At 37.2% G+C, this 288,358-nt stretch overlaps 2 protein-coding genes across 2 annotated transcripts; both read left to right on the top strand.

Moving 5' to 3' along the window:
* Nucleotides 1–93,687: 93,687 nt before the first annotated feature.
* Nucleotides 93,688–253,707, top strand: LOC131037325 (methylmalonate-semialdehyde dehydrogenase [acylating], mitochondrial). The gene is made up of 20 exons (XM_057969437.2): nt 93,688–93,857; nt 93,997–94,083; nt 94,183–94,253; nt 125,932–126,006; nt 126,380–126,541; nt 126,742–126,820; nt 158,098–158,252; nt 212,065–212,128; nt 218,317–218,396; nt 218,771–218,836; nt 219,256–219,306; nt 219,461–219,612; nt 251,429–251,519; nt 251,865–251,945; nt 252,293–252,370; nt 252,487–252,522; nt 252,634–252,677; nt 252,808–252,886; nt 252,984–253,074; nt 253,236–253,707. Exons 2-20 carry the CDS (start codon nt 94,026–94,028, stop codon nt 253,343–253,345), a joined length of 1,623 nt encoding a protein of 540 aa, XP_057825420.2. The 5' UTR covers nt 93,688–93,857; nt 93,997–94,025; the 3' UTR covers nt 253,346–253,707.
* Nucleotides 153,080–155,674, top strand: LOC131069510 (uncharacterized). The gene is made up of 3 exons (XM_058004977.2): nt 153,080–154,258; nt 154,374–155,072; nt 155,164–155,674. Exons 1-3 carry the CDS (start codon nt 153,116–153,118, stop codon nt 155,542–155,544), a joined length of 2,223 nt encoding a protein of 740 aa, XP_057860960.1. The 5' UTR covers nt 153,080–153,115; the 3' UTR covers nt 155,545–155,674.
* Nucleotides 253,708–288,358: the final 34,651 nt, after the last annotated feature.

Here is a 288,358-nt window from a genome sequence, read left to right as displayed (position 1 = left end):
AAGAACTCACATCCATCTCTCTTTTCTTCAAACTCATCAACTTCTTGTGCATCTGCACCTCATAATCTATGGGTAGGAATTGAGTTTTGATTTTGATCTTCATTCTCTCCCAGGAGTTGATCTTGTTTCTCCTGGTTTGTTCTCTTTCTTCTTGCATCATGTTCTGCCACACTAGAGTTGATCCCTTCAACTTTGTCTTAGCCATATTGACCCTCTTTTCTTCTACAACCTCCTTGTATTCAAAATGATTATTCAAAGCTTCTATCCAATCCACTAGCTCTTCTCCATTTAGGCTTCCACTATAGACCAGTAAACCATCTAGGCTATCTTTGTTGAGTGATTTAAGGGCATCTAAAAAGATTTGCTGATCTTTCTCCAACTCCTTCTTTTTTGTCACCACTCCTATCACATCTGCATCTTCATCATCAGTTTCATCACCCCACTCTGTGATCTTTCCCTTGCCTTTCTTGGTGTCTTGCTCCCAGGCTTCACTAAGCATGTCTTGGACCAACTTCCTAATGGCCTCTTGACTCATTTCCTTAGGTGGCATGTTGTTGTCTTCTGACTCTACCTCTTGGTCTGACATACATCACTTTGTTCAATCAAGTGGCTATGATACCAATCTGATGTAGAGAGGATAGACTCTCCTAATAGGTTTGCTGACTCTTGATGTCTCTTCAAGCTGTCTCCTAAACCATCCAATGGTCCCACACTGTCAAACCCTCCAAGGGTTGTAGGGCCCACTCTTACTGGCCTTCCAAGGTCCTTAGACTAAGGTGACCACCTTTTGTTTTGTGAGTGTCCAACACTCCTCAATAGAGATCTTCCTTTCCCAACACCTCACACCTTAATAAGGAGTCCACCCCCTCAACTATAGGATCTTAGTCACACAGGACCAACACTCTTAGGGTTGATTTTACTTAGTTTCCCAACCCTATCCCTTCATTTAGGACATTGGATTTTACCGATTCCAAGCTTTAAGGCCAATCTTCTCTTTTAGGCCTACTAGGAGACCTAATACAATTAGGCCTACTTGCGAGGTATTTTGCAGTTATTTGTAAGAATTTTTTAACACCCCTATGAACTCTTTAGCTTTTCAGATACCCTTTTGTAAGATTCATACAATATCTCAAAATTGGACATGGGTTTGGCCTCTAACCTTCCTAACCCTTACTAGGCCTAATTCCCTCCTTTTAAGCCTTCAAAATAGGAACTTTCCTGAATGTCTTCACCAGCTAATTGCTATAGGAATCTGGTGATTGTTTTAGGTCTTTGTATCCATGAGGAAATCCAATCCAATCTTGTTTCATTCCCATCCACCGGGTTTACCCACCTAGAGCCTGCTGCCCATAATCCCCAATGCTTGCCAACTCAACGTGCCAAGCCTAAGGTACGGTGGAAAATCTGAAGTTTAGCCTCCCTGTCTTAAAATCAAAAATAAAACATGATATACAAGGCCACCTAACATTCCATAAGGCTTCAGTACAGAAATCCACTGTGGAATGCTAGATTGGGGCCATAGAGTCCTCAAACCCTGGTTTTAGGGATTTAGAACCCGCCTGCAACAAAATGCCAATAACTTGCAACCTACAACACTTCAAAACTTCAAACCACCAACAAATGAAAGATAAGACACTATTCTAATATTCCATTCCCTGGTCTGGGCTTGAAAGTTTGTACAGGACGTACAAAACCAGTCAAGAACAACAATACTCATTGGAAACTCAGATTTGAAAAGGCTAAACTTGCTCTTCTTGCTTCAATTCTTCAACAACCGATCGTCATCGGTCTTCCCCAAGCCTTATACTGGCGTTGGGTTGGTTACAAATTCTTTCAACCGAAAAAGACAACCAACTAGTCATTGGTGTATGAAAAGTGTAAATGTTGCAAAGTTGCTATGAGCAACTTTTGCAACTTTTTGCAGCTTGTTACATAGGGGGGCAACTTTCCTCAAATCCAACCTAGGTCACTTCCAGATGATTCAAATGACATTAATAACCTCTAAACAATTTCAAACCAACCTATTCTAACTCTATAATAGCTCATTCTATTAAATGCTCTACCTGGCACCCTGAAGAGCTCATATGCCAAAATTGGCCAAACAGTAACTCTTAGGGTCCTTACAAACATTTGAGCACTCACTCAAAGATCTCTTGTCCTTATTACAAACCAAAACAACATGATTCCAATCTCCTGGAATCAACACAACAAAATTGGCCAAGTGCCCCTGCACCACCAGTTGGCTTAGGATAGTCCGATGGCGCAACAGATTAAGCAAGGATTGGATAGTCTTGGAAATCAAGACAATCAAAATGTTTCTTTGTGGGCCTTCTTCAAAACATTTCATGAGAAGATGAAGCAGAGAGTACAAATCCCTAAGGAAATTATCAATAATTATGAGGGGACAATATGTTTTATGGTGAATAAAGATGAATGCTTGATGGAAGAGGTCCAACCCCGCACTGTTTGGATAATGCCTATGGGCTATGAGGTGGATGTAGCTACATTGGAAGCATATGCACAACATTTGCTCAAATCTCTGGAAGACGTCAAGAAGGAGAGGTTTGGTACTTGCCAGGAAAATTCAATGGATTTACACTCCAAATTTACTGAACTGTAAAGGAAGAGGAAGGTGGCGAAGATAGTAGAGGATATTCTTGTTCAGGAGGGTCATCCCCAGGAGAAGGTGAGTACTGCTAGAGCAGCAAGGGATGCAACAGATGAAGAAGAAAAACATAAATCTGCATCTACTCCTGTCAAGATAAAGGTAATAGGACCCTTTGCCGCTCCGGTGAAGACACCTACCGCTCAAATTGAAACCTCTGGTACATTTGCAAATGGTAAAGGTATTCTAAGGAAGAAGCAAAAAACACAAAGGGAATATATGGTAGTTACTCCAGTGGAATAAAAAACTGAATCTGATTCTAATGTTCACAAGGCACCTAAGAAAGGTGAATTTGCTAGGGTGATCCGGAAATCAAAATCCGGTGGTGAGAAGAGTGAGAAGAAGAAGAAAGTAAGATTTGAACCTGAACTGTCAAATCAGGCTAAGAAAGGAAAGAAGACAGAGTCAGATCTTGATGAAGCCATTGAATTCGATAAGATGAAATCCTAAAAAATAGAGTATCACATTATTCCTCTATTATCTACACAAGAACTAATTGATGAGATCATTAAAGATGAAAATTTAAAGAATATATCTATATATTATGTAAATATGGATGATAAAGATCAAAGATAGATAGAAGAAGCAGTAATTTTGTATATGGATGTATTTAGTAAGGTATTAATTAACTTAGAGAAATATCTACCCAAAGATTTGTACAATCTTATTGATGCTAGAAGAAAATCAACAAGTCAAATGGACATGGAAATAAAGGAGAGTGAGCTGGTTAATCATTGCACCAGTATAACCATAGAAGAGATCGATAGATTAATTTTGCTGGCTAATAAAAAGGAATTCCAGAGTAAGCACAGGGTTAATATATTAATGGTCAGAAGAGTTGAAGAAATAAGGAGAGAGACCAACGAGATTTGGCAGAAGTTTCTAACTGAGAACCTACTTAAAGAGACTCCAAATAATGCCACTCAGTCAGATAACCCTCCAATGGAAACTGTAAATAAAGATGAGGTACGCAGGATGGTGGTGATCAACAAGTTTTGGATTTTGCTGCTGATGAGGCTACAAATAATAATGACAAACCAATAGAGGTTGTGGATGGTGCACCAAGTGGAGACGTTGGTGCACAAGAGGCACCTAAGGAGGATAAATCTGGACTTGTTGAAGTTGAGAAGAAAGATGAGGAAAAATGGTCTGAACCGGATAAGGATAAGATCAAGGATAAGAATAAGGGCAAGGGTTTGGAAACTTTGGTATTAGTGGCAATTGACACTGATAAAACTCAAAGCCTAGGGAGTTTTCCTCAGTTCAACGTCAATTTTGATAAACCTTTTGCTCAAATGTCTCTGGCTGAGAGGTTGATAGCTACTGCTGCTCTTCAGGCGCAAGCCAGTCAAGAGTGAGGCCAGTTTGAGTTAGAGGAGAAGAAACTAATTGAGAAATCAGTGAAATTTTTGGGTCAGGTGATACTGGAAATGGAATTGGATGCAAGCACCAGTGCATCTGATAATCTAAACAATTTAATTGATCATATCTTCACCAAATTTGATTCTTTGTCTAAAGCATCCGCTTGGCAAGCCATGGAGAAGTTTAAGGACACCAAAATTCAGACATTTGTTCAAATGATAAACAATGATAAGGCCCAGTTAGATAAGGAGTTAAAACTGGTTGATGAGGCATTAGTAGAAGGCAGTAAAATATACAAGTATTGTCTAATTTTGACCAATTTTAATACTGACATAGACAAGCAAATAGAGAACTGTAAAGGACAGTTAATTCAGATCTCTCAGGCCTATGATCCCACAACAAATCTAACCCACAGTAGAAAGGGACAAATTTTGAATATTATTGAGCAGATCAGGAATTTTGAGAAGGACAAGGAGAGAATAATAAGGAGAACGGGTGAACTCTGAAACCTAATTGGTCCTCGACTGGACACCTTACTGTATCATAAAATGGACTGTATACAGAATATGTCTTAGGTTACTCCTACATACATTGTTGCTATAGAATTTCACACCTATGTTTTGAACTATTTTGTTTCGATTTTGGAGAAGTTGCGGGCAGTTTGGAACACTTATCTAGGGTTCCTTAAGTTAGCTTATGCAGATATATTGAAGCGTGTATAGAATTAATCCTGTGGTGAATGAATATATATGTACAACAATTTTGATGGACACCCTATCTTTGGCATTTTGCCAAAGGGGGAGAGATACGGTGAAAAATGTATAGAGGGAGAGATGAGGTGACTGATTCTTTGTATGAAGTGTACAACCGGATGTATTGTAGACTTATGGATTGTTGATCTTAGGGGGAGTCTTGAAATTCTTGTATTCTTTTATTCTTTCATCTGGTTGTACAAATTTCAACACTTAGTCATTTTTCACACGTGTTGCCATCAATGCCAAAGGGGGAGATTGTTGGCAATTGACACTCATCGGGTGATTTCAGGAGACTTTCAGTGATTGATTAGTTGTTTAGGGTTGTCATTGGTGTCAATTCTTCATGGCGATCTGTCAGTCATGACTTAGCCTATCCAGAAGATGGAGGTAACTAGTAGACAGTTAACCGGTAAAACAGGGTATTTTGATAATGTGTTGATCCAGAATCATCTCTGGTGTTTGCGGTGTTTGTGGTGATTATTTTTGTGATCTCGATGTTTGGTAGGACCTTTAGGAAGCTTGTAGTTGCAATATTTTATTCTGGTGCTATGGTGTGTTCGAGATTGGAGCCGACTTCATCTACATGTTACATCTATTAAGGCCGACTTGAAGGAGATTATTTTTGTGGTGAGACCGAATATATAAGATCATTGTAGCGGTTGATTTTAGTAATGTTATTGAAAAAGTTGTAGAATACAACCTCACAAAACCCAATGAATCCTTGTATGTAAATAACTTGTCACAACAATGGAAGATTCACAAAACACAAATATTGGTTTCAAAAATTAGAGCAAAAGAATGCAAAAATGATAATCAGATTGGTTAGGATTACAAAGGGATCAATCCTTATAAAAGGAGATCAAACGTACAAACATAAACCCTAAAAGAAATTAATAATTAATAATAAATATTAATTATTAATATTCCTAAATTTAGCTTAAGTGAAATAGAGAAAAGGTGACTTAATTATTAAATCAATATGATTTAATTAATTAAGTAAACTAATACCTTTTACTCTAACAGTTATGATGTGTTATATGTGTAAGTGATCAGTTTTGGTGCGATTGAGCACAGTTTCACGTGCACATTTTGGTTTCAGATCAACCGGTAACTGACTGAGACCGGAACATGGTAATCAACAGAGTAAAGCCAGTCAGTGATATAAAGCCTAACCAGAACTCAATTTTGCATAGTCAAATGCTATTTATGAGTTCATTCTATTGTACATTCTCATTGTAATCAAATTGTAAGGCAGTGGGCCTTCCTTGAAGGTTGTAGCCGTCCAGGTACATATAATTGAGTAATGAGCTCTAGGCATTGAGCCTGAATACAAGTGCATTCCCCATCTATGTAATATTTATGTACTCCTGGCCATAGTATATGAATATTGTGGGTTCCAGCCCCATCATGGTTTTTCCCTTTCCGGGTTTCCACGTAAAAATTTTAGTGTTGTGGATTTGTTTTTTTATTATTGCATGTTTATGTTCATATTTGTTATGCATTGCTAATCGGTGGATAAATAATAAGTTTGCAATTTTAATTTCCGGTAGATCACTGATTCACCCTCCCCCTCTCAGTGATCCCTAATTCCAACAACCACATCTACAAAGAGGATGTTCGTCTAGTGAGACAACCTCATAGAAGAATGTTTACCTTTCTTTGAGAGGAATAGTAATATAGAGAAATTGTTATAGGTGAGATTCATCTGCCCCATTTCTAATGGCCAATGGGCATCTCCACTGGGTTTGTATAGATTATAGGGAGTTAAATAAAGAAACCAAAAAGGATTACTTTCCTCTCACATTTATTGAGAAAGTGTTAGACAACTTAGTTGAAAACCACTATTTTTCCTTTTTACATGGCTTCAATGGCTACAACTATATCCAATTAGCCTTGGAGGATTAAGATAATAGTAATTTTTCTTTATCATTTGGAAAACATGCATGTAGAGTCTCGACCTTTAGGTAATGCAATTCCTATGATCTTGACATTTTAAAGACCTAACTGCTACTTATGTCAAAAGTATACATGGATGATTTTGTAGTCTAGGGTGAAAATATTAAGGAAGCCCTATAAATTATGAATCATTTCCTAGAATGATATGAGGAGCATTGATTATCCTTGAACCGTGAAAAATTCTACATGATTTCATGATCTATGGTAAAATATTTTGGGAAGCCTTCCAAAGTTTGAATCAAGTCTTAGAATAATATGAGGAGCATCATTAATCCTTGAACCATGAAAAAATTCTCCTCATGGTGACTAAATGAATCGTCTTGGGGCACCATGTTTCCCAAGAGGGCATTAAAGTGGACCCCAATAAAATTGAGATTATTGTATGGATATTTGCACCCTAATCTCAAAAAGAAGTCAAAAGCTTTTTGGGGCATGTTGGCTACTATAGATGATCCATTTAAGATTTTAATATGATAGCAAACACCCTATTTTACTTTTGAAAAGACTACTTACTTGGAATATTAAGTGTCAACAATCCCTTGAATCGATCAAGAAGTATTTAGTTACAATGCCTAGGTATTATAAAAGGAACCAACTGGGAACACTTTTTGAAAAGTAAGCCCATGCATCCAACCAAGCTATAGGGTCTTTTATAGGCCAAAATAGTGAATCTAGAGGATCTCATGCCATTTACTATATAAGAAAAAACTTTATTCAATAGAGAAAAACTTTTCAACTACAAAAAAATAAATTCTTGCTATAGTCTATGTAAATAATAAATTCTACCATTACATCATACGATAAAAGGGCTTCGTTCATACTAATCATGTTGTCATTAGGTACCTAATAAATAAGGGTATAGTAGGACGTATAATTATTCTATTGTTATTTTTTCTACATGAATTTGACATCACTATCATCGATGAACTATAAAAAGATAATATGGTTGTTGATTTCGTGTCAAGATTGTCTTTGGAAGGAAAGGATGAAATCGTCAATGATACCTTCCCACACAAACACCTTTTTTCCATATCCATTCAATCTCCTTCAGTATTTTGGCTAACCATTTCGCCATATGGAAGTGTCCTCCCACTTTAGTCCAAAATAAATTAAATAATTAATCAACAATATTTTCAAGTTTACTTAACTAAATGATATCTAATTCAAACGTTTCTCTAATTATTTGTCACAAAGATGTGTACAAGAAAATAAATTATATAATATCACACATGCATGCCATGATGAACCCTTGGTGAGAATTTTCTATTCTATGAGTAGGACACAAGGCTCTTGGGAAGACTACGATTGGCAAATCATGAGTGAAGATATCCACAATCATGTCAAGTAGTATGACCAATACAAACAAATCGGATGACCCCAAATATCCAATGAAATTCTTATCCATCCAAGTGGATATTGAGACATTTAAGAAGTGAGGAATAGACTTCATTGGATCAATTTAGCCTCCCTCTAAAGGTAATCACTATGTACTAGTTTTCATTGACTACACCACTAAATGAGAATAAGAGAAGGTTTTACTTACAAAATAAGAAGAGAAGGTAGAATATTTCTTGTGCAAGACTATTTTGTAATGGTTTGGAGCCCAAATTATATTTTTTGTGGAATAGGGCCCATAATTAATATTAACAATTATCAAATCCTTCATAGGAAAATACTAGATTAGTCAATAAAAGTCTTCTTTGTATCATTCACAAAGAAATAGATAGGTCGAAATGATTAGCAGAGATTTAGAAAGCATTTTGACCAAGACCATTTTAGCACAAAGGGTTGAGTGGGATGACATTCTATTTGAAGCTATCCAGGCCTATAAAACAACCTAGACAACTACCAATTTCATCTCCTATGAGTTGGTCGTTGGGAAGAAACCCATACTCCCCATAGAGTATGATCTAGAGTCACTACAAACAATTCTAGAGGTTGGGATTTATGTCACATAATTCCAACAATTATATATTTCACAACTTAATAGATTGGATGAATGTAATTGGAAGCACTTCAACATACTAAATCGATTCAACATCAAAGGAGGGAATAACATGAAAATACTATTTGTAGACACCTAAAATTGTCGTGTCTAATTAAATAAATATTTTATTTATTTAATTATTTAAGCCTAATTCTTCTATTAATTAAATAAATCTTTATTTATTTAATTAATTCATTTATCCTCTTCTAGCCTTATTTCTCATTTAAATAAATACATTTATTTATTTAAATTATCCTTTTCCTAAATTAAATAAATATCTTATTTATTTAATTGATCGCACTTCTTCTATTAATTAAATAAATCTTTATTTATTTAATTAATTCATTAGCCTTTTCTACCCATGACACATGTCATTCATCTCTTAATTCATACACTACCTACCCCTTTCATTATTTTATTATTTCTTTTACCTACCCTCTAATCATAGCCGACCTCCTTTTACACCTCTCAATCTTATCCCTCCATTTCATATTGTGTCTTCTATATAAGGAGATGCCTCCTTCATTATCAAACCCTAATGAATCATCTTAAGGACTTGACTATACTATGATCCTACTTGCAACCACATTCCATTCTTTGTTGAGCTCTTGTGCATATAAAATCTGAGAGCAAATATATCAAGCAAGATCAATGGAGATAGGAAGAATGGAGATCAAAACCCTATTGGACATGTGATGGTATAATCTTTGTGATTTCATGTGATTTGCATTGTCTTAGGTAATCTTCATATGTTATGGTGGATCTTTGTTGATTGTTAGGCTAGGGTTTTGTGGTTGGATTCATTTAGCCTTTCAATATTGTTATTATTGTTATCCATTTTCACCATATACATTTTGGCACGCCCGGTGGGACTCTTGTCCCTTTGCATTTAACCTCCTTGTTGCAGATCTTGTGTTTTGAAGTTGCAGATCAGACATTTTTGGCAGCATTTTTGGTATTTTCGCGTCTGCGCACTTTCGGATCGCGTTTTTTATTTTCAGGCGCGTCTGAGACAACTTTATCTGCGTCTGTGTTTTGTCAATATTTCGTTTTGCAGGTTCCGGGATAGGCGCGTCTGTGTCTTTTTTATCTGCATCTGTGTTACAGAAGCGCGTTTGTGTTACATAAGCGCGTCTGTGTCGTATTCACCCGCGTCTGCGTACAGAAAGCGCGTCTGTGGTTTTTAATTTCGTCTGTGTCTCACAGAACCGCATTTCTATTTCGGAGTCGCGTCTGCGTAGGAGGTAATCGCGTCTGTGTATTGCTTGTTTCAAAATTTTGAAAATTTTATTGATTCGATTTTCGGATTTTGCATTTAGGGTTTCAGATCTGGTTTACTTTTGGACTAACATTTTCAGATCTAGCTAACACAATTGGTGCAGCTTGCCTTGGAAGCTAAATCGTTTGGTTGAAGGCCCCTATTTTCACAAAGTCTTTTGGGTTTTAAAATTTACCTAACTTGTGTGCTTGCAGGAAGGGGTGATCATTTGAAACAACCCAAACTACTAACAAATATTTGGTGCAAGTCCTTGGCAAGGTTTTTTTTTTTGGATTTTTATTGTGTGCCTTGTTTTCATAGACTAGCAAACACTTCCATTGGTGCACTAAAATTGAATCATTGTCTTTTGTGTCTTGAGCAATAGGCTCTTTTTGTTTAATCTTTAGAGGGCCTGTCTTCCCGTGTGGTCATTAGGACTACTAGTGAGAAGAGGACGACCCAAGTGGTAGCGAGGAAAACCCACCTCATCCGAACCACTATAATCAAATGTATTCATGGTGAAAACTATGAATAACGTGTGCTGATTAGTTCATACCGACACTATGTCTCCCCATAAACCCGTTTGATCAAATTTATTTGATCATTTGTAGGGCGTAACCCCTACCGGCTGGGAGCCTTCTGTATTTACAGAGCTGAAAGTGTCGCATATATGGCCACACGAGCGGATGCCCTTACTAGCACCATTTTGTTTTAGAGGCCCAAATCCTTCTAGTTGTTGGGGCAGGAGGTCGGACCTCTGGTAGCGGCCCACACACATACGGTTCTTAGTAGAGATACAAAGTTCGCCATGGGGAGTTTTCATGGGGACTGATGCTTGGCTGACCCGAGAAGTGAGTGCCGAGGGTGGAGCCAGTGAGGTCAAGCATCTAAGTATCCACTCTGAATAGCGTAGCCTTGGGGGTAAAACCCCATGTGGGATCAACAACTATTGTCTTGGCCAACCATAAGAATTGTGCTTGACTTATGTTAAACATTCAGAACATTCAAGACCAAACAGCAAAACATTGTGTCTTTTGTGTCTTCAAGTGTATGCAAAACATTTTTACATCAAACAACACACTTTTCTTGGAGTCATTGTCAGTCTAAACACTTGCAAACATTGGGTCCTCATCAACATTGTGTCCTCTTGTCACGAAAATCAGTCAAACAGTCAAATTGGGTCACAACAAAACAACTTCACAGATTGGAAAAATTGCACAAAACTTACAGAAACGCGTCTGTGTCTGTTTTAACCGCGTCTGTGTTGTCTACGCGCGTCTGTGAAGGGCAGAATAGCGTCTGTGTTTATAACAACGTCTGTGTTGAATATAAACACGTCTGTGTCGGGTAACTGCGTCTGTGTCGGGTAACCGCGTCTGTGCAGTATACAGTCGCGTCTGTGTCCAGAATTGAAAAAAAAAAAAAAAAAACGGTTACAGTCCAGCGAGCAAATACAGTCAGTTTCGGAAATCTTGAGCTTTCTAGGTCATCTCTCTAAGGTTTCATTTAGCATTCAACCTGTCCTTGGGTCTCACAAAGTCCATCATTGCTTCACATCTCACATTACATTCACATTTGTCTAAACTTGAGTCAAAAGGTCACTTGCTTGTCCTCATCATACTTTGTCAACACATCACATACAACAACACTTTGCTAGGTGGTCCCTCATCAAGGTTTCTTACCTTTGGGTCTCATTTGGTCTTACTTAGGGTCAAGGTCAGCTTACCTCGTCAAGAGAAACTATCCTCTCTTTGGAAGTCACACCTACTCTACTACATACATACTTGGTCTTACACTTTGGACATTGCAAGTACACTTCAGACTCATTTACATTTCATCCAACTCTTGGTCTTCCGTACTCTTTCCATTTTTCATCTAGTCTCACACATCTTGGTCAATACCTAGTTCATGGTTGAAACCCGTCTTCAAAAATCTAGGAGAGAAACTAAAGAGGCTCAAGAGTCCGCAAACATGAGTTCTTATGAGTATGACAATGATTTATTTTTCAATACTGATCACACTACATTGCCGGACATGGATGTCTATAGAAACAATCCAAATGTTGAGAACATGGACACTACAAACAACAATGCTACACACAATGACAATGTGGACAACTTTTCAGTACATTCAGCAGATGTGGAAGAATCCATTATGGATCCCCATTTCAATCGATTGGTTGAGGAAATAATGAGGAGGGATAGACAATACTTCTTACACATGATGGCACAAAGTGGAGCCAAGATACCTCATGATTTTGACATGTCTCAAATAATGGAATATAGACCTTTGCAACAACCTCACTCCAACATGGATCAAAGGAGACCTAATAGTGGAGGAAATAGAGGACCACACATGGTACCTGAATCACCATCAGCTTTGCTTCAAAAACCAGAGGTCCCACATACACATGGTCAAACATATGATACTCACCTTCGCAGACCATTATGGAAGTCTTATGGAGAAAAATATGCTCAATCACATATCAATGCTAAGGATCAACCACCAAAGCAATGGGATATTCCAAGGCATGCTCAAAATTTGGACACAAGGAAACCTCATGTCAAATTTGGGGGCAACACAATGGAACATGACATGCCTGTAGAATATGGTATACATGCGCAAAATCGATATGGTGTTCCTCAACATGAAACTATACCAAGTGGTCCATATACGCAGCATCACTATAGACCTCCTCCATATGAACATGTGTATGATCAATATCATCCATATATGCAACATGTACCTCCTCCAATGGGTACCTCAAACATAGGATATGGTCCAAGAAGTCGATCTCCACCTAAGAGCAGTTTGGAGCAACAAATCAGGGACTTACAAAAGAAAATGGAGGACATAAATACACCAAAGCCAACATACATAATGAGAGACATATGTCCTTATCCATTTGACAAGAGCATTCCAATGCCTCCTTTTCCTACACACTTTGTGACGCCTAAATTTGACAAGTATAGAGGAAAAGGGGATCCTAAGGCACACATAAGACAATTTTTCACAGCTTGCATTGAGGTAGCAACAGAAGAGACATATTTGATGAGATTATTCCCACAAAGCTTAGGTGATCAAGCTATGGAATGGTTCTCCCAACTTCCACCTGGTATTAAGTCATGGGGTGACTTAGTAGAGGCATTTATTCAACATTTCTCCTATAACATAGAGACAGACATATCAGTCACTACTTTGTGCAACACCAAGCAAAAAGAGGGAGAATCTTTTGCATCATTTTTACAAAGATGGAGAAATCTAGCCAGCAGATGCTCTTGTGAAATTCCACAAAAACAAATGGTAGAAATGTTCACCCAGAATGTTAACAAAGACATTGGTTATGATCTAAGAAAAGCTTGTTTGTCCACCTTCAAGGACGTCATTGAAAAAGGCTTAGCGACAGAAAAGGTCCTAATTGAACAAGGAGTCATTAAGATATTCAAGGAAAACAAAGATGACTTTAAAGGAAAAGACAAGCCAAGATTTTGGAATAAAAACAAGAACACAGTCAATGATGGTGTTGTTGATGCCAACGCGATGCGACCCAAATTCATCTTTTCAAGATCACGTTCTACAAACAATCAAGTAAATACTCAAACAACTTCCAGATCACGAAGGAAGTACACTCCATTGGGAGAACCACTTGAGTCAGTTTTCAAGAAGCTTGTGGCAAACAAGGTAATCACAATTCCAGATTTTCCTCCATATGAACCAAAGGTTAAGCCGAATTGGTGGAATGATGATGAGTATTGTGAATTTCATAAGAGCAAGGGTCATAAGACAGGAAATTGTCATCGACTGAAGAACATCATACAGGTTCTCATTGATAGAGGTGACATTGAGATTGAGGGACATTCGTCTAATCAAGAACATGAGATGTTTAAGGAACCATTCCCAAAACATGACAAGGGAAAAGCTAAAGCCACAGATGACCAAGCCAACTATACTAGAGCACCTTACAACTATGATTCAACTATCAATCACATCTCGATGGACAATTACGTCTCTACTATTATCATCAAGGACAAAGCGTCTGAGAATTCTACCCAGAGACCCAAGATTGTCCTAAAAGGTGTTGGATCTTCTTCTGAACCTACCTCTGAATGTCATGTTACAACCCGCCGAGGTAAAATAACTTTGCAAGGTGCTCCAACTAAAAACACCACTTCTTCATCAACCAAACCTGAATATGACCTTGTAGAATAGCTATGGAAGACACCCGCACTCATCTCCATTCTTGAGCTCCTACGCATATCTCCCGCACATAAAGCTATTCTTGACAAAATCTTGAGAGACACTGCCATTCCTACTGATCTGAACGTGGACCAGTTTCAAGCCATGGTGGGATACCTTTCCATTCCACACTCCCTTACTTTCACAGAAGTTGATGACGCATCTGTAAGTCAGCCACATAATGCACCATTACACATTGAAGCCTTCATACACAAACATCGAATAAAACGAGTCCTGATAGATGGAGGAGCAGGTCTAAACATTTGTACATTGAGCACTATTAAACAATTGGGATATTCCGACAAAGCTGTGAATTCTACAAACAAAATTACCATCAAGGCATATGATGATGAAGAGCGTTCATCCAAAGGCACAGTCACCTTGGCTCTCAAAGTTGGGCCAGTTATAAAGGATGTGGTTTGTCAAGTCCTAGACATCGATCTCACATACAACATACTCTTGGGACGCCCATGGATTCATGAAATGAGCGCAGTCCCATCTACATATCATCAATGTATCAAGTTTCCACACAATGGAGTTGAAGTGACCATCAAAGCAGATCCAAATCCATTCATATATTGCAACAATCTGCAATCTCAATCAGAAATAACAATTCCAGTCAATCGCGAAGCTGTTCCTTCATCGACATATGTGGATCCTGAATCCTTAAAAGCTTCTACATCCAAACAAGAAGAGCTAAAAGAAAAGTTCAAGATTAAAGACCTAGGATGTGGTGAGTATATATTTCATGTTGATCAACTCCCATTATCTCCTAAGGTATTCTGTCAACAGGAACAACCTACAAACAATTTGCAATGCCAAGGAATTGGGTGTGAACCACCTAGTGTTGTGGCTACTAAGTCTGAATGCAAATCTCCTCTAGTGGTGCAAGCATCTCTTGATATCAATAGTCCTAAGAGTGGTTCCAGCGAAGAATCTATTGAGTGTATTACCAGCCCTCTTGATAACTCACATAGCTTTACCATTTCATCCACTCATTCCATTTCCACTCCACTTCCAGACTTGGATCAACAAGAATTACAAAAGCCCTTACTCATTGGGGATCAAAAATCAAGATTTGAAAAGAAAAATCTAAAAGTCAATAATAAAGAAAAGTCCTTTAGTCCAAATCAAAATCAAAAGCTATTGGACTCTGAAAAAAACAAGGTCAAGGATAAAACTCCTATGAAGCAAAAAGAGCAAGAGTTGATCTCCCCTAATATCAAAATAACTGGGGGCAAAAGCTCTAAAATTTTAAGTCAAAAAGCATACTTGTTGATCCTAAGTCTCCATCATGCTATCCTACTTTCACTTCTTTTCACAATCATAAGCCTTCATTCCTCATCCACTTGTTCCACACATCCATCCCCTTCTAGCGATACATCATGGACCTTTAATGGAGCTTCCTCGCAGGACTTTGTTATCAGGGATGCCCAAACTTCTTCAGGTGACACGCATACGGGCCTGTGTAGTCCACACACTAGTAATTCTATCTCAATTCCTTTATCAAGGAAGACAGTCACTCAAGCTACACATCATTCAGTCAAGAAACAATGTAGTTACAATCACAAGGTCAAGCCTCGCACATTTGAGGTAGGTGACTTAGTTCTCAGAGAAAATCCTAAAAATCAACAAGACAGAGAGAAGAAGGGCAAGTTCGAACCAAACTGGCTTGGTCTTTACATCATCATAGCAGTATATGGCTCTGGGGCATATCAGCTCTCAACTAAAGAAGGTGAACCTTTGGAGGATCCTATCAACAACATGCACCTTCGCAGGTTCTACACATAGCTCGTCGGAATATCCTAATTCAAAAATACAAAAAAAATTATAAAACAAAAAAATCGTTACTTGGTGAAAACCTAGCAAACAGGCGCCTTGTGACACAAAAACATTGAAAAAACCAAAAAAAGTAAAAAGAAATAATTTCGTCCAATGGTGAAAACCACTTCGGTGGCACCCTGGGCAAGTACCATGGTGAAAACTGGGTCACCAGCGCCATGCGTAGAGACATTTCTCCTCCCTCCTTCAGGATTCACTTTCATCATTTCACTTTGCACACACTCACAACCTGTTCATTCATAATAAACTTACCTAGTCCCATCATGGCTTGTTATTGATCTACCTAAGATTGGTTAGCCATTCATAATAAACCTCCCTTTTCACATCCCTTTCCATCCATAACAAATCAGACCCTACCTGTGGCTAAGACAAATCCTACGTCTAGTGATGGGTGTGGAACTGAGAACATCACATGTTTCGAGGAGCAAAGTTTCTTCCAGCTTTCTTCAGTCTATTCGTGCACAATCCGCAATAAAGCAACATCTGCATCACAGATCCGCAATAAAGTTTCGTCTTCTCCGCAATAAAGTATCAGTTTCATGGATTCAGTCAGTTTCAGATGAGACACAACAGCAACAATGGGCTTCAACAAATCAAATCTTTCAACAGACTCAGACAACATATGGTTCAGTGCTATCTATCCTTTTTGTGAAAGTAAACATTGTGACCACAATCAAATAAGACTTATACAAGTGACAAGAGACACTAAACTTGAGGACTACAGTGGATGTTGGTGTCGAGTCTTGGTTTTCTTTTGATTTTATCTTTTGGTGACATGTCTTTTAGCTTTTCCGGGATGTCTTTGACTAGAGATTCTATCTCTAGGATGTCTCTGACTAGAAAGGCGAGGATGGGGTATCGTCACCTATTTGTATTTGTTGTCTGTGGATTGTCTCTTAGTAATGCTATGACTTGTCCAAGGATATGAGGACACTGTGAGTCTAGTGTGAACTGGGGCATTCCTTGTGTGTGACTGACTTATCTCCATGCAAACAGGTACAATGACTTTCTGGGTCGAACATATGCCTCGATTGTCATAACCTAATTGCCATAATAAAGCTCAATGATGATAACGCACAAGAAGCTCTTTCACTTTCATATCTTCTGTCTTTCATCCTCCCTTTCTTGATTGACTTCCATCATCCTTCTCGAGTCCGCGTAGCCTGCTATCACATGACTGAGTATAATGGCACACCAAAAACATTTGCATTTCATGTAGCTGTACCTACATTACCACATATAAGCATTTCATACATACATATAGATATCACAACTGCATCACATCCTGCACACAACACCTGTTAGCACAATTTACATTTGCATTATCATATTCATCTGCATTACTTACATTCACATTTGCATCATGCATACACATGTAAAACATAAAAGAACAAAAATATTGCATTACATACATATGTGCATCCATATCATAAGCATACATCATTAAACATCTCATCACATAGGTACACATGCATATAGCTGCCGCAAAGATGAATCATCTCATATATATAATCAAAAGTGTCATGATACAATGATGTCAAAATCATATGGCTACAATCACCCGCAGGTGTCTACAATATAAAAATGGTACAAAACTGATACAAAGGGAGCCCTCTAAGGCTATGATGAACTCCTCCCTCGGAGCCGCCTGGCCTCGATGGAATCTGAGCCCCTGAAGGACCGCCCCAGGATCATCCCGTCTGCCCCCTCTATATGGTGGTGGTGGAGGACCCATGACCCCACCACTAGATGCCTGCCTCCTCCGACTCCCTCCCGTAGCTGTCGCTGTACGCGACGGTCTATGGAAGCTCCTCGCCCGCTGATCTGCTGGCACTGCACCGTAGTAGAGGTCCCTCCAGTACCCTATCTCCTCTCCGGCCCACAGGACATATGCATATCCTGGCCCTGTGTTCTCCGCCGCCTGTCTCCCTGCCCTCAGTGCTGTCTCAGCCTCGGTATAGCACTGGATGGCCTGGTATGAGTTGGTCGTTGGGAAGAAACCCATACTCCCCATAGAGTATGATCTAGAGTCACTACAAACAATTCTAGAGGTTGGGATTTATGTCACATAATTCCAACAATTATATATTTCACAACTTAATAGATTGGATGAATGTAATTGGAAGCACTTCAACATACTAAATTGATTCAACATCAAAGGAGGGAATAACATGAAAATACTATTTGTAGACACCTAAAATTGTCATGTATAATTAAATAAATATTTTATTTATTTAATTATTTAAGCCTAATTCTTCTATTAATTAAATAAATCTTTATTTATTTAATTAATTCATTTATCCTCTTCTAGCCTTATTTCTCATTTAAATAAATACATTTATTTATTTAAATTATCCTTTTCCTAAATTAAATAAATATCTTATTTATTTAATTGATCCCACTTCTTCTATTAATTAAATAAATCTTTATTTATTTAATTAATTCATTAGCCTTTTCTACCCATGACACATGTCATTCATCTCTTAATTCATACACTACCTACCCCTTTCATTATTTTATTATTTCTTTTACCTACCCTCTAATCATAGCCGACCTCCTTTTACACCTCTCTATCTTATCCCTCCATTTCATATTGTGTCTTCTATATAAGGAGATGCCTCCTTCATTATCAAACCCTAATGAATCATCTTAAGGACTTGACTATACTACGATCCTACTTGCAACCACATTCCGTTCTTTGTTGAGCTCTTGTGCATATAAAATCTGAGAGCAAATATATCAAGCAAGATCAATGGAGATAGGAAGAATGGAGATCAAAACCCTATTGGACATGTGATGGTATAATCTTTGTGATTTCATGTGATTTGCATTGTCTTAGGTAATCTTCATATGTTATGGTGGATCTTTGTTGATTGTTAGGCTAGGGTTTTGTGGTTGGATTCATTTAGCCTTTCAATATTGTTATTATTGTTATCCATTTTCACCATATACACTATTATCAATAAACAATTCAAGGTGTGATATTAGGAATTATTGTATTATTCTAAATATCAAAATTTCAAGGGAAAATTACATACAAGATGGTTTGGCCCATAATAAAATAGTTAGGTTTGTAAACAATGGTGGAGTTCAACTAACACCAATGAATGGAAACTAATGGACCCTCTTGGTCAATGAACAAAGATAAAGATCTATCACAAGCCCACATCTAGGGAGGAGTTATCCATAGAACTACAAGACTAAGTTGAACAATTTACCATGAAAGAGATTTCTTCCATAGGCTTAATGATTGGTATTTGAGCATCTCAAATAAAGGATATGCGCTAAAACCAAATGGATGATGAGCCTTATCCCCCTAGAAAGGTGGGAATGGATGAAAATGAAAAATGGTAGCCTTGCCCATAGTCTACTTATAGGAATTTTTTAAATTTTGAGTGCTTCATACTTGTTGCTACATTTTGATCAAGCTTCAAATGACATTCAAAGAACTCTTATTTTATGACAAGCTCTCCAACTACTTTTCACCTCCATATGCGATTCAAGCACTCTCTAATTCCACAAGCCCTATCACTATTGATAAATATTATGCTAGATGGTGTCTAAGACCTTTTTTGGCTCCTAAGTGCATCATTATTGATATTTCCTCTTGTTGATCTCTAGATGGTACTTGAGCTCCATTCTACTATACTCTAAACAACTCTATTTTTATAAAATGCTTATCACATTCAACATTCAAGTAATGACACATGTAAGGTACACACTTTTTATGAATTTTTTACTTTTTATAATAAAAGCTAGACCTATTTATAATTATAATAAATATATCAATCCTTCAAATGTATGCCTTCCATCCCATGATCTCAACAATCAATACATATCCTTTGAAAAAGACACATGGTTGAATAATCTCAGTTGTATGATAATTAGACAATCAATTTCATTTAATAGTATGGTTTTTTTGGATATATAAGATGATATGTGATACATATGCTCTTAGTCGCATAGCCTAGCTATATACACTTCAAAATGACTAACATATTCTTAATACGTGTCTTATTAACTATTCTTTTTTAATTAATTAAACAATTTTATTATTTAATTATTCTAACATTACCTTCCTCTCTTTGTCTTTTCAAATTCAGATTTTCCCCTCCAAATCTGCATTTAGTTAAATAATTTTACTTATTTAATTATCTCATTTTCATCCTCTAATATTAATTTATTATTCCTAATTTTTAATCTTTAATTAATTATTCTCCTATTTTGGAAAGTCAATATTCTCCCTTCAATTAACTATTCTTCTATTTTAGCATCTTTCTCTTTTCTTTATTTAAGTGGTCATATTTTTAGAAACTTCTTCTCTTCTCTTCACTTAAGTTTCTAAATATAAAATATGTGTACATTTTCATTATTCACTCAAAATTATTTATCATTATCTTCTTAACAAAAAAGTTTCTAAACCTCACAAAGCCACTTCCCGAGTTTATTTTAATGACTTCCTCCATAGGGAAATGGAATCAAGTCATTTGCATATAGGGTACCAGAGATGTTGATGACCGTATAGATAAATTGGGTCATTTTAATTCGCAGTGTCAAGGATCAGGTATTGATGCAGTTAGGGTTTGCAAGGATTTTGTGACTGATTTTCATAAATGCTCCTTTTATCAGTCTGTTGCATCTCCCTCTTCTACACCAAGTGGGACAGCAAGTGTAGCTGACTTATCCGAGAGTCTCGTCCCTCTGAATAATGTTGATAATATTGCAAGACCTTTCCAGGGTGTTCAGTTATAGGCAGATCCTCCTCTTTGTGTGATTCCTTCTCAATTCTTTTTGGGTTGTATGACAGACATTTTACTATCAAAAGAAAAAATAACAAGGCCCTCCAATTGGAATAATTCTCCTCAATATCAGGTTGTTATCTCTGGTTCATGTTATCTGCAAAAAATTATGGGTAGATACAAGAAAATATCTTTTAAGATCCATTGCTCTCCAATCCTGATTGATTGGTTGTACAAGAACATATTTGCTTCCTCTCTCTTTAGGCAAGTCACTTCTTCTTTTATGAGTTTAACTTCGGTGGGACCCTCAGATTCTCAAGACCAGGAAATCTCTATTTCACATAATGCAAAGGATAATTTGATTCATAGCCTGATGTTTAACTGCCAACCTTTTCATGTGGTTGATCGCAATCTTCCCACTGTTGGCCCTCATCGAATGCTCCAAATATCAAATTAATGGCACATGATATCCTTATCTTTGTTGCATCAAGCTTTATTGATGAAATTTCTCTTGAGGAATTCTCGAAAATTCAGGATGTCCCTTCTGTTGATGCTATGCCTCTCGCTCTTAATACTTCACCACCCTTTTTGGAGTTTAGTCATGCTAATCACCTTGTGGCTGAACATAATTCATATCAGCCTTTTCAACCTCCCTCACAGATTGACTTTGATTTTTCTCAACATCTCTCTCTTGCTCAATCAATCTCTTCATCTCCTTTGTTAACTAAAACACCTAAAAAAGAAGGTCGGAAGCCCAAGATTCATAAAATCCAAGAAGAGATCGCAGCTAGTATCCAGTCTAAAATTGTAGACAAGTTTTCACCCCACTCAAGACCGAGAAGAACATGTTGTTCTTCTTGGGTGCAATGAGTATCATATCTTGGAACATCAGAGGTTCGAATGCCTTTGACAAGAGGGGACGAATCAAGCAGCAGCTGGATTCCTCCCAAGCAAACATCATTTTATTGCAAGAAACAAAGCTTTCTGATGAATCCTCTCAAAATATTTTGTAAAAAATGGACTTTATGGGATTTCATACATGTTCCTGCAGTAGGGGCTTCCAGTGGTATTCTGACATTGTGGAATCCCAAGACAATCAAAGCAAAAACCTTGAACCAAAGGACAAATTGACATCTTATTCTTATTGAAAATTTTGATTTATCCTTTCTTCTCTTTAATATTTATGGTCCAACAGCTCCCCATGAAAAATATGCTCTTTGGAATACCTTATCTTATCAAATCCATCAGCAGGGAGCTCAGAAAATCATCTTGGGAGGTGATTTTAATGCCATTTTGTCTCAGGATAAGAAACAGTGAGGCAACCCTACTGCTTCTAAGGTGATTGATGACTTTAGATATTTTGTCTGATAACGCCCTTAATGACATTTTGCCTTCTAATGGTCAATTTAAATGGACAAACCGGAGAACTTCCCTTCAAATAGAAAGCAGATTGGACAGGTTTTTAACTTTATATGAATGGATCCTTCAAAAATATACTTTCAGCTCTAATATTCTATCATTCTCTAGATCTGACCATTTTCCTATCTCATTATGCTTGGATAAACATGAAGATTCTCATCATAGACCTTCTTTTAAATTTGAAATAATGTGGTTTCGGCACCCACACTTTCATGCTCTGCTTTGTCAATGGTGGGTAAGTGCCCCCTTCTGCAGGGGGAACAAAATGTTTCAACTTTATATGAAAATGCAGTTTGTAAAAGCAAATATCAAAGTATGGAATAGGGAAGTATTCAAAAACATCTTTGCAGAGAAATCAAATGTAAAGAAGGAATTAAAGGACATCAACGAACTCATCTTTTCTAATGGGATTAACCCTGAAACCTTCTCAAGGCAGAAGCATTTACAAAGATACCGAGAAGAATTGTGCTCTAGAGAGGAGTATTGGAGACAAAAATCAAGGGAGCTATGGCTAAAAGATGGGAATAAAAATACTAAGTTCTTTCAAGCATCTGCAAAGATTAAACAAGTTGCATCTACTATTTTTTCTATAAATGCCTCTTCTTCGGGGATAAAATTAACTAATGAACAAGAAATTAGGGAAGAGGGTGAACTCTTCTTTAAAAATCTTCTTGCTCCTTATCCTCCTTTTGTTCCTGAGGAGTCTAGTGTTGAGGTATTGCTAGATTTCATCCCTTGTCTGATTTCACAGGTTGATAATGATTATTTGATGCAACCTTTCTCTCTTGTTGAACTTCAAGAGGTGGTAGTTTCGATGGCTCCTAACAAGTCTCCAGGTCCTGACGGTTTCACCATGCTATTCTTTCAAAAGTGTTGGGACGTTTTAAGTTTTGATCTTTTAATGGATTTGGAGGAGTCAAGACAAAAAACTTTTATACTCAAGAACTTCAATTTAACCCATCTTGATCTTATCCCCAAATCCAAAAACCCTCAATCTTTTGCAGACTTTAGGCCTACCTCCTTGTGTAATACAGTTTACAAGATCTTCACAAAAGTTATTTATCTCTGGTTAAAATCCTTGATACCTAAAGTAATATCTCCTCAACAAGGAGGTTTTGTTCCTGGTAGGGAAACATCGGAAGGTGCGCTTGTGGCCCATGAAGATTTGCACTCAATTAACTCTTCACATTCCCTTGCTTTCATAGCTAAAATAGAAATGTTGAAAGCATATGATAAAGTATGTTGGTCTTTTCTTTTGAGAGTGCTTAAAAAGTTTGGCTTTTCGGATAAGTGGTGCAAATGGATCAAAAATTGTCTCTGGTGCACATTTCTCAGTTATTATTAATGGTAATCCTTCTGGGTTTTTTCGAGCCACTCAAGGAGTTAAACAAGGTGACCCACTATCACCTTTTCTCTTCATTATCAAGGCAGAAGCTTTTAGCATATTGGTCAATAAACAGCTGACTTTGGGTCTTTGGAAGGGGGTATGCATCCCTAATACTTCAATTTCTATCACCCACACTTTATTTGCAGATGATACACTTCTATTTGGTTGTTCCAACATTCAAGAAGCAAGGCATATCAAGAAAATGCTGGACATATATACTTTCGGATATGGGCTGAAAATCAGTGCTCAGAAATCTAAAATATTCATATTTAATACTTCTGAAAAGGTGTCTAACAGCATTGTCCAAACATTGGGCTTTCCAGTGGATTCTCTTCCATCTTCGTACTTGGGCATCCCTTTCTTTATGGGAGCAGGGAAACCCTCTTTTTGGAATTTTGTGATTGACAGATTAAAAAGAAGAATTTATGTGTGGAAAGCTAGATGGTCATCTCTATCAGGTAGAATCCTTCTTGTCAAATATGTTTTGGCTACAATCCCAAACTACTACATTTCAGTCCTTCAAGCCCCGAAATCTGTTGTTTCCCATATCGAGAAAATTATTCAGAATTTTATTTGGAAAGGTAATCTTTCAAAAGATAAAAAGATCCCACTTGTGTCTCTCAACAAAATGACTACAAGTAAATCTATGGGCGGGGTTGGTCTACACGATCTTTCAAAAAGGAACAAGGCCTTTGGGGGAAAGTTGGTTTGGAACATTTATGTAAAACCACATGCTTTGTGGTGTCAAATTATGCAAGAAAAGTATTTAGATACTCCTACCCCATCACATATTTTTACTATCCTTGATCCTCCATCAGGCTCTGCAGTTTGGAACTTCATGATGGCTTCTAGGAATGTGATTACTAGATATTTATCTTGGCAAGTACATAATGGCAAAGATGTCAACTTCTGGCATGATTCATAGAGTGGTCTCCCCCCTCTTAATCTTGAGGAATCTCTAGTAAATGCAATCCCCATATTTATTACTCAATGGGGATATTACCTTTATGATTACATAGATGATCTTGAGAAGCCTTCAAATCGTGTCATTTGGAAGAATCCAGCTTCACTCCCAATCTCCCCGGCTCAAAAGGTAAAATTTTCTTTGATTCTCAAGAATCACATTATTTTTATCTCTAATGGTTTGGACAAATTGATATGGTGCCCTGCGAAGAACGAAAAACACTCTATCAAGGAAGGGTATAAGGCAATTCATCATATGTCAGTTCAATCCTATTCACAAAGAGCTTATAACTTCTGTTGGAACAACAATATTCTTCCCAAGGCAAGGATGCTTGCTTGGCTTGCTCTACACAAGAGAATACTTACCAGTGAGAGACTTGATAAATTGAATATTGCACCTCCATTCGCCTGTGTACTTTATGGTGAGCATAATGAAACGTTAGATCATCTCCTCCTCCAATGTGATTTTGCTCATAATTGTTGGATGTTTGTGCTTGCTAAACTTTCCTTTAGCATTCCTCTTCCAAATAATGTATGAGATTTGTTCCAGTCCTGGCCAGTCTTATACTCATCCTCTCTTTTTGCATGCACTTGGAAAGTGATCCCATCCACATTAGTATGGTCACTCTGGTGGGAAATAAATAAGCGTATTTTTAGAAAAGAAACATATCCTCTTTCTAATGTTTTCAATTACATTGAAAAATCAGTATTAGAACTGGTTAATGCTCATGTTTCAAATCAGTTCAATCCAAGTAGGGAATTTACTTCTTGGGATGGTCAAGTTATTAATTGTTGGAAGGGAATCTCTATTCCCGTATCACCTTTCTTTCCAAGAGTGAGGATTAGTAAAATTGACAGAAATAAAGTGAAATGGTGCTCTCCGAATTTAACACATTTTAAATTGAATTTTGATGGCTACTCTAAAGGGAACCCAGGTGATGCAGGAGTAGGAGTATGCATTAGGGACCACATTGTTGGTATTATGGATGTGTTGCATTGGTTTTGTCATTGATGTCAACACTTATCAACACTTGTGAACACTTATCAGCACTGAAGATCTTTGGTTATGTTCACCGGCATGTTCAATGATTTATGCACAGGCACCGGTATTTGGTTCACTGGCAGGTTATATTGTTCACCGACTCTGAGGATGATCTGTTATCATTTGGAAATTACTTGGTTATGTCGAAGACATTGTTTGGACACTTGGTTTTGGTGATTTGGTTATTGGTCAAATCGAGTTTGCATATTTGCTATTACCGACAAATTGGTCTAGGTTATGGACCGGCAAGCATTATCTATTCTAGATCAGCACAACACGTTATGGAGATGATTTATTGATTGGTTATTGTTGTAAATGCATTGAGCCGACATGATGCATCCCATATTGATTGATTTGTAATTGATTTAATTGTAATATTCTTTGTGAGCCGACCTAGACATTTGGTCTTAGGTTTTGGTATATATGTAAGATCTCATTTGTGAGATTGATATAGGGTATGTAATAAGGTATTACAAGGTTGTGGTATTCGGCATATGTGAATATAAGCAGAGCTATACACGTAGACATCATTTGAAGATACAAGGAAGGTATGGAGAAGGCAATCAGAGCTTAACCAATACTGAATCTAGCATATGAAGATGCTATTTTGAGCACTACATTATCATTAGATTTAACCATCCAATTGTAGTTAGTGTGACTCCCATTTTGTGATTGAGCAGTGAGCTCTAGGAAGTTGGCCTTTCTGCATGTGCAGACCCCATAATGTACACACATACTATCTGCAGTAGTATCATCTGATTGTGGGTAATATTTCCCACCGTGGTTTTTCCCCTTACAGGGTTTCCACGTACAAATATCTGTGTTATGTGTTGTGGATGTTATTTGTCTTTCTATTTGATGCATTAAACTTTACCGATACTGTTATTAACTTTTAAACTGTCAGCCGACATTAAGTTTGGTTAAGTTAAATTAATAGACAACTGATTCACCCCCCCCCCTTCCCCCCTCTCAGTTGCCTCTGGGTCCTAACACACACAGGGTGTGTTTTTGCTTTGAAATATGTTTCCATTCCGTCGGGTACTAACAACTACGCAAAGGCATATGCTTTGCTTGAAGGCATTCTACTAGTTAAAAAATTGAACATCTCTTATATTCACATCGAAGGCGACACAACTATTATTATCAATGCTTGCATAAAGAGAAATATTGACAATTGGCAGATAAGACATTTGCTTGAACAAGCATGGGCACTCATTGATACATTTGTAAAGTTTACTATTTCACATGTGTATAGAGAAGGAAACCGGGTTGCAGATCATTTGGCAAATATGGGAAGTTCCAAGGTAGAACTTAATACGATGGGTCCGAATTGTGATCTCGATTTTTTTCCAATCCTTAGAAAAATAATTTTGGAGGACATGGGTATAGGATAATATTGCACATGGTTATGCAGTTGTTTTCATAATGATAAAAAGTTGGTATGTGAGGTATTATAATTGCAGGGTTTCGTGGTTGTGCAGTATCTGAATGATGTGAATGGATGTTGATTTGGGCATCTATGAAGCGAGGCAAACTGTGGAATTCTATGCAAATGTGTACAACTTTCATGATGTTTTGGTTCGGACTTCATCTTGGTCAACATACTTCAGGAAGCATTCGATACTTGGAGATGACTTGCGGCATTTGGTATTCTGGACATTATGAGATATATTGTACTTTTGTGGCATATTAGGGATTTAAGTTTCACAACCTTTCTATATAATATTGAGCAAGGATTAGAGTTTTTCTTTCCGGTTCTTTTCTTCGGGAGCTCTTTGAATCAACTTCTGTAAAGAAATATATAAATAAAATATATTAAGTGGCACTGCCACCTTTTCTCCAAATTTTTTTTTTTTTTTAAATTTCTATTTTCAATTCATTTAACTCTACTCCTCATTTTCATCCTCATTTTAAAAACATATACATTCATTCATCAATGAATCACATCTTCCTAATCAAAATCTTCAAATTTCAATGCAATCACAATCACTACATTTTGAGAACAACACATTATAACCACCCAATTCTTCAAGGTACAATTAGAGAATTAATAGAGGTATACAAAGTTTGTGTGAGGGAATATGAGTCATCTTATGTCATTGCATGCGTGATCTTTTTCTTTATTATGTGACTCAATAGGTTGCTCTTTAGTATGTTTCTTTTGTATTCACAATATTTCATAGTCATACATTTTGGCATGCTCGATGGGACCCATGTCCTTGACTATTGAGAACTTTTATTTTTTAAGGTCATATGTATAGATTGACACTTCTATTTGGTGTTTTAGCTCATTTTTTCACTATTTTGACATTTTTTTCCTATATATATTGGTGCCTATGTTTTTTATTCATTTCTATTTTGTGAAATTTTTCATTCTTTGCTTGAAGATATTGTGGTGATTAAAGAAAATTTGGTCTTTGTAACAAAACACTAACGTTTCAAGCCAAAAATATTGTGATCTTTAGTTTTATTTTTGTCTTTTTTTTTTTCTTGCAGGAAAATCACATAAGATTTTGTTGGGGTAACTATTCTATATTTTGGCACATATGTCATTGTTTTGGCACTTCTATTCAAGGTTGTGGCACTTCTATCACATGTTTTGGTACTTATATAAGGTGTTGTGGCATTTTCATTTCTTATTTTGTCAGTTTTGTTATTTCTTTCTACACTTTTATTTCTTATTTTGTCAATTTTTTCTTTCAGCTAATCAAATTTGTTTTGTTGATCACTAACATATTTGTGTAGTTTGTTATCACTGGAAAAATATTTTAAAAAAAAAACCACTAAATTATCTGCGTTGATTGAAAAGTGTTGGAAGAAGACAAAAAATTGCAAACTACTAATCAATCTATTGTAGGTCACGTGTCCAAGAATCTTTGATATTTCATTAGATTGGTTAGTTGGGAATTAACATTGTTTGTTGTGCTTGGTATAGTAATGGTGTGTATGCTCTTACCTTGCACCTAGTACAACCTTGGATGATTGAAAACACTATAAATACACATTATAATTCATTTTACCCAAGAATACTAGTATGTATGCTTTCCCCTTGCACCTATTGTGATCGGCCCATTTGGGGATTTCATCATCTCAAGGGTGACCTCAACCATCTTTTTCAACATGGTATATCAAAGGGGGGAAAAAAAGTTGTAACCAAATCTAGTCACATTGTGTTTGGTGCATCGTTGGGGCCCCTGGTAATTCAAGACATAAGGTGAAGGGACCTTCAAGTGTTTACTGCTTCCCCCACTACAAACCTTTTTCTTAGAGGCATTTAAGACCAACCACTTTCATAGTGTGTTGCAATGTACAATATCATGCCTAAAGTTATCCAACATGTACCATCTTGAGTAAGGTGGAAATTCGATGGGCTAAAGTTTGTAAACCTTCAAAGTAAGGGGAAAGATAAGCCCCTATTCCATTAAACCGCTACCTGCTAGCTCTTGAGAGTTGAACATTCATGCAAAATCCTCTGATATTTTATCTCTTGGGACTACATGTTATAAAAAACACTCCCACTTGAATAATATTATGTTGTTGTTGTGTTTGACATGTCTTTGTAAAATACTAGTGAAACCATTCAACCTTTATTACCTTGAAAATGTTATTGACAACCATTATGATTTTTGATTGATTTTGTCTTTTTTCCAAAACTTGTCCATAATTAGTCAACATTAGTCCAAAACCATTTGGAACAAAAAAAAATTCCTCAAGAATTTGCCTAACATTGTGAAAATATACATTTGGATGCACAAATTGTCATCTTCTTGCTCTTTTGTTCACAAACATCCACCCATTTCATAAAAAAAATGAACATCAGGGATCCTTAGGATTTGGAATTCACTTGAAAACTAGCTTTTTGAAAATAATCAACTCTACCAAATTTTTTGCTCATAGGTTATCTAGATCTTGTTTCTGTTTCTATCTCTAATTTTATCTTTTGGTTTGAAAGTTTTCCTTCTCCAAGTAGAAGGTTAATTTATCCTATCAAGTGTAATAAAGTAGCTAAGGAGTATTGTCTACTTCAAGTTAGGTTTATTTCATCATCCTCTATTTATTGACTTGTAATCATAAGTCTAGTCCAAGTCCATTGTATCGAAAAAACTCCAATAATCATCAATATTTAGATATACCTTTGAACTATTTTAGTATAGCGCCATACTCTTAGTCCAAAGTATCAAACAATTTTATCCAAAAATTCAAAAAAATCTAAAAAAATCCAAAATCATTAGTTAGTCCATCTTTAGTTCATTCTTACCACAATTAATCTAGTCCAATCTCTTGCATGCCAATAGAAACAAGGTCTAAACACAAAATAAGAATGGAATCTCAACAAAACTTGACCTTCAATCCTACATAGTATAACTCACACCAATAAGATATGCTTTCTCGTTATACATAATAAGTGGATTTGAACCATTTTCACCATTACTTTCTTCAGATGCTGGACCTACTATAGAGAAAATAGTCAAAGAGATAACACCTAAGGAATTAGAAAAGGCCAACATGACCCTAGTGCTTTAATATTTGTAGACACACTTCTCGCAACCAACCCGTATTACTATTTCTTATAGTTGGCCCAACAAGGGTCTAAGTTACCTCTTGATTTCAATGCCACAAATGCTAAAGACTTTTGAAACATCTAGTATATCTTACAAGTACATGAACCTCCCCGTACAACACCTACATCAAACAACCTCGCATCCCGACAACTTAAAACAACTATATCTTAAACTAACATTTTCATTAATTTCACTCATGTTTCCATACCTCCACCATTATTACATAACCTATTATTTAATAACCCACCTTTTCAACCTCCAATTTCACCTCAAAATATTGTTACATCCATTCCTATAGCAAACCCAAAAGTCACATACATCCAAAAAAACCTTAGATACACCTCAATCTAACATAGGTTCCACACCTCAACCTAACCAAGGTTTCATACCTCAACCATCAACCGAAAATATACAAATCTAAATTTACAATACCATGACACAATTAACCAAGATTTCATGTTTCAAAATACCTGTACCATGTCTCAACCTTTACACAACATTCCATATAACCAAAATGCAAGTGGTATCTTACAACCTTTAAATGTAAGCTTTAACACCATACCACCATAATCCATCCCTCAAAAAAAAAATACCATTCAATCCAAACCATAAGACACAATTTCAAAATGCCAACCTTAAATTGCAATACCAAAACTTTAACCAAAACCAACAATTTCAACAACATAAACAAAATATCCCACTGCCATGCCAAAAGTAAAATTTCACAAACCTAAACCAAAACACCATACCATCAAACTTCGCACATAATATCAACCCCTCCATACAAACTCCTCAAGGTCAATCGTACACATCACAAAACTATGACACCAATTTGTAATCCTTACCCACAAACAAATTAGCATATCAAATTCAAAATCTTCAACAACGGATCACAAATATTCAAATGGGACAATCACGAAGAAATACACACTAGAAGACATATGCCCTTATCCATTTAATAGAACAATTCCAATGCCACCCTTCCCACATCATTTGGAGATGTCAAAATTTGACGTTCGTATAAAGGAAGGAATGATACACGAGAACATATTAGACAATGTTTAAAGTTGGTTTATAGTGACATTTACTTAATGTGCCTCTTTCCTTATAGTTTAGGAGGACAAGCTATCAAATGGTTTTCTACCTCCCCCATGACATAAAAACCTTTCATGGATTGGCAAAAAAATTCTTGGCTCATTTTTCCTACAACATAGAACACAAAGTTTCTATGACAAAATTATGCAAAAAAAAAAGAAAAAGAAAGAATGGAGAAGTCTTTGCCAACTACTTACAATGATGGAGAAACCTAACAAACAAATGCCCATACCATATACTAGAAAAACAACTCATTCAAATATTCATGAAAATTTTGAACCAAGGATTGGGATTCCATTTATAAATCTAGTGTGCCAACACTTTTGATGAAATTATAGAAAAAGGCTCTCATAGATAAAGGACTTCTTAAAGTTTACAAGGAAAACAAAGATTATGCAAGTTTCTCAAATGACAAACCTTGATTTTGGAATAAAAACAAGAATGTGGTCAATGATGGTGTAGTTGATTCAAAAATGGTTCAAAAGGTTCAACCTACAATAAGTCTTCAAGCACCTGCACCATATAATACTCAAAAACCATAAACTATTCTAACTATCTCACAAAAATGTCAACCCAAATAGAATACCACCACGTGACAAAGTTGGATAATCTTATCTCTCTGAGAAATGAGATATCTAAGGCATTAATTCAAGGAGAAAGATCACCGAAGGAGCATATGCATCATCTCACCGGCACGATCCAATGAACTAAGGCAACCATGAATGACAGCAATGGATTCATGCAGAGTTTAAAATTGGTTTTGGCAGACATATTTCAGATTGTAACCAATCGGTTACAAACCTTAAGGTGAAATTTTGCACTTATTTGACAATTTTTGACAACCTTTGTCATTGATATCAAAGGGGGAGTATTAGAAAAAGAAAAATGATCATTTAGAGGACATCATCTACTCAGGAGGAGCACATCTTTTTGGTAAATTTTTGGACTTCACTTTTTGGAACAGTTTTTGGATTTTTCTCATGAGTGTTGCCATCAATGCCAAAGGGGGAGATTGTTGGTATTCTACACTCTAATGAGAAATGATGGTGTTTTCATTGATGGCAACCTATTGGCAACCTTCCGGTGGCATTCATCTGGTAAAGCCACCGGCATAGACATCTACATACACCGACAAACACTTCACTGACAGTGGGCTACAATGCATACCGACACTCCAGCCGACAGGGAATAAACTTTTGTATTTAATATAAATATCTTTTGTAAAGCCAACATGACATATTGTAAAAGACTCATATATATGTATGAGATCTTATAGGTCATTTTGTAGTAGAAGTAAGAGAGTAGTTGTGAATTATGTATAAGGAGATATAAGTTGACAACAAAGGTTTTTGGTTATAGTATGAGCTTAAACCAGTACTGAACCTGACATAGTTGATGCTGATTTGAAGCAGTACACTGTATTGGATTTTCATAATCCATTTTGTAAGTCAGTGAGACTTCTATCTTGTAAATTGAGTAGTGAGCTCTAGGCAGTTGGCGTTCCTGCATGTGCAGGCCCCTCATTGTAAGTAATATTTATTCATTGGCCAGTGAGTAAATATTGTGGGTCACAAATCCCACCGAGGTTTTTCCCACACAGGGATTCCTCATTAAACATCTTGTGTTATGGTGTGCTTTCTATGTTGTCTTTATTATTCATGTTTATTGCATTAATTCTTATTTACCGGTACACTGTTTTGGAATGCAAAATACTTAATAAGGTTAAATATTCTGCTCATCGGTTAGATACTGATTCACCCCCCCACCCAACCCCCCCCCCCCCCCCCCTGCCCGTCTCATTATCTTTGGGAATATCATTAATCCTAACAGACAAAAGGACACCCCTTTGGGAGAACCCATTGAGTCAGCACTCTATAATTTAATTCAATTCAACTGAATAACACTATTTAAGTTTAAACAATATGAACCTCATTTTAAGCCACAATGGCTTGAAACTATTGATATTTAGTGTCACCCCTTTTCCATTTCACATCATAATAAAGAGTCCACATAGCCCCTCTCATTTTAGAATGAAGTTAGTCCACCCATTCCATAATAAATGGGTCTTGTACCTAACTAGGGGCATTTCCTTGACCTAGTGTTTGGATTGAAGATCCTTGAAGTTAGTATGAGAGGAAAAAATTTCACTACCACAAACACATTATCCATAATAAAGCTATCCACCTACCATAAACCAGAACAAACACAAACCTTGTTCACCTATCACAATCCATAATAAATTTTTGTTTTCTTAGAAATCAATATGAAATAGAAGATTATTGCTAAGCTATCCCCCATCCTATTGATCCTATTACATAATCAATTTTCTCTACCAATATCCTTGTGTCGTACCTTAACAAAACTATCTTTCCTACAATAGGCACTGTCTAATATCATTCTATTTGAGCACCTATCTTTTGGTAAGAAGATCTAATGGTTGTTGATCTATTTGGTTCATAAGTCTTTTTATTGTTTGATTTATCTCATATCATTTTCCTATGCTACTCGAAGAAATCTACAAATGATTAGAGGAGTGATGATGGGGCATGGTCATTGTTTGTATGCCATGTTTATGGAATGTTCTTGTGATATTACCGTAGAAAATATGTTCCTTGTGTTTTTTGGAATAGATTCTAGCATAAATGGTCATCCCTTGCAAATAATGTCACTTCATACATTTTTGCATTAGGATTATCATGGGACTACTTCCTCGCATATTTTGACAAGTTTTTCTTTTGTCTAGTACGAATGAAAGCACTCCTTGCTTGCAAATTCTGGTCCAAGCAAATGATACCATCACCCTGGGCTTTGATACCTTGGTGTACGTATATCCATTTTCCATATTAAAATGATCTATATGATTAAAGTGCAAACAAAAACACAATTTCACATCATCCATTTACCATCATTCAATTTCTACCATTCTATTTCATATCATTCCATCATCATTTCATTTATTCATCTTCCTACCTAACTTTTTTACTGACTTAATTATTCTTCTATTGAGTATAACAGTCATTCATTATAAAATCTTCTTACCTAATCTTACTATTTTTAAAATTTCTTCTCCCCTGACTAATTATTCTTTTAATTATCATAACAGTCATTCATTTAGCTCTTGCATCATGAAACACAAAAAAACATTAGGACTACTTACATTGAATACTTCCCATATAAGCATTAGGTCATAAACGTCTTCCATGACATCACATCCTGCATATCAAAGTTAAAATGTTCATTCATGATTTCTGGAGTTACTGTTTGCAAGCAAATTGCCCTTTCTCTGCTATCTTTCATTTTGATTGATGATAAACAATGATGGTCTTGAGTGAATTATAAAGAAAGCTAAAATAAAGGATATGGGGATTTATGTATTTCATTATACTTTGTAGTTAATATTTAAGTATAACATTGATATCAGAGCTGGTCATTATATAGTGGAAGACATTACTTCAGTCAAACAATTTGTCTTTTCTCTGCTCTCTCTCTATAACTTTGAGACCATGAGAGCACTTGTGATCTAATTAGATCATTTAACTTCAAGCAGAGAAAATTATTTTCATAGCATAATTGTATTAATTAAAAACTTTAATAATAACGAAAGAATTCAATTCAAATCAATTATTATAAAAATTCATATTTTCATTTAAAAGTGTTTATCTAATAAAAAATACAAATTATAGTCATAAAGATACAAATCACATAATCAAATTCATGAAGTTTTCACAATTCATAATGATTTCAGTATATCTTTTTTTGGAATAGATTATGTAATTTTTTTGTTGATTCTCTTTTCTTGCTATCTGTGATGATGGATCATAAAATTTGATCTGAAACGTCGACAACAAAAAATCTACTTGATTTAATCCAAAAGAAAAAAAATACTGAAACCATATAATTTTTTAGAGTTAAAAGATTGTAATCAAGGAACATAAACAGACTTGTTCAAAATTGCATCAGCATATGGATTGTCATATAGCATAAGGCTGCAATGAGCTCTACCTTGGACTACCTCCATGCATATGTACTGGTCATTAGGATCATCATGGTAAAACACCCACTTATCAACCAGTAAATCATCCTCAGCTTCAAGCTTACAGTATGCCCTTATTTTCATCCTGTCACCTCTGTTTGCAACATAAGCATGCTTTTTAACAGTATCAGTGTAGCTCCAACGCTTGCTGAATATGGAGAAGAAGTCATACAAGCCTCCTTGTTCCTTGAACACATTAAGTTTAACAAACTCTACAAACTTCTCAAAAATCCTGTCATAAAACTTGTACAACATATATCTATTCAAATCCAATAGAATAATAACAACACTCAATAAATTGGAAAGACTCATATAATTTCTAGCCTGAAGCATTATAGGAAAAGTACTCAAAACCCCCCAAAACATGCTGCTCAAATAAACATAATCAATCCAGGTGGGCACCACAAAATCAGCCCCTCTACTTAACTGATATCTCTTTGTGAATACCTTTTCATAAGCCTCTGTGTGTGATATCCTCTTACCTACAGCCAATGAAATTGTCACTGTGAGAAGCCTTTCAACAAAGATTATGTTTTCACTGATATCACCATGTATTTCTGCACATTTTGCCAACTGACACAGACTGTTCTGATTTGTGATGTAATAATGCCCACAATACTTCACCATATAACACCAATCTTGCCTTCTGTGCCATAAAATCTCAAGATTTTTCAGTCTGTGAGCATTATCCCTCAAAAAGGCCTCTCTTTGACTGTATGGCATAAGATAATCTGTAGTATCACCCAGAACTACTACTGTTTTCTTCTTGTGCTTTTGACAGAGCCAAAAGGGCAAATAGGATAATGCAAAGAGAGCCACTGGATTGCGGCGTGTAATCTGCCAAACAGCATAAACCCACTGAATCCACTCCATCTCTGGATTTCCAAACCATTTTGGCAACAACCTATCCAAATCCCCTATATTCATACTGTGATACAGTTTCAAAAAACTGAAACAGAGCAGATTTTGGGCTTCCTCTAAAACAGAGCAGATCATGGATTTACAGTTTCAAACACTTGGGTGGGTCTGAATCTGCTTAATCTTTGCCCCAAACTCAGAAGTCCAGAAATCTACAAGCGTGGAGAACGTAGTTAAAGAAATCTTGCATGTCATAACGTAGCTAAAGAAATCTTCAATGGCATAACGTCATAAACTCATTTCTGCCAACGAGATCTAGCTGATGAACAAACTCAACCTAATTACATGTCAAATTGTAATGAATTATTGAGATCTACTCCCAAAACAATTCACCAGTACAAGAGTTGGTGAGGTTCCACCTGATTCGCATTTCTTACGGGCCAAATTTTGTCATTTTAGTGTCCAGACTCATGAACATAGAAGTTCCGTGATAATACTTTAAACAATAATCAGAATTAAAGGATTAAAAACTAAAATTAGTAATAATATATAAATGAGTTTAGGAATGTAGATAAGAATCAAATATAATTAACTGAAAAAACAAACTACAGAGGTGCGCATCCATGGCATTGTTCCACTCATTGGACAGGAACTTGTAAAGGTCCGTAGCCTCTTGCTTGTACTCCTCCATGTCCACAGAACGTTCCTTCAACAAAGAGAGGGTGAGCGTCGAGCTGTGTAACACCTGCACATAGAATTTGTTAAGGCCCGCCATTTGAGCTTTCCAAGCCTCCATCTTGTTCTTGAGTTGATTAACATCATCCTTGATAGTCTACAAATCAAGCACAGGGCTGAGGTTTTCAATCCTTTTTGTGATGTCCAACACATCCGTGCTCAGCTTTTCCATTTGCTGAAGAGTAGGGACACCCTGGGGTTCTCAGCAACCATGTCATCCATAGTCTCTTCGATCTCTTTGGGCACACCTCCAGTAGGGGAGTTATCAATGTCATTAACCAGGCCCATCAGGGGGATAGATTGCATCACCTGTTCAGCCATTTTAAAATCCAGGTCCAAGTTACCAAAGTCCAAGGCTTTGTTATCAGAAATTTCCTCTCCCATAAGACTCTTAGTGCGTGTGTTCATAGGGGTCGTATCCTTAACATCAATGGGGTCCTGGGTTTACATTTCAGAGTAACCCATGTCAACGGCACCAACAGTGGTCGAAACCATGGGGTCCCTAGTCATATTCACATCCACAGCATCCCCATCAAGGGCCCCCATAGTGGTATTAGGGTCCTCCCCCTCCTTGTCCCCAATGGGGTCCTCCTCGGAGTCCAGATTCTTGATCATCGGGGTCTTCTTTTTGCGGCTTTTGGAAGCCAGTCTGGAGGATCTCCTTTTAACCTCAAAATCATCAGCATCCTCAGAGGAAGAATTGTCATCAAAGACAATACTTTTGCATTTAGCAGTGGTTTTGCCTTTGCCCTTGGATAGGGAGCGGGAAGCACTGGGAGAAGCTGACAGAGTTAAACTGGGGGAGACCGCCAATAAGGAAACTGTCGAGGCATAAGCAAGCAAGGACATGGTGGACTGGAAGAATCTAGGGAATGCCATAGACAGGGCCACACGCTGCTAAGGAGTAGGCATGGGGGGCTGAGAGAGCGAAAGGTTCCGGGGGGGAACTTGTTATGAACATATAAAATCAATAAATAAATTTAAGAATACGGACAAAAATCATATTTAGTTATTGAGTTATATTCATTTTATATTCTTGTTATGAACAAATAAAATCAATAAATAGGTTTAGGAATGCAACAAGAATCAAATATAATTAATTGAATTATTGTTTTTACTTTTTTTTTTTTTTTTTATGAGTATATAAAGTCAACAAATAAGCTTAGGAATATAGACAAGAATCAAATGTAATTAATTGAATAATGACCCATTTATTTCATTCTTGTTATGAATATATAAAATTATAACATTTGTATCTAACTATTTGGTTAACTATTTCAAATAGAAATACAAAACATTATTGATAAATAAGGCATGAATATCAAAATTAGAGTTAAACAACAATATAAGACGTGTGTGGGCTTTACATTGAGATTGTTTCTACATTAGTAGAGAGATAATCATTCTACACTTTGAAAAATTTCTTATTCCCTTTTTATTGACTTAAAATCTACAAATACAAAATTTAAATCTGATTGGTGGCTATAGTTCCTTTGTCTTCTTTAAAAACAAAAAAATGAGTGATGAGTGAGTCAAACTATTTTATATGTTGATGGCCAAATATGATATTGTCTAAGTTTTTATATGGGATGATTTAAAAATATTTAATGTACCTTAATTTATTATCAAATATAATAGACAAATAATTTTCATTTAAAGAATATTTCAATTTGAAATACTAAAAATTGAAACTTAACATGATCATGCTAACATATTTGCATGATTGGATATTACTATCATTTGTGATAACTACCCCTTAGCTACTACTATTTTTTTACAAGCATTATCTCAACTAACGAGGCATCTTCATATCTTTTGCAAATTAGATGGAAGATATCAACTTCATAGCTTTTCCAACCACCATTGTGGTCATAACTCTATTCCATTACTTGGATACTCACACTAGAATGTAATGAGCTCCCAATGAAAAGATCATCCCTAGATTGAGACTTAAACCTTGAGGGTTCATACATGATGACCCTACATTCATATCCCTATTGAGAATTAAAGCCATGATAGTTTGTACATAAAAAATAGAGATAATTCATCCTCCCATCTAGCATGAGATCTCTAATCTTATTATTTTAAGTAATCACTATTTATTAAGCTTGTGTCTTCACCTTAATCCAATTACCATGGAATGGTAGCAACATATTCCAATCAAGTGTTGGTACCATGCCAATCATTAGTGTAGGAACACATACAAAACTGCATAGGAAACATATCTTTCTCAACATCTCTTACTCGCACAATGACTGACTCAAGCATACATCATATATACACAACGTGGATAGCTCCCACTTATGTTGCGCACACATAAGTAATTAGCTTGCATACCCCTTGTAGATACACATGAGGATTAGCTTTGGCATATGCAACCATACAAAAGGTGACTAGCCCATACTCACGTCATAGTTAGGCATAGTGACTAACTTGGGAATCCAATGTGAATGTGAATAAATTAACCACCTTACAAGTACACATAATGACTAGTTAGTAAAAAGGGAGTAACTTTGCAAACTTATATCAAACATATTTTTCTTCTCTTGATTACTCTCACATAAAATTATAAGTGCATACGATTAGGGAAAGTAATGTTGATGCATCCTATGTTGTTGTATGGGTCCCATCCTTTACCTTAGTTCTTTGCACTATTTGTAATGATGGACAATCATCCCACGCTACTTGTGATCATCACAATAATACACACCATACAAGGTCATTAATAATATTTGTGCAACCCTTTAATAATCTATATCATCATACTTGACCATATAAATTACATAATTTTGAGGTTTTATGTTCTTACTAATGACCCAAGACTAATGCTTATAATATTAATCACTAAGACTATATTAGAAATCAAAACCAAGAAACCATACATTTGGAAAACAAAACATAGGAGATACCCAGTACTTTAGATACACTGATATCAATACTAAGTTCTTGAAATAGGTAGATCTTGTCTAAACCTTATAAAATTAGGTATCTCTTGACATCTATCACATGCATGCTATATGCAAAATCTAGTTAACCCTATCATATAGCCAAATAATTATTTTGGCAAAGCACATTCCCTAACTCATGTCGCACTGAAGCAATGATAAGCTTATCTATAAGTGGGTCATAGGTTTTACAATTTTAGTGGGATATTGAGTAGGACAAGTTGCATTAAGAGAACGATTATTCTCCACCTATGTCCTCATAGAGTTCATTTCTCAAGCCTAGATGTGATGTCAATAATTCATCTCTTGTATCAATCTTGATTTAGCATTAACATTGGAGGGTGTAAAGTGAAAAATTGAACCCTAGTGATTCCCCACCTAGGAGAGAGAAAGGAAATCACTAGGATGATTTTCACTTGGGAGATACTTTACATTCAAAAGAGGGGTTGAATCCACTAGATCCAAATCCAAGGGAAACAAGGATGTGAATTCTAAGTGGATTGCAAGAGTCTGAATGTAATTTGCCCTCTTTTGTAAGTAGAAGAGTTGACTTGTTGACTATGTAGAAAAGAGAGATAAAATGGGTGAAATGAGGAGCTATCGGTTCGAGATCTCGTTGTAACTTTGGATCTGAGATGTTTAGATTGATACGGATTTACCCTGCAAATTTGGAGAAAATTCGTCAAGACTGTGTTGAAAGTGCACACGGTCCTCCGAAAAATCCGCGAAACTAAAAGGGTTTTTTCGTCTCTGCAAATGAAGCCCAAACCTACAATTACAATTGTGCACCTGCAACCTACACACAGAAAAGAAGGGAAGAAGGGTTTTGGATAGGGGTTTGCCTCAGTCACACCCCAGTTGAGGAATCAACCTTGAAAGAAAGTAATTGCAAATGCTTAAATGTAAATGATGGAAATGTATACCTTATAGATCTGTAATTTGTTGATGATGATTGCTTTGCTTCTTGAATGTAATCACAAGTGCTGCATGAAATGGCACATAACATGACAAAACCCTAACACACACATGCTTGCAAATGAATGTTGTAATGTTGCTCCAATGGATGAATGAAGAAGACACATAAAGAAGGAGATGTTTGAAGACTTGAACACTTGAAGACTTGATGATGTATATTTTCACTTATGCTTTCTTATTCTTGCATAATTTCTGCTTATGCAAATGAGAGGACTAAATCCCTTTTTATACTTGCCTCGGAGGATTAATTTTCATCTCACTAAAGGCCGACATAGGAGAATTTAAGTCCCCAAGAAGAAAATTAGGTCCAAGGGTCAGATGGACCCATCTTAGGGCCACCCTAAGAGGGAGGACAGGGGTACCACGCCCCTGTCCTACCCTATTTTGGAGCTTGGACAAGGTCTCAAGGTGATACCAAGCCTAAAACAGGAGGAAATTTGGAATGATGATGCAGAGAGGGGTTCCAATTGAGTAGGGGAATGCAGTTGCAAAGGTGAGGGCCTAAAATATGGTCAAAATTGCAAGGGTTGCAATTTTACACTACATTTAGCCCCCACTTTAGCAGGAGTATGGCTTACGTTGATACTATCGATAAAGTAGAAGAAAGAAAGAGATGTGAAGCAAGATCACAAGGAGTGTAAGATGTCACTAATCTCGAGGAACCAAGCCCCCAATCTCAGGATCTTAACTCACTCAAACATATGCAAGAGCACACAAAACAAAAAGAACAAGACAAACAAAACAAAACAAAAACACGAAAGACACACGACACAAGACCACAAATCAACTAGCCGAAGAGACCTCGATATTCAAATGTCTCAATCACTAATTGAAACACAAAGACAAATGCCATCACATAAACATTAGTAATCACATAAAAGAGAAAAGTTGACATCATCCATGAACCATCAATAGTAAAACTATGAGCTCATGAGAGGAAGGAGAGAGAGGACATGAATACACACTTTGGTGATCCATGAGAAGAAAGGTGAACCAAAGGAACCATGGACATCTCGCCTGTAGAATTAGGTGATCCATGGAGAAAAAAGGACATGGAAAACTAGCCCCTAGATTTTGTCTAGGTGATCCATGTAAGGGAGGAGGGTGAGAATGTCGTTTGTTCCACTCAACCTCGTGTGCGTGTGTGCAAGTAAGGTTCGAAGCACCTCATAGGAGTCTATGCCCGAGTATGCTACAACCTGTATAAGATGTATAGTACAAATGTCAAGAAAGTGGCGACATCTCACTCTAAGAGGCTGCCCTCTGGTTTTCAGAATGACCCATTGTATAAGAGAAAAGTGGCGACATCTTGCTCTAAGAGGTTGTGCTCTGGTTCTGAGAACGACCTGTTGTATAAAAGAAAAGTGACGACATCTCACTCTAAGAGGTTGTGCTTTGGTTCCGAGAATGACCCACTGTATAAAATAAAAGTGACGACTGTAGACACCTAAAAATGGTCAACGCTTGCGGGATCATACTTTAACATTTGCGCATTGCCTCATTTTAGGTTTTTGCGTCACATTAACATTTCTCCTATGTCACGCACTTGGTCTTTATCATTTGCAAGCATCGAGTCATTCTTCTACATTCTTCATTCGTCTCGCTCTCAAATTTGGTCCTGTCGACAACACTATCCAGTCATGATTTTGGTTGATCTTATCCTATCGCATCAATGTGCGTGCTCATTTGTCATCATTTTGGACATCGTCAATCCTAATTAGGGTTTTGTCCTCCTGTAAATCTTGCGATCGATTTGTCATCGATCGTTGTCCTCTTGTCAATCTTGTCCTCTGGCGATCAATTTATCATCAATCCTTATCATTTTCAAACTTGTCATTTAACAATCGATTTGTCATCGATCGTTGTCATGTTCGATCTTGTCATTTTTGCGATCGATTTGTTATTGATCGTGGTCATTTTCAATCCTGTCGTCTTGCAATCTATTTTGTCATCAACCCTTGTCATCTTGTCAATTTTGTCATTTGGCGATTAATTTGCCATCGATCATTGTCTGTCTCAATTATGTCAATTTGGACCAATTAGTCATTGTTCCTCGTCAATTGGCGTATTTATCAATCAAATCATTTTATCACCTTGGTCATTTTATCAATTCAAAATCATGATCGATATCAATTATCTTTCATCAAGACCTAATTGTCATTCTCGCATTGCTAATTCATCTTCTAGGGTTTTGTGATTTCATCATTTAACCTTGTGTGTCATTTCTTCCTTTAGGATTAATAAATTATTTATTTATCCTAAGTCTTCTTGTCACAATTAAATGTTTATTTAATTGGCTAATTAATTCCTCCCATTTTTGTAAATTAATTAATAAATGACAAATTATTAATTAATTTACCCAATTTCTAATTTCCATCAATTTCCTAATTTTCCAATTTCCTAATTTCTAATTTCCATCAACTTCCTAATTTTCTAATTTCCTAATTTCAATTTCCTCCTATTTCTCTCCTAAATTCATGGAAATGACATGTCAATTTGTCATAATTTGTCATAATTGACAATCAATCAATTTTTGACATAGAAGTTGTCATAATTTGTCATAAATCATCAATCAACAAATTTTGCATGGAAAGTGCCTAATTTGTCATAATTGACATAATTGATTTGCAATTTCCATTTGAATTGAATCATGCTAATCTTGTCTTTTCTCCAATTCTTCTATAAATTGGATGAATTTCTTCAATCAATCCCCTAATCAGATTATCGAATTTCTAATCAATCACGCTTCGAGTACTCTTGAGCAATTTTCTTACCTACTTGCTTTCAATCATGTATGTGCACTTGTAGGTGAGATCCACAACCAAACTATTTGAAGAGGAAAGAAGAACAATGGAGCCACATGAAGGAAGCATTCAGATCTGCATATGGTTTGCATAGTATTTACTTTTGAATGTTTCAATTTTCATGTCTCTATTGAATGTGTTTAGGATAGATCATTGCATTGTGCTTTTGTGATTGAGCTAATGATTAGTATGTTTATCTTGTTTGTGATGATTTCCTATTTCCTAACGTACACCGACATCTCACTCTAAAAGGTTGGGCTTTGGTTCCGAGAATGACCCACTGTATAAGGGATACAATGAGCGAGTGAAATATAATACAAAAGGAGCAATGTGGGTACCCCGTCCCCCCCCCTCCCCCCCAATAAGATGTCAACATAGTTTAATGTTGATATATTAAGGAAAGTAGAACAAGGATACCTACCTTCAACACAAAGAAGATATCCATTATGCAACAATGTCATAAATCCAAGCAAGAGAGCGAATACTCTTCAAGCAAAGATAAGATAGTTGAAAAGAGATATCTTGCTTTAAGTGTAAAGGAGACCCTTGGAGGAGAAGAGATCTTTACTCAAAAGACATATACCTCCAAGAGGAGTTATCTTGGACAAATATAACATCTTCTAGAATGAAGCGCAGAAGAGAAGAAGAATTGAATCCTTCCTCCTATTGCTAGGTGAAAGGGATTCTTGATGAAGAACGACTCACTTTTATCCCAATGGGGATGGGTGAATTTATTATAGATGTACATTACGAAGTGTGAAATAGATTGTAGTCAAGAACTTACACCTCTTGTATAATAGAGAACCCTTGAGTGAACAACAACAATTCCACACAAGGAATGACATCAAGTAATAAAACTCACACCATCCACATCATAGGAAAGAGTGGATCCTTAGAGAAAGAGAGAAGGAGAGATCATTGTCCAGCAAGTGTAGGACAATGAGAGGAATCACACAACTTCTAGAGAGAGACTACTCATAAGAGACATACCATTTCAAGCAAGGAATAGACATGTGCTCACATGAAGAATAACTCCATTCAAGAAAGGACATCAAGTTATGAATAACACAATAGAAGAGTTAGTTTGAAAAGAGAGAGAAAGAAGAAGAAGGTTCCCAAAAGTTCTCTAAGAAGAGATTGTTCATAATAGACGTATCATTTCAAGCAAGGAGAAGATCCCACTCACGGAACAAACATGCGCTCGCATGAAGGAAAACTCCATACAAGAAAGGACATCAATTTTATGAGTAATGTAGTCCACAAAGAAAATAGTGAAACCTTAGAAAGAGGAAAAGGAATATTCTTTCCGCCCAAGCATAGAGGCAAGAATAAATAGACTATTATGTTTCTCACTAATTATGATTGCACTTGAAATTGTACCACCATGAATGACAAGGAGTCCCCAATAAGTAGGCTAACTATGTCACATAGTGAGAAGCAACATAATAGGAACTTGAATGTTATTTTAAATTATCATGATGAATATGCCATTCATTGTCAGATGTTATTTTTAACATGCCTGAATCAATGTAATTTTGTATTTGTGTTTTCAAAGCTTGACACTCATTAGTAGAATGGCCATGGGTTTGATGATATTTACAAAAAAAAGAATTTTGAGAATGTTGTTTATGTTTTCTTCTTCGTTGAGGACAAAGAGAAGATATTAATTTGGAATTTAGAATATTGGTCAACACATTTTCTTGTTGTAACTCAAAATTAGAATGAGAAGGTGTAGATTTACAAGACAATGGAGAAGAAGATGTTGACAAAGGAAAGTGTGATTTCTCATGACTTCATTGCTCACATTCAAGCATTTGTCCATTGCATCCATGTGTATGTTCAAAACAGGGTTCACTCTTAGGGGGAATTGGGTTGAAGTTTAAAGAGGCCCAATCAATTTCAAGATTTGTGTTAAGAGAAAAATTTGGAATATCAAATTCAGGCATCGTAGACTTTCTACCAGTGAAATCTAAGGACCCCCAATCATCCTCTAAGAGTTCTTCTTTAGGAACTTATTTGGTAGGAGATGGTGTATTTGAGTGAGTTGAAGAGAGGATTGTAGGAACTAAGAAAGCATATGATGCTTCACTTATGTTCTCATCAACTACCTCATTAGTATATGTGTAAGGCATATCATGATAATCAAGAAGAATTTTTGGTTTCCTAGGAACATGAATGGAATTGATTTAATTTTTGTTAGGCTCTTGATTTTTGGGAGAGAGAATTATGATGAGAAATAATATCATCCTCTTGTTCTAAGGTATCTTTATGTTCAAGACACTCATTAGGAAAATGATTATCATATGTAATTAATGCTTCATCTTTAGAGGGAAGATCGTGAAAATAAGGTATGGTATCCCTAGGATAAGTAGCCATAATATCATCCTCTTATACCAAATAATCCTTATGAGGGAGGTACTTTTTAGGAGAAGAAGGAACGCAATTCTCCAAAGATTCGTCTTTAGGAGGGAGATCTTTGAAAGAAGTGTCCATATTCCCTTTTTGCACCAATGTGCCCTCATTAATGAGATTAATTTTGGGAGAGGGTAAATCATAGGTATGAATGAAAGGGAGAACTAAATTATCATCATATGCATGAAAGGGAACATCATGAACATCTTCAATTTAAATTGAAATTGAATTAGCAAAATAAGGGGCCCAATTAGGGAGGACCAAAGCATGGAGCTTTGATCTTAATTAGGACCAAGGCATGGTGCTCTAATCCTACCCCAATTTAGGGCTAGGACAAGGTGCCATGTTGATACAAAAGTAAAAAATGCAATCATACTTCAGTGATATGAGCAGAATTAGGTCTCAGTCAGGCTTATGGGTGCAAACACTAAGGTAGGGACCCAAATACAGTCAAAATTATACAGGGCTACAATTTTAGGATGTTACACCCACAAATCTTTAAAGGGTATGACTCCTTTTCAGGTTTGGTGTGGTAGAAAACTGATTGTGAGACACTTCATGGTCTTTGGGTGTCTAACATGGGCTTGCATACCTCCACAGAAGCAAAAGGCGTTGGAACCTCGAAGTAGACCTTGCATATTTGTTGGATGTCCTGAGGGTAGTAAGGCATATAGACTTATGGATTGAAAGACACATGAGGTATTCATTGAGAGGCATGTTCACTTTGAGGAAATCTCTCCCAGCTTGACCTCTCATCCTCCTAATCCTTCCTCCATAGTGGAAAGTGATGATAGTGACTCAGATGATGATTCTACCTCAACTCCGACTTGTAGGCTCACACCTCCAGAGGGTCCAAATGAAGTTGAGGAAGCTTGCCCTTCATCTCCTGCAAGACTGCGTTGGGCTTGACAAACTCTTCAGTTAGTGGTTCTCTTGTTTGGGATCCTTTAAAAAATTGATGGACTTGGTGTAATGCCCCTAAAGGAAAACAACACAACTAGGCAACTAAAGGGTGAATTTTTTCTTTTTAAGATTAAGTGTATTAATTATAACCATTGCACATTTAATAACACAACGGAATTCTAACACATGATTTCCTAAGGGTTACCAATGAAGATTAATTTGTAGATTATATTAACACCATGGTTAATCCAATTGTCCATTTAATTATATAAATTAAATGCTTGAGATTAAACCTACACATACATCTAAATTCCATAATGAAAGAATCAAAGTATTCCAATGCATTTATTTATCCATATTTCATTTATACATAAGATCAAAGCAACTGAATTAATATACATTCCACTGACATAATATTACAATATCCATAATTATATGGCTTCCAAAAATACCACGGAATCCAAAAGTTACAATATCAAGGTTACATAAAAGTCTGATACAATGACCACAAGGTCTCAACTGGACAATGATCATGAACAAGAGCTGGTACATGAACCATGAACCAAGAAACATCAGCAAAGCCTTTCCTCATCTGAAGATAAAATCTAGAACATCTGATGGGAAGTGGCACTACCAGCCGACCATGTGATCCCGAAATGGAACCACCCCACCGTGCTAGGAGATAGTAGAAAACCCTCAAGCAAGCAAAATAAGACAAGTACGAAAGAATTACATGACTCCGCAAACATCCATGTGACTCAACTCACAAACACTAGTGACTCTAAGGAGAGAGTGTCATCGCATGGCTTAAGGTGGTTACCCTGGTAGGCCTCCATAGGTCCTGACCCCCATCCTGGGTTATCCTGGTAACCTCTCTCGAACCTCTGGCTCCATCTAAACCTCATGCGGACCCTACCAATCCTTTCGTGAAGACAAGGTGGTAAGTTTGCCATTCCAGGCCTTCTCACCACATCCTGAGCCTATACAAGCACTCAACCATAAGTGAGGCACATTATCTTAATTAATATTATAAACTACCCACCCCCTAATCAATTATTAGGTTATCACTTTTTAACTGACTTTCGAGGGGTTATCCTACCATCCACTTCGGGCGCGACCGCTGCTCGAAAGTCACTCTCTCTCATAGGACACTAACAGGAAATGTCTCTCTACAAGAACTCTATGGCGAAACTGACAACCATATCTAATCCTGACAAACCACAGGTGAAAGATACACAATCACTAACCCAGGATTGACCATTTGGAACAAAACACACAATGGCTCACATCAACAGGGTTATACAACAACACCTGACCAAGGGGGTATAACAACATATGACATAACGACAACTCAACCAAAATTGCAACAAAATTAAGCTTGACTGCAAATACCATTTACACAAGATCCTAATACAGGCAATCTTTTCTTTAAACAGCCAAAAGCATAAATAACTTGCAATTAAAGATTTTTTTCAAAGAATAAGAAAATACAACTATATTAATACAAGGAAATCAATGTTGTCATTTGTCCAATAAGGTTAAATAAAATTACATAAAAATTAACCCCCTAAATATATGTTCATAATTAAAATAAACCCGATTAGCTTATATCAATAATCTAAATTAAATTTCAAATTAAAAATATATATAATAATATAATATATTTACATAAATATATATATTCTTCGAATATAATATCATGTAATTATATCACATTAAAAATATATAATAAAATGAAGATTTAATTTTGCAATAACTTTCATTTCCAATAATTAGGAAATAACTTTATTCCTAAATTAACATAAATTAAAAACATAGAAAATACTATATATATATATATATATATATATATATATATATATATATATATATATATATATATATATATATATATATATATATATATATATATATATATATATATATATATATATATATATATATTTAACATATTAAAAATTAAATAAAACCAAAATTATAAAACTCTGGCACGAAATTTATCACAGGGAAAAGCGACCAAAATAACTCCCTGCTCCCTGCTACCGCACGGTAGAAAGTACTACCATCGGTAGTACAAGCAAGTGCTACCATCGGTAGCACTGCTACCGCATGTTAGCAAGTACTACAGTAGGTAGCCTGCTACCTTACGGTAGTCGCTGCTACCGCCGGTAGCATGCTACCGTACGATAGTCGTACTACCTTCGGTAACAGCTACCGAACTTTCCCACTTGCAATTTTTTTTTTTTTAATATTTTTTTTAAAAAGGTTCAATAACCTAAAAAATCTTAAATTTTATTTTCAATAGAATTTATTTCCAATACAATTTATTTCTAGATACATATTTTCTCCAAAATAATATAATAAAATAATTTTCCCTTATTTTTTTTAAAACCCAATAAATTTAATTAATAATTAAATTTATTTTTGTAGTAACTAAATAATTTCACAGAGATGCACAAATATTAAAAAGGACTGTCATAGCCAAATATCGAAACAAAAATCAAACAAGAGGGAATATTTTCTCTGGTAAATCCCATTCCACCCAAATCTTGCAATTTCCATGCACAATAAAAATCTTGGCAAAATTTGTCATATTAACTTTTCCCAATCTTTTCAAAATTTTAATCTACAAACACCTAGGAAATAACTTCTTTCCATAAAGTAGAACTAATTTCAGGAATAGACTTTAGCCAAGAACAAGGAATAATCAGACAACATTTTAGATTTGACAACCATTTTAACACACACATCATTCAGAAAGAGGAAAGAAATAGAAATATTCTCTTTAAAACAAACGATCAACAAAAGCCACCCAACTTGATATAGCTTTCCTGGAAGAAATTTGTAGGAGAGAATCAATCCTTCAACAAGCTTCCAAACAATTTTTCTTCACCAAAATCTAAGCTTCCAATAATTTTTCCTTCAATAAATTCTCTGCCTCTTTCCCATCATCCCCAAAATAAAAAGATATTTTCCCCTTTTAAACTAAAACTCTAGGTTGCATATATTTTTCCCCAAAAACCCTAATATTTAATTTTAGTAATTAAAAACAATTTTATTTTTCTTTTCTAATTCCTAACAAAGGAATAAATTACATGCAATAAGCAAAAATCATTTTTTTTTTCTTTTCTTTTCTCATGCAAATTAATTAATTTCCTAAAAAGAAAATTAAAGCAATACTTTAACTCTAATTTATTCTTTTATTCATTTATTTATTTTGTTATTCTTTTATTTATTTAAAATTCTAGGAAACAATAAATGAAATTAATCTAATTTATTTTTCACTAAAATTTAAATAAAATATATTTCTTATATCATGCAGCCTGCAACTTTAATTTAATAAATTCTTCTAATTAATTAAATTTATAATCTCAATACATAAATTACATAATTTAAAAATACCAACTATTAGATAACTCCATAAATTTAATTAATTAATTAAATCCACTAAAACACACAAATTGACCAAACCCCAAGCAAAGACTCAGAAAAATTCAAACGACAATACACGAAGGCCGAACAAACTGACGACACTCACAAGAGTGTAACTAAGTAAAATAGGGTCAACTACTACCTCCTCCACTTCCATCGGACAATATAAGGCACGCTCAGACCTGTGAAGTCGGGTGGAGACGATACCCCGTACCTACCCGGTACTTGTACCTTCAGTATCCTGCATCACCGAACCACACATGCATATATACAATATAGAAAACACGGTCTGCACACCGATGAAGGAGAATCGCAATGTTCCCTGTCTCACCGGAGTGAGTGAAGGAAAATCATCCCCTTGCATCCAATACACTCGCAGACACACAACATATAATTTCACATTGCATAGATAAAGTAAAGTGTCAGTACATAGCAATAATCCATAAAATACCATAAATCACAAGTACTGAAATACTGCAAATAAATTATGCATCGCATATCCAGATAAAGCATGAAATAATGTCATATAAGTCTAAATAACACATCATGGTAATGTATCCACTGAAAGAAAACAATAATAAAATATGAGTCTAATGAGTTCAAACGAGAAGGGGTACTACATTCTCCCCCCCAAAACTAGGCTTACTCCTGGAAGCCTAAAACAAATAAGAATACAGCTCTCTCATCTTCGTTGCATCCTCCCAAGTCGTCGAGGTCTCATCATTTGGGTCCCATAGGACCCTTACCTGGTCGATGGTGCGACCCCTGAGGATCAAATCCCGACGTTGAAGAATGCGCACGGGCTCCATGGCAAGCTGCCCATCCTCGACCTACAAAGAGTTCCAATCAAGAACATGTGTCACATTAGGATGATAAGGTCGAAGAACTGAAACATGAAAGACATCGTGGATGCGGGATAGACTCGGTGGCAAGGCAAGATGGTAGGCAACAGTTCATATCCTCTCAAGGATCTCAACAGGCCCAAAAAACCGAGGTGCCAACTTAGAACCCATTCCATAACGAATCGGACTCTTCTGCAGATGTACTCTCAAAGACACACGGTCACCAACAGAAAACTAACGATCTACCCTATGAGTATTTTCATACTTCTTCTGCCTATCCTATGCAGCTACCAAATGCTCACGAATCCGCTCAACGTGCTGCTCCATCTCCCGAAGAATATCTGGTCTTATAAGCATCCTGTCCTCTAGCTGATCCCAACTCAAAGGAGTGCGGCAAGGATGACCATACAATGCCTGAAAGGGGGACATACCTATGGAGCTATGATATCCATTGTTATAAGCAAACTCCCCTAGATAGATATAATCCTCCTAGCGCCACTGCTGGTCCATAACATACATGCAAAGCATGTCCTCCAAAACCCGATTCACTTGCTCAGTCTGACCATCTGTCTCTGGGTGATAAGTTGAACTAAAGTTCAACTGAGTCCCCAAAGCATGCTGAAGTGAGGTCCACAATACTGAGGTAAAGACAGGATCTCTATCAAAGATGATCCACCTCGGAATCTCATGCAATCTCACTACATCTTCCAAGAAGACTCGTGCCACTACTATTGCCGTATAGGAAGCTCTAATAGGAACAAAGTGAGCAACCTTAGTCAATTTGTCAACAATGACCATGATAGCATCATGACGACGCGAAGAGACAGGCAACCCAACAATAAAATCCATGGAAATGATATCCCATTTCCAATCCGGTACCAAATTAGGTTGTAAAAGTCCTATCGGGTGCTGATGCTCTGCCTTCACCCTCTGACACTCTAAACACTTCAACACAAAATCAACAATGTTGTGTTTCATACTAGCCCAATGATAAATTTGTCTAAGATCTGTGTGCATCTTCTTGACACCTGGATGTGCCGAATAATGTGCACGATGGGCCTCAGTCATGATCAAAACACGAAGACCCTCCAAAGGAGGTACATAAATCCGTCCAAGGTGACGAAAAAGTCCATCTACCTCAAGGTTATATCTAGAAAATCTACCCTCTAAAGGCCTTTCAGACTCTATCACGGCTCTAACATCCCGATACCAAGTATCCTGAGCAAGAACTCCAAGAATCCTCTCTCTCAAGTCTACTCCAAGGGACAATGTTGAAACTTCATGCCGCCTACGACTCAAAGCATTTGCCACCACGTTCTCTTTCCCTTGAATATAACGAACCTCAAAATCATACTCGCAAAATAATTCCATCCATCTCTGTTGTCGAGCATTCAAGTTCGGCTTCATGAATATATACTCCAGACTACGGTGATCACTATGCAGCTCAAACTGACGCCCTAACAGGAATTGCCACCATCTAACCAAAGCATGAACTATAGCTGCCAACTCTAAAATGTGAATTGGATAGTTCAACTCATGGTTCTTGAATTTGTGAGACCCATAAGCAACCACATGTCCATCCTGTATAAACACTGCACCTATACCTTCCAAAGAGGCATCTGTGCATACCATAAAATCTCTAGATGGATCAGGAACTGCCAAAATCAAAGCACTGACAAGGAGTTCCTTCAAGGTCTGAAAAGTTGCCTCACACTGGTCTGACCAAACAAACTTCATCCCTTTTCTCTGAAGAGAAGTAATCGGGTGTCTAATCTGAGAAAAGCCCTGAACAAAGCGACAGTAATATCCGGCCAAACACATAAAACTCCTAACTTCTAAAACATTGGTCAGCACTGGCAAATCAACAATGGCTTGGATCTTTGAAAGATCCACAGATATACCTTCTCCCGAAACCACATGACCAAGATAGTTCACCTCAGACTAGAAGAAGTCACACTTCGCCAAATTGGCATAAAGCTGATTCTCCCTCAAGCACTGCAATACCTAACGTAAGTGACCCTCATGCTCTTCCATAGATCTAGAACAAATCAGAATGTCATCCAAGAATACAATGACGAAATAGTCTAGGTATGTTCGAAAAACCCCATTCATGAGGCTCATGAAAACTGAAGGTGCGTTCATCAACCCAAATGGCACCACTGTGAACTCATAGTGACCATAACAAGTACGAAACGTTGTCTTATGAATGTCTGCATCCTGAATGCGCAGCTGATGGTATCCAGATTTCAGGTCAATCTTAGAGAACACCTTAGCTCCCTTAACCTAATCAAAAAGATCATCTATACTAGGCAATGGATATCGATTCCTGATGGTTACCTTATTCAGTTGTCGGTAATCAATGCATAACTGAAGAGAACCATCTTTCTTCTTAACGAAGTTAATAGGCACACCCCAAGGAGAAACACTAGGATGAATGAATCCCTTGGCCAACAATTCTTCTATCTGCAACTTCAACTCAATCAACTCCTAAGTAGTCATCTAATATGGAGCTCTCGAAATAGGTTCTGCACTAGGAACCAAATCAATGCGAAAGTCTATGTCTTGCTTCGGAGGCATAGCAGGAATATCCAATGGAAACACATCAGCATACTCTCAAATAATAGGGTGACCATCAAGAGTGATTTCTCGATTCTTTGACTCATCCACATCCTCAAGAGTAACTAAAAAAAGTTGACACCCTCTACGCATGCACCGCTTCAGTTGCATAGCAAAAATCATACGTAGGGATATCAGTCTCTGAACTCCAACAATCTCCACTTCATTGCCAAGGTCATCTAAACACTCCACTGCCTTCTTGTGATAGTCTACATGAGCACTATGAGATGATAGCCAATCCATCCCCAACACAACTACATATGAACCCAAAGGAATGACTCGAAGGTCAACTGAGGTAACTATGGTTCCTAGGTTCAACTCATAACTAGGAATAAAGGCATCTACAGAGACACGAACACCTGTAGCCAACTCTACTTGCCACCTATACGCTTGCTTAGCAGACTCGAGTCCCACCGCTCCACAATGGATGAAGAAATGAAAGAATTCGAAGCAACAGAATCAAAAAGTATAGAGATAGGGATTCCATGCAACATACTTGTTGCCTCAATTATTGTGCCCTGATGATTAGCTTGGCAGCCATCCACCACTGCAAACACTCTATGGGATCTCCCTGCATCTCCCACTGTAGGCTCTGATGCTGCTGGCCTCTGACTACCTATATTGTGGAAACGTTGAGGACACTGCGCGGCTCTATGACCAAACTTCCCACAAGAGAAGCAAGCTCCTCTATTACCTGTCGACCCACTAGACTACTGGAAACTTCCTTGGCTAGGGGCGTGAGATGCACTCTGCGAGGACTGCCCTATAGGGCCCTGTTTGCCCCTCTGCCAGTTCCTGTTCTTCCTATACTAAGAGTTGCCACCTTGCTGGCCCTGGAACTGTTTCGGTTTCGACGGTTGTTGCTGCTGCTGATGTCCACCCTTAGCGGGTGCCTGAGGAGTCCTAAATGGTGCAGCTGACTGGGACTGATTTCCTCGAGCTCTATTCCCATTGGAAGGTGCACTCCCTATCTATACACCTGACTGTCCACCAAGTGCATGACTAAGGTTCAGCTCAACCAATCTGGCTTTCACCATGACTATCTCAACTGAAGGTGGCTCAAACACCCTCACTCCTCCACTGATGTGGTCATTAAAACCTCTCAAGAAGTGTTGAACAAGCATAGCCTCATCATTACCAATCTCGACATATTGTTTGAGCTCATAGAACCTGTGCTCATATTGGTCTATTGTCATACCATACTAACGCAAGGTGTAGAACTCATCTGCCCGAGTCTACCTCCACTGGGGTGAGAGAAATCGTGCCCTGAATCTCTCTAGAAATAGCTCCCATGTTACGGTGTTAATGAATACATCGATCTTCTCCTCCTCTAATCTCCACCAGATGGATGTGAAGAGTGCATTTTTTCATGGGGATTTAGAAGAGGAGATTTACATAAAGCAACTACAAGTATTCATTTAGGATTATTATTTTGTTTTCAAATTGAGGAAGTCTATCTATGGCCTCAAGCAGGCCACTAGGGCTTGGTATGCCAAGATGGATTCATGTCTTCTCTTTGTGGATTCACCAAGTGTCATTCAAATCTGAATATTTAAATTTTGTGATAGGATGACTCTCCTTTTCTACTTGTGCTCTATGTTGATGACTTGATCATTACATGGAGTACTTCATCCATCATTGGAAGTGTCAAATCTTGTTTACATGAGATATTTGGTATGACTAACTTGGGCATTTTGCACTACTTTCTCAAGATCGAGATATCATAGTCTTCTTTTGAGATTACTCTTGCTCAACCCAAGTATGCTCTTGATCTTCTAGCACAATCCCACATGGTTGATTGTAAGCCTATGTTGATTCCCTTTCTTTTAGGATTCAAGCTTGAGGTTAAGTGTTCCACTCCACTTGTTGATGCCACATTATATCGTCAGATTGTTGGGAGTCTCATCTACTTGACTCACACATGCCCTCATAATTCCTTTGCAATTGGAATGGTTTCATGCTTTATGCAAGAACCGCATGAGCTTCATTGAAAAGTTGCCAATTGCATCTTGCACTACATACATGGTACACATCACTTTGGGATTCACTATGTAGCTGGTATAGGTTTTACCTTTGTTGGTTACACAAACTCTGATTGGGTTCGTGATCTTGATGATCATAAGTTCACTTCAAGTTACAACTTTCATCTTGGTTCTGACCCCATTTGTTGGCAGAGCAAGAAACAACATGCTATTTCTCTTTCTTCGACTGACGTTGAGTATCAAGGGGTTGTTAGTGCAACTACTAATGCTATTTGGCTTCAAAATATTCTCTCAGAGTTTGGCTTCACCACTCCATGGCCTATAGTCCTCCTTTGTGAAAATCAGAGTGCCATTCAGATCCCAAAGAACCCAGTTCACCATCAGAGGACCAAACACATCGAGATCCATATGCACTACATCAGGGAGATAATCTAGGAGTAGGTCATTGATTTGTACTATTGTCCTATGAAAAAGTAGGTTCCAAATATCTTCACCAAACCCTTCACTTAGATTAATTTTAATCAGTTGCAAGCTCTCTTGGGGTTGCGAGATATCTCATCAGGGGGGTCAGTTGACTTCTCCAATCCCTCTTATGAGGGGGTAATTTTTTTCTCACTCGAGGTTTTGTCCTTCTCATTCTTTTTTGAGAGTCCTTTTGTGTGTTCTTCTCTCTTTTGGGGGGGTTTTCCCATAGGATTTTCTCCATTTGTGAGAGATTGCATTGCATTTGTACATGGGTACCTATCATGGCCTAGTTGTCGGGACCTATCTTGCATTGTTATCTTGAGTCTACATTCTCCTAAGTTACACTTAAGGGGGGGTGTTGATGTAATTATATCTCATTTAATTAAACTCTACTTAAGTTGACTTAGGATAATGCATTTCATAGTAGTTTGTGTAGAAACTTGAATTTGTCTTACCAAATTAAATAAATTTAATATTTGTTTAGTTATCATCATTCAACTAATTAATTCATTCCCCTTTCCTGACTATTAATTAAATTAATATTTAATTAATTCACCTAACCATGTGTTGAATATTAATTAAATAAAAAAAACATATTTGATTAATTCATCTTAAAACCCCCTCTCTCACATAAAATAAATTAATATTTATTTAAAGCCCTTTAACCCCTCCCAAATTTAAATCCCTATATACTCCCACATGCGTTTAATTAAATAATTATTTTATTTAACTTAAATCCCCTCACCCACTTGCATTTTCTAGAAAATGCAAGCTGCACACTAACCCTCCCCTTAGTCATTTCTAAAGTCCCTATCATTAGCCTAATCACCCCTTAATGATTTGCACATTCCTAATCCATAGGATTAAGGAAGGAGTCACCTCTCAAGTTCCATTAAGGCTCTTACAAAGCCCTTAATGCCTTCTCCTTTCTACAAGCAAACCCACATGGGCTTTGACCATCTTAAACCCCACTTTAACCTTTGCACATTCTCCCAACCATTGGTTAAAAGCTTTGTCCATTAACTCAACCATCCATGGTAGCCCTCAAGTCCCCTCAAGCCTTAAAGGCTTTGACCATTCTAACCCTCATTTAACTCTTGCACATTCCTCCAACCTCATGTTAAGCTCAAACCCATCAACTTAGCCATTAATGGCTTACTTCATGTCTTCTCAAGCCTTTATGGATTTGTCCATTCCCTCTCAAGTATTCCCTTGTTGACACTTGTCAACATATGATTGCTTGAGGAAGAGCACATGGATTGAGGATCATGGAATCCTCAAGAAATCCTGGCCCTTTTTAAGCCAAATTAATCACAACCCTCCATTCCCTCATTTTCCCTATAAATTAATAGAAAAATGGGCAAAGACAACTAAAGCAATAATAATTAAAAACAAATAATATGTACATCTTCATACTTTCATTATAGGGGTTGTTCTAACAACTCACTTCCCTATAATCTCATGTACAACAAACCATACTAACAATGCAATAGTCTAACAATAATACAAAGTTGTTTGTCAACAACTTTATATCTAATCTACATACTAATCTGAACAATAATTTCCAACATTCCCCCCTTTAGTGTGAACATGGTAAAAACTCATAGCCTTCATCTGTAGTAAGCCCAACTCTTGTGGGTCATGATCTTGATTCAAAATGAAAGGCATCTCCCATCAACCTTTCACGGTTTTCACATAGGCTTACCACAAACCTAGACATGAACAAGAACCCACCAATTATCCACTTCATGTGGTTTTCTGGATCCTCCCACAAACCCTTTCAAGATCCATGAACTGACTTACTCTGGTGCTTTTGTTCACCACTATGCTTGTACATCAGGGACATTATATAGAAATCAACATATATATCACAAATCTGAAAAACACATTCCATAAGAACACAATGTTCTTAATTGTAGTCACTGTTGTCGATTGTTGCCACTCGATCTTGAACAACATAGACAACCGCCACTACCACTCGATCTCAAATAGAATAGACAACCACCACTACCACTAGAAGTTGCCCTTGACTTTAGTCATTTTGGCATGAAATAGGAATGGAACTTTTGTTATTATTCCCCCCCACAATGTGAAATCTCCACTTATTCACATAACTAGGAACACTAAAAAACATAGAAAATGAAATGTCACTAGAGTTGATAAGTGGCCCCGTTGTTGATGACTGATGAGAGCTCACTGAAGGTCGTCCTTCCTCCATTTCCTCCTACCTCCAATGTGTTGGCTACTTAGAATATTTTTCTTTTGAGGCTTATTTTTTCACTTGCAAAGAAATAACATATTCTCCCCCCATAATGTGAATGTTTTACAAGTGTCAAGTGCCACCGATCATGCACACCAAATACAGACTTGAATAGACAACTGATTTTATCAAATGAAACTATTAAAATTTAAATCTAAAAAGAAAATCATAAAAATAATTCTATGCTCAAGCCACTGAAAATGGTATTCCACATCCAAGTGAAATACAATCCTTTTTATCTACCCAATACTGAAGTAAGAATTCTGCAATCTAAGATTGAATCACCTAGCTATCATAGATATTCACCAAGGCTCAAGGGTCCATTCCAAGCTTAAAGTGATTTCACATCACAAGCAAAGGATCAACATTTCTAGCAAGCAACATGTCACCTTCTAACTTCCACGCCTCTTTAATGTGCAAATTCATTTGATATGGCCAAGTCAATCTTGAAGCAACTACCTTAGACAACGTTGTCACATACAATAATCTGTTATAATCTTTGTAAACTTATGCCCAAAGCTATAAATTATCCTTGAAGTGATGCCTCCATGATACCACATAGGTGTTTTTCAGCTCACACAAGGTCAATCATGTTAGAGAAGATACAACTACTCACTACACTATTGGTCTAGTTAATAAATGGTTTGATTAGTAATGATAAGAACCACTGCGCCACCAATCTTGTCCTCGAGCTGAACAAACTCCACAATCACTAAAGTAATGCACTGGTCAGAATAGTTGTATGCAAGCCAACGATACCAAGAAATTAACTTTGAAACCATATACAAAGTCGTTATGTATGGGAGCTAGATGGAATGGGAAAATCATCAGATAAACCATGCAGAACAAGAGAAGTGATGGCTGATCAAACAACGCAATGCAAGCAAGGGTCGGTCAAAGGAGTGAGATTTCACGGGCCAAAGAATGATGGGGACTCAGATCTACTCAAACAAAGCATGGATTGAATAGAGATAAGGTGAAGCCAAAATGAAGAAGGCTGCATCCAAACTTGCTTAGGGAGTTCTCTGCGCAAAATTCCCAGAGGTGAAATAAGTGTCAACTCGATCAAGTTGAGGGCCATTGCATTATGTACTTTGTGACAAAAAATCATGTCATCTCCAAACAATACCACTGACGTGGATGGGCAGGAGAGTTGAGATCCACTAACTAAGAATTCTCAAGATACAACAAAAATGTGAGAGAGTTATGTGTAGTGGGAGCAAACATAGGTGTAGGCTCTGATTGCAAGACTTGCACACTCAAAAAATTCTCCTCACAAATCTACCAACAATCTCTCAAAATAATAAGTATATAAATTTCTTCAATCAAACCTGCTCTGATACCATAATAGAAATATGGGCAAAGACAACTAAAGCAATAATAATTAAAAACAAATAATACGTGCATCTTCATATTTTGATTCTTGTACATTTACATATTTATATATGATTTTTTTTTCTCTACATTATAGGAAACCTCTTCCTAACTATACGAGTTGTTCTAACAACTCACTTTCCTATAATCTCTCGTACAACAAACCATACTAACAATATAACAGTCTAACAATAATACAAAGTTTTTTATCAACAACTGTATATCTAATATAAATACTAACGTGAACAATAATTTACAATATAAATAGAACCATTTCCTTCATTGTTAGAGAGAAGATAAGAGTTATCGATATGCATTGCTTTGTTTTTTTAGGATTTGAATGTTTTGTAGGAAGGATTGGTATCTCTTTATTAGCTCTTTTAATAGTTGGAATTGCTATTTGACATCCAATACTTCATTCACATCTTCATTCAAGACTTCACTATCATCAACCATCTTCTAATCTTCATTTCTCATCCTTGTGTGAGTTCTCAAGCTAAGAGCAGAGTTCATAACAATAGGATCTTGAAGAGGAGGACAAGGAAGAACAATGCATTTAAAGTGCATGGGGAAGTATTATGTTTGTTTAGTTGTTTAGTTTCCTCGTTTTTTTATTTGCTAATATTTATTGATATGTTTTGAAATGGTTTGAGTTTGTTTTGATTATGGTTGGGCATGTTATTTAAATGAACTAATGTTTGTTATCCATTAATCTCCATTTTCATAGCATCATTTTGCATATGAGACGCTTAGGGAATTGCATATCTAGGGAATATGGTTGTACGAGAAATTCCACCTTTGGTGGTGTTATCTTGTTATCACATTTTCATATCCACTTATAGTGGAATGATAATTTCATCTTCGATGGGTGATCCACCTTTAATGGAATTATCTATTGTTTCTCCTACCTACCCGTGTATCTCATTGGGCCACATGTCATGATTGTGCTCTCTCATTTCCCTATGGCCTTTCCTTTATAAGAAAGCTCATGTACATTGCATAGCTAATCAATTTTTGCATCTTGATGATAATACAATTTGTTCTTATCTATCTTGATCTCTCTTGCTTTTGTGTTATTCATTGGCCTATAGATCTTGGGTTGCTATAGGCAAATTCTTACATCTTCACATAGCCACTAATACCAAATGAATCGGTGAATATCTAAGTATGTAGATGCCATTGTGACCTTTCATTAACAAGTAATATGATAAAGATCAAATAAGTGCTTCTTTTAGAAAAAAACAATAAGTAGATCCTTATCATTGAAATTTCTCATATATGTATTTAATGTGAGATGCTTATCAATAAAATTACTTGGGTGATGAACTAAATTTAGATCCAGTTCAAATCCAAAGCACCATTCCCCTTAGGATACTCATTCTTCTTCTTAATTCATGTTGTGTGACTCCATATATTTCCAATCTAGATATAACATTGGCTAGAAACTATTTATAAAATCATTTTCTTTGCCACCATTTAAAAGGTTGTGTCCTTCATCATGTTGGTTTATTCTTGATTTCGTTTCCTTGTATATGTATTGTCTTTAGGATCAAATTCCTGAATTAACACATAATGTCATTGCTTGGAGAAGTCCTGGTGTAACAAAATTATTTTTGTCTCTTTTTGTAGGCCAACCATAATAGCACCTAAAATTACATCTCAATATTTTTTTATCAGAAATTCCCTTAGCAACACCAACTACCAACATTAATTAATTAATTAATTAGTCCAACCCTTATAATAGCATTAATTTATATAAATTGGGATAATTTATTTAATTAATAAATTATTTTCTAATTTATAACCTTGAATAAATATATTTAATATTTATTTATTTATTTGATTTTATCGTTTCCCATTCAATTCCCCCTTTTTTACTCAAATCATTTGTAGTACCCATTCTCGATCAGACTCTTTTTGGACTTATGTTTGACTTCAGTTGACTGTTCAGTGGATACATTACTGCTATACTTTATTCAGAATTTATACGATGTTATTTCATGGTTTAACTTGATATGTGGTGTATGCTTTCATGCAATATTTCAGTACTTATGTTTAAATGTTAATTTTTATGGATTACTAACATGGACTTACACATTACTTTATATGTGCGATATATTATTTTTATGTTTCATGTTTGCAAGTGTATGGGATGCGAGGGGATGATTTTCCTTCACTCACTCCGGTGAGACAGGAACGCCACGATTCTCCTTCATCAGTGTGTGTGTCATGTCTGTTCATATATTTGTCTATATGCACGTGTGGTTCGTTGATGCAGGACATTGCAGGTATAAGTAATGGGTAGGTATGAGGTATTGACTCCACCTGGTTTCACAGGTCTGAGCGTGCCTTATTTGTCCGATGGGAGTGGAGGAGATAGTTGTTGGACCCTAACTTGACCCACAATTACACTCATGTGAATGTTGTTTCCCGTTTGACCGGTATGCGAGTCATAGTGCTTTGGTATTTTCGTTTGGTGAGTTGTTGTTTGATCATTCCTCGTTTTGCATGCTTTCGATTATTTGAATGGTTATTTAAATTGAGTGAATGATGTTATCGTGTTGGCGTAATTAGTTCATTATTATGCTCTTGAGTTTATCTATTTAATTAAATAAATGAGTTGCTAGATTTAAATGGCTAAATTTGCTTAATATATTGTGTTATAGTTGTATTAAAATATTGGAAAAAGAAGTAAGTATATGCTTTCCTATTTAATTTTTAAATGCTTATGTTGAAATGAAGTCTCATGGGAAAAGAAAATGAAAAATAAATAAAGGCATTCCCTTTTTACCTTTTTTGTTATTATTTAACTTTTAGATTTTATTTTGTTCAAAAAGGGATTGTGTCATGAAAAAGAAAATTTGATTATTTTTACTTTTCAAATAGTTTATTCTTATTGGTTGGAAAAACTTTTTAACCTAAAAGTTTAGGTTGAAATATTTTTGGCTATATTGCTTGGGAGTTCATGGGTAGAAGGAAGGATTATGTTTTTGAATGCAAATTTTGGAAATCCACTTGGAAGGAGGAACCTGGATTTGGAAATTGTTTGCTAGGTTAAAGCTCTTCCACAAATTTGCTTCCTGGATTGCTTTGTAGGTTGGGTAGTTTCTTCTTATATTTCAATAAAAAAAATAAAAAATTGAATGTTGATCTTTCTTCCTGTGTGTTGATTTAAATTTGTGAAATCTTGTTGGAAACTCTTGTTGGAAGCTTATTTTGGATAATGGAGTAGTTTGCTATGGGATTCAATTAAATTTCATTTAAATTTGTTTTGTTGAAGAGTTTTTCCAATTTTCTGTTGGCTATGTATTTTTCAAGTTCATGCATAAATTTGGTTTTTGATTATTTCTTCCATTAGTATAGTATGGAATGGAATTTATTTTCAGAGTGTTTGCAAGTTTCTATTTGTCCAAATTTGGGGGTTATGCTCGCAAAATTTTGTCAATTTTGCCCTCTTTGTTTGATAAAAAAAAAATCTTCCTCTATGTTTAAAAAAAAAAAAAGGAATTGATTTAATTCCCTCTATTTCTATTAATTCCTCTTTAAGTTTGCCCAGATTTTGATTTGGGTCTTGTTATTTCATTTGTCTTATTGAAATCTTGTTTGGGAAAAGAAAGTTTAAAAAAATAAATTTATCTCTGCTCTTTGTTTTGTTGCAAAGATTTTAAAATATATAGCAGAAAGATTAATGAAATCTTCTTTTTTTTTTGTATAGTTTTAAATAAAATAAAATAAAATAATAATATTAATATAATATTGTGCTTTGTGAAATATTAATAGTTTATAATTAATAATAATATAATTTTAGTGTTTTGTTAATTATTAATAGTCAATAATTATTATTATATATATTAGTTTTTATTAATTTATTAATAGTTTAATGAAATAGTATAATTTATAAATTAAATGATGCCTTTAGAATAAATATGTTATTTATTTTGGGGTGTTTGTTCATTTAATCATTATGATTTTTGCTGGTTCAAGTTAAAAGAGGTAAATTAATTATTATGATTAGTTAGATTTCTAGTCCTATCAGTTCAATGATGACTTGAATTTCTCGTAATCTTCATGGTGATGTTTTAATTAATTTAAACAATGAAGTTGCAAGTGTATATGATGTTGTTATTCTCAATGATTGACTGTGCTCGGACTTAGTGAATTTAGCTTTTCTTGCAAGGGGTTTATTTGGTTGTTATTCCTCGTCTTTGTTAGTCGTCCTATTGTGGCGTATTTTGCGTCTCTTGACCAAGTGATGTATTATGACCTCATTGTCTTAACCATGTAGTGCTTATTCCTTATAGTTAACCAAGGGTTAGTATGTCTTTGTTTTTTTGGCCACCTATATTTGGATAGTGGTGCTATGGTTGTTTGTTTTGCCATAGGATCCTCGTAGAGTGACCATGTTTGTTTAGTGTCCTATGAGAGAGTGGCTTTCGAGTGGGGGTTGCACCCGAAGTGGTTGGCAGGATAACCCCTCGAAAGTCAGATAATAAGTGATAACCTAATAATTGATTAGGGGGTGAATTGTTTTAATATTAATTAAGATATTGTACCTCGCGCATGGTTGAGTTCTCGTATAGGCTCAAGATGTAGTGGGAAGGCCTGTAATGGCAAACCAACCACCTTGTCTTCACGAAGGGTTGGTAGGGTCCGTATGAGACTTAGATGGAACCGGGGGTTCGGGAAAGGTTACCAGGATAACCCAGGATGGGGTCGGGACCTATGGAGGCCTACCTAAGGTAACCATCTTAAGCTATGCGATGACCCTCTCTCTTTAGGGTCACTAGTGTATTGTGATGTCAAGTCACCTAGAGTATTATGGAGTCGTATTATATTGTCGTCCATGTCTTGCTTATGCTTGCTTGAGGGTCCTCTGCTATCTCCTAGCACGGTGGGGTGATTTCATTTTGGGATCACATGGTCGGGTGGTAGTGCCACTTCCCATCGGATGTTCTTGTTTGTACCTTCATGCAAGGATTGGCTTCGCAGGTGTTCCTGTGGTTCATGACTCATGCACTATCTCATGTCAGAGATTATTGTTCTTTGGAGACCTATATGGTCAATTGTATCAATGATTTTATGTAACCTTGTATTTGGTAAAGATGTAAACTTTATATGTACTATTGGAAGCCATGTATTTTATGATCAATGTAATCTTAAGTTTTGGATGTATTTTATCAATTATCCTTATGATTTGTGTAGATGCTTTATTGAAGAGAAAATCATATTGTTGCCCTTTCAATCTTTCAATGATGTAATCTGTTAATTGTATATAGTTTATGATGTTCAATGAGTAAATGATGGATAATTGGATTAATTGTAATTTTGGAATTTAACCTTTCGTTTAATTCTTCATTGGTAACCCTTTAGGAATTCTTGTGTTAGTCTTTCACTTGTGTTATTATTTTGTGCAATGTAGTAATTAATGCACTTAATGTGATTTATTCTTTAAAAAAAAAAAAATTATTTCACCCTTAGTTGCCTTGATGTGTGGTTATTCCTTTGGGGTTCCTGGCGGGGAATTACATCATTGGTGGACTAAAATCATGTATATATCCCCATACTCCATAGGCCTCCATGTAATCCTTTCATCAAATCCTGTCCATCTATTTAATCTAAAAAACCCCAACTATTCACATAACTCCAAAAAATGACTTTTTGGATTTCTAAAAGAGTCCTTGTTTATCCTTACCATCCATATTTCTCTAAGAACATACCCACCATCCAAGTCCACTAGATCATAGAACTCTTCTTGTACACTAATTACAAGGTTACCCTTGGAGGTTTCTCATCGATCTAATAATCTCAAATAATCATATCTATTGATTTTAAAGCAATCCTAGCCATTAATCCTCCATCTCTCAAGTTTATAAATAGCCAATAATATAAAATATTTTTAATAAGAACTTGAAATGCATTGATATGTTGTCAATTTGAGCATGAATATACTATTTCCAATGACACATTAATTAATCTTGAGCACATACACACTTTGTGTGCAACAAGAGACTTATTACAATTCTATACATTTTATGCATTGATGTCTTAAATCAATAAAAAAATTACAATTATAAATATAAGTGGGTTTTGAATTGATAGTTTATATCCTATTGTTGATGTTTTATGTTTGTCCCATTCATAGCACCAGAATAATTTTCATAATAACTTAGTCAAAAAAGTCAAACTAATCTATTTTTTATTTTTTTATTTTAAAGTGTTGGGTAAAATTTTTAATGTGACCAGTGGCATTGACACAACACACCCTAAAACACCACGTGAAACGATTTTGACCCAAAGATATGAACCAGTGAGGTCATAAACATGGGACCTCATCCCCATTTAACAATGTTGAGGCTCAAACCCACAAGAACATTGGATCAAATGAAGACACAAGCCTACAATCACAATGGCCCAGCGAGGGTTTGAAACTTGGTGGTCATGACAACAAAACCACTTAACCAATACACTATGGGGAAAACCCCAAACTAATTTGAAAGTGTCACTATAGCTTAACTGGGAATATTTCTCGCACCTGAATGAAAAAAAAAACATGAAGTTAGTTGATTCATGGTCTTGAGAGTGAATTTGGTAAAAACCTCAATAATCCTTTTTCAACCCTTTAACTATTTAAAAAATCTCCAATTTCCATCCCTGGGAGTGAATTTAGTGAAAAAACTGATTTTATAACAACTCATCTAAATATACTTCAAATGGCCTATGGATTCTAGTAGTTTTAATATGGACTTAAACATCATTTAAAAATTAAGAATATTTTTCCAAATTGAGAGATAAATATAATTTTCAATTCGACTACTCAAGAGCCTAAAACTTTACCTTGATTATTGCCCCTAGAGTGCCATCATCATGCCTTGATACCACTTGCAATGGAATAAATTGCACAATAGAAGAATATAATAGGAAATATGTTGCAAATACTTGACAATAATAATCCACTTCATGGGGAGGAACCTCCAAATATCTCAAAGAAGAACACATTTTACAATACGATGATAATAAACCAATAACTCTTATCTATACCTAATTATAGCATGGACGTCATCTAGGCTAACTTAGATACCTAAATATACCACCTAGATGATTTAATTAACTAAATAAGAATAATTAATTAATTACATGACTTAGTTAATAATTAAGGTAGCCACAAGTCAACTACCCATAACCTTGTGCACACTATATGAATAAGGGTGTAACATCCTCCCACACCTTCCTTGTTATTGTCATAAATGATTTAGAGAATATTATTTATTTTATATTAGGATTAAATTGATGTATTTCATACAAATGTCAAATTCCTTACAATACCATGTGCATGCATCAATTCTAATTTTAAGTTTCTTATGCATACACTTATTTATGTCAATTCACCTATAATAGTAGGCCTTATTCTCAAAAGAAAAAAATGTTAATTCTTGACATGTTATATTTGTTGAATTTCCCAAACAACTGAGAGGTGGGGGGCATTAGTTGTCAATTAAAATCTTTTACTTATTCCATAGAAATAAATCCGGTAAATGAATTCCTGATTACTTAACCATAAACAGATATAAGTATGAGGGAGAACACACATGAAATACTAGATTTAAAATGGAAAACCCAAGAAAGGAAAAACCGCAAAGAATGCTAATTGTCAAGTATAAAACATTTGTTAGGCTAATATCGGTTAAGGTGATTTTTACAAAGGGTGTCTCATTGCTAGAATGCTCACTACAAGTGGGCTCGCTACCTAACTAAAACCACTAGAAAATGGCTCATTTCCCAGAAGAAGAAGAAAGAAAAATAAAGAATCCACCACTGAAGCACAACTGCCACAACGCTGCAATGTCAAAAGAAACATTTGGCTCACTGCCTCTAGTGTCAAATAACAACAACACACTACCACACTACATAACCACAACTTCACATAACATCACACAAATTCACACCAACAAAAAACTGATTTTATTTTTCAATCAACTTGCTTCTATATCTGTCACATTACAACCATCCTTTATTTATACTAATCTTTAAAATAAGAAGTCACCCAAGTCGGCCAAAGAATTTATGGGAACATAATTTGAAATCGGTCTACATTAAACATTCCTGCAGTGGAAAGGAATGAGAAGTGGAGCACACACAATGCACTACATCGATCAAAACAACACGTTACCCATACGCCACAATCACTGGAGCAAAAACAAAACATTCAAGGTCAACTGGACCTAGAATGAACATATCTGCAACCATGACTCTGGAGCACATCATCATGCCTTGAATCAAAATAATAAAGATAAAGACATGAACAACATAAATCTAATATATACCATCATCAAAACAAAAAATGAAGAGAAATGAGGAGCACTACGAATACAGTTAAACACCATCATCACTTAGTACACTTCTGGAGCACAACTTCTGGAGCACCAAATCAATCACTGAAACACAAAATTGGTATGTTGACATCAATAAAAATCATGCTGACACACCATCAACTTCACATTTACAACAATCTCCCCCTTTGTCATCGATGGCAATATTCATCAACGACAAACCCAAATTCAGAATCATAACTAATCTCTCTCGTTAACATCTCCAATCTCAACCCCTTTAACATCAAAGACAAAGGTGAGCAACAACTCAACCATCTTTAGATTCCAAACAACTTCCCCTAAGAGGAATCCCCAATCATTAGTCTAGACTAATATATATATATATATATATGAAGTTCCCTGGACTAATGCACTGCTAAATGCACTAGTTAAATCTAGGAAGGGGTAATATCCCCAACTTTTGTTGGAGATACTCAGAAGTATCTTTCCACAAAGCCTTCGTAAAGATATCTATAACCTACTCTTTTGTAGGAACATACTCAAGTTTTACTTCATTGTCCAACACCTTCTCCCTTAAGAAGTGATACCAAATAGAGATATGCTTTGTTCTAGAATGTAGTATCGAATTCTTATTTATCACACTTGTATTATCACGCATGATTGAGATTGATTCATCAAACATCACACCAATATCCTTCAATGTTTGTTTCATCCAAAGTATCTAAGTGCAACATGATACGACTGTAATGTATTCAACTTTTACGGTTGATAAAGACACATAAACCTGCTTTTTACTTAACCATGTAACTAACCAGGAGCCAAGGAAAAATGCTCCACCACTGGTACTCTTTCTGCCATCAACACTTCCTACTCAATCTACATCAGTATAAGCTTTTAGAGTAAAATCTGATCTTCTAGGATACCACAGTCCAAAATCTTTTGTGCCTTTTAGATATCTGGAAATTCTCTTTATTGCAACAACATGTGACTCTTTTGGATCTTATTGAAATCTAGCTGCAAGGCAAACATCATACATGATTTTTGGTTTGGTTGCAATCAGGTATAACAGTCCTCAAATCATTGATTTTAGTTGCTTGCATCAATCTTAGGAGATTTATCATCATTAGTCAGCTTGCATCTGATTGTTATATGAGTACATACCGGTTCATAATTCTCCAATCCAAAAAATTTCAATAACTCTCTAACATAGTTTGACTGAGAAATAAAAATACCTTTACTATTTTGATTCACATGCAATCCAAGAAAGAAATTAAACTCACCAATCATAGACATTTCAAATTCCTTTTGAATTTCACCAGCAAACTTCTTGCACATGCCATCATCTCCTCCAAATATTGTCATCCACATATAAAAAAACAATTAAGATCTTATTTGATTCAACTTTAAAATAAAGATCGTTGTTAGCATACCCTTTTTGAAAACCTTGATTCAATAAGTACTTGTCTAGCCTTCCATACCAATCTCTAAGTGCTTGCTTCAATCCATACAATGCCTTCTTCAATCTGCAGATAATATCCAAATCATCTGACAACTTAAATCCTTTCGGTTGCTCAATGTATGTTGGCTTGATGATGATGTTGTTGATGTAATAGGTCGATTGATGACTTTTTTTGTGTTGTCATTGATGGCAACCATGTTTTGTCAATCATCTAAGTCATTTAGTCCAACCGGTAGTGGAAGCAGTTAAACAGTGAACCGATAAACAATGACAGAGCTATGTTCAAGCGACCGACACAAAAGATTGGTGAAGAGTTAAGTGTTGCGGTTTGGAATGAATGTTCATGATATCAGATGGAGCCTATGACTAGAACCGCGTCAACAGATTTGATGTAATGAGCGAAATATGATGTTCTGAGTAGTCAGTCATAAAGAACACATAACCGATAGAACATAATTACTTAGATTGGTAAACCGGTAGTCATAATGTTATATTTTGTGTTCCGTTATGTTTTGCCGACATAAGAAAAGCGTGATGAGCAAGATTGACTAGATACATTGAACCTAGGAAATTGTTCCAAGGGTTCTTGGTCAACTTAGTAGAGTTGTTTATAAAAAGGAGTATATTGTGTGATGATGGATTAGATGTAAAATCCGTAGTGCAAATTTGATTGTGCGGTGAAAGAGGAAGATCTATATTGATGTTTAGTCGGTGTTAGAAGCATAACTGAAGCATATCTAATCAGGCACATAGGTGCTACATGCAGATCAGTCACTTGTTGTTCCCTAATAGTTGCAGCAAGATAAAGTCCTCTAATAAGGTCACTCCTAACAAGGTCGGTCTTAACAAGCCTTATTGTAATATCTCTTAACCGAGCTAAGACACTCTTAACCAAGTGTGCTCCTAACAGAGCAGTTGTAAGACCTTAACCAGTCAAATCCCTATTCTGCAGATAGTTGATCTTGTGGGTACCAATTCCCATCATGGTTTTTCCCATTTGGGTTTCCACTTGAAAAACAGTGTGTTATGTGGTGCTTGTGTTATTGGGGGTTAGCTTATGTGTTTATTTTCCTTGCATGCTTGTTAAGTTTCAAGTTGATTAAAGTGGTGATCAGATTTATACTATTTTTGCTTGTACTGATTCATGCCCCCCCTCTCAGTGTTTTATAAGTTTATCAGCTCAATGTAGACTTCTTATTTTAGTTCCCCATTTAAAAATGTTGACTTCACATCCATTTGATAAAATTTAAAATCTTTACATGCTGCAAAAGACAAATACATCCTAATAGCTTCCATTCTGGCAATAGGAGTATAAGTTTCTTCAAAACCAATGCCTTCAACTTGAGTGTAACCTTTGCATAATCTTGCCTTGTTTCTTACAACACGTCCATCTTCATGGACAACTTATTCTGAAACACCCACTTTGTTCCAATGACATTCTTATCTACTGGTCTAAGGACTAGTTCCCAAGTCTAATTCTTCTCAATCTAATCTAACTCTTCCTTCATAGCTTTCATCTAATTCTGATCTTTACACGCTTCTTCAACTGTCTTAGGTTCAGCTTTAGAAAGTAAACACAGTAGAACTTGTTCTTCAACATATTTACTTCTTGTAATAACACCTTTGTTCTTATCTCCTATAATTTGGTTCTTAGAGTGATTCTTTTGTACATACCTCAGAGTTTTAGATACAATTGCCAGAGCAACCTAAGTTTCTTTCTGCTTATCTTCTTCTTTGCTCTTCTCTTCTTCTTCTCTACTTGCAAACTCATTAGATTCATATCATGCTTGTATACCAGATTCTTTGGAAATGTTTTCACCAACCTTCACATTTTCACTTTCAATAATTTAATTCAATCTCTTATTGTAACATTGGTAAGCCTTGCTCTTTATAGAATATCCCAGGAATATACCTTCATCTTCTCTGCTGTCAAACTTTCCAAGATTTCCTTCATCTCTTCAAATGTAGCATTTACTTCTGAATACTTTGAAATACTTCACTGGTAGAATTCTTCCATGTTATAATTCATATGACGTCTTCCCATATTTCTTCTAAAATAGAACTCTATTAAAAGTGTATACTGCAGTATGTATTGCTTTTCTCCTAAAAATTCGGGTAGGTTTGCTTCTTTTATCATAGTTTTACCTACCTCTTGTATAGTCTTGTTCATTCTTTCCACTACACCATTTTGTTGAGTTGTCCTAGGGGCAGACAAATGTCTCCTAATCCCATATTTCTCACAAAAAGTGTCAAATTCATTAGAAACAAACTCTCCTCCTCTATCAGATCTTAAGCATTTGATCAACTTCATTTTCAACTCTAGCTTTGAATATATTAAACGTTTTCTAATGCCTCTGGCTTTTCCATTAAAAATACAACCCAAATCATTCTAGAAGGATCATCAATTAAGAGCATGAAATACCTCTCACCTTGTTAACTCCTTGTTTTGGTCGAACCGCATAAGCCTGAATGCACCAAATATAACAGTCCGATAGAAGATTGTTCCTTTCTTCTGAACTTCCCCTTTGTCTATCTTCCCACTTGACATTATTTCCAAACACTGTTATTTGGTTTAGTCAATCTTGGTAACTCTCTCATAGATCTTGTCAAACTAATCTTCACCAAATTGTCAAAATTGATGTGACACATCCTTCGGTGTCATGGCCAACTTTCATTGATCTCATATGACAAGCAGTGTCCTATGACAACCTCTAATTGATACATGTCTCCACTTGTCCTTTTTCCTGCAACAATAACAATTCTAGATCTCTGCCAAATTTCACAACCACCATCCTGAAAAACAACATTCTACCATTCTCACACATTTGTCCAACACTTTAAGATTATGATGTAATCCTTTCACATAGTATACATTGTCAGTATTATGTTTTCCATAAAAAGTAATAGAACCTATTCCAAGAATCTGTGCAGTTTGATCATCTCCAAATCTAATAGAACCACCATCATACTTTTCAAGTTTTACAAACTTTCTTTTGTCATCGATCATAAGATTTGAACATCCACTATCAATCAAAATTTCATTTATATCTCTTCTAGCATGAAATTTTGATGCAAAAGTTTCAACAACCTTAGATATCTCCTTATTATTACTAGGTTTAGATTCATCTTTTTGCACCATGAACAAACAATCACCATCTTCATAATCTGACTCATCATTTGAAATATGAGCATCATCTTTGACATAGTAGGCTTTCTTATTAAACTTTCCTTTGTTTTCTTTGAACTTTTGTTTTGTTCCTCTCTCTGAACATCTAGATGCACAATGACCAATCTTTCCACACTTAAAACATTTAAGAGGTAATATACCTTTATACTTGTCGGTTCCTCTCTTCAACTTTCTTACAAAGTTTGCTTCCATTTCATCCAGGCTCTCATCATCCAAAGCTTTTGTAGCCTTAAATATTGTCTCACTTCTTACTTTGTCTTTGCCAAACTTCCTCATCTTGAATGTAGTCAAGGTGTCATACAATTGTTCTTTGGTGAATTTGGACGGATCATAAGTTTCTTCAATAGCTGAAATCTTGTCACTGTAACATTTTTGTAAAGTACTCATGATCTTTTCAATCACATCCTTATCATCTAAGGTGCTTCCAAGATATCTGATCTCATTCACTACATTGTCAAACTTCTAAAAATAACTTGTTTTGTCTTCACCTTATTCCATCCTTAGGTTCTCATATCCGCCTTTAATAGTCTGCATCTCAGTTATCTTAACTTTGTCATTTCCTTCATAGATTTTTTCAATTTTTCCCAGACTTCATAAGTAGTATCTGATGTAAAAACCTTCACCAATTCAGTTTTAGATAGGCCACTAAAGATAGCATACCTTGCTCATTCATTTTCTTCACAGGCTTCAATCTCATCCAGGGTAGTAGGACCATTTGTCGGCATCACATGCTTAGTCTCCACAACTTTCCAAGTCTTGTAACTCAAAGAAATCAAATATCCTCTCATCTTCACTCTCAAAAAACTATAGTCAAATCCTTCAAAGGTAGGAATAGTCAATTTATGTGCCATCGGATCTTCCTCGAGTGGTTAGTCCCACTTTCTAGGATCCAAAGCTCTGATACAAATTGTTGAATATCCTGAACAACTGAGAGGGGGGGATCAGTTGTCAATTAAAATATTTTAATTATTCCACATAAACAGATCCAATAAACTAATTCTTGATTACTTAACCATAAACATATATAAGTATGAGAGAGAACACACATGAAACACCAGATTTAACGTGGAAAATCCAAGAAGGGAAAAAACCATGGAGAATGCTAATTCTTAAGTATAAAAAACATGTTAGGGTGACACCAATTAAGATGATTTTTAGAAAGGGTTGCTCACTACCAGAATGCTCACTGCTCGGCTAAAACTGCCAAAGAAGGGCTCACTACCCAGAAAAAGAAGAAAGAAAAAGAAAGAGTCAACCACTAAAGCACAACTGTCACAGTGTTGCAATGTCGAAAGAAACCTTTGGTTCACTGCCTCCAGTGCCAAACAACAACAACATGCTACCACACTACACAACCATAACTTCACATAACCTCACGTAAATTTGCACTAACAAAAAACTTTTTTTTTTTAATTCACTTGCTTCTATATCTTTCACATTACAATCATCCTATGTTTATACTAATCTATGAAATAAGAAGTCTCCCAAGTTAGCCAAAGAATTTGCTGGAATACAATTTGGAATAGGTCTACACTAAAAATTCTCATGGTGGAAAGGAATGAGAAGTTGACCACACCATAATGCACTACATCGATCAAAACAACAAGTTAACCATACGCCACAACCACTGGAGCAAAAATGGAACATCCAAGGTCAGCCGGACCTGAAATGAACATATCCGCAACCACAAATTCGGAGCACATCATCACATACTAAATTAGAATAGCAAAGATAAAGACACGAACAACATAAATCCAAGATATCATCATCAAAACCAGAAATATAGAGAAATGCAAGCACTACAAATACTGGCAAACACCACCATCACTGAGTATACTTTCAGAGCACAACTTTGAGAGCACCAAATCAATCATTGAAACACAAAATCAGTATGTTGACAACAATGACAACCATACTGACATGCCATCAACTTCACATTTGCAACAATAGCTAATTCTATAAATTCTTATACTTATTCATTTTCCTTGGTGCAAATAAACAACATTATACATAACGAAAAATTCAAAATTTTTTTTTTACTCAATTCTAATTATTCTCAAAATTTTACTAATTAGTTCAAACTTTAGAAAAGGAATATTGAAAATTAGAAGAAAAAAAAATTGTCTCATAAATTTTGCATAATCACGAACTTAACATAGTCAATCTCAACTTCTTTAAAAAAATCAAACAAAAATTGATTTACCCTTTATTATTAATTGTTCAGTAATTTCAAGATTGTGACTCATCAATTTCAAGAGAGTGAGAATTGGGGCTTACTATGTTGAAATATTATTTATGAAATTTTCTCTCTATATATGTTATAATTAGGTTGAGTGTTTTTTTGTTTGAAAGGTCTCCATAAAAATCTTTAATGTCTATTCTTTTCTATTTATGCCATCCTTGTAATTTTGATTATTGTGGTATTTGAATGCCTTTTATAAATACTTACCAAGTTGCTACTAATTGCCTAGTATATAATTTTGAATGCTTATAATACACTACATAATACATTAAATAATAAATGTTTAAGATTTGTATAGCTTGATCATAATTACAAGATTTATCCAACGCTCTATAGCTTTATGCAATGCTTCATACCTTCACTCAATATTTTGTAGAGTTACACAATGCTCTGTAATTTTATGCTTTGCATAAGACTCCATAGTTTTATACAACGTGTAATAGATTTGATCAATGTCAGATAGAGTTAAACAAAGCTTTTCTTCTTTGTGCATTGGTCTATAACCTTAGCTAAAGTTTATTATCTTTACACAAGACTTTGTATCTTTACACAATGTCAATAAACTAATATAAAAACCCAAAGACTTTTGTAATGTTATGTACCTTTATGTAAGTCTTTGCAGATTTATGTAAGACTCAATAGTTTTATGCAATTCCTTATAAATTTACACAATGTTTCATAACATTACATAATGCTCCATGATTCTCCATAGAGTTGTGCAAGGCTTAATCGCTTTATGAATTGATCCATAACTTCACGCAATGCTTTGTATCTTTACATAAAGACCCAAAGATTTATGCTATGCTTCATAGATTTACATAAGACAGTGTTAAGTTATTAATACATAAAAAGCAAGGAGATTGGCTCACACTATATAGAATATAAGTGAAAAAATAGAAATGAAATTCACAGGAAACCCCAAGTCTCCAAAAAAAACTCTATGAAAAATAGCCAAAAATTAGGGATGGCAATCTTCTATCTCAACAATCATGCAAAGGAGTGCAAACAATAGATTTAATAGAGGAAATTGAATCATATTTAGGTTTATTAGAGGAGTTATAGATTATCTATAGATTTATCAGGCTGACCTAATGGAATGTGTGAAGATAATGTATTAGATAAAAAATACTTGGAAAACCCAAGAAATTATCAAATTTTTGTTGAAGGGTTTCTTCATTGTTATCTTTGCAAGTGAAGAAGAGATGGACAAAATACTTCAAGGTGGGTTGTGGTCTACAATAAAATATCCTTTATATATGCAACACTAACATCCCAATTTCGATCCTACCATATTGGGACCATATGAGTAACCAATTTGGATACACCTGCATAATCTCCTAATCGAATATTAGTTAGATGAATGCTTGTAGAAAATAGGAAGATCCCTTGGAATATTGATGGATATCGATGTGGACCTTGTTAATGGAGACTCATACCTGTATGTTTGTATCGAACTTGTGACTATGAGGAAGATTCCAAAAAAACTTAGGTCAAGTGTGGATGGAGAATTATAGATGCAAAGTGTAGAAATTGAAGAGGAGAAGTTTTATTAGCTAAAATTTTGGAAGTGGGATCGTATGAAAGCAAGCTACTAAATCCCCCCCCCCCCCAAAAAAAAAAAAAGAAAAATAGATTTCGAAGATCAATGTTGTTTTTCATAGAATGGAATGGATAGGATCACAAATGATGAGGGTAGAAAGATATTGCTAATACAAGAGAATTTGATTCCTCAAAAGGATGAAACACAAATGCAGGCAAGACCAAAGCAAACATTAGTAATGAATGAAAAAAGGGTTGACAAGACTTCACCAGAGAATGGAGCTCAAAATTGCAACAAAACACAAGAGGTGTATGTATCGACCCATGATAATCCTAAAAATGGGGGTAAGAAAGACAAAGCAACCCCTAGGGGAAAATCACAAGAAGAATGAGACTCAAATGGTGAAGTTTCTGGGGATGATGAACTAGGGATCATTGATCCTAGGTGTATCAACTAGCATGCGACAAAGATCTTAGGGAAAGCAAAGAAGGGTCTGGGCCGAAAGACAAACAAAAAGAAGTAGGAGGATGAAGCAACTATAAAAAGGTTTGATCAGTGTTACTAATTTTCTCAAAAAGACCAAGGGAGAAAATACCTCCCTTGGGGATCAATGAAAATCCTCACATGAAACATCAAGGGCCTATCGACCCCTGAAAAACAGTGTGTGGTGAAGTGTCAGTTGGAAAAACTGTTAGAAGATGCAGTTATGTTCCAAGAAATAAAAATTAGTGCAGAAGAAGGAAATAAATTTCTTAAATATTGTGAAGGATGGGAAGGATCTTTTTAGGATGTTGATGGACACTCGAGAGGCTTATGGATTTTATACAATTCAAATTCAATCAAGGTATGTTTACTAGAATCAGAGAAATGTTGGATGCTATGCAACATATATTGTAGATTAAAAAAATTGGAGTTCCCTTTATTGAATGTATATGGTCCTACCCAAACAAGAGAAAGGCATCACTTTGGGAAGAACTCAAAGGAATAATCAATAGATTTGATAGAGGGAGATATACTTGGGGGCAATTTCAACACAATTTTGGAACTTTCAAAAAAGAGCAAGGGTATTACAAAAATTAACAAAGTCATACTAGACTTCAAAAAAATCATTGAGCACATTAAGTCAGTTGACTGCATCCCAAAAAATGGGAGTTTTGCATGGATAAACCAAATAATCGAATTCACTAACATCTCAAAAAGGATGGGTCCATTTTTCTTATGACCTTTTTGGGTGAATGAGGATAAAGAGTGCTCTTCATCAATCCTCCCAATCTCAGTATCTGATCACTGCCCTATGCAATTGGAGGTAGGACAAAGTCACAAATTTGATGACAACTATTTCAATTTTAAAAATATGTGGTGGAGGGACGGTTGTTTGATTATTTGTTTAGAAGGATGGTAGAAAGACAACAATATATACAATGGTACAGATAGCTATTTCTTTACAAAAATAATGCAATTTTTGAAGGAAAAATTATGTATATGGAACGAGGAGGTTTTTTAAAATATCTTTGTTGAAAAGGATGCAATTGAGTCCAAACTAGCAACCCTAAATAATTTTTTAATTAGAGATGGCATGTTTAGGGAGGACTATTTAAAATAAAAAGACTTAATGGAAAGAATGTCAGAATTGCTGACAAGAGAATAAATCTTCTAGATGGATAAGGCGAGAGAGAATTAAATCAGAGCAAGAGACTCAAACACCAAATATTTCCACACATCAGTTAAATCAAGATGAATGGTAAACCAAATTGATGAAATTAAGTTGGCAAATGGAACATGGTGTCATGACATAATTGGTATAGGGGAGAATGTGATTGGTTTCTTCCAATCCCTTTTGGGTAGTGGCACTCTTTTGGACATAAGTAAATGGCATGTGTTGTTGGACTCTATCCCTCAACTCATGACAATGGATGGCAACAAGATATTGATGGAACCCTTTTCAATCAAAGAGATTTATTCAACCACCTTCCAACTCCACCTAGAGAAGCCCCTTGGCTTAGATGGCTTTCCATCCTGATTCTATCAAGTCTACTAGAGTTTTGTTGGTCAAGGCATAGACAGATTGGTGAAGGATGTTAGACACAACAAAATATTTATTAAAGAACTAAACACCAAGGTGATAGTGTTAATCCCAAAGAAGAGTGAATGCAAGTCTATGATGGACTATTGACCAATATCGTTATGTAATATGATATATCATTTCTAAAGAAATAGCAAACAAGTTGAAAAAGGTAATGGGGAAATTACTATCAAAGGGATAGAATGGTTTCACTTCAAGACGTGACATTGCAGATAGGATAATCCTAGCAGTTGAGACCATACACTCCATCATGACAACCATAATCAAAGGTATGGTATTGAAACTTGACATTGGCAAAGCCTATGACAATGTTAATTAGGAGTTTTTGATCAAAATCCTCAAGAAGTTTGGCTTTGGAACCAAATGGATAGAAATCATTAGAGCATGTATATCAACCTCGAGGTTCTTAGTTCTAATCAATTTATTGTTGTTTGGGTTTTTTTAGGTAAAGAATGGACTTCTACAGGGTGATCCAATTTCGCCTTTTTTATTTGTCATCATGGTCAAATCAATGGAAAGACACATCAAAATGTTAAGGTATCAAAATTTATAGAAAGGTATAATATTTGATGTGGCTCTGGAATTAGTCACTCATTCCCAATTTACAGATGATACAATTCTATATGGCGAGGCTTCTGTAAGGGAGACCAAAGTAATTAAGAATACTTTAGATGACTATGCATATGATTCGAGACCATTGTTAAACAAAGAGAAATTAAAGGTATTCATTTTTAACACCAAGAAAGACAATCAGAAGTGGGTTGTGAACATTATTGGCTGTCCAATATCATAATTTCCTTTAAAATATCTCGGGGGTGTCATTATTTGTTGATGTCTCCAAAGCCTCACATTGGGAGGAAGACATAAAAAAATGTGGGATCAAGGCTACGACATGGGGTTGGTATGATCCTAATGATAAAGGTTGTTCTATCCATGATTCCCATATATGTGATGTCATCTTTCAAATTATCATGTAAAGCTATTGCCACCTTGGAGAGTTTCTAGAATAAGTTTCTATGGGAGGGGGAAAAAGATGAAAGATGCATCCCCTTGATTAACTGGGAAACTACATGTGTGACAAAGGAGGATGGAAGGGTGGGATTGAGGAGGATGGAGCTACAAAATTTAGCTTTAGGAGTGAAGCTAACCTAGAGGATTTTCAAGGAGCCTAAAAAGCTTTGGTGTAGAATAATGAGGAGAAAGTATTTGAATACTGAAGTGGCTAGAAGAATTTGAACTTTGGCCAAATCCTATGGTGGCTTAGTAATTTGGAAATTCATATGGGAAAGTAGAAATTTAATTACTGATCATCTGTCCTAGAAGATTGGCAATGGTAAACAAGCCAAATTCTAGCACAATTCATGGAATGATGAAGAGGCTATTGTTAATTTTTTTGAAGACCATGATTGGATTACAAACATAGAAAGATGCAATGGTGGATATGTGGTGGACTATGTCAGGGATTTTGATGGCAGAAGGGGTACATTTTATTGGCACTTGGTGTCAGAGCTAAACATTACTGATTAGGTGGGCCTTATTTTGGTAGATGTTTTAAAAAAAGAGGAAAATAGTTCTTTCAACCAAATAAGATGAAATCATTTGGTGTGCTTCCAAATCCAGAGAGTACTCAACTAAATTGGGTTATATGGTTCAAAGGAAATATATTGGAAGCAAGGACTGCACAATGAGCCTTTGTTGGCATAAGAGTGTGGCTCCTCGAGCAGGAGGATTCCTTTGGATTTCTCTCCATGATTGTACTCTAATTGGGAATAGGTTAAAGACGTTTGGGATTGTGGGCCCAAGTATATTCCCAATGTGTTAAATAGAAGATGAGGAAACACTCAATCATTTACTTCTATTGTGTCCTTTTGCAACCCTATGTTGGGATCAAACTTGCTTCTATCGGTTGAGTTGAGGTCAAAAATGCAACTCTACTCAACTTTTTGAGTGGCTGGGCACTCATTGGAAGAATTTTTTTATGGGGTGACATCGGGTGCATCCCTCCCTCAATGAAATTTTGGCACATATGGAAGGAAAGGAACATAATGATTTTTTATGAAAAAGCATTGCAAGTAGAAAAAAAACATTAAAAAAATAGAGGATAGAATTTGTGAAGTTTTTAATGCTAAGATTAACAATAGTAAGATTGAACATGTCACAAAGTGGGATGAGGAGATTGAAAAAGCTTGGAGTAATCTTCAACCTCCACCAGGAAATTTTGCCAACGAGCCAAAAATAAGGCAAGGGTGTGATGAAAAGTACCACAAAAAAGAGAAGATAAATTAAATTTTGATGGGGCTACCAAAGGAAGACTAAATCTTGTTGGGATTAGATGTATCATTCGGGATAATAGGGGGAATTGTATCTGGATGTTGTATAGTTCCATTGGCGTGACTGCTAATAATGAGGTAGAGATAGAGGCTTTGGCCAAGAGCTTATGGTTATGAAGGGATAAAGAACCCAAGCAATTGATATTGAGGGTGATTACGAGATCACCATTAATTTTGTTACTAAAGAAAACACCACAAATTAAAATTTGAAGCCTTGAATATAAAAAATAAAAGTATGCCTAGAATTTTTTTTAGAGTATAACATCACCCATATCTACAGGGAGTCTAACTTGGTAGTCAATTACATTGCAAATCTTGGTGTAGTTGCAAATAAGAAATAATTTATTTCAAATTCACCATTCTCATGGCTGGAATTAGTAATAATCATTTAGAATGACAAACTTGCTCCTTTGAGTCAAACACATGTTGGTGTTGGTTGAATCCATATCAGTTTGGTACAAAATGTTGGATTTGAAGTTAATAGATTTTTTTTATCAAATCCAAATATGGCTTTTGTCAGGGTTCACAAAGGAGAATGTGTATGGTGTAGATGTTATATACTTTTGAATCGCCTTAGAAGGATGTAACCCTAGGAGGACATATGCAAATGGAAGATAGATTAAGCGATAAGACTATAACAAGGAGGCATTATGAGTGACTTGACATGACAAGAATGGCAAGTTGAGTTTATATTGTAGACGTATAAAATGAATGAAATTAAAAATTAGTTAATTTAAGTCTTTTTGCATAATTAATTAATTTAATTTTGTTGGTCTTGTTCTTCATAAGATTAATTAAATCAAATTTAATTATTTTTATCACTACAACCTTTCGTAATTAATTTATCAATTTTTTTTTTTCCTATTCTTCTAAAGTCACCTCAATAATCATTTATTCTAAAACCTCTATTAGTTAATTAATTTTAATTAATTAAGTTAACCATGTGATTTCTACAAATCACCCTCTTAACCCCCATCACTTATCCTAATTAATTCTACTCTAATCATGTTTATCATTATTCACTAATTTTAAATTCTTCTACTCATTCTCTTTCCTCATATCACATCCTCCTAACTTTCCCACTTGCGCTCTAATCCCTCATTAGCGTACCTAATTACTCCTCTTAATAATTTTCACTTCCTAATCACCAAGGTTAGGAATAGTCAACCATTTGTCATAAATAGTTTGTCACCCTCCATCCTCCAAACCTTAAATGCACCAACTTAGGTTATGTCAAAGGATTTAAAATCCTTTGCACATCCTCGTGCCCTCTCTTCCCAAGGAATTTTAAATTCCTTTATCCTTTATTCTTCCCATGCATCCCTTATTCTTGGAATTTTTAATTCCTCTCCTCATTCTCCAAGGAATTTTATATTCCTTTTCCCTTCCTAATGTACTTAGGGATCTCTTCCCCATGTACCTTGTAGGATATGAAGACAAAAAAAGTCTTTATGGCAAATCTCTTGAACCCCACACCTTGTCCTCTCAATCCTATCCCACCTTCTTTCAATCTCCACCCTCCATTTCAAATCAATCTTGGCCCTTCATTTGGACCTCATCCAATCTATAAATTGGAGTCTCCTCCCCTAATTTTCATATCCATCTTTTGTACAATCTTATGTTGTTGTTTTGAGCTTAGAATCCCCTAATAACACCCTTATTATGCCAAATTCACTCCATACTTAGCCAAATCCAAATCATCTCATCAATCCACACATCTCATACCCCTCATTGTTATGTAGTGGAGAGAAATCCATGTTCAATCAAGTGGAGCAAGGGCACACTTCCACTTCACCAAAGGCTTAATCTAAAGGAGAAGAGAATTATTTGCATATTTGATGATTTCTTGGTATTTTATGTTTATTATATGCATTTGAACACCCTAACAATTTTATTGTCTCCATATACAAATCATATTTGATTCTTAGTAATATCACTCGACTTGATATGGAATTTCTATTCACATCTGGTAAAGTGCTCGATAAGATTTCAGTCACATGATTAGTGGGTGATATTATACTCTATTTAACTCGAATGAGATCAAAGAGAAATCTTTATTGAAGAGTTTCAAGTGCAGTCATACAAGGATTTAGGCAGTAAGAGAGAAGTTTGAATGGTAGGGAAGAAAATTTTGGGGTGAAGTGTAGTTGTCTCGATGAGTCTCGTGATCAACAAATTCAATGTCTCTCCAAGGCTAATAATGGTGAAGCCAAGGGTGCAATCTAGTTTATTCTAGGAGGTATCGGGGCAAATAGTAGCCATGTCCATGATGACACTATAATGGAGGTTGCCTCCACAAACATATTACAAGCCACTGGTTCTTGTAGTAGGGTGGGTAGATTTGCAAATTTTCTGGTTAAGGAGAATATTCAAGTGGAGGTCATGTTGGCTATTGATAAAGTTAGTATCACTCCCAAATGTGTCTATGTTGTTGGGAACTTTGATGCCAAGGTTGTCTCCAAGAAACAAGTCATGGCTATTTGAAGCTCTATAAATATACAGGGGTGGTATTAAAAAGTGTGAGATGACACCCTTTGCAAACTATGTAAGTGTATTTGGGGATCTTCTTTCCTCTCAACAGATCGAGCAAAGCAATGAACTATTGAATCTAGAATTAATACTATCTCACATATTATGTAATTCTTTTTTTCGATCAATATAGGGAGTTACCCCCTCTGGTAGTGATTAAAAAAAAAGCCTCCATAAACTTATGGAAGGTCGATAGTTTTATACAATACCCCACAACTTTACATAATGTTTCATAGCCTTACATAATGCTCCACAAAGTTACAAAAAGGATCTATATATTTTTACAAGCTTCCATATTTTACACAATCCTTCATAGATTAATGTAACACTCGATAGATTTATACAAAAAACATCATATTGATTAGCAATTCACCACCTTAGTAATGATTCCTAGGAAAATTTGACATGGTCACTCAACCCAAGTTAATTACAACATTATGGAAAATTCATTCTAAATTGCTACCTCAACTATAACTTCATACAATTTTGGCTTATATTTCATTACATCAATTATAACTTGATGGGAGATTCAAGTTTTAGTCCACCACACTAGTTACCATGTTAAAGGAAATTTAGATTTTAATTCAAAGCCTAAATTACAAGTTTAAGGGAAAATTAAATTTCAATTCATCACCTTAATTGTAAGTTAATGTACTATAGACCTAAAATTGTCCTTCAATTAAATAAATAGTATTATTTATTTAATTATTTTATCCCAATGTCTTCTATTAATTAAATAGATATTTTTATTTATTTAATTAATTCATTAGCCTCTTCCACTATTAATCTAATAAATATTTTAATTTATTTAATAAATCCACTATGCTTCTTTCTAATTTAAATAAATACTTATTATTTATTTAATCCCACCTTTTCTCCTAAATTAAATTAAGATTTTATTTATTCAATATATCTAGTCCTTTCCTCTATTAATTAAATAGATATTTTAGTTATTTAATTAATTCATTACCTTTTTCCTCTTTAATCCTAGCCCTGCAACTTGTTCACATGGATCACAATCTAAATTAATAAGCATACAACAAGTGTCAATTGTCTCTTTATTCACTTTGTGCTTTCTCCAAAGTGAACCCACCACTTATTCTCATCCATGTCCATTTCAAATTTAACCTCTTAATCCTATTCACCCTTATCTTTCACCTTTTCACCTCTTAATCCTCTCCATTCATCTTTACCTATCCTCTAATCCTATTGATTCACTTCCATCTATGTGATACTAGCCATTCACTATTTAACCTCTTAATCTAAACCCTCCATTTTTAGGATGATCTCTATAAAAGAGGCTTCTTCCTTCCATTTTGTTCAATCTACAATCCTTATCATACTTACATAATGCCAAAATTATTCTAGAGCATACCTCATCACAACCACATCCATTCTTCCTTGATCTCGTGTAAGTGCAACAAAAATATGAGAGCAACATCATCAACACATGATCACGGAGGACAGGAGAACAATGGAGACAAGCATACAATGTGTGTGAAGGTATATTTGATTGTTTTATGTTATTTGTATGCACGGTAGATCTCCATTGATTGTGTATTTAATTAGTTTGTAGATCTAGGGTTAGTGGTTGGATCTCTTTAGGGTTTAAAAATAGGTCAAATTTCAGCATACACATGTACAATTAAGTTCTAGTTCACGAAGTTCATTAAAATTGGTGAATTTTAGTGTCCCAATCACCCCCACACAAGTTTTTTATTATCCACTTACTTCATTACAAATTTCTTTGTTTTCATTGTGGTCACATCTATTAGTGTAATTATGTTATTGAAAGGAAATAAAATAGGTCAAATTTCAGCATACACATGTACAATTAAGTTCTAGTTCGCGAAGTTCATTAAAAATTGGTGAATTTTAGTGTCCCAATCACCCCCACACGAGTTTTTTTATTATCCACTCACTTCATTACAACTTTCTTTGTTTTCATTGTGGTCACATCTATTAGTGTAATATTTGAAGTGTTCAATACATGATGCATTAATTAAATGACAATTGATGGTGAAAAATACACATCAATAGCCTTTTCCCTTATGTTTTTAGCCTACTTAGATTGAGGTGTCCTTAATGCAATGATCATTCTCCAAGTGACATATTATTGAATGAATTAGGCTTGTGATATCACCACATACCTATCCCATTATCACCCTCAAAGATTGATCCCAATCGCTAGATCTCCTTTTCCTTACTTCCAAATAAGATCTACAATAACAAATTTGACCTAGGTCATTTTGTTGTAGTAGTAGATCTAAACTTTAAACTTTCTAAAATTTGAAAATTAAATTTACAACCCATTGATGTTTTCACTAGCCAATATGAGTTGAATTAGCACATGTTTGTATTGATTTGTGTGTTATGTTGTATTTAAAGACATTCACTAATTGAGGAATCTGTTAGAATATGAAAAAAATATTTATGTCAAGGAGCTTAAAGAGGAGTCAATTATACATTGTTTTCTCATGACATCATCCTAAGCCAATTGCCTGCTTGCCCTTGTCCTTGGTCATTTTTTAAAGTAGTTAAATTGGTCATCCTATGCATTTGATTGAGTAAAACAAGACCCTCATAATTCAATAGATTCTTGTAGTGTCAAAAATTGTATACCCTTGCAGTTTCACCTATACTTTTGTATCCACTTTATAGTTCACCCCCTAGTGTTTGTGAAGGCTCATTTCAACCCTTGCATTAGCCTTTTTGCCCTCTCAAAATGCTTATGACCCCTTTTCAACAACTAACTTTTTGTGTCATTTTTTGAGTGTTCTCTATTTAAGTCTAGATGAGATGGCAATATCATGTGAGGACATTTTCACATGGCATTAACATCCATGATTGAAACACTCAAATTCCAACTTCACATTGTATGTTATATGTGTTTCCTACTTGAAGTATTAGAATGTTTATTTTATCTATCTATAATAATATATTTTCAAAATTTCTTTTCATTTAAGCATTTTAACTAGTTAGATATATCTGAATGTATGTAGTGAAAATGACTCTAAAAGAAACTACGTCTTCCTTTTGATAGAGTCACATTTCCTCTATTACAATTTCACAAAAGGTGTTTGTAAACATATCTAGTCCTCACTCAAATTCATACATCAAAAGATGTAGGTGAGAAAATTTCTAGTATATGAGTTTTGTAAGTTCAACTACATAGATAGAAGTTTAGGTCTACATGATAGATTGTTTCTATACTCATGAAGATTAATTCCACATGTATAGATTTGAGCTAGGGTGAAATAAAATCAATTTGCGAAATTGGAGAGTCACTTGTACAAACCCTATAAATATAATATTATGACAAGTAAACTCCTCGTGTCTTTAACATCATTTTTCCAACATGAATCTAATTAATTATTATATTTAAATTCATTGTATTTAGTAGTTATTGTTTATGGTCCTAACCCATTTATCCAAGTTAGCTGGGTGTGTATTTAATTTTATTATTTATTGGCCTAGATATTTAATGTAAAGTAGTGTAATCACCCCCACGTATATAACACCCCTCAAAATTTAGAAACTTAATATCTTGGCTATAAAAGTTTAATAATCCATCTAAAAGATGTTGGGAAACATCATTCTCAAGATGAGTGTTTAATATACAACACAATTCTAATATAAACATCTCAAAACTAATTTATCTCAATATATTTTAGATAAATATATTTAAGATAGGTATGTGTGATAGTGAAATTAACATACCTATGTCATTTCCCATTTTGTATCACTACTAATGTGATGGTAATGTATTAATCAATAACATATCAAGACAAGTGGTATAGCCTTGTGTTAGGTTTGGCTCGAGGCTTGATCATTATCTATATTGATATCAATCTTATTTGCACCAATTCCACTACATATGATCCCTATTCATCCCTATTGTCATTTATTTTCATGCATTTACTCACTACCTTGAGAGAACCATGTCATCCTTATAGATTATTTATATGTGACCAGGGAGTTGTCTAATTTAGCCTTGAGGAGCACAAGGATGATCCTATATCTAAGAAAATTATAGTCAAAGTCAAAATTTCTCACCCATTTCTACTGGTTGTTATGAGCTAGTCTAGCACATACTTTCATGTGATATTTTTCTCTATCATGATATCGAAAGATCTCTATAACATTTGGCCATGGAGATAGCCACCCAAGATTAAAAAAAAAAAAAAAGGCATAAAGGAAAGCATATAGAAAATCAACATTATAATAATTATATTATATGTTGGCAACAATGCAACAAACTGAGAGGGGGGGGTGAATCAGTTTTCTCAAAAACTTACTGCAACTCAAACCACAAATCAGATTTGATAATTAACAACAAGAAACAACACCACATCAATAACACACATATAACACCAAGATTTTTGATGTGGAGAACCCGGTTAAGGGAAAAACCATGATGGGAACCTACCCATAATGAGATAATACCCTAGTAGGAGTAAGTGAAATATTACAATGGGGGATGGACATGCATTCAGGCACACTACCTAGAGCTCACTGCTCAAACAAGAAACCAAGAAGGGCTACAACCCTTAGGGAAGGCTCACTGCCTTACAGGAAGTCTCACTGACTTACAAAAGCATTCAGATAACTATCTAGAATACATGAATTATGAAAATAGCATCTCCATATGCTTGGGTACAGTTTTGGTTAAGCTCACTATCAAATCTGCTCCACAACACACTTCTTCACACAACTTCACACAACTTCCCTACTAGTGAATGATTGATACAATATTCACACATAGCATAATATCTCTCAACAATTATTAAATCCATTTATACAAGTCATCAACCCATGAAATATAGGTCGGCTCAACACACACTATGTATTACAAAAATATAATCACACACACTACAACAATGCATGCAAACCAAAACATTGTCTACGAAGACATAGTCTAGACCTAAACAACGATCACAAATATGAAACACCTCCAAGAATTATGCCTCGATCATCCACAACACACTACCACACCATGAATATCGTATAACACGAAGAACATCACCAGACAAGGAAAACCTTTAATAATGCACACAATAATCAATGCAGACCATCAATACGCATATAACACAATCTAGAGATATTCACAAGCAACGTGAATTGCACCACAACAACCATAACAACTCGAATTACTACAATCATCATCATCTCTCTACCGAAACTTAAGAACATCAACATAACTGATTGTTAACCTGGAAGATTTTCTTGTGGATTTCCAAATCATGAACCAATCGAACTAAGGACACACATCAATATCTAGAATACATCCCACACATCCACAACTAAATATATTACAATTTTGGAGCAATACAGAGCACAAACCAAAATACCAAATAACACAAACAACTGAATAAAATCATCAATATCGGACCTCATAACTTGATCAAAATATCATGCAGACCTTTGCAAATGGGAATGAACCATCTACAAACAATATACCAGAAACCCTTTAATCTGCATCAACTCATCTACAATACACAGGCTAAACCAACTCATTCAACCTAATTGCAATACTGGAATACACCGAAGAATATGTTGACATCAATGACAACACATCATTCCAACAAACTTCTCAACAACATCCAACATTATATTCAAATAATGTAAATACACGAGATAGCTTACTTGAATAGGTTGTTTGCATAAAAGCTATGAGTGGGTATATATAGGATACACCACAAAGTGATGTGAATGCATGAGGTGCAAGTACAAAACACCATAGCGAATACTTACCTAAATGAGCTTATATTATCTTATGCGCACACATTATTCAATAAAGTAATTAACTAAATGCAAGAAAACACCAATACTCCACATAAATATAGTTTAGGTAAGCAGGACATGTCAATGAATAGGTCCAAACAAATGTGTAGCTGTGTTTGGTATTAGTATACAAAATAATGTTCTTAAGGAGAAAGGAGAATTTTTGTAGAATAAATTTCCCTTGAAGTGGGAATGAAGAGAGAAAGGCTAGGCAATCCCACTTGAAAGACTATGAAGGATAAAACCTCATGCAAGGAAAAACTCCCTTAGAATAGAGAGAAGAAGATAAACCATTTGACAACTCCTCAATATACAGGCTCTTGCACCAATGAAGGATAACATCAAGTAATGAAAATGATCTTAGATTATTAAACACCATTCCTTTTCTTACAAATAAATAAAGCCTAAGGTATATGTAGAAGATCTCCCCATTATGCAAAAGAATATGAGGGAAGAAAATGATGTCTTTGGAAGTTATTCATATGTCATCATGGTAGTGCCAAATCAGGGGTCCCATGCCCAAATAAATAAAGCCACAATCTAGAACCATACATGGAAAAAAGAAGAATATGTACCAAAGTTGTGGATGATGCCTCCAAAAATAGTTCAAGATTCTCCAAACCAATGCCAATTTATGAAAAAATGCTAATAAGATGAATTTGGTACTATGCGAGATTTGGGTATAGTAACCATGGGTGTATGGTGCTCACCATAGGGAAGACAACTTAACCAAAGAGAATTTAATACTGACATAAAATATGTCAACAAGAATGATAACTAAGTTAGATCTTTTGTTTCATGAGTACTTGTAAAAATTTATTGTAGAAGAATATCTAGGCGGAGAAGGAATAAGAGGGTTTTAATGTGCCCTTGGGACATCTATAGAAGATGATACAACTTCACAAGAGTTGTTATTGAAGACAAGATGAATGTATCATATATTGTTATCTAATTCTATAAGATGAGACTCATAAAACAAACTTGATAGATATAACAAACACTTATTCCAAGGAGTTATATTTAGAATAACACAAATGACCTATGGAACTAAATCACTAGAAGCTATGGTTAAAGAAACACTAGACTTGGTGAAAGAAAAGGATAATGGGAATGAGATCATAGTGCATGTCATTAGACTATACTACTTATCCATGGATGATGTGTCAATGCAAGATGTTTGAGTATGGAAATCAAATGTATCTTCTACTGCTTGAATATAAGATTCCCTAGCTTAAATATACCGACTTAGAGATAAAGAAGAAGATAACACCTCTAAAACTACCACATGAGTTGTAAATGCCAAAGAATTTATAGGAGACTCTATAGGAGGATTATAAGTGTCAAGAGAAGTCCCCATGTTATCATAACATTCAAATTTTTCCTATCTAGAAAGTTGCTTGGTTGCATTATGGACATATGGTGTAAATTCATTGAAGGGTACTAGAAAATCCATAGTAAGATCCTCTAAATATTGAGCTTCATTTGGATCTCCATACATTTCCTATATTTTTGTCTAAAGGTTAGAAGGGCAATTGATATGCGTAGTCGTCCATATAATATTGACATGTACACAATAATCAAATAATATTATGACATGGTCATTCTTTTCATCCTATACATCCTTTTGGAAGAATACTCGAAGAACAACTCTGTAGAGATGGGGCAAGAGATGAAGCCATCTAAATTGCTTTATATTTGCATCTTGCTAAGACATATAGTTTTGTTTATTCAACATAATAATAAAAAGGATGAAATTTTGAAATATTCATAATCATCTCCTTAAATTAGCCCCATAATAGGTCAATCAAGAAATTGACCATCAAAAGAAAATTAAACCACAAAATCGTACTATCATGAAACCCCCCAACAAAAAATGATTTTAGCACTTTATATACAGTGCACGTATAATTTCCACTTGTTAAATGGTATTAAGTGGTCTTGATCTTGATGTGTCACAAATACCAAAATAAAGCTATAATACTAAAATTATAGATCTATTTCAACCTACAATACATAATGAGTTATAACAACTCTATCGAAATTCATTATAGAAAGATTCGTTAAAAAATTATAATTAGAGGTAAATTTTAAAGCATGATATCTTGCTCAATACTTCCAAAATTTTATTGTGACCAATCGTTGAAAAGATTTCGAAGTCCCCTTTTCAATGAATCTAAAATAGCTTTTTAAAGATCTTTATGAGGTATACAACCTTATGCAAACAAAACTTGAAAAAATCAGCAAAAGATTTTATTTGAGGGTCTCAAGCCAAGTGATCTACTTTGATGAAATGATATTCAATTTGTAAGTTTTTGGGCCGTTTGAATGTAATGGCATAGTCAAATGTGACCCAAAATGATCCAAAATGACAACAACCCGCTCAATCTTCTAAGCATATTTTAAATGAAATCTTTTCAAAATCTTGCCTTAAATTTTAGATGCAACAAAAGACAAAATTCACTATTTGAAATACTCTAGACTCAACAATAAACTCTATTTCGCTTCATCAATATCCAAAGTACATTTATAATATAGAGCCACAAAGAGAAACATCCATAATGTAGTCTTTCTATCATTTAAACAATTTCTAGATCATCATTTGATGCAAGAGCATAACATACTTAGTCTTTCAAGAAAAACCATGATTTGTAATCCTAGACATTCAAAGAGACTAACCAAATGCTCTCAACTGCTTTGATACCATGTAAGATTTGATAATGGAGATAGCCACCCAAAATTAAGAAGGCCTTAATGAAAGCATTAAAAACCAATTTAAAAAAACAAAAAACCATTTTATTCAAAATATGTAAATACACGAGATGTTTGTTTAGATTACAGTACTTATATAAGAGCTACATGAAAACATATAATGGTACACCACTAAGAGATGTGAATGTATAATAAATGTTGGATAAAAGAAATATAGTTGCATGCATGCACAATATCTCCACTAAATTTAAAAAGGTACAAGTCACATGATGCAACTACAATCTATCCAAGTAGATACTTATCTTAGCAAACTTATCCTATTCTAGGTGCATACAATTCAATAAAGTAATTAACTAAATATAGGAGAATAAAATAAAGCAACAACAATATTCTTTTAGCACTTAAGCATATCATAATAAAATTAGATAATTTTATTTATGGTAGGTTAATTGTGGTATTGCGGACCGCATGATGGGATTGGATATTAATTTATTTTTGAATTCAAAGGCACAAAAAGCAATCAAATCATCACCATAAAGGTCATTTACATGTTTGCAAATAGTATCTTTAGTCTTTCTCATTGCCTTTGACTTATTCCACCAAGTTGTTTGGCTTAGGAGATCTCATTTATCTAGAGAGTTGGCAAACTCTTTAATAGTGTCATAAGGCACCATCTTAACACATTCAAATATCTAGAAGGCAAATATGAGTATATCTTTGGGCACACTTTTTATTAAATCTATCACATGCATCACATCAAATTCACATGTCAAATTAGGTTTGGAATAGTCAATATCGAATTCATAATGATCACACAATCAATTTATAACATATTTTTGATAATTCAAACTCTAAATATTCATTAAACAAGTAATTTAATTTTTGATAATGTTAAAGCAATTCAAAATAATATTTTCATCTTTTATCTTTATAAATCTTAAAACTAAATATTTCATTTTATCATCTATCCTAATTCTATCGTCTAATTAAACATTTCATTTTATCTTTTATGTTTTTTGAATCTTAAAACTAAATATTTCATTTTATCATCTATCCTAATGCAAGTACCAAATTCTACAGTTAATGATTTGTTGTGCTATTAGCAGTTTCATTGTTTGTTCAAGTTTTCAGTAGGTTTCCAATTTGTATGATGACTTTAGAGTTCTACTCTTTTTGCCCCAAACTTTTTTTGAATTATATAAGATTGATAATTCTTTAATTTATTTTATTTTCTTAACAATCTATTGATTGCTTAATTCTATGTAATTTTGTTACATTGTTTCAATAAAAATATTCTATCATCTAAAATAAATATTTATTAATTATATTTATTTAATTAATTTAACATAAATATGAAGTGGAATTCAAAGCATTTTATTTCTTTACATCATGCTACTAGGTTCTAGTGCTTATAGTTTTTATTCTTATTCCCCATTCTTATGTATGCAATGAACTATCTTTATCCTAACAATACTAAAATGATTGCCAACCTTTATGTTCGTGTCTTTGTGTGCACGTTACCTACTAGATGTGGATGTGACAGACATGTTGGGCTTAAAAAGCATTCTTTTATTTACATCAAAGCCACAAAGAAATTTGATTATTAAATTCAGAAATTGTTTTATACTAAATTAAAAAATGAAGCTTGTTCTTCGAGATGAGAACTCTTCCCCAGCGTTTTGAATTTCATTCAGTAGGGAAGTAGTTGCTACGCCAGGGGTTCAACTCTCGACGAAGAAGATTCATCCTGCGAATATTTAGGCGTAATCACAAGCTTTTAATCTAACTTCTGCTCAATCCCGTTAATTTGTCTGCATGATCACAATCGTTTAATCTAACTTCTTTTTAATCGTCCGAGCTTTTAGGCATAATCACAAGCATTTAATCTAAGTTTGTACACAGGGGTTCGATCTCGCGACCGCTCTTCCATCATGTTGATCCGCACTTTGCTCTCCCGGGGCAGACACGACCACCACAGACTTCTCAATGGTTTGTTTCTCTCAAAGAAGAAAAAATACATTTCTGTCTTGTCGAAAGTTGATAGCGTTGTTTAAATTTATGAGGATAAATGTTTCGCATTACTTGCAGGAAAATTGAGAGCCCTGCAATTTTCTAGTGGCAGTGCGGAACCCCTAAAGACACAAGATACTCAGAGTCCTGTATGTTTTACTTTCCTTTTTTCATGGCTTTGGAAATCATTGATTCTTAATTCTCTTTGTAAAGGCGAAAAAGATTAGAAACTGTAAATAAAACTAAAAAGGAACTATAGAGTTTTCATGGCCTGCCTGGCTATGCAGCCTATCGAATTTCTATTTTTTTTCACATAAATGAATCTGCATATTCTTCGGTAAAGCGGGATCATACTTGCCCGAAATATGTCACCGTACCCTGAAAAAAAAAAGTACCAGTAGCGAGAGATGAAAATCCAAGTTTTTAAAGGAAATAACATTGGTTATTAAGGTCATATCCTTTTCCATATAAAACTTATATATGCAAAACTAAAGAAACAGGAAAACTCTTCAAACTTTAAATTTGTCCCAGCTGTGAATCCCATCCCTTTTTTCTACATCAACTGACTACTTTTCTTCAGTTCCAGCCAACAACCATGGTCATTGTTCCTGCAACAGGTCCTCCATGAAGGTGAAGATTATAAAGTGTATGCCATGCATGCAGACCTTTGCTGTTATATCATAAAGACATTTGGAAACTTATTGTTTTGATGCTATTTATTACGAGAAAGATGCTGCGCATTTATAATTTGGGAACAAATAATCGGTGGCAGAAATAATAAGTTGCAGGAACATCCCTCTTCTAATCGCTAGAAAATATTGAGAAACATGGAATAAGTAAATGTTGTTTGAGTTAGCCTTTTAGGACTGTTGGTACTTGGTAGAGTAAGACAATTTCAGTTGGACCCACATACAAAAAATGTAATATTGCGCATCATGTTTGTCTTTCAGATTTACTGACAAAAAATTGTAGTCTAAATTATAAAAATTAAAACACATGTAGGATCTTTTATGGAAGAAATTGAATGTATTTGTATAAGCAGACAGAAGTAGTGTAACTGAGATTTGAAAGAAGGAAGAAGTTAATAAAGAATTGCGTCTTTGTGATGCATAGGTTATTTTGTTTACTTGGTGGTTTGTGACTTATATGGTATGTGGTTTTCTTAATCCCCCAATCAGAAAGTGGCTACAGATCAGGTGTTTGTTTGGGATTGTTTTATTTGAGAAAATGCGTACGATCTTTGTAATGGCGGTCTTGATGAAATATCATGTCCCCTAATTTTGAATTATGATGATTAATAATTTTATTTAAGGTGTGTCCAATAATCTCTAATTTTAAGGGCAACTTAATAGTAATACTATTATAATTAAAAAAATAAAAGGTGTTTTTAAACATTAGTATAAAAATAAAATAAAAATAAAATATATTTTTCAACACTTGGAGGGAAATTTAGGACCCAAGGGCCCAATTTGAAAAGGTATATTAAGGAGGTGCCTATCTTCATTTGGAAATCATTTAAATTATCCTTTGCATCCAATTTTCACATTTGGGCAGTTTGTTCAATCTTGGGTATCTAGGGATGAAAACCCTTGGTTTGTTCGGGGTTTGAGAGGATGAAAACCTATTGGATTCCACATTTGGGATTAGGAAAAAATCTCTTGCTTTCAATTTTGGGTGATTCCCAGATTCCATCTGGGAATCACAAGTGCGTTGGTTTATGGAGGATTTGAAAATCTTCTCAATGTGCAACAGTGCTGCTACAGTGTTTTATGCAAGCAAAAATCATCATTTCATTACAATGCATATTTGAGGGTTTATATATTGAGTTTCAGATTTTTTTTAACGAATTTGGACATCATTTGGAGTTGGATCTGTTTATCCTAGCCGAAGGGTGAAGTAAAATTCAGACATTCAGGGCACTTTATTAGCCAAACCCTAGTGACTGGAAATTTCAAGTATTTTCGTGTTTTTTTAGAGGCTGATCACCAACAATTGAGGCTGGATTTGAGCGCCACATAAAGGAGGGGTAACTATAAAAATCAGTGGACAATTTAGAGCTGCTCCAACTATTGGGAGGCTGATCATTGCATTTTGATTAAGTGCCAAACCTAAGAAGAGTCTGTACAGATCTGGTTGGTAGATTTATGCAGTCCAGACCTTGTTAATGTTGCTGCAGACTTTGTGAATCACCGGGACAGCTCAAACTATTGTCATACGTCTCCCATTCATAGTTGGGACCATAGTTTTAAAACTCGTGGACTCGCCACGGACTCGCCACGGACTCGCGAGTCCATGGGAGCCACGAGTCGACTCGCCAGGACTCGCCGAGGCGAGTCCTAGCGAGTCCATCTGAAAGACTCGCGAGTCTTTTGCATGGACTCGCGAGTCTTTCAGATGGACTCGTGCGACCCAGAGAAAATGTCATGCAAGCTTTAAAATTGAGTTTAACATGTGAAAAAATTAGGTCTCTCCGTCAGGATTCATATATGGAATATAACATTTAAGTATAATCTTCTTTCTTATACTTTAAGTTATATTCCATATATACTGTCAGGATGTTTGAGAGTGGTTTCGGACCTCCAGGAGTTATAATGCAAAATCTAGTTTTTGGAGGATTCTTCAATTTTCCAGACTTAGTCAGATTTCAGGATCAGGAAGACATTCCAGACTTAGCCAAATTTCAGGGCATTTGAAGATCAAGATGACATTCCAGACTTTAAGTTATATTCCATATATACTGTCAGGATGTTTGAGAGTGGTTTCGAACCTCCAGGAGTTATAATGCAAAATCTAGTTTTTGGAGGATTCTTCAATTTTCCAGACTTAGTCAAATTTTAGGATCTTTCGGCGATGCCCCTTGACCCCAACTTGGGGGCATTGCCCCGAAACCCCCGTCGAAAAATATGGGGGGAAATTGCGCCGATGGAAGTAGGGAAAATTTAACCTCCGAGTCTGATTAGGCTCCATATAAAAGCATAATTAGCATTGAAGAAATCTTGGTATTATACATTTTAGAGTTGAAAGTTTGAAACTATGAGTATGTGACATGTGTAATGTTTCAATTATGGCTCTTATGTTCTCTAAATGCATTAATTTCTTTATGTTTTTTTGTAAAACTACGGTTTTTTTTTTTGCCGAGTCCTTGCCGAGTCTTTCACGAGTCTTTCACGAGTCCGAGTCCGAGTCCAAATTTTTGGTTTGCCGAGTCCGTGGCGAGTCCGAGTTTTTCAACTATGGTTGGGACAATCCATATAAAGTCATAGCAACAAGCGGCAGTTGTACAGGTTGAAGATTTGTCATAATTCAGTGCATTTTGTTGTATCAGCACTTTCAGGCAATTTGTGAGTGGGCTTGGTTATGTAAAAATTTTGAATCTGTATTATCTTTTTGCATAATCAGACTATACTTATTGTCAGTGGATAAAATTGGTAGTTCGGGATTCATAAGTTGTATTCCTTGCTAAATGTATCTTTGTTATACACTACTAGCATCAATATATCATTCAGTTTCTGCTCTGAATTTGATAGGTTTTCAGTATATGGGATTTTTATAATAGCTGTCAATAAACTTAAGTTGATACAAGAAATCACAGTAACCTATTGCATGATCAGCTTTAGATTAGTGATCACATTGTAGTTCATAGAGCTGTAAAGTATTTATTTTCTGTAGTATCCATTTGGGTTTTCTGAGCTTTTGTAGTATGTGGGTAGTTTTCACAATACTGTTATAGCATGGAGACATTGTTACACGTGTTTTATAAGTTTTGAATCTCTTCATTCAATTTCTTTTGGCCATTGTCACTTTTGCCAAATTTTGTCCACTTTTCTACTACACTCTTTGATAATCTAATTTTTTTTTTGCTTCTTATCTTGTTTCAAGTGGTTAATCTGGTTGAGTGATCTTTGTATTGCATCCTCGAATTGTTTTATAATTTCTATAGAAGGGTCATTTGTATTTGTGGTTGCATTTGTTGTATCATTTTAATCATATTCTCCATGCTCTCCTCTGTAGGTAGGCATTTTTTGTAGTGTCCCCATTTTAATGTTCTCTTGCAATGCAGTTGGTTCTGACCTTCTCGGTGGTTGTCCGTCTCTTGAGGGGTTTTTTGATGTTTCTAGTGAGCTTCGGTGGTTTGAAGGATTCATATGCCTCTTTTTGGGGTGATTTTTGGCTTCTGGAGTGCTCTTTAAGAATTGTGGAGAGGTTGTCTATTTATAGTAAGTCGCCTAGTTGGCTTCGTTGATCATTATTCATCATTGGGATCACTCTAGTGCAGTTAGGTTTCAATTCTGATGTGATCCGACAATTTTTGGAAAATGGGCATATTAATGGCTTATTTTTATTATTTTATTAAGGTTGTTTAAATTTGATTAAAATATTTTAAATGCACCTTAGTGTTATAACTCATTGGAACCGAGGTGAAGAGTTTTAAATCTTGGATTCATAAAACAAGGACCTTGCGTATCAAATTATCAATATTTTTAATGAAAAGGGCTTTCAATTTTAAATTGGGCTTTTTAGAAAGTTTGGTGGGAAAATGTATAAAAGGCATTTGAGGGGCTCATTTAGCATTTTATTTTTTTCTCTTTGGTGAACCCTTGGGGTTTTAAGATTTGAATTGTCTTTGTTTTAGCCTCTTGGTGATTGGAAGCCTTCTTGAAGAAGATTGCCTATAGTGGTGAGAGATCCTCCCTGGTCAATTTTGTGAGATTCAAATGGAGTCTCAGCTTGTGCAAAAGGAGTTCTTGCAGATTTGGTTGAAGAATGATGGTAAAGCTTTGTGTTGAAGGTTTTGAACTGAAGCCTTTGTTTTGAGTTACAGGGCAGATTTTGGGTAATTAGATAGACATTTCAGATTTTTTGGGCCATTGGGTTAATTGTTTCTTAGAGCCTTAAGGCTGGTTCAGAGTTGTTTTTATTTGGGCATTTGAATTAGCAAGGCGGAGTTTACTTTGGGTACTTGAAATCTTATTCTAGTTATGCTGATCGATATAAATCCCAATGAGACTTTATTTGGGCATTGATTTTCACAAGAATACAAACTGCATTAAAAAAAATTAGAAAAAAGACAAAAAATGTGGCGCTTAGAAGGATATATCTTGTATGAAGAATTGGGTGTAATCTTGGGCGATTTAATTCTTTTTACTAGACACCAACTATCATCTAGACACAAGGAGAAGAGACATGGAGTTTAGATTGAGATATGGTTTGCTAGGAGGTTTTCACTAGCTGCTCCATTCAACGATTTGAAGGTTTGCATTTGTGTACATCTGTTTTCATAGTGAAGTGTTGATTTAACATATGCAAATTGAAGCTTTGGAGTGCAAGTTGTAGACGCGGCAGTGAATTCATTGGAAGTTTGTTAACATTAGGCAATGAAGACAAAAAAGGGGAAGTTGTGGTAGGAAATCTCCATCACAGGGGGCCAAAGAAGTCAAGGAGGATGATGTGGGAATGAGAGAGAGTTTGACAACTAGATTAGGAAGGATCATGGTAATAAAATTTAGTTTGAGGTGTAGTGTTTGTAGTCCATTTGAAGCTTTGAAGAAGCATTTCATAGTTCATGGTTGTTCTTGGACAAATTTTTTACTCTTGTTGGGACATTGGGAGACTTATCATAGTTTTCTACCTTTGAGGACAAGAAACAAATTATGTCTGAACTGAATTGTGTGAGTTTAGATTGTTGGAGTAATTAGGACAATTATCTGATCATTTATTGATTAGGTCCTTGTTGTGACGTATTCACACATCGCCCCATTACAAATGGGGACCCCTGCTTTTTGCTTTCTAGGGTTTGTTTTCTAGGTGTTTAGGGTTTGTCTGTTAGCCTTTGCATTTTGAGTGTCGCCAGGGGATCAATAGGATGGTAGGCTTTGCTTGAGCCAGGGGAGTGTTTTGACCATTTCACACATCCCCCCATTAGAATGGGGACCCCCTCTTTTTGCTTTTGTTTTGCTTTCTCTCTGCTTTTAGGGTTTTGAGTGAGTGAGTGGTCTGTCTGGGCTAGGGCTAAACCTTAAGGGTTCTTTTTTGGTTTCATTCAAGCTAAGTCCAGTCAAATTTTGGAAAATTGTTAAATATCTCCTTGAAGAATTGAGATTGCTGGAATGAGGTAAACCTTTCAGGAAAGTCAAATTGGTTAGGTCTGGGGAGTCAAATAGGTCTCAGGTTAGGTCTAGAATTGAATAGGGGTTTTAAGGATAAAGTCCTGTTTGTTCCCAAGTCTGAGTCAGTTAAGCATGGTTAGTGAAGAAAGGGAGTCTAGTGGGCTAAGATAAATAGGGAACGAAATGGATCAAGAGCCTGAAAGTGTAAAAATCGCTCTTGACCCTTGCTGAGGGTCCAGGGCGAAATTCTTTGTAGACTGGCTTTCCTTCACAATTTTGACTAAGTGTTGACATGTTCTAAGGTGAAATTGTGTGTTCTTGATTGATTTTTTGAGAGCAAAATGATGCCTGAAATAGAAAATTCGCTCCTGACCCTTGTTGAGGGTCCAGGGCGAACTTCATTCTAAACACAATTTCTTGTTTTGAGAGGACTTGCTAACTGGTTCCTGGCCTTGAAAATGACCTGACTGTGCCTTGTGAAGTGGTTTGAGACTTAAATTTTGAGCAGTTTAGCCTAAAATGAGAAGTTCACTCCTGACCCTCTCTGAAGGTCCAAGGCGAAAATGTTGTTTAAGTTTATTTGGCACTAATTTTGGCTAACTTGTTTTGTGCAGGGTCTCCCGGAAGGAAGATTGGACGTCACTTGATGCATTTAAAGGTTTGAAAACATGAAAAATGATGAATTTTGGGCAAGAAAGACAAATTCGCTCCTAACCCTTGCTGAGGGCCCAGAGCAAAATTTTGAGTTTTCCTTATTTTGCAGTGAAAAAGACCAAGCTTTGAGCATGAGTGGAAAGTGAACAACTCCCTTTACCCGCCTGAGAAAGTTTTAACTTGAAAAGATGGATGACTTTTTTGAAAATCTAAATTTCGCTCTTGACCCTTGCTGAAGGTCCAGGGCGAAAATTCCTATTGGAGTCATTTCTGGCCTTGTTTGGTCAAATTGAGATGTCAAAGGCATGATGAATGGTGAAATGAGTGTGATGAAGCCTCCAAACTTGTTTGAAGATGAAGAGATGAAGGAGTTTTGCTTAGGAAAGGTAATTTCGCTCCTGACCCTTGCTGAGGGTCCAGAGCGAAATTCTTTATAAACACATTTTTTGACCTTTTTGGGGCATGAAATCTTATTCATAGCACAATACAAGATGAGATCTTACTTAGCAAAGAGGTTTTAAGGTGAAAAGTGAAGCATTTTTGTCACAATGGCAAAATTTGCTCCTGACCCTCTCTGAAGGTCCAGAGCGAAATTCTCAAAAGCACCTTTTTCTTGCAAGGTCAAAATGATTTTTATGATTGGAATGGATGTGAAAAGGCATGTTTTACCCATTGAAGATAATTTGGATGATCAACAAAGGAGCAATCTAGCTAAATAGGGAAAATCGCTCCTGACCCTTGCTGAGGGCCCAGGGCGAAAAACCTAACATTGGACCTTTTCCTCTGAGTTTGAACGAAGCTAAGCCTAGGCATGAGTTTGAAATGATGTTTGAATTGCCTTGAAGTGAAGAAGGATTGTTAAGAATGAAAGTTTTGAAGGCAATTATCAAAACCGCTCCTGACCCTTGGAGAGGGTCCAGAGCGAATTTCCAAGGTTCTCTCCTTTTTTTTGTAGAATTAAGACAAAATCTTGCTTGGATAGGAGAAGGACGTGATGTGTTATGCCTTAGAGGTGATTTGAAGTCTAAAGAATGAAGGAATATGCTTAAAAACCAAAAAGTCGCTCCTGACCCTTGCTGAGGGTCCAGGGTGAAAATCATAAAACCAACATGTTCCCTTCAAGGTTGTGCTAAGGCAAGGTTATACTAAGGTAAAAAAAGGCCTCCAAAGACATGATGAATAAAGATTTGCTTCCAAAAATTGATGATCCTGGGCTAGGAAAGAAAAATCACTCCTGACCCTTGGAGAGGGTCCAGGGCGAAAAACACCAAAATCACACTTTTTCTCCTAAGTTGGATAGAGCTAAGTCTGGAATTCAGTGGGAAGACCTATTTGAGATGCCTTGAAGAGATTTTGAACTTTGAAAAATGACAATTTTGAGCCAAATTTGGAAAATCGCTCTTGACCCTTGGAGAGGGTCCAGGGTGAAATTCCTCTAAAAGCATTATTTCCTTCAAGATTTTTGATGAAGTAACTCAATGGTGCAAGGAAATGGATCTTGGAAATTACGTTGAGAGTTCAACAATCAAGCTAAGGTGGATTACAACCTAAAATGAGAAAATCGCTCCTGACCCTTGGAGAGGGTCCAGGGCGAAATCCATATTTCCACCTAAACTCCTCATGCAGAATGCCAACATTTGAAATGCAAGACCTTAACTGGATATGAATTCACCCTCCAGGAGATTTTAGAGTCAAGGTACGAAATATTCAAGGCTAAATTTGGAAAATCGCTCCTGACCCTTGGAGAGGGTCCAGGGCGAAATCATTAGCAAGCTTCATTGAGACCTTGATCAAAAAATTGATATTCTCCAGTTTGCACTAAATCGCCAAAATTGCTAAATTTGAGACATTTGGAAAATTAAATTTAAATTCGCATTAATTTAAAAGCATTTTGCATTTAATAAATTAATTTTAAACCTTGAAATAATCGAAATTTTACCTTGGAGGATTAAAATTAATTTTTAAAAAATTTAAATTGAGCGCTCAAGGGAATTATTTTGCCTTTATAGGCAAGTCGGCCACCCTTTTTTAGAGATTTTATTTATTTTTTACCCCTTTTTTGCCAAGTCGGCCTTGAAGGGAGTAGGGTAAGCGCTCTATTTAATGGAGGAGTGTTGCTTTACATTTCAAATCATTCATTCATTCCTTCTAAGTGCGAAATTGAAGAGCAAATTGGAGGAGCGAAATATAGCTTGTTTGGAGTGAATTTCTACTAAGCGTGGATACTAAGGAGGGTGGAATTTATTCTTTTTGAAGCTAGAGGAGGCGCAATTCATCCAAGAGAGGGCTATGATTTAAACCTTGCCTAGCAAAATCCATTTTTCTTGCATCATTTTCAAAGGTCTTAGAGTTTAGTACTCAAGAGGAGGTATGGCAAAATTATCTTAATATCCTTATTCAAGACTTGATTTATGGGCATTTTTTTAGAAAAGTCTTAAGTGTCGATTAATTAATTAGGAAATGATAATTCTAGATTTATCATGAAATTTCCTAAATTAATATCTTAAATCCTTCTTTTGAGTCTTGTTTTCTACCCTTTAACGCTCAAGGACTAATTTGGAAATGTTGTGTAGGTGTCAAGATGGCGACTCCTAAGGCTGGAGTATCTACTAGTCGCCCGGCTCTCATCAAAGAAGATCAGAAGCATGACGATTTGGAGACCAGGATCGTGTCCAAATGGAGTAATATCGGAGACACCAACTTAGGAAACTTCAATGTGAAGAAGTTTCGAGAAGTCCCCTACATTGGCAAGCCATCACCTGTTGCGAAGAAGATAATCGAAAGTGGCATCATCAAGGCGACAGGTTTCCCTCCAGCAGTCAAGTGTCATGAGTTGATGATCGAGTGTGCCCGCCACTATGACTCACAATCAAGGACGATCGTATCCAAGGAGGGGAACACCTTAGCTTACCTTTCAGAGGAAGCTATAAGTGTAGCTCTTCATCTTCCAGAACATAAAGATATGATTTACAAAAGCTTAGAAGGAGCCAGGTCAATCTACGAAGATGATCCCGACACTTGTCTGAATCTCATCAATAAGAATTGGTTGCTCAAAAGTCGGCCTCGCCTGAACAAGATTCCCAATACACTGCATAGGATCGACTTCTAGGAGGAATACAGAGATTTGATAACTTTGCTCAATCGAGTTACAGGGGCTCCTCAAGCCTTCTACTTCGAAAAGTGGATGTTCTTCTTCATTCAAGTGATAGTCCAAGGGAAAGGAATGCTTCATTGGGCCAGAATTATTAGCAATTGTTTGGATGTGCAGTTGAGAAGGCTAAGACCTACCAAATCATTCCACATGAGCTCATATGTTATGTATGCCTTAATCAGGAGTTTTGAGTATGCAGGGCTACCTCACAGAGGAGTGATCGGAAGAGGACCCGGGGAAATGAGAGTTTGTGATTCTTATGTTCATCTGCATCATCCGCCTAGGAGTGACTACAAGTTAGTCAATGACACCTTCACGATGAACATTACTAGGATATTGCAAGGTGGGATTCATAATCGACTATCTCTGGATGCACAAGAGCTTGTGAAGAAGTATGGTGCATGGTTCATCTAGTTTCAAAAGTTTACATATATCAGAGTTCATGGGTGTCCTTCACCTCCCTACATGTTGCCGAGGTATCCGACAGACAGGATAGTGCTACTTGAGGTAACTAGACAATTGGCAGCTTATGCAAAGGCATCCATCCAGACACAAGCATGGAAATGGAATTCCCGTGCCCATCATACTGGGGAATTCACTTGAAGTATGTCCTAACACTCAAGCCTCGGAAGATGCAAAGAAGGAATTATCTTTATATTCATTCACATTCTTTGCCTCGTGGGAGAATTTTGACCCTCACGGTTATATGGAGGAGACAATTGGTAAGAAGTACAAACATGAGTTTCAGGTGGAGGACTTTTGGATGAATCTCCCAAGTGATTTGGAGGTTAAAAGAAAGATGCATTCCAGGCTACCCTTAGATCTCATCAGGAAATGCAAAGTTTATAGAGTAGCTGATCAAGCCCAAGATAATGGTAGACACCTCCAGTCATCCTATGAGAAAGAAGACAAAGGAGTGAGGATAGATTGGAATGAGCCCGAGGTTTTAGACTTGAGAGATTTGATGGCCCCTGTTTTATCATGCACTCGCAGATGGGTAGATGTACAGCATCAGAAGTTGAAGGAGCAGAATGTATCAATGACTTTTACTTTGGAGGCAAGATCCGAAGAAGGAGAAGCAAGCGTAAGTGAGAGCACTTCTCATCCTAGAGCTGCAAAGAGGAAAGAAAGACCCGAGAAAAGAGAACCTTCCAAGAAGAAGCAAGAAGCCAATCATGGTCACCCGTCAAGCACATCTTCTCGACATGAAAAGAAGGCAAGCCAAGGAGAAGATCAAGGGAAGATGGTACCTGAAGTTGATGAATCTATGGAATCCATAGTGCAAAATGACAAGCCAGAAAAGGGACAGACGCCTCAACATTCATCAAGTCAATCTCCCCAAGTTGATGCTAATGAGCTACATGAAGAGAAGAATGATGATGAAGCGACATCTCCTCCGGGAGGGTGGACCACTGCCTGAGGAAATACAAGTAAGAGAGACAAGATCTGCCATTCCGGATTGGTTAAAAGAGAGACTGACAAGGGTGATTGTGGTTGAAGAAGAAGAAGATGTATTTGATTTAGAAAGCCTCATAGGAAATTCTCAAGAGGTAATGGAAAAGAAGAAGGCCACAAAGATATCCAAGGTACTAAGGGATGAAACAGGATCCAGGAAATTGCAAATTGCTACACCAGTGGTGGACAAGTATGAGGGTGAGATTCTTGCAGATGAGTATGACTTAGAAACATTTGAGCTTGGTCCACTTACTACCGAACAAGCAATGGAAGAGGCAACCGATTCATTTGAAGCACTTAAAGACAATTTTAAGGAAGAAATGGAAAATAATAAGAGGCTTGAGAGGGAGGTCGGTGCTTGGAGAGGCTATTTTAGTCATCTCAATCAACCCTTAAGACGTCAGGATCCAGTAGTATCTCCTTTACAGGCACTTCCTCTTGAATCAGTTGGCGAAGCAGAAAGGGTCAAGAGTTTGGTTCAGCTTATGAGCTCTTGGATTGATAAATCCCACACGGTAGCCGTTGAATTTGCAACAAGAATGATGAAGACAATTCATCGAGCTATCGAGGTCCTTGAGGTTATCCATAGTCTAATGATAACTATAGCCGCTTTCACTCACACTAGAGATGTTATCATTCCTATCCTACAAGTGATAAGGCAAACACCAAGACGGATCCTGGCACAAAAAAAGATAATGGATGGAGGAACTCATAACCTCCTATAGTGGTCAGCTCTGCTCCAGATGAAAGAGGTCCTTTTTGAAGACATCAACACCAAATGCAGTCAAGTTGAAGGTGTCATCCATCCAATTCAAGATAAGGTGTTTGAAGTGTTGTGTACCATTCTTGGCAGGCGGATTGAGATTGAGACAGATGTGGACATCCAAGAGTTGGAGGAGAGAGTCAAGGTCATCTTTTGCAAAGAGGAGAATGTCATCACAGATGAGCAACGAGATCTGATGTTCACTACCATGTTCCTGATTGAGAAGATTAAAGAACTCGAACCTGGATGGGAGACAACTCTTCTCACTGCTTTTGATCAAGTCCTTCATTTGGAAGAACGAATGAAGAATCTTCCTGAGATTCCCATTGCTGAGATTGAGGGAATTGTGTCCAGATTCGTTGGATATGCTAAGAAAGAGCATAGGAAAGGGAATAAAATTCTAGATGAAAAGTTGTTATAGGATGATGTGGCAGCTTAATTCCTATTGGTCTATGTTTCCTCGATATTTGTGCCAATTAAATATTGGCTATGCATTTAATAATGTTTATCTAAATGGGGACTTTTTGTAACAAACCCTAATTAGGGTTTAGGTGTCAAAATCTCAGCCATTGATCTTCTTTCGATCTGGGCCATTCATTGTATTTGAGGATGCTATATATACCCTCACTCATTTTCATTTTGATAGTAGTTGGGAGATAATAGTTAGAAGTTAGAGAAGAGAGAGAGCTTAGAGAAGAAAGTTATTGTGTAGCAAGATTGAGTAGTGAAGAAAGAATTTTGAACAATTGTTGTCTATTTGGCTTTGAGATCAATAAAATATTGAAGTTATGGTGTTTTATTGCAATACTTGTGGCTATCTTCATGATTGTTTATCTTCTTGAATCATTCTCAGTCGAAGTAGTATTTAAGTTTAAGTTTGAAGGACTAAGTGTTGTGCCTGATCTTTGGTGAGATTCACGTTCCAAACCACTAGCTTCTTATTGATTGTAAGGACGCCTTGTGTGGTCAACTGGAGATATTGAGATTGCTTAAACATTCAATCATTGCTGAAATATTGATATGTATCTCTATGATAGTATCTATGTCCTCGATGATTTGAAAATCACTGAATCACCTTAGAAGATCGCACCAATTCCAGTAGAGTTGTAATTTCTTGGCAATACTGAAATTGGTAAAATCTTACCAAGTCTAGCCTACATTGAGTCATTCTTAGGATTAGATTAGTATTCATCCCTTGAAACCCTTGTCTTTTGCTATTTTTTTGAAAATCTGTTAGTATTAGGAAAATCCTGTTCCTACAGTCAAAAGAGAGTAACACGGACAAGCTTTCTCAGAAAATACGTAAGACCCCTTGAAGAAACAGCATATACAACGACCACTGGTGCTTATCCACACGTAGAGATCCTACAACGAAGAACCTTGAAGTCACCCTGATTGATCCTTTTCGCGATATCTTCAGCATTCAGAGGCTTTAATCAAGAGAGGATAAGGTACCATTTGGGTATTTTATTCTTGTTTGGTTGTGTACAAAATACACGTCAACAGGGAGTCAGCAGGTGCTCCAGGTTAGGGTTTCTTTAAGAGTCTTCCTTAGGGCCTGGTTTTGCTCTTGATGCTAATTGTGTCTTGCTTTGTGAGTGGGTATCATTCTTGAAGGTTCTAGCTAGGTCAAGTTGGTGAGTGATGAAGTCTGGAAGGTCATCCTGATCTTCAAATGCCCTGAAATTTGGCTAAGTCTGGAATGTCCTGATCCTGAAATTTGACTAAGTTTGGAAAATTGAAGAATCCTCCAAAAACTAGATTTTGCAATATAACTCCTGGAGGTCCGAAACCCCTCTCAAACATCCTGGAAGTATATATGGAATATAACTTAAAGTATAAGAAAGATATTTCTTATACTTAAATGTTATATTCCATAAAATGATCTTGACGGAGAGTCCAAAATGTCAAATTTCACTCCGGACCCTTCCAAACGGTCCAAAGCGAATTTTGCTCCTGACCCTTCCAAAGGGTCCAGAGCGAAATTCTCCATAAGACATTCTACTTTGACCAAAACCTAGAACTAACGCATTCCTAGGCTTGAATGAAGGCAAAAGCACTTGTTTGAATGAAGAAATGCAAAAAAATGAAGTCAGGATCATGGCCTAAGGTGAATTTCGCTCTTGACCCTTCCAAAGGGTCCAGAGCGAAATTCATATTTCCTCTATTTTTCTCCTTAGCTTGACCAAGTTTGTAGACTTTTGAGGCATAATTGAGAAGGTTTGATGCAACTTTGCCTTGGAGAGGAGATTTTAGACCTTGGGATGATGGATTCTAGCCTGGGAGAGGAATTTCGCTCTTGACCCTTCCAAAGAGTCCAGAGCGAAAATCCTTTCAACCCTCATTTTCCTTCCTTGTTTTGGATGGGCGTTGGTTTATTAGGCATTGTGTGTGAGTCTTGATGTGTTCTTGCCTTGAGAAGTGTTTTGAAAAGTGAGGATCTTGTCCAAAAATAGGAATTTCGCTCCTGACCCTTCCAAAGGGTCCAGAGCGAAATTCTTCATAAGCCTCATTTGCTCCCTTGTTTTAGATACCAACCTTGTTCCATGGGCGAATTTGGGAAGGAAATAACATGTCTCTGCCTTTTGAGGTGATGGAACGTAGAAATGTGAAGGATTTTGGCCAAGATTAGGAATTTCGCTCCTGACCCTTCCAAAGGGTCCAGAGCGAAACTCAGTATAATCCTCATTTGCTACCTTGATTGGGCTTAAAACCTGGTTCCTCAAGTGGAAAACAATCTATATTTGCCTCGAGGAGAAGATTGAATTTTGAAAAATGAGCAATTAAAGCCTAAATCGAGATTTTCGCTCCTGACCCTTCCAAAGGGTCCAAAGCGAAAATCAACCTAAGACTCATTTCTTGCCTTATTTGACCAAATTTTGATTTGCAAGGCATTTTGAAGGGAAGAGTAGACATGTTTGGACGTTGGAAATGTTTGAAAGCTTTGAAAAAATGAAGGATTCTAGCCAAGAAGGTGAATTTTGCTCTTGACCCTTCCAAAGGGTCCAGAGCGAAAATCCTTCTAGACCTCATTTCTTTCCTTATTTGGCCAGGTTTTGATGTCCAAGGCATGTTGAAAGGGAGAATGGGCATATTGAAACCCTTAAGGACGTTTGAAGGAGTTAAGGAATGAGTGTTTTGGCCAAGGAAGGAAGTTTTGCTCCTGACCCTTCCAAAGGGTCCAGAGCGAAATTCCTTACAAGCATATATTTTTAACCTTGCTTGAGCTTAAAACTTTGTTCCTAAGGCAAAAAGAGATGAAATTTCACCTTGCAAAGAAGATTGGGATTGAAAAAATGATGATTTTGGGCTAGAAAAGGAAAATTGCTCTTGACCCTTCCAAAGGGTCCAGGGCGAAATTGTCTAAAACCTATCTTTTCCCTTAGTTTCATGCCAAATCTAGTGTGGATCATGATTAAAGAAGTCCTTAGGCATGTCCTTGAATTGTCAATAATTATCAAGTTTGAAGGAATTGAGCCAAAATGAGAATTTCGCTCCTAACCCTTCCAAAGGGTCCAGAGTGAAAATCTTAAAACCACCTATTTTCCTTGCAAGTCTAGTCAAACGTTAGGTTTTCATGGCTTGGATGGGTGCGAGGAGACATGTTCTTGCCCTTTTGAAGTTAATTGGTTTTAAAAAATGATGGAAATTGGCCCAAACCAAGGATTTCGCTCCTGACCCTTCCAAAGGGTCCAGAGCGAAATTCTTAAGATCACCCCTTTTTCCTTGCAAATCAAGTCAAGATTTTGATTTTATGACCTAGAGAGGAGTGAGGCAAGGTGTTCTAAGTCTTGGAGGTAATTTGAAGTTGAAAAGATGGAGAAATAGCCCTAAAACAAGATTTTTGCTCCTGACCCTTCCAAAGGGTCCAGAGCAAAAATCCTAAAATCTACCTATTCCTTTCAAACTTATGCTAAGCTATGCCTAGACCAAGGTAAAAGATGCCCTTGTGATTGCCCCTGAGTTGATGGTTTTCTCCAGAAATGATGATTTTAGGCCAGAGGAGACAATTCGCTCCTGACCCTTCCAAAGGGTCCAGGGCGAAAATCCTTCAATCACCTATTTTGCCTTGCAAAATCAAGGTAAACTTGGGTTGGATGAGAGAAGAAAAGTGTTTCCTTGCCTTGTGAGGTGGATTGAAGTTGAAATGATGAAAAAATGAGCTACAAACAAGAAATTGGCTCTTGACCCTTCCAGAGGGTCCAGAGCGAAATTCTTCATCTGCCTATTTCCTCCTTGTGTCAAGTCAAGACTAGGAGTCCTAAGGCGTAGTTGAGGTTGAAATGATGTTACTTTGCCCTGCAAGATGAATTGAAGTGAAGGAGATGAGGAATTGAGACCTAAAGCTTTGATTTCGCTCTTGACCCTTCCAAAGGGTCTAGAGCGAAATTCCCAGTATCACCTAAATTGCTCACAATGACGATCAAGAAATGGATTCCCAGGCCTTGGTGGAGAAACTAGTGTATGCTTGCCTTGGAAGGTATTTTGGAATAAAGACATGATGGAATTTGTCCAAAAGTGCAAAATTCGCTCCTGACCCTTCCAGAGGGTCCAGGGCGAAATTCTTATGAAGCCTGTCCCTGGAAAGAATCTTGAGCAAACTTCATTTTGATGTCTTCTTGTTGATGATTTAAGGTATAAAATGCTATGTCGAAATGAATTTATTATGTGTCCTTAATCATCTTTTGGGTTTGTTTTGCAGAGGAAAGAAGACCATAACAAGGATGACCTTCTCCAGTCCAGCATCATCAAGGACGACCTTCTCCAGTCCAGCATCAACAGGGACGACCTTTTCGGTCTAGCATCATCAAGGACGACATCTTCCAGTCCAAGGTACATCATCCATCGTGCACATCAAAGACAAAGGAAGATAAAGGAAGGGTTCGTTGAAGAAGCAAATAGTTTCAGAAGAGTTAATTAAAGCTAGCTTCGCAACATCATCAAATTGAACATCAGCCAAGTTCCGAGTGTCAGGCAAGGTGGCGTCCCAGTCATCACTCCTCCATGTTGGGTTGATCCACCTCAGCATGTCTAGGTTCAATGTACCTAACTCATCAAAGATGACACAAACTTCAATGTACCTACCCCGGCTATCCATTGGTCGAATATTCCAGAGAATACATGTGTCCAAATAATGCAATTATTTCATTGGCTAGAATGAGTTTGTTGTAACAAACCCTAATTAGGGTTTTCATTGTAAAATCTCGGCCATTGATCTCAAGTTGATCTGAGCCATCGAATTGTATTGAGGGAAGCCCTGACTCCTCATTTGTAAAGGCTAATAGTTAGTCAATAATAGCTAATAGTTAATAGTTAGTAAATAGAGGCTAGAATAGTAGAATAGCAATTAGAGTAGATTAAGAAGAGAAGGCAAGACATTGTTGCCTTAATTGTAAAGACTTCTTTTCATTGAAGATATGGTGGAATATGTTGTTTCTTTGCAATGTGCATGGTCTCTTGTTGAATCTTCATTTTTGATGATAGATGATTAGATTGAGTGAAGAAAATTGTTGAATGCACCTGTGTGGAATCTGTCTAGTCCATACCACTAGCCTCTTACTGATTGTAAGTGCGCCCTGCGTGGTCAACTGGCATAAAATGAGCTTAATCTTAAGTCGTTACACGTCTATTGTTCATGCATTATCTTGAATGGTGATCATTGTTGGATGGTGTACGATTTGAACGTATTGGAAGCATCCCCAGAAGATCGCACTGAGTTGGTGTTGAATTGTTCAACTTGATGGTGAGACCTAGCCCAGTAGGACTCCACCTAGTCGTTCATCCATCTTCTTGCATTCTAGGTAGTAGAGTAGACTTCCTGGACCCTGCATCTTTTGTCATTTGTTTGTCTTCCAGTTAGTTAATAGGACCTGTGATTCCAACAAATCAGACGTTTAGGTCGTCAAGTGTAAGTCCCCTTGTGATTCTAGCAAAATCACATCATACCACAAAGAGCTTATCCACACGTAGAGATCCTACATAACAGAACCTTGGAGTTACACTGACTGATCCTTCGGCGAGATCTTCAGCAGTCAGGAACTTTGTTCAAGAGAGGATAAGATACTTCGGTATTTTATTTTGTGTTCGCATGTGCATAAAAAACACATCAACAGTCCTTCATTACTTTTTCACTTAATTAACCATTATTTGCAGATGTAGTTGGCCTATCTTGATTTGAAAACGATTTACTTCAAACTGCCTTTGACATCAATGACAACTTTCAACACTATGATATTGTGTTTGTTCTTAGTAGAATGCTGCACTTCTAACTAACTTTTTCTTGCAATGTCAATTCCTTGAGTGATTACTGCAGCTCGGTCTTTTTTTCCTTATATTCTTGTGTGGCTTTTTTCTCAATTTCTCCGTTTCAAAGGCTTGAAGTAGAGAGGGGGGAGAGATGGATTCAGAGCTTTTCCTAAATTTGTATATTGAATTCCCATAGAGGATGGAAGCTCAATTGTTGGCTTGTTTTTGCAAGCTCAATTTGTCTTGTTTAATTGCTTCGTATGTGGTCGTGTGGATGCATCAAAAACCATGGTCTTGTGGATGCATCAAAAACCACTTCCCAAATTTTTTGACATTTCAGAGAGATTTCTCTCATAATAGTGCATGCGAAGCAACTCCATGTTGTTTCTCAGTTTAATTTCTCCAACCACCTTATTGAATATGTAGTGCAGGGGAGCAATATGTTATGAAACCCACACATTTGTGGAGCTACTCTCTTGATTTCATTGTCTCCCAATATTAGACCCTTGCATCATTAGTCGGGCAAAGTGATGTTTAGCATGCTGATATTATATTTACAAAATCTCATAGCATATGTAGATTTTTTTGAATTGTTTTTTTCCTCCTTAAAATATTTTTTTCTTTATTTTCATGCATTTAGCTTAGATCTCCTTTTACACATGCATCAAGCGAGGTAACCACAGTTGGAGGGGATACTCTCAATTGGTTGTAAATTACATTCAAATTGCATGCATCTAACAATTAGTGGACAAATTTCTCTGCCTTTTGCAATCAACCTGGTTCATACTTTATTCATGTACTTAAAATTTTCAAGATATCTGCATTTATGAACTAATGAGCCCCATTTCATCCTTGTTTCTGTATGTATGATGTAAATTGTGTCAATAAATTTTCTTGTTGTACGCATAAAACATTTCCCGCATGCTACTTTCTTCAACTCTAAACCTTGCAAGTGATTGGGGAAACAATCCCATCTTATTCCTACAAAGAAGCAGCCAGGTTGCTTTCCTTGGGTGCATATTTCTATTGGGCTAAGTTCATGCCTTCGCTGTTTTAGATTGACAGGTTAAAACACTCTCGAAGACAATTTGATTCCATGGCATGCTATTTCAACATTGCAATTACATGCTGGAAAATTAATGGAAAGAATAGCAATCCTTGTTTCAATTTCTTTTTTCATTCCATGATTGATACATGTATGACAACAATGCATGAACTTAGGCTGGATTTATTATTTTGTTTGTATCAACTCAAATGATGCTGTGTAGAGTGTGGCAGTTTCATGAAGTTCTTACATGGGTCATGTTGTGACCTTTTCACACATCGCCCAATTGCAAATGGGGACCCCCTCTTTCCTGCTTTCTGCGTCGTGTTAGTTTAGGGTTTTGGCAGTTAGGTGGCAAATTTTGAGTTTCAATGCTTGAGTTCTCAAGTTTTGATGTGATCATGCCTAAGGTGCTATTAGGGTATTGAGTTTGAATAGGATCAAGTGCGTATAGAAATGTCAAATTGTTGATGATCCTAATTTTGTCTAAGTCTGGATTTTGAGCATAAATGAGTTTAAATGTGTCTAAATCGGTGATATTTTTGTGCTTAAGCATCAAAGAGTCCTTTAGGAGTTGTTATTCCACTCCTAGTAGGTAAATTAAGTCAAATTTGCACTTTGTCTCGATGGAATCCCTATTTTATCGCTCAAATTCAGTTAAAATGGACTAAGTCTCGATGCATAACGATGAAATTTGACATATCTAGATACTTAGTGGTGCAAAAGTCATCAAAATCCTGATGGAAAAGATGAAATCAAGGTCTAAAAGTGAGTTTTTCTGATGAAAGGACGTCTTTTCCTGAGTTTTTAAGGCATAAATGGACTTTTTCCTGATGGGTCACGATTTTCCCCACTCTTTTTCCTGATGAGGGGCGTTTTTCCCCAAGTATCCTGATAATTGTCTCGATGGACCACGTTTTTCCACCAGGAGGCCCAAAATTTGTCAAGTGTTGGAAATTTTCCTGATGAAGGTCGAATTTTCTAGGAATGAAGCATGAAGTTTAATGCGGACAAAATTCCTTTCCTTAAACTAATGGGGGTCATTTCTCCCCAAAGCCAGTTTGTGATCGAAATTAAGGAAATGAATGCAGATGATTAACTAGATGGGGATTGAATTTCCCCAAAGTGGGATTTAAGGATGAAAATGTGTGAATTGGGTATCCAGATGACCCACATTTTTCTCCAAAGTGGATTTATTTTGGACTAAGTGAAAATGATGAATTTAAGTGTCTAGATGGGGATTGATTTTCCCCAAATGCCAATTGTGATGAGTTATGAAGGGTTTTAATGCAAAATGTTGTCCAGACATGAATCGATTTTCCCCAATTGGCTGGAACTTAATGAAATTGAACGATTTTAATGAAACATTTAATTATTTTTTCTTCATTGCAAATTATTTAATGCTTGGAGACAATTATTTAATGATAAATATTTTATCCCAAGGCCAATCGATTTTCCCCAAGCAAGTATAAAGGCAAGTTTTTATCCCACATTGCTTGTGTGGTGAAGTTTCAAGGTGAAAGCATGAATAAAGAGACCCAGCCAATAATATAATAATAATATAAGTGGCTGACGTGACAGTTAAGTGACACCATTGGAGGTTGATTGGAGTTCCCAGCTAAGCAAATTTATCTAAGTGTCATTTTTGGACACTATTTTTGAAGAGGAGTTGCAGATTTGAAGGCGTTTTTTGCCCAATCAGACCTGGGTGCCATCATTGGAAGTGGAGTTGTAGTGATTCAAGTGGCTGGTTAGGCCACATTTTGGGCGATTTTGTAGAGGTGGTGCCATTGTTGGATGCCACAATTTTGTGTGTGGCTGGCCCCTTCACTTTTGGGCGATATTTTGAGGACATTGTTGGGTGCCATTGCTCGGGAGGGCTGCCATTAGAGTCAAATCTGAGTTTGGCACCATTGCTGGAGGTTATTGGACATCGTTATCTGATCACCATTGGCTGGAACTTTATTTTCAGACCTTATTTAACTTCCAGCCTTAGGCGATTTCATTTGTATATCGATTTTGGAGGTTTTTGAGGCACTTTGTGTGGAAGCCATTGTTGTTGCAGTCTGAAGCTTAGTTTCCAGCTTTGTCTTCAGACTTATTTTTCACTTCCAGCCACATACCTATATCCAGACTTAGCCAACTTTGACCTTGGAGAGGTAAGACATTCCCAATGCAAGTGTTCTACATGGCTGTGACTACTTCCAGTCACTAATTTTTGTGATTTGCAGCTTGTCTTCAGACTTTTGAAGTCAGAATTTTGATCTTGGAAGGTGTATTCAGACTTTGGAATTGAAAATCAGGCTTACCTAAACCTCTTTCCAAGTGTTTCAGACTTGTGGTATACTCTTTTGACCTTATTTTTGTCCTTTTTCTTAGTATACCAGCTTGCCTTCAGACTTAAGTTTACATGACCAGACCTTATAAAGTCTGAAAATTAAGGTTTTATGAGGGTTTCGTTACCCTATTTTATCAAATTCTCATTCTATTTTCAGAAATTGTGATGAACATTGTTAGAATTTCTGATTTTTTGATCTTAAATTTGTCAAAATCATTGAAAAATCAGAACTTATGCAATTCTGAAAATAATTTATTTTAGTGTTTTTTCATGATATTGACTTTGAGTTTCATGCAAGTGCCATGTCTAAGGCCGGGATCGCTGCAAGGAAGGAACAACTGAGGATTGTGCAAGAGGGTTTCTATCCGGATTCACAATTGTCATCCCGTTGGAAGAAAATTATAGATACAAACATGGAATTCCTGGACATGGAGTGGACGTGACAAAGGATGTTCGGATTGAAGAATCAACTTCCTTCCACACTTTCTACCAACATCATGAAGAGTGGCATATACTAGGTAGCTGGCTTTCCTCAAGCCATACAATGCAGTGAGCTAATTGTGGAGTGTGCAAAGTATTATGACCCGATGACCCGAATGATCAGATCACCTAAAGGGGTCGTGCTTGCATACCTTGTCAAAGATGCGATTGTGGAAGTGTTTGGGATCCCCAGGAGTGCGGATATGTGAGAGAAAACCAAGGATGAATATGAAGCTAAGTTCTTGAAGAGGGCGGAAGCATGCATGACAGCTGTGAATAAAGAGTGGATAATTGAGCCTAGGCCTCACCATTCTAAGGTTCTCAAGAGGCTCTTATGTATGGATTTCAAAGATGAGTATAGTGATGTGATATTTTTGCTCAATCGAGTGATAGGGATGTCTCAAGGTGCCTTATTTGAGGGCTAGATGTTCTACTTTATCCAAGATTGTAGAAGAGGAATAGTGGTCAATTGGGCCAAAATTATAAGTGATAATTTGGATTTTCGGTTGAGAAATGTGGAGAAAACCAAGTCATTTGGAATGACTTCCTACCTTGTGTACTTACAAGATTTGTCACACACAAAGGATTGGTATGCAAAGGTGAAGTCGGAAATGAACTAGGACAGCACAAAGTTTACGAATGCTACCTGCAACTTCATATGCACAAGATTGAACACTATAGAAGGGCGAACGATACTTTCACCATGTAAGTCACAAGGCTACTGCAGGGTGGAGTCCACAAACGCTTGTCCAAGGCGGCAACGGATCTTATCGAACAATATGGCTTGTGGTACATTCAGTTTCCCACTTTCACATACCTACAGATTCAAGGATTCGGATTCAAACCCTACAAACTTCCTAGGTATCCGATAGATAGAATGATCATACTTGAGGTGGTGAGACAACTTTTGGAATTCAATTTTATCTAGAAGGAGAAGCATAGAACAGGGATAACTCTCCCTATTGCATTAGGGAAGACTATGGAGGTGTGCTACAATGCGGTTGCAGCTAGTTCGTTTGTTGACGAACTTGCATTCTATTGCCGTGGGACTTATAAGAGCAAGGATTGATTCGATCCGCATAGTAATGTTGTAAAGATCAGAGGAGAAAAGTTCATACATAAGGTTGACATTGAGGATTACCGGGCTAATCTCTTGGATGAGCAAGCAGTAAGGAAGATAATGTGGTCCCAAATGTCAGTGGATTTCATAAGGAAATGCAAACTCTTTTCCATTCTTGATCAGGTAGTTGATGATAGTGATCATACTCATCCGTAGTATGAAAATGAAGTGAGCAAGCCCATCTTATTGCCTAGTTGGACACAGTTTGAGGTGGTGGACTTGAATGAACTTATGAGAAGTTAATGATTTCTCTAGAGAATGGGTGGACAAATATGTGAACAAATTGATAGAAATGGGTGTCGCCTTCACCTATGAAAATGATGATGTTGAAAGAACACCTATAGATATAAAGATACATGCAGATGAGGAGAGTCATGCTCCCAAAAGAAGGAAAGGTATGCGTGGAGAATCCAAAATGGAGGGCAAGGAGATAGTTAGTCAGCAATCAAAGAAGAGAAACACAAGCCTAGCACTCCTTTATCTACCACTAGTTCCTCATCAGTGAAGGAAGTGGGAATGCCAAAGAAGAGCAAAGAGTTTGAACAATGTTCCAATAGGAAGATCTTGCCAGAAAATAATCAAGAATTACAGGCTACACTGCAGTCGGCATTGTCGAATGAGGATGAAGAGCAATAATGTGTATGCTTTGACTAAAGATAGGGAGGAGGATGATGATGTCATCTCAGCATTGCGGGCACTTGATCGAGAGATGTGCCTTGATGATGGAATGGGTATTTCCACCATTCCTGATTGGTTACTATAGAGCATGGAGAAAAGCAAGATGATAGGCAAGATGATAGGGATGCAACCTATTGAGAATTTTTTTTTTCTTTTTTGCTTGGTAAAAGGTCGAAGCCATGCTTTATTAAATAATAAATAAAATTACAATCTCCGCTCAGTGTGGGCGTCGGTAGGAAAGAGCGGAGAGGAGAAAACCTCTGGCCTTGCTCGAGACCTTAAGTCCAGTCAATGACTAGTACTAAAACTCTACATCATTTATTGCATTACATATTTTCCATCACAATCCCTTCATTCTGGGCGAACAAGGCCCATCACAGGTGATTTCTATAATCTTCCTTGTAAAAACTTGCCGCCTTTATCATATTTCACTGCCTTCTAACTCACTCTGTCACCTGCAAGACAGATTCACAACACAACCCTGCTGCAAGCCACTTCATGAAGTGTTAGTGCAAAAAAAGAAAGAGCAATTATTATCTCAGCAAGCTTATGTTATACTTTCCACTACTGTTAATGCAACCTAGGCTTCTTTTATATTGAGTCAGCGCCAGGATCATATTGTTGACTATAATATGAAAGATTACCCAGGTTACAATAACATTTGTGAAATGTATCCCTGCATATAACCGAAATTTCCATCTGTCATGTTATCCATGTTAGTACCTTAACATTCTAATCACAGAAGTCTCTTAATGTAAATGATATAATGAAAATTAAGCCAAATATGCAAGTGTTACGAAGATACTTCCTACCTCTGCACCCTGAAGATAGATGTATCTGATTGGCCTTAGGTCATACCTGTTTAGTCATGTCTGAGATGCTAATATAAGAAAGCCAACATTAGAGTATATGCCTTACTGAAAGATATATCCTGATTATAAACTACTCTACTTCAGTATATATATGTCTGTAAATGAAACAATATTAGTGGCCTAGCCCTTTTATTTTCTATATTATAACAAAGCCATACGTTTCTGAGTATATGTCCTATCCCAATCAACCCTTTTGTCAAAATGCATTCATAATCAGTTCTATGTGTGAAGTTTACTATTTATAGATCCTTCTTCCCTATGTATTAGAGTAATTATATCCGCATTCAGAGAAAACTTTCTTATGGAGATATCCTTATTCATCCTTATCATCTGCGGCTTCCGTGCTAGAAGCTTGTGCCTCCTCAGTCCCCATGTCGATGGGGTTTTCGGCTTGTAACGGGGTCCAACCCTCATCAATCATATAGTTTACCCACCAATCTCCTTTTGGTTCTTTTACCACACCAAGCCACTGTTTAGGAATGTAATATTCCTTGTTATATCTGGTTGCCGTTGCAGAAAGGATTTCTAATCCTTGATGATAAGAATGGGCCTTTTGAAATCTATTTTGAGTGATTCCCCTTTGTCTATGGCCTCCGAAGCTCTGACGTAATCTTCCGCATAGGGGATACATAGATTATCATCAATACATTTAATAGCCAACTCTAGATTTACCAGGTATTCGTTATTGAATATAAACCTGCACAATGAGGCTGTATCTGCCTTGTCCTCTCCCATTGTGAGTAATATGGCTGCAAACCTCGTAGGGATGTCACTATTGACTCGTTTCCTATGCTCTGTGTTCATAAGCTCATTTCCCAGAATCCTCTTGGTCGCATGAATGACCAAATCATCCTCCGATCTTAGAATAACCAACCAACGTTTCTTGGATATTTCTCCCACAAAAGACATCTCACGCTTTTCTAGGCACAAGCAAATACCAGAATCCATTGTTTATGACAGAGTTAAATTGTAAGTGTTGCTGCTAGATATATTGGTTTTGCTAATCGACTCTGTCGGTAGGTTAAGTTTCAACCCCGGTTGAGAGATGAGCTATTCTATGATGAGTGACTTTTCACCTCATGGTATGCGGGTATGATTATTATCGGATAGGTCTGACAGGTCTCCATCCCCAGAATGCCTTGTTGGTTTGAATCTAAAGATGTTGATTACTTTTTTAATGATTGTCTGTTAGCCTTTCGCTCTAGCGTTTCCAATGTATGATTGCTTCAAGCAATCGAGCGAAACCTGTATGGGAAGGCCTAACATATGATGATTGAAACTCAGATTGTATATACATATATATATGTCTATATATATATAGATATGTCTATATATATATATATGTCTCTATGTATATATATATGTCTATATATGTATGTCTATATATATATATATGTCTCTATGTATATATATATATATCTATATACATATATAGATATACATATTTATATGTCTATATATATGCATATCTATGTATGTATATGTAAATATAGGCATATATATATATATATGTATATATATATACAAATATGTATATGTATATGTTATAGATATGTCCATTGGGAGCAAAAAGAGGGTGTATGATGATCTCAGCTTTGCGTTTATTATTAGTGAGTGTATATATGAATATATACACATATCTATATGTGTATATATATATAAAACTGGTATCATATATACACATGTATGCACATACAATTATATAAGTATGAATATATATGTACATATATATCGCTATCTGTGCATATACATATGTCGATGGAAGTATGTAAATGAAAATACGAGAATGTACTGGTAGGGGTTATTGTGCTCATTGAAGTTGCGAACTATAATTTTGATGCCCCTGACTGCCCGTGAGTTGCCTGTTTTGAATGTCTAGATGTCAAGGATGTGATTTTATTCATTCCATCTGCCCCTATATTGGCTAGATTATCTGCCAATGTATTAGCCTCTCTATATATGTGATTTATTGTGTAGTCTAAGAAGCTTTCCAGTAGAGATAGGGCTCTGTCCAGCAGACTTCTAAGCTCCTAGTTTGGCATTGTTCTGGTTCTAATTGCATTAATTATAATGGCTGAGTCACCTTTTATTTCCAATTTGGATATTTTCAATTGCTTGCACAGATCTAAACCTTCTATTAGGCCCAACATTTCTGCCTTATTGTTAGTGCATTGACCTAGATATATGGATTTAGAGCCAATGCAGCTCCCGTCATCCGAATGTATTATACAACTTGCATCTGCCATCCCTGGATTACCTCTGGATGCTCCTTCGAAGTTGAGTTTAAACCATCCAATCTCCGGGGACACCCATTTGCAAGCTTTCCTTGCTTCGGTTTTATCTATCCATCCTTCTCGGTAAAGGGAGGAATTTTAATCCCCCTCCATTGCTTTCTGACGAAGTTATCCCAGTCTGTAAATGTCTTATCATGTTGTGGGATGGTCGCATTCTTGCTGTTGGAGATTTCCGTGATGGAGGCTTCTATTTTTGCTATAAGATTCTCTACCTTCATTTTTGTTTCTTGAAAAATTCTCCTATTCCTCTCCTTCCAAATTTCCCAGATTACTATTTCTGGACTGCACATCCATAAGTTGTGGAAGATACTATTCCTTTTGATGATTGGCCAACCTTTGAACCATTCCATCGGGAATGGGATAAGAGCGCCTGACCAACCTAGTTGGGCCATCAACCAATACCAACATTTTTGTGTATAGTTGCAGGGTGTGAAGATAGGTCATTTGTCTCCTCGTCTTCCTTGCATAAGAGACATATTGAAGGCCCTTTGTAGCCACTGAGTTTAAATTGTTCAGCAGTTAGGACCTTCACCTGAATTGCAGCCCAGGCAAAGAAACCAACTTTTGGGAGACATAATTTGTTCCAGCATAGTGTATTTGGGATGTAGTCCTTAGCAATGTTTGCCTCATCATATATGGTTTTAAAACCGTCTTTACAGTTGTACTGCCCATCCTTTGATCTAGACCATATTAGCTCATCTGGCCCAGGTTTGAATATTATTATTCCGCATCCAAGAATCTGGTGTAGTTCATGGAATTTGTTGTCCGCCATGAATGGATGCATGTTTTTCCATTTCCATCCAATTGTCGATTCTGGTTCCATTGTTATATAATCCCTTACATGATTACCCCATAAAGTTTTCAATTGGTCCTTTATACCGGTAGTATCCATGAGCTTGTCTATCGAGGGGTATCCCCCCAGGAGTCTTCCCAGAACAAGGCAGATTTACCATCGTGAATATCCCAGGAAAGATGATTAGATATGAGTATGTGGCATTCTTTTATAAAGTTCCAAATTCTGGAACCCTTGGGCGGATCTATATCCCTAAATACTGCTTCTCTTTGATTACTCGATATATATTTGTTCCTAAGGATTCTGACCCATTTGGCTTTTGAGGATGTATACATTCTCCATGCTAGTTTTGTCCCTAAGGCCTTATTCTGCCATAGTAGTTTCCTAATTCTTGTGCCTCCATCACTCTTGTCTCGACATATCTTGTCCCATGATATCAGTTTGATTTTGCTCTTATCCTTTGTGGCGTGCCAATAGAAATCTCTGATTGTTTGAGTTAATTTCTTATAGGCCCCTTTCGGGAGTGGTATACATGATAGTAGATAGATAGGCATTGCTGCCAAGACTGTCTTTATGAGGGTTAGTCTTCCTGCCCCTGTCAGCCATTTCCAGGATGACAACTTTTTCCTAACCCTCTCAATCAGGGGATCCCAGAGTTTATTGGTTCTGATGCCTTTGTCTAGAGGAATTTCTAAATATGAGAATGGTAGATGGCCAACTTTGTACCCTAGATATGATGCTATTCTAGATTCCTCCTGTGCTTTCATGTTGAAAAAGAATATCTCCGATTTTTCCTTATTGATCATTTCCTCGGATGCCAGCCCATAAGATTGTAAGATCCTCTTGATTTTCTTGGCTTCATTCAACTGACCTTTACTTAGAATCATTGTATCATCAACAAACTGTTGATGTGTGCATGGGTCTACACCTCCTGTGATCTGAATCCCTACTAGCCTTCCAGCTCTCCGTGATGTGTCCAGGCTTCTTCCTAGGGCTTCAGACATGATGATGAATAAGAATGGGGATAGGGGGTTTCCCTGTTTGAGTCCCTGAGTAGCTCCAAAGAAACCTTCCGGTTTCCCATTTAGTAAGATTGAGAACCTTGGGTTTGATATGCAGAAGTGGACCCAATTCACCTATTGTTTGTTAAAGCCAAAGGCTTTCATGCAGCTACAAAGGAAATACCAATCCACTTTGTCATAAGCCTTTTTAATGTCTAATTTTATCAGCATATTAGGCTGTCCTTGGAACTGACTGGAATGGATAGCTTCTTGGACTATGACTATCCCATCCAAAATTGATCTATTGGGTACAAAACCAGTTTGTTCTTCAGATATTATGGCTGGCAATAGTTTTTTTAGTCTATTGGCCATGACTTTTGCTAGTAGCTTGTAAGTCATGTTGCATAAAGAAATGGGCCTGAATTCTTCCCACTTCGAGGGGTTGTCCTTTTTCGGGAGTAAGGCTAGAATGGTGTTATTGATTTCTTTCAGGAACTTACCTGCATTTCGGGCAGATTCCAGGGCATTAGTGACCTCGTCACCTAAGATGTGCCAGCACTTTTGAAAAAACCAGCAGGGAAGCCATCCGGTCTGGGGGCCTTATCGCCTTGGAATTGTGGAAGAGCAGTTTTAACTTCTTCATGGGTGATTTTGGAGTTCAAGATTTGATTATCATCCTTCGTTATTAATTTGGGTGTTTTTTTAATAAGGCCCTATTTTAATAAGGAGAAAGAGCAGAAGAAGGCTAAGATATTTTCCAATGTAATTAGAAATCAAAAAGGTGTGCGAATTGCACAAGTGGCTATCCCGACAGGTGATGTGACCAATGATGTGGCCACTCCCATGGATTATCAGATCACTTCAATTGACATTGGACGAGAAGAAGAATATGTATAAGGATGAGAATAGGAGACTTAAGGAATATATTGCAGGGATGAATTCCCATAGGCGTGAGGATCCCACTTTTGTCTCTCCTATTGCAGTTGATCATGGATTTCACTTTGATCATGAGGCAACGCGGAATACACATACAAAATTTGGAAGGGGATTGAGGATGTTACAAAATAGGTCGATGATTTCCTAACTCAGTTTGTTCAAGCATTTGACAAATTGTCAATGCTCACATTCAAGATACATTATTTGGAAGGAGTTTGGGATTATTTCCATCCAGTGTAGGAGAAGACAATTCCCTGCCTCAAGGTATTGAAGCGAATTCCGATGCCCAAATTGATCCATGAAGGAGTTGTGCGCGAGGGAGATATCTATGACTTTCAGGGATGGTATTGTTCATTGGCCATGCGAAAGTCTACTTATGAGCATGCAAGGAAAGATTGTGCAAAGATGGAAGGATCAATTCATGAGATTCAATCCAAAATCCTTTCATCCATTGAAGAGTTGTTAGGGATAGATGTCAGTGCTTCAAACGATCTACACTTAGAAGAGTTGAGAGAAAAGATGAAGTTCATGTACTTCAGCCAGTTGGATTATTTGAAGAAGAATCAAATTGATGATTTAGTTTCCCTATTGATCCACATCCATATTTTGCAGAAGCTTATGCTAGATTGGGAGAATGTTTTTGATGCTTGTTCGGATGCGTTGGATGTGATTGATGCACAACTTGAGGTTTTACCCAACATTACCATGGAGGAGCTAGATTCAGTTTTGGCTAGATTCTTGGAATATATTGCTAGAGGAATGCAAGTTGGAATATTCTAGAAGATTCCTTATTTGATGACTAGGCTTCATTCCATTGGATCACATGTTGGTGATTCATTTTTTGATGTAAACCCTAATTAGAGCAAATTTAGAGTTGTGTTGGCATGATCTTGGCCCTTGATTCAAAATGAATCTTGGCCATTCATTTCTTTGAGACTCTACATATACCCCATTGCCTCTCATTTGTAAGAGAGAATTTTGAGAATTATCTTCTATATGCTGCAGATTTTAATACGATCATTGAAGTTTGGTGATTTTGTTTAAGTGTTGTATGCATTTGTGGTTCTCATTGCCTCCAAATTAGATTAGAATTTGTTTCAAGTTTCTTAGATTGAATGAAAGCGTTGTTGAATGCATTTGTGTGGAATCCATTTAGTCCATACCACTAGCTTCTTGCTGATTGTAAGTTCGCCTTGTGTGGTCAACTGGAATATAGAATTGAACTTAACTTCAATTATTGCACGTCCATTGGTATGCATTGCCTTGATGGTATTGATGTTGATGGTGATAATTTGAGCATCCATGAAATTTACCATAGATGATTGCACTAAGCTTGCGTCAAATTGTTCATTGATGTTGAGACCTTGCCTAGTAGGATTCCATTGAATTGTTCATTGCCTCTTGCATTCTAAGTTTTTGATTAAAATTCCTAAACCCTATTCCTTATGTCCTTGAAAAAAAAAAATCCTTGTTAGATTTAGACCAAGAGCTATATTGCAAAATCATATGTCATCGACAAAACCTATTCCAATCCATGATAAGATTGATTGATCCAAACAGTTGTGTAAGTCCCCAAGTGAAAACAGCAATTCACATCAACCATTGAACTTATCCACACGTCAAGACCTGACATTTTGTAACCTTGGAGTTGTCTCATTTGATCATGGAGCATAGCATTTGAGAGACTTTGTTCAAGAGAGGGTGAAGTACTTTGGTATTTTATTCTATGTTTGCATGTGCATAAAACACACATCAACAGGTCATTGTTGTAGTATACAGTTTTCTTTCTTCTATATGAATATGGATGCTTTGTGTGTGAGTTTATGCATTATTCTTTTTAATAAGTCAATTTTTAAGTACTAAGCTTAATGTCTCCTATGCCTTTGGAATGCAGCCAAAAGTAAAAGTTCTTATTGGAGGAGAATTCTTGGATTCTCAAGCGCAAGAATGGATTGATGTTATTAATCCAGTAAGTTTATTTTTTAAAAATGATGTAAAAAGGGCTGTACTTGTTTGATATTCTGATACTAAATAAATCTATAATTATTTCTCTTTTATAAATATTTTCATCATGGGGGTATTACTGTTGCTTTACATTTGTCTTGTTTCCATAACATTTTATCATGGAAGAAAACTTAATTTTGATTAAAATTCTAAATTGAATCCTAATGGTTTGTAATAGTTCAAATGATTGCAATAGCTGCTCAATATTTCCATGGCAGTCATTCTTTTGTATTATATAGGAATATTTTTCTCAGTGGCAACATTCATATAGAAAAAACTGAGAAAAGGATCATTTTCTAAAAAATTGGTTGCTTCTCATACCATTTATTATCTAACAGGCAACACAGGATGTTGTCTCTAGAGTGCCATTGACCACTGCTGACGAATTTCAAGCTGCAGTGAATGCTGCAAAACAAGCTTTTCCTGCTTGGAAGAACACCCCTGTAACAACACGTCAGCGCATCATGTTTAAGCTCCAAGAGCTCATCCGAAGGGATATGGTAAAAAAGAGCACATGCTTTTGTCTTTTATATCTTACAGACGATGGAGTCTACTTTGTTTGAGGTCAATCTTGCTAAATAAATCATATGCCTAGCCAGCAGTATCTACCATGCATGACTATTCCTCTAGTCACATGATTTCTACTTCTTGTTAGTTTAGTTGCAAGAAGCATAATTGATATGAAAATCAAATGATGCAGGAAAAATTGGCAATGAGTGTGACTACAGAACAGGGGAAAACTTTGGGTGATGCTCATGGTGATGTCTTCCGTGGATTAGGTAAGTTGGTTTCTTATAAATAACTAAGCATGTGTTAAAAATCTTAATATTTTGTACGGTTTAGGTGTTTCATTTACTTTAAGCTTTGAATTTCTTTAGTGTTTTTGTCGTAGGTGATGAGCATTGAGGTGTCAATATATGCCATAGAGCAACCCTGTAGTTGGGGGATATCTCTCACAGTTATCTCTATCTCCACAATGTTTAGCTACATCTGAAATATGTATCTTAGCTTAGGATACAATTCTTCAGTTTATAGTGGGTACAAAGAGTTTCTATGTATGTCAAAAACTAAGGAAAATTTGCAAAATGGAGGATGATGCCCTGATATGTCCAAACCAACCACTACAAGACTGTAGCAATATGGCTTACATGATAAAAGCCTTACATGCAAAGCATATTACTGTTGGAGAAAACTAGCATCCTTAATATGGTGATAGTGTTTCCTCTATGAGAAATTGCTTGTGAATATGCTAATTGGAAGTTGATATATATGTGTGGATGCTGCAAACCATAGTTTACATTCTTTTCATTTATGTATTTGCTTTATTTGTGATGTTGAGATATTTGTCAGATGTAGAAATTAGTGGTTTCTTTTTCTGCTACTTTGCATTCCATGAAAATACAGGTGTACTAACAATAAGAAATGTGAGAAAACACAGTTGTCAAGTAGCATAAAAGAAAGTCTACTGTAGCATGTAGTAAACAGCATGGACATGCAGGCATGGCCATTGGGCAAGTCGGCCTGAATTGGACTGTCACACTTCAATCTGTAGGCCGACTAAGCCGGCAGTAAGACCTGTGGTTAGCCAGGAGGGCATTTGAGGGCAATAGTAAGACAGGAAAGTGTATTGGTGCATGAAAGCTAAAATTTCAAGTAAGGATATAAATCTCACTATATATTAAATTACAATGGCGAGTAGACATGTTATGGATGCATGGACATTAGGCACTATTCCTAGAGATGAATTTGTAGAAGATAATCAAATTCTTATTGATGACAATGGTCAATTTCGATTTCCAGAAATTAGCATATCTTAGTTATATCTACTAGAAAAAGGAATTAAAATCTGTATGCATAAAACTGTTAGACAATCTAAGCTTATTCCAGAAGAAAAAGGCTTAAAATTAGTAAGATGTCTGAAAAGGTTGCTAAAATTGGGGAATCTCTACTTTGAAAAGATACAGAGAAAAAGAAAAAAGAAAGCAATAAAAAGCATTTAGAGAATAGCTATAGAAGAAATAATGAAGAAAAATGCTGAAAGGATATTAGCTAATATCAAATAGGCAAAATGCTATAGAAAACAAAACAAAGAAAGGACATAAAAGAAAAGAAAAATCTTCTGAAACCTTTGGTGTAATCAGAGAATCTTTGCCTAGGACAAATGTAGAAAAAAAACAAAATTCCAATTGGAATTAGAAGGTAATAAAAAGGAAAATTTGTTAGCTATGAACCTGGTAGATGGCTTACTCTAGAATCATTTACAAATTAATCAAGACTCCAAACTCTAGAAGTAGATATGAATCAGGCCTACACACAACCATAGGATACAAAGCAAAAGAATTCAGAAGCACAGTGCAACTGGATAGCTCAATGGCAAATCTCTACTAAAGAAAACATAGACGACCTTGCTGTTGATACGTCTGACTCTTTGGTCATAGGTCAAAAAGTGTAGTAGAAGGTCAATAAAATTGATGGTGATATTTGTCAGACCTACAATGAAATCTGTAGCCTTACTCATCACACAAATTGTTAGTAGTTCCATAAATAGGTTACAAAATAGTCAAATGAGAATAGGAGCTGCCAAGATGAATTAGCAGAAAGACAAAAAGAAAGAGATAAAAGAAACAAAAAAAAGAATGAGAGAAAGAGAAAGAATGGAGTGAGAATAAAGCCTCGTAAGAGCATGTGGCCAAAAACTTAGAAAAGGTGAGAGCTTATGTTAAAAAAATAGTCACTAAAGCAGAAAAAGATAGTTCAGAAGAGAATAAAAAGCAGCTCTCTGCTCCAAAACACAAAATGATAATCCAGCATAGAAAAGGATTATTTGAGAGCCCGATTAAGAAAAAGAAACAAGATGTCTCTACTTCCAAACATCATATAATCAAAATAAATCTCAAAAAAGGAGGTCCTAGAGATTCAAAAAATGAGAATTCCAAGGAAGAAACGAAAAATCCAGAAACTGAAAGTCCCAAGAATACACCGTTGCAATTGTAGAAGAGAAAGATTGGTTAGAAGAAATAGGAATTGTAGGGAAAATGCCCAAACTAGTCTTTGCAGAAAATATGTTTGAATAGATTAGTATCATTGAATTAAAATTAAAATTCAAATACATTAGTTACCTAAACAAAATAAAGGTTAGAACTATTTTCTATGAAGTGCTTATAGGGTGTTTATAATAGCTAACTTGGTCTAGAATAATTTCAACATAATGTCAACTATTCACAAGTACGATACAATATAAACTCTTTAAGAATCATAGTTTTATAAAATAAAGCACATGGACAAGGTTATTGGGTTGATCAAGTCTCTAATAACAAATCACAATAGATATTGATAGTACTAAAAAATATATTACTAGCATCTTAAAAGAAAACAATAATACATTATGACCACCCAAAAACCTTCTCATTCTTCAAGCTTTTGTTTAATTGAGCACTTGTTTTCCTCAATTCTTTCCTCAAGGAAACAATTTCGGACTCTAGCTTTTCACAATTTTCTTCTTTTTCTTTTAGTTGAATTCTCACTTAGTTTTCAGATTTTCTGACTTTTCAAGACTTTGTGATAGATTCACCTTAGATTCATTGCCCTCTTGAAGTTGTAACATTTGTTTCAAATTCTTCTTCTGAAGTTAATATATTTGGCACATATGTGTTCTCCTTCTAAATCAACTTCTCCATCATTTTCGTCATATTCTTCTTCATCGATTTTGGTATTCTCTTCCCCTTTTGACTACTCTTCCTTTTCTTCATTCTCCAAGGTATTATATTTTGTCTCTATTGCTCTGAATAGATATTCTTTATCATGGACAGAGATACTCTCTTCAGATGAACTGTTTTCCTTCTTGGAGTAGAGGTTTTTCTTATGTTTGTGAAAATTCTGCTTCTTCTCCTTTTTACCATGCTTATGGCTCTTCTTGTATTGATAATATTTGTTATCTCTCTCCATGCTATGATCTTCTTCATCCTCATTACTTCATATGGGCTTTTGGCAGCAAGATGTCCTATCTTTCCACAATTAAAGCATTTGAAAGGTAACTTACCTTTATACTTCCCGGATCATTTCTTAAGTTTCGTTACAAAATGATCCTCTTTTGTATCCGATTCATCATTGTTGCTATCTCTTGGATTAAATTATTTATTCATCATCTTCTTGGAGGCTTTGAAGGATGCCTCACCCTTAGATGGTTTCTCTTCTCCAGTCCTCATTTCATAAGCTTTGAGAATCCCATGCAATTCATCCATTGTGAGTTTGTCTAGATTCTTTGTCTCTTCAATAGCGGAAACTTTAGCATAAAATCTTAAGGGAAGAGACCTCCATACTTTTTGCACAATTATTTTATTTTCTATCGTCCCACCAAGACCTCTTATGGTACTGACAATTTCATCCATGCGAAGTAGATAGGCTGCAATGTTTTCATCATCCTTCATTTTTAAACTTTTAAATTGCCTTCTATGTGTTTGAAACTTGGCCTTCGTTACCTTATCATCTCCTTCATAAGTTTTTTTAAGTTTGTCCCACATTTCCTTCCTTGCACAGAATGCATCACTTTGACAAATTTTGATTTTGACAGTCTGCACAAAATTGCATTCATAGCTTTGGCATTATTTGCACTTGCCATTTTTCCAACCGAATTTGTTGGTGGAGATGATGGACTTATATATCTACTTACCGCTAATTGCCAAATATCAAATCCAAGTGCCATTAAGTAGGTGTGCATTCTTCTGCAGCAACAGGCATAGTTTGTTCCATTGAATAATGGAGCCCTGTTGGAGGAGAATCATTCTTGGCATGCCATGTGTGCTTTTGAGATCTTCCTTCTAGTGGTTAGACTATTTTCAAAGGAATCAACTCTAATACCAATTGGTGAGCACAAGCTTATACTAAGAAGGGGGCAGGGGAATGGGGAGTTGGGGGCAGTATGAATCAGTATAAGACAATCCTTTACTTTTTCTATTTAATAATCGCAATAATATCAACCACACAACTTCAACAAAAAAGAACAGTTAGGAACACAAGAACACATGATTTATGTGGAAACCCTTATGGGAGAAAACCACGGCAAAATATTGCTCGGTAAAACTCTCTTACAAGTTTCGTAGGCACCAACTTACTGGAGACACCAATCCCCACAATTCGTAGGCACCAACCCCCACAACTAAGCACCAATTTAGTGAGAGACACCAATCTCTCCTTTAGGAACCACCAACTTCCAAACAAAATTCCACCTTATGAATGTTGCTCCTACAATGGCTGATGGACAATTCAATCTCCTTCTTTAATCTTGCATGCCTTCTTGAATCTTGCACTTTTAAGGAGTGTTACTCATATAAACTTCTTCACAAAATCTGCCTTGAACAACCTATCTCTTAGATTTGTTATGATCACTTTAAAATATCTTCACCAAATCTGCTATAATCTCCTTCAGAAATCTGCTATAATCTCCTTCAAAAATCTGCTATAGTCTTTTTCAGAAATCTGCTATAATTTCCTTCAGGAATTTTCCTTTTAATGATCTTTTATTATTTTCTTCACTCTTATCTGTTGGTATATATATGATGTAACTTTATTTTTTCAACCCACTCTTCTCCACATACTTATTCCATTTATATCCTTATGTTCCTTTGAAAAGAGACACCACTTCACAATAGATGCATTGCATGAGAAAGAGATGCACCCTTCCTTTACCAATTACCACCTTTTTTGAAACATAAATCACTCTTTTAATATGATCGCTGCCTTTTTGATACTAAATGCCACCCATAACTATTAATAATGCCCTCTTTAAGAAGCGCCGCCTTTCCATTTATGAATCATTGCTCCTTTTGTCTTATGTGCTCCTTTTGTCTTATATGCTATCTTTCACAAGCAATCACTGCCCTTTATATAGTATTTGCTGCACTCATGAATAACTAATGAGTATTATCATTGCTGCGTTATTTTATTTTCACATACATGAGTATGTATCACTTATATTATTTTAATTGGGTGATCTATTATATGTTTGTATATAAACATCAATATGGGATTTGGCCACCTGTGTTTAGAAAATAATTTGATTTTAACTCTCCAATGTAGATGCTACAACTCAACAGGTCAGCCAACATTGATATTAAACTTTCTTCATAAAAACTTCATTAACAATTTCTTTGACATTGACTAGTGACCATTCGCCTTTCAAACCTCATTAGGGATTTCTCAAGGCATTGACATCAATGACAATTAATCCAACAATCTCCCGCATGCCTTTGACATCAATGACAATATTGCTTTGACAACAATATTTCCAACACAACTTGGGTGAGTTATTGAATAATTAACTAATATTTCACTAATGTTGTCTAATGTTGACAAAAATTAAAAGGATAACTTAGTGTAATAGGCTAATCTCGCTGGAAAGGTGATAAAGTGTTTTAAAAGTTGGACACCTAGTTAAGGGGGCCTATTGTGATGTTCCCAAACAAGACTGTGTCATGTATTGTTAATATTGAGAAAGCTCCTTGTACTAAGGATAGCTTACAATTCATTGGGCAACAATGAAGCATTGAAGACATGAAAGATACTTGCCGATATAAAATTAGAAGACCATTCCACCTATAGTGGCATTCCTTATTTATATTGTTAACAATAAACAAGCATATCAATTATATATGAAGACTGAACATAGATATTATTATCAATGGATATAATGCAGCGATACAACAGAGACTTTCACATGGTCATTGATAAGAAATATACAGCTGTTATCATTATTTCTGTGGTGACTAAGTTACAGAATGCCTTTAATGGAAATAAAGATATTTATGTTCAGCAATCGTGCATGGAGAAAGGATTGTGATGATTAAGGAATGATTAGACATTGATTACGAAGAGACTAAACTTCTGATGTCAAGAAGGCAAGCAAGACAATGTTTGTCATTGATATCAAAGGTTGATTTTAGTGAGACAAGCAACTTTATATTTTAAGAAATGATTAATACTACAGAAAAGAACGGCAGTTAAAGGTGGCCAACTTCCTTAAGAATACACAGCAAACATTAAGGTAGCAACTTAATCATTGCTTAGATACAATGAAGTATATTGAAGACTTAACAGATACATATAGCTGTTGGCGCAACTTGAAGTATAATACTTATCAAAGGATGGGTGGATATTACAAGACAAACACACAGAAGCAAACTAAAAGGGTCGATATAATTTAATCTAATATGGACAGCAATATATAATTAAGAAGAAGAAATTTAGGACAGCAATTTACATGAAGGCATGATCGGCACGACATGGAACTCAATGAATAAAGAATTAGTAAAGGAGAACAATAGTTCACATGGAGATAGAAGATCAAGCTATAAGTCAACACAAGGATATATATTTAGAGAATGACACATCAGATTCCTAAGAGTATCGACCAAACTAAATACACAAGACAAATAAAAGACACGGCATTACCATTACTATTAGAATATTTAATTATATTTTAGTCACCTATATTTAGTTCTTTGTTTAATGGTCATTTAGCTTTTTAGTTAATTAGCTTTTAAGTTTTATTTAGCATTTAGCTTTATTTTTTTAGTTAATTAGCTTTTAAGCTTTATTTATTAATATTATATTCTCCTAAGTTATTAATGCTCAATAATATAATATATTGTAAGATATTGTAATTTTAGTTTCTTATTAGAAACTTTCTATTTTGTATTTCTTTGTAATTCTTTATAATGATCTTCATGATCATTCGTAAATACAACAATAATTTTTTACCAATTATGTCCCCATAATATGGTATCAGAGCAGAAAGAAAATTTTTGTTTCTTCTAAAAATTTTTCGAATGAAATTTTTCATCAATGAAAAAGCAAATCTAGGGCCTGCGATTTTTTCAGAATTCGAAATTCAAATTTTTTTAAAGGATTTTCTTCCAGGTGGTTTTTTCTAGTGTTCTTCATGTTTTCTGTGGTGGATTTCTTTTCAACCAGACCTTCGTCCCGCGACGCCATTAATCCTCTACGCGTGATGCGATTTTTTCCACCTGCAAATTTTTTTTCTGCCATTTTTGGACGGAAATCTGCATTTTCGATTAGGGTTTCTACCCTTCAGATCAAGTCGATTTTTTTTTTCTGATTGTAGATTCTTGGTGGGTTTTTCGAGAGCTCAATTGGGTTGTTTTCAGAATTTTGTGGGTGCATCGTTTTCCATGCCTCCAATTTCGTGCCAGCAGATTTCAATTTTGGTTCCAGATTCTTTCTGGGTTTTCACAAGGATTTCTGGGTTGTCTTTGGATTTTTTTGGGTCAGCCGATTTTTTTTCTTGAAATCCGTGCCAACCATACTTAATAATTTTTTTTGAAGTCTGTACCTATATCTGCCTCTGTTTTTTGGATTTGTGCTTTGTATTCCGTGCTATCGCCTTTTCTCTGATTTTCGTTTTTTGTGCATTGGGAAACGTGCAAGATGGCGTCATTGACCAACTTGATGTTGGAAGGTAGTTAGCGATTTAATGGCAAGAACTATAACAACTAGAAGCAGCGCATGTTGACTATTTTTTAATATCGTCGCCTTCTTGATCTTGTTTTGGGAAAAGAATCTCATCCTTTTGCAGCCGGAGCCGATCAAGACAAATTTGATGACCGCAATAGGGAAGCTGTCATGCTTCTCAAGCTCTCTGTCATAGATGACTAGCTACCTCAGATTCCTTCTGGTCAATCCGCCTCAGAAATTTGGAAGCATCTGAAGGAGTTGCATGAGACATTTGACAAAAGCCGAGCGTTCTTCCTGAAGAACCAGTTGTTCTCCATCATGATGGATGAACGCATGTCCTTACAGGAGCATCTCACGAAGATTAAGGACATTCAAGATCAGCTCGACGCTATTTGTTGGAAAATGGAGGAAGAGGATATGGTAGTCATAACCCTCAAAAGTCTACCTAAATCCTACGAGCACTTCATAGAGACTCAACATTACGTCTACAAATGTTGATCTGAAATTTCCAGAGTTATGCACCAAACTTCTGCAGCAGGATCGCTGGAAACAACAGTTTGGTAGCGGTGCCACTTCATCCTCCTCTGATCAAGCATTTGTAGCCAAATCCTTTCACAAGGATAAAGGCAAATTTCAAGCATCTCAGTTCTCTCAGTCGAAGGGTTCTAGTCAGTTACAGGAAGGCTTGAAAAAGAAGGTTCAATGCAATTATTGTCACAAATATGGCCATTTGATTAAGGTTTGTCGCACTTGGATAGCTTCCGAATAGCAGAAGTAGGGAGGTTCTCAGCCTAAAGTCAATGTCGCTGAGCACATAGAGCAGAAAGAGTCTGCCTTTTACGCCTTCATGGCTGAAAGACCTGCAGACCATGTGAAACCTTCTACTTGGTTTATTGATTCTGGTGCTTCTCGGCATTTCATTCACCGGTGTGATTGGTTTACAAAATTCTCTCCCTATACTGATTTAGTTATTTTTGGAGGAGGTGAGGAGTATACAGTTGTCGACAAGGGCAACATTCAGATACAGTCTGGTGGGAGGAATCTCATATTCCTCAATGTGTGCTACATTCCTGGCATGGAACTGAACCTTCTCTCAGTGAGTCAGATTATGCGGCATTCTCCTCAGCTTGATGTCATCTTCAGTGCACATAAGTGTTCTATTGTTGATTGTGCGACACGCACTACAGTTGCTGTTGGTATTGAGGATCATGGTCTTTATAGACTTGTGGATATAAGTGATTCTCTTGAGCATGCCTTCGCAGCAAAATCCTCCTCTATCTCCCGTCTATGGCATCAGTGATATGGCCACCTGAACATTCATTATCTTGCTCAGCTTGTTCGAGAAGATCTAGTACATGGCCTACCTGAAATTCAAACTCAAGATCAACGAGTTTGTGATGCTTGTGATGCTGCGAAGCAGCACAGGACACCGCTCAAGGATGGTGACTCATGGCGAGCATCTAAGTACTGTAGTTGGTCCACACTGATGTATGTGGTCCAATGAATACTACTTCTGTTACTGGGTGCAGGTATTTCTTACTTTTTGTTGATGATTACAGTCGTAAGATGTGTGTGTACTTTCTTAGACAAAAATCAAATGTGTTTCCTTTATTCAGAAATTTAAGGCCGTGGTAGAAAAAGAGTCTTGTTGTTCTATTATTACTCTTAGGTTTGATAATGGGGGGGAGTTTTGTTCTACTGCTTTCTCCACTTTCTGTGATACACATGGCATAAAACGTCAGTTAACCACACCATAGACTCCTCAGCAGAACGACGTTGTAGAACGTCGTAACCGCACCATTACAGAAATGGCTAGGTCTATGTTGGAACACAAAAATGTTCCTAAGAAGTATTAAGTAGAAGCAGTGTTTATTGCAGTCTATCTCCTTAATAGGTCTCCCACTCATACTGTTAAAGGGATGACTCCTGAGGAAGCCTGAACTGGTCGCAAACCTAGGATCAACCTTTTGAAAGTTTTTGGCTCTCTTGCATATGTTTGGATTCTAGATGCCAAGCGCTCTAAGTTGAATTCCAAGAGTCAAAAGCTCATGTTTACAGGATACAGTGACAACCATAAGGCCTACCGACTGATTGATGTAGACATTGATCATCTCATCTTCAGTTGCGATGTTGTCTTTGATGAAGGTCGAGGACCATTTCAGCTTTCCTCGTTGACCAAAATTATGAGGATCAACCTTTGAAGGCTTCTGATTTAGGTGTCTGTCTTCCATTTGGTTCACCTGATGGGAGGGATGATGCAGATTCTGTATTTGATGATGCACTACCTGAATTTCCTTCGGATGATGCTAATCTTCCACTTGTTCCAGATCCTCTTCCACCTCCAGTTCCAGTTATTTCTCCTCCATCAGATGTTGGCACATCTACTCTCTGGCCTAAGTGGTGGGCCAAGACCATTAGTGATCTTCGTCCTGATCAGCTCATTGAGGGTAGATCTTCCAGAAATAAGGGCAAGCAGCAAAATACAGTTAACTTTTCTCTCATGGCCAACATTCACAACATTTATTAGCCTCAGACTTATACCGAAGCAAAAGGGATTCCAAAGTGGGAACATGCAATGGATGCAGAATACCAAAGCCTTCTGAAGAACAACATCTTGGTTCTCTCTGATCTTCCTCCAGGAAAGAAACCCATTAGCTGCAAATGGGTCTATAAGGTCAAGTATCATGCAGATGGTACCTTGGATAAGTACAAGGACAGATTAGTTGCTTGAGGGTTCACACAACGGGAGGGCATTGATTATGAGGAGACATTTGCTCCTACTGCCAAGATGAGTACCATTTGTCTTCTTCTCGCTATTGCAACTCAGTTTGGATGGAAAGTCCATTAGATGGATGTTAAGAGTGCCTTCCTCAATGGTCAATTGCAAGAAGAAGTCTACATGACGCAACCTCCTCGTTTCAAGGTTGCCGACAAAGAACATCAAGTATGTAGACTCGTTAAAGCACTCGATGGGCTTAAACAGGCTCCTCGAGTGTGGTACATTAAGATTGATCAGTACTTGGTTGCTCATGGTTTTCAACATTTGCCCTTCTGACAGTAATCTATATATCAAACACTTTGGTGATGATATTCTCTTTCCTGTTGTCTATGTGGATGACTTGATCATTACTGGCAGTTCAACACATTTGATTGCAGAAATCAAATAGGATCTGTGCGAGGATTTTGATATGACAGATTTGGGGCTTCTCCATTATTGTTTAGGTGTTGAGGTTTGGCAGACTGATGGTAGCATTTTTATTTCTTAGTCTAAGTATGCCAAGAACTTGCTTGACAGGTTTCGAATGTAGGATTGCAAACCTGCTTCCACACCTATGGAGACTGACTTGAAGTTGTCAGCCAAGTATGATTCTCCTCTTGTAGATGAAACACAATATAGGCAACTAGTGGGCAGTCTCATCTATCTTACTGCTACTAGACCTGATCTTAGTTTTGCAGTGAGCTACATTTCACGCTTCATGACAGCCCCCAAGGCTGATCATTGGGTAGCAGGGAAGCGTGTTCTGCGTTATGTGAAAGGCACCTCTGATTATGGACTTCTTTACACTAGGAGTCATGATCCTAGACTCAGTGGGTTCACAAATTCAGATTGGGCAGGCTCGGTTGATGACAGGAAATCAAACTTTGGATATGTGTTCAGTTTGGGATCCGGTGCAGTCACTTGGACTAGTAAGAAGCAGCAGGCAGTGGCTCTCTTCTTGACAGAAGCAGAATATCGGGGAGCAGTTAAGGTAGCTTGTGAGGCAATTTGGCTTCGTCGGATGCTTGTGGATATGCAAATATCTCAAGTAGGTCCGACTCCCTTGTTCTTTGACAATCAGGGAGTTCTCAAACTTGCCAAGAATCCAGTCTTCCATGAAAGAACCAAACATGTAGAGCTTCATTGTCATTACATTCAACAGTTGGTTGAAGACGGATCCATTCAGTTGTTGTATTTCCTATAGCGGAGCAGCAAGCCAATATTCTCACCAAGCCCCTCAGTCCAGATAAGTTTGTAAAATTTAGGGGGTCTATTGGTGTAGTTGATAGATTGAGCATTAAGGGAGGGTATTAATATTATATTTTCCTAAGTTATTGATGCTCAATAATGCAATATATTGTAAGATATTGTAATTTTAGTTTCTTTTTTTTTTTTTTTTGGTAAAAGGCCAAGGACTTATTTTATTAATTTTGAAACCTAGTACAACCCAACTCACTAGGGGCACCGATAGGAAAGAGCTGGGTGGATAAAACCTCCGGTCTTGCCCCAAAAATTCATAAGCCATAATACATATTATATTTTGAAATTCACATATTCTTTAGCCATTTATTGCTTGGCTATTTTGGAGTTTACATATTCTTAGCCATTTATTGTTTGGCTATTCAATTACAGTCAACTTCTGCTTGTGAAGAATCCCAGTCCTTTAGCCTTCCTCCAATCTGCTCCTTGTTTTGTCCCCTTAAAGGGGGTTGCCTAATCTCCTCCTTATCTTTGATGTTGTAGATTTGGTTATATTCCTTTCCCTACATCTCAAAACAGCCAATACCTGAAAACCACAACCGCTAGACCAGAGGTTAGATGCTAATGAAACATTTCTAATATTAGCAAATCTTGGGTAAAAAAATCTGAAACCTGTCCTGTTTGGATATCCTTGTCTTATTCGGCCTTGAAACTCACACATAAGAGTTAGCTTAACTGCATATTAAATAGATAATCCATAGATTTTCGAAGATTATATTTATGTGTAGCTATGCATTCCTGTATGTATTCTATCTTTGCAAATGATATGAACATAACCAGATATATCAAAGATGTATTACCTTCTAAAAGTCCATTTTTCCATCCCTTTCTTTTATCAGGATTTATAATCGTTCTATATAACTGTATCTTGCTACAGAACCATCTGATTATATTTATGTGTAGCTATGTATTCCTGTATATATTCTTTCTTTGTGTATGAAATGAACATAGCCACATAGATTAAAGACATGTTCCCTCCTATAAGTCCATTCTTCCATCCCTTTCTCTTGCCAAGATTATATAAATATATATGCATATCTATATTTATAATTATTCTATGTATATGTATCTTGAAGCAAAGAAAGAAAGACCAACAGATTATCTCCAGTAATAAGGTTCAACATATCCCTATTATATATATACAGAGAAACCCTAACTGAAAATACGAGCACTATACTATGAACATCCTTAGCCTATATTTTTCAGGGCTAACCGGTTCTGTGTTCACTGTGACTTTTTCTGCTGCCAAGTAGTCTTCAAACCAGCCCTATTTAAGGGGAGGTTTCACCTGCATTAAATAACACAGAAAATCCACACTTCTCTTGATCTCCTCTTGTCGAGCCCTGAATCTATCTCCCTCCCTGCGGATTAGAATGGGAAACCTGGGCACCGGCCTTGATTCCCATAACAGAATGTCATATTGCCGAGGTCGCGGGATTGTAAGATTAGCATCTATATTATAAAGCACCCTGTCCAGTTCCCCTAAGATGGATGACCTGAAAACATTTCTACACAAATTCCTCACAATGTCCTTGTTGTTTTCAAAATGCATGACTACTGCAAGAAACATTGCGGGTATATCGTTGTTTGCCCTTGTTTTGTCCTCATTACGAATGTAATCCTCCCCCAACACCTTTTGTACTATATGACGATTGCATGGGGAAAGAGAATTACTTGGTTTAGCCGGTTTTTGGAAATCTCTCCACAGAAAGCCATTTATCTTTTTTCACTTCTGAGCCTGATGATAGTATCCAATGTTTCTTGGGTTGCTAAGAAAAATGGTAAACACCAAATTTATATAACCAAGCATACTATAAATTGTGCAGGCAGATGTATCCATATATCTCTTCAATTCTACATTTCTTTAGTGTTTATTCCTTTCGGGTCTATCCATATTATCCTAAGACAATTATCCCATTATATCCAGGGTGTTGATTTGAGTATCGTTGATACCATCTGCCCCTAGATTAGCTAACGCATCGGCCAATGAATTCGCTTCTTTGAAGATATGGTTTATAGTATAGTCAGTGAAATTCTTTAATAATTCCAGGGCTGTATCTAGAATGCCTTTCAATTTCCAGTTTGGCATTCCTTTTGTTCTGAGTGCATTTATTATGATTGTTGAGTCACCTTCTATCTCCAATTTAGGTATTTTTAGTTTTTTGCATAAATTCAACCCTTCTATAAGGCCTAATAGCTCAGCAATATTATTGGTGTTCTGTCCTAGATGGATGGATTTTGATGCTAAACACTTTCCACTATCTGTATGTATTATACATCCTGCCCCTGCTGCTCCTGGATTTCCTCTAGAAGCTCCATCGAAGTTTAATTTGAACCACCCCTGTTTTGGGGTCTGCCATTTATAGTTTTTCCTTATCTCAACTTTGTTAGTTGCCTCTTTCCTGGTAAAGGGAGGGATCTTAATTCCATTCCATTGTTTTCTAATAAAGTTATCCCAATCTATGAACGTTTTGCCATTTAATGGTATGTTCATATTTTTGTTATTTGAAATTTTTGTTATAGGGGCTTCTATCTTTGTTATGAGTTTTTTTGCTAGCATCCCCACTTCATGGAATATTCTTCTATTTCTTTCTTTCCAAATCTCCCATATTACTATAGCTGGGCTACAAATCCATAGGTTGTGAAAAAGAATATTTTTCTTGATAATCGGCTAGTGAGTGAACCATATCATTAAGGATGAGCTTATCGCACTTGACCATCCGAGTTGTGCCATTAACTAATACCAGAATTTTTGTGTGTACTTACAGGTTGTAAAAATATGGTCACTTGTTTCCTCATCCTCCTTGCATAGGAAGCAGATTGAAGGTCCTTCATATCCCCTTCGTTTGAATTGTTCAGCCATAAGGACTTTTCCTTGTATAGCTGCCCAAGCAAAGAAGCTTGCTTTCGGAAGACAAAATTTGTCCCAACAAAGTTTATTTGGAATGTAGTCTTTATTCACTTTCGCTTCGCTATATAAGGCTCGGAAGCCATCTTTGCAGTTGTATTGTCCATCATTGGATCTTGACCAAATCAGTTTATCTTCCCCCTGCCTAAAGGTAATTAATCTGCTATTCAATATTTTCTGAATTTCCTGAAATTTATTTTCCGACATGTATGGTCTCATGTTTCTCCATTTCGATCCCATTGTTGAGTTTGGTTCAGGAATTATATAATCCTTTACATAAGTACCCCATATTTCCTTTATTTGAGATTTGATTTCTGAGGTATCTGTTAATTCGTCTAATGGAGGTTGATCCCCCCAAGAGTCTTCCCAAAACATGGCCGACTCCCCATTATGAATGTCCCAAACCAGATACTTAGTTATAAGTGGGCGACATTCCTTCACGAAGTTCCATATTCTGGATCCTTTAAGTATCTCTTTTTCCCTAAATTTTGTCTCCTTTTGATTGCTTGTTAGATACTTATTTCTAAGTATTCTGGCCCACTTCGCGTTATAAGATGTGTATGTCCTCCAGACTAACTTTGCCCCTAATGCTCGATTCTGCCATATGAGTTTCCTAATGCCTGTGCCCCCTGACATTTTTCTCTGCATACTTTGTCCCAAGATATTAGTTTTATTTTGTTTTTATCTTCTGTGCCCTGCCAGTAGAATTTCCTGATTATTTGGGATAAATTCTTATCTACTCCTACTGATAAAGGTATGAAGGATAATAGATGAATGGGCATTGCTGCTAGGACTGATTTAATCAGGGTTAATCTACCTGCTCCAGTCAACCATAGACTTTTCCAGGATGATAACTTTTTCCTAAGTTTTTCAGTGAGATGTTCCCATAGTTTGTTGGACCTTGTGCCTTTGTCTATGGGTATTCCTAAATATATACATGGCAATTGACCAATTTTGTATCCTAACCATTTAGCAATTTTGTTTTCTTCTTGTGTTGACATATTAAAGCAAAAAATTTCTGATTTCTCATCATTGATTAATTCTCCAGATGCCTTCCCATAGGATAGTAGAATTTTCTTTATTTCTTTGGCTTCTTGTAATTTTCCTTGTCCCAGTATCATTGTGTCATCTGCAAACTGTTGGTGTGTGCATGGTTCTACCCCTCTTGTTATTTGCACTCCTTGTATCTTTCCATCCTTTCTTGCTGTACTAAATGCTCTTCCTAAGGCTTCAGACATTATAATGAATAGAAAGGGTGACAATGGATCTCCCTGTCTTAAGCCCCTTGTTGCTTCAAAGAATCCTTCTAGTTTCCCATTTATTAATACTGAATACTTGGGGCTTGCTATACACTTATAGACCCAATTTATCCATTGTTTATTGAAACCAAAGGCTTTCATGCAACTACACAAGAAATACCAGTCCACTTTGTCATAAGCTTTCCTAATGTCGAGTTTTATTATCATGTTTGGTTGTCCCTGGGTTTGAATGGAATGAATAGCTTCCTGAACTATGATTATTCCATCTAAAATCGACCTGTTAGGAACAAAGCTTGTTTGTTCTTCTGAGATGATGGTTGGAAGAATCTTTTTTAGTCTGTTTGCCATGACTTTGGTAAGTAGTTTATATGTCATATTGCATAGAGAGATGGGCTTGAATTCTTCCCATTTTGTTGGATTTTCTTTCTTAGGGATTAATGCTAAGAAGGTGTTATTTATTTCTTTTAGGAAGTTCCCCGCATTTCTAGCTGATTCTAACGCATTTGATACTTCATTCCCTATAATATGCCAACATTTTTGGTAGAAACTTGCTGGGAATCCATCTGGACCAGGGGCCTTATCCCTTGAAAATTGTAGTAAAGCACTTTTTACTTCTTCCCTTGAGATTTTGACATTCAACATCTTGTTATCCTCTCTTGAGACTAGCTTGGGTATATTCTTTAGCAATTCTTGATTATTTGTAAGATTAGAATATTCCCAATTATTGAGTAAATTTTTGAAGTATTGGACTGCCTCTTCCGCAATCCTATTATGTTCTTTGATGTTTTGGCCTGCCTCATTAGTGATCTGTTTAATGCTGTTCGCCGCTCTCCTCAGTTTAACACTATTATGGAAAAACTTTGTGTTTCTGTCCCCATCCTTTAGCCATGTTTCTCTAGATTTTTGTTTCCAATATATCTCCTCCTTGGCCAAAATATCTTCATATTCCCTTAGCAATTTCCTCTCTGTTTCATATGAGTCTTGGTTCATTCCATGCTGCATTACTTCTGTATTCACTTTTTCCATTAACTCCTCTATTCTTAATTTTTCTTCAAAAATGTTCCTGGACCTTTCCTTATTCCAATTTAGCAATTTGTGTTTGATTTGTTTTAGCTTTGAGTTTAGGCAGAACATTTTGGATCCATGAAAATCCCCTTCAAACCACCACTTTTGCATGCTAGGGAAAAAATCCTCATGCTTAAACCACATGAATTCAAATTTGAATGGTCTTCCAGAAGTTCTTTTTTCTCCAATTAGTTCTAACAGGTACTGGATAATGATCCGAACTTGACCATGGCAGTACTGAAGCCTTCATCTCGGTTTTGAAGGAGATTAGGTCACCTTTGAAGAAGAGTCTGTCTAGTGTTTCAGTGATGTTGGAAAACCCAGTTCTCCTGTTATTCCATGTGTGTGTTCCTTTGTCTGTTTTGATTTCCAATAGGCAGTTGTTATTTACCCACTCTATAAAGTCTTTTTGAGGCTGCCTTAATGTCCTTATTCCCCCATGCTTGTCTGCTTGGTGCAGAATGGTGTTAAAATCTCCTCCTATGATATAATGCTGTGCCTTTTGATTTATTATGAAGTGTTCTATTTCTTGCCATACTATCTTCTTCTTATCTGAAGGTATTGGGCCATAGACATTCACGATTGTGAATTCCATATTCTTGTCTAGTATACTTATTTTGCCAGCCATCCAGTTTTGCCTTTTTTCATAGCATGTGAAGTCTATAGTTTTCTTCTTCCATAGTACTGCCAGCCCCCCTGATGCTCCCTCTGATTCTACTGTTTCTATCTGCCATTGGTTGAGGTTATGGCAGAACTTGGCCATGTCCTCTTTTTTCAGTTTGGTTTCTTGCATCATGACTATATCCATATCTGTTTTTCTTAAGCTGCGCTTTACTAAGCGCTTTTTATTAGGGGCTCCTAGGCCCCTTACATTCCATGTCAGTACCTTTATTCCATCCTGGGGGATGGTGGTTTCCTTTCCTGACCAAAGAGGGTTGTTATTTTGGTCTGTCCCTCTGCTTCCCCGTCCCTTTTCATTTTGTCTAAAAAAGACTTCCTACCTCTCCTGTTGCGGTTATACTTACCACAGTCCGGGTTACCTTTGTTCCCTTCTATCTGGAGAATGCCCCTATTGAGCCTGTCTTCCATATTAGCATTATCCTCCATACCCCTTCCTTCCTCTTCTATGTTAAGCAGTTCCTTAATTATGAAGTTTCTTTCCTCTTCTTCATTCATTCCTTTCACTACAGGGGATAGATTGTCCATGTCCTGTGTCTCAGGAACCATCTCCTCCTGATCAATCAAATTTCCATCTTCTTGAGGGTTAGCAACAGTCTGCTCACCACCTTTAATAGGTTTAGTGATTCTTGTTGACCTTCCATCCCGTCCTTCATTATAATTTTCTTCTACTAATTCCTTTGCAAAATTTTCCATTATACTGTTTATAGCGTTATCTAATTCCTTCTGGATCCTTTCCTTACTCCCATCCTCAGGGTTTTTCATGATGATTTTTGCGTTGTCTGGACTATTGCCATTGTGGATATTGGCAATTGATCCTTGTTTTTTCCCCTTTTCAACTTCTGAAATGGTGAAACCACCAATGTCTTTGTTAAACTGAATTTTAATCCTGTTATCCTGTTTTTGTTTTGTTGTTATTCCTGGTTTGGGGTTTTTGACTTCTAGGGTTTATATTGCCGTAGCAGTATAAATCCTCAGAAACCTCCCCAGAGAACCATTCAGGGGTTATGTTATACATGCCGTCAACTGTGTTGATGGATAAATTTTTTAATTTCTTAATGTTCTTACTTCTATTAAAATTTTGATGTCAGATCTGCCCGACCAATTCCTCTCAAGGCTAATAAATTTGCCTAATTTATTTCCAATGTCCATAAGAATTTTAACATGCATTAACTCTACAGGGAGACTGCGTATCAATATCCATTTCGATGATGTGTTGAAAGCATATTTATTTTCATCAAATTTAGGTCTCCAGTCTAAGAATTTGGAGTTTAACCCTTTGTAAAATACAGAATCTCCAATCAATAATCTAGATTTTAGCGATTCATTATAACATTCAATATAGATAAAATTGTTACCTAGGGTTGTAATACTTACCTGGCCGCGAAACTCGTTCCTCCACCAATTTGCTATCTCTGTTGGGGTTTGACCAGTGCCTTCCCATTTCGCGAATAGCCCATGCTTCACACAATAATTTCTTAACTCCGTGGCGGCATCCGGAGCCGAGATATTAATATGCTCTGCATTCGGGTTTCCAGTTTTTGGCACTTCCTTTCTGTTTACGGGTTTTACCATTGATTTTCTTATTTCCCGTTCTGTACATTTGCTTTGTTTATACTGTGCAGACTCCTTGACCCTGGCAGGTTTTAATAAACCCTTCACAAAAGATGGTCGCAATTCATGGTGCTTGCTATTTATCTGCAACCCCACATTTGGTTTCGACCCCAATGGGATCCTGTTTGCTTCTGTGGCGAAAGGTGGAATTTGCGAAGTAATGGGCATTACCCAGATATGAGCTATATCTTGGGATGCCCTAGCCCTTCTTTCTGCTCTCATGTCGCGTCTGCTTTTCACCACCTGCCATTGACTTTCTTGCAAAGGGGGAGCCCTGCCAGACGTTGATGGAGCTCCTTCTCTACCCATGCTATTTCCCTTACTCCGAAAATTCATTTGTTCGAGTTGGTGGGAATATTAATTTTAGTTTCTTATTATAAAACTTTCTATTTTGTATTTCTTTGTAATTCTTTATAATGATCTTCATGATCATTCGTAAATACAACAATAATTTTTTACCAATTATGTCCCCATAATATTATTTAGCGTTTAGCTTTTTAGTAGTTCACTTTAAACGACTTGTTCTTAATTTAGAACGTCGTTCTTGTAATCTCTTTATATACGCTTGTATATTGTTGAATAGATTATCCGATTATTGAATCATTCATTCAATTTATTTTTCATGGTATCAGAGCGGGTCGATGGGATTCTTTAAAGTTTGGTGAATTTTTTAATAAAAATTCATGGCCTTCTTTTTGGAATATTTTCCAGATTTTTTTTAATTGTTTTTTTTATAAAAAACGATTTTTCTTTTTTGAAGGCTTTTTGAGGGTTTCTGGTTCGTGGGCGAATTTCTTTGTGCTGGGCAGCAGTTCATGTTTTTTTTAGGGTTCTGGAGATTTTCGGGCTTGCAACCTTGAGGTTTTTTTTTTGCAAATTGAAAATTTTCTTAGGGTTTTTGCAATTTTCGACTAGGGTTTTGACCCTTTAGTTCAAGTCAAAATTTTATTCTAGTTGCAGATTCTTGGTGGGTTTTTCGAGACCTCAACTGGGTTGTCATCATATTTTTTTGGGTGCATCATTTTCTGTGCCTTGATTTTTGAGCCGTCAGATTTGCATTCTGATTTTAGATTCTTGGTGGGTTTTTCTAGAGCTTTTTAGGGTTGGTCTCAGATTTTTCTGGGTGCCTCATTTTCTATGCCTCGAATTTTGTGCCAGTGAATTTGCATTGGAATTTAAAAACAGTCAGCGATTTCTGCTAATTCTGTGGACGTTGGGAATTTTGGTGTCTTCTAGGTACTGTTTATGTTGTACATCCGACCTAGGGTTTCTGCCCCTATTTTTTTTGCCTTTTTTTTGGAAAAAAATCATCAATATTTTTCTAGTTCTTTTACAAAAAAACCAAAGGTATTTTTTTATTTTCTGCAAATTATTATTTTTTTTATGATTATTTTCAAGAAAAATTTCAGGTTTTAAACTTGCAGAAAATTTTCATTTCTGGGTTTCTTCGAAACCTCTAAATTTGCACCTTGGGATTTGTGGCAGAATTCTCCTGCAAAGGTTTTAGTTTTTTCAGCAGCTGCTTCTATTCTGTTTCCATAATGGCATCTTTGAGCAGCATCATGTTGGAACACAGACAAAAGTTCAACAACTGCCACAACACCTAGAAACAGTGCATGTTCACATATCTGAATATTGTTGCCTTGATCAGATTGATTTAGGCCAGACCTCATCCTACAGGTCCCAGGGTTTTCACATTTTTTTTCCTCAAAAATTGTTCACAGGGTTTATAATTTTTTCCTTAAAAATTATTATCTATCATTTGCAAAGCTTGCGTGGGTTTTTTGATTTTTCCCCATAAAAATCATGGGAGGGTTTTGCTTGATTTTGTTCTTAAAAATCAGGGTTTTACCACGTGATGTTGTCTGGTGTTTTCCTGCATGATGTCTAATGTTTTACCGCGTGATGTTTGGTGTCTTACCACGTGGTGTTTTGGGTCTTGCCATGCAAAGTTTTAGGGTTTTGTTCGATTTTTTCCCCAAAAATCGTTTCAGGGGTTTTTACCATTTTTTTCCACAAAAATGATGATTTGTATCTTCAGTTTTGGAGGGTTTGTCGATTTTTTCTCAAAATCATGGTTTCAGGTTTCAGTTTGGTTACCCAATGTCAGGTTGGATGGATTCTGGTATTCTTGGTCATTAACACTTTTCAGATCTAGGGAGGGTCTCCACCGCAACAGAGTGTTCTTTTCGTTTGTGATCAAAAGACTTGCAGTGTCTTCTGTAGGGTAGTTAGTAGATAGAATGCCTATTAAGGGAGGGTATTAGAATATTCAATTATATTTTAGTCACCTATATTTAGTTCCTTGTTTAATGGTCATTTAGCTTTTAAGTTTTATTTAGCATTTAGCCTTTTCTTTTTAGTTAATTAGCTTTCAAGCTTTATTTAGTGTTTAGCTTTTTAGTAGTTCACTTTAAACGACTTGTTCTTAATTTAGAATGTCGTCCTTGTAATCTCTTTATATATGCTTGTATATTGTTGAATAGATTATCCGATTATTGAATCATTCATTCAATTTATTTTTCAATTACTAATGTTGACATACACATCAAGGGTCAGGATATTTGAGTGGTTTCAATTGATTGGAGGTCATTTCATTAAAGAGCAAGGATTCAAGTTGCAGCAGATCACATGATTGATGTTGGAATTGAGACATGAAGTTAACGGCAATGAATCAGTTAAGAGCAGTGAATATATCATGACGTGTAGCTATTAATAGTTAATACAAAGACCAGCAATTACATGCTAAAGAAGTGCCCAAGTTAAGATAAATGAATGTGATTAACTGCCCGTGTTTAAAGGTAGTGATTAATAAGTTATAGAGGAGTGATTACCAAATCCTATTAAAGACAGCAATAAAGAATGTAAAGCAAGCCAATAACAATTGTTCATGAAGAGCAATTAGGAAAGAATAAGCATGTGATCTGTTTCAAGAAGAGACACAACCATTCAATCCAAAAGATATAAGTGAACTATCAAACCTCAAGTTAGATCCATCATCAAATCATTCTCTTATTTATTTATTTATCCATATCTGGAATCGCTCGGCAAGAGTAATGCCTTGTTGGCATAGAGACGGTAGCATGCAGCTAAATATTGTAATCAGACATAGCCCAAAATTTGCATACTTTGAAAGGCGTATCTGAAACAGCAAACTACGACTTCGCTATAAGTGATTAAGAGGAGACATAAAGCATAATCAGATCGCCATATCTGGAACAGTTTAAGTGGCTGAGAGAGAAGACTTACAGCATATTAACATTGCCTCATCAGAAACGGCTATAAGCCTTTGAGAAGTCACTTTCAGCATAATCAACATTGTCATATCAGGGATAGCTAAGGTGCAGATCAGAGCCTGTCAAGAGATCAGCATTTTTCTATTGCAGACTTGAATATCAAAGAGATCGCATCATTCTTGAGTAACATATATTGATTAAGATTTCAAGTAATTTAACATCTAATATTTAAGATGGCCATAAAATAAGCGGTATCAATTGAATAATCATTATTAAGTAGTATCAAGTACTATCAATCTAAGTGTTTTAGGATTTTGATTGGAAAGAAGTCTCTTGCAATTGATTTACAAGTCAATTATTCCCTTATTCCTAAAGTAATAACATAAGGAGACATTACACCTTTGCACATGAAATGTTATTTATTTCAAAAAGGTCATTTTTGAGGGATAAGGAATTATTATAATTTTTAATTTGCGAATTCCCTCCAAAAAAGCTATAAAAGGAGGTGTTGGGGCTCATTTGTGCATATGCTAAGGATTTGATATCGTTATGCTGTCTAATTGAACTTGCGAGTTCTTTCTGAATCTTTTGAGGACAAAAACCCTCTTTATATTTCTAGTTTTGGATTTGAGTGATAATCCGTAGCTAGATTGGAGTGATCTTTATTTTAGAGATCGCCATTGTGCAGATTGAAGTTTTCAGTTTAGGGTTTTCAACTATGAAGGGTTTTGTGTTTTTTAATGTGTTTTGAGTTGCATGTTTCAGGGTGTGTTTGCAAATCAAATATCAGAGTTTGAAAGTGTTTTTATTGAGGTGAGTTGGTGTTACTCTTGTTGCCCGTACCCTCTTGCCTGGCCATACCATACATTGTTGGTGACTTATGTTGGTATATTTTCTCAGTTGGTTATCAATATCTGCTATTTAGATTGCCATTCTTCCTAATTTTGCAAGCTGTACAGTTTTAAAAGGGGATTTTGTAGTTATAAGGAAGTCTTACCATGTGGCGGGCTCTTTGTAAGGGTGGCATGTTGTAATATCCCTTGCTATAATCTGCCCTTAACTTGCTGATTTATGACTCAAAGAATATCGTCAAACACTTGGCATGAATCCTCTAATTTGCTGTTATTTGTTTCAGTCTGATTTTGCTTGCTTGAAATGGTTTCAAATGATGTTTAAGTGCTTGCAAATTAATACCATAATGTCCAAGCAAAGAACTATAAGCAAATGCAACTACTTTTGGTCTTTTCATATGCATATATATGAATTGTACATTTAAAAGTGCATCTACAGTCATCTGTCATTTTCACAAACATTTGGCATGCATACTAAGAACACTCTATTGATCAAAGTGCTGATACGAAACTCCCAGCTTAAACTCTTTTATTGAAATGCAATACTTAAGCATGAACTTGCCAAGATTCTTGCCTGCAATGAAGTATAGATATAATATCAAATCTGTTATCAAAAGACTACCATAGCAGCATAATGTTCAAATATGAGAACCTGGAAATGATGGCAGCCTGCTTGATGGTTCGATTTCTCTTTGATGTCCTTGCTCTTGACTCCAATGATGAGGTGTCTGGACTTCCAACCTCCCAGCAATGCTCCTTGAATTTATTTAGAATTTTTGGTGGCCTCCAATGCCAAATTTGCCCTCCTTGAGTGAGGCCGTCCCTGCCCTAGGTCTGCAACTTGTATAATAAATAATAACATCCTTCTTGCTGCTCCCAAACAGACGTTAAATCAATTGCCTACTCAAATAGATATGATTCCACAAACTCTCTCAAACTTCTGGATGAATAATGCACTTAAACCCTCTGATAGTTTCACCAATTTGCAAAATCTTGACCTTTGAGTGAAGCCAACTGATAAGCAACTTCAGATGAATATTTTACAACCTCAAATTGCTGTTACAATGAAGTAGCTACGCACTCCAATGCCAAAAAACTCTGAAATCTTGCAGAAACCCGTGGTCTCTCGAAATCCCAATGCTCTCCAAATCAAGTTGAAAGAAAACCAATAACATAATGAGTTCGATTTCTCTTGCAAGGCCTTATATCCCCTCATGAAGTTCGATTTCCTCTAAAAAGCATTTTTGAATAACATTTAAACTTAGGAAATCCTTTTGATTTCTCATTAATATTGGACCCCATATTTAATTGTAATAATGACCCCCTTTTGATGATGACTTGACCCTCAAGTATTAAGCTAAGTTATAACTTAATAATATAACCTTTTAATTAATAATTATCACTTAGGCCAATTAGATATTAATAACTCCCCAAGTACTGATTATTTTGCTATGCCGTCTGAAATGGGAGTCAACACTGCTAATCACCATGTGACCAGATCCCCTGCTAAAAATAGAAAGGGTCCTTCTTGATCAACCTCTGACTTACTATAAATAGTAAGTATAGCAAATGAAGTCCAAATGAAGCCAAACGAAAGCCAAAATGAAACATACTGAATTCTGGAGAAGACAAGAACCTCTATTGACCAAGTCTCTGCTTCAGAAGACCCTCTATCCACACTCATTAGCCTACGAGGGTCAAAATGATAGGCTAATCTACCTGACACTCATGTCTAGCTAGAAGGGGATATCGCACGTGTGAGTTCCAGACCTAGGTGCTGCCCTTTTTATTGGTTTCCTTTGCTGATTGGTAGCACTATGAACTTAGTCGAAAATTTCAAAAGTTAATGAGGTGGGGAAATGTCTGAACGTTAATGTTTTCTGTTATTCCTTGCTGCTGTACCGGCTGTATTAACATTCAGACCTGTGTGAATCTTTTTATATATATCAGATTGATATGTCTATCATTAATTCACTAAGTTACCGGTACTTCAGGTTTTGCCCCCGAATCCGGATACGATACGTATCGGATTCGGATTCGCCTCGGAATCCCTGTGGATTCGGACAGGGTACTGATTTTTGCCTCCTGAAACGCATCCGTTTTTGGAGTCCCGATTCCAGACGCATCCGGTGTAGACGTGGCGATTCCATAAGGTTTTTTTGACGAATCCGCATCGGACACAAATTTCGAGGGTTTTTTTACGGGTCGAATCATGTCTTTTCACGTTTTAAACCTAAAGCAAAGCTAAAATTAAAAAACGCGAAATCATTATTCCACGCGAAACAGTGAGAGGAAAATCGAAAAATGCAGGTTTGAGAGGAGGCGCGACGACAGAGGTGAGAGGAGGCGCTAGGGCAGGAGGCGCAACGGAGGCGCGACGGCACAGAGGCTTCGACGGAGGCGCTAGGGCAGGAGGCGCAACGGAGGCGCGACGCCACAAAGGCACGACGGAGGCACGAGGACGGCACAGAGAGGCGAGACGGGAGGTGCCAGGCAGGAGGGCGACGGCCGACAACCAGAGCAGGTTTTAAATTTTAAATTTTTTTTAAGTTTGTTAAAATAATGATCATAGTTTGTTAAAAAATTAAATTTTATTATAGTTTTTAAAAAAATTTATTAGTTTGTAAAATTTTATTATAGTTTTTAAAAAAATTTATTAGTTTGTAAAATTTTATTATAGTTTATTTAATAATTTATATAAAATTTAAAAATTAAATTTAATAATTTATTTAAAATGAAAGTAATTAAATTTTAATTTTTAATTACACAAATTATTATAAACTATAGTTTGTTTAATAAACTATTAAACAAACTATAGTCTATAATAATTTGTGTAATTAAAAATTAAAATTTAATTACTTTCATTTTAAATAAATTATTAAATTTAATTTTATATATTTAACATTTAGAATCTATTGTTTACTATTAATTTATTAAATATTAATAATTATTTTTTAATTTGTTGTAGAAATCATAATGGCAACGACTACTAGCTCTACTCCTCAACGGACTTTCAAAACTGACCCAAATTCACCTTTATGGAAATATGTCAAAATAATAGACCAAGTAAAAGGTGGTGGAACATTTTTATGGATATGCAACTTCTGTAGTACGAAAAAAACTAGCTCCTACAGTCGTGTCAAAGCCCATTTTTGTGCCATTCCCCAACAAGGAATCAAACCATGTCTAGGAAAGAATGGAAATGGGATGTCACCTCAAGAAATAGCAGGATATATTAGAGAGCAAGAGGAAGCAGATGCAAGAGTTGGTCGTGCCTCAAACCATCCTTTGTTGACAGGAAGAGGAAGTAAATCAAAGAGGCCCCCTACTTCTCCATCTTATAGCGATTTTCCTGATATCGTGGTAGAGAGCCACCCATTCTTGGACCCAATTAGTGAAGAACCTGTTATTGTGAAGAGAAGCAAGGGACCATTAGAGAGAGCATTTAAGAATGATGCTAGAGAGATTGCAGATCAATCCGTTGGAAGATGTCTATATGCAAACGGTTTGTCATTTAATGTGGTACGATCACCATATTGGCAGGATATGTTGAAAAAGGTAAATGAGGCTCCACAAGGGTACACAGGGCCAGGTTATGAGAAGGTGCGTAGCACCTTACTAGCAAAGGAGGTAAAAAACATAGACAATGCATTGGCTCCCATTAGAAATTCATGGAAACAAACAGGGGTGTCCATCATTTCAGATGGATGGAAGGATACCAAAAATCGGCCATTAATTAATGTAATTGCAGTGTGCCCTAAAGGGGCAATGTTTCTGAAAGCTGTGGATTGTGAGGGACAGATGAAGGATGCACAATTTATTGCTAACATCCTTATACAATGCATTCAGGATGTGGGACCTCAAAATGTTGTCCAAGTAATAACGGACAATGCAAAGAATTGTAGAGCTGCAGGTATGTTGATTGAGACACGGTTTGAACACATATTTTGGACACCTTGTGCTGTCCACTCTCTCAACCTCATGCTACAAAAGATAGGCAGGAAAATAGATTGGATCAAACAAATTTATGTTGAGGCTGAAGAGATCCAAATGTTCATCACAAACCATAACATGTCACAGGCCATTTTCAGATCATTTTCACAGTTGGAGTTGCTAAAGGTAATTGAAACACTTCAATTTTTAAAATCTACATTTCACTTTGATGGTTACTTAAATTTTTTTTTTTTATCATGTCTTCTTTGTATTCTAATTTTTATTTTTAATTTTTGAATAGGTTGCCGAGACCCGATTTGCATCCAACACAATCGTCTTGAGGCGACTTGTGAAGGTGCGACAGCCACTTGCTAGCATGGTAATTAGTCAAAGTTGGTCCCTATGGAGGCAATCCAATACTGAAAGGGCAGCAAATGTAAAGCGCATGATCCTAGATGACACTTGGTGGGATCGAGTGGAATATCTTTTGAGTTTCACTGAGCCCATCATGAGTATGATCCGTTATACTGACATGGATCACCCATGTTTGGGAGAGGTATATGATGGCATTGACTCGATGATTGAGAAAATGAAAGCCATCATCAATGCAAAAGAGCAAGATCCCGAAGAAACTTTCTTCAAAGAGGTTCAATCAATTTGTGTTGAGCGGTGGAACAAAATGACCACCCCACTACATCTTCTTGCATTTGCATTGACTCCCAAATTTTATAGTGATGAAATGCTTGCTAAGCCATCAAGGGTACCACCATATAGAGATTCAGAAGTCAGTGAAGGGTGTAGGACAGCACTTACTAAACTCTTCCCAGATTCTGAAATGGAGGATTTAATGACAAGTGAGTTTGCTGATTTTGTAGCCTCCAATGGTCAAAGTGTTTCCGCTCTCCGTGACAAGTATAAAAAGGATTCTCATGCTTGGTGGTACCTCAATGGCCATACATCACCAAACCTTCAAACTCTTGCAATCAAAGTTTTATCGCAAGTAAGTTTCATAATTTTTATTGCTCTCTAAATTTAGATTTTTTACTATTTTATAATTGTCACCCTCTCACTTTGTGTCAATTATTCAATAGGTTGCTAGTTCCTCTTCATCTGAGCGAAATTGGAGCACATACTCCTTTATCCACTCAGTGAAACGCAACCGACTGGCAGCAAGTAAGGCAGAAGAGCTCGTTTATGTGCATTCAAACTTGCGCCTTCTTACTCATAAACAAAATGAGTATAAGGATGGGAGCACAAAGTTTTGGGATGTAGATCCAGAGCGAACTGATTTGGATTTTTCAGCTGCCACACAATCTTTACTTTCTGGGGAGTCTGATAGCCAATGTGCTGCTAGTGCAAGTGGCAGTGAGGCTGCATGTGGTTCCAGTACTCTACCTACATCATCTAATGTCAATGATGATGTTGATCTTGATCTTCCTAGTGACCCATATGATGCTATTGCTGATTATTAGTTGTGTCATTTTATTGTTGAACGGTTGAGCCAGTGAACAATGAATTCGATATCTATCATAACATTCAAAGTTTGTAATTTTGTTATAGACTTATAGTTATATCAATATGAATCATATATGATAGTTCCAAGTTTTGTTTAGCATATGGATGATATGTGGGATTCTAAATTTAATTTTTGTTTCTACTTATTAGAGTGTATATATGTATATATTTATGATTTTTACCTTTTTTTGTACGGACGTACCCATACGTACCCAGGCCCCCCCTAAAAAAAATGCCGTACCAGCGTACCGTACCCACGTACCCGTACCCGTACCCGTACCCGTACCGGCAACTTAGTTAATTCATGTTTGTCACATATTTTGAGGGGAATTTAGAGTGAATCCGGTGAAGTTGCAGCTTGAGGGTTTATTGAATGGAGTAATGATGAATTTCTTGAGGATTGTACCTGCTTTATGTGAGTATTACAGGCCTGCACCTTGCTGATCAGAGTTACTAGTCTGATATTCTTCCTTTCCAGTGTTATTCGGAGAAGTTTTGGGCATGTTTGATGAGATATTAATGTCTATATAGTATATTCATAATGGGTATGCTGGACATGTGTTGGTGAGCTTTCTGGGTTGATGCCCTCTCTGTCCTGTCTATTACAGTGTGCTTTCAGTCATTTACAAACCTGCAATCAGCCTTCCAGTCATCCATTAAGGAATCTTTTTTGTTATTTGGAGTTGGGTGGGAGTGATTTTGGTATTGGGCATTGCTCTGGGGTGTTTCAGCAGTGTTTTATCTCATATTAGCACTGTAATCCTCATCAACACTTTATAACGACAAATATATCATTGTTTATATGTTTATGTGGAGCTTACATATTGTAAAAATAAAAAAATTGAGGTTGGTTATTACAATACCACCATCTATATTGATTCTTGATTGAATTTTTATTCAATTTCTTTTTGTGAGGTGACATGATATTTTGTATTTGCTCTCTTGGACCTCCAAGAAATAGAGACAAGGAGCAATTTATTTTCAAGTCTCCTATTTACCATGAGATGGGGAGAGATACCATCATCTATATTGAACACCTGATTGGATTTTTATCAAATATTCTTGGCACTTTTTTTTTTTGAGTCTGTTTTATAGGGGCCACTAGTGCTATCAGGACAATTAATTACTTCTTTGTACCCACCATAGGTGTTGGAGGTAGTAAGCACCCATTGACTTAATTCATTTACAATCAATTGAAGAACATTGGCAAGACGGTTCTCCACCATCTATTACTACCATAGCTTCCCAACTGCCTCAGTATCGTTCTAGGTAAAGTGGATCTATCATATTTTTGAATTGAAGACCTTCTTGCTAACAACTTGTGTTGAGGTAAGTGCATAGTAGTAGTTTTTTTTTGCTACCAAACTTTTATTGGCCCTGGATGCTGGGTGAGGTTCCAAGAGGATGATTCAGATCATAGGATCAAGATGAATCAAAAGATATTAGAGGAATTGCTTTTAGAGGTTTCAATCTCAGTAACAAACTGATAATCACAGCAAGGTGAAACTGCCAGTTCGCACAGGCAGTGGTTTCTACATTTTCATAATTACTCCAGTGGTTGTGATACTTATGGTCCTCTTGAAATGGTGGTTTTGCCTTGATATCAAAAACATGGAATTTGAAGCAAACAGTTTGATGTTTCTCCTTCTGATTCTGCATCTGGAACCTTCTATTGCATGAGGAGGATATGCCAACATCTTTGTAAAGACAGATGGAGTTGGATTGTGCAATAAGAGGTGGATTTGAGTGTTATAGAACATAGAGAAGTAGAATTACATTGTAATTCAAGCTTTTTGGCCTTATGACTATTTAGCCAGGTGGAACAAGATGCAAAATTTATTCCACAATACTTCATATCTCAATCTATTTGTCCAATGTCTAATAATATTTCAGTAGCAGTGCATTTGCCACTACCAAAGCAGGTTTTACCCTTACAAGGGGTTTACAGGATACAAATCTGCGTGTTCGCTTTTCTTTCATGGTATTCTTTCCTCTCTGACTGTCATTTATTTGATTATAAGTAGCACAGTCCAATTTATAATAATTCTTAATTTATACAAGCATGTTTTTGATGAGATTATGGATCAATTCAATATCAGTGCAGTTTACTAATCCCTGGTATTTGAAAAATCAGAAGCATGGGCAATTTCACATTTTTGTTAATGTCCATAGCTTATGTAGCCATACCAATAACCTAGTTAGAATATCGATGTGACATTCCTCAATGATACTCATCCTACAAACAGCTTTGTTAGGATCCGCATCAACCTCAATATAAAAAAATATCAATAATCAACAGTAAATACAATGAATGCAAAACTCTTCGTTACAGTTTGATGTTTGTCATTGTATATGTATAGTTGAAAATGAAATATTTTAGGTGTTTACATGGTCTCAAACCATCCTTATATTTTAGCCATTTTGAAGTGAAAAAGGAAAGTGACACACAAAGAAGAAAATATTATCCTCTATGCACTTTGCGTTTATTCACTATTTCTAATGTTTTGCAGAGGTTGTAGAACATTCTTGCAACATGGCAAGTTTACAAATGGGTGAGTTTGTGGAGAATGTATCAACTGGCATTGATACTTACAGCATCAGGCAACCTCTAGGAGTTTGTGCAGGAATATGCCCATTCAACTTTCCAGCTATGATTCCTTTATGGGTATGTTTTATTGCATTCAATCTGGATCTTCCTTGTTGAAACATTTGAAAACTCACATCTAATGTTATTTTATCTAACACCTTAAAAATGCAAGAATGAAAAGTATAAATAAATTTAATATTGGAAATTTCAAATTGAAACTATGATTGAGATTATGTGTAACGACAAGATCAGGCCTATGAAACGTTGACATTCATCTAAAGTTCTATCATGAAAAATTGGAAAAACAAGATGGCTCAAGGAGTCCATCTCGATGACTTTGGCATCTGGATATCAAGAATAATGATAATAGTTACATGGTACACCAAAGCCAAACTTAACTACCTTTTTGGCCACTCTATTAATATGTCTGCTAAACTACCTTGGAATGTACTCTAAGAGGCTTTGTTGGGTTCCTGAAATATTGTGCAATAGAGTTTCCAGAGAAGTGACTTAAATCTGTGTAATGTCCCTTTTAGTAAATTCCTTGGAATTAGGGACCATCGACTTACTAATCAATTGCAAGAGACTTCTTTCCAATCAAAGACTCTAAAAATCCTTAATAATGAAACTTATATTGGGGAGAATTGATACCACTTAGTATAAAAATGATATATTATGATCTGCTATATAGCTATATCCCGACCTGCAGTTATGGGGTTAACTTTGCTCTTCTTGATATGACAATATAAATTGTGCTGTAATCTTTCTCCCCAATCGCTTATAGCGATGATGATAGGATTGCTGTTTCTGATTATACTTTGGAAGTATGCAATAGTTATGGTGCTGTTTCTGATTATTGTCTTTAAATGTATGTGATTGAGCTTCCCAATAAGGTGGCTGCTCAAATGAGTGATCCAAATATGGATGTATATATAAATAAACAATATCAAATGATGCTGCTCCAAAGTCTGCTTTATCTCTGTCATGAAGTATTAAAAAATATTCATATGCATCTGATATAAACTTTTCATATACTGCACTCTTACATCTCAAAGATCTTCCTTTTACTCCATACTCTACACTCATACTTTTTATCCCAGAATTATTTATTCAGCATTGTACTCCACATACTCTAAGAATCATTTATTTCTGTTATTAGAATCCCAGCCTTTTGTTCTGAATTATTTCTCCACAATCTACACGTACTCTTCTTTTTAATCAGCCCTTCATATTATTTACAGATCTTTTCATTTACTGATTCTGTATTATTTTCTTCATACGCCTTCCCCAAAAAAACCCATAAAACTTACTTTCAAACGTGAATATATACTCTCACGTATTTGTCCCTTTACAAAGAGACACACTCATTGATCTTACGTGTAAGGGTCATAGCTTTTCATTAGTTGCTGAACCGATTTATTAGTTTATGAGTTCAAAAACTCTTATTATTATTAATTGCTAATTTCACCATTTCATATTATATATGGGGTCCACCACTTGAAGCTTCAAACATTTCTTTCACCGTTTCATATTGTATATTGGGTCCACCACTTTGAATATTTGTTTGACCACTGTTTAGACTCATAAAGCTTCAAACATTTCCTTGAACTCCTTCGATAATACTATGATTAATAGTATTACAATCGTAGCTAGAATATGACTATCGGTCATAACCAATTAGATAGAGATTGCACCTCTATACTGAATGGTTGCACCTCTTACTTGGGAAAAGACGTGTCCTTCCCTTAATCGTATCTTTTCATTACTTACACAAATTGGCTATGTATCTTTCCATGAGCAATTGTTAATCATACAAATTGCACCTTTACTCCTAACCGTTGCCCTTGCATTATTAAGCGTAATTATTAATCATTCATTGGGTAACTAATCGATAGATTAGTAAATCGGGTTTTTACTTCACGATTAATATAATCATCTATTCATGTCTAATTAATCCCTCTACGATGTGTATGTTTCTGTGTGGCTTCAATATTATGATCTATGAGTATTGTTAGTGTAATGCCCCCTATTAGGAGGCTGACTTATTCTTTATTATTAATTAGTTAATAAATATTAATTAATTACTAATAATATCAAACAAACTTTAATAAATATTAATAAATTAATAATAGTATCAAACAAACATTAATAATAATAATAACTCACATAAATCAGAGACTAAATACACATTAGCTTTTGAATTAAGATTCATTGGTAGAAATTGAACAGCTATCCATAATCTGATCAAAATTTGTATTGTATTTTAATATTGGTTCTATTTATGGTATCGTATTAATATGATATTATTTATAATGTATTTTGACAATTTATGTTATATTTTATATTTATTAAATAGCACGTTATATGATAAGTGTAATATATTCAATATATCTATTTTATGTTTTAATAATATTTTATGGTAAATTTTTTTTAATAGTTAATATAATATTAATAATTGAAATATGAACGTTACATTAAAATAAAACAATAATAATAAATAATAGTCATAACAAATAATAAACATTAATAATCATATATTAGAGGAAAATCGTGAAGTCTCATACATGAGACGATTTTTTTAATATTATTAAATGTTAATTAATAAACGTTTTAATTATCGTATTTATTTAATCCAATGTCCAAAGAGGGGTTATGACAATCTGTTGGTTGCTTTTGGCAACATTGCACAAAAGTTTCGTTCATCTTGAGTATGAGACTCGAGAAGCGAATCTCAAAGAATATTAATACTCTGGATGCCATTGGCTTGAAGCTTAATTATTAGATCCTTGACTAAACCTACACATATGCATTTGTTTGGTTTGCCATCATGAATTATATGGTAGCTTGACCTCTTTTTGTATCCTAATTAATCTAATACGACATTACATTTGTTTGGAAAAAGATCTTTAAAATTTAAAATTCTAAAAACAGTAATAAGTAGTACTTATAAATTCAATGTTCTTAATTGCCAGTAACAAAATAATAAATTATTTAATTACCTCATACTTGCAACAAAGAAAATGCTAGTGAATTTAAATTTATTTATTCACAATTCTGCGATTTGTCAAAGGTTTGAGTTTTGATACAAAATGAAAATTACAATCAATATTCAATAATCTTCATATGGCTGTTCAATGTCTTCATCAAGAGCACGACAGTCCTTATTTGGTTCAATTTTATTTGAACCACAATAAGTTGTAGTTCCACTCCCGCTTCCCACGTCATATGTAGAAGCTGCCTTATTTATAGAGAATTGGGCAACCTATGCAAAACTCAGTAGTTAAATCCCATATTCTTGTCACCTGTAAAATCTCTCTTATTTTGTTGCCAAATTTTTACCCTTTTTCTTCTCACTGAGTATTTGTGTCCACTGTTTGTTTGATATGGTCTTCTTTCAAGTGTTTGTAAATTTGCATAGGTTGTGTACAATTTAAGCATTCAAAGGAAATGAACAGCAGAAAGTAATCTATTGCAGTATTTAAACAACACAAATTCTGACCTCAGATTCAAACATTTGGCATGATAATAGATGCATTCGCTATCATTTTCCAGATGGAAATTACAAACTGAATGTGAGACTCTGATTGGAAGACTCTCAATGCCCTCAAGGCCAGCTACAGGTAACATGTCCCCTTCCAACTCCACTTGATCAAGACAGTAAGTGAATCGCTGTCATAACAATGCTGGTAAACACAGTTAGGAGTTGCCGCTCATCAAAATCTGTCCAATATAGGCTCACGTTCCCCTTTTAAAGCCCAAATTGGTTTGTATTTGATATTCATGTCTGGTGCAAACACTACAGTCAGTCCTCACACCCTTCATCCACAGTCAGACTCGCATATGGGTTTCCAAAATCACTATCTCAGATCTGAAAGTTGTACGTACGCCCCTGACGTCCAGCAAGGAATATATTGGCCAGCAAGATAAGCTATCATTCTACCCAGAATAGGTTCATTTCTGCCATCCAACTCCTCTATGTCTTCTTCCTCACGATTTCAGCTGAGGACTCTTGGCGGCCTGGCACAGTGTCAATGTCTATGTTATTTTGTCTCAGCAATAACCACAACCTCCCTCAAAGAATGACATCCAACCTCATACTCGCCTAGTTCATTATCCCACACAAACCTTCATATCGTCCAATCTCTCTCATTACCAGCTAAACTGAGAAATTTGTCTTCGTTAAATGACTTCACAAATTTCGAACTCAATAATTGAAGCATGAAGCACCAGAGAGAAACTTGTGTGATCTCTCCAATAGCCTGCTAGGGTAGAATCTTGCACTACCAAAACTAGCACACTTAGGGTTTCCATCTCCTCAGGAAGCTCTCCAAAATCCAGAAGGATGAAAATTAATCCAAGCATGTGAAAATGAGCCTCGTAACATACTTTTATATTAACCCTAGGAAACTTCTCAAAAGGCTTTCAATTTCCTGTACTTTTTAATCTTTCATTTAAATCCCGGAAATAAAGTGACTTTATTAATTTCCTTTAAATATATCACTTAAGTCACATAACAATACTTTATTAAATTAATTAAATAACATTACCTTTAAAATATAGTTTGTCGGGTAATATTAAATAATCAATTGAAATTGTTCCCTTTTACCCGACTTTAGCCTACAGGAATTTAATAGGCTAATTAGTTGCTCCAAACTACTCCTTGGAAGGGGACGTTATATCAGCCCCTCATTGTATTTAGGTTGTAGTCAGTGTATAATGTCTGTTATTATTTTATAATATTTGTCGACTTTGGGTAGTTATAAGCATCAATTGGTTGATGGTTGTGCTCCTCTTGGCAATCATCGGGCTATTTAAATAGATTGTGTATCATCAAGGAAAGTAGTATGATCTAATTAGATCGACTTTGATCCTTGTTGACCATATCTAGTCTTATTTTGTAATAATTTTACATGCAAAAGATATATTTTACTCTTGTATATGGTGTGCATTGTCATCTATATTATTAATTCAATAATTCATGTATTTATTTTATTAGATAGAGTAGTAAACATTTGGTGCCATTGCCTTAAAAGAAATTGGGTCAGATTTGACCGATTCATGCCCTTAGATCCCAATAAAGATAAGAAGAGGCCACAAGGTAGTCAAGACCATGAGATCAGACAATCTCTAAAGATCATTGAGCAAAGGGGATGAAGGAGAAGATTACAAGAAACACTTGAGGAAAATACAATTGGATGATTTCCAAGTCGGAGCCCATCCTGAAAATGTAGTCAAGTTGAAAAGTCAAGACAACCTTCTCTAGATGAGGGAAGTTGGGAGACCCTGCTTCTGTGGAGGAGAGAGCCACTGCCTATTGCTTTTTACTAGTCCATGTGACTACACCAGATCCCAAACTAAACACATATCCAGATGTTGATTTCTTGTCATCAACCGAACTTGCCCAATCTTTGCCCAATCTGAATCTACGAAACCACTGAGTCTAGGATCGTGACTCCTAGTGTAAAGAAGTCCATAATCGGAAGTGCCCTTCACATAACGCAGCACACGCTTCGCTGCTACCCAATAATCAGCCTTGGGGGCTGTCACGAAGCGTGAAATGTAGCTTACTGCAAAATTGAGACAGGTCTAGTGGAAGTGAGATAGATGAGACTACCCACTAGTTGCTTGAATTGTGTTTCATCTACAGGAGGAGAAGCAGACTTGGTTGACAACTTCAGTCTTGTCTTCCATAGGCGTGGAAGTAGGTTTACAATCCTGCATTCGAAACCTGTCAAGTAAGTTCTTGGCATAGTTAGACTGAGAAATAAAAATGCTACCATCAGTTTGCCAAACCTCAACACCTAAACAATAATGGAGAAGCCCCAAATCTATCATATCAAAAGCCTTGCACAGGTCTTGTTTGATTTTTGCAATCAAATGTGCTGTACTGCTAGTAATGATCAAGTCATCTACATAGACAACAAGAAATATAACATCATCACTAGAGTGTTTGATATATAGATTACTGTTAGAAGGGCTACGTTGAAAACCATGAGCAACCAAGTACTGATCAATCTTGATGTACCATGCTCGAGGAGCCTATTTGAGACCATAGAGTGCTTTCATGAGTCTACATACTTGATGTTCTTTGCGGGCAACCTTGAAACCAGGTGGCTGCGTCATGTAGACTTCTTCCTGCAACTCATCGTTGAGGAAGGCACTCTTAACATCCATCTAATGGACTTTCCATCCAAACTGAGCTGCAATAGGAGTAAGAGAAAAAGTCTCCTCATAATCAATGCAGTGGGAGCAAAAGTCTCCTCATAATCAATGCCCTCCTGTTGTGTGAATCCTCGAGCAACTAATCTGGCCTTGTATTTATCTAAGGTGCCATCTGCATGATACTTGGCCTTATACACCCATTTGCAGCTAATGGGCTTCTTCCCTGGAGGAAGATCAAAGAGAACCCAGGTGTTGTTCTTTAGAAGGCTCTAGTATTCTGCGTCCATTGCCTGTTCCCACTCTGGAATCCCTTTTGCCTCTGTATAGGTCTGAGGCTCATAAATACTATGAATGTTGGCCATAAGAGCAAAATTTACTGTAGACTGCTGTTTGCTCTTGCTCTTGGACGATCTACCCTCAACGAGCTCATCAGGACGAAGATCACTTATGGTCTTAGCCCACCATTTAGGCCGAAGAGCAGGAGGAATAACTGGAACTGGAGGTGGAATAGGATTTGGAACAGGGGGAAGATTAGCATCATCTGGAGGAAATTCAGGTAGGCATCAATAAATTCAAAATTTGCATCGTCCCTCCCATCAGGTGAACCAAATGGAAGACCGACACCCAAATCAGAAACCTTCAAAGGTTGATCCTCAGAATGCTTCTCAGACGAGGAAAGCTGAAAAGGTCCTCTTTATTCATCAAAGACAACACGTTTGAAGATAAGACGATCAATGTCTATATCAATCAGTCGGTAAGCCTTGTGGTTGTCACTGTACCCTGTAAACATAAGCTTTTGACTTTTGGAATCCAACTTGGAGTGCTTGGCATCTGGAATGCATACATATGCTAAAGAGCCAAAAACTTTGAGATGACTGATCTTGGGTTTGCGACTAGTCTAGGCTTCCTCAGGAGTCTTCCCTTTAATAGCATGAGTGGGAGACCTATTGGGGAGATAGACTATAGTAAACATTGCTTCTGCCCAATACTTCTTAGGAACATTTTTGTGTTCCAACATAGACCTAGCCATTTCTGTAATGGTGTGGTTGTGACGTTCTACTATGCCGTTTTGTTGAGTAGTGTACAGTGTGGTTAATTGATGTTTTATGCCATGTGTATCACAGAAAGTGGAGAAAGTAGTAGAACAAACCCCCCTCCCCCTCCATTATTAGACCTAAGAGTAATAATAGAGCAACCAGACTTTTTTTATACTAAGGCCTTAAATTTCTGAAATACAGGAAATACATCTGATTTCTGTCTAAGTACACCCACATTTTACATCTGAAATCATCAACAAAAAGCAAGAAATACCTGCACCTAGTAATAGAAGGTGTATTCATTGGATCACATACATCAACGTGGACCAATTGTAGTACCGTAGAGGCTCGCCATGAGTCATCCTTGAATGGTGTCCTGTGCTGCTTCTCAGCCTGACAAACTTCACAAACTCGTTGATTCTCAGTTTGAATTTCAGGTAGGCCATGTACTAAATCTTCCCGAACAAGTTGAGCAAGGTAGTGAATGTTCAGGTGACCATATCGCTGATGCCATAGACTGGTGATGGACGATGATTTAGCTACAAAGGCATGCTCAAGAGAATCACCTGTATCCACAAGTCGGTAAAGACCATGATCCTCAATGCCAACAACTACAGTACTGCAAGATGCATGACAAACAATCAAACACTTGTGAGCATTGAATATCACATCAGGCTGAGGAGAATGCCGCATGATCTGACTCACTGAGAGTAGGTTTAGTTCCATGCTAGGAACGTAGTATATATTGAGGAATATGAGAATCCTCTCACAAATTGTATCTGAACATTGCCCTTGCCGACAACGGTATACTCTTTCACTTCCTCCAAAAAATAACTAAATCAGTATAGGGAGAGAATTTTGTAAACCAAATCACGCCTGTGAGTGAAATGTCGAGAAGCAGTAGAATCTATATACCAAGTAGAAGATTTCACATGGTCTGTAGGTCTTTTAACCATGAAGGCGTAAAAGGTAAACTCTTTCTGCTTTGTGTGCTCAGTGACATTGGCTTTAGGCTGAGACCCTCCTTGCTTCCGTTGTTCGGAAGCTATCCGGTTGCGACAATCCTTGATCTTATGACCATATTTATGACAATAGTTGCACTAAACCTTCTTCTTCGAGCCATCCTGAGACTGAGTAGAGCCCTTTTGTTGAGATGACTGAGAGTATTGAGTTTTGCCTTTATCCTTGTGAAAGGATTTAGCTGCGAAGGCTTGCTCTGAGGAGGACGAAGTGGGACCGCTACCAAACTGTTGTTTCCAACAATCCAGCTGCAGAAGTTTGGTGCACAACTCTGAAAATTTCAAACCAACATTCGTAGAGGTAATGTTGAGAGTTTCGATGAAATGCTCATAGGATTTTGGTAGACTTTTGAGGGTGATGACTACCATATGTTGCTGATCTCGAATGTCCATAATCTTCGTGAGATGCTCCTGTAAGGACATATGTTCATCCATCATGATGGAGAACAACTGGTTCTTCAAGAAGAACGCTCGACTTTTGTCAGATGTCTCATGCAATTCCTTCAGATGCTTCCAGATTTTTGATGCTGATTTGCCAGAAGGAATATGAGGTAATTGGTCATCTGTGACAGAGAGCTTAAGGAGCATGACAGCTTCCCGATTCTACTCATCAAACTTGTCCTGGTCTTGTCCGACTATAGTAGGATGAGACACTTTTCCCAAGACAAGATCATCAAGGTGACAATATTTGAAGATTGCTAGCATGCATTGCTTCTAGGTGTTATAATTCTTGTCGTTGAATCTTTGATTGCCTTGCAACATTAAGTTGGTTAATGACGCCATCTTGCACGTTTCCCAATGCATGAAAAATGAAAATCAAAGAAGAGGCAATAGCACGAAATCCAACGCATGAATCCCAATGCAGAAAAAAGAGGCAGATGTAGTTACAAACTTCAAAAAATAGATGAAGTATGGTTGGCATGAAATCCGAGAAATTTTTTTTGGTGGACTCGAAAAATTTCGACAGAGACCCAAAAGAGCTCTTGAAAAACCTGCAAGGAATCTGTGATTAAAAATTAATTTCGGCAAGAATCAGAGGGTTTTTGTTTTGCAAAACCGTAGTCAAAATACACAAAGTTGTGAAAATTCGCTGGCAAAATAGAAGACAATCTTGCAAAAAACATTTTGCAGAAAGGTTTTGGAGGGTTAGAAAAACCCTAGCCGATGCCCACTCATAGGTCATGAAATAAAAAGGGCACAAACTATCGTGTAGGAGGCGTCACACATAGAGCCGCCGTGAAAATAATCCAGTTGCAGAAAAAATCGCGTTGCCCAAACACAGAAAATCGTGCTACCAAAAAACGAGTAGAAGAAAAATGTGTCAGGTGCTAATAAAAAATTGTGTCGTGTTGGGTGGAAATGTGTAGACCCGAAGAGGAGGCGTCGCGAAAAATGCTTCGCTTGAAATATATCGCTCACATAGAGACTCATCGCACATAGGCAGAAAAAAATATCATGTGGCTCGATTTTAAAAAATCGTGAAGAGAAGGGGTTGCGGATTGAGGGCAAAAATCTGTAGAATGAGGTTGCAACAAGGATTCAAAGAAACTCTCGCCCAAATAACGTTCTTTCAGAAACCTAAAAAATTCTTTTGGAAATCTTTTTGAAAAAACGATTTTTTTTTTCTATAGGCTCTAATACCATATTACACTTAGTAATTGGTAAAAACTGAATTGCTATTTACAAATGATCAAACGATCATTAAATAATTTACAAGAGAATGATGTTTCTAAATAAGAAACAATCGTAAATAGAAGGAACCTAAAATTACAATATTTACATAAAATACATTATTGACCATTAATAAATTATATACTAAAGTATTATTCTAATAACAAGGTGGTAAAGACCATGAGATCAGGGAATCTCTAAAGATCATCGAGCAAAGGGAACGAAGGAGAAGATTACAAGAAACACTTGAGGAAAATACAATTGGATGATTTCCACGTCGGAGCCCTTCCTGAAAATGTAGTCAATTTGAAAAGTCATGACAACCTTCTCTAAATGAGGGAAGTTGGGAGACAAATTCTTTTTCCTTCACAAAATTGTATGAGAGTAGCCTTTGGGGCATCGAAAGGTTTTGAATCGAACGAGAAAATTCGAGCCGAGGGTGTATGAAAGAAAATTTGAAGGTGAAACAAGTGCACCAAAGGTTGAAGCCAAGGGAAGAGTTGAGGATTTTTGTGTCCAGGAGTGTGAAAGAAGCACTGAAATATTCGAATCAAAACTTTTGAGCAAGCATATTCCAAGTGCTAGGTTTGGATCAAAATAAAACCATGACAAGCCCTTGCAAAGAAAAACAAAAGTTGCCCAAGTTTATTGGTAATGAATCGGAGGATTAAGACTTGTGAAACAGTTTGGACAACAAACAAGGAATATGATAAAGTAATTTGGTTACGATCTTTTCCAGCTACCTTGCGAGGTGTAGTAATTGTCTAGCATACAAAAATTGACCAAGCCTCCATAAATAGATGGGAGAGATTAAAGAAGGCTTTCAAAGAAGAGTTTAAATTTCTTTGTTATGATAATGAAACTATAGCAGATCTTTACAATATTAAACAAGGTAAGCACGAAAATGTACAAGCTTATAATTGTAGACTTAAAGAATTGTTGTGTCATGCCCAAAATTTAGGGCAAGAATGGGATAATTAATTAATTTTTTTTAAAATCACAACTTAAAACATTAAATTGACAAATATAAAATGCTATAACATGTTTTGTCTCAACTATGTTTAGAGTAACTTTATCTACTAGCTCAAGTAATCAAAATAATTAAAATTAAATGCGGATTTCTGATTGAATAGTTTTATTGTCGCATCGCTTTTAATCAATAATTAAATCAATTAATTAACGTAGAAAAAGATTAATCTCCAATATCCATTCATTGTTCTTAGGATCTAATTAAACTAGTCCTAGCACTTAGTTTTATAAGTGTCTTTTTTTTACTTAACAATTATTATATAGTAGATTAAACTAAATCAACTAAAGGGTCGATTATATTCGCAAATGAATATTTTTCTATAAAGTTTAATCACATGCACCTACGTCTAGGTGGGTTAAAATTTAATCCGTATAGTCGAATAATTTACCACAAAATTTAAATTCCCTAACATTTAATTTGTCTTAACTATTTTATTTAAATTAATTATTACTTCATAAATTTTTAATTTAAAGCTTCTCAATCCATTTAATTTAAATTAAATATTAACTTCATAAATATTTAATTTAAAAACATCTATATATATATATATATATACACACGTATAACCATACTCATAAATTTACAAAAACATTATAACCACCTAGTTAAATATCCTTACTCCATTTTGATCTTTCCATCAAAATTTAAAACCCTAAGTATAAAAATATACATATTATATTTTTATGAATATATATATATATATATATATAAACTTAATTATGTTTTCATAAAATGAAACCCTAATTTTATTAATATAAAAGAACCCTTTTATATTTTTCTATCATTCTTTATTACTTGTTCAAAATACCCTAGCCCTATCGGCTAGGGTTTTATTTTCTCTTTTTTTTTGTTTTTTTGCACAGGGCCGAATAGGGTTGGGCGGCAACCATGGCAAAAGGGCGGGGTTTTGGAGCGGCAGCGGCGTTCCCGTGGGCGCCGCTCATTGTGGGATACCACAGTGGCGGCGACCACTGTGGTCGCCCACATTGTCGGCCTTAGGGCCGTCCACTGTGGGAGGCTGCAGTGGCGCCGACCACGCCGTCCCACTGTGTTACACAGTGGGTTCGGTCGATGAACCCGTTTTTTTTTTTTTTTAATTTAATTTAATTTATTTGTTTTGTTTTTGTTTTAGTTATATATATATATTTTGCAATGAATTTTAAAAGTAAGTATATATATTTTTTATACATTTGATGCATAAAGAGAAATAACATTACTGTGCATTTAATTTCTAAATTTAAAAAAAAAAAAAACTACTAAAATAGAAATCATAGTTGTACAAAGTTAATCTTAGATTTATCTTCTGCATAAGGTAAATGACTGAATTAAAATAATTTTATACAACAACTTTAAAAATATATTTTTATATAGACTAGATAAACTATAATTCTTAGAATTTAATTTCTGCAATAAATGAAAAGAGACAATTTCCTGAACTTTAATGTACTATGTTGCATTTATAGAAAACAGAACTAAATGTTTTATTTTCAGCCTACAATATGCATGCAAATCTAATTTATTCATTTCCTGTTTTATTTTATTTTAAATGCATAAGAATAAAATAAATTTCTTGCTGTACAATTTATCATAAACACATCAGATATAAGATTTTTTTTGAACTTTGAAAAAACTAATTTAGGAATACTCATTTCTTTTCTGCAATAAATAACATACTAAAATATTACAACTTTTTTTTTTTTAAACGTATTTCAAAGACACTATTGTCACTTTACAATGGGTCTCTCATTTCTAATAAATGAGGACTTTTTCAAATAATAAATACATTTACAAATAATTTTTCTGCAACAAGAACTCCTGCAACCTTCCACTTGTCCTATTCTTTTCTTCCGACAACCTGCATTTTAATCAAAGCTATGACCATGGAGTGCTCACCTCCCAGCCTAGGCTAACTAGTAGCCACCCCCGAGCTTGGAGAACCAAGCCCTAGACAGGTTACACACATGCAAACACTCTCAACCAAGGAAAAACAGTTAGAAACACATTCCCAACCAAGGCTACATTGCACCACACATAGCAATGTCTTTTCAAGGGTGGTAGTGGACCAAGTACCCTGAGGAGACTGCAAGTATTATAGCTCACAAAGCCACCTCATGGCACACTAAAATATTTCATAAGTTTAACAACCCCTCAACCTTATGCCCCCCAAGGCTTTTATGCCTTATTTCCCTCCTTATGACCCCCAAATGCATAAACAAGCCATGCAGCAAGGGTTACATAGAAATCCCTTGAGATCACTCTCACAACGAGAGCCTCTCACTCGAGGGCTGTCAAACTCCTACCACCCACAAGGCCATCCTCTCTCCCAAGAGTAGTAGACCTTGGTTACTCCTAAAACACATAAAATGCATATAAGCAACAAGCATAAAACACCAAATAATTTTTCCAAGGGAAATATGCAAGAAAACTAGCCTTTACACAAGCAATTCTTTCAATACAACATGCAATATGAAAACATTACAAATAAAGTAGAACCAACCTTCAACTGCCCAAAGGTATGCTAGTTTGTTGAGGATGAGCAGCCCAATTCCACAAGTCTTTCCTTTCTACCCTGAGCCAAATTCTTAATTCAAAATCTATCTTTTTCCTTTCAAAATTCCTTGTCTCCAAAAATGGAGAGTGGGTGATTACCCACTAACTTTCTCATTCTTGCTTAAGAAGGCCTTACTGAGAGTTCTCACAGGTTTCTAAAACTAAAAAGGAAGGTAAGGTAAAATGGGAAAGGGAACTCTCATTCAAAAAGGAAGGTTAACAACTTAGTTCAAGCCTTCTAATTTTCAATTTTCGCTCAACTTAGGAAACCCAGTTTTTAGGGTGTCTAAATGGTCACATGGGAGTAGAAACATGCCTAAAATTACTCCTAACCCTTAGGTATACCTTATGGGCTTTAGGAAATCCTAATAAACTACCCCTAGGAGTCCATTTAACCCTTTTTAAACCCCTTTGAAGTTAGATTTCGGGTCAAACCTAAGTTGACCACCCCAAAGATTCTCTACCTAAGGCATTTATGGAATCACATTAAATTAAATGAAAAAGCTATAGTTAAACAACTCCTTCCAAGAGACAAATTTAAAAACTCAAACATAAATCAACACGTGTCAAGTGACACAAAGAAAATACTTTTACAAAACTATACATGAATTCTTGTCTCTTGTTGGATTTACACAAATAAACAAAATTCAATTTAACATTCAGGCAACAATCACTTTCACAAATAAAATACAATACAAACGGGGTGTTGTCTCTCCAAATAGACAAACCCTGGTTTTATGAACGTACATAGGTCTAGGTTTGGTTCTCCATAATATTTCCATGGTCACATAGATAATTTTCCTATGCATCTCAATTACACATTAGCAATTCCAAATAACCTCATATAATATAAAACACATGAATAAGAATACACATCAAACACTCTGCATTCAATATAACATTTAAACAATTCAATACATCTTACATCCAAATAACTCACATAAGCAATTATCATAATTCTCATAATTTTGGTCCATACATAAAACATGCATCCTATTTCTATCATCATAGTAAAGTTCTGCAAGTCCAATAATGACATACACTATCTCAAATTCATCCTATTCTAGAATCATATAGAGTTCTATATCATAAGCATATAAATGAAGCATCAACATATAGCAATGTTATCCAAATCATGGAATAATATAAGTTCTATATCCTTAATGCATAAAAATAAAGCATTCATAATAGTCTCAACATAAAAATCACTGAAATGCTAGACTGAGTCGGGGTATGGCCTCACACCCTCCCCCTCTAGGGATGAACTTCCTTTTGGAGTTCATCAAAAAGATGGGGGTTACTCTGATCTCATACGTGCTGCGTCCTCCCATGAAGCCGTAACCTCATCATTGCAATCCCATTGGTCTCTAACCTGGTCCAGCTCTCGACCTCGAAGGGTCAGCGTCCGGCGTGCCAATATCCGAATGGGATCCAAAGCTAGCTGCCCGTCCGACTCCACCTGCAAGGCATCCCAATCTAAAATATGAGACTCATCATAGATATACTTCCTCAAAATTGATACATGAAACACATCGTGGATGCGTGACAGGCTAGGTGGCAATGCTAAACGGTAGGCAACTGGTCCTATCCTCTCAAGGGTCTTAAATGGTCCTACAAAGCAATGTGCGAGCTTAGAACCCTTTCCGTAACGGATTGGGCTCTTATGCGGTCGCACTCTCAGGAAAACTCTGTCGCCAACCAAGTAGCTACGATCTATCCTCTTTGCATTTGCATATTTCTTCTGTCTATCCTGTGCCTCTCTAAGACGCTGCCTAATCAAATCCACCTGCTGTTCCATATCCCGAACTATCTCAAGATCAATAGCAACTCTGTCCTCTATGCGGTCCCAACTCAACGGTGTCCTACAAGGTCTGCCGTATAATGCCCGATAGGGTGGCATCCCCAAAGAAGTGTGATGCCCATTGTTATAGGCAAACTCCACTAAGGGAAGGTTCTCTTCCCATTTGGTCTGACGATCCATGACGTACATGCGAAGCATATCCTCTAACACTTGGTTAACCCTCTCTGTCTGACCATCCGTTTCCCGATGGTAGGCTGTACTGAAGTTGAGCTTAGTGCCCATAGCTGCTTGTAATGCCTTCCAAAAGGAAGAAGTGAAGAGGGAATCCCTATTAGAAATAATCTTGCGTGGAACGCCATGAAGTCTGAGAATGTCTCGCAAGAACACCTGTGCCACTGCTGGTGCTGTAAAGGTAGTCCGAACTAGTGAAAAGTGGGCCACTTTGGTCAACTGTCACCAAAATGGCATCATGGCGACGAGATGACATAGGAAGACCAATGATGAAATCCATGTATATAGTATCCCACTTCCACTCTGGTATAGCATGAGACTGGAGCAACCCACCTGGATGGTGATGCTCCGCCTTGACTTTCTGACACTCAAGACATTGGGCTACTAGCTCAGCAATGAGTTGCTGCATTCCTGGCCAATGATATAACTGTCTCAAGTGAGCATGCATCTTCTTAACTCCAGGATGTGCTGCATAAGGAGCTCTATGAGCCTCCGTGACAATGAACTCCCGCAATCCCCCGGAAGAAGGTACATAGATGCGCCCTCTATGGCGTAATAGTCCATCGGACTCCAAGGAATAATCCACATATTTCCCCTCTAGAGTGTCCTGAGATCGTATCACCTGACAAACCTTTGAATACCATCCATCCTTTGGCAACTGCTGTAGTATACAGTCTCTCAAATCCGTGCCCATAGATATGGTGTATACCTCGTGACGTCTCCTACTCAAAGCATCTGCAATTACGTTTTCCTTCCCTTTGATGTAGTGAACGTCAAAATCATACTCGCACAAGAACTCCATCCATCTCCTCTGTTGTGCATTAAGGTTCGGCTGAGTGAATATGTACTGAAGACTCTGATGGTCTGAATGAAGCTCAAAATGATGACCCAAAAGGAAATGTCTCCACCTCACAAGTGCATGCACTACTGCTGCAAGCTCAAGGTCATGAGTAGGGTAGTGTTGTGACGTTTTCACACATCGCCCCATTGCAAATGGGGACCCATGTTTTTTTTTTGCTCGTTTTGTTCGTTTTCGCTTTGCTTTTTCTAGGGTTTTGTTAGTTTGTTAGTTGTCTGGATTTAGGGTCAAGCCTTAGGGTTCTAATTACCGTCTTTTCGGACCAAAATCCAGTCGTTTTTGAGGGCTTTTGAGTTTCCTTTTCTAGAATGCAAATTTTGAATGAAATGAATTCGCCAGAATGGTCTAATTTTCAATTGGAATGTTGATGCAGAGCTTAAATTTGTCTAAGTGTTGAAGATGAAATGTGAATTTTTGTCCAATTGAATATTTTTGACCAAATTTTGACTTTTTTGAATTTTGATCCTAGGCATTTCAAATGATTTGTTTTCGCCTTGTGAAGTGATAAAATGTGTAAAATCATGATATTTTGGCCTGTAGGAGCAAAATCGCTCCTGTCCCTCAGTGAAGGACGGGAGCTCGTTTTCAAATATCTTACTATTCTTGCAGGGTCAAGATGAATTACGAATTGGAAGTGATGGAGAAAGGCGAGATCTTTCCATTGAATATAAATTGAAGATTTTCATGAACACAGAAATGCCTCCAGGGGAAAAATCGCTCCTGTCCCTCAGTGAAGGACCGGAGCTACAAATCCAATTTTGCTTTGTCCTTGCAAGATTTTAACGTCTTGACGATGTGAAAAGGTCCAGAGAGGTGCATTTTATCAAATGAATATAACTTGAAGCGTCGCCCAGGGGATCACATAGGATAGCAAGTCCGGCCTGAGTGAGGTCCTGATCCTGAAATTTGGCTAAGTCTGGAATGCCCTGATCCTGAATTTGACTAAGTCTGGAAACTGAAAAAACCTCCAAAAACTAGATTTTGCAATATAACTCCTGGAGGTCTGAAACCACTCTCAAACATCCTGAAAGTATATATGGAATATAACTTAAAGTATAAGAAAGAAGAAATAAGTGACATTTCCTTCTATGTTTCTTCTTTCTTATACTTAAATGTTATATTCCATTAAAATTGTCCTGATCGAGAGTGCGAAAAGTCAAATTTCGCTCGTGTCCTTCTCCAAGGGTCCACAGCGAAAAAGCGCTCCTGTCCCTCTCCAAGGGACCAAGGCGAATCGCTCGTGTCCCTCACCAAGGGACCAGAGCGAAAATGATTAGTTGAGCCATTCCTGACCTTGTTCGGACGAATCGAGACATCAAAGGCATGGTGAAGGACGAAATGAGCATGATAGAGCATCCAGACTTGATCAAAACAATAAAATGCTTAAGTTCGCTCCTGTCCCTCAGGAAGGGACCAGAGCGATTTTTGTTATAGATGATTTTCTCGCCAAGTTACGACCGATTCCAAGGCATGGATGAATGGAAGGACGCATTATGAACCCGTTGAATATAAATCTGGAAGCTAGCAAAGTGAAGTGAAGCATACAAAGCCAAGATCGCTCTTGTCCCTCTCCAAGGGACCAGGGCGATATGATGATTATATTGCCGTCCCTCCAAGATCAGGACACTCCAAGGCGAAGAACAAGGTACCAAGGACGTTTCGAAGCATCTCCATCAAGCACAAAGTTACAAGGATCGCCACATTGAGGGATTTGCTCTAAAATATCCTAATTCGCTCCTGTCCCTCAGGAAGGGACCAGAGCGAAATTTCCATAAAGACCAAGATTTTGAAAGTTTAACAAGTATCAAGCCACCAAGAGGAATCAAGGGACGTCATTTCACGCATTGAAGGTAATGGCAAGTTGAAGAACGCAAGGACAAGCTTAAAAACTTGAAGTTCGCTCCTGTCCCTCAGGAAGGGACCAGAGCGATATTGATTATATTGGCCAAGTCTCTCAAAATTTACGTCAAGCCAAGGTTTTGCAAGATGGTAAAAGGTCTAAGGCGTCTTTTGAAGGTGATATACCAAAGTGTTGAACGTTAAAATGCTACCAATTTGCACAAAGAGCCTATATCGCTCCTGTCCTTTGGACAAGGACCAAAGCGATTTTTACTAAAACACTCATGTTCCGTCAAAACCAAGACAAGGCAAAGATAGGCATGATCAAGGACGTCCTTTGGAAGACAATGAATGAAGAACAAAGATCAAAAGTTTGCAAATTTGAGCCAGGACACTAGGATCGCTCCTGTCCCTCAGGAAGGGACCAGGGCGATATTACATCCAAAGGCACTCATTCACACATGCAAGTCAATCTAACTCAAAGGACCCAGCTAAAATGGCGATTTGGACGTAAGGATGAAGACCTTGGACGTAAAAATTGCAAGAATCATGACCAAATTGATGGATCGCTCCTGTCCCTCAGTCAGGGACCAGGGCGATGAGGTACGTATCTTCTCACTTTTTCATTTTGGCGCTTAAAACACATTTTTTAAATTTATTTAAATGCTAGAAAAAAAATCGATATTTAATTAAAAGCATTTAAATAGCGCATGGTATGTATTTATTAATTATTTTTTGCCTTTGTAAAAAATCGAAATTTATTAATTAAAAATAAAGGCATTTAATAATTAATTATTAATTTAATAAAAATCAAAAGGGAGCGCTTGGGTTTATTTTGTCAAGGTCGGCCTTTATTATTTATTTAAAAATCGTTTTAATTGCTATATTTTGCAAAAAGTCGGCCTAAGGTCAATATGAAGGTGAGCGCCTATAAAGGAAGGTGTTTATTTCATTTTCACATCATCATTTATCATCTCTCATATGCAACTTGGAGAAGGCAAAAGAGGAGCGAATTTCATACAAAGGAAGGGCGAAATTATCATTCAAGAAGAGGAGCGAATTCAATCAAAGGTGGTGCGAAACTACTATCCAAAGGAGAGGCGAACTTGAAGTTTCTATTTGAGCGAAGTTGCCTAGGACGTCAAAGACATATCAAAGATGGCGAAATTGCTAACTTGAAGAGGAGATCACGTCCAAGACTTGAAGGGTGGCGAAGTTGATAAGAGGAACGTTCTTTTGAAGATCACATCAAGACTATCGAATTTTGATTTTTGCCTAGGCAAATTCCTCATTTTGCATTCTAGAGTTAGCTCTCTAGTGAGGCGTCAAATGGAGGTCTCTTCAAGGAAAATCAAGCCGGATCAAGGACGGTCTTCGCCGGGACGGTCTTAGCCAGGACATGGGCGACCTCTTTCAATCCAGCGTTCCAAGGCGAGGTACATCATCTTCCTGCACATAAAGGACGCAAGGAGTTAGAACAAGGGCTCGTTGAAGAAGCAAAATAGATCCAGAGGAATTAATTAAAGCAAGTTTCTCAACAACATCAAGATGAATATCTACCAAGTTACAAGTGTCAGATGAGGTGGCGTCCTAGTCATCATTTCTCCAATCAGTGAAGTCCATCTCAGCATGTCCAGATTCAATGTACTTAACTCATGGAAGGTGGCACAAACTCCGATGTACCTACCCCGGCTATCCATTGGTCGATTTTTCTAAAAGGGACATGTGTCCAAGCAATACAATTTTATCATTGGTCAAGCATTAAATGTTATGTAATGGTTGTAACAAACCCTAATTAGGGTTTTCATTGTAAAATCTTGGCCATTGATCTTGAATTGATCTAAGCCATCAAATTGTATTGTGGGCACTATATAAGCCCAGGGATTTCATTTTGTAAGGGTTTTTTTTTAGATGATTAGAGAGAGTTGTAAATAGTTGGAAGAGTTAGAATATAGTTGATAGAATAGCAATTAGAGTAGAATAGGAGGACAAGGCAAGAAATTGTTGCCATTGATTGTAAACAAACTCCATTTTCATTGAAGTAATGGTGAAATATGTCGTTTTCTTGCAATTTGCATGGTTTCTTGTTGAAGTCTTCAATCTTAGATGGTAGATAATTAGATGAATGGAGGAAATGTGATTGATTGATGGTGGAATTCGTACATCCATACTACTAGCAGTTTGTTGATTGCAGACTTGCCTTGCGTAGTCAACTGGAATCATTCAGCTTAAGCTCAATTTCAATTTGTCGCCTCTTCATTGATATGCATCAACTTGGATGGTATCTATGCCTGCGGTGATGATTTGAACATCATAAAGCTCCCTTAGAAGATCGCACTAGTCTTGTGTAGATGTTCCATTGATGTCAAAACAAGATCTAGTTAGAGTTTTGTCAAAAATCAAATCATTGCTCCTACATTCTTAGTATTAGGATTAGATCCTCTCTTCGCCCTTATCCTTTTTCCATTTTTTTTTAATCTAAGTTAGTCAGAGCCTGTGTCCAGCAAAGCAGATCGGAAGTTCAATGTAAGTCCCCTTGTGATTCCAGCAAATCACATCATACCACTGGAGCTTGTCCACACGTGGAGACCCCACTAAAAGAACCTTGGAGTCTACCTAACTGATCCTTTACGCGAATCTTCAGCAGTTAGAGACTATTTTCTCAAGAGAGGATAAGATGCCTTTAGGTATTTTATTCTGTGTATGATTGTGTACAAAATACACGTCAACGTCTCAAGTCAGCATGCATCTTCTTAACTCCAGGATGTGCTGCATAAGGAGCTCTATGAGCCTCCGTGACAATGAACTCCCGCAATCCCCCGGAAGAAGGTACATAGATGCGCCCTCTATGGCGTAATAGTCCATCGGACTCCAAGGAATAATCCACATATTTCCCCTCTAGAGTGTCCTGAGATCGTATCACCTGACAAACCTTTGAATACCATCCATCCTTTGGCAACTGCTGTAGTATACAGTCTCTCAAATCCGTGCCCATAGATATGGTGTATACCTCGTGACGTCTCCTACTCAAAGCATCTGCAATTACGTTTTCCTTCCCTTTGATGTAGTGAACGTCAAAATCATACTCGCACAAGAACTCCATCCATCTCCTCTGTTGTGCATTAAGGTTCGGCTGAGTGAATATGTACTGAAGACTCTGATGGTCTGAATGAAGCTCAAAATGATGACCCAAAAGGAAATGTCTCCACCTCACAAGTGCATGCACTACTGCTGCAAGCTCAAGGTCATGAGTAGGGTAGTTAAGCTTATGAGTCTTAAGTTTCCTAGACTCAAAAGCTATAGCTCTACCATCCTGCATAAGGACTGCTCCTAAACCCTCTAGGGAAGCATCTGTGCAAACCATGAAGTCAGTTGAGGGATCTGGTACTACAAGGATAGGTGCGCTCGTCAGTGCCTTTTTGAGTTCCTGAAAGGCCCTCTCGCACTTCTCTGTCCACTCAAATTTCTTCCCTTTACGTTGAAGAGAAGTAATAGGATGTGCGACTCTAGAGAATCCCTCAACAAAACGTCGGTAGTAACCTGCTAAACCCATGAAGCTCCTGATCTCTGTCACACTGGTTGGCGCTGGCCAATCCATAATAGCTCTGATCTTTGATGGGTCAACTGAGATCCCATCACCGGAAATAACGTGCCCAAGGTACTTGACCTCTGATCGGAAGAAAGGACACTTCGACAGACTGCCATACAACTGATTGTCCCGCAAACACTGCAATACTTGTTTCAGGTGCTCCTCATGCTCCTCCTCATTCCGAGAATATATCAATATTTTGTCGAGGAACACAATCACAAAGCGGTCCTGAAATGTGCGGAATACCCCATTCATAAGGCTCATGAAAACAGCTGGAGCATTAGTAAGACCGAATGGAACCACGGTGAACTCATAGTGGCCATACCTAGTGCGAAATGTGGTCTTGTGGATATCGCTTTCCACTATCCTCAACTGATGGTATCCTGACTTCAAATCAATTTTGGAGAATACTTTTGCACCCTGAAGTTGGTCGAATAAATCATCGATTCTGGGCAAAGGATATCGGTTCTTGATGGTTACTTTGTTCAACTGACGATAATCCATGCACAATCGGAGAGATCCGTCCTCCTTCACGAAGATAACTGGTGCACCCCAAGGGGATACGCTAGGACGAATGTGACCGTTCTCTAGCAGTTCCTCAAGCTGCATCTTGAGCTCATTAAGCTCATTTGTGGTCATCCTATAAGGTGCTTTGGAAACTGGCTCAGCCCCTGGTACAAGGTCTATATGAAAGTCAATCTCTTTACGGGGTGGCATTCCTGGTAGCTCTGCAGGAAACACATCTGAAAATCCCTTAAGGATAGGATGGTCATCAATTGATGTTTCCTTTTCATCCTCTTCCTCCCTATCACTGATAGTGATGGCAAATAGCTGACATCCCTTTCGCATGCTCCGCTTAAGCTGCATTGCGGAGATCATACGAAGAGACACGGGTCTCTGTATCCCGGTGATTACTATGGGCGAACCATTATCATCCTCACACTCGATTTCCTTCCTGCGGCAATCCATCTTGGCTCTGTGGGCATAAAGCCAATCCATGCCAAGTACGATACCATAAGATCCAAGTGGAGTAACTCTAAGGTCTACTAAGGTGGTGGTATTGCCAATTTGCAAGTGAAATGCTCTAACCTCTGATTCCATTGACACTCTAGCCCCTGAAGCTAACTCCACTTCCCAACTGACACCCTGTCTAGTTGCCACTAGCCCGCAACGCTCCACAACCAATGGAGATATAAAGGAGTCAGTAGCTCCTGAATCAAATAATATAGATACACTGTTACCTTTGATCATACCTGCAGCCTCAATGACCGTGGCCTGGTGCTCAGCCTGGCGGTTGTGAACTGCTGCGAATACTCTATGGGACCTGCCCATATCTCCAACTGTAGGCTCTGATGCGGCCATCCACTGGTTTCCTGCCATCTGACCCTGAGGGCAATCCCTCGCTATATGCCCCATGGCTCCACATGTAAATCAAGCACTGCGTGCCTGAAACTGGGCGCCTTGAGGCCTAGAGAAACCGTGTCCCCTTGTCCTGCTAGATCCATTGTACCCACCCCTGGAGGACTGCTGAGTCCTCGCCAGAGGTGTGTAAGGGACCTGAGCCCTCTGATCTCGCCTCTGACCTTGAGACTGCCACTGCTTGGGCTTTGCGCCCTGCTGATATTGCGGAGGCTTCATCCTTTGGTTCTGTTGTGACTGTTGCGGAGGAGGGGGTTTGGAGAACCCCTGTGAGTTTCTGTTATTTCCCTTCCAATGGGGTTTCTAAAATCCGTATGTCTGGGGTGTAGGGTTTCGGTTCTGGAACCGATCCCTAGTATCCTGTGGTCTGACCTGAATCTCCTCTACTATCAGTGCCTTCTCCATGGCAACCCGAAGGCTCCCTGGAGCGGACATCCTCACTGGTCCTGCTATGCCGACATTCAGCCCTCTAATGAAACGGTTGACGAGAAGTTTCTCGTCTTTTAGGTAGTCCACGTAAGGCAAGAGCTCAAAGAATTTGCTCTCGTATTTGGTCACTGAGAGACCTTTTTGCTGGAGGTCATGGAATTCATCTATTCTACGTTGTCTGTAATGTTCTGACAAATACCTCTCCCTAAACCTCTCTGTAAATATCTCCCAAGTGAGAGTATCAAGAACTAACCCACACTTGTATTCTTCCTGTCTCCACTACGTGGAGGCTGTTCCTCTCAATAGATGGACTGCTACACGTGCCTTTAGATTGCTTTCATAAGAGCGCAATGCAAAGCACCTCTCAAGGCTCAAAAGCCATGACTCGGCTTCTACCCCATCAGTAGATCCCCCAAAAGACGGTGGCTGGAGACGCATAACCTCCCTGATAATATCCACTGGCTCCCGACGAGCCCTCTCATAATACACTGGTGCTGCCACTGGAGGTGGTTCTGGTAGGTGCACAGACTTTGGCTCATTCCCACCCTGACTCTCTACGGGAATAGGAGGTGGACTCCTGCTCCGTTCCCTATCTTACGATCTATGACTCCCTGAGTCCTGGTTTTACACCAATTAGGTTCTGGATTGCTTCTAAGAGGTTTCGGTTTGAGTCAACAAGCTGTTCGGGAGGAGCCTCTGGGTTCACTTTCGGGACTGATTCCTCCCTATCTACCTCTTCGCGTGCCATGCGTACACGCCTAGGACCCCTTCTGCGCTTGCGATCTTGTTGCGTAGTCGGAGGCATCCTAAAGAGGAAAATAAATTAAATTAAATTAAATACTAATTTCTTTGGAAAATATTTAATTAATTAAATTTAAATATCCTAAAAAATTAATATTATAAAATTAATTAAATATTTAAAGCGAAACGTAATGGAGAAAGGTTCCTAGTGTTGGAAACCTTGCTCTGATACCAAAATGTCATGCCCAAAATTTAGGGCAAGAACGGGATGATTAATTTTTTTTTTTTTTTAATAACAACTTAAAACATTAAATTGACAAATATAAAATGCTATAACATGTTTTGTCTTAACTATGTTTAGAGTAACTTTATCTACTAGCTCAAGTAATCAAAATAATTAAAATTAAATGCGGATTTCTGATTGAATAGTTTTATTGTCGCATCGCTTTTAATCAATAATTAAATCAATTAATTAACGTAGAAAAAGATTAATCTCCAATATCCATTCATTGTTCTTAGGATCTAATTAAACTAGTCCTAGCACTTAGTTTTATAAGTGTCTTTATTTTACTTAACAATTATTATATAGTAGATTAAACTAAATCAACTAAAGGGTCGATTATATTCGCAAATGAATATTTTTCTATAAAGTTTAATCACATGCACCTACGTCTAGGTGGGTTAAAATTTAATCCGTATAGTCGAATAATTTACCACAAAATTTAAATTCCCTAACATTTAATTTGTCTTAACTATTTTATTTAAATTAATTATTACTTCATAAATTTTTAATTTAAAGCTTCTCAATCCATTTAATTTAATTTAAATATTAACTTTATAAATATTTAATTTAAAAACATATATATATATATACACGTATAACCATAGTAATATATATACATATAACCATACTCATAAATTTACTAAAACATTATAACCACCTAGTTAAATATCCTTCCTCCATTTTGATCTTTCCATCAAAATTTAAAACCCTATGTATAAAAATATACATATATTATATTTTTATGAATATATATATATATCTAAACTTAATTATGTTTTCATAAAATGAAACCCTAATTTTATTAATATAAAAGAACTCTTTTATATTTTTCTATCATTCTTTATTACTTGTTCAAAATACCCTAGCCCTACCGGCTAGGGTTTTATTTTCTCTTATTTTTGTTTTTTTGCACAGGGCCAAATAGAGTTGGGCGGCGACCATTGCAAAAGGGTGGGGTTTTGGAGCGGCGATGGCATTTCGTGGGCGCCGGTCTTTGTGGGAAAAAAAAAAGATTTTAATTTAATTTAAAAAAACCAAAAAAAACACAGTGGGTTCGGTCGATGAACCCGTTTTTTTTTTGGTTTTTTTAAATTAAATTAAAATCTTTTTTTTTTGTTTTAGTTATATTTTTAATATATATATATGTATTTTGCAATGAATTTTAAAAATAAGTATATATTTTTTTTATACATTTGATGCATAAGGAGAAATAACATTACTGTGCATTTAATTTCTATATATTTAAAAAAAAAAAAGTATACTAAAACAGAAATCATAGTTGTACAAAGTTAATCTTAGATTTATCATCTGCATAAGGTAAATGACTGAATTAAAATAATTTTATACAACTTTAAAAATATATTTTTATATAGACTAGATAAACTATCATTCTTAGAATTTAATTTCTGCAATAAATGAAAGAGACAATTTCCTGAACTTTAATGTACTATGTTGCATTTACAGAAAACAGGACTAAATGTTTTATTTTCAGCCTACAATATGCATGCAAATCTAATTTATTCATTTTCTGTTTTATTTTATTTTAAATGCATAAGAATAAAATAAATTTCTTGTTGTACAATTTATCATAAACACATCAGATAGAAGATTTGTTTTGAACTTTGAAAAACCTAATTTAGGAATACTCATTTCTTTTCTGCAATAAATAGCATACTAAAATAATACAACTTTTTTATTTTTAAACGTATTTCAAAGACACTATTGTCACTTTACAATGGGTCTCTCATTTCTAATAAATGAGGACTTTTTCAAATAATAAATACATTTACAAATAATTTTTCTCCAACAAGAACTCCTGCAGCCTTCCACTTGTCCTATTCTTTTCTTCCGACAACCTGCATTTTAATCAAAGCTATGACCATGGAGTGCTCACCTCCCAGCCTAGGCTAACTAGTAGCCACCCCCGAGCTTGGAGAACCAAGCCCTAGATAGGTTACACACATGCAAACACTCTCAACCAAGGAAAAACATTTACAAACACATTTCCAACCAAGGCTACACTGTACCACACATAGCGATGTCTTTTCAAGGGTGGTAGTGGACCAAGTACCCTGAGGAGACTACAAGTATGATAGATCACAAAGCCACCTCATGGCACACTAAAATATTTCATAAGTTTAACAACCCCTCAACCTTATTCCCCCCAAGGCTTTCATGCTTTATTTCCCTCCTTATGACCCCCAAATGCATAAACAAGCCATGCAGCAAGGGTCACATAGAAATCCCTTGAGATCACTCTCACAACGAGAGCCTCTCACTCGAGGGCTGTCAAACTCCTACCACCCACAAGGCCATCCTCTCTCCCAAGAGTAGGAGACCTTGGTTACTCCTAAAACACATAAAATGCATATAAGCAACAAGTATAAAACACCGAATAATTTTTCCAAGGGAAATATGCAAGAAAACTAGCCTTTACACAAGCAATTCTTTCAATACAACATGCAATATGAAAACATTACAAATAAAGTAGAACCAACCTTCAACTGCCCAAAGGTATGCTAGTTTTGTTGAGGATGAGCAGCCCAATTCCACAAGTCTTTCCTTTCTACCCTTAAGCAAATTCTTAATTGAAAATCTATCTTTTTCCTTTCAAAATTCCTTGTCTCCAAAAATGGAGAGTGGGTGATTACCCACTAACTTTCTCATTCTTGCTTAAGAAGGCCTTTCTGAGAGTTCTCATAGGTTTCTAAAACTGAAAAGGAAGGTAAGGTAAAATGGGAAAGGGAACTCTCATTCAAAAAGGAAGGTTAACAACTTAGTTCAAGCCTTCTAATTTTCAATTTTCGCTCAACTTAGGAAACCCAGTTTTTAGGGTGTCTAAATGGTCACATGGGAGTAGAAACATGCCTAAAATTACTCCTAACCCTTAGGTATATCTTATGGGCTTTAGGAAATCCTAATAAACTACCCCTAGGAGTCCATTTAACCCTTTTTAAACCCCTCTGAAGTTAGATTTCGGGTCAAACGTTTGTTGACCACCCCAAAGATTCTCTACCTAAGGCATTTATGGAATCACATTAAATTAATTGAAAAAGCTATAGTTAAACAACTCCCTCCAAGAGACATTTAAAAACTCAAACATAAATCAACACGTGTCAAGTGACACAGAGAAAATACTTTTGCAAAATTATATATGAATTCTTGTCTCTTGTTGGATTTGCACAAATAAACAAAATTCAATTTAACATTCATGCAACAATCACTTTCACAAATAAAATACGGTACAAATGGGGTGTTGTCTCTCCAAATAGACAAACCCTGGTTTTACGAACGTACATAGGTCTAGGTTTGGTTCTCCATAATATTTCCATGGTCACATGGATAATTTTCCTGTGCATCTCAATTACACATTAGCAATTCCGAATAACCTCATATAATATAAAACACATGAATAAGAATACACATCAAACACTCTGCATTCAATATAACATTTAAACAATTCAATACATCTTACATCCAAATAACTCACATAAGCAATTATCATAATTCTCATAATTTTGATCCATACATAAAACATGCATTCTATCTCTATCATCATAGTAAAGTTCTACAAGTCCAATAATAACATACACCATCTCAAATTCATCCTATTGTAGAATCATATAGAGTTCTGTATCATAAGCATATAAATGAAGCATCAACATATAGCAATGTTATCCAAATCATGGAATAATATAAGTTCTAAATCCTTAATGCATAAAAATAAAGCATCCATAATAGTCTCAACATAAAAATCACTAAAATGCTAGACTGAGTGGGGGTAGGGCCTCACATGCTGGTAAAATTGGAAACAAAACTGACTGATGGTCTAAAAAAGTTGTGGTTCATTGAAGGTCTACTAGGAAAAAGAATTAGTGCCACCCTTGTCCTATTTTGAAGCCTACAATCAGGCAATGGACATAGGAAGTGAAGATAAAATGTCCTCACATAGTAAAAGAAAAACAGAGGAAGATGGAAGTTGGGATGACAACAGTGACAAGAATTGTGAATGACACAAGCACTTTGGAGGGACATGCTTTGAATGTTGAAAGAATTGAAGATGGAGAAAGAAACCTACAGAGGAACTAATGAACTATGGTGTCCCAAGTACAAATTGAGGGGCACAAAAAGGGTAATTATCCTGGAAAGAAGATTGGTGAGATTTGCTAGGTTATTGTTCATTCGATTAAGGATTGCCCTTTACAATTTGAAGAGTAGGAGTTCACAAGTACTCTCCACTCCATTGAAGCCACACAACGCATCTCAAGTACTTCAAACTACTTTATTAGTTAGAGTAGTGGATTTATTACAAGGTATTCTTAGACTTTGAAATACTATTGTAGGGGGCAAGAATGAAATGGTGCATGCTATGATCCAATTGGAATATGGTGAGAATGAAGATCTAATATCAAACCTCCACTAGTGGGTGACCAAGTGATTGATCCAATGTTACTGATAGTCAACATGACTAAGAAACTGGCAATGGTGAATATGGAGATCCTTGGATGGAATCTCACTATACAATTGTTGATGGTGGCTTTGGCATGAACGTTCTCTTGAAGACACTTGGAGAAGTCTTGGCAAGCTCTGACCATTTGGCCCCCATCTTTTCAATTGGTGGTTGCAAATCAACAAGGTATTTAGGTACATGGAGTTTTAATGGGACAAAATGTAATTGTTGGAGCCCAAGCATTCTTGTTGAACTTTGTGGTCATTTCATTAAGGAAAAAAGTGTACGATGAATTGTTGGGTTGGGTTTGGCTAGTAGCAACCAAAGTTGATCACAATTAGAAAAAGAATACAATCTCCATTGAAAACAAGGGTTGGAAGTATGTAATTGATTCAAAGAACCAATTTGTCAGTGAGGAAGCAACTTCCTCACAATTCGTCAAATGTGGACTCTAGAGAAGAATCTATGGAGAGTGAAATTCCGATGGGACCAAATGACAAAGGAATTTTTGAGTTACTAGCTCTGGCATGAACGTGCTTTTGGAAGAAACTTGGTGAAGTCTTGGAAAGCTGACCATTTGGCCCTTAACTTTTCAACGGGTGGGTGCAAATCAACAAGGTATTAAAGCTCTTGGAATTTTAACGAGACAAAAGGTAATTGTTGGAGCCCAAACATTTTTGTTGAACTTTGTGATCATTTCATTAAGGAAAAAAGTGTATGATGAATTGTTGGGTTGGGGTTGGCTAGTTGCAACCAAAGCTTATCACAATTAGAAATTGATCACAATCTCCATTGAAAACAAGGGTTGGAAGTATGCAATTGATTTAAAGAACCAATCAATCAATGAGGAAGCAACTTCCTTGGAATTTGTTAGATGCGGACTCTAGAGAAGAATGGATGGAGTGTTGGGGTTTGATGGAACCAAATGACAAAGGAATTTCTGAGTTACAGTTATGTTTGGAGGATGAAACAAATTCTCTCTATGGCCTGTTTCATTGGCATATGAAAGATTATGAAGTATTTCCATCTACTTGTAATTTTCTTGAAGCTACAACTCTTAGTGAAGAGCAACCAATGAAATCATGCAAAATTTTGGACGGTACAATTGTGGGTACTAAGAGCAAATATTTATGTTATGTCTCCAATTTTTGCTCTTCCTTAGTAACAACATTCTAGCAGGGTTGGTCTATTATCTGGTTCCCATAGGCTAGTAGAGTGTGGAGGGAACCAACTCAGGGGCTTAGAGAGTCATTCATGAGCCTTTCGAGCAGTTTGGAGTAGTTGACGACAATTTCCTAAAATTTAGGAAGGATCCCTATTTTTTAGGGATTGACTGGGAGTGGTATATGGGGCATCCAGAGACCTCTGGGAATGTTTTGGAGACTTTTAGTGCATCTCCTATTTTCTAAGAGGTGCACCTATTTTTTAGGAGGAACTCCCAGTTCACTAACAGACCTTCTAGAGGTGCACACTGCAGAGGAGGACCATTGGGATTCAATTTCAGGTTGAGAGGTCAAGTCTCCTACTTTTTAGGAGCATCCCTAGATTTTAGGGGAAATTTACTAGTTGGCTTATGCGGCTCAGGCATTATCCATAGGCAGATGGCTTCGATCAGTTTACAGTTCTAAGTTTATTTGAGCACTTGATGAATAAAATAGGAAATATTAAAAGTTGATTAAATAATTAAAAGGTGATTATATTAATCACTTATCTTATTATATTATTAAATAAAAGCGATAACACCTTTCCTAGGCGTGGCAACTTGGAGGAGTTGGTTTAAATGATTTTGGCCCCATTCAATGAATAATTGACCCCTCTAGCCAATTGAACTTCTAAAGGGATTGTCTTGCAAATAAAATAAAGTTATTTTATTAATGAAAAAGGGCAAATGAAACCCTAATTCGAAATTAGGGTTTGGGCTGAAAATAAAAGGTGTTTGGGAGATCATTTTGCAGATTATGATTGAGGATTTTGAGAAGAAATACTTTCTTGCAGGTCTGCAACATATTTTGCAGGTGTCTAGTGTGGAATTGGAGACGAAGACCTCCATTTCTGAGTGGAAGGATGAAAATCCTTTCATATTCTGTCAATTTGGAGTGCTGGGAATGCATTTATTTGATCAACAAGGGTTTTAATTAGAGGAATTTTGACAGCTACAACAACTTTTGGACATGAGAATCAGATCTGAGCAGATGGAGGGCATAACTTGGTGAAATTATTGCAGTTTATGGCCAGCCATACACTCCTAGCTTGCCTGGGAATTCATAGAAAATAAATTGGTGGGTTTTGCAGCTGGTTTTTTGTATAAAATTCATTGTCAGCATTAGGAATAAAGAAATAAATCATTCTTTCAGGCTTATCTCAACTTTGGAGAGAGAGATATGAGCAAATCAGTGGGGAAATTAGATCAATTTCAGTGAAGTTTCCTTGGGGCTTGAGGGAATCAGCAGCAGTCTTATTCATTTGTGCAAGAATTGTTTTTGATAATTATTTTTAGAGCAAATAAACCTCATTGGAGGCCTGGATCTGCTTTGGACATCATTATTTTGCTAAATATCAATAAAAACCTTCATTCCAGGTTAGGCCTGGGGCTTCCTGGTATGCTATTTATCCTTCTTGGTAGAGAATCCTTCAAAGATTTGTTTTTATATTTACTGTTATTAAATTCAGAATTCTGGAATTATATTTCAGTCATTTATTGTCTTGTATTCCGCATTTAGAATTCACTCAAAGTCAAAAAACACAAAAAATAAGAAAAAACATTAAAAATTAAAACAAAACCAACAAATTCCATCGCTGGTCAAAGTAAAAAATTGAAACAAAATCAGCAGATTGGTTAAGATTCTAGTTTGGAATCTTTCAGTTTAATGTGGAGCGTACAGATATTGGTCAAGTCATATCAACTTCATAGAACATTTATAGGATAAAAAAGAAAATTATAAAATAAATAAATAGTGAGGTGAAAATATTATTCAACAATTGAAAGAGAAAATAATAAAAGGATCGATTACATTAAAACCCCAATTACACAGCCCGACTATATTAAATGGTTAGATTATGTTGTCCGACCAAGCTACATAGTATTAGAAGTCCCACATTGTAGGGCAAAAAGTATCACATCATATGATGACATAAATTGCAGCTTCACTCGACAAAGGGAACAACTTATAAAGTTCAACTAAAGTGTTTGTTTCTTCCACTCATTGTATGACACCTTTTCTTCCACATTGTAAGACAAGCCACTGTGCATTCCATACAACCAACTCTTCCAATCGTTTGACAAGTCTCTTATCTAGTACAACGGCATACTAGTTATTGGCATCATTCAGTGGAAAGTGCTTGGCGATCTTCTTACAATGTATGATGACCTCTTTGCATCGTACAATTGAAGTATTTTGCTCACATTATATGACATGAAGAAAGGTTCAAATTCAATACTATATGACACATTCCTATGGTTACTCACCTTATGTTTCTATTGTATAGACATTATGCTTTGTATGGCATATAGTCGGCAATATTTTGAAGTGTATGACATGGGAAAGCTATCTTCTACGTCGTACAATTGTGGTAACTTGTCATATTGTATGACATATTGTGGACAACATCCAACGAGTAACTCATCAAGTCTTACCACCTATTCACTTTAAGTATTCATCCCCTTGTAGTCAAGATAAAATGCTTATTGTTATGTTTGATAATTTTGGTTATCCAACAATGTATTAATTAGCTGTATTAGGTGGGTTGTCACTTTGGGGTAGTGTTGTGACGTATTCACACATCGCCCCATTGCAAATCGGGACCCCTACTTTTTTGCTTTCTAGGTTTTTAGGGTTTGTCTGTTAGCCTTTGCATTTTGAGTGTTGCCAGAGGGATCACTAGGATGACAGGTTGTACTTGAGCCAGGGTGAGTCCACGGGGCCCCGGAATTAGGGTTTCTTTGAGAGTCTTCCTTAGGGCTTGGTTTTGCTCTTGTTGCTAATTGTGTCTTGCTTGGTGAGTGAGTATCATCCTTGAAGGTCTGAGCTAGGTCAAGTTGATGAGTGATGAAGTCTGGAATGTCATCCTGATCTTCAAATGCCCTGAAATTTGGCTAAGTCTGGAATGTCTTGATCCTGAAATTTGACTAAGTCTGGAAAACTAAAGAATCCTCCAAAAACTAGAATTGGCATTATAACTCCTAGAGGTCTGAAACCACTCTCAAACATCCTGACAATATATATGGAATATAACTTAAACTTAAATGTTATATTCCATAAAATGATCATGATGGAGAGGCTAAAATGTCAAATTTCGCTCCTGACCCTTCCAAAGGTTCCAGAGCAAAATTCCACAAAGGACCTAAATTCTTCACCTAAATCATTGAATGATCGAGCAAATTTGCAAGGATATGGAAGGAAATGGATTTAGGATCAAGTCTAAGACAAAGTCAAGTCAGTTTGAAGGTGAATTGAGCCTAGAATAGGAATTTCGCTCCTGACCCTTCCAAAGGGTCCAGAGTGAATTCCTCTACAAGACACTCCACCTTGACCCAAATTATGAGCCAACCCATTCCTAGGCTTGAATGAAGGTAAAAACACTTGTTTGAATGAAGAAATGTGAAAAATGAAGTCAGGATCATAGCCTAAGGTGAATTTCGCTCCTGACCCTTCCAAAGGATCCAGAGTGAAATTCATATAAAACCCAATTTTTCTTCACAAAGTCTCCAAATGGATGCCAAAGTGAGCTTGATAGAGATCAAAGGAAGCCTAACAAGTTATGTCCAAGCCAAGAAAAGGAGAAGGGAATCAAGAAATGAGCCTAAAATGAGAATTTCGCTCCAGACCCTTCCAAAGGGTCCAGAGCGAAAATCTTCATGGACCTCACTGTCTTCCTTGTTAGGCCAAGCTCTTAGTGTCCAAGGCATGTTGGAAGAAGGATAGACATGTTCTTGCCTTGAGGAATGATGGAAAGCAATAAAAGATGAAATATCAAGCCTAGAATGAGATTTTCGCTCCTGACCCTTCCAAAGGGTCCAGAGCGAAATTCTCTAAACCTCTCTTTTCCCTCAATTTTATGCCAAGTCTAGGGTGGTTCAAGGTGAATTAGGATTGGGAGTATCCTTAGGTGTGACTTTGACTTGCCAGTGATTATCAAATTTGAAGGAATTGAGCCAAATTATGAATTTCGTTCCTGACCCTTCCAAAGGGTCCAGAGCGAAATTCCTGAAATCACCTATTTTCCTTGCAAATCAAGTCAAACTTTGGGTTTTTATGGCCTAGATGGGAGTGAGGCGATGTGTCCTTCGTCTTGGAGGTGGATTAGAGTTGAGAGAATGAGAAAATAAGCTTAAATCATGAATTTCGCTCCTGACCCTTCCAAAGGGTCCAGAGCGAAATTCTAAAATCTACCTATTCCTTTCATACTTGTGCCAAGCCAGGCCTAGACAAAGGTGGTAGAAACCCTTGAGATTGCCCTTGAATGGATTGTTGTCTCCAAAAATGATGATTTTGCGCTAGAGGAAGAAATTCGCTCTTGACCCTTGCAAAGGGTCCAGGGCGAAATCCATCATGGGTCCCGTCCTTGGCCATGATTTCTAGCAAAATTCTCTTTTCTAGTCATTTTGAGGTCAAGCAAAATGTTGCAAGCATGGGAGAGGGATCCAAGGATGAGAGTCCTGTTGTGACGTTTTCACACATCGCCCCATTGCAAATGGGGACCCCCTTCTTTTTAGGCCCTGCCGGTCTTTTGGCTTTGTTTTTTGGTTCTTTTCGCAATAGTCTTTGCAGTCTCTCTGCTTTGCAAGTGTTCGGGGGTCAGATTGATCAAGTCTGCTTTTCGTTTGAGGGAGTTCGGTGAAGTCTAGGGCATTTTTTGTCCCTTTTTAGGGTTTCTGCCTTGTGTCCTAGATTTTAGGGGGTTTCTATTAGGGTTTTGAAAAAACTGAACATACGACTGGAGTTAGGACCCTTCAAGGAACCTCCCAGTAAAATTTGAGCCAAAATGGAGCAACTTTCTATTTTTAGAAAGTTCCTATTTTTTAGGGATTTTACTGAGTCCCGGATTGGTCTAATTTTGCCAAAAATCAAACTTACTATTTTTAGTAAGTTTCTATTTTTAGTAAGTGCTTTTCTGACCTATTTTGCCCAAACCTTGACATTTTGAAACACTTACTATTTGGGAAAATCTATTTTTGGTAGGATCTTCACAGGAAAACACTGAAAGGCTGAAAGCTGAATATCTCCGAAGACGGTGAACATTGAACGTTCCTGAAGACCATTTCTAAATCCGGAAAAGTCAGAAGGCAGACAAGTTGGATAAAAAATGGTTAAGTTTGAAACTCCTATTCCAGAAGAGGAAAGCATGCAAAATCATCCAAAATCTAGAATTTGCATTATGATTCCTATGGACCTGAAACCACTCTCAAACATCCTGACAATATATATGAAATATAACTTAAAGTATAAGAAAGGAAAAAGATATATTGAAGATGCCACTTATATATCCTGACGAAGAGCTTGAAATGATGGAGAAATCCATGAATCCATGAACATGGTGAAAATGCGCCCAAGACTGGGTTGGGGCGCTAATTTCAAAAATGCATTCACAAGTGGAAAAATCCACTACTCGATGGACCGGGCCAAAATGTGCCCAAGACTGGGCTGGGGCGCTAATTTCAAAAATGCATTCACAAGTGGAAAAATCCACTAGTCCATGGACAGGGCCAAAATGCACCCAAGACTGGGCTGGGGTGCTGAAACCAAGAATGCATTCAAAGGAGGAAAATTCCATGTATCCATGGACAGGGCTAAAATGCACCCAAGACCGGGCTGGGGCGCTGAATTCAAGAAGGCATTCACAGGAGGGAAATCCATGAATCCTTGGCATGGTGAAAATTTCACCCAAGCTAAAAATTGAAATTTTGCCTAAGGCACGGAATCCAAGGAGTCAAGGAGGAATAAAAAGAAGAATTCCCCTCGGGCGAATTTTCGATTATCCTATTTTTAGACACCAAATCCCGACCAAATGTGGAAAATTTTATAGATTCAGAATCGGGGTGAAATTCTTCATCCAATGAACCTGGCTCCTAAATTTTAGGACGATCCCTAAAAAATAGGGATGTTGAAAAAGAGACATGGACAATTCACAAAGTAATGGAAATTCCTTCCTTCAGGACATAATTCCAGGAAAGGTGAAAAATTGACTAATTGTTGGAAATTCCTTCCGTCATGACAGAGTTGCTGAAAAACGTGAAAATCTGGCTAAGTGTTGGAAATTCCTTCCTTCACGACGAAATTCTTGGAAATGTGAAAATTTGGCTAAGTGTTGGAAATTCCTTCCTTCAGGACAGAATTCCAGGAAAGATGAAAATTTGGCTAAGTATTGGAAATTCCTTCCTTTGGGGCAAAATTCCAAGCAAGGAAGAAATACACCCAAGGATGAATTGAACAAAAAATCTCTAAGGCATGGAAGCAATCAGGGATGAACTGAACAAGAAATTTCCCTTCCAGGGAAAAATTTGAAAAATCCATTCTCGGGCATCAAATCACATCCAAATTTCAAAAGTTTTACAGACTTGGATTCGTAGGAGAATTTTCTCTCTCTTGAACCGCGACACCCTAATTTGGAAATTTTCCTAAAAAATAGGAAATGTGCAGAATTGATGAAAAACCTTCTCTGAGCAAGGAAAGTTGAAGAGACTTCAAGAAAATTCTTCTTGAATCGAATTTTCCCTTTCCAACAATTCCTGATGTGCAGGAGCGGATATACGACGGCGGGGTCCACTTGCATGGCGAGGATCTTTTGAACACGTGGTAGTAGAGTGGCACATTCATTATCGGAATATTTGACCAAATGGCGACCCGGTCATTGCATGTTGAATTTATGGCAGATTCCTTTTGCATGCAGTCGCCGCATGTGGAAATGATGGATCATTTATGACATAGTGGGGTTATTTTTGCATGGATGAATATTCAACGCATGTTGGACGAATTTGAAGGAGGTGGTGCATTTAATGCACAATGGATGCTATTTTGGGTACTTTTGAATTAATTGTATATGGGCATGATGGGTTATTAATTGGAGATTCCCACCTTGTTGCATCATGTGTGGAGAATCTTTTGGGCAAACCCTAATTAGGGTTTTGCATGTAGCCAGGGCTTGAAGCCTATATAAGGGGTGACCCCCCTCATTTGAAGGAGGAGGGGGTTTTGTATGAAATTGTTGCGATAAGGTTTTGAGAAAATAATAGTAAAACATTGTTCTCTGATGGTGTCCACTTAAATTATTTTTTCAAAGCTTGCATGGTTTCACCTTCCTCACTTAGATTAGAAATAGTGAAGTGCTTTGATTTCAATGGAGAATGTAATGGTGTCTGATGAATTTCCACGGTTCATACTTTTTGCGTCTTGCTGATTGTAAGTTGCAGTGTAAAGTTAGTCTGAGCCCCCTAAAATTGTGCTGAGTTCAATTGTGGATAGTCGTTTGGATTGCGCTGTTTTGGGTATTCAAATGTACTTTCTCGATTTGAAAATCCTCTAGCATCCCCAGAAGATTGCACCGGTTCTTACGGAGTTGTAGTTAAACTTGGCAAAGCAGAGCTCGGTTTATTTGGAATTTGTCCACCAGAGCGCTATTCATTGTTATCACTGCTCTTAGGAGTAGATTTAGATCCTTCTAAACCCTTTCCCTTTTACTTTCAGTTCATTTTAGTCCATTCGAAGCAGAAGCATCGCAAAATTGCCATATCTGATGATGGAGTTCCAGCCACAACAAAGAAGTGAAAGAACGATGCACACGTAAGGCCCCTTGGATTACCAACAATCACATCAGCCAACTGAGTCACGTCCACGCATTGAAGGAACCTTGGAGTCGATTGCTTGAACTTCTTGCAATCTTAGCATGCAATCGTACTTTGATCAAGAGAGAGTGAAGTGACTGTTAGGCAACTTTATTCTGTGTTAGACGTGGTCATAAAAAACACGTCAACAAGTCCAAGCATAGAAAGTGAAAAAGATGGACCTTGGTGAAGGAAAACAAGCAAATCATGAATTTCGCTCCTGACCCTTCCAAAGGGTCCAGAGCGAAATTCTTCGAACTACCCTTTTCCTCCTTGAGTGAAGCTAAAACTTTAATGCCTATGGCATGGTTGAAGGTGGAGTGAGGTATTCTTGCCTTGTAAAGTGAATTGAGGTAAAGGAAGTGTAAGATCAAGCCTAAAACTTGAATTTCACTACTGACCCTTCCAAAGGGTCCAGGGCGAAATTCACAAAATCTCATTTTTCCTTCAAAATTGTGCTAGGTCAAATCACTGGTGAGGGTGACTAGGCTTAAAAGATTGCCTCAAGCATGGCTTAGAGGGGGTTGTGAGTGAAAGAAGTGAGTGTTTTGTCCAAGATCAAGAAATTCGCTCCTGACCCTTCCAAAGGGTCCAGGGCAAAATTCTCAATTTCACCTAACTTGCTCATGATAAAGGTCAAAGCATGGATCCCTAGGCTTTGGAGGAAGGAAAGCTATCATATGTTTGCCTTGGGAGGAATTTTGGAGAAAGCAAGTGATAGAATTGTCCTAGAATGCAAAATTCGCTTCGGACCCTTCCAGAGGGTCTAGGGCGAAATCTTTTGAAACTCCTATTTTTCACCTTGTTTGGGCAAGGCGAAGAGCTAGTTGTGAGATGATGTTGAAAAGAGGTCTAAATTGGGCAAAATGCAAAATTTGCTCCTGACCCTTCCAAAGGGTCCAGGGCGAAATTCTTATAGGGCCTGTCCCTGGGAAGGATTTTGAACGAACTTCATTTTAAAGTCTTCTTATTGATGATTTAAGGTGGAAAATGCTTTGTTGAAATGAACATGTCATATGCACTTAATCGCCTTTTGGTTTATTTTGCAGATGGAGAAAACCAAGCCAAGGCAGGGATGACCTCTTCCAGTCCATCATTGTCAAGGACGTTCCGCATGCAAAAGGGAAGACTCAAGGTGTTCAAGGAATTGTTAGCTATCTCCAAAGCCCTTCACTTCGCCACACTAAGGAACCGCAAGATGACAAAGAAAGGCGATGCTAGCATTTCAAGGAAAGGTACACCATTCATCAAACACATCAAAGACAGAGGAGAATCAACCAAGGTAGGTACCAGGGTACGTTGAAGAAGCACATAGTTTCAGAAGAGTTAATTAAAGTTAGCTTCTCAGCTTCATCAAATTGAACATCAACCAAGTTACAAGTGTCAGACAAGGTGGCATCCCAGTCATCATTCTTCCAGTCGGATTGGTCCACCTCAGCATGACTAGATTCAATGTACCTAATTTACCGGAGGCGGCACAAACTTCGATGTACCTACCCCTGCTTCTTATTGGTCCTCACTCCTAAAATGTAATTTTCTAATTGGCTAAGGAAGTTTGTTGTAACAAACCCTAATTAGGGTTTCTATCTTGTAATCCTAGCCATTGATTCTAAATCAATCTGAGCCGTCTATTTGTAAAGGCTTTCTCTATATAAAGCTCTGGCTCCTCATTTGTAAAGGTTAATAGTTGATAGTGGGTGAATAGTTGGTTAATAGAGAATAGATAGTAGTGAATAGTCAGAGAATAGGAAATAGTTAGAGTAGAGTAGAAATAGAAGGCAAAGATTGTTGCCAAGATGTTGTTGTAAAGGACTTGTAAACTTCATTGAAGAAATGGTGAATTCTATGGGTCGATTCAACAATTTGCATGGTCTCTATACTTCTCAAACTTGATTTCATGTTATTAGACGAGTGGAAGAAATGTGTGTGATCGATGGTGAAATTTGTATATCCATACTACTAGCGGTTTGTTGATTGCAGACTTGCCTTGTGTAGTCAACTGGAATCATTCAGCTTAAGCTTAACTTCAATTGTCGCTTCCTCACTGATATGCATCAGCCTGATGATGTCCATGCCTGTGGCGGTGATCTGAATATCATAAAGCTTTCCTCAGAAGATCACACTAACCTTGTGGAGATGGTCCTGGGATGTCAAAGCAAGACTTAGTTAGAATTTCATCAAAGGTCATTCATTGCTCTTACATTCTTAGTATTAGAAATAGATCCCGTTTCAACCCTTCTCCTTTTTCCCTTTTTTCTTCAAAATCTAGGACCAGCAAAATCTCACGTTCCAGTATTATCCATAGCAAATCAAACGTTCAGGTCGTCGAAAGTAAGTCCCCTTGTGATTCCAGCAAAATCACATCATATGACGAAGAGCTTATCCACACGTAGAGATCCTACATAACAGAACCTTGAAGTTCTTCTGATTGATCCTTCTGCGATATCTTCAGCATTCAGGAACTTTACTCAAGAGAGGATAAGATACCTCTAGGTATTTTAATCTGTGTTTGGTCGTGTACAAAAGACACATCAACAGGTAGTTATGTGTCTGTTGGTTGACGGTTGTGTTCCTCACGACAATTGTCAGGTCCTTTAAATATGTTGTGTATCTCCAAAGAAGGTAGTATGGAATGGCCGGGTCAATTGTAATCCTTGGTTGACCATCTTTGGTCTTCTTCTTTGTAATAATTGCATGTGCGAATAAAGATATATTTTATTGCTGTGTTTGGTATGCATTGTCATGTACATTATTATTTCCTGTATTTAATTTATTAGATATAACAACAAACAATTTGGCATTGTTGCCTTAAAAGAAATCAGGTCAACCTTGAGTGATTCATACTTGTAGACCCCAATAAAGGTGAGAAGAGGCCACGGGGTGGTCAAGACCAAGCGATTAGGTGATCTGCTGACCCTCGGCCGGAGGGAGCACATGGATGAGTTAGAGCTTGGAAGTACTCAAAGTGTTTGGATGCTGGAGGTGGACGTGTAGAGGACATGCACGTGGCCGAGAGTGCAAGAAAGCATCGGAACGTAGTGGTTGGAACAGTCCACTCAAGTCCGACACACCTGGAAGTACCTGGAGTGTTGGGGATGCTGGAGGTGGACGTGTAGAGGACGTGCTTGTGGCCTAGAGTGTAGGGAAAGCACCAAAACGTAGCGGTTGGAACAGTCCCCCAGATTTGGCACACAAGGGAGTAAGCAAGCGAGAAACCAATTTGTGGGAACTTGTCCCTCACCGAGGAACCGAGAATAGGGGGGCTTGAGCCGAAGACGTCTTCTGTACCTTTCGAGTGAAAACAATGATGAATACCCAGGAGAAGCAAAATCTCCCTAGATTTACAAGGGATGGATCAGAGGATCTCGTACGCCATTGCAAGACTTGCATAACAATATGGGAGGCAAATGGTCAGGATGACCAAGATTACTAGTTGAAGGCATTCCCCACCACCCTACAAGGAATTGCCATTGACTGGTATGCAGACCTAGCGGCTCAATACAAAGCATCATGGAATGGACTGAAGAAGGCATTTCAAGAAGAGTTTAAATCGATGAGAAATGACAATGAAATTGTTGTAGAAATTTACAACACTAGGCAAGGTAAGAACGAGAATGTGCAAGCATACAATCGTAGGCTCAAAGAATTGTTGAACAAGATGGAGAACCAGCCAACCAATGGGTTGAAGAAGAGGTTGGTCACTGAGGGATTGATCCCCTCATTGCGCAAGAAGATGAAAGTAGTGCCTTCGTCCTTGTACGCCGATGCTTACAGTCGTGCAATGGATATCGAGAGTGAAACCGAATCATCCTCTTGAGGGAAGAGGAAGTGTAATGTTCCCTAGTAAATGTGGTCAAACATTAAAAACAATCAAACAAAATATTAATTATTTTATATTAATATCCCATTCATTAATATAAATAATTAATATTACATGCTCCTATTTTAATAAAACATTTTATTAACACCGTAACTATCTACTTAACTATTAGGGGAAATAAAACCAACTTTTGGTGAATAAAAGGATGGCGTCGGAAGATGGGAGAAAAAGTGTGGAGAAGAAGAAATGAAACCTGTGGGTGGATTATTACACACCTCGAAGCACATAAACCTTTCGTCAGCCAATGGCTGGCGTACTGGTCTAATGGTTTGGAGAAAAGAAATTATTGAAAGTGCAGAGTGATGTCCGTCGGGGGAGTTCGTGGTGTAGTAGCAGGTATGCGTGTTCTTACACGCGAGTTAGGAAAAGCTATCTCAAGGGAGTAGAAGACTGGGCAGCAACGCTAATACACATTACATTTCCGCGCGTGAGAATTCCGCACAGCAACAGTAACACCGCCTCCGTGTCTGGGAAACCCGATAACGGGATTGAAATGTGAAAGCGGCTATCTCCGTAGTGGGGTGTCAGGCCAATAGGACCATGCAGGAGATGATGCGGAACAAAATTTGATGTGAACGTGTGGAGGATCGGGAAGCCAATGATAGCATTCTGTACACCATAGAAATTCAGGGAATGTGATTGAATGGTATTCATATTCTGGTAAATTCATTGAAAGTTAATGCAGTTCTTGGAGGCATCTATATCGAGTTTGGCGGTGCGTGCAATCTAGCAACGACAATCACAGTTTAATCACCAGGTGCACCATAACAGATATCCCTCTCCTTTGCTCTTTATAGAATGTTTAATGTTTGAGAATAATGTTTACCCACGTTTGTGATGTATCAGAAATGCTTTAAGTTACTATGCGTTTAATAGACAAGAGAGACTCCAAATTTAAACTGTATAAAAACGTTCATTATCATTGGTTGTGCTGTGTAAACAAGTATCCGTTTTATATTGAACAAGTCCTTGCTAGGGAATTTTACAAGAAGATCGACGATGATGAGAGCACCGAACGTAGCAGTGATGAAGAGTCCAAAACTGTACAGGCCCTTCGACGAGATATGTTGAGAATGATGAAAGCATTGAAGGCCGAGAAAGGAACCAATAAAGAATGTAATGACTATGGTGTACTGAGTTAAAAATTGAGGGGCACACAAAAGGTAATTATCCTAAAAAGATGTTTTGTGAGATTTGCTAGGTGATGTGTCATTCAATTAAGGAGTGTATGTAATGTCCCCCTTTTAGCCTGATTTGAGGTGATCTGTGGTTAGCCCATCTTTCAATGGTCCCGAGGGCTAACCATGACTTTATAGGGATCAATGAGGAATTTGGCCTAGGCAATTACAGTTTCGGGCCAATCAGAGGTGATTTGACAGGGTTTCCAGATACTTACTATTTATAGTAAGTCAGCTATGGCTCAGTGGCTAGTAATATTTGAAGCATTTTTGGATGCCAATATTTGGTGCATTTAATTCTTCATCAGGTTTGCCAATTTAATGAGCCATTAATTAATTGGGCAATTAAATTAAAAGTTCCTAAAGTTAAATTTGAATATTTAACTTTAGTGATTATTAAATGCTGGGACTAACGTTTAAAGGGAAAAAATTAAAAGTTCTCTTTCATTGTGGAGACATAAGGGGATTTTAATATTTTATTATAACATTCTTTTATCCCACATTTATGGTGCATTGGTAATTGTGCCAAAACGAAGTTATAAATGAGAGCTTTAATTGCCGATTGAGCTATCTTGGAAATATTGCATTCTTGAAGCTTGAGTTTTTGGAGTAATCTGGAGATTCTACAGGCATTGGAGGACGTACACCCTCTCTTGCAACATTTCCTACACCTATGAAAGACCAGGCCTGGGAAATCAAAGCAAAATGGTTTAGAATGAATAGAAGATTGATGTTATTTCAGTTTGGGCTGCGAATGTTCAGTTGGAAAAATTGCAGTACATGTGACTGGCAACTTCTATAATTCCAGTGCAGAAGATTGATATTGCAGGTAATTAATATCCTTTGAGGAGGGACTTCGATTCACCTCGGTTCTGTCATCTTCATGATCCTCGGGATAACTTTCAGCTAGTTCTAACAGCTGCTGCTGTAAGAGTGTCTAGGCCACTACAGCATTCACAGCTGCGTGTTCTTCTTAGCATGACATTGAGGTGGAGGTTAGACGGTTGAGTGTGCCGCTGTTGACTGTGAGAAGTTCAGCACCAACAACCTAATGCGAACTGTCCAGCGATTGAGCTGGGAATGTGTGAAGTGTGGAGGTTGCGGTTTACACCAGCAGTACCAACACAACCAGCGACTGTGATAAGGCTCACCGACATCATTAATACCAGGTTCTGAGTTGTCTTTGTGTTGGAATATTGTCTATAATAACTGGAGCTGAGTTGTTTGAATGAATTCTAATTTTGAACTGTAATTTTGTGGAGTTTGAAGCAAAAATAATCCAAACTAGTTTGGTTGCATTTGCTATAGCACTTAATTGTATTAACTTGTTGACATTTAAATACATAAGTTTTGAAAAGTGAATTAATGCTTGCCAAACAAAATAACAAAACGCACCTGGTATCGACATAACCACAAACCATTACATTAAGAGGGAAAAAATCAGTACACAGGATATATGCATGGCAACTGTTTGACAAAATACCTCAAAGACTGTTTGGGAAGAAATGGTAGCAAATAGGGGCAGCCTATTACAGTGTCCATATAATTTGAAGACTAGAAGTTCCGAAGTACTCTTCACACAGGGAGAGTTTAGCCTACCGAAACCACATAATGTATTGCCAGGCGGTTATGGAAATCAACGGGGGCGAAATCAAATACAGTACAACTCTAGAGGATGTCCTATCATATAGTGCAAATAGTGTAGTGATGGGGACATTTTGCGAGAGACTGCCAGAATAAGAAAGACAACGTACAACTATTGTGCAAATGGTGTGGATCGAGGAATCATGAAGACACCGACTGCCCAAAGTAGAAGGGTAAATATGTTGGATGTGGCGGAACAAGAGGAGGCAGTGTTGGGAATCACGAGACCATAGACGAAGAAGACGGTGTACTCGGACCCATGTATGGAGAAGGAGCCACTTGAGAAGCTAGAGTAGAGGTACAACAAGTGTTGGCGAAGGAATTAATAACCTCCAACAAAACTACAAGTATGTCATTGCGATTAAAGTCAGGGAAGAACATAGTTTGGCAAGTGTTACAGACAACCGTACCCATCAAGGTAATAGACCTTTTACAAAGTATGCCGCAATTGGGAATGGCAATTACCAACACGGTTGGTGATAACTCCAGTTATTAGAAATGGGACAAGCCACAAGAGAAACCGATAGAGAAACTGCCACGTGAAGGGAACGAGGCCAGTGATTCAATGTTGCTGACAGTGAGCATCAGGATGAAGCCGACAATCCTCGAGATGGAAATAATGGGGAAGAAGTTGACAAACACCATCATCAATGGAGGTTCGAGAGTAAACGTACTACCAGAAGATACTTGGAAATGCCTTGGAAGACCAACACTTTTGCTGCCGTCCTTCCACTTGGTAGGTGCCGACCAACATGACATTGAACCATTGGGAACATTGATGGCACAAAAAGTAATGATTGGGACACAACAATTTTTCTTGGACTTTGTCGTCATCCCATTGCAGAAGAAGGCACATGACGCACTCCTTGGAAGAGGATGGTTGATTACGGCCAAGGCGAATCATAATTGGAAGTGGAATACTCTCGAGTGAGAGGGATGAGAGGAAGTACGTCATCAACTTGAGGAATCAGGCACTGAGTAAAGAACTACCATCCTTCAAATCAGAGTCTGAAGATGAAGAGTTGAGTATGGATGAGCTGAGTCATAGAGTTCGCCGAACTTCTGGCTTGGAGTTCGAAATTCGGCGAACCCATAAACGCTGCCAAAAAATCGTAAAAATACGCCTAAAGTTCGTCCCGGTTTTTGAAGCATTTTTTTGTGGGCGCTTTTTAGGGTTTACGTCATTTTTTTTTAATAAATATTATCGCGCCGCGCGGAATAGGGTTTTCTGTTTGTTTTTCCGCTCGCGTTGTGCCTGTGCGTCACGTGTTCGTGCCTGTGCGTGCCGTGTTCGTGCCTGACCCTGCGTGTTTGTGCCTACTGTTGGCACCTGTGTGTTCGCAGTTCGCACCCTGCGTGTGTTCGCGCCATGATCTCCATTCGGGCGCCTGTGTGTTCACGCCGTGATCTCCATCACCCTGCGTGATCTCCATTTGGGCCTGCGTGTTCAGCCTTCAGGTACGCCATTATTTCTTCCCACCTTTTTTTTTTATATTTTATAATAATTTATTAGATATTATTAATATTTTATATTTATATAGATTATTATTTATTTATATTTAAATGTTTTTATATGTTATATTTATATTAAGATATTAAGATGTTTTATATTTATATTAAGATATTTTATATTTATATTTTATATTTATTAGATATTAAGATATTCTCCAATCTTTTATATAAATGTTTTTATATTTTTATGTTTTATTAGATATTAAGATAAATTTTATATTTTATAATAATATTTGTATTTGAGATAAATTTTATGTTTTCTAATTTATATTTTAAATAGATGTTTTTATATTTTATATGTTTTATATTTTATGTTTTATGTTTTACATAAAAAGATAAAACATGTTTTAGAAGATATATTCAGATTTTATAATAAAAATTGATATATTTTTGTTTTATGCTTATTGAAATATAATTTAATATTACTTTTCCTTTTTAGAGTCAAAAGTAAAAATTTCATATATTTAGTTTTGATGTTTTTTAAATAGAATGTAAATAATTTAAATACTAAATATTGTTTTTCTTTTGAAACATTACAGATTGTAACAAAATGCCTCCTAAAAAATCAGATTCTCTAGTATGGAAATATGTGACACGTGATGGTAATGAGCTCTTTTGTAAGGAATGTAAGAAACCTTTCAAAGGAAGTTTAACAAGGGCAAGAGACCACTTACTTGAAATCAGTGGGGGTAAAGGAGGAGGTGTTAGTGCATGTCCAAAAATGACTGCAGAAATGAGAGCTGGTTTAGAAAGAGAACAATCCTCTTCGATTGTAGGAATGCTCAAGACGACAGAAAAAAAACAAAGAATTCAAGAGGATGTGTCCAGGTTCACATCTATCTCTTCCTCTTCCAGTTTACCCAATGCCTCTTCCAGTTTACCTAAGGCCACAGGTGCATCAAGAGAAAGTGGAACACTGAAAAGCTTTTGGAAACTGGTAGAGAAACAACAAGTGGATGATGCATTGGCTGATTTGTTTTATACAAGTGCCATTCCATTCAATGTGGCAAGAAATCCTCATTTCCGTAATGCAATTCAGAAAGTTGCAGAGTTTGGCAAAGGGTACACACCTCCAACTTCAGAGGCTTTCAGAACAACTCTTTTAGAGAGGTCAAAAGATAGAGTGACAGAAAAGTTAGCTGAGGTCAAAGCTTCTTGGAAAGTAACAGTTTGCACCATATTGAGTGATGGATGGTCAGATATATGTCAAAGGCCATTGATTAATGTTTTAGTAGCTTGCCCTGAAGGTGTTGTCTTCTTGAAAGTGATTGACACCATGAACCAGAAGAAAACTTCAGAATATATTTTTCAGATACTAGATGAAGCCATTCTTGAAGTGGGGGTGGAAAATGTGGTTCAGGTGGTTACTGATAGTGCAGCGAATTGTGTGGGTGCTGGGAAGCTGATTGTAGAGAAGTACCCACAGATATATTGGAGCCCATGTGCAGTCCATTGTCTAGATTTGCTACTTCATGACTTGGCAAAATTCCCATGGATACATGAAGCAATCCATAGAGGAAGAGCAGTGGCAAATTTCATTAGAAACCACCGTCTCACATTGAGTCTATATAGGCAACATGCATCTAGGGAGTTGTTGAGGCCTTGTGACACAAGGTTTGTTTCATTTTATATCACTTTGAAAAGAGTGATTGAAGAGAAAGCAGCTTTGAGATTGGTTGTTTGTTCCAATGAGTGGGAAAGTTCAGCACTTTCTAAAAGTGCTAAGGGGAAGAAAATAGAGCAAATCATTTTGAGCAGCAACTTTTGGGAGAGTGGAGCAAAAGTTTTGAATATATGTGGACCAATTGTTGATGTTCTTCGTATGGTGGATGGTGACACTCCTTGCGTTGGCATGCTTTATGAAAGCATGGACCGTTGTAAGGAATCTATTCAGTGAGCACTAAATAATGTAGAAGCAGAGTACATGGAGATTTGGGAGACAGTTGATTCCAGATGGAAGATGATGCACACACCTTTGCATGCAGCAGCATGCTATTTGGAGCCTAAGTTATTTCATATTGATAGACAAGCTGATCCTGAAATCATGCCAAGGTTTTATGAAGCCATTAGCAGGTTTGAACAAGACAGAACAATTGCAGGTCTAATTAGAGACCAAAGTTGGAAATACAGGAGAGCAGAAGGGTTGTTTGGAATAGAAGCAGCCCGAGATGATATGACACGAGATGAGGTACCTGGCTATAGATGGTGGATGAGCTATGGAGCACAAAATCCTGAACTACAACGCTTTGCCATTCGAATATTGAGTCAGGGAGCCAGTTCATCAGCTTGTGAGAGGAACTGGAGTTGCTTTGACCACATCCATTCCAAAAAGAGGAACAAGTTGCTGTCCGGAAAGTTGGGAGATCTTGTCTACATTCGGAGCAATTTAAAATTGTTCATGAATAGATCAGCAAATGACTCCACATCTTCTTCACAACAACAAATTTCAGAAGGCATGGTAACTGGAGTTGCAGATGAGCCTGAGGATGACTTTGTGGATGATGAATAAGGTAGTGATACTGATGATGATGATGCTACAGCAGCAACTCAGCCATGTGCTCTTGACGACCTGGAGCTTTTTTGAAGCTCTATAGTCTTGAATTTTGATTATACCTTTTTGACTAAAAACATCTTCGCAGTCTTGATGACTTGTAGGCTTGTAGCTTTTTTGAAGTTCTAAAGTCTCGACGTTTGATTGTATCTTTTTGATAAAAAAAAAACTTGACAATCATGATATCACATGTTTCCTATGGTTTATATTAAGAATGTTGCATCTTTCTATAATGATTTTGAATCTATTCTGCAATCTTAACTTTAAGTATATTGATAATTTGTTGGATATATTACTAATTTAAAAAAAAAATTATATAAGGCGAATTTGATGCCGAATTTTTTTTCCGAACTTTTTGCCCTTGCCGAACTTCATCCGAACTCCATAGCTGCCAAACTTGAACCTTGTGACTTAGTGGATGAGGGAAGGAAAGGCATGGAACCAAACAATGAAGGGGTGCTTGAGTTGGAAGATTGCTTTGAAGATGAGACGAGTTCCTTGAATGGACTATTTCACTAGCAAATGGAGGACTCTAAGGTATTTTCGTTAACGTGTAATTTTCTTGAAGCGACAATCCTTGGTGAAGGGAAATTGATGGAAGTGTGTAAAGCTATGGATGGTACATCTGATAGCATCGAAAGTGAACGAGAAAAGCCCTCAAAGGAAGAACAAAGGCCGTACGAACAAGGGAGCCCACACAAAAGGAAATCATACCCGTACGAAGTTAGGTTGTACACAAGTATACTACTGTACAAGGGGCTTGCAGGTTGCAAAGAAGTACAGACTAAGCCATACATGGAAGAGGCCGTATAGGAAGGCAAGGTACCCATATGCAACACGAGAATCACGCAGGTTGTACGAAAGGTGCGAAAAGGACACATCAAAATCGTACATGGCTGCCATATAGGTTAGTTTGTACGAGGTGAAGAGATCAAGTTTTCCGTACGAGTGAGAGCAAGCTTTCCGTACAAGGTAAAGAGAACTAGTACGTATGGGTTGAGGAGAGGAGATCCGTATGAGGTGAAGGAAAATCTGTACGAGGTGACGATGAATCGGTGTCTGTGGCAGCACACCATACGTAGGAAGAACAATTAAAACACTGTATGAGGAAATTAGATCAATAAGTCCGTACGAGAGGAAGTTGTACCGCACGTGAGAAAATGGCAACTGTACAAGAAAACAAAGAGGTTGTATGAGGAGAGGATCGTATGGAAGAACAAAGGTTGTTGTATGGTACGGGGTAAGGAATTTGTACGAGTCAAGAGACGCACGTGAAAAGAGTGCTCATCCATACGAGTGGTACAAAGGAATCGGTCAACCGTGCGGAAGAGTTGCACATCATCCATACGAATGGAACGAAGGAATTTTTGTACTGTACGAAAGGGTTGCTAAGTTGTACGACAAATTTGTTGTATCGTATGCGGAAAGTGTTGAGCTGGATGAAGAGAGTATTGAGCCGCACACCTATGCACCATACAACCAAGAGATAAGCACCAGCCTATACGTGAGAACAAGTTTGTACGCAGGGAGGATAAGCCCATATAGAAGGAGAACAAGTCAGAGAACACAATACCCATACGGGAGAGTACAACTTGATTAGAATTTCAACATAAACTCGCTGTTTTCTAGCTTTTGGAACATTGTTTTTGGTGTCTTAAAAAATTAGAAAATTGGTGTGCACCATGGGACCCTGCAAGGGGCGCTGCCCCTTGACCCCACAAGGGGTGTTGCCCCTTGACCCTGTTGGGGGCACTGTCTCCAGACCCTACAAGGGGCGTAGCCCCTTGACCTTGCTGGTGGTGTTGCGCCTAGACCCCATTTGATTTGTTCAGTACACTACAAGGTTGGGGTTGTCAGCACAAGTCATTGTCTACACTCTTGTCTTTAGTCTTCCCAAATATTACTTGATGTTTAGTTGTCGTCTTGTTCTTTTGGGGGGGATGATGTAGTCAACATAAAATGCTTATTGTTATGTTTGATAATTTTGGTTATCCAACAATGTATTAATTAATTGTATTAGGTGGGTTGTCACTCTTGGGTAGTTATGTGTCCGTTGGTTGATGGTTGTGTTCCTCTCGACAACCGTTGGGTCCTTTAAATATGTTGTGTATCGCCAAGGAAGGTAGTATGGAATAGTTGGATCAATTTTAATCCTTGGTCAACCTTCTCTGTTCTTCTTCTCTGTAATAATTGAATGTGTGAATAAAGATATTTTATTGTTGTGTTTGGTATGAATTGTCATGTACATTATTTTTTCCTGTATTTAATTTATAAGATATAGCAGCAAACACCCCTGATCACAATGTACAATGGCATTGTCATATTTTCATCGTACGTTGTTAGACATCCTTTATCATCGTATGACATCAACATCCCTATTGCTTACGTCATCATGTCCTCACCATATGACCCATCATCAGGCAAATAGATTCCTTCATCGCACGACAACACTCAAACATGCTATAGCAATGTTTATAGGTGGTCGATCACATTGTACATCATCTTGGGGAGAGTTTACGATAAGCAATTTAGTTCTTGGTTGATATCATACATTGGCTAGACACTTCAAACTTTCTATTTTTTGGCTTGGTCAACATTGTTTTTTGCCTCTTAAAAAATCACGAAAATGATGTTTGCCATGAAGATCTGCATGGTTTTGAGGATCTTAATTTGGGCTTGTAGGCGGGGGCTCCACCCCTTGACTCCACCATGTATTATGGTAGGGAGCATGCCTAAGGCATTGCCCTAGGACCTCGAGAGGGTTTTCGCCACTCGATCTCATTGGAGGCGCTATGCCCAAACCCTGCTAGGGGCATTGTCCCCATACTCCCACTGCACTCATTTGATTTGCCAAGTACACTACTACTTCAAGTTTGCAAGGTACACTTCCAAGTTTGTGTTTAAGTCTTTGTCTACAATATTGTCATTAGTCTTCCCTAATATTACTTGATGTCTACCTTTTTGTTTGGAAGACGACTGTGCCTTAATTCTTTGGTTCCTTTCACTACACATGCTTTGTGGGATTGTTGGCCTCTAGAGAAATGATGCATATTGCAAACCAATTGACTTGCACAAAGGACGTGAACTCATATAAGATTTGTATATAACAATTTGTGGAAATTTGAAGAGTGGGGGTGCGTTGAGTTTGCATCACTTGCATTAGGGGTGCTAAGTTCTGCAATAAGTAATGTTTTAATATTGTGAAATTGTGGGTTGAGCTAGCAAGAGCACATAAATTTGTAGAGATTCAAGGGAACACATCTCCATAAAATACTTGAGAACTTGTAATTAATGATTTTTTATTGTTCCAAAAAAAAAGTCAAGGATATCTAAAATTGATGTGACTATAATGAGAAAGGCATTTTAACCACATAAATTAAGCAATTTAAGGGCCATATTGAAATGGGCAAAATCTGACATAATGAACTACGCCTAAAATAGGGCTACATTATTTTTTTCGGAACTTAAAATGGAGGGAGAAAATCACAAAGGTGGGACAACACCATGCAAATACCCTCTCTTGACTACTCCTGAAATGACAACGTTACAGTGACTTAGAAATCTTATGAAAGATAGCGGCAATGTTAGTAGAAAATCTTTGGTATAACCCTGTAAACTGCAAGTAAAAAATCCAAGTCAATGTTTTTTTGCAGCCATATTGGCTAGAGACTGCATTTTTTTGAGAAAACATCCATAGCCGCCATGCCAAAAGGCTGAGAGTTTTAACTCAAGGAGAATAATAAAAAGGGGAATCAATCCTAACATTCCTGGGGCACAAGGAAAGAGAGGGTTTGATCGAGGTGAGAGTTTGATCATATCATTTCACTAAATGTTAAGAAGGTGGTTCTGATACAGTGTTATGCTAAGGCCATTTGATTTATAAGTATTTAGAATATCTTTATACCGAACACATGATTTGCAGAACAGTCATTAACACAATACACACCCATTTGCCCCTTAGCAGGGGGAAAGGTTGACGGTATAGGCCTTACATCTTAATAAGTGTGGATTCAGGCTATCATGAATGCACAACAGTAAGAGAAATACAATACAAGATTTGTCTCACAATGCATGTTTGAGGGCTATTAATAACCTTTTCACTCACCTATCAAGTCACCTTCACATCAAATGCAAGTCTGCAAGTCTACCTATCAGTCGTGTCGCATTACATCCCATTAGGGTTACATCATATATAATTCCAATGTCCCAGGTCACAATATCAGTGAAATGTTACTAGTTTAATTAGTACAATTTTTTTCTCCAAGAAGGGGGGCTTCTTGCAAGGTTTAATTCTTTTGCATAGGGAAAGTGTTGAGGTCACAACCGCCCACACTTGCTTGGGAGTCTGGTTTTGTGGGCCTTGTTTTTGTTTGAGATTTACCGTGCAGTTTTCTATCTACAAGTATCATTCCCTAATCATCTTTGACAAACAATGCCTCAGAATTCATTTGAGGACACTACTATTGAACCTAGAGATATTGTTTTTAAAATGTCTTAGTCACTGCAAGAGGACCTTTCTCTATTGCATTGTCCAAGTTGATCTTTGAAGGGGTCTTGCCGAGAGGATTGGCTATCATATAGATGTTCACAAAGGTGGGCACTTTATACTAGAATATATTTGAACTTGCACTCCATCCTAATACTTCAGTTGGCTTATATTGACTCTAAACTATTAGTCTTTATCTTGTAATTCTACTTGTGGTTTAGGTGTTGTTGGTTTCTTTCTAACATGTGTTTTGGATAAACAATTTCAATCTTTTTGGATTTTCTCATTGTAAACAACTATAATTGAGTGTAATTGGACTACTAGTGACTTGTAATATATTCAAAATTAATTATATATGTGAGCCTAATTTATATGGTGCATTGGAAGAAATTTCAACAATGGCTTTCTAAGAATTTCTTGTAATGGGATTCTCAATGATGGAGGTGTAGATATTATAGTATTTTTCGTATCTGCTTAGTTTTTCTATGTTCTAGTTTGAATAAATAATATTTATGGTAACAATATTTAAAAATTTAGAGCAATGAGGAACTCAATGTCTATTTGCTACGGTGCTGGAATCTATGTGCATTTCTTCTTGTTGTTCTTACAGATTAGTTTTTAATAAATTGAAGAAAGATAATATAACCCCAAGATTTTTGGACACCATACAGAACATTGCAAAATATTTGAAATTTTTCGACATATGTGCAGATGTTTCCTCTAGGAGTGACATGTGGTAATACGTTTCTCTTGAAACCTTCAGAGAAAGATCCTGGTATGAAGTTTCTGTTTTTTTAATTCTTGTTGATGCCTTATTTCCAAATATAATGTGTTCAATAAGAAAGGTTGCTGATCTCTTAAGAAAATGAATCATTACCTGAAATTCTCTGATTATTTAATTTCTATTTGGTTATGACAGATTGAAATTTTAGTTCTAATTTTGATGCTATGACGCTAGCAGAAATAGTATTGATGCACATCCTGTGTTCATTCTATTGGTGCTGATCTGCCTTGATATCTCAATACAAAGAATTGCCTCAGTTGTTGGATGTACCTACGGTTTGAACTCATATTGCATACACTACATCAATATTATCATTCTTCATCAACTCAACTTGGGTACAATTAGTAGCAAAATAGCTTTGGATTGGAATGGCAGTAGTTATTTCAGGGTCATTAATACTTTGACATTTGATGATTATGTCACATAGATTCATGGTGTGGATCTCCATTGCTGCAGTTCATTTCTCAAATCTGTTATTTTTTATCTGAGCTCACCCTTCTCAAGACTTCAATCGACAAGGATTGTTTATGGTCTGGAAATGGCAGCATAAGATCCTTAAGGACCAAGTTTGAGAACAAAATGATACAATTTCCACACAATATGTACCTGTTGTCATTTTATGACACCCTTGGTCCATCAGTGAGAACCGATTAGAGATATGTTCCATGGACCAGCACTACCCAGTTGATCAAGGAGAAAAGCAATGGAATTATGAAGTGTGAAGTGTTGTCTTGTAAGAAGGAAGTTCCTTGTCCTTCAACCCCGAAACTTCGGAACCCCTAGGTTCCCAAGTTCCTTGTCCAACTACGGTGACCCCGGTCCCCAAAGTTCCCCAACTACGGTGACCCCGGTCTTCGAAGTTTTCTAAACTTGCTTCTGGCTTGCAACACTTCCGGATGGCGTGATCGACACTCAAGGCTTTAAATACTCCGATAGTTTTGGTGACTTATGCACTTTTTTTGTGGAGCCATAGGGGTGCATTTAATGTTTTTGGCAGGGTTTCCATCAAGGGAGGTATGGGGCCATGTTGGGTGACTTATGTCATGTCTGACTTTAGAAGGTCAGTCAATCTATCTTCCTCAGAATTGCCTTTGGAGGTATGGCTAGGTTGCTTGCATGTACAAGTCAAGTGCATGCACTTCCTTGCACTTCCAGACTGACATGCAGGGGTCATGATCACCATTGTAACCCATTTTTCCATATAAGGCTGTTAAGCCTCATTGTAAAGGGTTCTCTCCCTGCTGCCTGGAGTTTTCTCATGCTCTCCTCTTCTTTGGAAGACTTGTAATCTTTGCATTTCTGCAACTGTAAGATTGACGTTTGGCCTTATGATTAATTGAAGAAGACTATTCTTGCCTTCTTTCAACCTATGTGTGTTGTGTATGCTTTCTTACCTTCATCATAGGTATGTGTTGTGGGTCTTTCTCTTCATATATGCTGTGTTAACTAGTTTTCTGAGTGTGACTTGTGGGAATCCCTCTCCCCTCCTGGCATTCAGTGGATTCTAACCTTCATCTATGCATTGGGGTTACTCATATAACCGAAAGTTGTGCATCTTCAAGGTGTTTCAATTAATTACTTGTGTTATTTAGGTAGGGAGAGGAACTATCTCTTCTTGGTGCATCACCTCCCTTGTTTCAAGCAATTTCTCTCTTCTCTTTTCCTTTGCAAGTTGTTAGGGTAGGCTCAGGAATTAGCTTTGAAGTGTTTAGTTGGTTCAATACTTGCACCTAGATAGAGAAGGAAGCCAGCCTTCTCCGGAGATTCAACCCCTTGCGCAAGGTCCCACACTTTGGGGTTGTTTCCATGTTTCACAAGGTTGCTGAGTTGATATCTCAGTAAGGGTGCAAGCTTTTGTGATAACAGTACCCACATTCAGCATTTAAAATAATGAGAGGTTATTGGGCTATGAAAGGATTGAGCTCCTTATGCAGATGGTTTTAAAATTATCTTTAACGAAAAATCAGTGTAGCTGGTTCATCCAGCAGAAGCCCCAGATCTGGGTTGATTCAGCTGTAGAATTGCACAGTGGTGAAGACTTTATCGTGGGTTTATCCCGGATGAACCTGGGTGAACCCAAAGTGAACCTGGCTAAATTGCGATGAACCAAAAACAAACTCATCTAGTTTTCTCCAACTTATAATTTTTTTTCCTCTTTTTGATCATTTTTGGCATTTAACTTTGACTATGATTGAAAAAAAAGGGATCTCTAACCATTGATGAAAGCAAGCTCCCTAACCCTACAAGCTGTTGTCCACTTTTTCCTGCTGTATGCCATCATCTACATTTTTTATTTCAATTTGTGTGGGTGGAATATATTTCAACATTTGTTTGGATGAAATATAAGAATCAATAATAAAAACTGGTGAAGGTTAAAATCTAAACCAATAGGAATTTAAATAAAGGATTTTTTCTATGACCTGTTAAATTGATGATTAGGATTTATTTATTTTTTATTTATTTATCAAGGAAATGGTTTTTATGATTTACTAAAATGTAGATGCTTCAAGGACATAATGGGAAATGGGATTGTTTTTTATGCAGACAAACCCAAAATGAAACCACTGCCCTTTTTTTATTGAATCTGGAAATCGAACCTGAACTTGAATTAGTATCTGATACATTGCCAAAAATAAAGAAATTCTGCACTAGGAGAAAATCAAAATTAAGAACACTGCTCTTTTGTTGAAGCATCGGAAGTTTCGGAACAGAGCTGCCATGTTGGATCAACTTGGTAAGGAAAAGCTGCTGCTGTTGTGGAAGGTGATGACATATAGGCCTTAACATGCTGAATACACAACTCAGAAATCCAGTCAGCACCTCAACCCGTATACTAGACACGACATTTAATCCCTTTTTACCTCTTCCCATGACTACCATTCTACAAATGAATATTTGCAAGCCTTCCGAGTCAGTGAACTTCATTTATATCCCGAGGATCCTGTCAATGTCAGTACTTTAAATGATCTTGGACATGTTTCCTTAGTTGAAAACATCCAACTAATCAAATATTTGCTCCTACCTCTGCTAGTGGGGGCTCTAAGTGTGTTCACAACAATGCTCATATTGGAATAGAAAATGACGTCACTCCTGTGGCTTGAATGATTGGCCACTCTCTTGATTCCCAGTTTCTTGAGAATTGACTTGGGAGGGGCAACACTTCCAGTGAAGCCCATGGCAGTGATTGAAATTTAAAAATCCTCAGTGATAACATAGAGATCCATTGCATTAATAATTCTATTGTGAAAAATACTGTCTCTGATATGGAAACCTGGATCGCCAGTATAATCAATGTTTTTCAGCAATAGAACAAGAGGATTTTATTGAAAAGCTCCTGTTTGACCCAGGTACTAGTCACAGGATTAAAGAGGAATGCATAGCAAGGCACCAATATCACCTTGTCAATCTGTGTCATTTAAGGCAATGCAAAATTCACAGAATTTGTGCTCCTATGCATGGTGTGGCACAAAGGCCTTAGTTCATCCACCTCTCCCCAACTGGCCTGAAACTGAAACAACACAAGCTAATGATTGGGTCAACTAAAACAATGCTTGTGGGTTTGCCGAGCCCACTGTCTAAAACTTGGTTCTTGACCAAAGATTTGGCAACAGCTTCAGATTCCTTCTTTACATATCTGCAGTTTCTGCCATCCCATGTGCACTCTAAATTTTTGTATAAACATTGATGTTGTTAGAACTTGATTTAATCAGTAATATGCTCACACCCATTTTGAATATAATTCTTTCAGCTTGTTTGTTTCTGCTTTACTTCTGTAGCCTCAGGCAATTGGTCTATTAAGGTTACAGAATACTATGCTTTGGATCTTAGTACTTCTGGGCAATGGCCAATGTAATGACTACTGGGCCTTAGAATCATGGCTGTGGCAGGAAGCTTCCCTGTTTCTTGATCAGACAAGGTGTAATTATTACTTCAATTTTAATATATTTATCATTTAGGAAGAAAAAAAAGAAATACAAGCATAGGAGCTTAGGAATTACAATGACACTTTAGAGGATCACCTCTACAAAAAGAATGGCTAAATTGGTTTTTTTTTTTTGATTGATAAACTACAGCTTTGTGGGTCTGCACCCTGATATTGATTAAAAAACAGAGATTACATCCAGTTTCAGTGTTCAAGTATGTCCATTACCCATACTAACCCGCAATTACGTAATACTAAGTTTGAAACTAATCTTGCTTCAACATCATTTTCATATGCACATCCCATACTATGCCCTGCTAACATACATTATATCAAAAAATTGGGATTATGGCCAAAACCAAAACCTATAGTTCTACCCGCACGTATCATTAACAAAAAAGCCAGACAAAATTGGGATTATCCCCAAGGCCCTTACTCCTGACCATGGGCCATCCTCACTCTAGCAACCACTGGGCAGTCTGGGCCGCATGTGTTGTGGTCCGCTATCTCCACCACTATTGGAAACGCCACCCCAGAAGCAGCTATGCCACTGCTACCCATCACCACACTGCCACCAACTGTGCCCGTCCTATCCTCCTCCTCTTCACACTAGCACCTTTGCGACCAAGTATCTCTGCAACCATCTGACACCACCTTCTTTTGTGAGGTCCACCATTTTCTTATGAAAAAGTGCATCTCTCCACCACCATCTGCCTCTGCGCAACCCTTGTTTCATCTGCAGGAACCAAAATTGGGTACTTTTTCACCTCTTTCGCCCTCCTGCGAACCACAAAATAGTCTTGAGGAAGTGGAACTAATCTTCTCTCATCCACATTTTCCAGGACACCATCAAGATCTCCCAGATAGCACTTTACAAATTTCTTGCTCAATGTGCTCACCATGTCCATCGCTTCTCTTGCATCCAACAGGCTTGCAACGAACATCGTTGAAATGTCGGTATTGACCCTGAAACGGTGCTCTGTTCTCTGGAAATCATCCCCCAATATCCTCTGAACAACATGGATCACCATTCCATGTGCAATGTAGAAAATTTGCTTCAGTCTTTTCTCAGATACATCGCCTAAGAATGCCATTTGCCTCTTCCTACTCCTCAACCTCACAGGCATATCCATAACATAGTTTCTTGATTGCTCAAACTTGCAATTGACAAATCGTCCCCACAGCCTCTATAAATTTCACATACACCTCCTCAAATCGTGTGGCCCATAATTTGATGGATACTGCACCCTCAACCGAGTACTGTCCCAGCCTAAGATAGCATAAATAAGGTCCTGCATCGCAATAACACACATGCGGAGTTGGGGAAGGTCGTCCTCTCCACTCAATACCTCATCACCCGTCACACCAACTATGTTGCCAATTTATCAACTTTGGATTCGGCCACCATTGATAATAAATGCCCACATCATGACAATGCACTACTTCAAGCCCAATTGGGAAACCTACCCTAAACGACCTACGGATGGCAATCCTTGCCAATTCCCCTAACGTCATGCTTGCTTACTCCTACATGATCCTCAACCACCTCACCTCTTACCTAACCCCCTCATCCACCTCAACCTCTTCCTTGGGTAATGCATCTGCTTCTTGGTTTCCCTCCCTATATATATGGGTAATTTTGAACCCATCGAACCTCCTAATGACCTCTCCCATTGGCCTCGGCCATTTTTCCATTTTTCAGTTTGGAATTGAGTTTTGTCTTATTGCATTAATCATTATTAGGGAGTTGCCTTCTAAGTGAATTTTTGCTGCTCCAAGTTGCAGTTCACACTTTAGTCCCAACAGTGCAGCTCTAAATTCTGCTTCATTGTTCGTTTGTCACCCCCAAATGTTCAGTTTTAGTGCACAAGTTTTGCCATCATGGTTTCTAGCTATGCATCCTGCACCACTTAGCCCCAGGGTACCCGTCGAGGCCCTGTCAAAGTTGATCTTGATCCACCCCATGGCTGGCATTGTCTGCTTGACATCTCCTCTTGAGTTGCATGGATGATTAGCCTTCTTAACCCCATTAATGGGGGGGCTAAATTGGATTATTGCAAATACAGCTAGATTGCCTTTACATTTTAATCTGATTTATCAAAGCTGAAGAAGATTTCATAGTTACTACAAAATATTTGATGTACAAAATGAAATGTGCATTTGCAGAATAGAGTCTATGAATAACGAGAAAATATTTTTTTTTGTCGGTTTGTATGTTAGATCTGTGTTATCTATGGTGCTTCTGGTTTTCCTGCAGGAGCTGCAATGCTTCTAGCTGAATTAGCAATGGAGGCTGGTCTGCCCCCTGGTGTTCTCAATATTGTTCATGGGACACATGTAAGTGTAAAAGCTTAATTTTTAACTATAAATCTAAAAGCATCATTTGTAACTGTGTATCTAGGATTTAGCTTAATTTGGTAGAATCGATCAGCTTAGTTACAAGTATGGGTATATTTTAGTTGTGTTTTCTCGAGATAAGTTATTAGTTAGTTCTTTTTTGAGTAAACTCTTATAGTTGTCTAAGTTCAATTTCTATAATTGTCTTCTTTTAATATCTTGTGTACATAAATATTAAAATAATAGAATTCCAACTAAATCCTTGTTTGCCAATAGCGCTTCTTCTTTTTCCTTAACTATCATATTTTGATTGGCAAGACGTGTTTTTTGGTGTATCCATAGCACTGATTGATATAAAATATCACTTCTTGCAGGATGTTGTCAACCAAATTTGTGATGATCCAAATATCAAAGCAGTCTCCTTTGTTGGTTCCAATGTGGTAATATTTCATATACAGCATGTCAGCATTTTGTTTTTATTTTGTCAGCATGTATAATTGGTCATTTTTCCTTGGATTTGGGCAAAGCTATAATTTTTCTTGTTTTTAATAGCATCACCCAACATTATTCATTTCACTTGGTGATGGCTTATGCTATTTCCTTCAGGGTTCCAAATATGATAAGTTTTTAACCATGTTTCTCAATATAATGCTAATACATAAACATTGGAACCTATACTCAAAAAAACTTATCCATTATTATCATTTCATTGCGATTGCTCATTGTATCCTCTGCATGAATAAAAAATAGTTGTATAGATGAAGGTTTTTTTTTAACTTGCCATTCTTCATCTCATTTGGTATAAATTTCACTAAAATTTAGTTGTTTACATTCTATCTCGGTCAATTATTTTGTGAAGGCTGGCATGCACATATATGCCAGGGCATCGGCTAAAGGAAAACGTGTCCAGGTAATTCCTTATTTTTCTATCAAAGTCTGAGGTAGTACTGGCTGTGTAACAGAATGCAATATGACAGTTCTTTATAAGCAGTCAGTTTTCTGGTCTAAAATAATGTGTGATTTGTTACTTGGTGCTAACTACATGGTTGTTTCTTCTGAATTAGTCTAACATGGGTGCAAAGAATCATGCAATCATCATGCCTGATGCAAATGTAGATGCTACATTGAATGCACTTGTCAGTGCTGGCTTTGGTGCTGCAGGCCAACGATGCATGGCACTTAGCACAGCTGTATTTGTTGGAGGCTCAAAGCAGTGGTAACATTTTCAATATTTCTCATATTTGTGATTGCAAATGTTAGATTTTTTACTTAATGTGGTTTTCCTTTTCAGTTTGTTTGTATAAAAGATCACATTTGTGATACAAGGAGCTTAAATTTAAGGACCTTAATTATAGAGATTTAGTGGAAACGAACTTTGACCTCATGAAATATACATGGGTTTTTCATTTAGAATCTTCTGAAATATGATTTCAATCAAAACATTAGCTTACTCGAAGCAATGATATGAGATCATGTATCACACGTTACAATAACTCCCTAGAAAACCTACAGTGAGAAGGTATGGACTAGTAATGAATTCATTGAGTTCTAGTGTTGGTCTCATATTGTTTAGTCTGTATGATATTGTTCACTAAATGAAATCCATTCCCAGACAAGGTAGGAAAATGGGTAAAATTTGACTGATTCAAAAATTGCAAGTTAAAAGATGAAATTAAACACATCTTTTTCACTTATTTGATCATCTTATGATTGGAGTGACTATATACTTCAGTGGAACATTAAAACTTGATGAAGGATTTGCTAAAGGAAAATGGAGATATTGGCAAGGAAGGTAAGATAGAGGAAGATCAAAGATGGAAATAGAAAGAGATATAATAAACAATATCATACAGACTAAACAATATCATACAGAAGAAGCTGCCAAAATAAAGGAATAGGAATTGACTGTTGCGATTGATCTAGCCGTGTATTCAAAGAGGATTCAGGTGGTGTTGCAGAATATCATACTCTATGTGTTTAGAGTGAAGCAGTGGATTATTTTTTTTTAAAGATGAGTGACCTGCTTACCACAAATTATCATGCTACCATGCTAATTGCCAAATATGATCATTGGTTAATTGCTATACTAGAAAGTTAGGGCCTATGTTAAATGCAATTTGTATTCAAAGTTTTAGAAAATTAATATTGGCTGCTTCTCTAAGAATTTTTTGGGCTTCTAATTTTGTTCAGCAACATTTCTAATATTCTGCACATACTGTGCAAAGATTCCGTTGTTCTCCTTGCCAACGATCAACTTCATTGTTGCCTTCCCTTGTAGCACTATGCAGTGGTGGTTTTGAGTGTCGACATAACTGCAAGTTTGAGATGGTATTTCTTACCACCGACCATTTTGACTGTTAGTTTAGGAGGAAATTGTCCCCTTCCAGAAATTATTCTTGAAATGTAGGGCATGTGAAGAAGACATCTCATTCTTTTGGTCCCTATCCTCTTTCTTTGAATAAGTTTTCACACTCCATTATATTTGAAAATGCACGCAACAGGGTAAGCACAGGTAGAATGTCCCTTTTCTGAAATAGGATTTAATAATAAATAATAATAATAAAATTAAAACATAAGAAATAAATAAATAAATATAATATAATATAATTACAAGTCAATTAAGTTTAATGAAAGGTCAAGAGGCATGCCATGAAGAGTTATAACTCCCTCAAACATGAGATATAAAAGGCGGAAGAATTCATTTAAAAGGATAAGGAGGAAGGTTTAAGAAAGAGTAGAGCATAGAAATAAATGAAAGATAAATGGAAGAAGGAATGGGAAGGAAATGTGGAAATGACTCTCTCAAAGGGCAGAAATAATGAAGGGGTGTGACCCTCTCAAAGGGTGATAAATATGAAAGATTGTGACCCTCTCAAACTGCAGAAATGATGAAGGGTTATGACTCTTTTGAAGGGTGATAAATATGAAAGGTGTGACTCATTCGAAGAGTGATAATTATGAAAGGTTGTGTTGATGTGTATTTTGTACACGACCAAACACAGAATAAAATACCCAGAGGTATCTTATCCTCTCTTGAGTAAAGTTTCGTGACTGCTAAAGATCTCGCCGAAGGATCAGTCAGAGTAACTCCAAGGTTCTGTTATGTAGGATCTCTACGTGTGGATAAGCTCTTCGTGGTATGATGTGATTTTGCTGGAATCACAAGGGGACTTACACTTGATGACTTGAACGTCTGATTTGCTGGAATCACAAGTCCTATTTACTAACTAGAAGACAAACAAATGGCAAAAGATACAGGGCTCAGGAAGTCTAATCTACTACCTAGAATGCCAGAAGATGGATGAATGACTAGGTGGAGTCCTACTGGGCTGGGTCTCACCATCAGGCTTGAACAGTCCGACACCAACTCAGTGCGATCTTCTAAGGGATGCTTCCAATACGTTCAAATCGTATGCCATCAGACACTGATCACCATTCAAGATAATGCATGAACAATAGATGTGTAACGACTTAAGATTAAGCTCATTTTATGCAAGTTGACCATGCAGGGCGCACTTACAATCAGTAAGAGGCTAGTGGTATGGACTAGACGGATTCCACACAGGTGCATTCAACAACTTCTTTCATTCAATTTAATTATCTATCATCTAAAATGAAGATTCAACAAGAGACCATGCATATTGCAACGAAACAACACACTTCACCATAACTTCAATGAAAATAGAGTTTGTTTACAATCACTGGCAACAATTTCTTGCCTTGTCCTCCTAATTTACTCTAATTGCTATTCTATTAGCTGACTATTCACTATTTCTAACTATTCACCCCACTACTGACTATTGACTAACTATTCTCTATTAGCTAACCGTTAGCCTTTACAAATGAGGAGCCAAGGCTTATATAGTGCCCTCAATACAATTCAATGGCTCAGATCAACTTGAGATCAATGGCCGAGATTTTACAATGAAAACCCTAATTAGGGTTTGTTACAACAACTCAATTCTGGCCAATGAAATAATTGCATTATTTGGACATGTCTTCTCTGGAATATTCGACCAATGGATAACTGGGTAGGTACATCGAAGTTTGTGCCATCTCCAATGAGTCAGGTACATTGAATCTGGACACGCTGAGGTGGACCAATCCGATTGGAGGAGTGATGACTGGGATGCCACCTTGTCTGACACTTGTAACTTGGTAGATGCTCAATTTGATGATGCTGAGAAGCTAACTTTAATGAACTCTTTTGAAACTGTCTGCTTCTTCAACGAACCTTTGCTTTAACCTCCTTTGTCTTTGATGTGCAGGATGGATGGTGTACCTTTCCTTCAAATGCTGGATTGGAAGAGGTCGTCCCTGATGATGCTGGACCGAAGAAGGCCGTCCTTGTTGATGCTGGATTGGAGAAGGTCGTCCTTGTCTTGGCCTGGTCTTCTTTTAATTGCAAGACAAACCAAAAGATGATTAAGGACACATAATATATTTATTTCAAGATAGCATTTTCTACCTTAAATCATCAACAAGAAGATGTTAAAATGAAGCTTGCTCAATATTCTCCCCAGGGACAGGCCCTATAAGGATTTCGCCTTGGACCCTCTGGAAGGGTCAGGAGCGAATTTTGCATTCTTGGCCAATTTAGACCTCTTTTCAACATTACCTCACAATTAGCTCCTCGCCTGGCCCAAACAAGGTGAAAAATAGTAGTTTCAAAGGATTTCGCCTTGGACCCTCTGGAAGAGTCAGGAGCGAATTTTGCATCTTTGGACAAATTCCATCATGTCTCTACTCCAAAATGCCTTCCAAGGCAAGCATACGCTATCCTTCTCCTCACCAAAGGCTGGGAATCCACAACTTGACCTTCCTCATGGGCAAACTAGGTGATTTTGGGAATTTCGCTCTGGACCCTCTGGAAGGGTCAGGAGTGAAATTCCTTCTTTAGGCTTCATTTTACACTTCCTTCACCTCAATTCATCTTGCAAGGCTTAAATAACATCATTTCAACCTCAACTATGCCTTAGGACTCCTAGTCTTGACTTGACACAAGGAGGAAATAGGTAGATGAAGAATTTCGCTCTGGACCCTTTGGAAGGGTTAGGTGCGAAATTCACCTTTTAGCTCAAAATTCACACTTTTGAAGGTCAAACATCTTTCCAAGGCATTCCAAATAGCTTTTCTCACCCTAGTCTAGGCTTGACTTAGCACAAAATTTGGAGGATAAGATGGTTTTTTAGGATTTTCGCTTTGGACCCTTTGGAAGGGTCAGGAGTGAAAATCTTATTTTAGGCTTATTTCCTCATCTTTTCAACTCCAATCCACCTCCAAGACCAAGGACACATCGCCTCACTCCTATCTAGGCCATAAAAACCAAAAACTTGACTTGATTTGCAAGGAAAAAAGGGTGATCCTAGGAATTTCGCTCTGGACCCTTTGGAAGGGTCAGTAGCAAAATTCTCATTTTGGCTTCAAAATTTGCATTATTGGTGACTAAAATCCACTCTAAGGCAATCCAAATTACTTCTCTCACCCTTGTCCAGGTTTGACTTTGCTCAAATTTTGGAAGAAAAGATGGTTTTTAAGATTTTCACTCTGGACCCTTTGGAAGGGTCAGGAGCGAAAATCACTTTTTAGGCTCAATTCCTTCACATTTGATAATCATTGAGAAGTCAAAGTTATTTCTAAGGACCTCTCCCATCAAAACTCACCTTAGTCAGCACTAGGCTTGGCACAAAATTGGGAAAAAAGGTGGTTTTGAGAAAATTCGCTTTGGACCCTTTGGAAGGGTCAGGAGCGAAATTCTCATTTTGAGCTCATTTTTTCAACTTCAATGATTTCTAGCAACTTGAAGTCACTCTTAGGGACATCTCCTTCTTGATTTTACCTTAGCCCACACTTGATGTAGCACAAAGCTAATAGCAAAGAGAGGTTTTGAGAAAATTCGCTCTAGACCCTTTGGAAGGGTCAGGAGCGAATTTCTTGTTTTGAGCTCATTTCTTCGTTCTTTCAACCTGAATCAACTTCAAAAGGCAAGGACACACCTTCTCACTCCCATCCACGCCATAAAAACCAAAAGTTTGATTTGATCCAAGGAGACAATGATGGATTTGAAGAATTTCGCTCTGGACCCTTTGGAAGGGTCAAGAGCGAATTTCTTCCTCTAGCCCAAAATCATCATTTTTGGAGACAACAATCAATTCAAGGGCAATCTCAAGGGCTTCCCTCACCTTAGTCTAGGCATGGCTTGGCACAAATTTTGGAGAAAATGATGAGTTTTAGGATTTTCGCTCTGGACCCTTTGGAAGGGTTAGGAGCGAAAATCTTGTTTTAGGCTCACTCCTCCAATCATTTCAACTTGAATCCACCTTAAGAGGCAAGAAAACACTTCTCCTCTCACATCCAAGTTATAGAAACCCAAGTTTGACTTGATCTTGCTAAGAAAATAAAGGTTTTTAGGAATTTCGCTCTGGACCCTTTGGAAGGGTTAGGAGCGAAATTCACTTTTTAGACCAAAATCATCATTCTTTCAAACCCAATCTTCATTGCAAGGTAAAATCTTATCTCTCTTCGCCCTAGGAACAAGGTTTTAAGCTCAAGCAAGGTAAAAAAAATATAGGCTTGTAAGGAATTTTGCTCTGGACCCTTTGGAAGGGTCAGGAGCGAAATTTCCTTCCTTGGCTAAAACACTCATTTTTTCAACTCTTTCAAATGTCCTTAAGGGTTTCAATATGCCCATTCTCTCTTTCAACATACCTTGGACATCAAAATTTGGCCAAATAAGGAAAGAAATGAGGTCTAGGAGGATTTTCGCTCTGGACCCTTTGGAAGGGTCAGGAGCGAAAATCTCATTCTTGACTTGATCCTTCATCTTTTCAACTCCAATCTTCTCTGGAAGGTAACAAAACATCATTCTTCACCCAAGAAACAAGGTTTGTGGTCTAAGCAAGGTCAAAAAATAGGCTTGCAAGGAATTTCGCTCTGGACCCTTTGGAAGGGTCAGGAGCGAAATTCACCTTCTTGGCTAGAATCCTTCATTTTTTCAAAGCTTTCAAACATTTCCAACGTCCAAACATGTCCACTCTTCCCTTTAAGATGCCTTACAAATCAAAATTTGGTCAAATAAGGCAAGAAATGAGTCTTAGGTTGATTTTCGCTCTGGACCCTTTGGAAGGGTCAGGAGCGAAAATCACCACTTGGGCTTGATTGTTCATTTTTCAAACTTCAATTTTCTCCTGGAGGCAAATATAGATCGTTTTCTATCTAAGGAGCAAGGTTTCAAGCTAAAACAAGGGAGCAAATGAAGTTTATAGGGAATTTCGCTCTGGACCCTTTGGAAGGGTCAGGAGCGAAATTCTCCTTTTGAGCTAAAATCTTGATTCTTCAAAGCTTCTAACTCCCTCTCAAGGCAAAAACATACCCATTCAACCTCCAAGCCAATGCCTAGCCAAAATAAGAAAAAAAAACAAGGGTTATAAGGATTTTTGCTTTGGACCCTTTGGAAGGGTCAGGAGCGAAAATCATGTTTTGACCTTGATTCTTGATTTTTCAAACTCTAATCTTCCTTGGGAGGCAAACACAGATACTTCCTCATGCATCTCCATCTTGATCCTGACTTTGGCTAAGGGAGAAATTAGTGTTTTCAAGAATTTCGCTATGGACCCTTTGGAAGGGTTAGGAGTGAAATTTGACATTTTGGTCTCTCCATCAGGATCATTTTATGGAATATAACATTTAAGTATAAGTGACATTTCCTTATATCTTTCTTCTTTCTAATACTTTAAGTTATATTCCATCTATACTGTGAGGATGTTTGAGAGTGGTTTCGGACCTCCAGGAGTTATATTGCAAAATCTAGTTTTTGGAGGATTCTTCAGTTTTCCAGACAGTCAAATTTCAGGATCAGGACATTCCAGACAGCCAAATTTCAGGATCAGGACATTCCAGACAGCCAAATTTTAGGATCAGGACATTCCAGACTTGGCCAAATTTCAGGGCATTTGAAGATCAGGATGACATTCCAGACTTCATCACTCACCAACTTGACCTAGCTCGGAGCTTCAAGAATGATACTCACTCACCAAGCAAGACACAATTAGTAACAAGAGCAAAACCAGGCCCTAAGGAAGACTTTCAAAGAAACCCTAATTTTGGGGCCCCAAAGACTCACCTCGGCTCAAGCAGAGCTTGCCATCCTAGTGATCCCCCTGGCGAGACTCGAAAAGCAAAGGCTAACAGACAAAACCCTAGAAACCTGGAAAAACAAACCGTAGAAAGCAAAAAGCAGGGGTCCTCATTTGCAATGGGGCGATGTGTGAATACGTCACAACAGGTTGCGACCCTTGTAAAGGGAAGACATGATGAAGAGGTGCGACTCTCTCTCACATTGGAAGCTATAAGGGGGAGAAGGTTTCATTTGAGGGGGACATCCAAGGGAGATCAACTTGGGGAATGATTTATTTTTCTCAAAGGTAGCAATGAAGGGTGGTGACTCAAGCCTTATGAAGGGTGGTGACCCTTTCACCAATGAAGTATAAAAGAGATCATTCCAAATCATTCAAGGATCACTTGTCAATCATCATTCTCATCAAGAAAATAATCAATCAACAAATCATTCTATCAGATCAGTGTTCATTCAATCACCATTCTCCAATATATCAAACCAGTGCGTCATTACATTATCACTCACCAATACAACTAATGAAATTCATTCAACCTAACCTTGCACTGAATATATTTGATGAGGCATTCAATATATAGCAGACAAACTAACTATGATTTCTCTATATGTGCATAACAAGTACGGGGACTGCATATCTATTGTTATTAGTGACTACTATCATGATTGCTTATATATATCCAAATAACAGTCTGATTTAATGACATTCTGCATGTTTTGCCCCATAGGATATGTTTCAGAACATCACAAAATGCGAGCAAAACAAAATAGTACACATGCACGAAATGTAGAGAACTCAGAACTATATATTCATTAATGCCAACATTACAATGCATCTTCAGAATAACATCAGTATAACATAACAGCGTAATCATATCTCAAGATTGGGGTACACAGATATATATACATGGGGTGTCGACCGGCTGCTGGTGCCAACTGTCAGCAACCGTCGACCCCTAAACATTTACTAACAAATACTAATTTTCTCGACAACATCATCCCCCCCAAAATAGAGTCGTCGGACGACACACAACAAAATGGGGAAACAACTAGACAGAAGAAATCAAGGAGCTGGGTGTCTAGAGGGCGTCCTTGATGAAGAAGGAGCCGGTGGGACTGATGTAGCCAACGGCTCCCGCAACTGGCGAACCTGTTGCGTCCTATACTGGAGGTTCCTCTTGAGTAACGGGTGCCACTCCCTCGAAGTCATCACCATGAACATCGCCTCCATGACTTTCTTATGTTTCTTGTCCAACTCCTCCAAAACTGAAGTGAGCCGAGTCTTTATTGCCGCTCGCGTAGCCGCCTCCTGTGCCAATTCCTCCTTTGCCTGGACCAACTACTCCAATGCCGTCACCCGAGCCTTCTGCTGTAGGAGCTTCTCCTCAATGGTCTGCAATCGAGTGGCTAGCTCCTCCCAAGCTGTAATGGCTGCCACCCGCTTTGCCTCCACCCTAGATGCCAAATGTTGTACACGTTGGAGCTCATAGTAGCTGTTTCGGAAGGCCTACTCCACCTGCCGCAACAAGTATGTCCCACTCTTGCCAGTTGGCTCCTTGCACCTCCACTCCATCATGGTAGGCGTCTCTAAAGCAGGCCATCCCCTTGAATCGAAACACCTAACAAACTCCTTTGCACATCCCCCTGTGGCAAATGCAAGTAGATTCTCCACTGCAGTTTGTCCAAGAGCCAGTTCTTGAATTGAAGCCGCCATCTGCTGTGCACTGGCCTCCACATCTGCCAAGGCAACCATCCTCTATCAACTGGCCTCCATCTCTGCCATAAACTGCTCCACCATGACCACACCTACTTCACCTTGCATAGTGGATGCTATCTGTTGGTTGGGCTCAACAGCCCTATAGTCCTCTCCGGGCACCCTATCTTGGAAGACATCCATAGCTGACTCCTGTTGCTGGTGAGAAATCCCCTCCTCTAAATCCACAATCTCTGGCGACACTAGTGGCTGCGGTGAAGGAGGTCGAGATCCAACCGGTGCTATGGGGGTTGCCTGGTAGTGGTCCAACCATGTATCCCTCCAACTCGGCCCCTTTCTCTGTAGCGGGCTTCTAACTCGCGGGCACACTCTCCAACTTGACCCCTTTCTCTGTAGCAGGCTCCTGACTCGTATGCACTTTGTGTGCTGGTGTGGCGATACTAAAGGGTGTCTGCGTGGGTGGAGGTCGCAATTGCTTGAATCCTGGCACTGGTATGGCTCCAACTGTCATCTTCGAAGTAGGGAGTGGAGTCATTTCATTGTCCACCTGAAGCAAGGCTGGAGCGAAAATAAGTCGTCCGATCATCACCTCTCTTGAAGGTTTGACCCCCCTCGATGGTGCTACTCCAACCGTACTCGTACCACTCAAGGGTGTACCCATGACACCTTCTGCGCGTGCACCGCCACCAACACTATCCAATGTCTCCTCACTAGGACTCCTTCCCACTTGTCCTCGACTAGCCAAACAAAAGGCATCATTGCCTCCACTGCTGTTGGAAGAGGTATCTGTCGACTCTTCCCCTGCGCTGCTCTCCTCCTCTTCTGTCGACTCTGGCTCACTCTCCGAAGCCACCACCTGCTGCTGCCTTCGCTTCCTGCTAGGTTGGACATCCTCACTACCTATGGAGGTATCTAGGTGAGTCCAATAAAAGATAGGTGGCCGTGAAGGCTCCACTTGGTTTTGCGGCTTCCACACATGTCGTTCTGAGGGTACCTGTGTTCGGACGACCTCCCGGAAAAGTCCAATGGCATGAAAGGGCATATAGAAGGCTTTATTTTTCAGCGTGAGGAAGTCATGAATCCTATCCGACAGTACAGACGCCCAATCATACACCATGCCATTCCTTAACCTGTTCATCAAAGCTATCATGGGTACAGTTGTGTCGGAGGCTCGGCTAGCCCCCGTGAGTCTACTTTTCATCACATCGAGCAGACATTGCCATTCGCCTGGCACAAGGTAGGACTTTTTAAACCTTGTCCCTTCGGTGCATTCACTCTTTCCCATTCCTCTGCTATCAAATCATCACGACGCACTAGCTGTAGAAGTTTTTGCCTTCGTTCCGTCGACATCTTCGTGGCGTTTTTGTCAACTTTCTTGCCCTCACCAGGAATGCCGAACACTCTGGTAAATGCTTCCGTTGTAAATGACACTGTTATTGTACTTTGCTAGTAGGTAAATACAGATTCCAAAGCATTTCTATCATATGCAGTAATCATCATCCTGAGACATGGCTCAAAATCTCGAATGGAAAACACAGGCATTTGGATTGCCCAATGCACCCGTGCATGCCGAAGGGAATCCTTGATGGGGTGATTGTCTGGAGTTTCCGGCCACCATGTTCTACACCCAGTGCCGCTCAACCCTTCGAAAGTGATGGTATTTGCTGTGACCTTTGCCGGCGTTGTCTTCCCTTTGATGGTATCTGTCTTTCCTGGAACCCTCACTCTTGAGGACAATGTTCTTTTGCTTTTGTCCATGGCCGCATTGTTGGATTCTGCCATTTTTCCTTTAATGGACGGTTGTTTTTCCAGAGGCTCTAACTGCTGCAACCGTTTTCTCTAGTCTAGCTTCACTTTGCCAGACTCCATAAATTAATCTTTCTTAGTTGGCGGAACACATACTTATTCACAAACCGTTATTTTTCTCTTGTCGGCTACAGCTATGTTGGTACGACTTTTTCCCTTATTTGCTTGTACAACACAACTTGTATGGTTTTCCTCTTTACCAATGTACGGATTCCAACTCCCGGTGCTTTGTTTAGTCCATACGGATTTTTCGTCGCCTTGGCTTGTACGCAGCAGTACGCATGAACGGATTTCTTTTCCACCTTGCTACTGTACGACCCTTCCTCTCGCAGGTGTACAAATGCCTTCGATTTTTGTCTAAACTTCTCCACTGTATGGATTTTTAACGATGACCGCTGTATGGATTTCCCTGCACAAAATTATTTCGGTCTTTGCCACCGTACGAATTTGCTCTTGTACGGACGCAGTGGCGATTCTCTCACCTTCACTTGACACCTCCTAAGTTGTACGGATTACTATCCACCTACCGTTGTATGAAAATATCTTATTCCACCACTGTACGAAATTTCCCTTGTGACTTTAATTTTCCTACTTCATATGTCCGTACGAATTATATTGCCACCTCTCCTTGTCGTACGAATCTATTCCCCTTCTTCCACTTTGCTCGTAGAGACTCTGAATCTGTTTTATTCTGTCGTCGTATGGTGTCTTCCTCAATCTTGCTGTCCTTGCTATGGGTTGTACGATTTGTACGGTTTTCACATCACTCTTTCCGATTTTTCTCTTTGACCGTATGATGTTCTCCTTTTATTATTCGTATGATCCTATGCTGATGAAAGTCATACGATTCAAGGGTGCATTTCTTACTTCTCCCTTTACCGTCGTACAGTTTTTTTTCTGACCATACAGTGAGTTCTCTATTGTTTTATTTATTTTTTATTTTTTATAACTAAAAAAAAAAATAATTACCTAAATTGTTTGGCTAGGCCCTGCCTCCAGATGAATTGGGTCATTCTGCTGATGCTTGCAGTGATACTTTTTTAATTTCGACCCATTCATTGTCTCCTTGATTGGCTGGTTGTCCAACATCAACAACTTGATTGCTCCATTCTCCGCTACTTCTTGGATTTTGCAGGGACCCAGCCATCTCATTTTAAATCTCCCATGTTTTATCTCACTTCGGCCATTGTACTTCAACAACCATTGGCCTGGATGTAATTCCATACGTCTAAGATGCTTATCATGCCAAAACTTCCAACATTGCTGGGCTACTTCAGTGGTCCATTGAGCCATCATTCTCCGTTCGTCCAGCTTTCCTAGCGCGTATAATCTTTCCCTGCAGACTCTCCATGTCCCCCAGTCGGTTCTCAATTGCTATCTGCAGGCTAGGTACCATGAACTCTGTTGGTACAATGGCCTCCTGACCATACATCAATTGAAAGGGTGTCTGGCTTGTTGTCACTTTGTACATGGTTCGGTAGGCCCACAGTACGGATGGTAGCTTTTCTTCCCAGTCTTCTTGTTTGACCCCGCAGGATTTATAGATTACCGACACCAATATTTTGTTAGTGGCCTCTGCTTGGCTACTGGCCCAGGGATAGTATGGGCTCGACAAGGAATGAAAAATCTTGAACTCCGTCGTGAGCAATTTAACTACATGGTTTACAAAGTGTCCGCTTCGATCACTTGTCAATTGAATAGGAATGCCATACCTCGTAATGATTTGTTCATAAATGAATTTCGCCATACTCAAAGCTGAATTATCTGGCAGTGCCCGTGCCTCTGCCCACTTTGTCAAATATCCAGTGGCCACCACAATGTACCGACACCTTCGTGCACGGCTGGGCCTTCAATGGTCCAATGAAATCTAGACCCCCTTGCTCGAACAATTCCTGGGCATGGGAAGGATTTAGGGGCATAAAGTCCCTCTTCAATGTTTTTCCTGCCCTCTGGCAAGTGTCACATCCCACCACCCATTCACGCACATCATTCTATAGGGAAGGCCACCATAGTCCTGCAAGCAATACTTTCTGCGTCGTGGTGTCTAGTCCCATGTGACCACCTGCGGGTCCTTCATGTGCTTCCCTTAGCGCTCCTGAGATCTCCTCTTCCATAACACCTTCTTAGTACTTGATCAGGGCCCATTTTGTAAAGTAACCCATTAATCAACTGAAATGTCTTGCTTCTCAGAACCAACTTCCTTCTTTCTCTTGGTAGCATGTTTGCTGGAAACCAGGAGGTTGACAAGTACTCCCCGATGCTTCCATACCATGATGGTAATGCAACTATTTGAAATAAATGCGTGTCAGGAAAATCCTCATTCACTCTGTTGGGTGGCTCTCCGGATTTAATCCGTGACAGTTGATTTGCAATGACATGGCTCTTGTCGACATGTACAATAATTGTGAATGTGAACTCCTAAAGTAAGAGAAGCCACCGACTGATCCTCCCCTGAATAATAGGTTTATTCACCGAGTACATCAATGCTTGATGATCAACATAAAATGTAAATGGGGTGGCCAACAAATAATGGCGAAATTTTTGCACAACATAGACCATCCCGAGGGCTTCCCTCTCGGTAGTACTGTAATTCTTCTCTACCTTCGACAGTAACCGGCTAGCAAAATAAATGGGGTGAGATCGAGCCCATGTTCTCCCTCCTGTGCTAATGTGGCACCAATTGCATAGTTAAGAGGCATCCACATGGACATGGAATTCTCTATCCCAATTCAGGTAGGCAAGAATAGGTGTAGCCACTAGCATCGTCTTGAGTTCTTCGAACGCTTTCCCTTGTGTGGTTTCCCACACGTACGACTCCCCTTTTTGTGTTAACTTGTCCAAGGGAAATGGGATCTGTGCAAAGTTCTTGATGAACTTTTGTTAATACCCTATGTGCCCCAGAAAGGACTTCACTCCTATCATGTCGGTGGAGGGCTCCATCTCCACAATAACTCGTACCTTATCCAGATCTGTTTTCAACCCGGCCTTGCAGACAATGTGGCCGATCAATTTTCCTTGAGGCACCATACACCTGCATTTCTTTGGGTTCAAGGCTAGTCGGGCCCTCCGACATCGTTCCATACATTCCCTTAATGCCACCAAGTGAGTGTCTTGTCCACTATAAATGGACCAATCATCCAAGAAGGCGTTGAAATTCCCTACAGACATTTTGTCGAAAATATGGAGAACTATTCTCTGGAATGTAGCAGGAGCATTGCACAATCCGAATGACATTTGGTTGTACGCATATACACCGTCTTCTACCACGAATGTGGTCTTCAGTTTGTCCTCCTCAGCTATAGAGATTTGGTTGTATCCTGAAAAGTCGTCGAGGAATGAGTACATCTCATGTCCGGCTACTTCCTCGAGGATACTGTCTGTAAAGGGTATCAAGAACGGGTCCTTGATGGTGACTCCATTGAGACACCGAAAACCCACACAAATGTGGATTTTTTTGGCCTCCTTTAGTGATATCACAATCAATGAGACCCACTCACTTGTCTCGACCCAGAATATGATGCCTGCCTCTTGCATCCACTCAATCTCCTCGTTCACTTAGGCAACATAATTTTTATTCATGCGGTATGGTCTCTTCCGTACCAGTTGAGCTCCTGGTACCAATGGGATCTGGTGGACACATAGTTCCGGATGAACTCCCTTGAGGTCTTTATAGGTCCATGTGAACATGTCCTTATACTCCATGAAAATCCTAAAGGATGCTGCCTTCAACACTGGGTCCCAGTCGTCCCCAACTAGAATATTCTTGGGACTTGTTTCATCCCCCAAATTCGTCTCCTTCAGGTTGGGGTCCTCGTACCTTATGGGTTTGTCTTTAGCAAATTGGTGTGCCAGGGTGTCATTAACTTGAGCGACCCCTTTCTTATATTCTCTATACTCAGGTGGGAACATGTCCTCCTCTAATACTTCTTCTATTTGCAACATGTGACATGTAGGATGGAAGACTTCATAATCCTCCATCTGCCAGTGGAAAAGCCTGTTTAGTGAGCCCACCTCATCTTCAGAACAACCCTCCAGCTCTAAAACACCTTCATCATTGGGCTCCATCTCCTGTTTGCCCCCATCAATTCCAAAAGGTTCTCCATCCGATTCGGATTCCGAGGAGGATGCCACTCCTCACTCACCACTTGCATCCTCAAGTCGATCACAAATTTCCGACCCCCACTTTCCATGGATAGCGTATTATGCTTCCAGTTGTGGTTTACCCTGGCAGTGATGAGCCATCCTCTCTTAAGGATTGCATCATAACCTTTCTTTTTAAGAGGGATAACTACAAAGTCCAGAATGAAGGGCTGAGTGCCAATGGTTATACGTTGTGCCATGAGAGTCCCGATTGGTTTAATGCTGTGCAGATCGGCTCCTACCAGGTTGAATGTTGACGGCCACAATGTCGGCTTCCCCAATTTCCTCCATGTTTCCTCAGGGAGCACGTTCACCCCGGATCCTCCATCGACAATGGTGTCAGTGAGGATCGTACCTATTATTCCCATTTCTACTACAACAGGGTGTCTTTCGCTATTCACAACTAGTAGCATTGGGTCCGCTGAAGGGCTGACCGGAATCTCTGTGTGGAGTGCGGCCATATGGATATGCACATCTATGGCACTGGTAATGGCCTCCTTCAATTGTGGCATAGTGCTGAGAAGTTCTCTGATTTTTATGGATACCTTGGCAGAAGTGCAGGTGGCCTCATTTGTTTTTTCCCTTTGCTCCTTCATCTCCCTTTTAACGTTGGCCTTAGGTACCCGTACCCTCTCCTTTTTCGTATGGGGGTCTAGGTACATAGTCTTTTTTGCTTGTGCCCTTGTGATTGCCAGTGTCTCCTCTTACTTTGTTCTGTCGATGGTCAATAGGTTCACTGCAGACTTTAGGCAGTTACCATCATCGTGGTCACTTGGACCGCACCATTTGCACAGGTGCTGCGAACTTTCTCCCTTGGGGCAATCCCTGGCAAAATGTCCCCATTCGCTATAGGCTTGACATTGAATCATTCGTCGACCTTTGGCATCATAATGTATCCGACGGCTATTATTGTTGTTGTTGTTTTTTCCTCCCCTCCGGTTATTTTTATAGCCACCGAATGATGCAATTGTGTTGGTCCGCTGCTGTGTGGTGGCCGTTGCCACGACCGTTGATGGCTGCTCCTGGGTAAGGAGTACTTGTGCACCTCTAGTCTTCATGTTGTATGGGTACTCCTTGGTGGAGTGTCCCAACACCTGACAAATGTCGCAGAAGGCCTTCTTAGGGCATGTGCCTTTAGTGTGATCTTCCTTGCAATCGGCACATCATAGTTCCCCTTCATTTTTTACTACTACTTCCCTTCATAGCTTTAAATTCCAACATCATTTGATGTATATCTTTCTGTAGGGCTTGTACCTTCTTGCTTGATTCCTCGTCACTGTTGCTCCCCTCGGACGAGTCATCATCATCCAATTTGTTCTTTTTCTGGGACGTTTTGTCTTCGCTCTCTATATCCATGGCCCTGTTATACGCATCTTCATAGGACGCAGGGGAGACCACCTTCATTTTCCTCTTCAATGAGGATTTCAAACCCTCTACAAACCAGCGCTTCTTCAATCCATCGGCTGTTTGGTTTTCCATCTTCCCCAACAACTCCTTAAGCCGCTGGTTGTACGTCCTCTCACTTCATGTTTATTATGCTTTGTGCTATAAATTTTGGCTACGATCTCATTATTGTCTCGAAGCAATTTAAATTCAGCTTGGAACACTTTCTTCAGGTCAGTCAATGTACTGACCTTGGTTTTGTCAACTTCAAAGAACCAATCTATCGCTACTCCCCGTAGGTAGCAAGAAACTGTGTCACCCACTCATCTTGGTTTGTCTGCCCATTGGCAGACCAAATTGTTTCGCACGTTCTACAATGTCGTACGGGGTTCTCCGTTCCATCTCCTGTAAACTTCGGCAATTTTTGCTGCTTCGACATTGTCCAGACTCCTTGTGGTGGCACGCTTTGAGTGCTCGGTCTGGTTGGAATCTGAGACCCACTTTGTCCGCTAGGTCCGGTTGGAGTTGCTCCCTGGTTCGATGTGCTAGATCCGAACAAAACGTCTTGGCTATGGTGCTCTAGTGTCCTCCTGACACTCTCAATGCTTCTGTATCCCCTATGCCTTTGTCTCCGGTGTGCTCCTCACTTCGTGTCCTTCCAGCCTCGGATCCTCTTGAATCCCTTCGAAACAGTGTGTACGGTTCCACTCCAATACTGTCGCCAATCTCTTCCAACGTGAGAGTCAGGTCCCCCAAACGACGTCGGGTGTTCTCAATCAATTCAGATACTTGGCCATCTTTGACCAATCTCTCACTGCAATCACGGTCTCCTTTGGTTGCTCCTTCGGTAATTCTTTGTAAGCACCTTCTTCTTTCCGCTTGCTCTTCCAACCTCAATGCTTTCTGGACAGCCTCTTGCTCGTCCTCTTGCTCCTTCGGCACACGATTCCTATCTTTGTTTAACGTTACTGGCATCAATTACCTCCTTGGTATGGGTTGAGGATTTGTTGCTGTCGGCGGCTCTCGTCACGTTCTTCCTCCTTCCGTCGGGTTCGTTCTTCAAATCGCTGTAGGATTTGTTGGTGGCGATCCTCACGATTTTCTTCTTCCCATAAGTTGTGAAGAGAGATGAAGTGTTGTGCTAACAGCCGTGGCAAATGGCACATAAGACGATCCACCGCTGGACTTACTCCCAGTGAATCGCAGATTACACTCTCGAGAACCTCTACACGTTCGGCTTCCCTACGTACGTAAGTGCCAATGGATGCCTTCAGTATGTTTGCACAATCTTCTGTTAGTGCTCTTTTGCCGTCAAAGATCTCTTCATCACTGGTACTTGGTTTGCTTACTGGTTGTCCCATTGTAGGGTTCTCACCATGTCATACGCCTACTGTTCCCTCGGGTGACTCATTCTCCACATAGATTTGTTCAGGCAACGACGCCAAATGTTTGCCCCGTAGGATATGTTTTAGAACATCACAAAATGCAAGCAAAACAAAATAGTACACATATGCACGAAATGTAGAGAACTCAAAACTGTATATTCATTAATGCCAACATTACAATGTATCTTCAGAATAACATCAGTATAACATAACAACATAATCATATCCCAAGATTGGGATACACGGATATATATACACGGGGTGTCAATTGGCTGCCGGTGCCAACCGTCAGCAACTGTTGACCAACCGCCGACCCCTAAACATTTACTAACAAATACTTTTTTTCTCGACAACACTTCAGTTAATCTTATGCTATGTATTCATATATATTTTCTGAGTGCTGTCAGCCATGGTGGAAGGAGCGTAGGCTTGCAAGAGGGGTACGGTGATGGGGCACTCCTCTATGGTACGTCACCTCTATGAGGGAGATGGTTCCATGAGGTGAAGGGGGTACAAAGGGTACTGCCCTTGGGCCTAGAGGAGATGGCATTCTAGGGCATCGTGTTGCAACCTCATTTTGTTGATTTTGGTCTAATAATCTTGTCATTGATGTCAAAAAGGTATGTACTTAATGAAGGGATCAATACCGAGATGGGTCGACATGACACAAAGTAGATGTGCACCTTGGGGCATAACAAATAGATCGTGCACAGAAGGAACAAACCTATGCGTGTAATAGTTTTTACCATTTATCCCATATTGCTGATGTTGCAAGGTTGTCGGGTATTTATATAGCTTGACACAAAGTTGGTAAGTGAGCAATGGCTCACATGACTTTTGTTTGACTTGGAGCAAGTGTTGAGGTGAATGATCAGACAAGGTGATGTGTTTGATGATGTGGATGACCCAATGCAGGCAGAGTGTCGACATGGACTAGGCGCAAGATTGCAATGGTCAGGACAGACCGCCAAGGAAGACTGTGATGTTGTGATGGACTGCTAGGAGTTGACATGAAATGTTAGGCGCATGATCACAACGGTCAGGATAGACCGCCAAGGAAGACTGCGATCTTGCGATGGACTGCTAGGAGTTGACATGAAATGTTAGGCGCATGATCGCAATGGTCAGGATAGACCGCCAAGGAAGGCTGTGATGTTGTGATGGACCGCTAGGAGTTGACATAAAATGTTAGGCGCATCATCGTAGCAGTTAGGACACACCTCCAAGGAAGGTTGCAATGTTGCAATCAAATTGTGAATGGTCATAGAAGCTGCTATGTCGCAACCTTGTGGCTTGGAGATAACTTTGGAAGATCAGCTTGCGATAATGCGACTAGCTGCCAGGTGTTGTGCTGGGCCCCACGAAGCTAGATGAAATGAAGAAAGTGCAGCTTCGCAAGGCTTGATGATGCAAGCAATTGGTAGGTTGTGATGTTGCGACCCAACGCCATGTGTTCCTAACGGTTAAGGTGAAGTGAAGCTCACTCTCCGATGTGACATATAGAAGAAATCCTAGGGAGATTGTGCAGGTTGTAATGTGATGTGGCGAGTGGAATTGCCACGGTGGCAACAACGACCAAATCTTTTTGGACAATTCAAGCAGATCAACGCTCCAAATTCAAAGGATCTAGAGGAACGTGTTTTGGCGCGATAATTGAGCATTTTGGGAACTTGCACAAGTCAACTTAGACAGCTATCTATTGAATCCAATTGGACAGACCGTGATGAGTTACAATATGGGATGGATTCTCTATGCTGTGATGATAAGAACAGAGTGCAAGTTGACTTAATGAACGATACTAATGCAAGCATAGAAAGGTGTACAAGTCATATTGCATGATTACAATGAAATTAGTTGCTTGTGTGATCTGTGATGTGGTATTGACCGACTTTTTGGAGGTTAATACAGAGCATACAAATGAAATGAAAATTGATACATATAATGTTGTTGCAATGAGAAGAAAGATTGAGGAGTTGTAGAGAAGCCGAATTGAGTTAGAGCTGATATTGTTATATCAATTTGAGCAGTAGAGAAGGAGAGTTGTAGAGTTGAAAGGGTGTGAACCAAATTTCTGAAGAGAGAGAGAGCAGAACTACAGAGGTTCATTTTAATTCATTTTTCTTATTTCATCAAGATTGTAGTCTTGAATGTTGTAAAGGGATTGGTGACCCAAATTCTGAGTAAGTTATTGTAGGAGTTGGTGCTCCTTTGGATTGGTGTCCATAAACTGTAGGGGTTGGTGCTTCTTTGGATTGGTGTCCATAAACTGTAGGGCTTGGTGCTCCTTTGGATTGGTGTCCATAAAGTCTGGGGGATTGGTGTCTCTTGAAGGTTGGTGCCTTCGAATTAATTTTAAGCAGTTGATACATTTGTGAGGCTGGATTTGGACAGTAGCTCCAAGCAACATTTTCTCACCATGGTTTTTCCCATCTTGGGTTTTCCACGTATATCCTGGTGTTGTGTGTTGTGTATTGATCTGCACATTCTTCTGCATTATCTGCTTAATTACTTGTGAATGCTAAAAAGTGGTTTTAGAAGAATTTAAGCATACACTAATTCAACCCCCCCTTCTTAGTGTATTTGTGTGTTAAACACATTCCCCTACCATGGTGCAAGAAGGCCAATCATAGAGAGAGGGAAAAGGTTGGCAAGATGAGGGGATAACAGAAAAGTGGACACCTCATTGGGTAGACCACCTCATATGGATGGCAGGGGCCACATGAGGCCAAGAGGGATGCTATATTCGCTCTTGGGCCTAGGGTAGAGGGTCCAAGACACCCCATCAAAGTCACACCCTCCCTTGTTCTCCAATGGTTGAGTCCTCCAAAGATATATAATATTGTATAATTGAACTAATAATTCTGCTATGAATTTACTGATTATTGTTGTAAATCTGATTTAATTTACTGACTAATACTCTGATTATTGCTTTAATCTGATTTTTTGGAATCACTATTGTAAGGGGCTTCTAATCTGTTTTTAGGGTTTAAATCAGGGGAAAGGTATACTCTAAACCAACCTAATTTCTTAGAAATTGAGAATTAGGGCAAATTTAGGGCATTCCCAATTAGGGGACATTACAACGGGTAGAACATTGACTCTTTTGGATCTGTAAGGTGCAGAGACCACAACGCATGCAAAGTAAGCACCTTAAGCCTCACCGACTCACTCCAAAAGCACCGAATAGGCATCTTCTTGCAAGGCAATCTTGAATTGACGTTGAGTTTCCATAGCAGGCCCAATAGCTTTCGCAAGACTTGGATTCTCTGTTTTGCTAAATGATCTTGGTCTCAGATATGTGATAGCTCCCATTTTGATTTGGACCAGTGTAGGGGAGCCTCTAGTAATGCTACAGTTCAAAAGAAGGATGAAGTGTCATTCTTGTTGAATCTTGCAGTTTATTCTAATATCTGGTATCTAAAAAGATTACATGTGGCTATCTCCACTTACAAGCTATCTGTATTTGGCATCAACATTTTCTTCTTTTAGTAAGATAGGCTGCATTCTCCTTTGGCTAAAAGTTTAATTTGAGTCCTTTCCATGCGCCAATAAAAGCAATGGATTCATGTATGTGAAGAGCAATTTGAAACGAAATGGGTTATGCATTAATGTCTTCTTCCATGCATGCTATCAAGTTTTTGGTACATGAAGGGGGGATCTTGATGCCGTGAGGGATGCATTGAACATAGAGGTGCACTTTGTGGAGAAGCACTCCCACTATTTCAGAATCTTTAAAATTGTTTTGTCACCAAAAACATATGGAATATAACTATCAGATCCAATGTTCAATTCTCATGTGAAAATATTTTTAGCATTTTGTGTTTATATTGACAGGTTGTTATTATATATCTAGTTGTTATTGTGGCATCAAAAGTATGTCTATTAAAATCTATAAGTGTTAGAAAAATTGCCTCTACTGTAAATGGAGATAGTATTGCTTGTACACAATGTTCATCTTGGGGGAGGATGTTCCATAATTGAGCCTCAAAGACAAATTTGCTAATTAGCAAATTGTTGTGACCATTTCACACATCGTCCCATTAAAATGGGGACCCCCTCTTTTCGCTTTTGTTTCGCCTGTTCTTCTCTCTGCTTTTAGGGTTTTGAGTGAGTGAGTGGTCTGGCTGGGCTAGGGCTAAACCTTAGGGGTTTCTTTTGGATATTATTCAAGCTGAGTCCAGACAAAATTTTGGAAGTTATTAAGCATCCTCCCGAAGATTGGGATTGAGTCGATAAGGTAAGTCTGTCAGGGAAGTCAAATAGGTCTCAGGTTAGGTCTAGTCAGGGTTTTTTGGGGTAAAATTCAAAATTTTGTCTAAGTGTTAGCATTTTGAAAATGAAATTGTGTATTCTTGCCTAGGTAAATTTTGATCATTTTTCAGAGGCAAGATGATGCCTGAAACAGCAAAAGCGCTCCTGTCCCTCACTCGAGGCCCAGGGAGAATTTCATTCTAAGTGCAATTTCTTATTTTGCGAGGGCTTGCTAACTGATTCCTGGCCTTGAAGATGACCTAACTCTGCCTTGTGAAATGTTTGGAGACTTAAATTTTGAATGGATTAGCCAGAAAGGACAAAAGCACTCTTGTCCCTCTCCAAGGGACCAGGGCGAAAATATTATTTTATGCATATTTGTCACTGACTTTTTTATTTTGTTTTGTGCAAGATCTCCCGGAGTGATGATCGAATGTGACTGGATACTTTTGAAGATTTTGAAGGCACAAAAATGGTGAATTTTGAAGGTTAAAGGAAAAAGGCGCTCCTGTCCCTCTCCAAGGGACCAGGGCGAAATTTTGAATTCCCTCATCTTGCAGTGAAAATAGGCCAAGTGTTGGATATGAATGGAAAACAAGTGATTTTCTCCACCCGCCTGAAGAGGTTTTAGCTTGGAAAAGTGAAGGATTTTGTTTGAATCATCAAAAGTGCTCTTGTCCCTCACTCAAGGACCAGGGCGAAAAGACTTATTGAGTCATTCCTGGCCTTGTTTGGTCAAATTGAAACATCAAAGGCATGGTGGACGGCGAAATGAACGTGATAGAGCATCCAGACTTGATTGAAAACAATGAAATGATGGAGTTTTTGCCTAGAAGGTCAAAAGTGCTCGTCTCCCTCACTGAAGGATCAGAGCGATTTTCTTTATGTGCACAATTTTAGACCTTTTTGGGACATTAACTCTTATTCGTAGCATGAAGTAAGATGAAATCTTCCCTAGCAAAGGAATTTCGAGGTGAAAGGTGAGGCAATTTGATCATGGTGACAAAAAAAGCGCTCTTGTCCCTCACTGAAGGATTGGAGCTTGATTTTCAAATTTGCACTGTTCTTGTAGGATCAAGACAATTTTATGATTTGAAGAGACCAAAGAAAACATGATTTATCCATTGAATATAATTTAAGTGGTCCACAAAGGAGGAAATCAACCCAAGTGACAATAGGCGCTCCTGTCCCTCACTGAAGGACCATGGCGTTTTTTCAAGTTTCTCCTCCTTGTTTGAGATTTTATGGCAAAACTGGACTTGGATGAGATGGATGAATGATGTTTTATGCCTTAGACGCAATTGAGGGTTTAAAAGACAAGGAAATATTCCATGAAATAAAAAGGCGCTCCTGTCCCTCTCCAAGGGTCCAGAGCGATTTTCTAAAAGGTGCAAATTTCTTGCAAAGCCAAGGCAAGTTTGTGATTGAAATGAATGGAAGAAGACATGATTAGCCCATTGAAGATAATTTGGAAAGCTAGGAAAGGACGGATAAGCTTGAAAATTGCAAAAGTGCTCCTGTTCCTCTCCAAGGGACCAGGGCGAAAAAGATGTTATCTAGCCTTTCTCGCTAAGTTTGGACAAATTGGGGCCAAGGCACAAGTTTGAAATAACGTTTAAAATGCTTCAAGGTGGAATTGAGATGCAAGAGTTGCAGATTTTGATGACAATTGGCAAAAGCGCTCCTGTCCCTCTCCAAGGGACTAGGGCGAATCTCCAAATATGCCCATTTACCTTGCATTTTGAAGATGCTATTTTGTTTCCAAGGCTCAAGAAGGAGTGAAGTGTGATATTCTACGCCTGGAGGGTAATTTGAAGATTAATGTGATCAAGAATTCGCACAAGGACTCAAAAGTGCTCCTGTCCCTCACTGAAGGACCAGGGCGATTTTTATAAAATCAACAATTTCCCTCCGAGATTATGCTAAGGCAAGGTTGTGCGAGATGGGAAGGATCTAAAGCATAGTGAACAAAGATTTGACTTCAAAATTTGAGAATCCTAGCCTAAAAATGAAAAAGCGCTCCTGTCCTTCACTGAAGGACCAGGGCGAAAATCTTGGGAGAGCTTATTTTGCCTTGCTAAAACGAGTTAAGCATGCATGGAACAAGTGAAAGAGATCATTGCTCACTCCACAACGAGAATCGACAAATGAAGGACGAAGAAATAAGAGCAAAAGTGAAAAAGCACTCCTATCCCTCACCCAGGGTCTAGGGTGAAAATGTCATAAGGCACGTCCCTTCTAAAAGATCAAGTGAATTAAACTCAAGACTCCAATCAAAAATGTCATTTGAAAATGCCTAGATGAAGTTTTGAACGTGAAAATGAGGAATGCAAGGCCTAGATTGAGAAAAGCTCTCCTGTCCCTCTCCAAAGGACTAGAGCGAAGTCATTGACATTCATTATTTTTTTGCCATATCCCAACATTGATATCCTCCAAATCGCATGAAATGCCAAAATCATCAACTTAAAAAAAAAAAAAAAATTAAATTAAATTGGCATTTAATAAAGGCGCATGGCATTTAATAAATTAATTTTGAGCCTTAGAAAATCGAATTCCTATTAGAAAGGCATTTAAAATTAATTTTAATTAAATTAAAATTGAAAATGGAGCGCTTGAGGTATTATTTTTATCTATTTTATCAAGTCGGCCTCTTCCCTTTTTAATTTTTTTTTTTTTTTTTTGGCCTATTTTGCCAAGTCGGCCTATGGGGAGGTGAAGTGATGAGCGCCCTATATAATAGGGGTGTTTTGAGCAACTTTAATCAATCATTCATTCATTACTTCAAGTGCGATTTGAAGAACAAGGAAGGAGGTGCGAAATTTGGTCTAGTTGGGGCGAATTTACCTCAAGTGTTGAAGACTAAAGATGGTGGAGTTGATGCTTGTGAAGACTAAAGGAGGCACATTTTGCTAAAAGGAGGACTTCGATCTAATTTTTGCCTAGCCAAAGTCCACCTTATTTTTGCATCATTTTTTAGAATTAATTCTCAAGTGGAGGTATGGTGAGATCATCCTAGTCCCAATGTTGAAATTTTGAATTTTGAACTTTAAGTTTTTGAAAATTGCGTAGTTAATTAGGAAATGAAAACTCAAGATTTATCATGAAGTTTCCTAATTAATATCTTTTGTCTTCCTTTTGAATCTTCATTGCTACTCACTTCAAAATATGTTACTCATTATAAAATGTTGTGTAGGTGTCAAGATGGCGACCCCAAAGGCAGGAGCATCCACTAGTCGTCCAGCCCTCTTGAAGGAAGATCAGAGGAATGAAGAATCGGAGACCAAGATTGTGTCCAAGTGGAGCAACATTGGAGATACCAACTTGGGAAACTTCAGTATGAAGAAGTTTCGAGAGGTCCCTAACATTGGAAAGCCATCACCTATCGCAAAGAGAATAATTGAAAGCATCATCAAGGTGGCCGGTTTCCCCCCAGTAGTCCAGTGCCATGAGCTGATGATTGAGTGTGCTCGCCATTATGACCCACAATCAAGATCGATCATATCCAAGGAAGGGAACACTTTGGCTTACCTTTCAGAGGAGGCTATAAGTGAAGCTCTCCATCTTCCAGAGCATAAAGATATGATTTACAAAAGCCTAGAAGGAGCCAGGTCGATGTATGAGGATCATCCAGACACTTGCTTGAGCATCATCAATAAGAATTGGTTACTCAAAAGTCGTCCTCGCCTGAGCAAGATTCCCAACACACCACATAGGATCGACTTCCAGGAGGAGTACAGAGATTTGATAACTTTGCTCAATCAAGTTACAAGGGCTCCCCAAGCCTTCTATTTTGAGAAGTGGATGTTCTACTTCATCCAAGTGATAGTTCAAGGAAAAGGAACGATTCATTGAGCTAGGATTATTAGCCATTGCTTGGACGTACAGTTGAGAAGACTAAAGCCTACCAAGTCATTCCACATGAGCTCATACGTCATATATGCCTTGATCAAGAGTTTCGAATATGCAGGACTACCTCACAGAGGAGTGATCGGAAGAGGACCCGGAGAAGTGAGAGTCTGTGACTCTTATGTTCATTTGCATCATCCACCAGGAAGTGACTACAAGTTAGTCAATGATACCTTCACGATGAACATCACTAGGATATTGCAAGGCGGGATTCACAATCGACTATCTCCGGATGCACAAGAGCTTGTAAAGAGGTATGGTGCTTGGTTCATCCAGTTTCCAAAGTCTACATATATCAGAGTTCATGGGTGTCCTTCACCTCCCTACATGTTACCAAGGTATCCGACAGACAGGATAGTGCTACTTGAGGTGACTAGGCAGTTGGTAGACTATGCGAAGGCATTCAGACACAGGCATAGAAATGGAATTCCCGTGCCCATCATATTGGGGAATTCAATTGAGGTATGTCCTAATGCTCTAGCCTTGGATGATGCAGAGAGGGAGTTGGCTTCATATTCATTCACGTTCTTTGCCTTGAGAGAGAATTTTGATCCTTATGGGTATATAGAAGAGACATATGGTAGGAAGTACAAGCACAAATTTCAGGTAGAAGACTTTTGGATGAATCTCTCAAGTGATTTAGAAGTGAAAAGAAAGATACATTCCAGATTACCTTTAGATTTCATCAGGAAATGCAAAGTCTACAGAGTGGCCGATCAAGCTCAGGACAGTGGCAGACATCTCCAGTCATCCTATGACAGAGAGGACAAAGCAGTGAAGATAGATTGGAACGAGCCTGAGATTTCAGACTTGAGAGCTTTGATGGCCCCAGTTTTGTCATGTACTCGCAGATGGGTGGATGTACAACATCAAAAGTTAAGAGAACAGAACGTACCATTGACTTAGAGAGCCTTGTAGGAAATTCTCAAGAAGTAACAAAGAAGAAGAAGGCCACCAAGATGTCCAAAATGATCAGAGATGAGACAGGGTCCAGGAAGTTGCAGATAGCTACACCAATAGTGGACAAGTATGAAGGTGAAATTCTCGCAGAAGAGTATGATGTAGAAACATTTGAGCTTGGTCCACTCACTGTTGAGCAGGCACTGGATGAGGCAACCGATTCATTTGAAGTACTTAAAGACAAGCTTAAGGAAGAAATGGAAAAGAATAGAAAGCTTGAGAGAGAGGTCGGTGCTTGGAGAGGCTACTTTAGCCATCTCAATCAGCCCTTGGGACGTCAGGATCCAGCAGTGTCTCCTGTGCAAGCACTTCCCCTTGAATCAGTTGGCGAGGCAGAGAGGGTCAAGAGCTTGGTTCAGCTTATGAGCTCTTGGATTGACAAATCTCACACAATTGCCGTTGAATTTGCAACAAGAATGATGCAGACAATCCACCGAGCTATCCAGGTCCTTGAGATCGTCCACAACCTAATGATAACAGTAGCCGCTTTCGCTCACACTAGAGATGTTATCATTCCTGTTCTGCAAGTAATCAGGCAAACACCAAGGAAGATCCTAGCACAAGAAAAGATAATGGATGGAGGCGCTCATAATTTACTCCAGTGGTCAACTCTACTTCAGATGAAGGAGGTTCTTTTCGAGGACATCAGCACCAAATGCAATCAAGTTGAGGGCGTCATCCATCCAATTCAGGGCAAGGTGTTTGAAGTGTTATGTACCATTCTTGGCAGGAGGATCGAAGTTGAGACAGATGTGGACCTTCAAGAGTTGGAAGAAAGAGTCAAGGTCATCTTTTGCAAAGATGCGAATGTCATCACAGATGAGCAACGGGATCTAATGTTCACTACTATGCTCCTGATTGAGAAGATCAAAGAACTCGAACCTGGATGGGATACGGCTCTTCTCAAGGCCTTTGATTAGGTTATCCACTTGGAGGAACGAATGAGGAATCTTCCCGAGATTCCTATTGCTGAGATTGAAGGAATTGTGTCCAGATTCATTGCATATGCTAAGAAGGAACATTGGAAAGGGAATAAGGTTCTAGAAGAGAGGTTGTTGTAGATGATGTGGCACCTTAATTATCATTGGTCTATGTTTCCTAGATTTTTGTGCCAATTAAATATTTGGCTATGCATTTAATAATGTTCAACTAAAAAGGGAACTTTTTGTAACAAACCCTAATTAGGGTTTAGGTGTCAAAATCTCAGCCATTGATCTTCTTTTGATCTGGGCCGTTCATTGTAATTGAGGATGCTATATATACCCTCACTCATTTTCATTTTGATATAGTCAGATAATTAGCAATTAGATATTAGAGAGAAGAAAGTTATTTTGTAGCAAGATTGAGCATTGAAGAAAGAATTTCAAGCAATTGTTGTCTATTTTGGCTTTGAGATCAATAAAATATTGAAGTTATGGTGTTTTATTGCAATTCTTGTGGCTATCTTCATGGTTGTTTACTTTCTTGAATCATTCTCAGTCGAAGTAGTATTTTAGTTTGAAGGACTAAGTGTTGGGCCTGATCTTTGGTGAGATTCACATTCCAAACCACTAGCTTCTTACTGATTGTAAGAACGCCTTGTGTGGTCAACTGGAGATATCCTTATTGCTTGAACCTTCAATCATTATTGAACTATTGATATGTACCTTCATGGTAGTGTCTATAATTTTTGATGATTTGAAAAATCACTAATCACCTTAGAAGATCGCATCAATTCCAGTAGAGTTGTAATTGCTTGGCAATACTGAAATTGGTAGAATCTTACCAAGTCTAGCCTACATTGAGTCATTCTTGGGATTAGATTAGAACTCGTCTCTTGCAAACCCCATCTTTTGATCTTTTTTGAGAAATTGTTAGTTTTAGGAAAATTCTGTTCTTGCAATTTGGAAACGTAAGGCCCCTTGAAGAAACAGCATTCACAATGACCACTGGTGCTTATCCACACGTAGAGACCCTGCAACGAAGAACATTGGAGTCATCCTGATTGATCCTTTTTTGCGATATCTTCAGCAATCAGAGGCTTTATTCAAGAGAGGATAAGGTACCCTTGGGTATTTTATTCTGTGTTTGATAGTGTACAAAATACACGTCAACACAAATCAATTGGAGGATGGAGGCACAAGAGGTTGGACTTCATTTACACAGAAAAATCCCTCATTGCAACTTTGCTATTAATCATAGATCCACACTCACCACACCAATGCAACATGAGTCACTGTCATTTTTGCAGTAGCAATGACCTATCAATGCAACAATTCTATGTTTGATACCATGATGATTTTCCAGAATGTTAGGCTGTAGCTGAAAATATTGTACACACATAACATTCTATTCGCTCTTAATATTCAGTAATATGGTTTACATATATACAGGATTATAATATCCTATATTATAAGGAATCTCTGGTAACAATTTTTTAAAGATATTAATTGTTTTAACAACTCAAACAAACACTCCACAACCAATTTCTCATATCTACACACACATGTGAAACCATAACATACTAATAATGGTAACTAAACACTCATGTGAGAACTAATTCCTAGCACTTAGATAAATGATACATGATTGCCCCCCATAAACATTCTCTAATTCTACACTTAGATAAATGTTACGTGATTTTCCCCTAGAAACATTAGCTCTTTAGTGATAAAAATGTGAAAATGACATGCATCATGAAGGTTTTTGTGGTTTTAAAGGCCTTAATTTGGGCTTGGTGGCAGGGGCCCCACCCCTCGACCCTGCCCTGTATTGCGACAGGGAATGCACTAGATGTGCTGCCCCTCAACCTCATTGGGGGCGTTGCCCCTAAACCCCCTATGAGGGATGTTTCCCCCAAATCCCCATGAGGGGTGCTGCCCCTCAACCTCACTAGGGGTGTCGCCTATGAACCCCCATAAGGGGCACTACCCCTTTAACCCCATTGGGGTTTATGAATGTATTAACCTCTAATTTTGATTTATATATGATGGAAATTAATAATATGTTCTACAAATTTAGTAAACTGTAATATATGTTTTTTTAAATTTTTTATGTATTTTAAAATGTTTGATAAAATTGCAAAGTTTTTTCTCGAGTTATCGTCAAGTCCCAAGTTTTTTAATTTTTTGGGCTTGCCGAGTCCAAGTTTTACAACTATGATTCAATTGATGAAAGAATAGGTTGAGTATGAGTTCCTTCATATTAGATGATCATGGTAACTCGCCTTGCCTTCAAAGTTCAACACAACTATCTCTATAGAATTATGATGTTCATGAACCAAAGGAACCCACTGCATTTGAGAGCATGCTTGCACAACTTAGGCTTTGAGTGACGTTGAATATATTTCTGGAGCCAAGTGTCTGCTCTCATGGAGCATCAACATTTGAGTACCTGCTACTTCTACCTCATTCACACTCTTCACTGCCTTCCACGTCATGAAATCCATGTACGTATGTGTGGATTTCAAATTACCTTCTTGATGCAAAAACAATGCCTCGACATGAGTTGCAATGATTATTCCTTCAGCTTTCTTGCTGCGTGTTGAGGAACCCTTATCGAAGAGTTTTTACCTCTCCACTTTATTACTTGTATTAGGGACCATTTTCTCAAAATACACAACTCATGCAAGACCTTCCCAAGACAAGAATACTGTAGTTGTGGTTGCCAATTTAGGAAAGGAAATTCTTTTCATAGCTTCTTTAAGTAAAGTGATAGGATGCAAACGAGATATGCAAACTAGGAGAGAAATTCTTAAGAGATTGTTGAGAGCAAATGCAGAGAAAAGACAGGATACCCAAACTCATAAATTACCTTGTGTTCGTAGTCAATATGCTTTATCCTCTCATAATGTTTTCTCCTATGCAAACATTCAATGCTAATGTTTTCTTATCACATTTGTTTGTTAAAATGAATAATGTGATAGTGGTGGCATATTACTATAATGCCTCATTTCAATTCAATTAATGGCCATCCATAATTTATGATTCCCTTGGATAGAACCTCATAGCGAAGAAGCATGGGTGTGGTAGGGTACTAGGGACACTCTTAAGGAAAGAGAAAGAAAGTTTAATAATAGATGTTACGTACTTGGTAGGAAAATTAGGGACTTAGGGAAGAAAAAGGACATAGGGGTAGGGGATAGGATTTTGAATGGTAACTGTTGCTGATGGGATGGGATCTAACATATATCTCTTTACTTACATGTACTCATAAATAATTATATATATGAACTAATAAATTTAGAAGTATTTCCCTTAATGGAATGGTGCATTGGTTAAATCATGGCATTTTTGTTACCACCAAGGTTCAAACCCTCAGATCATTGAGCTCATGGGCGTTGGATGTTTGTTAGACCCTTGTTATGTTCTTGTGCTCATGAGTTTGAAACCCCAAAGTGGGTGTTGCCCCCTAGGTTTATACCCGTATTGGATCATTGTACTCATGAGTCTGGTGTACCCTCATTGGGTCATTCAGCTGGTGGGTTTGAATTTCTAGCTTTAAGACTAGGTGAGGAGGTCTCCCTTGTGACCTCCACTGGTGTGAGGCTGGTCCAAATAATCTTGCTTGAAAAACCAAAAAAGAATGCTAGATGTATTTAAGAATACTAATAGATAAAGAGACTAAAGAACATGTTTTTTATATACATTCACCTCCCGTCCCTCCCCCCATTTTGTTATTGATGATTGAAGAAGCAAGTAATGTATACAAGGTCAGAATGCATTGGAATATATCATCACATGGAGACAACCATGTTCTATTGGGTGCCCTAGAGAATGATTAGAGACCAATGCCTTTGTTAGCAGCCAGGTCTATTACTTGATTTCCACCTCTTTTCATCTGTATAGAGCTTTGCATCTGATTTACTCTTCCATTTGACTTATTCAATGATTGCCCATAATCTCCATCCCTTGATTTTTTTTTGATTGATTACAGTTATAATGATCTAGGAGTCTCTCGCCACAATGAAATTTGACGACCCATTTAGGACTGCTATTTGAAAACTCTTGAGAATGGTGATGACGCCTGGCTGGTTATTGGTATGCATACCAAAATCTTGGCTTAGCTTAGTTTTGGTTGGTTGGCTGGCAATTCAAGTCACTGAAACCTCTACCTGCTGGACGTGAGTTTCATCTTACAACTTCATGGAAACTCAATTTTATAAGCTCATCTGCTTACGAACACCATTTGTACTTTAATTTATTTCCTAGTTAACAACCCTATCAGCAGTGAATTGCTTTCTTTTTTTCAAGATTTATCTATGAAAATATTTATTTAATTTATAATATAAGTGTTTTTTCTTCCAGAGACTTCACAATTAAAATGAAAGCATTTTACAATAAATATTAGTAACTTCCATTCAAATACTTTTTTCTAGGGAGGAGGGACTGTGTGAACGTGTGACGCGATTGAAAGTAAGTGCAGGGATTGAGCCTGGTGCAGACCTGGGCCCTGTGATTAGTAAACAGGTAAATGGCTTCCTTTTTCAGCATATATACTTTTGTTCCCAATTTATATCGGGCCTTGTATGTTCAGCTCTTTACTTTGGGTTAAGTAAATCCAACCTTGAGACCATTCAGCTATAATATTGAGTCCCATTAGATTGACAAAATGGATAGGTTTACCTTGTGTTTGACCTACTGGTAAATTGCATTATACCTCTATGCTAAAATAAAAAGGCAATTACAGAGATCAAATTTGTAATTTGTGGGGTAACTTAGTAATATTCTAAAGATTTGCCCACTCGTGAAGAGATTTTTTGTGTATTATTTTGTTATCCTCTTTTCGTCTGATAATTCCATTTTGGTTTGCAGGCAAAAAGTCGTATATACAACTTGATAGAAAGTGGTGTTAAGGATGGAGCAAGACTTGTGCACGATGGTCGAGGTATTGAGGTAAATTGTAAAAGTGATAATACCACATTCTAAGATGTGAATACCTATTTATTTAGGTTTTAATGCTCTAAAATGTTTGGAAGATACCCTAAGCTATTATATGAAAGTGTATTTGTCAAAATTAATAATGGAGGTATGGAGTAGTTTTAAATTTACATTCTGGTCCAGTAATAGTAGCGGGTGCACAACTTTGACAAATTATATTGATAGTTCAAATAGCTTCCTGACCGAAATTATTATCTTTCATGCCCAATTTTGATGCATGTTTGAACTGTTCTCCTGGTTGGTAGCCAACTGGAGTGAGTTATGCTGAATCTTCTTAGACAACAATTTAAGAACTTGTACAGGTCCCTAACTACAAGCAAGGAAATTTTGTGGGTCCTACTATTCTAGCTGATGTTACTGCTGATATGGAGTGTTATAAGGTGAGATTCTTTTACACCTTTTCTATAGAAGAGGTAAATATTCTTTTCTTGTACATGGGAGGGATAAAGTTTTTTTATATAATAATGCATACCATTGTTTGTATGGTTTATGGCAGGAAGAAATTTTTGGGCCTGTCCTCCTTTGTATGGAGGTAAGTTTCACAATTTTAAGTTTGATTTTGTTTACTTAATTTTGTGACGAGGTTGCCACAATTTAATGCAACATCTTTCTTCGATAAATCCCATATCTATGTATGCTACAGGCTGGGAGCTTGGAAGAAGCCATTGATATTGTGAACAGAAATCCGTACTTCTATGCACCTACTCTTATTTGGAATCAAGGAGTAGATTGTCTTAAGAACTTTGAATATGTAGAAAAGTAGAAGGAAAACCAATTAAAGGAGTTCTAACTGATTCTAGTTGAATGATTGTTTCAGATATGGTAATGGTGCTTCTATATTCACCACGTCAGGTGTATCTGCAAGAAAATTTCAACATGAAATTGAAGCAGGCCAGGTAGGTGATGACTGCATTTCTCACAAATGTAAAATTCCTTAGCTTTGGCAACGAATGACTCTGATTGAATTTTCACTTTGGCAAAACACTTTGAAAGGTTGGCATTAATATACCAATACCAGTTCCATTGCCCTTCTTCTCATTTACGGGGGCCAAGGCATCTTTTGCAGGCGATCTGAACTTTTATGGTAAGATACATTTCTATACTTGATTTTACAAGGTGCTTTCAGAAAACATAGTATGTTTTTAAGCCAATGACTATATCTAGTTATGTGACTAAATATGATTTTTCATTATATCTTTAGTAAATCTTTTATGACTTATGCTAAGTTTCTGATGTGTGTTGCAGGAAAAGCCGGTGTTCAATTTTTTACTCAAATAAAAACAATTACAGCACAGTGGAAGGATCTGCCAGGCCAAGGTGTATCCATGGCATTTCCAACTTCACAGAAAGCATAGAATTCTCATCTCCTTTAGATTACTAATCTAAAAGAAGTTATGGGTTTATCATTGGCATGCCATTTTCAGTGTATAAAAAGGTAGTAGGTGTTCCAGACCATAGTAACAGCCCTCTAAAGAAAGTTTAGAGCCATATCGTTACATCTGTAAATGCCAATTAAAGGTACCTGGTGCCGAATCCTTTCAAATTCAACATTTGTTGAGATTTATTGAACTTTACTGCTAGATTATTTGGTTAATTTACAACTGTACTAGTAAAATCATGTTGCTGATTTCGACTCTGGAGTTTGAGAATTATGATTTTGAAAATGAGAGATGATCTAGCTCACCATTAAATAAAACAGGAGAAATTTCAAATAGTATTAATGCCCTCAATTGACTGAAAATTGGTTAATGGAACTGATAATCTCATTGAATATGCATGAACCAAGGGATCATTGAAAGTAATAACGAATAATGTAAGAATTATGAAACGAAAAACACCTGTAAATTAATCTAGCATTTGATGTCTGAAAAGTCTGGTTGTTATATCCAACCATTGTAAATCAGGGTCAACCATATTGTGTTACTATTTATGAATGCTACTCTTTCTTTTGCATATAAAGGCCATATGGAATTCGTATAATTTGTTTTGATTGAACTAGAAATTGTTTATTCATTTTGATGTGTATCATGGTCTTAAATTCTTACTGTTCCTCACTAGAACCTTGATTTACTGTTCCTTCTCTCCTTTCACAAGCACCCAGCTTGTGGGATTAAATCTCATTCATTTCATCCACGAGCTTTATTCTCATCCTTCTCGCCTTAATGCCACAGCCCATGGGGCATGAGGACTCTAAAAATATGACAAAAAGAAGCATGCAAGTTATTCAACTCAAATCATTTCACATTTTCAACTGTTCTGGTGGCATGTGCAAAATTGAAACCATGCAAAAAAATAAAAAAGTTTATCAAGAAAAATGGAAGGGGAATATATTCAATGGAGGAATTTCCCTATACATGCCAAAGAGATAAAAGAAAGGATAAAAGGTGTTTGACCAACTTCTTTTTTCTTTTCTTTGCCTAAGTCAGATGTAATCTTGTGGGATTCAGTGATTGCAGGTTATGCACAAATTGGCACTGTTAATCTCTTGAACATTTTAAGAAAATGCCTAAGCCAAGTGTAGGCCCTGTGATTGCATGATAAATGCTGAATGAGTGCAGTGAAAAGTCTGTATTTATCAATGCAAAAGTTTCCCTACTTTATCAAAGCATGTCCCATGGTTGCATCTCTTGTACATGGAATGCAGATCGATGAAGTAAATGAAGATATTGATTAATACAATGAATGATTAATGTGGAAACAAAACTTCTTTCCTGGTTAAAGTCATAGAGAAGTAGTCTTGAACTTGTATCTGCAAGATCACATAGAAGTGAAGGCAAGTCAAGCTGTTGGTTGATTGAAGTGCTGTATCCGTACTGCAGCTCAGAGACATCTTCCCAATAATAATTGTATTCGAGTCCCCTATCTGTGTGTCCTAGATGGATTGGTCCTTTGTTCAAGCATTTAAATAAAGTAAATAAGAAGTCTCAGTTGAAAGAATCAGTGTATAGCCATAGCATACATTTAAATTTATGCGATGTTAGCGCCCTTGGTTATGTGTGAGATTAGAAATCAACATCCTCAAATTGAAAGCACTAACACCTAGCAATAGTAACAATGATGAAAATGGTGGAAAGTGAGGAAGATGATAGTATATCAGCAAGACCAACAAGAAATAACTTAAAACCAGCATCCAAGTATGATTACATAACACAATGTGCACCAATACTTTCTAGTGATATAATAGTGCGCAAAGTGGCCTCAATCTGTAGGAAAAGTGCTCTAGCTATCTGTCATACCTTTGCAACTCCGGTTTTTATTCTAGATTGTCACCCTAGGCTAAGCAAGAAAGCCTCACAATGTCAATAAGGTGACAATAGCCTTAAAGGGAATCTAGGATGATAAAACAATAAATAATACACATTAGAAGACTACAATAACATGCTTACAATTATATAACACAGATATTTTGATAGTGTTGGTTAACAGATTTTGTTCTCTCCAAAATGTGACAATATAAACCCTTACCCTGGACAAGAGAACAAATTGTTACAACAGTTGGAGAAGTTGCAATTGATTTTGCAACTTTCCTTTGAATTTGAGAGGTACAACTCCTTATGATATAGTTTTGGTTTTTTGGGGTTATGCTTTTAACCAGAAAACAGGAAAGACAAACTTTACAAAGCAAACAAAATGAAATAAAGATGAGATTAACTACGCATGATCTTCACACCAAAGAATGAAGAACAATCTTCACGTAACTTACACACAAATCATCTACCAACATCCATACAAAAATTGCCACTAGTAAATAATCATCACATAGTAACGCAAGAAACTATTCTCCATCATAACACTAAGTTTAAAATCAAGAACATATATTCCAACATTCAATAAATCATTCAGATATAAATATAGATGATAGTATTGGATATAAACTGGAACTCTAATTGAATTAGCACAAAGTCTCCTTCAAACAAAATTCCATTAAACTTTTCTAAATCTGCAATGTTACTGTAAACTGAAAGTCAGATAGTTTTAGAGGAAAATCGAAACCCTTTCAAATGGTTCACTCAATAGTTTTTGAACAAGGAACCCAGAAAATAACCAAATTAACTAAAACAACCAATCAAACAGTTACGCCCTCATTCGTCCCTTCATCTTCCAACTCCTTTGTCTCGTTCAGTGCCTCCTGCTCTTCCATGACTGCATTTGTTACATTGCTTTGGAATTGTTGTGCCACCTATGGGTTCGCCTTCTTTCTATATACCCTGAAGTTGATGAGAATTGGTGATATCTCCTCTATTGCAGGTTCAGCTGTAGCCTCAACTCTAATTCTCCACCTGGCAACCTTTTGGCTAACCTCAACAATTTTTCTAGGAACATCCTTGACTTCTTCACTGATAGAATTTAACAACACCATTATGTCTTTTAGACGTTCCAAAGAGTTAAATCCAGCATTAGCTGCAGAGAGACTATCTTCTACTTTTTGACGAAATGTTCTTCTCACTATCTCCCCTCCTAAATCTTTTCCATCATCTCGAAATATATTTATACTGATTGTGGTGAAATGGCTCTTCAGGTCTCGTTGGAGATTTACATTTCGAACAACATAAGTTGTAAGATAGGATTGTAATTCCTTTGTGACATGATGTTTCCAATCTAACATTTCTGTCCAAATAGTGATGTTATTTGTGTTTGGATCCTTTATAATATGCTCTGAATTCAAGACATTAGGGGGCAACTTGATGATTTCTTGCATTTCTAGAAAGGCAACAGATAGTCTACTGGTTTATCTTTTTGATTTTTGTAGCCCAACTCGATGCACAATGATCATCTCATTAAGAGTATCATAATTTCTCAAACCATGTTCAATAAAAGACATCCCCTTTAAAATCACAAAACTAGCCCAATCATCGACTACTTTGGTTATGGCCAGTGCCTGTTTGACAAATTCTAACTTATCAGAATTGATAAGTTTTGTGATAGACACTCTCGAAGATGAACTAGTTGCAAAGTTTTCGGCAGACCAAGTAGATCGAATAAAGGAAGTGAGGATGTCTACATACTCTGCAAGCTCTTGATTCTTCCTTTTTGCAACTTTGGTTCTTTTGGATAAAATAGCAATAGAGAGTTAAGCATGGTAAATATCACCTTCGGTTGTTGAAGGACCCATATCAATTTTGCTTATGTTAAGTTCTCCTTCTGTAATTTCTTGTTCACTCTTGTCTACACTGGGATCAACAATTTCTAACATATGGTGTTCTGTTTGTGGGTCAACAATCATCTTGGCCATTTGCCTTACCTTCTTAGGTTTGGGTGTTTCCCCTAATAGGCATGTTAGTGTATCATCCCTAATCTCAGTGACTGGTGAGTATTGCTTCTTCTCAGTCGCCTTTTTGAGACATGGAGTGGATGTCAAACTTTTGATAGCCAGAGTATTGGTAACATTATCAGACGACAACACTAAAACATCAAATGTGGGTGTTTGTGGATACACATCATCAATTAGGGAAACTAGAGGGTTTTGTTTTCTTAATTGATCAAGAAAATGAGTATCCTCTTCACTAGAACTAATCTGCAAGGCCGTTCTCTTCTTTGGTGGTGTCACAATACCTGCTTCACAAAAAAATTTAATTTTTTATTTTTCTTAGGGGGGTATTATCTCCACTAGATTGTGAATGTGTTCGAGATGCACCAACTTACAATATCAATTTCCCTATTGCTTTTTGAGAGATTTGAACAACTGCATCAATTTCCTTAGGTGTTCCCTTATGTGATGAACGAGAATGAGTTTTGACCTTATGATTTAACCGAGCATGTGATCTATTTAGAACATGAGAAGTTCTGGCCTTGATATCTGTCTCTTCTTCCTTTTCTGGCCACTGGAATGAGGGTAAAACAACATTCTTACATGAGTCATCTATCATATTTTGACTCATCATTTGCAACATTTTTCAAGAACTGGAAGAATGACATTGAAAGCTATTGTTCAACTTAAAGTCAATCGCATGAAATTTCTCCTAAAAAACTCCCCTTTCATCAACACAGTCCTTGTAGAAGTCTTCTTACTTTGGCACATGAACATACTGAGTGGCCCCATATAAATTTTGTTGGACATATCCCTCACTATCAAAATGAGCTCTCATGGGCAGAGAGTGAAAACCAAGCTTAGCTAGCAACTTATCAGATAATTTGGCAGACTCATTGTTTTTAAATGAAAATAAGTTAAACTCATAGGAAAAGAATATCCTTTCTTTTTCATTTGAACATATTTAATGTTCACAAATGCCAATTGGCGGCAAAGTTCCAAGAAGACAAGATAATTGGAGGCAAACCCGAGTAATTTCAAAGGTGCCTTTTTGTAACCTCCAATTCTCAGATATGAGAAGCTTTTGAACTGAACGTAGAAGTTACCATAATTCCGAATCAATGTCATAGCTTCTTCTGATATTCTCTTTTTTAGGATTTCCTTCAATGTCCCTTATGAGTGTCATAAAGAAAGCATCATAGATGTGAAAGAAATTTTTTCATGCCTTCTCCTTTTTGTAGCTGAGGAAAACAATTATAAACATGATCACCATCTGCAAGGTTACCCACTTGCCTCAAGCCTGGCCAAGATATCTTCCAAACAATTAGCACATAGGAAAGCACATAACACAAGTGAAATTGTTTCTTATCTTTGAATTTTACAAGCTGTTCATGGAGTGAGTCACTTATCAAAATTTCCCAATCTATCTGATTTTTATCATCACAAATAGTGAGAATGAATTGACACATCCACTCTTCAAAGAATTTTGTCCTAGGTAGATCAATTGCATGACACAATAGAACAATGATATCGACAATGTCATCTGTGAAGAATTTTGTTTTTATATGGGAGGGTAATTTAGATTTACTTGGTCGAGGGGTTTTCAATCAACCTTGAGTGATGGTATCAAAACACCAATCTTCCGGTTCTGAAAGAATTCCCATCCCGACTGAAAAGACAAATTCACTTCATCTTCTTTCTCGGGAATATGTAGTGCGAGAGAAACACTTTTTGTATCAATTTTAGCTATCAAAGTTTGATTCACACTTCAAATTTCATGGGAGTCAGGATGATAATGCTGCACATAGGTGAAGACTAATTATGGACATGCAATGATAGGAGGATAACCCCCGGCTTGAGACAACAGATTTCACAATTTTTTGTGTAATGGGATACCTTTTTGGGTTATGCAATCTCTTATGGATGTCATCCATTGCAAATGACCCTATTTCTGCACCCTTAATATGGTCTAGCTTACTCTCAATTGACTAAGAGATTTTGGGTGCCATAGAAACCGAAGGGAGAAAAGCTAGGGTTTCTAACATAGGATGAAAACTCAAATTGGGATAAAACAAAGGAAAATCATGGGAAGAACAAATGTTCATGAATGCTATATTAACAAGCTTCCTCTACTTTATCAGTAGGAACAAGGAAAACTGAAGATTTCAACAAATTTGACAAAGGAAAAACCTTTCTTCTCAAACCTAGTTTCTGTGCTTATGCTTGAATGCTGTTTTGAATTCACTACAAGTTTGAAATGTAAATGACACGAGCTAAGGTGACAAACATATGCGAACCTGGAGCAATTAATTCATTTATTTTGGCGGCTGCCATACCGCTTTGATATTTGAAATGAAACATTAAATTAATGTTTCGTTTGCCAAACTTTACAAAATGGTACCATGCTGATGTCACTGCATTGGTTGCCGATCATATAGTTGCCGCCATCAGAGCATAAGGCCATCACACTCTTTGAGAAACATAAAACAATAGAACGTGTGTGCTGAAAAATCCCTAAAGTATGATTGGTCGATACGAGACTCGTGAGGGACACACTGATGCAACACTATCGGTAGTCAGAGATCGAATGGAATGAGATTTGACAACAATGAGAACAAATGAGTTACACTTCCACCAAAAAGTGATAAGCTGCCAAGGCGAGGTTGGGCCCCTTTGGACATAATTTAGACTCAACACCTAGAGTAAGGTTGATTGATCGATCGGGTAATTTAGAAACTAAGAAATTTAAAGCGTGAAACCAATGAAAAGAGGCCTATTGACCCAAAAGAGTTAATCTTAGAAAAAATGAGGGGTAATAGATAGAAATGACAACTTTATTTACATACAATCATTCTACACAATCTATCTCCATGGCTAAGGTAAAAAGAGAATATGCAAGTGAATATGTCAATGCAAGCAGGCTACCCTTCTCCAACCAAGGTCTTATTACATATAGGTTGGTCATTTGGGAGGTGTGTTAGCTAGATCATGGCTATCTCAATAGTAACAACCTATGCTACTTATGACATAACATACTATTGTTAGGATTGATGATATCAACCTTGCAATATTAGGACTATGTTTCTCAATTTAATATCTTAATGGTTACTTATTATTTCGTGCGACTCCAAGAATGGAAGGGGAACTTAGACATCATACATGAAGAGACATTTTTTGTAATAAATATTATTCTCCTAGTCACTTGAAAAATACTTTGTAAGGTTGCAATGAGTGGGGAAGCTTGATTTGGTCAATGACATCTATGGACATTTAGAATGAAGTGGAAGGGGTTATAACCATTTATGGTGATGTAAGAGATGTAATAAACATCTATAATATTGTAGGAGGTGTAACAAATCATTTTTAATTGTGTAATGAGTTGGTATACTTCTTTAGACAAATAATTGTTTTGTCTTGTAGTAGGCTATTTTTGTCCTTAAGTGAAGTTAGCTACCCAAGTTCACAAGAAAAGTCTTGAAACTTCTTGAAAACATGTCATGAGGTATCTTTTGGATGTAGATACTTGGCTCATGGTTTTGGTACGAGTCAACTATTATGAAAACCATTTATGGATTTTTTGTATTATTTTTGGCTATAAATTAGAATTTGGAGTAGGAAGTAGCAAAAGCTGTTATGTAGGTTGTAGTGGTAATGAAGTAGTGCTTAAGAATTCACGTGGAGAAGTGTTATTGGTGTACCTCTTGTTGAGGATTAATATAAACTTTGGATCTCTTTGGGTGTGGAATTATTTCCCAAAATAATTTCTACACATATAATTAGTGTTATGGTTTGTAGATCTTTATGACTATTTCTATTTCCTTCTGTAATTTATCATTGTTTAATTATTTTGATGCTTTGAGTGTGGAAGCACCTTGCAAAATTTCTAGGTCTCTTAGCCTTGTTTGGTCTTGCATTTTGGTTAAGAATGAATAGCCCTTATAGTTGCCTTAAGCCCTAGTTGCTTTTCTATTCTATTTCCATGGTGACTTGTGGTAGCAAGTGGTCACTTTAAAGTTATGAACTTGAGCCTTGATATAACGCATGTTATTGACTCATACTATCTACCAATCAACAAAGATACCCCTCTAGTAATCAAGTCAAGAAATAAACTCTAGTCTTCAGACAATATTCAAGAAGGAATAAAAAAGCTTGCAGTGGGTAAAGATCGAGACATAGATGGCCTATAAGCAAAATACTTAAGATGGGGCCTAGAAATCCTCACACCTAACATCAAAAGAATATTTAATGGGGTCATTCAAAATGGTTTTTCGACAAATTGGACAACTAGTGTTGTCATCCCCTTGCTCAAGAGTGGCGACATCAACAATCCTTTAAATTATCGCACTATAATGATCAATCCTCTCTTTGGTAAACTTTTTGGGAGCATGATATAAAGAAGAATTAGTATTTGGGTTGAAAATGAGGGAAAGAGGGTGAAAGGGTTGGCGGGCTTTGGGTTGAAACATTCTACCATTGCCCAATGCATTACACTCAAACACTTGATTGAAATGGTTTGAGACAAACAGGGAGGGGGCGTCTTTTTTTGCTTTGTTAATTTCAAGAAAGCTTTTGACATGGTACTTAGAAGAAAACTATGGAATAGAATGGAAGAATTAGAAATTCTAGAACATTATAGTGCTATTGTTCATAGCTTGTATGATCAAGTTTGGACAAAAATACAAACCAAACATGGATTATCAGAATGCTTTGGAAGTGACATTGGGTTCAAGTAAGGCTTCCCATTATCTCCTAATTTATTTGGATTATACATTGACAGATTAGAGAAATGGATATACAAGTTTCGTGGTGGGGGACTTTTTTTGACCAATTTTGTAATAAAACTGCTTCTATATGCTGATGATCTTATTTTAATGGCAAAAACAACACTAGATTTAATAGAAAGAACACTTGAAGGCTCTAGAACCTTTTTGCCATGAGATTGAGATGTAGGTGAACACTAGCAAAACTAAGGTCATGATATTTACCTTGAAGAGAAAGAAGCTTCATAGGGAATTTGTTTTCGAGGGCAACCCCTTACAAATGGTCAATGAATATAAATACCTTGGCCTTGACTTCCACAATAAACTTAGCTGGGAAACATGTAGAGTGAAAAGGATCCAAGGAGGATGGAAAGACTTATATTCATTACAAAATAGATGTAGAAGAGCTAAGCTATGTGATTGGAAAACTAAGAAAACTCTTTTTGGCATTCTTGTGATTCCAGTGGTACTATACAATTGTGAGGTTTGGGGTAACTACACTTCAAAAAGAAAATGGATGCAGATAGAGAGTACAAAAAAATTAATCACAAATAACCTCAATATTAAATCATCTATCCCATACGAGATTGTTAAAGCAGAAGAGGGGGATTTTTACATTGAGGGGCCAACTATGGTTCAATTGCCAAGTTATCTAAGAAGATTAGAAAATATAGAGATACATTGTTGGCCAAAAATAGCAGCGAAAAAGTATTAAATGGATGAATAAATGGGATATCAGCATAAGAGATTTACCAAATAATAATAAGGAAATAGAAAAGTACATGAAAGAAAAGATTAGAGAAAGCATGTGGACAAGACAACTCGAGAGGAAAAAGGAATACTATATGAAACATTTTGATTCCACACATGACCATATGCAAAAGAATTACATAGGAATGGAAATAAAATGAAAAGCAAAAATGCTAACTGCTCAAATTTAAGAACCAACTCACATCAACTTAGATGTGAAATTAGAAGATGGATGATACCTAAAGAGGAGTGGGCAGATATAAAATGTAGATATTGCACTCAAGGAGTGGTGGAGATAGAATGACATTATATCATGGAATGCCCAACTTACAAGGATATTTGGATTAACTACATTGATACGCTAAATGTAAACACCTTGAACAATCTGTTTGAAGAGGAAAAGATAACAATAGTTGCAGATTTCTTGATCAAGTTAAACAGTAGAAGATCCAAGATGTAGAAGGAAAAGGAGGTTTAGTAGACACAACATTTTGGCCATTGCATGCTTTTCTTTGTTGTCTACCTGTGGGTCATAGGCTATTTGGCCTCATGGACATTATTAAAAGCATTCATTCATTCATTCAATCAATCCGTTCTACTATGTTTTAATTTTTCTAGCCTATGCCCAAGTCTAGTGAATGAGTGGAGTAGTGCAATGATGACACTTAGCAACTTAGCGTACATCCATGGACTCTAGAGATATATACTCTACTAGAGCTTCATTATTGCAATATGTTATCACCTATAGTAGGCACTAGTATTCAATGAAGTTAAGCGAAAGAGTTGTGTGGTTGAGTAGTTCCTATTTGGTCACACACTAGCACAAAGGTTAGATTATCAGATCCTAATATGTGTTGTGCGAGGACAAGCAAAAAGATATTGTAATCCACATGGTGATTAAGCCCAAGCTGGCAATAGTAGGAGGTGGGAGTGCTTAATGTGACTACACATGCTAAAGATTAGTGCTAAGGTATGACGTAGTTTGTATGCCAAAATGTAAAGTGTCATCTTGCATACAAGATTTTGATTGGTTGAGAATTTTCGATGCCCATGCTGCATTTTTCATTTATAATTTGGTTAATTTTAGCCATAGATATTGTTGCGTCAAGCTAAAATCAACAGTCCACATTCAAACTCCAAAATAGTTAGTTGTAAACACTTCGTTTGAGCATGCACGCAGTAATGATAGAAGTGATTATTTCTAATATGTTTTGACGCCGTTAGGATGAAATAAATAGTGCATTTGGATCACTATAACATCTACTTTCAATTGCATCTAGAAATTTAAGAAGAATCGAGCTCTCTATTGTGTTCTTACAAAAACTAGGGTTTGTAAGCAAAGCTTAAGTGGTGATTTTATGTTGGAAATCATTCAATTTTATGTTATTTTCTGTTCTTGAGTTCCTATGCACTCACTTAAGTCAAAATTGTGTGAAGAAGGGGTCAAATTGAGAAGAATTTATAAACCCTAATTACAGTAAGAAATCAAAAGTATTGCATTCAAGAAAAATGAGCCATTCGCCTACCATTGACTTCAAAGAGAGCACTAGATAAAGAATTTATCATTGAATTCCATGATCATCGAGGAGGCTTGTGAATGTTTTTGGTATGGGTGGTAATTAGATAAATTATTGGACAATGCAGAAGGGTGTAGAGATGTTGGTATCCTTGTGACAAGGTGGTCCTTGTTCGAAAATTGGTATATGAAGAGACAATCCCAATTCCCATTATCAAATGCTTAGTGTCTTGACCTAGCTAAGCTCATGATCACAAATATCTTTGTGAATGTTGACTTATCAGGGTTGTAGCAAGAAGATATCATGCACAAAGAAGAAAATTGTTGGTACACAATGTTGGAGAGATGATAATCTTGACCAAGAATTACATTTCCAATGTCTTTGAGCTTAATCTAGATGCCAATAAATTCATCAATTTTAAGACTTTCGGGTGGAAGTACCAATTGCACAAAATCAGCTATAGAATGGTGTTTATCCCAAAGCATAGGTCAAGAGGATTATATATAAGATGCCAATCAAACTTCCTCAAAATGAGATAAAACTTCTTAGTAGTGACACATTTAAAGATTTTTTTGTAAAAACATATTATGCTTTGTGTCATGTTGTGGGAGAAGATGCAAAGGTGAAGATGCCTATTCACCTCATGTTTATGGCAACAAACATTTAAGACCCAATGGTGAACAATGAATTTGATTATGCTATATTTGTTGCAAAAGGCATGCATAAGCTATTGGTGGCTATGAAGAAAAATGAGCATAGAGTGGATTTCAAACATGGTACATCCTATTGTGCCATATATTTTTATATGCAGGGAGAGGATTGTGGCATAAGTCTTTGCAAATAAAGGATATTGATGATACAAGTTTTCCTCTTCTATTCCAATGCTAGACTTACATTTGGGATAGACATTGTGAAAATGCAAATTATATCTTCTTTTTTTTAAGAATGATTTTGTGAGAAGAATTTTGAATTTCTTCGGAGATAATCAAGTAGGTTGCTAAAGGAGACAATGGATTTTTTGAGGCCTATAAATGAAACCAATGACTTGGGAATTCAACACAATTGGGGAGATTGGTTTTTGCATACCAACACCATTGCAATCAAAGTATATGGATGTAGGGTAAACCTTTATATATATTGCCTAAGTATGTTCCTAGGAGATTAGCATAACTAGAGGTGTTTTTACAATTGAATGAGACAAATAAGACTCACTTGAGAGGATGGAAGAATGACACTTTCCTCCCAATTCTATGAATTATTTTGACTTCTTGGCTACGAGGAAGGATGGATTGGATCAAATGTATCCAATTCTGCAATCATATAGAATGGGCTTAGAATGCACAACAATCTTTGATCCTAATATATTTATACATCAGGTGAGGATTGAATCAACATATATTAAAACTTAACCAATTTAATCACTCAATCATCATTCATTCCATTTACCACGTGCAAAAGTAAAGAACTAAGAAACATAAAAGCAATCACACATAAACATCAAGATTTTCCATGTAAAATCCAATGAGGGAAAAACCACGATGAGAATTATCTCACTATATGAACTTGTTGCATTGTTTAGGCTCAAAGCTAGGGAGCTCACTACCCTTGATGTGGACTTGCAAGATTGAGACACACAACCTCAGGGAAAGATACAAAGAGTTGCAGACATTGTAGATCGTTTCTCAAGGGAAAGATATATTACATATAAGAGATATACATCAATATGATTGAATTGTTGGAACCACATACACCAATATGCTGATTACAGTTCTCTGTTAAAAGATATATGCAACTACCTTCATTATTGTTACACTGGACTTGCACACCTTTGCACAACTTCACAAAATACTTTGCACAATACACATAACACATACATACATTTACAAAATGATTTCATTCCTCTTATTCCATTCACAACCAAAGCAACACCAATTAGGTTAGCCTAATTGGATGTAATGTATTAAATAAAAACTCTCAACCCAAAAACAATCTCCAATGCATCACAAAAGCCAAAGTGAAACATGTGAGACACCACACCATGTTGGCACACCTTCTTGATCATTCTAAAACAACTCCTATTATTTCACTCTACTACACAAACCAAAACATTATAGGTTAGTTCCGAATGATAAAATGATTGAGGCACACCAATTCAACTAACTCCAATTACAATGCATACGCCCGAAAACACTGGTGGATGCTTAAGATAACATCACTTGATATTTGAAGACACAAATCAACAAACCACATCACCAAATATCTGAAGGTAGAGGAATGCAACACATTCCTGTACACTGTCACTACACACCTAAACTTAGATCAACTTAACCCCAACTATGGACCATTAGAAACATCTACAAGACTCCGAAACAATTATATTACAACTTGATATACTATCTGAAGTCACTAGAATTAGTCACCAACCATTGAAATGGAAATTAAACAATTCCCCTATTAATGTACTTACTCCAGAACACATTCAGGCCAAAGAGATCACCAAGTTACTTATTCAGATCAACAAGTTTGACATTAATGACAAGAAGAACTCATATTTGCAACATTCTTCCTCTTTGTCACTGATGGCAACACTTGTGCCAACTCCAAATTCACTCCCCCTTTGGAATCAAAGACAAAGGGTGTCTCCTCAACATAACAAAAATAAATCTACAACTCCCTCTATCTACAAACAACTCCCTCTATCTACAACAACCACTCAAAAAGTGAAAGCCAAAATGTTGTACTCCAAAACACCATCTTCATAACCATATATATACAAAAGAAAAATTGTCTTACCAATGGGGATTCATACACCTTGCAAAGGAGGCATAATTCTCTTATGAAGAACCTTAAGTTGTGACCAAGTAGCTTTCCATTCATCTCCCACATAGGCCAACAATACACAATCATTCAATCTTCAACAAAAGATCCTTCGCCTCTTTGCAGCCAACTAGGTATATTATTGATCTATCTAACTTCTAAGTCATCAAGTAAATTCACCATACCAGTGAGCTTTGGGTCAATAACATCTCTGAAGACCCCAAATTGTTTCTTTATCTCATCCCTTTGGTTAAAAGAAGATTCAACTTCAAATATGAATTTTCCAGTAGCTTTGCTATTATTGTCAACATCTTTCTTCAAATCTGCTGCAGTATAAATTTATACAATTTGTGCCTATACAATATCTATCTAATCCTTGATCTCCTTGTTGGATACTAGTCATTGATGAAAAAATTTCCACATGGTCACAACATCATCCATAGTCTTGTCAAATACACTTATACTATCTTTTAGCTAGGTGTGTGCATATGCACACATATTTGTTAACTCTTTTGTCTTCTTTTCCTCTACTCTCCTCTCTACATCCCTCAAAATTGTTGCTTCTAAATTAGAAGCATGATATTTTAGACCCTTAATAAATGCCTACAACCACTCCACATCACTTAGTGATTCATCTAGCATCACCTTTGAAAGTTTCTCATGAAGAAACTTCAATTTAGTACACTCCACCTAAGATATGATGAATTTATTTCTTATGGTATGATGCAGAATGTCACCCATAAGTAGCATGTGGAGGGGTGACAATTGACTAAGGTCCATTTGACCTTGGGACATATGTACGTTAAGTACCCCCGTAGTAACCATTAGTACAAAATTTATCTATAACTGCTATAGTTCTTGTAAAGGGGAAAATTTTGATTTGGCAATTTGCAACATAAAAGGAGAAATCACCAAATCAATTTTCTCTTTGGGGGAGGAATTCCTTACATTCAAAAGAGGGGAGGACTCCACTAGATTCAATCACAAATTAGATAAGGACTGAATACCAAATGGATTGATTGATTATGATGTGTTTTTCCTTCTTTTGTAAATTGAAATGCTGATTTAGGGTAAAGTGCTGAAAAATGGAGACAAAACTAACAAAATAATGAGCTACAGGTTCAGGATTTTGTTGTGCACTTGGATCTGAGTAATATAAGCCAATTCAAACCTGTCTCATGAAAATGCCTTGAAAAAGAAAGGACCGTGTCACATCAACATGGTCCTTCGAATTTTCCTCATACCAAAAAGGGTTGTTCCGTCCTTGTGTCTAAAGCTTATTCCGAGAAGTACAAATACACACCAGTTTCCTACACACAAAAACAAAGGGAAATAGGTTGGGAATAGGGGCTTGCCTTAGGTCAAACCTTGGTTTTGGATTTAACCATGAAATGAAATATTGCAAATACTGAAATAAAATGATGGAAGGATATACCTCAGATCTTCAATGAATGATAATGATGCTTTGCTTCTTGAATGCAATCACATATATTGTATGAAATGGCATTAACATGACAAAAAAATAATCACACACACATTCTTGCAAATGAATGATGTAATGATTCTCTACAATTGATGAATGAAGAATATGTAGCCTTGAAGACCTCTAGAAATGCTTGATGATGAATACTTCAATGCTCGAATGCTTGATTGCTTGATTATAATTCTCCCAATACTTGTCTTATCACCTTATGCCCAAATGAGAGGGGAAGACCTCCTTATATACTTACGTATTATCAAACATATTAATTTTCTAAAATAGGCCGACATGGACAGAGATTACTTTAGTTGCGAATATTCGCCAATGACAAATTTTTCACGTCGGTGACCTGGGAAATGGCGAATATTTTGTACCAACTGGGGGTGGCCATGTCACTAGAACATTATCAATTTCCGTCAAATTCACGGCCCAATCGCCATATGTTTTATGTAATTAAATGTTTCTATGCGAGGATTTCGCCAATACAATATACGGTGGACACACGGTAAATTTAATTTTTTCGCCTACACTCTCTAAGGTTGCCTTAATAGACGACCATAATTCACCCATAGGCATATGAAGATTTGTTAGCCAAGAGGACCCAATTCGCCCGACATTTTGCCGACGCGTGTCTCCATTCACCCTAACTTTCACCAACTATATTGTATTTGCCAATTATTTGGATGACCCATAATTGCCTCGAAAGTTACATAAGTCATGTTATAGTTACGCGGGATTCGTCAAATATTTGTATACCATATAAAATTCCCGTGGAATTCTTCATATAATGATTGGTATAAATACATTCAAAGATCAGATCTATCTCTACACAATCTAGAGGGTTCTAGGCTCTGAATTTTGATCAATGGCGAAGTGTCAGACCAAGGAAAATAATTGTTGTTGACTGCATGGGCGATTGCTAGTGACCTAAAGGTGAGCGATCATATTTTTGATGTGTTATAATATTATTCTGAATTTATCTATATTTGTTTGCACTGTTGAGTTCATTCTTATTCAGTGGGGACCCATCAGTGCCAAGTGGTCAGCCGGGAGATTCAAACCTCAAATATCTAGATTGTAGGTTGTAGGGCCAATGAAACATATCTTATAATTTATAGTCTATTATTGCTTCTTCAACAAATTGATATTTTTTTGGCAGCCTTTATTTCGTTGGATATGTCAAACATGAAGAAGGGTAGGAAACCTATATGTGGGGAAGACCATGAGAGCCCAACAAAAAGAAGAACATTGTCTTCATACTTTGGCTTTGGAAAAGATTGTGGTGAAAATCAAGAAGGTACATAATCACAAGTAGAAGTACAAAATTCGCAACCTACATCGCATGTTGGAGATGGCGGCGAACTGATATCTCTGATCAGGATGATCTTGAAGAAGATTATCTGGTAGATGCCCAAGTTAGCCGAAATGATATAATCGACTTGGGTGATAATGCCATTGATGATAATGCACGAAAGGGGAAAAGAAAAGCTAGATCAAAAAAGGATCAACCACAATAAAAAAGGATCGGGAGTGGGATATGTCAGTGAGGAATTTTCAGATTAATTGGGCATCAAAGTATCCATTCATTGAAAGTGGAGAATCCAATAGAAGGCGAGCCTCCAATAGAATGCAAGTGTAAGATTTGCACTTGGAAACACAACAAGGAAATTAGGTTGCAGCTAAAATTTGACACCATAGAAAAGCATATGTGTAAAGTGTATGAAAAACAAATGATAGACGAAGTTGAAAAATCAGTGATAAGATGGAAAACAAAGGAGGAATGTAAGCATGTGAAGAATGCCAAAGAGTATTATTTTCAAGAGAAAATACAGATGAAGCTTGTTGAAGTTAAAGGTTCTATTGAAGCTAGTTTTGGAAAAGCAATGCAAATAGAACAACTGGGAAAAGCTATTCAGTTAAGCGTTGTTTTTATATTTTGAGCAGAGGGCATGCTATGATAGATTTCCCATCAATTAGTGGTTTATTATACTTTTTGAAAGTTCCTAACTATCCTAATAGACACTGGTCAGTAAACAGTGGATGGGAATGGGCAAGTTGTCTTGCTGAGGTTGAAAAAGAAGATATAAAGGAAAAAATAAGAGAGTCAAACTTTATTGCATTTTCTTTAGATGAAGTTACGATAGTAGACAATACTTCATGGGTATGCATGCATGTTTATACTGTACAAAATCATTCTGACCAACCTCATCTACTATCTATTGCTAAAATGAAGGAGAGTGCGACAACGAAAAATTTATTTCAACTAGTAAAGAGAAGTTTAATTGAATATGGAGGTATGTATGACATGACAGTTGCCAAAAAATTGGTGTGTGTTGGAGCAGATGGAGCTTTAGTAATGCAAGGTCACATGAATGGTCTTTGTACAAAGATTGAAATTTCATTTGCACCTTACATTAGTGCAATTCACTTTGCTGATGAAATAATTGATGGGAACAAGCTTCTCAGGGATACTTATACTAGATGGATCTCTTTGGATGGTCCAATGCATCGAGTGTTTTCAGAATATCCATCCTTGATTGGACTATTTCACACAACTCATGATGAATCAGATCAACCAAAATTTCCTGACCTTCTTCGAAGGTTAAGTAATCTAGAGACACTCTTAACTTTAGCAGCTCTTCTGCCCATGCTAGAGGAAATGAGGAATATTATGAAGGCTAGCAAAAAAAGAGCTTTGTATATTGCAGAATATGCTATGCTGTGTAAGATGACATGCACGACCCTCGACAATCTCTATCGAAATCAACCAACACTATCTAATAAAAAATTTGTTAAGTGGCGGACACTCACAGATTTAAACAATCCTGATAAATTTTTACAAATCGGTGCAAATGGGGTGGTATGTGCCAATGTACGGAGAGTTGAGACACCATTGCACTTCTATGCCATGGTTGACCCCGAGGAACCAGGAAAGCGCCCCAGGAAGCAAATAGCAAGAGTTATAAGGGAAGATTTTGACAAGATTGTTGAGTCTGTAACTACTTCTGAAAAGAAAATTGCCTATGATTTTTCCTCACAAATTAGAAGCAGATTCCCTCTTGACAACCTACTCGAAACCATGTCTATTGTGTTTCCTCAATATTGGAGCCTCAATAGTGCAACTGATTTTCGAAGTAAGCTACTGACTTTGATAAAACAATTTTGCATATCCAGATAATTGAATAGAGTAACTATAAATGGAATATTAGATGAAACTCATCTTAGAGAGAAATCATCTAATTTTGCATACACTATGAGGGAACAATATGGCACAATGGAGAACCCCCGCGAAGAGGGATCAATAACAAGGCTTTGAAAATATATAGCTGAGAATGCAGTGTTGCATGATTCAATGCCAGAATATTTGAAGCTTGTTGATTTATGTCTTACCATGATATTGGGTTCAGTGGAAGATGAGAGAGTTTTCAGTGCTTTGGGGTTCCTAAAATCTAAGCTAAGAAACAAATTAGACAAAAATTTGAAAAATTGCTTGATGCTCTATACATCTAGGTATGATGTCCACACTTTTCCTTACGATAGGGCACTACAAATTTGGAGGTCCAAATGTGAAAGAAGAGGTTTGGGCAACACTTCAAACCAAAGTGCCACTGCCAGTGGGACTATTGACTCATGTACTGGACCTACTGGTAGCATTAAGATGCAGTTAAACGAAGCTATGCAGACTCAGAATGAAGAAAACATAGACAAGAATGAAGAAAGCTCTGCATTTGATGAGGATGAATGACAACTATAAGAGATTGGTATTTATTAATCTTACTACTGTATCTCATCATTCATATTACAAAATCATATTATTATGGTTGATAACTTGATGATATTTTATGAGTCTGTCAACTTTTTGAAATTAGAATTTAATATTGATTTGTAATTGTATTTTTCAACTTTCTATTTCTAGATTTATATTAGCATAACACAAGACCATAATGTGTTTATTGACATAGAGATGTTTATTTAGACATGTTTGAGAGCTTAGGTTTTCATTAATTCTTTCAAAATATAGCCATATGATACAATTCATTCAACACACCACTTTGTGCGATTCTCCATTCAAAAGTCAATACAAAGTTTCAAAACCCTTTGCAAATGACCCTGAATTCCCTTTTATAGAAACAAGGGAGCAACAACAGCTTCAGGTTGATTTGCAACATGTGAAGACTCAACATCAAAATCACAAACTCAACACACATTTACATGGCCATCATAGGCCGGATTAGGAATTTAACAACTGCTACATGTCTGATGTCTCCTGTTCAAAAAACAATTCAAAATTAAATATATATAATAGCAGTGCCCAAAACCTAGTAATTAGAAATGGAGAAATGCATAAATGTTAAAACTTGGGAGAATTTGAGAATACAAATTTACAGGCTGAAGGTTTGCACTGTGCAGCATAGATTCATAGGCAGGATTAGCAATAGCGAGTGCTGACTTTTTCTTGTTCATAGAACAAAGTTATTTCAAGCGATGTCAAAATCCAAACAGAAAAAACATAAAACCTTGAAATTAAGAGTAAAAGTAGAAAAATGTGCAATACATAATATGATTCTTAAGATTTCTGTGCCAGTTTTTGTAGGGTGCTCCACTCTTCGTTTGATGGAAGGTTAATATTCTTTAAACTATGGAAATTCAACTACATCTTCGTCAACAATGCATATTTAGAATAGTGACTTAATATCACTGTTTCACCCAATACCACATTCAGAGTTGTAAATGGTTGGATGAATTCCAGAAAGCTTTGGGGAGTTGTGTTCTTAGGAAGAAAGTCTAAATTAGACTTCATTTTTATCTCCATGTTTTTTTTGTAAGATTCTTTTACAATGAATTTATTTGATGGGTTAACGGTCTTAGGCAAACCAAGTTTAATCAAAGTAGTTGTCTTTTCTTGCAGCTTCAATATCTTTTTGCCACATTTATCCACAACTTCTAATGTTTCCCTTTGTTTCTGGCATTTTTGAAGGATAGATGCTGTCTTAACTGTGGCATCAATGCGACTCTTAATTCCCTTGGATGCCAAATATCTGTCACTGGTACTATAGACTACTTGCAAAATCTGTTTTTCCATATCCTCTTTTGAGTAAACATGTATGCTCTTCTCAATGTGCCCTTTGATTTTCATATAAATTAATCTCAGACTTTCATTCAATTCAAACCATTCACACAACTTGTCACTCCTCTGCATTATTTTCCCCCAAATGTTTTCTTGTATATACTTCATTGTATTTTTTATATTATCTTTCAATCTATCCTCCTAAGTTTTAATTTTATCATTTGCATTGTGTAGGTCTTCTTTCATTTGTGCACATTTTTTTCTTTCTTCCTCTACTTCTTCTTCCAAATGTTTTGATTTTTCCTTCTCATGATTCAATAGATCTTGTAAATTTCTTATTTCGACAACAACAAACTCATAACTTTTGTATAATTTTTGAAAACTGGCTCTTTTCTCATTAATTTTTTAATTGCTTTTAGCCAATTTTTCTCTCCGGTCCTTCAATTCTGCATCCATCTTTTCCTGCTTTGCAATTTCTACTGCAGAGCCCAAATATTTTATCCCTTTCTGTAAAACATTGCACTTGTTATCTACTTGTTTCCTCTTTGATTTTTTGTTTGCCAAGTCAACCTGTAACTTTTCTATTTGTTTCTCCAATTAATTTTTTTCTCTCTCCACCTTTAGCAGTGAAGTGTAGACCACTTCGTTAGTCCTTTTTGACACACTAATTTTGTCCACATTATGTACTTTGGAAAAATCCATTTGGAGGGTGCTAACTTGAGATTCAGAGGGATCTATCTGACTATGTGGTGTATTTTTATCTTTAGTTGGGGGCATAACGACCATGAACTCCATCATATATTTGTGTGAGTCATATGTTGGAAATACCTTGTTCCTTGCAGGTTGTTCGTCTAAAACATTAGTTAGGGCAACCCTATGAAATGCTCTCTTTTTTGCTTTATTTGCATTTGTTGTTTGTTCAAAATTTTCGTAGTAGTCGCGAAATTGAAAAGCTGGGCTTGCTGAAGCAATTGAATGTTTGAAAGGTGAAATAGGAATAGCATAGGCTCTAGTTCCACCTATGCCTATGGTTTTAACTAATGCATTAAGAGGATTACCAACAACCATTGCTGATCCTATCCCACTGTCACTTTCATGTGTAGTTTTTATAGTCTTTTGAGGGGTTTGATTTGAAGCTGCAAATGATAGATTTGTAGTGTGAGTGGCACTTGATATAGGATTCTGAATAGTATGAGTATATACCACTAGTGGCCTCTTGCGAGAGATATTTTGTTGTTGCCCTTGTCCAACACCAAGATAACTAGTATCAGTAGTAGTACCCATGCCAACCCCACCAATCGCAGTAGCACTTGACTGAACACTAATAAGAATACTCTCCCCAGATTTTCGACCAGTGGCAGTGGCACTTGATTCACCACCAATGGGAATACCATGAAGTGGTTGTGGTTGTGGATTTGAACCCGAAACAAATGCAGGTGGACCCTGAGGGTAATGAGTAGTACTTTCCATGATGAATCTGAAGAATCAAGTCCAATGTCTGGTTTAACATGAGCTTTTGATTTTCAATTTGATGGAAGTTGTACCTCAAGTGGATACCAAATGACTTCTCCTTTGGGACCTAGACCACCACCTTCAAAACCCATTTTTTCCACAATGTTTTCCCCTTTTCTATATTTTTCTTTCATGGACTCATTGACTCCACCTAATATTTTAGGGACTATAGTAGTTGTTGGAGTGGGCTCAACCTCATACTCATTATCATCTTCACTCCTATCATATGCTGTTGTGGGATGCTCCATATTCCACAATTTGCTAAACTCTTCATCCTCGTCGATGGACTCAAATTATGCACTAGTCTTTGGTTCATCGAGATTCTTTCTCATAGTCCAAAAATCATTTATATTGGTTTGAGTCCAATAAATTTCTTTACATTCTTGCAGAATTGTTTTGAGAATAAAATTGTTAGATGGATTAGCAGATTTTTGGTAGAAATTGTAGGACCTCCTATTTTGGATGCCCTCCTCTATTGTCCTATGTGTGTGCAATACCATAATTTGTGATGACATTTGTTCTGTTGAAATGTTATTATCAGCAACAATTTTCTCCATCTCTTTTTTTACCTCATCCCAGGAGTCCATGTTTCTAAGCTTTTCTAGCAATGGTTTACTTTCATGTTGACATAACGTTGAAGAGTTCCCATTTTTCTTAAGCCTTGCTTGAACTACACCAATTAGATCATATTGCCAGAGACCGTCATCACCAAAGCTAAAAACTATCAAAAAAATATGTGCCACATTGAATGCTTTTCTCTCAAATGTGAACCCTCCACATGAGAAAGGCAAGGAAGGAAATATGCTCTTCTTTTGCTGACCATGGAAGTGCCTATCTATGCTGTCCAACTGCCGTACATATTCCAATGCAAATACCCTCTCTATCACATGTATTGGAAGTCTGTAGGGTTTTACTGCTGATCCGTAAAACCTTAACATCGTGTATTCTTCCATGAAGAACTAGTCAACCAATTGTATTTGACTTCCAAGTTGAATGCAATCTCTACAAGACATAGGCAATCTAGGCATTGGAGTGCTTGTAATTTCATTATACATTGGTGCCAAAAAGAAGTCTACAAAATAGTTGTAGTTCTTTCTGTTATCATGCATCCTTATCTTTGGTGTCCATTCATATGTTGGACACTCTGTTCTGTTCCGAGTCTTCTCATCAATCTTATAGTTCACAATGTGAAGATTGTTGGTCTTGAATATTGCATGATACTTGGATAGAAGGAGATAGCACAAGTAGGATGAGAACCTAAATGTCTTACATGAACCTTTTTTGATCATTAGTAATTGTTTTTGAATTGATTGAACAACGTGCTCAACAAAATTATATCTTATTGGCTGAGTTACGCAATGGATATTAAAAATCATTTCAAGAAGGCTAGCACCCACTTCCCTATCATTTTCCAATCCCAGGAAAAATGTCAGCAAGGAAATTGTATCCTGAACCCATGGAACAAAAATGTTAGAATCATAAGGAGGCTTATGATTCTAATCCAACAAAGTACCACACATTATTAGAGCTCTGATAAATGAATCTCTATGACCTTCATCGAGACTCTCATAATTCTTTACCAGCTTTCCTAGGTCAATGTTGACGTTTGAGTTTTGTGCTTCAAACCCTAGGTTCAACAAATGAGCAAATTCTCCCAGGTTTATGGATATAATTTTCTCTTTTGTATTTTTATTGACAATTGCTTTTTTATCTTCATCATAATTTTCGGCGCAGACCATGACACAATCAGGGCAAGGGAATACTTCAAGTAACACCATGCTTCCCAATCCAACATCCCACAATGCGATTTTATTTGTTCTTTATTTTAACATTGTGTTGAAAACAGTAAATTTTGCCCTGCTTGGATCAGTCGCCTTATTAGACAATGCATACCTAATATCTATGAGACGTTTTTCACCATGGATAACAGGGTCATAAATATCATGGTATTCATCAGTGAAACCTGGTGTTTTAACCAATTCGGTTAGGTACTTTTTTTTTTCCAGTTGGCTTCTTGTTGAACTATTACTTCCTGGTTTCCCCATCGTTGTTATTGTTAATGATTCAAAATAATGCTAGATACAAGCCTGAAAATGCTAACCCTCAAATTGAACCACGAGATTAAAAAAGTAAAAAAGGTGGGATGTAGGTGTTCTAGATTTTACCCAAAATTTCTATTTCACTAGATTGGTGCAGACAGTCTGTTGCAACTTGCATTCCTCTATCTAGTAGTCATTTTTGAATCTCCCTTGTACTGGTTTGTCCATGAAATGAAATACGATTATGATTTATGAGTCACTTATTTTGAAAACACTGAAAAGTACAAAAGCAATACCTAAAGGGCAAAATATCTAGAAGCCTCTTGTAATTTTATTAATTATTATTAATATCTATTTGCCACCATAGGACAAAACATTCATTGCTTCAGTCTAAATTCTGAGGACATTAAATGTAAAACGTTCAATTCTGGGCGAAGTTCTCACAAATATGTTCACTTCCAACATTCGGGCCGAAATTCACCCTAAGTCATTGATCTGTGCTCATCCAATGGACGATGGTATCTGTTGTCAGTTGTTGTGGGTCCCATGAATTTTACCTTTTTTTGGGCACGTCACCACACTCGAGTCACTTTTTTGGACTTTTTTAAAGTCTGTTTAATCATTTTCAACTTCCACCCAAAATAGAGCTTTATAGACTTAATTATATTTAATTAAATGTAAAACATTCAATTCCAAGGGAAGATCTCACAAATGTGTTTACTTCCCACATTCGGGTCGAAATCCACCCTAAGCCGTTGATCTATGCTCATCCAACGGACGATGGTATCTGTTGTCAGTTGTCGTGGGTCCCATGAATTTTGCTATTTTTTGGGCACGTCACCACACTTGAGTCACTTTTTTGGACTTTTAAAAAAGTTTGTTTAATTATTTTCAACTTCTGCTCGAAATAGAGCTCTATAGACTTAATTATATTTAATTAAATGTAAAATGTTCAATTTCGGGGGAAGTTCTCACAAATGTGTTTACTTCCCACATTTGGGCCGAAATCCACCCTAAGCCATTGATCTATGCTCATCCATCAAAGGATAATATTTGTTGTCAGTTGTCGTGGATCCCATGACTTTTGCCATTTTTTGGGCACATCAGTACGTCACCACACTCGAGTCACTTGAGTAATTGTTGGAAAAAACAAGCCCACCAAAGGGACTACAAAAGAGGGTAAGTTGGCGATTATCATATCAAAAGTATATTAAATAATCTTTTTCTTTTATTACAAAGATAGATTATAAGATCAAATGAGTGATAGGACCAAATAAGCGGAATGCCTTTCTTCATAAAATATGTGTATATATGAATATAAATTATAAATTATATATATATATATATAAAATCCTCTATGAACATTCAAGATTTCCTATATCTTATCCATCGGTATGTTCGACAAGTTTTCTGGGACCTCAAAACCCTCTTCCCTTAAGTAATCTGCCCACCAATTACAATGTGCTGCATCCTTAATATGATTCTAGACTAATAGAAATTCTGCATTCCTAGGCATAATAGGAAGCATTAAATGAAAAATTACATACACCATAACAATGCAACAAATGAAAAAAATCTTGATTCTGTTGATTTGAAAGATGATAGAATTATACACCGGAGAGAAATAGATCAGAATTTAATTTCTATTGAATAAAATTACTACTTTTGTCACAAAATAAATTTACATATAACTCCTTCAAGAACCAGCACAAAGCTTGACACTAAATGCTTTTCATTTGCTTTGTAAATGACTATACAACTTGCTTCATTTACCTAGACTCACTACTGGAACCAGAAAAGGAACCCCAAAGGCACCAGAATTTTGGAACCCTCAAGAGACCCCCCAAAAAGGAGCCCTTCGAATGGCCTTGATTCTCTTTTTATAGAAGAAAAGGGAGCAAAAAGCTTCAGGCCAACAGACACATGTCAACAAAATATTTAATCTCAACAATTAGACCTAAAAGGCCATATGCAATTCTGTTACAAAAATATTCTTTATCCATGCACTGGCCATGAATCAAAATTTTTAATTGAAAATTGGTAGAAGCAAAACTGCTTGAGCCATGCTATTATCACCCCGATGCCTTCAGATGGAGTGTGAGATGTTATGGTTTGTCCAATAGATCGTTTCCCTTCTTGGAAGGGATACTGGGTCCTCACAAGAAGTAAAGTCATCCCTAAAATAGAGGAGGAGCTTCAACCTTCATGCCCAGGAATAGAGAAAATGGAAAGAGGAACTCGAGCCTTCATGCCCAGGATCAGAGAAAGTGGAAAGAGGAGCTTTAGGGTAAACATAATATGTTGGGGAGGAGTCACAACTTCTATGTCATCACAAAGATGACTGGCTACCACTCCCCACTCAAACAAATCCTTCTTTCATTCCTCTGCAGTGTAATGCCCCGCCAGGAACCCTAAAGGATTGCAACACTACAAGGCAACTAAAGGGAGAAATAATTTTTTTTTTTTTTTAAAGATTAAGAGAATTAAGCATAACTTGCACAAATAAAAACATAAGCGGAAGACTATCATTGACATCCTAAAGGGTTACCAACGAAGATTACTTCTAATGAAAACTACATCACAATATTAACCCAATTATCCATCTAAAATAGGGAAAGCCAATTACAATTAAATAACTCAAATTTATAAATTGGTCTCCAAAAGATAGCTTTAAAGAATTACAACATGTATACTTCCAATGATTCATTTATACATAAGATGAAAGATGATAGAAACAACATATATCCCATGAACTTAAATTACAACATTTCATAAATTACATGGCTTCCATAGAACAATAAAGTACAAAGGTTACAAAGATGCTGATACAATGACCACACGGGCCTCAATGGTATAATATCAAGAACATGAGTTGCCACACGAAGCAAGAACCAAGATACACCGGCGAAGCCAATCCTCGCAAGAAGGTAGGAACAAGATATCCGATGGGAAGTGGCACTACCACCTGACCATGTGATCCCATAATGGAACCACCCCACCATGCTAGGAGATAGCAGAAGACCTTCAAGCAAGCAAAATAAGTACAACAGTTCACATGACTCCGCAGTACACAAGTGACTCAACTCACAAACACTAGCGACCCTAAAGAGAGAGTGTCATCACATGGCTTAAGATGGTTACCCTAGGTAGGTCTCCATAGGTCCCGACCCCCGTCTTGGGTTATCCTGGTAACCTCTCCCGAACCCCCGGCTCCATCTAAGCATCATGCGGACCCTACCATCCTTTCGTGAGGACAAGGTGGTAGGTTTGCCATTCCAGGCCTTCCCAAACACCTTGAGCCTATACAAGCACTCAACCGTGTACGGGGTACATTATCTTAATTAAATTAATAACTACCCAACCCCTAATCAAATTATTAGGTTATCACTTAATAGCTAACTTTCGAGGGGTTATCCTGCCATCCACTTCGGGTGCGGCCCCCGCCTGAAAGCCACTCTCTCTACTAGGACACTAACTGGATAAGACTCTCTATGAGAACTCTATGGTGGGGCTGACAACCATAAATAATCCAGACATAACACAGATGAAGGACTCACAATCACAAACCCAGGGTTGGCCATTAGGGACATAACACATGATGGCTCACCTCCTCAAGGTTTAAACATCGACACCTGACCAAGGGTAACATCAACGACATAATGACAATCTTAACCATAATGCAACGACATTTAAACAACTAGACTGCAATTAATAAAACATAAGATCCTACACAAGCAATCTTTGTTTTAAGCAGTCAATCAACATAAAATGCTCGCAATAAGGATTTCTGGAATTAAAGAACTCGTATCTATTTAACATAAAGAAATGATGAAGTCACATGTCTAATAAGGTTGAATTGGAACCACATTTACGATTCTAAACCCCCAACCAGTTGATGATGATAAAATTATAATTTACCCAATTCGACTATAACCAAGTCAACATTTAAATCAAATAAAACAGATATATATATATATATAGGCTAATATAAAATAATTCCAAAAATTAATAATCACTTCCATATCATTTATATATTTTCCAAAATGCAACAAAAATAAATTTAGTCACTAACTAAAAGAATTATTAATAAACCTTAATGTCTTATAACTATCAATTAACTTAATATTATTATTTAATATTAAATAATAACAATATTATTATTACTGTTTAAATAACAATATATTATTATTTATTATTAAAAAAGATAACTTTATTTATTATATTTTACAACTAACCATTATTATAACATTATTTTTTTTTTAAACTAAAAAAAAATATAAAAAAAATTACAAAAACCTACGTGGGGCCCAAAGCACCCACGGCAACAAGTGCTGCTAACCCCAGACTTGGGGAAGCAACGCTGCTGCTAACCCCAAGCTGGGGAAGCAGCGCTAGCTGCAGGGAGAGGGGGTGCGTGGGCTGGGTTGAGCCCAGCTCTCCGCCACCGCCCCCAATCCCAGACTAATAACAATTTTTTTTGTTTTAATAAATTTTTTGTTTTTGTTTTAATAACATTAAATTCTGTTTTTTAATACAAACGTCTGAGACTAAAAAAAAATGTCAAACAGAGATAAGAGATGAAATCTCTGTTAAAAACCAATAACAAATAACTTCCCCAGCCAAATTCTCTCTTCCTTTTATTTTATTTTTTAAAACATTACAAACAAATAGATAAATTAGAGAAGTCACTGGTAATACAATTTTTACTAGCAAGAAAACTTTTGAGACAAAATAGAGGCAATAAAAATTTCCCCAAATCAGCCCAATTCATTCATACAATTAAATTGAATGGGAATAAACTTGATCTCTAATCCCCAATTGAATTTCTTTGCTCTAACCAAGAATGGACAAGAGAGATTTAACTCAAAATTATTATTTTTAAACTGAAAATTACCAGGAAGAACTATTTTGTAAATGCTTGGCAAAATTTTGCTAGCATAACACTACTAAAACCCAAAACAATAATTCTAACCACAAACAACCAAAAGCCATGAATTTCTTGCACAAGCAAAAATGAAGAACATAAATTAAATAATGAAATTACTTGGAGAGAGTTTGAGTTTGAAATTTGGTAACAAAATTGATGGAATTCTTCTTCAACAATCTCATGGCAAGCAAAGACTCAACACCCAAAACTCATAAACCAAGCTATAAACAATAACAGAGAACTGGAAGAAAGCATGGATTTTCAAAAATAGACAAGAAGGATTCAACCAACCTCTAGAGTTCCCAAGAAGAAGTTGTTGTGCTTCAGCAGAATTCCAAGCTAATTCAAAACCCAAATCCTCCTTTCAAGAAATTTTTCCAAAATTTGTTTTTCTCCTCCAAACAAGCATATCCTCCAAAAATCTTCTCCAAGGTAAAATAGTAAAACCATGTTTTAACCTAATTTTCTAGGTTGAAATATTTTTCTATTTAAAAACATTAAAATAAAACAATTGACCCTTTTTTTTTTCTTTTTCATATTCCTCTAAAATAAATGGAAATTCCCTTTTTTGAAAATTACTTTTCTCATAATAGCAATTAAATCAACTTTTCAACTAAGATGGAAAACAATAAGTTAGCTTTATTTGTATTTATTAAAAGCAATTAACTTTATTTATTTTACTTCTTCCATTGGATTTAGACATGATTGCTTTTCCAAAATAAACAACTATAGATTTAAATCTAATAAATTAATCAATTAAGCTTGGTTCAAGGCATAAAGGCATAATAATGAATAAATTGCTTATACCAACAAAGAATGACAACTAAAACTTAAATAAATAACCGAACCACTATGGCATGCAAATCGAGGAAAAGCAAAAAGACTCAAAATTCAAACCAAAGGGATGGACGACCGACTGACGACACTCACAAGAGTAGACTGAGAGTAAGGACTAGGGTCAACAGCTATCTCCTCCACTCCCATTGGACATATAAGGCACGCTCAGACCTGTGAAGCCAGGTGGAGACGATACCCCGTACCTACCCAGTACTTGTACCTGCAATATCTTGCATCATCGAATCACACATGCATGCATATAAATATAGAATACACGGCACACACACCGATGAAGGAGAATCGCGACGTTCCCTGTCTCATCAAAATGAGTGAAGGAAAATCGTCCCCTTGCATCCAATACAATTGCAGACACGCAACATATATATGACAAATCGCCTAGATAAAGTAAGATGTCAGTACAAAGCAATAATCCATGAAATACTAGAAATCACCAGTACTGAAATACTGAAAATAACTCATGCATCTAACATCTAGATAAACAAGAAATAATATCCAATACGTCTGCAAAATATCGAGCAATAAAGTGTCAACTGAATAGTAAACTGCAACATAAAATCAGTCTAATAAGTCCGATCGAGAAGGGGGTACTACATGCAGCCTCCTTCTTCAAACCCCCTTCCATCCAGTGGCAGAGTAGAAGCAGAGCATGTGCCATGCGTGGCCTTTCTTGATAAGAAAAGGCTTTCACGCCCCCTCTGGCAATCCTTCTCACTTTCACAACCCCTCTGACAATAAACAAACTCACACAGGAGAAAACAAAAAACAAAAAACACCCATCCGGTATCACAGAGCACACAACAACTCCATGCACGATCCTGCTCAAACACCATCTTCCTTTCTGAGGAAAAAACCACTCAGAAAATGAAAAAGGTTTCTTTTCTCTTCTACCAATTAAGTCACCACTCCATTGTATTTATAACTTTTTAACACTTCATCTAGTGATGCTCATTCATGTGAAAAATCATCATTTTGGTGTTTTTCAATGTGACTCTAGACTCTAGAAGTCATGCCTTTCAAATCCACTGCATCATTCTAAGGCTCATCTTATGTGAATGATTTTGTTTTGATTTTATTCCTCCTTGATTGTACAAATTCTGCTTCAGAATCCCTGACAACAAGCAACCTTTGATTTCTCAGAGAAATCTTTGATCTCCCATCTCTAACTCAGAAACTATCCAATCCTTTTATGCCTTTGAAACCATCATCCTTGCTTGTCTAATCAACCTCGACTCAAGAGAAACCTTCAAACTAGTCCCTTAGGAATTAGTTGGCATCCAAGCCTTAAAAATTCCTCGTACATATTAGCTTGCTACCACAGTTGTCGCTAGCTCTCATGTTTGTCGCTAGGTTGAGAGATTTTCTAATGGGTAGTCTTTCAAGTAGAGGGTTGATGATTGTGTGCCACGTGTTTTAATGATGATGGGGATTGCTGAGGTGCCAATATATATTTTTTTATGGTTTGAAAATAGCTTGAAATCACTGAGATCCACCCTAAGCCGTTGATCTGTGCTCATCCAACAGACGATTTTATCTATTGTCAGTTGTTGTGGGTCCCATGAATTTTGCCATTTTTCGGGCACGTCACCACACTCCAGTCACTTTTCCAGACTGTTTTTTAATTCTTTTTAATCCTTCAACTTTCGCCTGAAATAGAGATTTATAGACTTAATTATATTTGATTAAATGTAAAACATTCAATTCTGGGTGAAGTTCTCACAAATGTGTTTACTTCCCACATTTGGGCCGAAATCCACCTTAAGCCGTTGATTTGTGCTCATCCAATGGAGGATGGTATCTATTGTTAGTTGTCATGGGTCCCATGAATTTTGCCATTTTTCAGGCACGTTACCACACTTGAGTCACTTTTTCAGACTGGTTTTTAAGTCTGTTTAATCATTTTCAACTTCCGCCCAAAATAGAGCTTTATAGACTTAATTTTATTTAATTAAATGTAAAACGTTCAATTCTGGGGGAAGTTCTCACAAATGTGTTTACTTCCCACATTCGGGTCGAAATCCACCCTAAGTCGCTGATCTGTGCTCATTCAACAAACGATGATATCTATTGTTAATTGCCATGGGTCCCATGAATTTTGCCATTTTTTGGCACATCACCACACTTGAGTCACTTTTTTGGACTTTTTTAAAAGTCTTTTTAATCATTTTCAACTTCCGCCTGAAATAGAGCTTTATAGACTTAATTATATTTAATTAAATGTAAAACGTTCAATTTCAGGGGAAGTTTTCACAAATGTGTTTACTTCCCACATTCGGGTCGAAATCCACCCTAAGCCGTTGATATGTGCTCATCCAACAGACGATTGTATCTGTTGTTAGTTGTTGTGGGTCCCATGAATTTTTCCATTTTTCAGGCACACCACCACACTCGAGTCACTTTTTCGGGCTGTTTTTTAAGTCTATTTAATCAGTTTCAACTACCACCCGAAATAGAGATTTATAGACTTAATTATATATAGTTAAATGTAAAACATTCAATTCTAATGACCTTGGCCTTGAGTCTAATAATGTGGTGAATCTTATTGATAAACCTGCACCTCCTAAGGACCTATGCAATATGTATTACCTTTGATCCTAGTGAGACTATTGAAACACCTAATGGCCCACTATATATCACTACAAAAATCAGAGACATACTCTCACGATTCGTTCCAATATATATATATATATATATATATATATATATTAGATTCATAAAATTTCGTCATCTTGAATATAGGAAAAAAGAAAAAGCATTGTACAATGTAATTGTTGGAAAAAACAAGCCCACCAAAGGGACTAAAAAAGAGGGTAAGCTGTCGATTATCATATCAAAGTTGATTGTCCTATCAAAAGTATATTAAATAGTCTTTTTCTTCTATTACAAAGATAGATTATAAGATCAAATGAGTGATAGGACCAAATAAGCGGACGTGCCTTTCTTCGTAAAATACCTAATTCATTGGGTGTTTTGTAAAGTAATTAATTACTTTAATTTGTTTGATACAAAACAAATGGGACCAATTACCACATTGTATATCGATACATACAAATGATAAAATATATCCGCTTCTCAATTCTATTTTTTTGAAACTGTTCTAATAATATATTCACATCCTTGGTTCTCTTCCATGAAAGTGATCCCATCTACTGTTCATAAATGTCTCAAATTTCTTCATAATGACAAAATCTTAACAATAAATCATAGCATGTACCAACCCACGCATGCACTAGTTCAAAACTTCCACAACAAGTAATTTGGACTTTTATTTCACTTGTTTTTCGCGAGATAAACATCCTTTTTTTTTATAAAATTATAATCAACCATAATCAATGTACAAATAATTAATGGAATGAACTGGATTTTTTTTATATATATTAAATATAGTGGAAGAAGCATTACATAAAAAAGATCACAATATTAAATTTATTTCCATTGTTTAAGAAAATATTGAAATAACGTATCTCATAGACAAAAAGCATTTGCAAAACTATCATTAATAAAATGAAATAGAAAGCATTTTTATATCCATAAGAGGCAAACTGAAATGAACTGGAATTTGCAAAATTATCATTAATATTTATGTTACAGAAATTACAATTTTTACATGTTTGAGACTTGAGTCCTTCAAAAACTTTAACGACAAAATGAGTGAGCCATTGAGCCTGTGAGGTTATGAGGAGTGAGGACATAGCCAAAAAAAAAAACTACTAGGGGGTCGAGGCTAGGGCACAAGTAGTTGATGGTTTACCCTAAGAATTTGGCCCTCCCTCCATGTAGAATTCTTTAGACAACATAAGATGAGAGAATTCTTCAAGCCAATTGTAGTTTGGAAAGTCATCCAGGAGCAACCATTTCCGGAGAAAGTCCCTGCCAATCCGTGCCCATTTCCTATGACACGTCAACTGCTCTACATTCAGGTTCAAAAGAAACAGTTGCCTGGCCACTGACATTGTTTGGTCAGGGAGTTGAAGCTTGGTTAATTCACTCGCCCAAGGGATCCCCACCCCTACTTCTGCAAGGACGACAACAGTGACATTGTCTCCAAGGAAGTCTTCCTTAAACACCCTCCTTAACAAGATCAACATGTCCACCTTGTCTCCTCCGAGGTCCAGAAGAGATGCCAGGAACCAGGGTGTAATGTTTGTGTTAACACAGTATCTATTTTCATTACGTAGAAAGTCTCTGCCCAGTACCATCCTCACAGCCTCATTGGTGAACATCCCAACCTCCTTGCAGACTGATTGGAGGGTTGGGTCTTTAACGAAGCCCAAAAAGGCCCTCTGGTCCTCCGTAGAAATGCTTCTCAAGCGGATAGGAGTGTCCATCTTCACAAATCAGATTACCAAATTAAACAACCTGAGCCTATAGATCTAAATGAGAGGAATAAAGGAAGGGCTTCCCACCCTGCTGCCCCATCAACTGCTTTTGGTTCTTCGATTGGATCGAGATCAATTGGTTCAGGATCAACCTATCAACTCATAGGAGAAAGACTATGGGCTATACCTTTAGATCTACCAAATGGCAAAGGGTAATTGAAGTTGAAAGAATCAAAGATCGTATATAAATAGTTGAAGCTCTTGATTGTAATAATTACTTCTCTAATCGTATTAATTCCTTTAATTTTTTAAAAATATTTCATATATCTCTGCAAATCTTTCCAATAAATGCACTAGTGAACGAAATTAGAAACAACTATAAACCAGTACCAAGTTGGCAAATACCACATTGGAAGTCGTGCGGACAGAGTGGATTGTAGTTAGTGACTAGACACATTAAATGACCAAAATTATGTTTCGGGCTCTTTTGGGTGAACTATGTTCTCTTCAGAAAATCAGGCTGAAATAAACTTCAGCCATTGATCTACGATCATCGAACGGTTTAAAATCATTGATGGATTTTAGTTACGTGTCACCCTTCACATGTCAAAGAGGCCGCACTTATCGATACATAGTGCAGAGTCCAGATTCAATGTGATGTATTGATGTGATGTGATGTGCCTTGTCTATTAATGGCAATGAATTCATGAAACTGCCAATAAAATATATTTTTCCATAAATAGCAAAATATTAGCCAAACAAGTTAAATAATTTTTAAGCGGTGGATAAAACTCGCCAATACACTTAAATAATTTTCCCTTCGGAGTAAAATTTTTCGCCCATACAATTATATATTTATTTCTTTAAACGAAAAATATTTGCCTCCTACAATATATATTTTCCCCGTTAAAAAGGTATTATTTGCCAGAAATTTATGGAATTTTCATACCCTAGAGAAAAATTGCCAATACAAAATAATTTTTTTCCCTATTTTGAAAAAAAAATTGGCCATCAATATGAAAGATTCTCTCCAAAAATAATGTTTGATTCACCAGGATTTTACACTTTTGCCTGGG

The sequence above is a fragment of the Cryptomeria japonica genome, chromosome 3, assembly GCF_030272615.1.
Source record: "Cryptomeria japonica chromosome 3, Sugi_1.0, whole genome shotgun sequence".
NCBI classification, from domain to species: Eukaryota; Viridiplantae; Streptophyta; class Pinopsida; order Cupressales; family Cupressaceae; genus Cryptomeria; species Cryptomeria japonica.
The sequence above is the reverse complement of the archived record's forward strand: the minus strand, read 5'-3'. Positions and strand labels throughout refer to the sequence as shown.

Coding starts and splice junctions, on each gene's coding strand:
- LOC131037325 (XM_057969437.2), top strand. CDS start 94,026: ATGTTGATCCGCACTTTGCTCTCCCGGGGCAGACACGACCACCACAGA. Junction 219,307..219,460: donor CTAAAGGAAAACGTGTCCAG/GTAATTCCTTAT, acceptor CTTCTGAATTAG/TCTAACATGGGTGCAAAGAA. Junction 252,887..252,983: donor ATGAAATTGAAGCAGGCCAG/GTAGGTGATGAC, acceptor ACACTTTGAAAG/GTTGGCATTAATATACCAAT.
- LOC131069510 (XM_058004977.2), top strand. CDS start 153,116: ATGGCAACGACTACTAGCTCTACTCCTCAACGGACTTTCAAAACTGAC. Junction 154,259..154,373: donor CACAGTTGGAGTTGCTAAAG/GTAATTGAAACA, acceptor ATTTTTGAATAG/GTTGCCGAGACCCGATTTGC. Junction 155,073..155,163: donor CAATCAAAGTTTTATCGCAA/GTAAGTTTCATA, acceptor ATTATTCAATAG/GTTGCTAGTTCCTCTTCATC.